Consider the following 247,940-nt stretch of genomic DNA (forward strand, 5'->3'; position numbering starts at 1 on the left):
CCTGGGGATCTGTGACTGTAATCCCCCTTTACCCTGGGGATCTGTGAATGTAATCCCATTACCCTGGGGATCTGTGACTGTAATCCCCCTTTACCGTGGAGATCTGTGACAGTAAATCCCCCATTACCCTGGGGATCTGTGACAGTAAATTCCCCTTTACCCTGGGGATCTGTGACCATAATCTTCCTTTACCCTGGGGATCTGTGACAGTAATCTCCCTTTACCCTGGGGATCTGTGACAGTAATCCCCCTTTACCCTGGGGATCTGTGACAGTAAATCCCTTTACCCTGGGGATCTGTGACCATAATCCCCCTTCACTCTGGGGATCTGTGACAGTAATCCCTTTACCCTGGGGATCTGTGACTGTAATCTCCTTTTACCCTGGGGATCTGTGACAGTAATCCCTTTACCCTGGGGATCTGTGAATGTAATCCCATTACCCTGGGGATCTGTGACTGTAATCCCCCTTTACCCTGGGGATCTGTGAATGTAATCCCATTACCCTGGGGATCTGTGACTGTAATCCCCCTTTAGCCTGGGGATCTGTGACTGTAATCCCTTTACCCTGGGGATCTGTGAATGTAATCCCATTACCCTGGGGATCTGTGACTGTAATCCCTTTACCCTGGGGATCTGTGAATGTAATCCCATTACCCTGGGGATCTGTGATTGTAATCTCCTTTTACCCTGGAGATCTGTGACAGTAATCCCTTTACCCTGGGGATCTGTGACAGTAATCTCCTTTTACCCTGGGGCTCTGTGACAGTAATCCTTTTACCCTGGGGCTCTGTGACTGTAATCCTTTTACCCTGGGGATCTGTGACCATACTCTCCCTTTACCCTGGGGATCTGTGACTGTAATCCCCCTTTACCCTGGGGATCTGTGACCATAATCTCCCTTTACCCTGGGGGTCTGTGACAGTAATCCTTTTACCCTGGGGATCTGTGACTGTAATCTTCTTTTACCCTGGGGGTCTGTGACAGTAATCCTTTTACCCTGGGGATCTGTGACTGTAATCTCCTTTTACCCTGGGGGTCTGTGACAGTAATCCTTTTACCCTGGGGCTCTGTGACAGTGATCTCCCTTTACCCTGGGGGTCTGTGACAGTAATCCTTTTACCCTGGGGGTCTGTGACTGTAATCCCCCTTTACCCTGGGGGTCTGTGACTGTAATCCCTTTACCCTGGGGATCTGTGACTGTAATCTCCCTTTACCCTGGGGGTCTGTGACAGTAATCCTTTTACCCTGGGGGTCTGCGCAGAAAGATTTGTACAGAGCAGTAGCATCTTTTTGAGGCACTTTACGGACTCCCCAGTTGCCAGCCACTTCTGCGGTTGGAATGCGTCAGTGGTGAGTGATGGAGGTCACCCTCTATCTGGGTGTACGAGATTCTGGCTGCACCAGCTCCCCACCCTGATCTTTGGTCACATAGTGCAGAGGGAGGAGGGTGTAGGTGGGTCGGGAGATCTTCTGGTCTGTTTTTGTTCCTGTGCCTGGCCAAAGTGGCCGTTCTTGGGTCTAGTGGTGGGCAGTCAAGGGTTCTGCCTGCCCCCCTGGGATTATGGCCGAGCCTGTGTGTGCCCAGAGAAGGAGTACGCGTGGGATTTTCCAGGACTGGTGGTCTCTACAGGAGCACGCGTACGTTCTGGATAGAGGTGACTGTGGTGTAATTGACACTGTAAATAGTGTGAATCATGAATTATTTAATAAGGCAGTGCTGTAATCACTGAATCAACATCCTTGATATAAGGGGGAAAGAATTTGTTGCATTTTAATGTTGTTTTTACTTTCTTATATGAGTGCACCTGCTGGGTTCAGGGACCGATTCCCCACCCATATTCATCACCCCAACCACAAACTGTTCCAGCTGCTACATCTGGGAAATGGTACCTCAGCATTAATGCCAGGACCAACAGGCTCCGGGACAGCTTCTTCCACCAAACCATCAGACTGAATAATTCACACAATTGTATTTCTATGTTATATTGACTGTTGTGTTTATCTTACTGTACAAATTATTACAAATTACTATAAATTGCACATTGCACAGACTGAGACGTAACATAAAGATTTTTACTCCTCATGTATGGGAAGGATATAAGTAGTAAAGTCAGTTTGATTCACTGATTCCCCAGTGTCCATTTTAGATGGAAATCCAAATCCATGCGAAGCAATTGGGGAGGTGGGAAGTGCATGGCCAGGTACGAAACTACTCTACTTAGAGAGGACCTGTTTCTAGAGTAGCCTCTGGGCATGCACTGGCACCAAAGAAAGGAACTTCTCTCTTCAACGAGCAAGCAGAACAGCATTCGTTTGAGGAATGTGTGGCCGGAGAATGCGTGGTCTATGATAGAGTCAGGATGGAATGCTGAGTCTGTAGGAAGTTTGTTGAAAGCTCAGCAGAAATGTAACCAATCAATGAGAGGACAACCATGTCATATTTCATATTTCCTTATGAAATAGAGGGAAGCCATTTGGCCAACACCAGCTCTCAGAGTATTCCCACCCCACATTAATTTTCCTGTTAACTATTTGGCCCGCATTTCCATTTATTCTGCGCTACTTGTAGCTGACAGTGCCCGGTTAACCTGCCAGCCCACACGTCATTTGGAAGTGGGAAGACACCAGGAGAAAGTGCCGTAGTTACAGGGAGAGCGTGCAAACTGCACACAGACAGCTGTCGAGATTCGGATCGAGCAGAGTCTTTGGATCAGTTTTCATGACTGAACAACTGTGTTCACCTGTACGAGATGCTTCATTGTGTAATAACATGGCCAGTCTTGCCTGCTGCTTTGGAGTGCAGAGTTACACTGTTTTCCAAGAAAGCCCTGGGTTTTTACAGTTATATTAGCAGGATACATTGCAGGAATTTGTATTCTATTCTCCAGAGCAAGTGAGGTGGGGGGTGGGATGGGGATGAAATTTGACAAGGTGCTCAAAGTAACAGACACATCTGATTCTGCAGTTGCTGGCAGTCTTGAGTAACACACACAAAGTCTGTCGGAACTCAGCAGGTCAGGCGGCAAACACAGAAACGACAGTGGTGTTTTGGGTCATCAAGACCACCTGAGATGTCAACTGTTCATTTCCCTCCACAGAGGCTGCTGGGCTGCTGAGTAACTCCAGCATCTTGTGTGTGTGTTCAAACTGTGAAGCAGTTTTCTCTGCTAGGGAACCATGAACAATGGAAGGGGTGAACTTGCTATCAGAGCTGGAGAAGAGCCACTGACCTTGACACATTATAATGACAGCATGATCCACATTACAAGAACCCTGTGGATGAGAAAATTTCTTCCTCAGACCCACCTCCAAGATTCCCAGACAGCGATCAGGACTTTTGTTAGAAAGGGCATCGGGAGCTGGAATCTGCACTGCAGGTAACCTAATCAGGTTGTGGAGGACAAATTAGTTCTTCTTCTTATCCTCCACAGCTCAGCCGCTTGGAGAGTTTTGGTGATCGTCCACCTCTGATCAAAGAGGCTGAAAACTAGACAGGGCTGACGGTGAAAAGGGTAGGGCAGCCTGCGAAGAAACTCTTGTTTGTTGGTTACTAAAACCCATTGAACTCTTGTCCTCAATCCTCCAGCACCTGCTTGCTGTGCTGTTTCTCTCCAGTCAAACAAACACTGTCCTTACCAGAGCCATCCCTGCTAGTCACCACAGAAACAAAACCATCAGTGTGCTTCCTCAAGCAATCACAATGATGGCCTTTGTTAGCATCTCAATAATGTACAAACTACAGCTCGAATGAGATAGAGGACAGAGGGAGGGACTGAGAAATCGGGGGGGTGCGGGTGGAGAACAGAGACAGAGAAAAGGCAAAGAGAGACAGAGAGAAAACTAAGGGGAGGTAGATAATGATGAGAAAAATGAAGCAGGGAGGAAGGAGAGACAGAGAGGTAGAGGTAGATTGGAAGTTCCAGACAGACAGAAATTGAGATTGATAGATTAGAAACACATTTCATATCACTCAGCATAAACCTTGGTATTGACAGCTGTTAACTCAGCTTCCCCCTCCTTAATAACTATGTACACAGTCCTTTTAAAGTCACTAATGCCTTAGGGCAGTTCACAGAAGCATTCAACAACAATAGATCCCAACTAGATAAGGAAAATTCAGAAGGCACAAGCAGGAGCAAGAGTTGCCCATCCAGGTTCCACCTTCAACAGCCCACAGCTGACTGACTCTCTCAGCATCCTTATCCCTCGATTCCCTTACTATCCAGAAATCTATTAACCTCTTTAAGCAGACACAACAGTTGAGCCCCTACAGTGCTCTGAGTGAAGAACTCCCTCCTCTTTTTCACAGTTACTCCTTGTTCAGAGATTTCTACCCTGCTGTTATTAGACTTTTAAATGGTCCCTGGTATGATAAGATGGACTCTTAACCTCACAATCTACCTCGTTATGATCTTGCACTTCACTGTTTACCTGAACTGCACTTTCTCTGTTGTTGTTACACTTTTATTCTGCATTGTTATTGTTCTACCTCAACCCATTGTGCAAGGGGAACAAGTGCCACACCTCTCCTCCCTCACTACCATTGAGGGCCCCAAACAGTCCTTCCAGGTGAGGCGACACTTCACCTGTGAGTCTGTCGGGGTCATCCACTGTGTCCATGCTCCCGGTGTGGCCTCCTGCATATTGGTGAATCCTGATGTAGATTGGGAGACCGCTTTGCCGAGCCCTACAATCCATCCATCATAAAAATAGGGATCTCCCTGTAGCCACCCGTTTCAATTCTACTTCCTATACCTATTACGATATGTCAATTCATGGCTTCCTCAACTACCACGATGGGCCCACACTCAGGCTGGAGGACCAATACCTTATATTCCGTCTGGGTAGTCTCCAACCTGATGGCATGAACATCGATTTCTCAAACTTCTGGTAACTGCCCCCCCTCACTTCTTCTTCAGCATTCCCCATTCCCATTTCCCTCTCTCACCTTATCTTCTTAACTGCCCATCACCTCCCTCTGGTGCTCTTCCCCCTTCCCTTTCTCCCATGTCTTCTATCCTCTCCAATCAGATTCCCCCTTCTCCAGTCCTTTACCTCTTTCACCAATCAACTTCCCAGCTCTTTACTTCACCCTCCCCCCTTCCGGTTACATCCATCACCTTCCTCCCTTCCCCCCATCTTCTTACTCTGACTACTCGCCTTCCTTTCCTTTCCTGAAGAAGGGTCTTGGCCCAAAAAGTCAACTGTTCACTCTTTTCCATAGATGCTGCCTGGCTTGCTGAGTTCCTCCAGCATTTTGTGTTTTGCTTTGGATTTCCAGCATCTGCAGATTTTTTCTTGTTTGTGACACTGTGTAATGACCTGACCTTATGAACAATATGTAAGGACAAGCTGTTCACTGTATCTCAGTACATATGAGAATCATAAACCAATTCCATTTCTAATTTCAATATCCACTGGTTCTAGACTCCTTGACCTGGTCAAACATCCTCCCTGAAACAAACCTTTCAAACCTGTTTCAATGAGATCTCCGTTCTTCTAAACTCCGCAGAACATGGCCCCAGTTTACCTGTCACACATCAAAGCCATTGCTGGGATCCATCCAGTGAACTCCCATTGTGCTCCATCTGTAGCAAGTATATCCCTTCATAGATAACAAGACCAAAACTGCACACCATACTCCAGGCATGGCCTCACCAGTACAACTGTGTTAGACTTCCTTACCCCTGTATTCAAATCATCTCTTAATAAAGGCTAACTCACCATTTGCTCTCTTAATCACCTAGTACGTGTGCATTGACCTTCCATGATGTGTGTAGGTGTGCTGATGTTACAATTTTCCATGTTCTGCCATGCCCTCACCCACTCTGCTTATCTCTGTTCCCTTGAAGCCTCTTTGCATCCTGTCCATCCATACTTAACGATCCCACAAAGTATAGTATCCTGAGCAAACTTGGAACTATGTCATTTGGTTCCCTCAGCCAAAATATTAATATAGCTTGTGAGTAGCTGTGGTCCGAGCACCAAACCCTGTGACACTTATTAGTTTCAACTTGCCGGCCTGAGTCACAAAGACAAGGAGTATGGAAACAGGCCCTCTGCTCCAACTTGCCTAACTGAGCTCTTTCCGTTTATCTGCATTTGGCCCATAAACCTCTTCTATCTTTTGTAACTCTCCAGATACATATACAGTGCCATAGTTTTACTTACTGCTACCACTTCCTCCGGCAGTTCATTCCATATACCTACCACCTTATGTGGGAAAAATAATTCCCCTCTGATCACTTTTAAATCTTCCCCTTCTCACTTTGAACGTGCCTTCTAGTTTTGGACTCCACCCTCACCCTGAAGTAAAGACTTTGGTAGTCACTTTTTCTATCCCTTCATGATTTTATAAACCTCTGTGGTCACCCCTCAGCCTTCTACATGCGAGGGGAAAAAAGCCTAACCAGCTTTTCTTTTCCCAAGCCCTCTAGTTCCAGTAACTTCCTCATAAATCTTCATTACTTTCCATCATAATGAAACACTTTTATAGCAGGCAACTAGAAATGTATATGGCAATCCAAATGTGAATTAACCAACATCTTGTATAGCTGTAACAGCAAGTTCTCCCTGTATATTCAATGCCCTGGCCAATGAAGGCCAACATGCCAGCACCAAACTTACCACCCTGTCTACATGCATCTCCACTTTCAGGGAACTATGTACCTGCACTACTAGATGTTGGCTAGGGCCCTGTGATTGTCTCTCTCTCTCTCTGTCTGTCTGTCTGTCTCTCTCTCTCTCTCTCTCTCTCTCTCTCCTGTCAGACTGAAGTTCTGTGATTTATGGACCATGGACTCTTTCAGCTTTATGGTTTTTATATTTTGTGCTCTCACTCAATCTTTCTTGTTGCTGTTTGGCGAGTCTGTTAGCTTTTCATATGGGGGGTGCGGTTGATGTTCTTGTTGCTGGTGTATTTTGTTAGTTTTTTTGGACAGGGAGGGTTTGGGGATCGATGATTGTGTTGCCTTTCTTCTTCATGCGGGGGTAATGGATTTGATGTTTTTCTTGAACGACTCTGTGGTTTTCTTTGTTTTGTAGCTATCTGGGGAAGATGAATTTCAGAGTTGTATACTGCATACAGACTTCAATAATAAATGACCCTTTGATAACCTTCTTCATTGTTCACTATACCACCAATTTTAAATCATCTGAAAATTTACTAAGTTCTTGTCTGAAACATTAATTTAAAAGACAGCATCAATCCCTGCAGCACAGGTTTCTAGTCTCTCTCCTACTGTGAGGCCAGTTTTGTATCTGGTTGGCTAGCTCATCACAGATCCCCTGTATCTAACTTTATGGCCTCACTTACGATGTCATACCTCGTCAAAGGCCTTATCGAAGTCCATGCAGACAATTTCTCATGAAATTCACATTCCAAAGATAGCAGTAATAGGGTGAGGAGAGATATCTATATTTAATACCTTAGAAATAATATTGAAAATATCTCTCCAAAAAGTTTCCAAAGTAGGGCAAGACCAAAACATATGAGTTAAAGAGGCTATCTGCCCCGAACATCTATCACAGAAAGGATTAATATGCGAGTAAAAACGCGCTAACTTATCTTTGGACATATGTGCTCTATGAACCACTTTAAATTGAATTAGGGAATGTTTAGCACAAATAGAGGAAGTATTAACTAATTGTAAAATCTGCCCCCAATCATCCACAGAAATGGTAAGCCCCAATTCCTGTTCCCAATCTACCCTAATCTTATCAAATGGAGCTTTCCTAAGTTTCATAATAATATTATAAATCATAGCCGATGCACCTTTCTGACATGGATTAAGGTTAATTATCGAATCTAAAATATATATAGGAGGAAGCATTGGAAAGGAAGTAAGTATAGTACTTAGGAAATTTCTAACTTGTAAATATCTAAAAAAATGTATTCTTGATAAGTTATATTTATTAGATAATTGTTCAAAAGACATAAGGGAACCATCTAAAAATAAATCCAAAAACCGTAAAATACCCTTAGTCTTCCAAGTTTGAAAAGCGCGATCCGTAAAAGAGGGAGGAAAAAATATGTTACCTAAAATAGGAATCGCTAACCCGAATTGATTAAGATCAAAAAATTTTCTGAATTGAAACCAAATGCGCAAAGCATATTTAACTATCGGGTTAGAGACCTGCTTAAGACGTTTCGAATCAAAAGGAAGAGAGGAACCTAAAATAGAACCAAGTGTATAACCCTGAACAGATTGTAATTCCAATGCTACCCATTTAGGAATAAATAGTATGTCCCGGTCAAGTAACCAAAATTTCATATGTCGAATATTAATAGCCCAATAATAAAATCTAAAGTTAGGTAATGCTAAACCTCCATCTCTCTTAGCTTTCTGTAAATGTATTTTACCCAGTCTCTGGTGCCTGGGGTATTGTGGGCTTCATCTACAGCACACCGGTCTTAGCCCTGGATATCAGAAATGTTAAGGTATTAAATATAGATATCTCTCCTCACCCTATTACTGCTATCTTTGGACTACCTAAAATTTCTAGTAATCTTTCCCCTTCAGCCCGTAGAATGATTGCATTTCTTACTTTAATGGCGAAAAGATGTATTTTACAACATTGGAAAGAGCTTAATGCTCCAACTACCTTTTTTTGGTTTTCTCAGACGATTTTATGTTTGAATCTGGAGAAAATTAGAAGTAACCTTTATGATTCTTCATTTAAATTTGAACAGATTTGGGGACCTTTTATTCGATATTTTCATTTAATGTAATATTTACCCTTCTTGTTTTTTCTTCACTGTTTTAATGGAGGTCGGGATTGAGGACGTGATTTTAAGTTTAACTCTGTTTGGTTTCAAGTTAGCCCATTGCTTTGCTTTGCTTTTAGTTAGTTGCACGGTGGGTTTTTTTTTGGGGTTTTTTTTTTCTTTTTTTTTCCATTGATATATATAAAATCTAGTATACTATTATGTTATCTTGGTTTCTTATGCTTAAATTACATTGTTTGTAGTATTTTCTTTTTGGTATTGTTATCTTTTGGAATTTTATTATACTTTAACATTGTATTAATGTTTATATGGCTTACCTTTTTTGTATACTTACTCAATAAAAAGATTTAAAAAGAAAGAAAGAAATTCACATTCCACCCTTTCCTCATCGATCTTTTTGGCCGCCTCTTCCAAATATGTAACTAAATTCACGAGATATGATTTCTCATGCACAAAGCCATGCTGTCTATCCCTATTTAGTCCTTGCTTTTCCAAATAAATGTGGATTGTGTCTCTCAGAATCTCATCCTCCAATGATGTTAGGCTCACCAGTCAGTAGTTCCCAGCCTTTCTTGACCAGAATCTTCACTAACCACCCTGAGAATGATTTGTTTGATTTCCAATAACTATTCACAATCCATGTTTGATGATTGCTCCCAGTTCCAAATCTTCACTATCCAATGTCCACGTGGGACCTATTCAGCCACCTTTCTGAGTCTTCTGGTTTCCCTCCAGATCCCAAAGATGTGTAGTTGGCCAGCTAACTGGCCACTGTAATTTGCCTGTAATGTATGACAGGAAAATCAGGGTGAAATGATGGGCGAATAGGATAGAATAGTAAGAGAAATAAGAAGAGGAATAAGGTTGAATGGACTTCTTTGAGAGCTAGCACGAAGATCAGCTAAATGGTCTTTTATACAGAAATGTCTGATAAACGATTGTAACATTTGGTCATAAAATCAAAGGCTCAAACAAAGAGGAAGGTGTTAAGCAGTGCCTTAAAGATGGAAAGAAGAGTAGGGGCTTTGTGGTAGGTCAGAGGTGGGGTGGGGGTGGATTTACAGCGGGAATACCCCCGAGCTCAGAACCTTGGCAGTTGAAGGATGGCAGCAATGAAAAACTGGAGTGTCCAGAAGTTTAGAATCGGAGAAGCACAGGGATTTCAGGGAATGTGAGCGGGTTGCAGAGGCGGAGACATCAATAGCGTGAAGGGAAATCAGAACAAGGATGTGAATTTTAAAGGTAGGGCTTACCACAAGCCAGATCAGAATCAGGTTTAATATCACTGGGGTACTGTATGTCATGAAATTTGTTGTTCTGCGGCAGCAGTACATAAACATAAAAAGCTATATATGCTGCATGTAGTAGTGCAGAGAAAGAGCCAAAAATAGTGAGTGAGGTAGTTTTTCATGGGTTGTCTGTTCAGAAATCTGATGGTGGAGGGGAAGGAGCTGTTCCTAAAATGTTGAGTGTGTGTCTTCAGGCTCCTTGGTGGTAGCAATAGGCAGAGGGCATGTCCTGGGTGATGGAGTCTTAATGATGGATACACCTTCCGAGGCATTGGCTTTTGAAGGTGTCCTTGATGCTGGGGAGGCTGGTGGCCATGATGGAGCTGGCTGAGTTTACAACTCTCTGCAGTGACCCCTCTGTACCAGATGGTGATGCAGCCCCTTAAAATTCTGTACATGGTATATCTGTAGAAATTTGCTAGAGTCTTTGGTGACATATCAAATCTCCTCCAAATAAAATTTAACCACTGCTATGCCTTCTTTGTAAATGCATCAATATGTTGGCCCAGGGTAGATTTTTAGAGATGTTGATACCCAGGAACTTGAAACTGCTTACTCTTTCCACTACTGATCCCTCGATGAGAACTGATGTGTGCTCCCTTGACTTCCCCTTCCTGAAGACCACAATCAATTCCTTGGTCTTACTGACACTGAGTTCAAAGTTGTTGTTGTGACACTCCTCAACCAGCAGATTTATCTCACTCCTGTACGCCTCCTTGTCACCACCCGAAGTTCTGCCAGCAATAGCCGTGTCATCGGCAAAGTTGTAGATGGCGTTTGAGCTGTGCCTACACAATAATGGGTGTAGAGAGAGTAGTGCATGCGTTGCGTGGGTGTTGACTGTCAGCAAGAAGATGTTATTTCTAATCTGCGTTGACTGCAATGGCAGTCAAGGATCCAGTTGCAGAGGGAGGTACAGAGGCCCAGGTTTTGAAGCTTTTTGATTAGAGCTGAGGGTATGATGGTGTTGAACGCTGGAGCTGTAATCGATAAGCAGCAGCCTGATGCAGGTATTGCTGATGCTCAGGTGGCCCAAGGCCAGTCAGAGAGCCAGTGAGATTGCACCTGTTGTACACCTATTGTGGCGATAGGCAAACTGCAATGGATCCAGGTCCTTGCTTAGGCAGGGAGTGCTTCTGGCCGTGACCAAGCTCGCAAACACTTCATCACAGTACACGTGAGTACAATTCGGAAATGGCTGTTGAGGAAGCTCACCCTGCTCTTCTTGGGCACTGGTATGATTGACGCAGGGGATCCTCCAACTGCAGCAGTAAGAGATTGAAGATGTTCTTGAACATTGCCAGCAGCTGGTTGGCACAGGTTTGTAGTGCCCTACCAGATGCCCGATTGGGTCCTGATGCCTTGCGAGGTTCACTCTCTTGGAAGATGTTCTCCTCATTGGTCTCTGAGACAGAGGTCACAGGGTCACCAGCTGCTGCAGGGATTCACACAAGTGTAGTTTTATTCTCCCTTTCAAAGCTGCACAAAAAGCATGGAACTCATCTGCCAGCAAAGCATTAGGTATTGCCTTGAAGACGAAAAACACATGTTATACATACAAAATGATACAAGAAACAACATACAATAACCTGTCCCGGGCCCAGCACATAGATGCAATCAGGAGGAGCGCAGGCCAGTGTCTTCACTTTCTTAGGAGGTTAAGGAGGCTCAGCTGGTCACCCAACACTCTTAACAAACCTCTACAGACGTACTGTTGAAAGTATCCTGCCTGGTTGCATCATGGTCTGCACCAGAATCTCAAACACACTGGAACATAGCTGTAGAGAATAGTGGTCTCAACCCAGTACATCACAGGCACGTCCCTCCCCTCCATCGCTAGTATCTATAGGAGGTGCTGGCCCAAAAGCACAATGTCCAACTTCAAAGGTCCTCACCATCCGGGCCATGCCATCTCCTCACAGTTACCATCAGGCAGGAGATACAGAAGCCTGCAGCCCCACTCCACCAGGTAAAAGAACAACTACTTTCTGCAACCATTCAATCCTTGGCCCAACTAGCAGCACCCTAATCACAATAGTTTAGTAACACTATGTCCACTTTTCACTAAAATGTTTTCTGTTCCAATCATGGTCATTCTTGTAAAAATTGTGCATAATTGACATTTAATTAGTTTTTACTTGTGCCATTGGTACTGCTACAAATGTTTTTCATTGCACCTGTGCATACATGTACTTGTGCATATGACAATAAACTTGACTTATATATTGACTGACTGAGGAAATACTTTTGAGAAATTGTAGTGCAAAGTGGTCACAGAGGTCACAGTGTTAAACTGCAGTGCTCAGGGTTGTGCAGGGTGATTCAAGATCTGAATGACTGAAGGAAGTCTTGAACCTGGTGATGTGGGACTTCAGTATCTCCAGCCTGACCTGATGGCAGCAGAGAAGATGTCACGCACTGGATTTGATGATAGATGTTGCCTCCTGTAGATATTTGTCTCATATTCACACTAATCTTCTTCAGTTTGACATTTCCTGGGCACTTGCTCCTCCCAGCATCTTCAATTAGATCTCTGCCATTGTTTCCATTTCCCTGCCTCCTTCTGCATCCACTCATTTGGCCAAATCTTTGCTGATACATCCACAACAGTCCTGTTGAGATTCTAACTGTTTGGGCATTCAGCTTGACATATCCATTGCCCCACACCTTCAATTGCCAGATGTTCTAATCCCCTTTACAACTATTGCTCCCTATCCCTCACCCTAGCCACAACCCCAATGATCTCTGCTTCCACATCAAAGACTTGCAATGGTTGACCTTTCACTGCCAGTTTCACCTGGGTCATGATCTCAGCCGCCAAAATCACAGCCATGGGGCAAGGCAGCAGCATGTGAAAGGTGAGTTTCGGAGGCTGTGGAATCTGATGGATACCTTCTGTGACCTTCATCAACTTGCCTGGAGTAGTGGAGGGTGAAAGTGAGAACGTCACTTGTCTTTGCCTCACTGGATTGTGGGTGAAATTGAGTAGCTGTCCTTTACATACACACACAAAATGCTGGAGAAACTCAGCAGGTCAGGAAGCATCTATCGAGGGAGATGGACAGTTGGTTTCAAACTGCGTCCGTTCATTCAGACTCGATGGTGGAAGTTGCAGAGAAATGTCCAGTTTGAAATGCCAACTGTTTATTTCCCCTCCGTAGATGCTGCCTGACCTGCTGAGTCCCTCAGTACTTTGTGTGTGTTTCTCATGAATCCCAACACCTGGAGAATCTTTTCTGTCGCTGATGTAACGCGGCTAAACTGATGTGTAGGAGAAATAAAATGCCATTGGTTTACGCCCCAGCTCTTCTAAACACACATGCAGGGGGAGAGAAATGGTGACGTAACGTTTTGGGGTTGCAGGCCCAGAGCAGCTGACGCTGTGTGGTATCCGAGACTCCGGTCGGAGTTGCTGAGCTGGAGTGCAAACCGCGGGTACATCAAAGAGGGGCAAGATCCTTGGTCCTTGGTTTGACATCATAGAGCCTTCAAAGTTGCCATGCAAGTTAATAGGGTGGGTAAGAAGGATTAGGGAGTGTCGGCCTTCATTAGGCAGGGAATTGAGTTCCAGAGCCAGAAGGTAACGCTGCACCCCTATATAACTCTGGAATATTGTGTTATGTTTTGGTCGCCTCATTATATGGAGGACGTGAAAGCTTTAGAGAGAGTGCAGAGGAGACTTGCAAGGATGCTGCTTGGATTATAAGTTATGTCCTATGAGGAGATAGTGCTTTTCCATTTAGTGCAAAGGAGGATGAGAGGTGACTTGAGAGAAGAGTATAAGATCAGAGGCCTGGCTTGATTGTTCAGCTGGGGGTGTTTTTACCAGGGTGAAAGTAGCTAATACAAGGGGGTATAAGTTTAAGGTGTTGGGAGGAAAGTATAGGGAGAGATGTCAAAGGTAGCATTTTTTTTTACACAGAGTGGTGGGCTGCCAGAGGCAGATACATTGAAGAAACTCTTAGATAGGCACATGAATGATAGGAAAATGGAGAGCTATGTGGGAAGCAATTAACCTAACATCTTTGGGATGTGGGGAGGAACACAGAGCACACGATCACAGGGAGGACGTGTAAACTCTTTGTGGACATAAGGGCAAGAAAAAAAACTGCAGAAGGTGGTAGTCCAACAACAGCACAGAAGGACATGCAGGCGGGGTTGGTGAAGAGGTGGCAGGGTACAGTGCAGGCAACGATGAATATTGGTCCCAGGTTATAACTCGACAAGCATTTGATGTCTCTGGGACTGTGTTCTATGGAGTTCAGAAAGTATGTGGGGGTGGGGGGTGATTCCATTAGTAGGACATTCTGAGATCTGAGGGCACAGCCTCAGAATAAAAGGATATGTCTTTAAAACATTGGTCTGGGAAAAAGGCGGAAGAAAGTGGTGTGAATAAAACACAGCCATGACTGAGTGGTGGAGCAGGCTGAATGGGCTGAGAAACTCAATTCTGCTCCCATACCTTCCGGTCTTATGATCTTATAAGCATTTCCTCGAAGCTATGTTAGAACTTAGGACGCAGAACAGTGGAGCAAAGGAACAGGCCCTTCATCCCATCATGTTTGTGCTGACCATGATGCTAATTCCCTCTGCCTGTACGTGGTCTAAACTGCTCCATTCCCTGCCGGTCAGTGTGCCCGTCTAAATCTCTACTGAACATTACTATTGTGTTGCTTCTTAATGACGCCTCCTCAAGAATCACTTGAGCTGAAAGCCATCCAGTTGTCATTGCCTCTGATAAAATAAACAGAAACAGGACTGAAGCTCTGGTGAGAGAGTTCAGGGGGAGTGTGTTGAAGTTAGAACAGTGAACAATTCTGGATTGTTACATGAGCCAACGCAAGTTGGCAGAGGCTCAAAGAGATCAGAGAAGTGAATGCCAGGCTCAGAGGGAAGTATGGGAGACAGGGACTTCAGGTTACAGAGCATTGCCCCCAGCTCTGGCCAAAGAAGTTGTTGCAATTAAACCAGGCTGAGACAACAACCTGATAAATTGGGTATCTAGAACCCCTGGACCGGGCTTTTACTACAGAAAGAGGTGGGAAAGGTATGGCCGAGAGAAAAGTTGTATGTTTAGAGGGTGATCTTTATATGTTTAATGATTCTGATTCTCCACTTATTTTTGCCTCTAGTAATTTTATAAATGCTGCATAAACTTTGATTATGGTGAGGAAAAAATAAAAAGAAACTACAGCTGCTAGAATTCAGAAATAAAATACTCAGCAGTTAAAATTGAAGATCATCATCTGAATAAATTAAGCATTTATTACATTTATAATTGCCGGGAGGAGGAGAAGATGGCGACGCGACAGCAGCGCGCGCTGCCACCTCAGTGATGATATCTGTAATCTGACCGTGCACAATCCTGATTTGATGGAGACAGACATGAGAGTACGGAGGAGCATCTGGAAAACTTCTGAAATGCCCGCTTCGCTGCCACTGCTACTGTGGTAACCAGAATCTCCGGAGCAGAAGGCCCCAAAATCCTCGGCTTTGCGTGTTTCAGCGGCTGGGGAGAGATCGAAGGCGCTCGGCAGAGGATGGCGCTCAGGAGGCTGTATCGGAGAGGCTGGTCGGAAGCTTTAAGTTCTTGGACGGATGGACTCAGGGTCGGCTGCTTCCAAGGTATCGGCAAGTTGACAGTGCCTGGAGGTTTATAGCAGGGAGTTTCTCCCTTTTGCCGTTGCTATCGGGGACTCAGGAGTCAATCGACACGGGACTTTGAGACTTTTTATTTACCATGCACATGGTTTGTTCTTTATCAAATTATGGTATTGCTTTGCACTGCTGTAACTATATGTTATAATTATGTGGTTCTGTCAATGTTAGTCTTTGGTTTGTCCCGTTTTCTGTGATATCACTCTGGAGAAACATTGTATCATTTCTTAATGCATGTATGCATTTCTAAATGACAATAAAAGAGGACTGAGTGTTCTCATAATCTAAAAAATGGAGATTAATGGGTGGTCTACTGGCCATTACTGAGCCACAGTTGTATGTGGAGTATTGTGTACAGTTTTGGTACAGTTTTAGTGAAGGGATATGGGGAGAAGGCAGGAACGGGGTACTGATTGTGGATGAACAGCCATGATCACAGTGAATGGCGGTGCTGGCTCGAAGGGCTGAATGGCCTACTCCTGCACCTATTGTCTATTGACTGTAGTTTGAAATTAAGTATTTCCAAGTACTTTATCTTGTGAAAGGATTCAGAAAATGTAAGATAGGAAATCAATATTGGGCTCGCTCTAATAAAGAGCCAGAGGGAAACAGTAGCAAGGAATAATTTTGGCTCAGAATATCAGGAACTAGAATCAGACTGGACAAGATTAACTCAGGGACACAAAAGACCGGGGATTGTTTTCCTCCACTATTGATGCTATGATGCTGTCCTTACTCACATTGCCTCCATTTCCCAACATCTGCAGTGATCTTCCTCTTGTCTTTACCTACCACCTCATCAGCCTGTGAGTCCAACCCATTATCCTCTGCAACTTCCACCATCTACAAAAGGATCCTACTACTAAATCTTTACCTCCGCAGCCCTCCACTTTCCGCAGGCATCTCTCCCTCTGCGATTCCCTTGTCCAGTCATCTCTCCCCACTAATCTTCCTCCAGGCACTTTTCCCTGCAGGTGGTTGAAGTACTACGCCCGCCCATACACCTCCTCCCTCACCTCCACTCGGGGCCCCAGGCAGTCCTTTGTCAAGCACCTCCACTCCATCCACCACAAGTGGGAGTTCTGGTGGCCAGACATTTGAATTCCAAGTCCCATTCCCGTTCCGACCTGTTGGTCCACAACTTTCTGTTGTGATAAGTTGAGGCTGCCCTAAGGGTGGAGGAGTAACACCTTGTGTTCTGTCTGGGTACCTTCCAACCTGATAGCATGAACATTGTTTTCTCCTTCTGCTAAACAAATGTCCCTCCCCCCAGTCCCTCTAATCCCCACCCTGAGTTTTACCTCTTTTCACCTGCCTATCACCTCCCCCCGGTGCCTCTCCTCCTTCTTTTTCTCCTATAATCCACTCTCCTCTCCTATCAGATACCTTCTCCTCCAGCCCTTTACCTTTCCCACCCACCGGTCAGCCTCCTTCCCCTTCCCCCACCTTTTTATTCTGGCATCTTCCCCATTCCTTCTCAGTCCTAATGAAAGGTCAGGGCCCAAAATGTCAACTGTTTATTCATTTCCACAGAGGCTGCCTGGCCTGCTGAGTTCCTCCAGTGTTTTGTGTGTGTTGCTTTGGATTACCAGCACTTGCAGACTTTCTTGCATTTGCAGGGTTAAGATTGCCCAGATATCTGGTTGTCCCTCACTCTGGGACCCAAGCCCTGTCTCACTGATACACTCTGGGCCTGGACCTGCTGCCGTGTATCTGACCCTTCCAAATCGAGCCGGCACCTGGATCAATCAAACCTGACTCTGGGTTTAGGTGGACGGGCTTTGAATCTGCCTCTCCTCTGCTCGGACTTCGCTCCGCTCCACCTGCCCTGACCACACCTTGACCTCACCTCACACCTGCGCACTTTGACCCACGAACCAGCCTCGCTTCCACTCACCTCTCCATTGTTTACAGTGATCGTTTACCATAAATCTTACAAGATAAATTATTGTCAATAAAGTATTTAGTTGTATTCCTTGTTTTGTTTGCCACCTATAAGTAGGTGCTGGGTTTCACCAGAACCATCTTAAACCAATAAAGCCAACTGAAGCAATAAAAACTGCAGATGCTGCAAATCTGAGATAAGAACAGAAGACATTGGATGTACACAACAGGTCAGTCAGCCTCTGTGCTGTAAGTAAGAAAGTCAATGTTTGATGAAGGATTGGATGAAACATTGACTCTGTTCCTCTCTGCACAGTGGGAATAGGGCCATCAGATCAATCATCTTCCTAAGTGTCATGTGAGGTCCCACACTTTGATGTGAAGGTTCTGGTCAAAAAGGAGAATAAGTCACCTACGATCAAGGCATAACTTTGATTGTCACTGACGGCAGAGCAACGTGGGAAATGAAAGCAGGAGGGGCCAAACACCCTTTGTACCTGCTCCACCATCCGGTAAGATTCTTTCACCTCAGCCATACTTCGCTACACTGCTCCATATCCATTCATCTCCTTATCAGGAAGGTGAAAACAGCCCCTCCCTCAATGTCAGCACAACAAAGAGTCAGGAAGTGGGGTGACGTTCACATCCCTGTATGCACCAGTCACCGTTGCAGATGTAAGATCAGCCTCCTGGAGGGCATAAGGCCCAGATGATGTCCTTAGATCCTGTTGTCGTGGCTATCCCTCGAGGTCGAGGATGATGGTCTTCATTCTGAAGAAGTGGCCCACAGAGTGAAGACTCCTGTGTGTGTATTTGTTTAATGTGTACTTGATGTTGCACTCCAAGAAGCACACGATACTTCACAAATCAACCAACTGATTCCAATGGCATGGAAACCACGACGATTGGAGCGGATGGATTTGTTGCAGCCTCCATCCGCCTTCACAGCCTTTGAGTTTGAAGTAACTTCATCCAGCTGTTCCACCGTTGAGGTCTTGGTCGGATTGTTCTTTGCCAGGGACCTCACCCTCGACCTTACTGCCATGGGTGACTCTACCAGGAGCATAGCTCCAGACGGCATTGCTCTCGGGATCACAGGACCACACAAGCCTCTCCACTACGACAAGGTGACAATCCAGGGAGAAGTTCGATCCTGTGCTGATAAGCTAGAGGGAGACATTTTTAACCTCACCCTGCTTCAATTGGGGGTTCCCATCTGCTTTAAGTAAGCCACCATCATCCTGGTACCTAAGTAAAACAAGATTATGTGCCTTATTGACTACCGCTTGGTGGCTCTGACATCCACCATCATGAAGTCCATCAAGAAGCTGGACATGGCATACATTAATTCCGAGTGCACTGATGCCACAGCCAGGAAAGCTCACCGGCACCTTCTGCTTCCTGAAGAATTTGTCATGTCCATTTGATCACCAACGTTTATCAGTTAGCCCCAGAAAGCTCCTTACATAAATGCAGTATGGCTTGGTTCAGCAACCGCTCTGGACGTGACCGCAAGATCTTGCAGTGAGTTGACAGCACAGCCCAGTCTATCATGGGAACCAGCCTCCCTTCCATTGACTCTGTCAATGTTTCCCGCTGCCTGAAGAAAGCAGCCAACATAGTCACAAGCCCTCTCACCCCAACTTCCTCTCCCCCATCAGGCAGAAGATATAAAGACTTGCAAACATGCGCCACCAAACTCAAGGACTGCTTCTATCCCACAGCTGTAAGACCCCCTAATGGACTTTGTATGATGACAATGAACTCTTAACCTCTCAATCAACCTGGCCATACCTCTTGCACTTTCTTTGTAACTCGAACAGTATATTTGACATTGTGATTTTTTTTCTTCTGTACTATGTTAATGTACTTGTATATGGAATGATCTTGCCTGGATGGCATGTGAACAGAAGCTTTTCACTGTATGTCGGTACATGTGGCTTTAGGAGACTTCAGTCAGGCTGCACTGACTAAAGGCTGTTCTGGTCACCCCAGGACAGGAAGGAGGTGGAGGCAGTGGCCTTGGAGAGATTGGTTTCACTTATCAGCATTGTTCATGCAATGTTGATTTGAATGATTGTCAGATAACTTTTCAATGTTGTGAGAGTCTCTGCTTCCACAGCCCTCTCGCAGAGTGCTTCAGATTTCAGCCCCTCTCTTGGGTGTAAAAGTTATTTCTGTTATCTCTAAACCTCTCACCCCTCACCAGAAAAGTATTGAATACCTTCTAATGTTAGATTCCTTACTTTACCTCATTGGTGTAGCAGGTCTCCCCTCTCAGCCTCTTCTGCTCCAAGGGAAACAAATGTAGCCGGTGCCACCTCTCCTGAAGCAGAATTTTCATCCCAGACAATGTCCTTGTGAATCTCCCCTGCAGGCTGATTCATTTCTTGGTGCTCCTGGAACCTACCCCATGTCCCACAGAAGCACGCTGCCACAATGTTCCAGTCCTGTCCTCTCAGAGAGGGGCCCCTGGTGTTAAATGGTGCAAATGGCACTCTGGGGTGTGTGGTGTATCTTTCCTGAGCAGTGATTATAGCACAAACATTCAGAAAACAATGGTGCCTGTCCTTTCTTTTCTTTCAATCTTTTTATTAGTTTCATAAAATATAAACATAACATAGCAATAATACAAAATTGTTGGAAATACATTGTTATACTTAAGATGAGTAATTATAAAACCAAATAGTATAAATTGACAAAACTCCCAATCATGTAGGATAACAATGAATAGTACAGGACAAAAAAAAACTGGAGAAAAATCATGAAAAAGAAAAAAATTGAAGAAAAACAAACTCCACCCCCCAAAAAAACTAAATAAACAGAATTAGTCAATTAAACTAAAAAGACTTGGGCAATTCTAACAACGTAAAAATGGAAGAGATGAAAACCTTAGTGTCGACGACTCCGTTCCTCTCAACCAACAGCACAGAGAAGTAAAATAAGTTTGGAAATGGTCAAATTACATCATATGAAAATGCTGAATAAATGGCCTCCAAGTTTTTTCAAACTTAATGGAAGGGTCATAAACCACACTTCTAATTTTTTCCTGATTCAAACACAACATAGTTTGTGAGAACAATGGTGCCTGTCCTAGTGGAAAGGTTCATCATAATCAGTTTTGAAAAAGGATCTAGTGCTTTCCTGACGTATATAACGAATAAAATTTTCTTGGGCTGCCAGCCGGGTACAGATATCGATTATAACTGACGTTTTGATGACGAACTCTGCCATCTTCATCAGGGATGATGCCTGGACATCCCTAGTCCGGTGGTATTTATACCCCTGTAGTCCGTCCCTCCTGATTGGTTAGTCCTTATCCAATCAGCTTTCTGCAGTCCCACCTTGTTTACAATCCAATTCTAGTTCTTACCTAGAGTGAGACCTTCGTCTTTGTTAAAATTCTTTTCCTCTGTTTTATTTCAATGGCTTCATTTACCAGGCAGTCCCAAAAGCCATTGGTTCGGCACAGTAGGTTGGTGCCATCCAATTCAGTCCTATGGCCATTGAAGAAGCGGTGTTCCATTACTGCTGGTTTCTCCGGGTAACCAAACGGGTACACCTCCTGTGCTCTTTAAATCAGTTTTATTATCACTGACATATGTCCTGAAATTTGATGTTTTGTGACAGCAGTGCAGTACAAGATCTAAAAATTACTAAAAGTTACAATAAGAAGTAAAATTAATAAATAGTGAAAAAGAGGAATAGCAAGCTCGTGTTCATAGGGCTCACGAACCATTCACAAATCTGATGTGGAGGGGAAGAAGCTGTTCCTGACACATTGAGTGTGTGTCTTCAGGCTTCTGTACCTCCTCCCTGACGGTAGTAATGAGAAGAGAGCATGTCCCAGACGGTGAGGATCCTTAATGATAGATACTACCTTCTTGAGAATGTATAAATTACAGTATATGATCTTGAGAGTTGTTTGCTTTGTGACTGCCTGTAAGCAAACAAATCTCAAGGTTGTATAATTTATACATTCTTTGATAATAAATGCACTTTGAATCTTTGACTTTGAGACACTGCCTTTTGAAGATATCCTCATTAGTGGGAAGGACTATGCCCATGAGGGAGGTGGCCAAGTCTACAACCTTCTCCAGCCTCTTTAGATCCTGTGCATCGGAGCCTCCATGCCAGGCTGTGATGTAACCAGTCAAAATGTTCTCCACTGTAGATCCGTCAAAATTCGCTAGAGTCTTTGGTAATATACCGGATCTCAAACTCCAAATGAAGTATAGCCGCTGGCTTGCTTTCTACGTGATTGTATTAGTACGTTGGAACCAGACTAGACCCTCGGAGGTGTTGATGCCCAGGAACCTAAATCTGCTCACCTTTTCCACCATGGACTCCTCATGGATTGGTGGGTGTTCTCCCAAATTCTCCCTTCCTAAAGTCCACAATTGATTCCTTGGTTTTACTGTTCTGCAGGGAACCAGAATCGTTGACGCCCTGCCAGAAATAGTCTGCGTTATCTTCGCATTGTCAGTTCAGCACAACCAACTGTGCACAGGAGGGATTTCAGCCTCTGTAAATTCCAGTAATCTGGCACACGTAGGACCATGGTGCTATTGGACGGGAGGGATATCCGGACTGTTGGATGTTAGTTCAATGTTTTAAAGATGTGACCTAGTGTGAGTGAGGGAGAGGGGGTTCTGATGTGAGCGAGGGAAGGAGGAGTTCCAGTGCGAGGGACAGAAGGGGGAGCACAATGTGAGGCAGGGAGAGGGGCCCTGGTGTGAAGGAGGATGGAGGCATTGTGTCCTGGTGTGAGGCAGGGAGGGGATGGTTCCCTGTGTCAGAGAGGAGGAAGAGGAGATGTGTCCTGGTGGGAGGCACAGAGAGGAGCCCGCAGAGTGAGAGAGGAGGGGGGACTGTAGCAAACATCATCAGGTCAACGGGTTCCTGAACAGTTGGACAGTGGAGAATCAGAACTTCACTGAACCTTCTGTTCCCAAAGTCAGGCAAGGCTGGGCTTGGGCTGGACCTCGACCTCACCTGCTTGCTCTCTGAAGCCACAGTCACCATGTCTGTCTCCAACCTCTGCCATATCCAGCTGCAGCAAGTCTGCTTGGCTTGCAGGACCCTGTCCAGCACGATTTAAAACCTGGTGTTATTGTGGTTTCCCGTACTTGATCCACCCCTGCCCTGGAAACATCCCAAACATACATCTTGTACTAATGTCAGGAATTCCTCCCCCTTCTTGCCCTTTTCATCTTTCTGCTTCCCTCGGACTACAGTTAGAATCAATGAAGTGTTCCGTGTCCACTACTTGATTGTTCAGAGATGTTTCTGAAATTTGGTTCCACATTTTTTCCTCCGAGTCCTTCCCACTGTGCGTTGGCTCACAGAAAGCTCTTGGCACCGATACAGTCTCCTTATTGTTAAACAGCTGGAGCCAAAACAAATTCTGCTTTGAACGCTCAAGTATGATCATCCATCTCTTATTGCAGAATCAAACAAAGTTTATGATCTGGGAGGAGATCTGAGTGTTGGTTCAATCCACAAAAAGAATTGCATAGCCCGATCCCACTTTCCAGTTCTGGTCCATCACCCTGAAGACCATGGATCTTCAAATTCACAGCCCAGGACTGTGTAAAAATAGTGTGTGTGTGGGGGAGATTTCTGTCTCTCCCATACCGTCAGAGTTCCAGACCCACCATCACCTTCCAGGTGGATTTTTGCTCCTCCCCCTTCTACAGCAGAACATCTCATGTTCCCCCCCCCCTTTACAATGGGCAACAGAAGGGTTGGGCTGGTACCACCACTGCCTCAGAACACCAGAGTCCCAGGTTTGATCCTGACCTTCAGGTGCTCCAGTTTTATCCACACCCCAGAGGCATGTGGGTCACTAGGTTGATTGGCTGGTGTAAGTTACCATTGTGAGTGAGTGAAATTCATGGGTAAATGAGAGAGAATAGGTTGCAGAAAATCAGAATCAGGTGTATTATAGAAACATATAAAACCGAAAGCACAATACAGGCCCTTCGGCCCACAAACATGTACTTGCTTTAGAAATTACCTAGGGTTACCCATAGCCCTCTATTCTTCTTAGCTCCATGTACCTATCCGGGATTCTCTTAAAAGACCCTATTGTATCTGCCTCCACCACCGTCACCAGCAGCCCATTCCACGCACTCACCACTCTCAGCATAAAAAACTCATCCCTGACACCTCCTCTGTACCTACTTCCAAGCACCTTAAAACTGTACCCTCTCATGGTAGCCACTTCAGCCCTGGGGAAAAGCCTCTGACTATCCACATGATCAATGCCTCTCATCATTTTGTACACCTCTATCAGGTCACTTCTCATCCTCCATTGCTCCAAGGAGAAAAGGTCGAGTTCACTCAACCTATTCTCATAAGGCATGCTCCCCGATCCAGGCAACATCCTTGTAAATCTCCTCTGCACCCTTTCTATGGTTTCCACATCCTTCCTGTAGTGAGGCGACCAGAACTGAGCACAGTACTCCAAGTGGGGTCTGACCAGGGTCCTATATAGCTGCAACATTACCTCTTGGCACTTAAACTCAATCCCATGATTGATGAAGGTCAATGCACTGTATGCCTTCTTAACCACAGAGTCAACCTGCGTAGCAGCTTTGAGTGTCCTATGGACTCGGACCCCAAGATCCCTCTGATCCTCCACACTGCCAAGCGTCTTACAATTAATGCTATATTCTGCCATCATATTTGACCTACCAAAATGAACCACCTCACACTTATCTGGGTTGAACTCCATCTGCCACTTCTCAGCCCAGTTTTGCATTCTATCGATGTCCCACTGTAACATCTGACAGCCTTCCACACTATCCACAACACACCCCACCTTTGTGTCATCAGCAAATTTACTAACCCATCCCTCCTCTTCCTCATCCAGGTCATTTATAAAAATCACGAAGAGTAGGGGTCCCAGAACAGATCCCTGAGGCACACCACTGGTGACCGACCTCCATGCAGAATATGACCCGTCTACAATCACACTTTGCCTTCTGTGGGTAAGCCAATTCTGGATCAACAAAGCAAGGTCCCCTTGGATCCCATGCCTCCTTACTTTCTTAATAAGCCTTGCACGGGCACCTTATCAAATGCCTTGCTGAAATCCATATACACTACATCTACTGCTCTACCTTCAACAATGTGTTTAGTCACATGATCAAAAAATTCAATCAGGCTCGTAAGGCACGACCTGTCTTTGACAAAGCCTAATCATATTATGCCTCTCCAAATGTTCATAAATCCTGCCTCTCAGGATCTTTTCCATCAACTTACCAACCATTGAAGTAAGACTCATTGGTCTATAATTTCCTGGGCTATCGCTACTCCCTTTCTTGAATAAGAGAACAACATCTGCAACCCTCCAATCCTCTGGAACCTCCTTCGACCCCATTGATGATGCAAAGATCATCGCCAGAGGCTCAGCAAACTCCTCCCTTGCCTCCCACAGTAGCCTGGGGTACATCTCGTCTGATCCCGGAGACTTATCCAACTTGATGCTTTCCAAAAGCTCCAGCACATCCTCTTTCTTAATGTCTGTATGCTCAAGCTTTTCAATCTGCTGTAAGTCATTCCTACAATCACCAAGATCCTTTTCTGTAGTGAATACTGAAGCAAGGTATTCATTAAGTACCTCTGCTATCTCCTCCAGTTCCATACACACCTTTCCACTGCCTTACTTGATTGGTCCCATTCTGTCACGTTTTATCCTCTTGCTCTTCACATACTTGTAGAATGCCTTGGGGTTTTCCTTAATCCTGTCTGCCAAGGCCTTCTCATGGCCCCTTCTGGCTCTCCTAATTTCATTCTTAAACTCCTTCCTGCTAGCCTTATAATCTTCTAGATCTCTATCATTACCTAGTTTTTTGAACTTTTCGTAAGCATTTCTTTTCTTCTTGTCTAGATTTACAACAGCCTTTGTACACACGGTTCCTGTACCTTACCATCCTTTCCCAGTCTCATTGGAACATACTTATGCAGAACGCCACACAAATATCCCATGACCATTTGCCACATTTCTTCCATACATTTCCCTGAGAACATCTGTTTCCAATTTATGTTTCCAAGTTCTTGCCTGATAGCCTCATATTTCCCCTTACTCCAATTAAACATTTCCCTGACTTGTCTGTTCCTGTACCTCTCCAATGCTATGGTAAAGGAGATAGAATTATGATCATTATCTCCAAAATGCTGTCCCACTGAGAGACTTGACACCTGACCAGCTTCATTTCCCAATACCAGATCAAGTACAGCCTCTCCTCTTGTAGGCTTATCTACATATTGTGTCAAGAAACCTTCCCGAACACTCCTAACAAACTCCACCCCATCTGAACCCCTTGCTCTAGAGAGACGCCAATCAATATTTGGGAAATTAAAATCTCCCACTACGGCAACCCTGTTATTATTACTCCTTTGCAGAATCTGTCTCCCTATCTGCTCCTTGACGTCCCTGTTAATATTGGGTGTTCTATAAAAAACACCCAGTAGAGTTATTGACTCCTTCCTGTTCCTAACTTCCACCCACAGAGACTCCATAGACAATCCCTCCATGTCTTCCTCCTTTTCTGCGGCCATATTATTACTGACATGTGTCATGAAATTTGTTGTTTTCTGGCAACTGTACATTGCAAGATATATAAAAAATCTAAAAAACCTTGGGAGACAGGAACACAGAACACAGAGCCTTGGTAATCTTGGGAGACAGGAACGCAAAACACAGAGCCTTGGCAATCTTGGGAGACAGGACATACCTGGAGAAGGCGTGGACACAGAGACGGTTTCCCAACTCAAGGTGGCGGCAAATGGCCGGACCTACCTAGCGAAGGCGAGGACACAAAGAGACAGTTCCAAACAACAAAAGATAGTTCCTTATCTAGACACAGCAAGGTTCCGGTCTTGCTCCGGCAGTAGAACTTGACAGCGATACAGGCGAAGGTTGCAGGCAAGGCTTCAGAAGGAAGGGGAAGGGGAGGGAAGGGAACAGTCCAGCAACTGAAGCTGAACCCAGGCGCTGTTTATGTAGCCAGCCCAAGATGCGAATTATGCGCCTCAATTAAGGCACCAACAGAACAAGGGAAAACCGGAAAACCTGGAATAAGGATCGATGGACCGGTCCGCCAACCGGAATGCGGACTTCACGGACCGGACCATGACAGTAACACCTGCCCCTCCGCCCCCTCCCCCCACCAATGGGAGCCTCCTGGTGACTAAACAAGCTCTCCAGGACTAAGGACGACACAGGCGGGTGGTGGGGGGCAGTCAACAGGAGGAAAACCAAGATGGCAAAACTAAAACGACAGTGTCTGTGTCGCTGGGTCCATATTTGGCTGGACTGTTCTGTCATATGGGGGGTGCTGGGAGCGGACCCAAATGCAAGACACGGACACTGAAGCACTAGGAACAGGACAAGGTGTGTCAAGCAAGCAAGGGAAGTAGGGAAGAAACGACGTTGGACATGACATAGGCCCTGGACGAGACTAGGATGCAGGACCTGGGCTAGGACTTGACTAGGAAAGCGGAACCAGGACAAGGAACTAGGAACTTGGAACCTGGACAAGGACTCCGAGCTAGAGATTGGACAGGGTCCTGGAACCTGGGTCTTGACTCGGGCTCGGACTCCGGATCTAGGCGAGGACAAGACGTGGCAAGGCAACAGGACTGGACTTGGCGGCAGGACATGGGACTCCTGGGCAGGATGCAGGACCAGAACTGGATGAGGACACGAAGCTCAGATTTGGTCTTGGGAGACAGGAACGCGGAACACAGAGCCAGGACCCCTCCTTGGGAACAGGACGTAGGGCCAAGATTATAAGGCTAGCAGGAAAGAGCTTAAGAATGAAATTAGGAGAGCCAGAAGGGGCCATGAGAAGGCCTTGGCGAGCAGGATCAAGGAAAATCCCAAGGCATATTACAAGTATGTGAAGAGCAAGAGGATAAGACGTGAGAGAATAGGACCAATCAAGTGTGACAGTGGAAAAGTGTGTATGGAACCGGAGGAGATGGCAGAGGTACTTTCAGTGTGGTGCGCAGGTATCACATGGTAGTGTGCTGACAAATGCAATTCATGTATTTTTATATAATTAATTGTTTAAATGAACAAGAATGCTTAATCAAACAATATATATATACAAGATCACTTAAATATTATTGAAATACTAAACATACAACAGTGAAGAGCAGTCCGATGGGTTGCATCATAGCCTGGTATGGAGGCTCCAATGTGCAGGATTGCAAGAGGCTGTGGAGGGTTGACAGCCAGCCAGATCCATCACAGGCACAACCCAGTGCCCTCTCCCCCTTTACCCTCTCTCACCTCATCTGCTTGCCTGCCCATCACCTCCCCATTTTCTTTCTTCCCCGGTCTTCTGTCTTCTCCCATCAGATTCCCCCTTCTCCAGCCATGTATCTCTTTCACCAATCAACCTCCCAGCTCTTTACTTCAACCCCCCCCCCGCCCACCTCCTGGTTTCACCTGCCACCTCATGCTTCTCCCTCCCTTTCCCCTACTTTCTTACTCTAAATCCTCATCTTCTTCTCCAGTCCTGATGAAGGGTCTCGGCCCGTAACGTTGACTATATGCTTTTCCATAGATGCTGTCTGGCCTGGTGAATTACAGTAAGTACATATACATTAAATAGTTAAATTAAATAAGTGTGCAAAAATAGAAATAAAAAAGTAGTGAGTTTTTTTTGGATTCAATGTCCATTCAGGAATCGGATGGCAGAGGGGAAGAAGCTGTTCCTGAATCACTGAGTGTGTGCCTTCAGGCTTCTGTACCTCCTTCCCTATGGTAGCAATGAGAACAGGAAATGACCTGAGTGATAGGGGTCCTTAATGATGGCCACGCCTTTCTGAGGCATTGCCCCTTGAAGATATCTTGGGTACTGCAGAAACAACCTGGCACTCAATGTCAGTAAGACGAAAGAGCTGATCGTGGACTTCAGGAAGGGTAAGATGAAGGAACACATACCAATCCTCATAGAGGGATCAGAAGTGGAGAGAGTGAGCAGCTTCAAGTTCCTGGGTGTCAAGATCTCTGAAGATCTAAACTGGTCCCAACATATCGATGTGGTTATAAAGAAGGCAAGACAGCGGCTATACTTTATTAGGAGTTCGAAGAGATTTGGCATCTCAACAAATACACTCAAAAACTTCTATAGTTGTATCGTGGAGAGTATTCTGACAGGCTGCATCACTGTCTGGTATGGTGGGGCTACTGCACAGGACTGAAAGAAGCTGCAGAAGGTTGTAAATCTAGTCAGCTCCATCTTGGGAACTAGCCTACAAAGTACCCAGGACATCTTTAGGGAGCGGTGTCTCAGAAATGCAGTGAGCATTACTAAAGACCTCCAGCACCCAGGACATGCCCTTTTCTCACTGTTACCATCAGGTAGGAGGTACAGAAGCCTGAAGACACACACTCAGTGATTCAGGAACAGCTTCTTCCCCTCTGCCATCCAATTCTTAAATGGACATTGAATCTTTGGACACTATCTCACTTTATTTTTAATATACCATATTTCTGTTTTTGCACATTTTAAAACATCTATTCAATATACATAATTGATTTACTTGTTTATTTATTTGTGTTACTATTATTTTTTCCTCTTCTTCTATGTCATGTATTGCATTGAACAGCCGCTGCTAAGTTAACACATTTCACATCACATGCCGGTGATAGTAAACCTGATTCTGATACAATGGAGACTAGTGCCCATGACAGAACTGACTTAGTTTAAACATGAGAAGGTGAGCAGATGCTGGAAATCAAGGCAACACACACACAATGCTGAAGGAACGCAGCAGGTCAAGCTGTATCTATAGAAAAGAATAAACAGTCGAAGTTTCAGGTCAAGACCCATTTTCAGGACTGAGAGGGAAGGTGGAAGACGCCAGAATAATAAAGTAGAGGCTAACTATGGGGTGACAGGTGAAGCTTGGTGGATGGGGAAGGGCTGGAGAAGAAAGAATCTGATAGGAGAGCGGGGTGGACCACAGGAGAAGAGGAAGTGATAGGCAGATGAGAAGAAGTAAAAAGTCAGAGTGGGGAGCTGAGGAATGGGTTGCGGGGGGGGGGAGTTTACTCACCAGAGGGAGAAATCAATATCTCTGCCATCAGGTTGGAGGCTATCCAGATGCAATATTAGGTGTTGCGCCTCCACTGTGAGGGTGGCCTCGTCTTGACACGTTGGCACGGGAATGGGAATGGGAACGGGAATGGGAATGGGACTGGGAATGGGAACGGGTATGGGAATGGGAACGGGAGTGGGAATGCAAATGGCAATGGCAATGGGAATGGGTACGGGAACGGGAATGGGAACGGGAACGGGAGTGGGAATGAGTATGCAAACGGGAACGGGAATGGGAATAAAAACGTTTGACCACTGGGAAGTCCTGCTTGTGGCGGATGGTGCAGAGATGCTCGACAAAGCAGTCCCCCAGTTTATGACGGGTCTCACCAAGGTCGCATCGGGAGCACAGGGTACAATAGACCCCAGCATATTCACAGGGCACAATAAACCCCAGCATATTCACAGGGCACAATAGACCCCAGCATATTCACAGGGCACAATAGACCCCAGCATATTCACAGGGCACAATAGACCCCAGCACATTCACAGGGTACAATAGACCCCAGCACATTCACAGGGCACAATAGACCCCAGCACATTCACAGGGTACAATAGACCCCAGCATATTCACAGGGCACAATAGACCCCAGGAAATTCACAGGGTACAATAGACCCCAGCATATTCACAGGGCACAATAGACCCCAGCATATTCACAGGGCACAATAGACCCCAGCATATTCACAGGGCACAATAGACCCCAGCATATTCACAGGGTACAATAGACCCCAGCATATTCACAGGGCACAATAGACCCCAGGAAATTCACAGGGTACAATAGACCCCAGCATATTCACAAGGCACAATAGACCCCAGGAAATTCACAGGGTACAATAGACCCCAGCATATTCACAGGGCACAATAGACCCCAGGAAATTCACAGGGTACAATAGACCCCAGCATATTCACAGGGCACAATAGACCCCAGGAAATTCACAGGGCACAATAGACCCCAGCATATTCACAGGGCACAATAGACCCCAGGAAATTCACAGGGTACAATAGACCCCAGCATATTCACAGGGCACAATAGACCCCAGGAAATTCACAGGGCACAATAGACCCCAGCATATTCACAGGGCACAATAGACCCCAGCATATTCACAGGTGAGGTGTTGCCTTACCTGATGGGCTGTTTGGGGCCCTAATGGAGGTGAGGAAGGAGGTGAATGGGCAGGTGTAGCACTTTGGTCGCTTGCAAGGGTAAATGCCAGGAAGCAGATTAGTGGGTCGGGACGAATGGACAAGGGAATCATGGAGGGAGCAATCCCTGTGGGAAGTGGAAAGGGAGGAGGCAAATATATGTTTAGTGGCAGGATCCCTTTGGAGATGGTGGAAGTTGCGGAGGATGATGTATTGGAGGGGTGTATAGGGTGTCTAGGGAGAGGTAGCACCTCTGGTGGGGGGCCTGCTGTGCCCTTTTTCAGGGCAGTTCGTCCACCTTTGGTCCCCACCTGGTGCTCAGCTCTCATCTGTGGCTCCAAGTAACGGGAACATGCGCAGCGGCCACACCCCGGTAAACCATCTCGGCAGGCGGGCCAAACCAGGTGAGGGTAGCTGACGGGTCTTCAACCCTCAGTGGGGTAGGGGATCTGCCTGTCCCGGCATGTGAAGTCTGGCCATGGCAGATTGAGCGGAGGAGACCGATTAATGGTCCAACAGTCAAGAAGGCAGGCCCAGCAGGCGTTTGTGGAGCACTAAGAGCACGACAAGGAACTTAGAATTCCTGGTCATCCACTGCAAGAGGTGGTGATCTCTTTAACCTCACCTGGCAGAACGCAAAGGCAGACCACAGCTGTAACCGGCCACAAACATGATTTCCCAATATGTCAGAGTGGTGTGCAGGGAAATTGTCCGCTAACTGGAAATTCCAGTTGCGACCTGACGACAACACAGATATATTGGATACAGACGCTCATGGCGTGGTAGGTAAGGACAAGAGGAACTCTATTCACTATTTAGGCAGTGGGAAGATGGGGAGATTGCGGATATCTGGGAAATGGAGGAGATGTGGGTGAGGGCAGCATCAATTGTAATGGAGGGACATCCCATTCTTTAAAGAAGGAAGACAAATCTGATGTCCTGGAATGGAAAGTCGCATCCTGAGAACAGATGTGGCGGAGGTGAAACTGAGAAGAAGGAAATAGCATTTTTACAGGAGACAGGACGGGAAGAGGTAGAGTCGAGATAATGGTGGGGATCGGTAGGTTTATAAAAGATGTCGGTTAACAGTTCGTCCCCAGAAATGGTGACAGAGAGATTGAGAAAGGGGAGAGAAGTTTCAGAGATGGACAAAGTGAATTTAAGGACAGGGTGAAAGTCAGAGGCAAAGTTTTTTAAATTGACAAGCTTAGCATGGGTACATGATTGGGGTCATCGATGTAGCAGAGGAAGAGTTGGGGAGTATAACCAGGGAGGGCTTGGAACATAGAATGTTCTACGTTGCAAATGAAGAGGCAGGCATAGCTGGGGCCCATGCGAGTGCCATGGCTACCCCTCGAGTTTGGAGAGAGTGTGAGGAGCAAAAGGAGAAATTATTCAGGTTGAGGGCCAGTTCTGCCAGATGGAGGAGGGTGGTGGTGGATTGGTTGGTTCTTATGACTTTCTGCAGCTTATTACAATCCTGTGTAGTAGCCTTCACCCCCCCCCCCACCAGACGGTGATGCAGCCAGTTAGAATGCGCTCTATGATACATATGCGACTTCAATCGGATTGAAGATACTAAAGCCCGAAAACAGGTACCACCAGGCTCAAGTATAGCTTCTGTCTGTCTGTATCTTGTTTTACGGTGGTTGGCATCCAGCTTAATGGTGCATTACCGCCACCCTCTGCTCCAGAATGTGCACTAGACATACATTCTAAATCCCTTCACCCAATCACACACACACACACACACACACACACATATATACAAACCTACACTTCACCCTCCCATCTTTGACCATCCTAGTATCCTATTCCTGTTTATTCGTCATATTCTATAAAAAACCCCTGTACCCCTTAAAAACGCTAAAAATACCCGGACTTGTGCTCTCTCACCCATGCCCAGCAACCCTTTTAATGTGAATTCCTGCATCCCCAACTCCCTTAATTTATTTCTCATCATCTCTCTCTGTATCCCATACTTCCTGCAACACAAAACTACATGTTCTACTGACTCCTCTTCCTGACATTCCTCACACAATCCTGTCTGGTGTTTCCCTATCATTTTCAATGTTTTGCTTAATGCACAATGCCCCAGCCTTAACCTAGTCCACACAATTTCCTCTCTTCTGTTTCCATTACCTACCCTAGTAACTGCAACACTCTTTTGTATTTGATATAGATGCCTCCCTTTCCCCTCCCTGTCCCATCTTTCTTGCCACATTCGGTTGACTTTTTCCCAGATTACACACTTAACCTCTGCTTTACTGATACTAATGTGCATTTCCACATTTTCTTTCTTTAACGCCCTCTTTGCCAACTCATCCACCCTCTCATTCCCCTTCACCCCTACATGTGCTGGAACCCATAGAAACTTTACCTGACCTCCCTGATTTGCAATTCTTGTAACTAACTGAAGGACTTCATAAAGTACATCTTGCCGACTGTTTGTGTGAAAAGACCTTAAACTTGCTAGAACTGAGGATGAATCTGAACATATCAATGCTTTGGATGGTCTGGCTTTCTGCACCCATTGCAACGCAACCAACACTGCCAGCATCTCCACTGTAAACACCCCTAACTTATTAGATGTTCTTCTGCTGATTCCAATCGCACCATCTGTATAAATGTGAGTATAATCACTATACTTTTCCATCACATGACAGTTAAATGCATTTACCAAATCTGTTTTATATCTTTCTTTCCTTTTTACCTCTAACAAATGCCAGTCTATGTCAGGCCATACAAGCTTCCACGGAGCTACAACCGGATAAACTACTGAAGGACTTATCCTCAGATCAAACACTCCACATTCTTTCGCGATATCATTCCCTACCCGACTAAAGGTATCCCTCTGAAACCTCCCATTTTCCCAGCACTCCTGCAACACTCCTTTAGTAGGGTGAGAATCATTGTGCCCCTGCAAGTTAGCCCAGTAGCTTGCCATCAGTTGCATCCTTCTTAGTTCCAAAGGCATTATTCCCATTTCTACCTGTAGGGCTGACACTGGTGACATTTTAAAAGCCCCACTGCACACTCTCAAGGCCTGAGCCTGAATCACATCCAGTTTCCTTATAAGAGACCTAGCTGCTGATCCATATACTATATTTCCATAATCCAATACAGATCTTACTAAAGCCACATACATTCTCTTCAAAGCTGAACAACTTGCTCCCCATTCCCTACCAGTCAAACATCTCATCACATTTATTACTTTTTTACATTTCTCCTCAACTTTCCTGATATGGTCTGCCCATGTTAATCATGAATCAAATACAACTCCCAGAAATTTAAATGATGCAACCCTTTCTAATTCAACCCCATACATCCTTAACTTCTTCCCTACCTCAACCCTTTTCCTGGTAAAAAATACAGTTTGAGTTTTGTCTACTGAAAATCTACATCCCCAATCATAACCCCACTCCACCACTTCATCAATTGCTTCTTGTAGTTTCCTGATTATATGGTCCATGTTCCTGCCTCTTTTCCACAAGGCCCCATCATCCGCAAACAGTGACCTACCTATATCCACTGGTACCTTTGTGAAGACATCATTGATCATAATCATGAAAAGTAACGGGCTAATCACACTACCTTGAGGTGTGCCATTTTCCACTATGTACTGTTTTGATAATTCTGATCCAATCCGAACTTGAATTTTTCTACCAAACAAAAAATCTTTAATCCAATTAAAAACTCTCCCACCAACCCCCATCTTGTGCAGTTCAATTAATAATCCTTCCTTCCACATCATATCATAGGCTTTTTCAATGTCAAAGAACACTGCCACTACTGACTCTCTATTTGCCTGGGCCTTCCTTATTTCAGTCTCTAACATAATCACTGAGTCCATGGAATTCCTTCCCTTTCTAAAACCACTCTGATAACTTGCCAGCATTCCCCTTTTCTCAAGCTCATATGATAACCTTTCTGTTATCATCCTTTCCATTATCTTACATATACTTGATGTTAATGCAATTGGTCTGTAGCTAGTGGGTTTTGACAGATCCTTGCCAGGCTTCCTTATTGGAATTACTACTGCTTCTTTCCATGCACTTGGTAATCTTCCCTCCTCCCACACTCTGTTATAAAAATGCAGCAATTTCAAGAGCGCTCCTTCTCCTAGATTTTTTAGCATCACAGAGCATATCAGATCTTTCCCTGGGGAGGTTGGTCTCGATCTCTTTATTGCTCTCACCATTTCTGCTAATGTAAATAGATCATCAATTATATCATCTGTTCCTTCCCTCCTGCTTAACACACCTGGGTGTTGGCTCATTATTCTTTCCCTTCTTCTTCTCCCTTCTTCAGACAAATTTTCTGAACTGTGTATCAGTACAAATGACTTGGCCATGATCTCAGCCTTATCCCTACTGGAGACTGCAGTTTCCTCCTCAGATATCATTACTGGATATTCCCATTCCCTTCTATCTCCTCCCATCCTCTTAATCATTCCCCATATCTCTCCTACAGGTGTTGTTCTTCCTACCTTGTCGCAAAAACTCCTCCAACTTGCCCTTTTAGCTTGACGTATAGTTCTTCTCACCACTGCCTGTGCTTTCTTATATTGAACCAAATGCTGCATACTATGGGTTCTTTTAACTAGCCTGAATGCTCTATTTCTGTTTTTTACAGCCTGACAACATTCCTCTGTCCACCATGGTACCAGTTTTCTATTCATCCTATTTTTACTCCTAGGTATAGATCCTTCTGCTGCCATGATAATTGCTGAAGTCACCTGACTGTTTAATTCATCTACATTTCCAGAAATATCAATCTTTGTCAACCCTTCTTCACTCAACTTCTGGAACTTACCCCAATCAGCTTTTTCAAACACCCACTTTGGGGTTCCGCCACCTGGTCTTACTTCAACTCTTTCACCCACTGAACACAAAACTGGGTAGTGATCACTGCCTACTGTTGAAGTAGTCCAAACTCCCCAGTTACTAATGCCAGCCAAGGTATTAGACACTAACGTAATATCTAACACTGACTCAGTTCCTGTTGTTATATCTATCCTTGTGCCGCTACCATCATTCATACACACCAAATCCCTTTCTTCCGTCAAATCTTCAATTACCTTTCCATTTGGATCTGTAATCTGATCCCCCCATATTGTGCTATGAGCATTGAAATCTGCACACCACACTACTTTATGTCTGTTTTGTCCTTGTATCTTTAATAGGCTGTCCAAATCCAACCTTTTACATGGATTGTAGTAGTTAATTATAACCACTCCCTCCCCTCTCTCCCACACTTCCACCACTATGTATTCCTGATCATCTCCTTTCTCCAGTACCCGATATGGTATACCTTGCTTGATTAACATAGCACAACCCCCTCCTCCCCCTAGATTTCTATCTTTCCTTATCATTGTATACCCATATACCACAAAGTCTAAAGTTGGTTTCAACCAAGTTTCCTGAATACACACTACATCCGGTTTTACAACCATTTCTTTAATAAAGTGCTTGAATTCCTGGCTATTGGCCAGTAAGCTCCTTGTATTCCATTGTAAAAGAATCACCATAATTAGTATTAACCAACACATGACACTTCCTGGCTTGACTGATTACTGAGGTTCTCCCTCACTTCCTCCCATGTCAGTCCTACTAACCCTAAATGGTTTACTGCTGCTTTTACCACCAACTGAATTTTGTCACTTTTTGACTTTACCTCAGCAGTACTATTAATCACTCCTGCAATGAATGTTACTAGAGCCTTTTTGTCTACATAAATCCTGTCATTTGTTCTTTGTTGCATCTCTCGTATCCCTATTGCTCCCTGTTCATTAGGAGCATTATTCTGTTCTCTTGACATTCTTACAGCTTCTGCATAAGTGATCTTTCTTTTCACTCTTATTTCTTGAATTTTAGTCTCCCGTCTCACAACCTCACACCCACTATATGCAACATTATGAACTCCTCCACAATTGCAGCATTTTGGTTGAACTCCTGTTCCGCACTTTCCATATTCATGATCACCCCCACATCTAGCACATCTCCTCTGCCTTTTACAGTTTTTAGCCACGTGTCCAAACCTTTGACAATTATAGCACCTCAATGGCTTTGGCACATACACCCTTACTGGGTAACTCATGAAACCCAGGAACACCTTCCTTGGCACTCTTTCTTCTTCAAATTCAATCAATACTGATTCACTTTCCTTTTTCACTCCCTCCTTTGTTGTTTTCAGTCTTTGAACATTCATTACTTTCCCTCCTTTCATATTCCTCTTTATCTCCTCCATATCTATACTCATTGGTACCCCCGTGATCACTCCTTTACAACCACTGTTTTGTGCTCCCACCCTCCCAGTGTATTCCACCTTGCATTTTCCTATCTTTTAGCTTGAGTGCTTTCTCAAGTTGTTCCTCATTCGCACATCTTACCAATAAGTTGCCATCATTAAGGACTTTTGCAAATACTATTTCCCCTATCTTATTTGTCAGAGTTGTTGTTAGCACAAACGGGTTAATTTTCTTCATATGTCCCTGAGCCTTCTCATTAAACCTAATTATGACAACACCTCCTCACTGAGCTTGTTCATCTTCCTCACTTTCAGAGCTTTCTCCACTATCATTTCTTATTCTTTTATTCCCTTTGTCTTGGTTTTTATTCATCCGACCCCTCACTACCTCCTCATTCCCTTTATTTCTCCCTTCACAATAATCCACCTCTCCCCAGCTGCCTACCTCTGGTCCCAAGTCTCTATCCCTCTCCTTCTCCACTTTCTTTCCCTCAACCCCGCCTCTTATCTTGTCCGCCATTACCGGAACCACACGACCCCCTCCCAGCAATTTCCGTTCCTTCCCCACTCTCTTTCCCTCAACAGGTTCCAAAACACACTCACGCATCAAGCAAAACACAGCCAGCTTCCAGCAGCAGCCCACACTCCGTCAGACTCTCAAGTCTAGCTTCTACGCCACTGTAAAAGACTATTGAACATCCTGGTACAATAAGATGACGTGTTGACCTTGTACCTTACTGTCTGCGTGGACTATGCAAGTTTAACACTTTATTCTGCATTTTGTTTTGTTTTCCTTTGCACTACCTCAGTGCACTGGTGATGAAAGCATCTGTACAGGTGGCACGCAAAATAAAATCTTTGCAATAATAAATTAATTTAGCAAACACAATGACCTCCACCTCTCTAGCTGCGCTGTGATTGCGGAAAGAAAAGTGTTCGCTGTTAGTTGGAGGAAGTGCAAGGAAGGTCGCCTGGGCGGGTGGTGGCGCTGTAGGAGGGAGGTCGCCTGGGCGGGTGGTGGCGCTGTAGGAGGGAGGTCGCCTGGGCGGGTGGTGGCGCTGTAGGCGGGCAGAAATGTCAGCAGGCGGAGGGCGCGGTTAGGTCACGAGGCAGGTAGCGGTGACGTCAGGGGGCGTCACGGGGGCGGGGCCAGTTGCCCGTTTGACTTGGCGAGCGGTCGGGTGGCCGCACATCGTTGTGGCGGCTGAGGAGCGGAGGTTGGTGAGTGGTGGTGACGGGCACGGCACTGCGGACAGCGGCCTGGGGTGGGCAGCAGGCAGCAGGCAGCAGGCACAACTCTGGTGACCCGGTGCGGGGTGAGCAGGGGTTACGGGTCCGGAGAGCTGTGCGCTAGTGACTGAGGGGTCTCGGCTGACCATCTCATGGCGATGTGGTGGGATCGGGGCGAAAGCTGGCATTTCCCGTGCCCCGTCCTCTTGTGGGGTGGCTGATTGATCTGGGCGGTGGAGTACAAGAGCGGCTGTGGGTTGGATGCTATCTTCTGTGCGGTTTCTTGGGAGTGCCTGAAGCAGAGGGTTCCCTCACACTCCTTGCCAGGCTTGGGGAGTTAGCGCTGGGGTACTCACTACAGGATTTCGAGTTTCTGATTGTTGGTCCTATTACAATTCTGGTCAATGATGACCCCCCCCCCCCCCGGCTCTTGATGGTGGGCAATGATCCTGCAGTTGATTAGGAAGGGGTAGATTTGGCTTTTGTTGGAGCTGGTTATTGCTTCCCACTTAAAAAGAATGGGCTGTTCATCATTGTACGGTTTACAGGGGGTCCTTGGGCTCAACTTGTCCATGCTGACTAAGGTGGCTTAGATCCATTTGGCCTGTGCCCCTCTAAACCTTGGAGCTGTCCAAATGTTGTCTTAACTGTTGTAATTGTACCCTCCTCTGTCATTTCCTCTGGCTACTTGTCGCCGTCCGGAAAAACTTGCCCTTTTTAATGTTTCCCCTCTCATCTTGAAAGTCGTGATGAGCCACTTCACTGCCATGTGAACAAACAGTTTCAGCCTGCAGCGGTGAGTGTTTATTCCACGGATGCTGCCTGACCTCTTGAGTTCCAGCATTTTCCATTTGTCCCTCTGGATTTTTAGCATCTGCTGGCAATCCGTATCTCTACCCCGTGGGCTGCATTCAGGGAACTGAATACTTGTACCCCCTTGCACTCCCCCCCCCCCGGCTCCCAATCTCAGGACGAAGGGTCTCGGCTTGAAACGTCGACTGCACCTCTTCCTACAGATGCTGCCTGGCCTGCTGCGTTCACCAGCAACTTTGATGTATGTTACTACATACTTGCCTGAGTTTAATTCCATCTACCTCTCCTTTGCTGTGGATGACCTTCACTGCTCACTACACTAAAATTTTGGTGCCATCTGTAAGCTCACCTATTTTCTTGTCCTGTTATCAGCCCAAGTTCTTCAGGTATGGCTGCGTGTGTCATGGGTTGTGCCCTCTGTTGAGGAGCTGTGAAAGGAAGTCAATGTCTTGCACTCACTTCTCACCTTGCAGAACATTATTGATGAAGCCGCGGCAGGTACAGAACCATCCATCGGAGTACGTAGCCTTTTCTGCCTGTTGAGCAGTTTACCCAGGATTTCAGCAATGGATACTGGATTTCAGCAGCCTCTTGCTGGGCTGTTGGGACACTGTCAGGTCTGCTGGGGAACACATTAGTAAATCAGTGCTACTTGCAGAACTGCTGAAACATTGGCAATCAGCTTGAAAACGATTGATTAGAGAGTGATAACAAGCTGCACTGTTTGCTGAGGGCAGATTTGGAACCACAGAGCCCCTCCCCCAGGCTTTCCCATATTTCTCCGTGCAGTTATTGAGGGGTTGTCTCCATTTCTTCTGTAAACTGGAGCCAATCCCTTGAAAATCCAGTCAGCGTGCCATGTACTACAGCTTGATTATCCCAGAATGTTGAATACTTGGAGATTTTGTAATTTCCACTGTACATACACATTCCTTAAAAATCTTATATATTAAGTAATACCATGCAATCCTTTTGGTTATATGATCAGTTATTTTAATGACCAGGAAACTTCCAAATTTAGTAGGCAATTTTCAGCTGCATTGATTGGTGAGATATCAGCACCGTATAAAATTCTAACTACAAAACTCCTTGTATGGGGGGTGGGGAGGGAAGCACATGTTATGTCCTTGAGTTAATCTTGTTCTTGGTATTGTTACGTACCCCGCAACTGGGTTGCCAAACCAGCAGAAATAGATCACTCAGTTGGAGTCTGGATTATTAGAACTAAGAAAGTTTTATTAAAGAAACAAGCAACACAGTAATCGAAAGGATAATAAATGCAACAGTTCAGCAATGATAAACAGACATGTGCACAGAAGTAAGATAACAGCATCAATCAAGCTCTATCGTTGTCTAGGGGTAAATGACCAAATTTCAAAGTGACGCAAAATTCAGTCCAATTTAGTTCAGTTCGCAGTAATCGTTGCCATGGCGATGGACAACGTGGGGGGAGGGAGAGAGAGAACGAGAATGACTGATCATTCAGAACGGCTTCCACTCACAGACCTGCGATATTGCTCACAAGCAGCTTCGGGGCGGGTCCTTTGTGATGTCACCTGGGGTCACCGACTGTGACCCCTCCTCCAGATGCGGTTGATCCTCTGCAGTGAACCCGGCACCCAAGCGAGGGTGGACACACACCGGGTTCCCGCTGATCGTACCTTTCCACCCTGTGCGTTTAAGGTCCAGTACTTCCCACCGACTCGTGAGAGGCGCACCGCTTCCAGGGTCTCGTTACCTCGGGTGTCGTGTGTGTGTCTTAGCGAACCTGTCCCTTTTTATCCCCCTGCTGGGGTATCGCCTGTCCATCACTTCAAACAGTTCAGGGTTCAAAGGGGGAGCCGCTCCAGACAGCTCTCTCTCCCGTCCCTTCATTACACATCTCCAGACGCTGCTCCATTGTTCCTTATCTCTCCTTCCCCTGAGAACAGGTGGCAGACCAACTGCTGATGCCACTGATGCTAACCCAGGCCAGCAAACATCTTAATTCATGTGTATTCTCGTCACACTTTCCCCCTTTAAGGATTCTTACCGGGAGGTAAAAATTACAAACGTGAATACATTATTTGATACACACACAAATATACATCTTTATCAGCTATTTGACTAATACAGAGAATTTGAAGTTGTCAGCACCTTGACAGACAGTCATCACATTTTCTGTTCCTTTTATATGTGTTATTAATAATCCCTTAGACCAGGCTCCAACTTAGCAAACTTCATAGTGGCCAAAAACACTGATGAATTGCGATCAATGTAACTTCTCATTTGGTTTCGTCCTGGACCACAATAACAAGGGTCGTCCCATTCCGACCTAGTTTTCTCTCGCAAGGGCTTAGTAGGAGGAGGAGGGGTAGTGACCGCAGAGTTATTGCAAAACTTCCTACAGTACCCCACCATCTCCCAGAGCCTTCTGAGGGCCCTCTTGTCTGTCGGGGTTGGGAGGTCAGCGATAGCCTGCACTGTAGCTTGCATCGCTGCCAGCTGCCCCTGTGTCACCACAATTCCCAGGTAAGTGACCCTCATGTGGCCAAATTCATTTTTTTCAAGGTTTACTATCAAGCTGGCTTCAGACAGCCGTATTAAATTGCCAATACACACCTCTGTGTTCGTCAGCCCTTCAGTCACTGAATTACTCATTCTATATGGATGTTGTTTGCTAGGCTAACCTATTGTTACAGACACCACCCAACGTCCCAGTTCTTTGCATCGCCTCGGGACAATCAAACACACGGGAGCGAGTCGTTTAATTACTTCTAACGAGTCGCTTTGTTCGGGGATTAAGGGAGAGACCTTATCAGTAGACCTGGCCAAAACAATAGCCTTCTCCCATCTGATCAATCCCATACTAATCTTTTCAAAATGGTTTTTCTCTCTTATCAGGGGGACCCTAGCTTCATTGATTTCCACGCTAACACCGACTAGGTTTGTTAGCATATCAAAAGCCTGTGACCGTCTCAGTTCGCGTCGGCCATAATCAATAACATCCTCCCCCCTGAGCAGCCGGTAAACCTCTTTCATGATTCCACCAACTGTTTCCTCCAGCACCGCAAAATGTCCACCGGGGGGTACCTCGTGGGCCAGGTTAAAAACCTCATCCCCATAACTCTTTTGCACCACCCCCCACTCCTCATCTGCGGGTACTGTACTTGATTTCCCTTTCTTCCTTAGCACTTCGTCCTCCACACAATAGCCTACTAGTTCCCTTGTTAAAGCTATGTCAGAGAGAGCTGTCTCTGCCGAAACCATCAGCCCCGCGTCCGCACAAATTCTTTCCTGGCTACTGCTACGTCTGTCCCAGCTCCCTCACTACCTCTTGTCTCACTACACTCCTTCTTTTCATTTTCTACCCCTGTCTGTACAAGGTTGGCAGAAACGTTTCAGCTAAATTTACCACCGCAGTTAAATTCACTACCGCAGTCCCATGATGAACCTGTGAGTCCATGGGCGGGGCCTCAATGCTGGCAGGCTGACCTGTCAATCTCACGATTGGGAACACGATTCCCCCGGCGACGTCATTACCGAGCAAGACTTCCATGCCTTTCATCGGTAATTCGGACCTCACCCCGATCGTGACTAGTCCAGAGACCAGGTTGCTTTGTAAGTGTATCTGGTGCAAAGGGACTGACTCTGTCCCTTCCCCAACACCTTTGACCTCTACCTCCCCAGTCTGGGTCTCTGAGCTAACCTCTAATACACTCTTCAGTATTAGTGACTGACACGCTCCCGTGTCTCTCCAGATCCGCACTGGAACTGGTTTTAAACCCTCCTTCACTGACACCAATCCGGCCGAGATAAACCTCTCGCGCCCTTCCTGAACTTTGGCAGACCTGTCCTTCCCCAGCGGTTCGCTTAACAGCTCGATACAGCCAGTCAAAATTGCCGTTTTTCCTTTTCCCGTCTCCTTCTTTGGGGCAAAGCACCTGGACGCAAAGTGTCCGGCTTTCCCGCAATTATAACAGACGACCCCAGGAGACTTCCTGCCAGACTGCTCCCGGTCTACCTTATCCTTCTCACTAGTCCCCGGTTTACTTTCTGACTTTTCCGGCGGACTCGCCCCGCCGTCCTGACTACCCTTCTGGTAGCCTTTACTCGGGGCAAACTTCATTTTATGCGTCAACGCATACTCATCCGCTAATTTAGCAGTTGCGGCTAACGTGGCTGCCCCTCTCATCGAGGTAGGGTCTCATACCCTCAGGGACACAACCTTTAAACTGCTCAATCAGGATCAGCTGTAGCAGTCTGTCATAATCCCCCTCTACCCCCTTTGAGGCGCACCAACGCTCACAATATGTCTGCATCTCACGGGCAAACTCCAAATACGTGCGGTCCCACTGCTTCCTCGCATTCCGGAACCTCTGCCGGTATGCCTCCGGAACCAACTCATAAATCCTGAGGATGGCCTCTTTCACCACCTCATATCTCTGGGCATCTTCTGCGGACAAAGCTGAGTAAGCTTCTTGGGCTTTCCCTTTCAGTACACTCTGAAGTAACACTGCCCACTTATCCCTTGGCCAGTCCTGAGTTATAGCCACTTTTTCGAAATGGAGGAAGTACCGATCCACGTCGGTATCGTCAAATGGGTGAACCAGCCTAACCTCCTGGGTAGCCCGGAACCCTCCACCTTGGTTCGGCACAAGCCCCTGCTCTGCCCTTATCCTTAACTTCTCCAACTCGAATTCCCTTGCCCTCTGTTTCTCCAACTGCTGCAACTGTCTCTCTCTCTCTTTCTCTTCTCTCTCCAATTGTCTTTCTCTCTCTTTCTCTTCTCTCTCCAACTATCTCTCTCTCTCTTTCTCTTTCCTTTCTAACTCTCTCTCTTTCTCTTCTCGCTCCAACTGTCGTACCCGGAACTCGTGCTCGAGTCACAGTTTTTCAAGCTGCACCTGTACCGCGTCTCCAGCAGGTTTTTCAATAGACACCACCCCCAGCTCGCCTTGGGGAAACACACCTTTAGATACATAGTGCTCTACGATAGCTCTGTGTATCTCCTCTCTCCTCATTGTCGACTTCCCCTTAGCAAGATTCAACCGTTTGGCCACAGCTACCAATTCCGATTTCCTGGCATCCTCTAATGCCTCCAAGGTCGGCGCCTTTATAAATTCCTCAGCCTCCATTTCTGCTGTTTGTCTTTTCTTTCTTTCGGGAATTTTAACCCAATCAATTTACTCCGTCCCAAAGTTAGCGTTCAAAATCGCGGACGAGAACCCCACTTATGTTACGTACCCCGTAACTGGGTTGCCAAACCAGCAGAAATGGATCACTCAGTTGGAGTCTGGATTACCAGATCTAAGAAAGTTTTATTAAAGAAACAAGCAACACAGTAATCGAAAGGATAATAAATGCAACAGTTCAGCAATGATAAACACACATGTGCACAGAATTAAGATAACAGCATCAATCAAGCTCTATCGTTGTCTAGGGGTAAATGACCAATTTCAAAGTGACACAAAGTTCAGTTCAATTTAGTTCAGTTCAGTTCGCAGTAATCACTGCCGTGGGAGATGGACAGTGTGGGGGGAGGGGGGAAGGAGAGAGAGAGCAAAAACGAATGAATATTCGAACGGCTTTCACACAGACCTTCGCAGTCAGCTTTCGGGCGAGTCCTTTGTGATATCATCTGAGGTCACCGACCGTGACCCCTCCGTTTCCAGATACGATCGTTTCTCTGCGGTGAACCTGGCACCCAGGCAAGGGTGGACACACACCAGGTTCCCGCCGATTGTGCCTTTCCACCCTGTGTGTCTATGGCTTGTCCCACGACCAGCCGTCCAAAACTTCCCACCAACTTGTGGGAGACGCACCGCTTCCAGGGTCTCGTTACCTCGGGGTGTCGTGTGTGTGTCTTGCCTTAGCGAACCGGTCCCTTTTTATCCCCCTGCTGGGGTATTGCCTGTCCATCACTTCAAACAGTTCAGGGTTCAAAGGGGGAGCCGCTCTAGACAGCCCTCTCTCCCGTCCCTTCATTACACATCTCCAGATGCTGCTCCATTGTTCCTCATCTCTCCTTCCCCTGAGGACAGGTGGCAGACCAACTGCTGATGCCACTGATGCTAGTCCAGGCCAGCAAACATCTTAATTTATGTGTATTCTCATCACAGTATGAATCCCTGTCATGCATTTGCAGACTGTTTTGAAAGTTCGTTCTCAAACACAGTTTCTCCTCACATTGGAAAAAGCATGAGTAGACTATTCTGGCTGTTTCAGCCTGGTCACCACAGCAACCTCTGACAAATCCTAACCTCTTCACGAGACAATTTACAATGACCAATCAACCCACCCGGTACGTTTTTGGACAGTGAGAGGAAACCAGAATATCTGGGGAAAACCCATGCATTCAACGGGGAGGACGTACAGAGACACTAATGGAATGGTGCCGGAATTGAGGTCGGATCTCTGGAATGGCCGGAGCTGTAATAGTATCATGCTAACTGACTGCTCTACTGCCATGGCACCCAGGAAAGTTCAGTGACCTTTAACTGTAGTGCCCGAACTTCATGTTGCTATCTTGTTCCTTTCTCGCACATTGGGCAGTATTTTTGCCATTTCTGTAGCATTTGTCTTTTTTATGAGGCTGAGTTGCTAGCACAATGGGAAGTGTGTTAGCCGACCGGATTTGAACACAGGGCCATCCGCTTTGAGGTGCGGAGCCAGTCCTCTACACCACCAGCTGGCAGTTCATGTTGGTATATCTGGAACAAAACATGTCCTTACCACAAGTTTGGCCTCAGTGTGCCAGCAACCCTGCCCTTGCCACTGCCCCTACTCACCTCTTGTGTTGTGGGTACCCCAGCATCAAACACCCTATTGCCATGTCCTCTCCATTCACTGAAGAGGGTGGAACTAGTAAGGCTACATTAAAAGACCAGGCTTGGACAGATTCTTCTGTAAGGTCAGTAAACAGGAACTCTCACTACAGGGTGGGGGGAGGGTGCAGTGCTCATCGTGATAACCAGAAGGCTGCTGCTTGTCAGCTGTGCCCACGTGATCTGAGGTGACGGGTGTGCACAGTATTACTAGGGAGTATGTACAGATTATAGGGAAGAGCTGACACATATGGCAGTCTTCAGAGTGGGACTGCGTCCAGTCACTGAGAAGGATTCTTTAGAAAAGGCAAATGAAAATAACGGGCAAGCAGTGCGGCCATTGTATGAGTGGGCTAGTGTTGGTCACTTTGCCTCATCGGGCTTGGGAGAAGTATCTTTCTAATTTTATTCTATATTCCTTGTCTGTTAGGGCATAGTTAGAGTAGCGGGAATGGCTCCAGGTGCTGTGATTTATTGTGTGTGAGGTGTGGGAATTCTGGCAGAGCTCCAGCCACACCTGCACCAGGTACACCGAGCTGCAGCTCCTCGGAGAACATGTTAAGGAACTGGAGCTGGAACTGCAGCTTGATGACCCTTGGCTCATATGGGAGACTCAGGATGTGATTGATAGGAGCTACAGGGAGGTAGTCACCCTGAGGTTGCAGGAGACAGGGAACAGAGGTAAAGAGGCCTACAGTAGTGATAGGAGATTCCATAGTGAGGGGAATAGGGATGAGAATCTGTGGACATGATAGACACACCCAGAGGGTATGTGGCCTCCCAGATGCCGGGGTCAGGGCTGTTTCGGATCGGGTCCATGACATTCTAAAGGGGAGGGTGAGCAGCCAGAAGTCTTGGTACAAATTGGCACCAGAGATATAAGTAGGAAAGGTGAGCAGGCCTAGAAGAGGGATTTTAGGGAGTTGGGAAGAAAGGTGAAAATCAGGACCTCCAGGGCAGTAATGGCTGGATTGTTGTCTGTGCCACGTGCCAGTGAGGATACGAACAGGATGATTTGGCAGATGAATGCATGGCTGAGGAACTGGTGCAGGGGGCAGGGTTTTGGGTTTTAGATTTCTGGATTATTGGGATCTGTTCTGGGGGAACGAATGACCTGTACAAAAGGGACAGGTTACATCTGAACCTGAGGGGAACCAATATCCATGCAGGCAGGTTTGCTAGAGCTGTTCAGGAGGTTTAATCTAATTTGGCAGGGGGATGGGAACTGGAGTGATAGGGCTGAGGATGGGGCCGTTGGTTTACAAACCGAAGCAGTGTGTAGTGAGACCTGCTAACAAGGAGAGGCTTTTGATAGGGCAAAATTGCAGTCAACAGGATGAATTGCAATGTGAAAGGGGGACAAAATCAAAAAGGGTAATGAATAGAGTACTGACAGTGTGATATTTGAATGCACACAGTATACAGAATAAGGTGGATAAACTTGTAATACAGTTACGGATTGGCATGTATGACTGGGCATCACTGAATCATGGCTGAAAGATGATTGTAGCTGGGAACTTAACGTTCAAGGACAAGCTTTGTATTGAAAGGCCAGGCTGGTAGTTAGGCCAAGGGGGTGGGGTGGCTTTGTTGATTAAAAATGAAATCAAATCATTAGAAAGAGGTGACAGAAGATTGGAAGGTGTAGAATCCTTGTGGGTTGAGCTATGAAACTGCAAGAGTAAAAAGATCACGATGGGGTTGTATACAGGGCTCTGAATGGTAGCCAAGATGTAGGCTGCAAATAACAACGGGAGATAGAAAACGCATGTCAAAGGGGCAATATTACGATAGACATGGGGGATTTCAATATGCAGGTAGATTGTGAAAATCCAGTTAGTAAACTGAAAAGTCTGAAGGTGGATAAGTCACTTGGACCAGATGAACGATATCCTGGGACTCTGATGAAGTGGCTGAAGGGATTGTGGAGGCATTAGTAATGATCTTTCTAGAATCAATGAATTCTGACATGGTTCCCGAGGACTGGAAAATTGCAAATGTCACTCCACTCTTCAAGAAAGGAGAGAGGCAGAAGAAAGGAAATTATAGGCCAGTTAGTCTGACCTTGGGGGTTGGGAAGATAGTGGAGTCGATTATTAAGGATGAGGTCTCAGGATACTTGGAGTCACACGGTAAAATAAGCCATAGTTAGCATGGTTTCCTCAAGGGAAAATCTTGCCTGACAGATCTGTTAGAATTGTTTGAAGAAACAACAAGCAGGATTGACAAGGGAGAATCACTTGATGTTTTGTGCTTGGATTTTCAGAAGGCCTTTGACAAGGTGCCACACATGAAACTGCATAACAAGTTAAGAGCTCATGATATTACAGGAAAGATATTAGCACAGGTAAAGCAGTGGCTGATTGGCAGGAGACAAGAGTGGGAATAAAGGATGCTTTTTCTGGTTGGTGTTGGGACTGATTCTTTTTACATTATATATCAATGACTTGGATGATGGAATTGATGTTTTTGTTGCAAAGTTTGTGGACAAAACAAAGATAGGTGGGGGGGCAGGTAGTTTTGAGGAAACAGAGAGGCTATACGAGGAGAATGGGCAAAGAAGTGCCCGATGGAATACAGTATCGGGAAGGGTATGGTCATGTACTTTGGTAAAATAAGTAAAAGGATAGATTATTTTCTAAATGGAGAGAAAAGTTTAAAAAATCTGAGGTACAAAGGGACTTGGGAGTCCTTGTGCAGTTTTTCCTAAAGGTTAATTTGCAGATTGAGTCTGTGGTGAGGAAGGCAAATGCAATGTTAGCTTTTAGTTCAAAAGGACTAGAATATAAAAACAAGGATGTAATGTTGAGGCTTTATAAGGCACTTGTGAGGCCTCCCTTGGAGTATTGTGAGCAGTTTTGGGCCCCTTGTCTAAGAAAGGATGCATTAACACTGGAGAGGGTTGAAAGGAGGTTCATGAAAAAGTTTCTGGGATTGACGGGCTTATCCTAGGAGGAGTGTTTGATGGCTCTAGGCCTGTGCTCACTGTAATTCTGAAGAATGAGGGGAGATCTTACTGAAACCTATTGAATGTTGAAAGGCCTTAATAAAGTAGATGTGGAGAGGATGTTTCCTATGGTGGGGAGTCTCAGACTAGAGGACACAGCCTCAGAATAAAGGGATGTACATTTAGATTGGAGATGAGGAGGAATTTCTTTAACCGAAGAGTGGTGAATCTGTGGAATTGGTTGCCATGGGTGGCTGTGGAAGCCAGGTCATTGGGTACATTTAAGGCAGAGGTTAAGTTCTTGATTAGTCAGGGCACGAAAGGATATGGAGATTGGAGCTGACGGAGAAATGGATCAACCATGTTGAAATGGCAGAACAGACTCAATGAGCCAAGTGGCCCAATTCTGCTTCTATATCGTACGGTCTTGTACCAATGGATGACATCTTTTGTTTAGGTGCACAAGAACCATGGAACACAGCTTTCTGAAGTTTCTGCTGGTCTTCTCACTCTGCTCAGCCTTTGGTAAGTTGCATTGGACTTGAGGCTGTTTACAGCATGAACACAACAGGTGTGTGCCCAGGGAACCTGTACCTGTGCTGGATGGGGCCATGTATCCACAGATTGTTTGTAGACCCATGTACTCATTGCATATCTAAAGAGTAGGGATTCTTGGTCATGCATTAGCAGAGCACGTAGTCGCTGGAATGAGTGCATACATAAACAACATGGACATTGGAGCTAGGTATTTGTCTCTAGTGAATATGAATCTAGTGTGACCAGGGTTGTGTACCAGAGCATGCGTATCCCATCTGTGACTGGGGGTTGGAAACCTTAAGAAGTATAGATTTTCTGGGAGGCCATTGTATCTATAGAGAACACTTCCTGTGTGTGTTTATCCAGAAACTGTGTATCTGCAAGAGCTGCCTGTATATTCTGACAGTATAAACCCCGTTAGTGGGACCATAGCCTTCTACCCAGGCAGTGTATACCTAGAGAGTGCAGACTTTTTGTGGGTTATGCTGGATATTTCTGTGTGTGTGTGTATACATACACACACATGTACACTGCTTCAGTAAATCAGATTCCTTCTTTTTTCGACAGGGTCTGCTCTGCAGTGCTACGTGTGTGAAACTGAGGAAGATTCTCTGTGCAAAACACAGTCATGTATCACTGGACAGAATGCCTGTCTCAATGTCACCTTTCACAGTAAGTATTTTGGGATCTGCCAACTCTGCCAAGTGTGAAAGAAATCTGCAGATTCTGCTTTGCAGTGCTATGGGATTCTTTCCAATGCTGCAATATTGATCTCTAATTCAGCGCTGCTTACTACAGCCTGTGGGACATCAGCTGGGGTGGAGGAGATTCAGCTGAGGAAAGAAGCCAGTGGATCATAATCACCGCAATGTGCTGGAAAACTAAGTTTTTATTGAGGTTTGCTCAAAGGACAATGAGATGTCAGAAAGATCACTGTCAGTCAGGTAATCATCATAAGGCATAAGATTTGATAATAAGGGACTCTCAAATCATTGGGTATCAAGTGTCATTTGCAAAATTACCTTGATTACCTTGCAAATATCAATGGCCTTTGGGGAAGTTGATTTCTTGTATGCCCCAGGAGAATTCGGCTCCCGGTAAGTTGCAAATTGCTTATAATAGAGAAAATGTTTTTAATAATGCCGCAGATCAATGAGCAAGGTAAGAAATGTCAGTGGAATTCCCTTTCTGTTTGCAATCATCAAGCCAAGTGTGTTCCTGCCGATTTCCATAGTGTTGCTAACTTGGTCACAATGCACATCTCTGTGGATCAGAATTAACCAGTGCCCTTATTCAGATGTAACTGGGTCAGAAAGTTTCTCCCACCTCATGTGAGACTTCCTGCCACCCCATCCTCACATTGTTCACTTTCAGCTGGAGAGTGGTCCCTGCCACGCTTTCATCAGCCTGCTACACTTCTTGATCAGTAGGTTCATCACTTTGGATTGTCTCTTTCTCCTGATAAGTATGTTTTTAAGTTTAAGTGGTCCATAGTGTTGAGTTGGGACATGTTTAGAAACTTATTGGGTCAGTTTCATTGTCCTGTTGGTAATCAAGCTTGTTTATCTGTTCTTATTTCTGTAAAGCCCAACAGTTTTTCCGTCGCTGCTGGTACACGAGTAAGTGCGACATCAAAGATGTCCAGTCGGAGTTTAATATCGAATCAGGTCTGAGTTTATCCTGCTGCAGCTGGGACCTCTGCAACTCCAAGAGTGGTGTCGCCCCTGCAGCCCCTGCACTCTCCTCGCTGGGGCTGCTGTCGACTTTTGCCAGTCTGCATCTGTTCTGCTTGAGAAGCTGAAAGTGTCCTATCCCCTCCTGTAATCACATTTTCCAATTCACTATGAAGGAAGGAAGAATTGTCCTGAATGCCTCGTGCTGAGTTTCAAATAAGCCAGTAAGCATATGTGGTCTCTGTATAGCAGCATTATGTTTGTTCTCATTTTTTCATCTGGCCTGCTGCTGAAAAGAGCCAGCACTGCCCCTAACCAGAAGATTGGGGTCTTGTGCTTGCTGCCAGTAAACCCACACAGCCTGCTTTTCTTGCACTGGACAGCATCTAACTTCATATATTCAGGAGTATGAATGGCTTTTGTCATGTGGCCCAGACCAGGCTTGTGCTAATGATATCTAACCATCCCATTGTGGTTTATTTTACTTCCCCCTCTCGCTTGTAATCCCAAGGCTGACTTAACTAGTAACTGGAGTGGACAGACTGAATCTGTCCTGATTCTGCCTAACCCAGAAGTATAAGCAGCAGCTAATCATAGCTTGGTTGCTTAATAATTTACAATGATGTGGGGTAAAAATGATTTGTACATTGTAAGGAACACTTTGCTGATGCCTTTGTACTTTGTATTTTGCAATATTGATTACAAATAAAAGCCTCTTGGGGAAAGCAGGGTTTTCTGTGTGGTTATGGTAACTGAAGGCGTATTCAGAATAATAGTGATGAGACTGCAGTTGTCACGTTGTTGGCTTGCAGAAGATGAAGGAGAATGAAGGATACAATCCTTTTTATCCCGTCCCATGCTGGGACTGTTGAAAAATCTCTTGGTGACACAGCACTGGATGGGACAGTTCAAAACTGGGCTTCTGTGAACCACTGTCAGTAAAATTGTACTCCCCCATAATCTAACGGTGTGAGCAGACGCATCACACCGGTCATAGTTATCATGTATATGAATGGTGTGGATGAGAGTGTAGGTGGTGTGAGGGGTAGATTGATTTTAGATGGATGCAACTTTGTGGGTCAAATTGTTCCATGGAAGTGCTGACAGCAGCAGGCAGTGGTGTAGAAGGCATATGGCATGCTTGATGGCAGCATCTCTGTATCCTCGGCACCTTTTGAATCAGAGTCAAGTTTATGATCACGGTCTTGTACAGTATAACACAATTAGTTTTGCAGCTGCAGTATCTTCCAAAGGAAAAAAAAAGAATAATAGGGTGGTGTTTATGGACCTGATGGTGGAGGGAAAGCAGCTGTCCCTCAATCCTTGAGCACGGATGTTCAGTATCCTGTACTTCCTGGTGAAGTAATGGATGCCACTACCTTGGAGCAACAGCTTCTTGAAGATGTGCTTGATAGTGGGGTGCATGGTTTGCTTGCTGGAAGTAGCGGAGCCTGCAACCCTATGCATCGCAATCTCCGTACCAGTTCAGAACCCTACATCATTACAAGAGTCTGGTGACACACCAAATCACTTCAAACTGGTAATGAAATGAAGAGCTGCTCTCATGCCTTCTTTGTGAATGCACCAGTGCCAGGCCCAGGCCAGGTCCTCCAAATAGTCCATTGATCCAGGAAGAATTTTTTATGCATTATTTCTTTCTTTTGTAATTTTGTGTCTTTGCATTGTATGCTGCCATGAAACAATACTCCCCAATAGCAGAACTTAAAAAAAAAATCAAGGAAACAAAAAAAAACTTTGATTCTGAATATTATATTAGATGGCAGCATCTGTGGAAAGGTGACGATCCATGACGCTGTAGCCAGACCTAATGACCCTCTCCACTAACCAAGTGATCAGCATCATATCTGGCTCAAGTTCAAGTTTAATTGACATTCAGCCATATGTGAATACAATCAAATTAAACGGTTGCTCCTAGGCCAAGATGCAAGACACAGTACCAACAGTTACACACAGCACAAGACACGTACAAGATCAGTAAAATACAGTCACACGAAAGGAATATAGTCCAAGAATGATGCAGCAGTCTGCAATCAAACACAATACAGCTTATCTTCTGACCAAACACTCGGGGGGGGGCGGGGTCAGCACTGGCTCCAGCTTGGATTCTGCGCTGCACCCCTTCCAATGTGGCTAAACCGGCGACAGCAACTTCATGCCCAGTCCTTACTCTCACCGAGGCCGTGCTCCCCTGCTGTCCGACAATAAATCAATGGCGCGGACTTGCAGCATTGTACATTGGCAATGTCCAACGGTGTTGTGATCACAAGAAAAATAAACTAGGGTGATCACTGGCTGTTAAAATGCACACCCACTTCTCCGACTACAATTTACACCAAGTCCAGTGCCTTCAGCTTCTGCTTTGTTTAGCCGTGTAGAAGCTGCTGCAATCACACACACCACCATATTATTGGAAGTGGTAAGTGGGGGAGTTACAGGCTCTCAGTGAAGGATTTCAATACATCACGCTTCAGAAACAGCACCAAGCTCTGAAGGGGACAGTCCACTGGCATACTGGGCCAGCATCGGAAAGCTGATGGTAAGCTCCAGACCTGATGGCCTGAGCCTGGCAGATCATGATACTCAATTCCCCAGAGAATTGGAGCAAAGTGAACCCAACATTGCCCTCATCCTGATGACCACTTCTGTGTATAGCTGTATAAGTGCTGTTTGGCCCAAAGTAGATGGGCACCAAGTGCAACTATGTGCTTCCGTTTTACCTTTTCCTGGTGTTGTAGAAGATAGGCCTAGCCCTTCTACTGATTGCAGCTCCCCAATCAGCAGGACATTGCCACACTACCTAAACTTTGTGAAAAAATTACTCCAATTAAACACTTTGGATGACAAGTTCATCAGGCAGTGATCAGTGCAGAATGTCCTGCAAACACTGTGTTACACAGGGGTACTATGGATTCTGTGGGTTTGTTCCCGGAACAAATGGTCCACAGCATCTGGCAGAATTTCTCATCACAAGATCCCACCAGCAAAAACCAAGACCTCGCTTGGCTGGCAGTGAAAAGGGTCCTCATAGTCAGATTCTTTCTCTCCAGAAGGCATATCCCCAATGCATGTTGCCTTCAGGATGGTTGTGGTAGGGAAGGGATAGTTACCCACCTCTTTGTAGACTGGATTTGCTAAGAGGGTGGGGGGAAGGATGCAAGGGTCCTAGTTCCAGTTCATCTCCAGCAGCTGAGTAAGAGGACTCGAGTGCAGTGGATAGAGAGGAACAGATGGACATTGTTTACTTGGAATTCCAGAAGACGTTTGATAAGGTGCCACATAAAACTTATCCATAAGTTAAGGATGCATAGAGTTGGGGTGATGTATTAGCATGGATGGAGGACTGGTTAACTAATAGAAATCAGAGAGTGGGATACATGTTACTCTGGGTGGCAATCAGTGGTGAGTGGTGTGCCACAGGGGTCGGTGCTGGGCCCGCAACTGTTCACAATATATATTTACAATCTGGAGGAGGGGACCGAGTGTAGTGGATATGTTTGCTGATGATACTAAGGTGAGTGGAAAAGCAAATTGTGCAGAAAATACAGAGAGCCTGCAGAGAGATATAGATAGGTTAAGTGAGTGGGCAAGGGTCTGGCAGATGGAGTACAATGTTGAAATGCAAGGTCATCCACTTTGGAAGGAAAAATGAAAGAGCAGATTATTAGTCAGATGGTAAAAAATTGGGCATGCTGCTGTGCAGAGGGACTTGGGAGTGATTGTGCATGAATCACAAAAGGTTCATTTGCAGGTGTAGCAGGTTATCAAGAAGGCAAATGGGATGTTGGCCTTCATTGCTAGAGGGAATGAATTTAAGAGCAGGGAGGTTATGCGGCAACTGTACAAGGTACTGGTGAGGCTGCATCTGGAGTACTGTGTGCAGTTTTGGTCTCCTTACTTGAGGAAGGATACACGGTCTTTGGAGACTGTGCAGAGGAGGTTCACCAGGTTGATTCCAGAGATGAGGGGGTTAGACTATGAGGACAGATTGAGTCACCTGAGACTGTACTCACTGGAATTCAGAAGAAAGAGAAGATCTTATAGAAACATAGAAGATTATAAAAGGGATAGATAAGATAGAGACAGGAAAGTTGTTTCCACTGGTAGGTGAGACTAGAACTGGGGACATCGTCTCAAGATCTGGGGGGAGTAGATTTAGGTGGAAGTGAGGAGGAACTGCTTTTCCCAGAGAGTGGTGGATCTGTGGAATTCTCTGCCTAATGAAGCAGTGTAGGCTACCTCAGTTAATATATTTAAGACAAGGTTGGATAGATTATTGCATAGTAGGGGAATTAAGAGTTATGGGGTAAAGGCTGGTATGTGGAGATGAGTCCATGGCCAGATCAGCCATGATCTTAATGAACGACAGAGAAGGCTGGACGGGCCAGATGGCCGACTCCTGCTCCTACTTCTTATGTTCTTATATCAATAGGATATTCCCAGGGACACATGTGAAGTCCTGCTGGAAGGTCAGCAACTCGGTGAAGGACACCCAGAACTTGTTGGTCTTTCAGCACATTAAGATACCTGTAAGGGAATACTGCTGACCGGCATAGTCTAGGGTACAGGAGTACATGCCAAGGGATGCACTGAAGCTCAGTCTACCAGTGCTAAGGCTCTGCTGGAAAAGACCAAATTATCGGCTTCTTCCTCTACCATATGTGGAGGGTGTTACGAGAATACACATAAAATTAAGATGTTTGCTGGCCTGGGCTAGCATCAGTGGCATCAGCAGTTGGTCTGCCACCTGCCCTCAGGGGAAGGAGAGATAAGGAACAATGGAGCAGCGTCTGGAGATGTGTAATGAAGGGATGTGGGAGGAAGAGCTGTCTGGAGCGGCTCCCCCCTTTGAGCCCTGAACTGTTTGAAGTGATGGACAGGCGATACCCCAGCAGGGGGATAAAAAGGGACAGGTTCGCTAAGACAGACACACACGCCACCCGAGGTAACGAGACCCTGGAAGCGGTGCGCTTCTCACGAGTGGGTGAGAAGTCCCAGACAACGACAAGGGTGGAAAGGTACGATCAGCGGGAACCCGGTGTGTGTCCGCCCTTGCCTGGGTGCCGGGTTCACTGCAGAGGATCGACCGCATCTGGAGGAGGGGTCACAGTCGGTGACCTCAGGTGACATCACCAAGGACCTGCCCAAAAGCTGTTTGTGAGCCATCCCGCTGGTCTGTGAGTGAAGCTGTGCTGAATGATCAGTTGTTCCTATTCTGTCTCTCTCCCCCCACCTTGTCCATCGCCATGGCAACGATTACTGCGAACTGAACTACAAACTGGACTGAACTTTGAGTCATTTTGAAATTGGTCATTTAACCCCTAGACAACGATAGAGCTTGATTGGTGCTGTTATCTTAATTCTGTGCACATGTGTGGTTATCATTGTTGAATTGTTGCATTTATTATCCTTTCGATTACTGTGTTGCTTGTCTCTTTAATAAAACTTTCTTAGTTCTAGTACTCCAGACTCCAACTGAGTGATCCATTTCTGCTGGTTTGGCAACCCAGTTACGGGGTACGTAACAAGGGGAAGCCCCTCAAACAATGTAAAAGGGGGGGGCACAAGTATCATGGTACTGTTCGCTTTGTCCTTTTAAAAAAAGTTTTACACTGTCAAATATAATGTATACTTTGCATATTGCTGTTATGAATAAAGTCTATTTTTGAAATTAAAAAGTGCATTTTGTAGGTGACCTGCATCTACAGGGAAATGTATGGCAGAAATGTGGCAAATGTTCAGGGGATATTTGCGTGGTGTTCTGCATAGGTACATTCCAATGGGACAGGATGGTAGGGTAGAGGAACTGTGGTATATAAAGGCTGTTGAAAATCTAGTCAAGAAGAAAAGAAAAGCTTATGAAAAGTTCAAAAAACTAGATAGAGACCTAGAAGATTATAAGCCTAGCAGGAAGGAGTTTAAGAATGAAATTAGGAGAGCCAGAAGGGGCCATAAGAAGGCCGTGGTGAGCAGGATTAAAGAAAACCCCAAGGCATTCTACAAGTATGTGAAGAGCGAGAGGAAAAGACATGAGAGAATAGGACCAATCAAGTGGAAAAGTGTATATGGAACCCGACGAGATGGCAGAGATACTTAGTGAATACTTTGCTTCAGTATTCACTACGGAAAAGGATCTTGGTGATTGTAGGGATGACTTACAGTGGATTGGAAAGCTTGAGCGTATAGACATTAAGAGAGGATGTGCTGGAGATTTTGGAAAGCATCAAGTTGGACAGGTCTCCGGGACTGGACAAGATGTACCCCAGGCTATTGTGGGAGGCAAAGGAGGAGATTGCTGAGCCTCTGGCGATGATCTTTGCATCATCAATGGGGATGGGGGAGGTTCCGGAGGACTGGAGGGTTGCAGATGTTGTTCCCTTATTCAAGAAAGGAGTTGGGCACGTGGCCAAGTGGTTAAGGCGTTCGTCTAGTAATCTGAAGGTTGCTAGTTCGAGCCTCAGCTGTGGTAGCGTGTTCATGTCCTTGAGCAGGGCACCTAACCACACATTGCTCTAGTGTCTGTGCAAGGAGTGGTGCCCCACACAGACTTCCAATCTGCACCTTGTAAGGCATGAAAATGCCTGACGCAGGCCTCTCATGGTCTGAGTCGATGTTCCCTCCCCTATTCAAGAAAGGGAGTAGGGGTAGCCCAGGAAATTATAGACCAGTGAGTCTTACTTCAGTGGTTGGTAAGTTGATGGAAAAGATCATGAGAGGCAGGATTTATGAACATTTGGAGAGGCATAATATGATTAGGAATAGTCAGCATGGCTTTGTCAAAGGTAGGTCGTGCCTTACACATTGATGAAGGAAGAGCAATGGATGTAGTGTATATGGATTTCAGCAAGGCATTTGATAAGGTACCTCATGCAAGGCTTATTAAGAAAGTAAGGAGGCATGGGATCCAAGGGGACCTTGCTTTGTGGATCCAGAATTGGCTTGCCCACAGAAAACAAAGAGTGGTTGTAGGCGGGTCATGGAGGCCGGTGGCCAGTGGTGTGCCTCAGGGATCTGTTCTCGGACCCCTTCTCTTTGTGATTTTTATAAATGACCTGGATGAGGAAGTGGAGGGATGGGTTAGTAAACTTGCTGATGACATAAAGGTTGGGGGTGTTGTGGATAGTGTGGAGGGCTGTCAGAGGTTACAGCGGAACATCGATAGGATGCAAAACTGGGCTGAGAAGTGGCAGATGGAGTTCAACCCAGATAAGTGTGAGGTGGTTCGTTTTGGTAGGTCAAATATGATGGCAGAATATAGTATTAATGGTAAGACTCTTGGCAGTGTGGAGGATCAGAGGGATCTTGGGGTCCAAGTCCACAGGATGCTCAAAGCTGCTGCACATGTTGACTCTGTGGTTACGAAGGCATACGGTGTATTGGCCTTCATCAACCGTGGGATTGAGTTTAAGAGCTAAGAGGTAATGTTGCAGCTATATAGGACCCTGGTCAGACCCCACTTGGAGTATTGTGCTCAATTCTGGTCGCCTCACTACAGGAAGGATGTGGAAACCATAGAAAGGGTGCAGAGGAGATTTACAAGGATGTTGCCTGGATTGGGGAGCATGCCTTATGAGAATGAACTAGACCTTTTCTCCTTGGAGCGATGGAGGATGAGGGGTGACCTGATAGAGGTGTACAAGATGATGAGAGGCATTAGCCGTGTGGATAGTCAGAGGCTTTTTCCCCAGGGCTGAAATGGCTAACATGAGAGGGCATAGTTTTAAGGTGCTTGGAAGTAGGTACAGAGATGTCAGGGGTAAGTTTTTTTACGGTGAGAGGGGTGAGTGCGTGGCATGGGCTGCCAGCGACGGTGGTGGAGGCAGATACGTTAGGGTCTTTAAAGAGACTCCCGGACATGTACCTGGAGCTTAGAAAAATAGAGGGCTATGGGTAAACCTAAGCAAAAGAAAGTTTGGCATAACTTTGTGGGCCGAAGGGCCTGTATTGTGCTGTAGGTTTTCTATGTTACGTAGGTTGCTATAGACCACAATAGAGATGTCTGTTACTAATCCCACTGGACAAGTTTTTGGAATTCTGATTTCAGACGACAGATACCGGCACGTTCAGCAAAGTAAGGCTGATCACTAGATGAGCAATCTCCTGTACATCTAATATTCTTCCAGCCCAAGGCTCAGCTCTTAAATTTTTACCTCCTCACACCGACAGGGTGTAGATGGTATACGGTATCTTGCCCTCATCAGTCAGGATATCAAGTATAGGCTTGAGTGTCATGTTGCAATGGTATAGGTCATTGGGAGACAGTACCTGGACTGTTGTGCATAGTTCTGGTCACCCAGCTATAGGAAGAATGCCATTAAGGCAGAAAAGATTCACAAGGTTGTTACTGGGACAGGAATTATGAGGAGAGGCTGGTACTTTGTTCCCTGGAGTGCAGAAGGTTGTCAGGTGACCTGATAGGTTTATAAAATCATGATGAGTTGAGGTAAGGTAAATGTTCACACACTTCCCTAGGGTGGGGAGATTACAACTAGAGATTTATAGTGAGAAGGGAAAGATTTAAAAAGGATCCAAGGGAATTATTTTCTGCCCAGAGAGGGTGGTAGAGGCAGATAATATTTAAAAGACATTGGGCAGGTACAAGGTTTGGAGGCATATGGGCCAACACAGGTAAATGGGATTAGCTTAAGTAGGCAACTTGGTGGACAAATTGGGTTTAAGTTTCTGTTCTTAACTAGCCTCTCAGTTTCCATCTGCCCAAGTTCCCTGTTGAAAGGGCCCCTGTGGAAAAGCTCAGCACAGGAACAATGACATATGACCCAAGAGCCAGGAGGTAACTTGGCTATATGATTCATCTTGTTAACTAGCATTTTCAGCAGCTGTCCCTGCAAATATCTGGTCCATCATAGCTCCTCACCACACAAGCCCCCTTAAACCATGGAGCAATGTTGGCAGAGTATCTTCTAGCACTTGAATCCTTCCTCCACAGATCCCAGTCTAGAGAAACAGCATGCCTAGAATTGCTGGGGATGGGAACCAGAATGCTATAAACAGTTCAGGAAGAGGTTGTGGAGAAATGTTAAGCGCTCAGACAAAGCCAGGAATCGAAAGGTTGAGCATGGTGCAACTAATGTCCTGAGCCGTGTATTTCAATGCAAGAAGTTTCATAGGAAAGGCAGATGAGCTCATGGTGGATCAAAGGTGGTTACAAGAAACATAAGGTTGTTATAGTAGGTGATTTTAACTTTCCACATATTGATTGGGACTCCAATACTTTAAAAGGACTAGATGGGATAGAGTTCGTCAAATGTGTTCAGTAAGTTTCTTTAATCAGTACATAGAAATCCCAAAGAGAGTGTATGATACTTGATCTGCTACTAGGGAATGAGACTGGGCAGGAGACAAAAGTTTGTGCAGAGGAACACTTCATATCTAGTGATAATAATGCCATTAGTTTGAAAGTAAATATAGAAAAAGATAGGTCTGGTCCACAGGTTGAGATTCTAACTTGGGGAAAGTTAGATGGTCTTAGAAAGGATCTGGCAAGTGTGGTTTTCTGGCAAAGATGCACTTAGTAAGTGGGAGGCCTCCAAAAGTGAAATTTAAGAGTAGAAAGCTTGTATGCAACTGTCAGAATAAAAGGTAAAGACAACAGTTTCAGGGAACCTTGGTTTTCTAGAGATATTGAGGCCCTGGTTAAGAAAAAAATAGTGGGTGCTTAGCAGGTAGGAACAAATGAGGTGCTTATGAAGTATATGAAATGCAAGAGAACACATAGAAAACAGGAAGGCTAAAAGAAGGCACAAGGTTGCCCTAGCAGACAAGGTGAAGGAGAATCCCAAGGGATTCTACAGATATGTTAAGAACAAAAGGATTGAAAGGGGCAATATTGGTTCTCTGGAAGATCAGAATGGTATTCACTTGTGGAGTCAGAAAAGATGGGGGAGATATTAAATAGATTTTTTTCCATCTCTCAGGAGACAGACAGTCAATATGTGAGGCAAAGCGGCATCAACTTCATGGACCCGATACAGATTAGAGGAGGAGGTGGTGTTCGCTGGCTTGAGACAAATTAGGGTTGATAAATTGTCAGACCCTGTGGGAGGCAAGTGCAGAAATTACAGGAGCCCTAGCAGATATTTAAATCATCCATAGCCACAGGCAAGTTACTGAAGAATAGCTTATGCTGTTTAAGACAGACTAAAAATAAACCAGGAAAATATAGACCCATGAGCCTGACCCAAGTAGTGGGAACGTTATTGGAAGGTATTCTAAGGGACTAGATATACGACTATTTGGATAGACATGGACTGATTGGGGATAGTCAGCATGACTTTGTGTGTGGTTGGTCATGACTAACCAATCTTACTGAGTTTCTTTGAAGAAATTACAAGAAAAGTTGATGAAAGCAAGGCAGTGCATGTTGTCTGGATGGACTTGAAGGCATTTGACAAGGTTGCTCAAGAAGGTTGAGTTGCTCGACATTCAAGATGAGATGGTAAATTGACTTAGACATTGGCTTTGGGGGAGAAGCCAGAGAGTGGTAGCAGATGGCTGCCTCTCTACCTGGAGGCCTCTGTCTTGTAGAGTGCCGCAGGGTCCATTGTTGTTGACAGCGAGGAAGATTATGTAAGTTTGCGGTGGGATCTGGACCAGCTGGAATTTAATGCAGACAAGTGCAAGGTGTGTAGCACTTCAGTAGGACCAACCAGGGTAAGTCTTACAAAGTGAGTGGCAGGGTACTGCAGAACAAAAGGATCTGGGAATAAAGGTCCACAATTCGTTGAAAGTGATGTCACAGGTTGATAGGATCATAAAACACTTTTGGCACATTGGCCTTCATAGAGCAAAGTATTGAGTACAGGAGATGGACGTTGAGTTGAAGTTGTAAGACATTGGTGAGGTCTATTTTGTAGTGTGTGCAGTTTTGGTCACCTACCTACAGGAAAGATGTAAATAAGGTTGAAAGAGTACAGAGAAAATTAAGGATGTTGCTTGGACGGGAAGACCTGAGTCATAAGGAAAGATTGAATAGATAGGTTAGGACTTTATTCCTTAAGATTGAGGGGAGATTTGATAGAGGTACACATAATTATGAGGGGTATAGATAGGGTAAATGTAATCAAGATTTTTCTATTGAGGTTGGGTGGGAATACAGCCAGAGGTCATGGGTTAAGGGTGAAAAGTGAAAATTTTAAGGGGAACTTGAGGGGAAACTTCTTCATTTAGAGGGTCGTGAGAGTGTGGAATAGTGCATATGAGTTTGCTTTCAATGTTTAAGAGAAGTATGGACTCGTACATGGAGGGTGAAGGTCCCGTTGCAGATTGATGGGAATAGTCAGTTTAAATGGTTCAGCATGGAGTAGATGGGCCCAAGGGCCTGTTTCTAGGCTGTACTTTTCTATGACCATGACACTGTGGTTTAGTCAGCTGCTTTTCCATGCGACAAATAATAAATGAGAAACAAATTAGAATGTTCTTATTTTATTAAATGTGATTGGAAAAAATCCAATAAATAAAAACCTCAAAAAGGCAAATCTTTTAGTAATCATGTACAGTAGAAAAAGTCACTCCCTATCGAGAGAGCACTGGAGACCAACACTGTGCTAACCTCCCATCCTCAGTACAAAAAAAACAGGAGAGCAGCTCTTAATACCTTGATTACAGAGTTACCCAGAGCACTTCCGGTTCAGAGATATTCAGAGGGCTCCAGCACACCATGCACGTGTGACCTAGAAACCCTCCCAATTCCCATCTAACCCCTTCACCCCTAGTGTACTCCTGAAAACGGCCTTCCCTGCGTCATAAAAAAGGGACGTCTGGACACGCTCCTCCTACTGGTCAGGCCATCCAGACAGCTCTAGGAAATCCAAAGCTCCAAGTTGAGTTAGAGTCCAAGCTGCAGTTACGCTGTCACAAGGAGCCCTTCTGTGTGAATATTCCCCTGCCGTCAGGTGGTCAGAGCACACAGGCTGGCCATTAGGACATTTTAAAAGCAGTGTTCTATGGCATAATGGCAGGACGAGTCACTTCTGTTGATTGAGATTCTGCACAGGCACACAAGGACATCTGAAGAGGGGAGCATCCCGATGGTGCCCATTGCCATTGTTCATCATGCAACCTTGGGGAGCAGGCTGGCTCTCGGGAATGCCTGTCCCTCACAACTACTGTTGCCTGCGGTAGGTGTTCATGTCGCGGGTTGCCTGCTCCACTTTCTGATGGTAATCCTCCAGCTTAATCCGTAGCTTTTCACACAACTGAGGAAACAAAGGGAAAGGTCTGTTACACTCCCCGATATCAGTATGGCTCAGCATATCATTAATGTGTCAGGGTAAATATCAGACACATTCACTCATGGACTTTAACAACATGGCATCTTCACTTAGGTGTAGCTGATGGGGAACAATGCAGCCAGAGTCTGAGGGGTTTTGTCAGCAAAACAAAACAGATGGTCATTGACTTCAGGAAGCAGAGAGGTTTGTTCCAGCCCAGCCACACGGCCAGCACCTCCACTGAGAAGGTGAAGGAAATTCAGCATTTCTCCTCTGGTCCTCACCATTTTTTTTTGGAAACAGGTGCATCCTATCTGGATGCATTAACACTTGGTATGGTACTTGCTCTGCCCATGGCCACAAAAAAATTGCAGAGCTGTGCACACAGTTCCCATCATAGAAACGAGCCCCCCCCCCCACCCTTCATGGACTCTGCCTACACTCCCTGCTGCCTCAGGAAAGCAACCAACTTAATTAAGGACCCCTCCAAACCCCAGAGATTCTCTCTTCTATCAGGCTGAAGATAGAAAAGTTTGATAATACATAGCACAAGGCTCAAGGGCAACTTCAATCCCACTGTTCTAAATGGACCACTTGTTCAATAAAGATGAAGTTTTGGTCTTTCACCTTATTGTTTACTTTTTTCTGTTAACACTATATTCTGTAATCTGTTACTGTTTCTCCCTTTTGCACTATCTCAATGTTGTGATGTATAGATGGCAGGCAAAACAAAGGCCTTCACTGGATTTTGATGCATATGACAATACCTCCCCTTGTCTACGGCTGAGAGCAAGGCTGGTAAACCCAGGAGAATGCCTGGGTTGCCATTTCCCCGAGCAGCTCTACTGCTCAATGCCAATAGGCGGTCTGACTCACACTCACCCTCATGTTGTTCAGGTTGCCTGGGTTCTCTCCGAGTGCTTGTAGCAGCTGGTCGATGGCAGAGTAAGGGAGCCAGATGAGCGGGGCTGTTGCCGACAGTGGTCTCTGCAAACAACAGTTCAGTTCATTAATCCTTACTCAAAGTGTGGGTCATTTCCAGCGCAAGGCAAGGACGACAGGTATTAGGGGAACAGAATGTTTGCTTCTGAACATCAGTGATAGGAAGTCTTACTCATCATTTGGGGAAGGGACTGTGGGGACTAAATGGTATCTATTCCTCGTGTTCCATGGATAAAGCTATCATTAATGAGGGGAAAAATAGCAAGCAGTCAGTAAAAGACAGCACGCAGATAAAGTTCATGGGATGAAGGGAGGGGACCTAGTGAAGGAAAATGGAGCCAGCTGAAAGAGGGTTACTTAGGACATAGAGCAGTACAGCACAGGAAAAGGCCCTCTGGCCCAAGGTGTCTGTGACAAACACAATGCCAAATTAAATTAAATCTCTTCTGCCTGCACGTGATCCATATCCTTCCATTTCCCGCATGACATTGTATCATTTCTTAATGTATTACTAAATGACAATAAAAGAGGACTGCGTGTCCTCATAATCTAATCTAATATCCTGTGCCCATCTAAAAGCTTTTTGAACACTACTGTCGTAACCGCTTCCACCACCCCGGTAGCCTGTTCCAGGCATCCTCCACACTGTGTATGTGTGTGTGTATTATATACAAAACAACTTGCCCCATATATCTCCCTTAAAACCCTCCCCTCTCACCTTAAATCCATGTCCTTGACAGTACTGGGAAAAAGATTCTGTGAACCCCATTTAAGATTCTCAATTTTATAAACTCCTCAGCCTCCGATGCTCCACAGAAAACCAGAACAATTGCACACAATACTGGTGTGTCTGGAGAACCCTAAATCTGACAACATGGTATTGAAATAAAGCAGATCCTGTAGAAACCTACAAATATTACATCCACAGCAACCATTCGCTTCATGTGCTTAAAATAATCTGCCTCCATTCAGAAACTGAATGGAGCAAACCATGTGCTCCATGCCATTACTGCTAATGTCCTATTATACAATCCTGCTGTCTTGCGACCCGATTTTATTCACGTGAAAGTGCAAGTTTCAATCAATGGAGGGTGGGCTGTAGTTCCTGAAACCGTAACGAGTGTGGAAAGTATTGCACAAGGCCGGCTCCGGAATCTCCCTTCTCGTTTTCTCCAGTGAGTCTTTGGCACCTGAGTGTCTCCTTTATATTCTCAGCACACCATCAGACTAATCGAGGTGAAAACAAAAGGGATTACAGATGCTGGAATCTGGAGAGGATAAACAGTCGGCTGTGTTTGAGACCCTTTGTTCAGAACGCTCATTAATAACAATGTAGATTTGAGACTCTTGAGACTTCCATTTCTGACAAGCCACTAAAGTAGCTTTCTCTTCTACCTCTGTCCAAAATCCACACAGTACTGTGAAACCAGGGGAAGAAAAGGGAGAGGATGTACGTCGCACATTAGAAGACCTGCTCCTGCATGTAGACCATATTGCCAAAGCTCTAAGTTAACCACTAGCTTCAGCTAAGACCACAGGCTGTGGAGAGTTTGTGGATGGCTCCTGTGCTCGGCACGTGATCTGTCCGCCTATTCTCTGCTGTGGATCACTACTGTTTGGAGCACATCAGATGCCTCACAACATTGAGTTATCAGTACATGCTCCATCTCCAGTGTCATGGCCCCCATCAGTGCGATGGAAGATGCCGTGGGGAGAGGAAATTAGAAAGGGCTTTTACAAATGTCTGAGTACTTCCACTCAACATGCTGAAAACATACAATCTAAGGGGGATTGGCATGGGATGAAAACAGGTGATATCTGACACACTGTAGAAACAGAGTTAGACTGACAACGAGACCAAATAGAATTTCAAACACACAAGAGATTTTGGAGATTGAGCAACACACACAAAATGCTGGAGCAATGCATCTATGGAGGGAAATAAACAGTCCATGTTTTGGACTGAGACCCTTTATGAGGAATGGACAGGAAGGGGACAGAAGCCAGAATAAGGTGGTGGGGGGAGTACATGCTGGCATGTGAAAGTGAAACCCGGTGATGGGGGGAGGGTGAGGGGTGGGGGATGAAGTAAGATGCTGGTGGGGGTGATGTGGAAGAGGTAAAGAGCTGAAGGAAAAAAATTAATAGGCGAGGAGAGAGGACCATGGAATAAAGGAAGGGAGGGGGTAACCCAAGGGAAGTGATGGGCAGGTTGTGAGGGTGGAGGAAGAGAAAAGAGGACAATGACATTTTATGGCCTAAATTATATCTATAACAGTCGAATAGCAGATGAAAAAGAACAGTCAGCTCAAACTGGCTGCTGCCTCAAGGCAATGGGAAAGAGAATCTAACATGGAAGAGGCTGATTAACTGGTGGCAGTTTAAACATTGGTCAACAGGGAAGAGCTACTCTCATCGGGAATGAATTGTCTGAAAGGTTGTCAGCAACAACTTTCTAAAGACCTGCACAGTGAGCCCGATATTATGAATGCAGTAATCCCTAGCAATGTTGGGAAGGGCAACTTAAACTCCCTTCTAGATAGACAACATCCCCAAGTTTGTTCACTTAAAAATAGTGTAACACTTAATAATCTAATGCAATTGTACATCATAGTGGATATTTGGAGGTTTCTTAATCCCATGAAGAAGGATTTTTCGTATTTCTCCGCAGTACATAAATCCTAGATTCGAAATTGGTCTCGTCAGTAGTTGGTTGCACTTACCATAATATACTTATATCGGATCATACTCCTGTCTCCCTTGTACTCAAATTGAACCACAAAAGAGGTGAATATAGTTGGCGTTTAAATAATGCTTTGCTAAAGGGTAAGGATTTTTGCTGTTACCTTTCAGATAAGATAGATCTATACTTGTGCACCAATGATGTGGGCAGTGATGGTGATTCCACTCTTTGGGAGGCCATGAAGGCGGTTATTAGAGGTTGCATAATAGCATATGAGACAGCGGAAAAAGGAAGATTCAAGATAAGGTTAATGGAAATAGATGATCAGTTGGTAAATCTGGAAGCTTCTCTCAAAATAAACCAGGAAGCAGAATTACCTAATAAGATTACTGCCTTACGGTATGAGTATAATTCTATAATGTCCAAGAGTGTTTCAAAACTACTGACACAAGTCAGACAGAGGTAGTTTGAGCTTGGTGAAAAGCCCCATAAGTTATTAGCCCGTCAGTGAAGACAGATGCAGGCCTCCAGGGCTATACATTGTATAAAGGCGAAAGATGGCTTTTTATTGACGGACCTGGAAAAAATTAATAAGTGTTTAGCGGAGTTCTATGCTAATGTTTACCAATCACAAGGCAGTCCGGACGTTGAAGCTATGGAAGCATCTTTTGATAATCTAAATCTACCCACGCTGTCAACAGATTCAGTAAATACACTTGATGCTGATATAAGCCTAGATGAGATCAAGAAGGTCTCTTCCCTCCCTAATAATAAGGCAGTGGGTCCGGATGGTTTTAGCATGGAATTCTTCAAAGTATTTGGTCCAAAATTGTCACCTCTGCTGTTACGAATGTTGAATCACTCTAGGACAGCTTCCAGATTGCCACCCACTTTATGTAAAGCCAATGTTTCTCTGATTCCAAAACCAGGCTGTGATGCCGAGGTGGTTTCATCATATTGCCCCATTTCGCTGCTGCCAATTGAAACCAAAATTCTTGGGAAAGTCCTGGCCAATAGGTTAAAATAATGCATTTGTTCTATTATTCATCCAGATCAAACTGGCTTTATGCCAGGTAGACATATGTATTTTAATTTGCGTCGTCTTTTCAGTATTTTATATACAAGACAGGCAGAAGAGGCTGTAGTCATTTCATTAGATGCGTAACGTGCGTTTGACCAAGTGGAATAGCCATATATGATGTTTGCATTTAAGAAATTTGGATTTGGACTATCTTTCATTAAATAGATTGAGATAATTTATTCACACCCATCTGCTTCTATTATCACTAATCAGAATATTTCCTCCCCTTTTGCAATTCATAGTGGGACTCATCAAGGCTGCCCCCTTTCTCCATTTTTGCTTGCAGTTATCATTGAGCCACTGGCTGTTAGCATCAGACAGGACCCTTTGATATCTCCCATTGATATGCGTGGACATAAACAGCACCTTTCGTTATACGCTGACGATGTCCTTTTATCTCCAGCCCACAAACATCAATACCCGCCCTTCTGACTCTAATTAATCATTTTGATAGCTTCTCAGGTTTCTCTATTAATCGGGATAAGAGTGAACTAATGCCAGTTACTGCAGTGGTTAATACAGCGTATTTGCAGTCCATTCCCTTTAAAATAACTTATGATAATTTTTCCTATCTTGGTGTGACTATTACAAAAAACCAAGGTGACCTTTTGCAAGTGAATTGGCAAAACAAAGCTGAGCAGGTTAAACGCAATATTGACTTTTGGAAAACCCTTCCAATTTCTTTAGTGGGGAGGGTTAATGCAATCAAGATAATTGTAGTGCCACAATTTCTTCATGTTTTCCAGTCAATTCCATGTTTTATCCCTCTGTCATACTTTAAGCAATTGGATTCAATTATTATACCCTTCATTTGGAATTATAAAGCCATTAGAATTACTAAAAAACATTTGTCAAAGCCCAAGGAAGCAGGTGGTTTTGCTCTACCGGACATTAAGATGTATTACTGGGCTGCCCAAGTGTGTTGGGCACGTGGCCAAGTGGTTAAGGCGTTCATCTAGTTACCTCAAGGTCGCTAGTTCGAGCCTCAGCTGTGGCAGCGTGTTTGTGCCCTTGAGCAAGGCACTTAATCACACATTACTCTCGTCTGTGCGAGGAGTGGCGCCCCACACAGACTTCCAATCTGCACCTTGTAAGGCATATGCCCGACGCAGGCCTCTTATGGTCTGAGTCAACGTTCCCTCCCCTCCCACCTATCCATTCTTGCACGGTGGAAAAAAGGCCCACCCTCTACCTCAGACTCGTGCCCAGCATGGTTACTCATAGAGCGAGTGCTTTGTAAGACTTCCTTACCAGCTCTCCTTAATAGCCCCACTGCAGTTAGTAAGTCACATTTTAGTAACAGCTTTGTGGATGGCAGCACTATAAGAATTTGGAAGCAGATTCAACTACACATTAAGGCCCCATAAACTTATATTTACACTCCGATTTGTGACAATCATTCCTTTCTGTCTGGCCTGAATGATACTGTCTTTTCTATCTGGAAGGAGAGGCATCTGTAGTGTAGGTGACCTATATATTAATGGAAACTTTGCCTTATTTGCGCAGTTACAAGCAGTTTACAATATCCCTTGCATCTAGTTTTTTTAGATATTTACAAATTCGAGATTATGTTAGGAAATATATACCTAACTTCGAGGTTTTAGACAAACATGAGTCCCTGGAGGCAATAAATAAATTTGATCCTGTTACTCGTAGTGCGGTATCCTATTTTTATCAGATCCTATATAATAGAGCTCAGGTGAATACTGCAGGTTTTAAACAGGCATGGGTGGATGAATTGGGTATAGAGCTGACAGAGGAGGTCTGGGATGAGTGTTTAAAGAGTATACATGATTGTTCGGTCAACGTCAGACACAGACTTATACAGTTTAAAACAATACATAGACTCCATTTTTCCAAAGAAAAGTTGCACAGTTTCTACCCTGATGTTTCACCAGTTTGTAATAGATGTAAATCTGTGAACAGTAACTTGTCACATTCATTCTGGTCATGTTGTCAGCTTTATGCATACTGGAAAAGTATTTTTCACTGTTTCTCTGAGGCTTTTGGGAAGCGGTGGGAACCAGACCTGCTCATAGCCATCCTTGGAGCCACAAGCTCCCCATCTTCAGCCAATATCTATGAAAAAATGGCTGTATTGTTTGGAATGGTGATCGCTAAGAAGTTAATCCTGCAAATGTGGAAAATGGACTCTGTGCCTACGTACAATCTGTGGCTGAGAGAACTGGCAAATATTTTACATTTGGAGAGACTGAGACTATGTAATGAGGACAGAGGGGACATCTTTGAAAGGATATACGGCCCTGTACTGGACTTTCTTACGGGCTGAGGACTGAGGTTTTTCGGTGTGGTGCACCTCTGCTGTGTATGTTTACTTTTGCCTTTATATTTTTCTCTCTTTTGCTGCTCAATATTTAATTAGATTTTGTTAAGGTTGTGGGTTTTGTGGATGTGCTGTATTTTTTTTTGTAATAAAAAAAATATATAAAAAAAAAGAATGGGAAGGGGACTGGTAGTGAGTGTAGAGGCGAGATTTCTGTTTACAGAGAGGGTGATCAACTTGAATTTATCTGCTACATGCAATCTTGGCACCCAAAGGGAATTGCCCAGAGCTGCTACATAGACAACCCATGAGCATGCGCCACTCTCACCTCAATGCCAAAGTACTGGTGCCCCTTCCCCATTAATGCATCGACGTACTCCAGCACCAGATCCACTGCTTCCTCCAACAGGTCGTAGTTCAGGTACAGACGCAGGAGTCCAGCCATATCCTCTTTCTGGTTTAACAAAAAACTCCTTTAAATTGGTACATTTGATTACACCTGATCACAAACACCTAAAGTACAGATAACTCTATCTGTAGTTAATCCACTACGTGCTGCACATACAGATATGGAGTTCAAAGCTACCTCTCAGGACCACCCAAAGTCTTCCCAGCCAAGGAAAATCTTTTGAATTGTGATTGTGAATTGCCAAGATAATTCCTATGGTGAGAGAGTTGTCCTATCACAAGAAATCAACTTGTGCTCCATGGAATACAGAAGAATGAGAGATGACCTTATTCAAACAATAAATGCATAGCTTCACAGGGTAATGTTGGAATGTTTTCAGTAATGAGTCTCGAACAAGAGGCATGATTAAAAGATTTAAAACAGGTATGTCTAAATTTCTTCTAGCTGAGTATGGCAAACCTCTGGAATTTTTTGCACTGGTATGCAGTAGAAACAGAACCATTAGAAGCATTTAAAGTGCAGACAGATTGATGAACAGTGGAGTATAGAGAAACAACAAAGAGGAGCTGAGGCTAGCATTGGGCAGACATGATCGCACTAGGTGGTGGGGAAGGTCTGAGGGCCGAGTGAACTACTCCCATTCCTATTTTCTTGTATCCATCTGTACATTATTTTAGAGATTAGAAATCCCATTCCATACAATTATATCATGCTGTCCTGGTGACATACCATGCTCTTTGGTGTCCTGCCCATAATCTTGAAATTTACAAATACAAGATAGATACAGATTAATCAGCTGTAAAGGGAAATCTTAAGAGCCATACAGCACGAGATAGAAACAGACCCTTTGGTCCAACCAGCCTTGCTGACCTGGTCTTCACCGAGTTCCATCTACTTGCACCTGGACCATAGTCCTACATACCTCTCTCATTCAGGTATCTATGCAAAGTTCTCTTAAACATCACATTTGAACCTCTTCCTTTTAATATGGTGTTTGTTGTTACTACTATACATTGATAACAGATACTAGAAATGACCAGATTCACACAATCCATCCTCTACCTTCCAGCAAAGAAGTAACTCTCATTAAGTGACCTGAGACGAAGTGAGAGGTGAGCGGCAATTGTACCTTGTAGCTGTTAATAAGCCAGTTGGGCAGCGGCACTCCATGTGAAAGTAGTTTATTAATTACACAGTGATGGTACTGTGAACTGCTGGACTGGAAGCGGTCAAGGTAAGAGGACAGCAACCTCCAGGCTTCATTTGTGGCACTGAATGGAGACAAAACAGGCCAAGTTTTATCAGGAAAATGCCCTGTGAAAGAGAGGAATCAACTTTGCCACAGGTTTCCCTCCCAGAGATTAACACATGATTCAACTCAATTACTGCAAACAATAAAGCCAGGGCTACATTATTCAAGCAACTTTAAAGATCCCAGAAGAGTAGAGTTCTCCCAGGGTCTTAGGCAATAACCCTCTCCAACTAATAATGCTTTTGCTGCAAGATGGTTATCATAATTAGCAGGTCAGGCAGCAACTGTGGTGAGAGATACTGGGTTAATGGATTCAGGTCAAAGCATACTCATCAGACAAAGGGTGTTGGACTTGTTAATTCTGGTTCTCTCTCCACAGATGTTGCCTGGCCTGTTCAGTGTTTCCAACTACATTCTTCTGTTTCATCGGTCACCAGTAGCCAACCAGAAACAAAACAAAGGAGCAGAATTACGCCATTTGGCCCATCGAGTCCACTACGCCATTCGATCATGATTTATTTACTCTCGCAACCCCATTCTCCCTCCTTCTCCCTGCAACCTTTGACACCCTTACTAACCAAGAACCTTTCATCAACCTCTGCTTTAAATATACCAAATGACTTAGCCTCCACAGCTGCCTGTTGCAATAAATTCCAGATTCACCCTGCTCTGGCGAAAGAAAATCCTTCAGATCTGATTTCTAAATCCCCGCTTTATTGGTACCCTTTGCTTTCTGTCAGTCAGCCAATCTTCCGTCCTGTCAAAGGCCTTTTGAAAATCCAGATGTTAGATGTGGCTGTAGTTTTATCCGGAAATTCACATAGACCTCAAACCTAGGGAGGTGGATGCACTGAAGTCCACTCAACCCTTTATTGGACCTTTATAAAGCATCAATATATTCCAAAGTACATCACTGGAACATGTCAAACAAAATCTGACACTATGTGCCACGTCGGAAACAGTAGCACAAATGACAATAAGATAGGCAAGGGAGGTAGGTTTGAGACTGGGCAGGTGGATTAAGAAATGGAATTCCAGAGCTTAGGTAGCTAACATTGTTGGTGCCAATGTAAACTTCTGCATTAAAGATGATGATTAATTAGGAGGTGGTGCTAGCCAAAACAGCACAGGGGCATTGAGAGATTGGGACATGTAAGGAGTTAAGATACAGATATGTATTAGATGACTTCAAGCTAATGGAACAGGCCAGGCATTACTGTGTCAGAATAATGAAGTCTACATGGAGCAGACATGGATGAAGATGTCCACATGTTCCAAGGTATCAGGGGGCCTTTACACTCCGTTTCATATTCAGACAGATGCAAGTGAGTGTGTGAACAAAAGCTTGGGAATAGATTTGGAAAACTAATGGTGGCTTGCCACCCCACTAATTCAAGCAGAGACATGGGTCACAGGGTTCTCCAAAACACCTGCCATTTATACGTTCACCAATGTTCTGCTGTTAACCCATGCACTGGACACTTCTGTACTCCGAGGATTTAACACGACAATGGACTGCTTTTGGTTCTAACTGTGCTCTTTGTTGTATAATTTATGTCTTTCTTGTGAACATTGTGCCTATGTTTCTACAAGTATGTTTTTCAATGGACCTGTGCATAAATGTACTTGCAAATATGACAATGACAGTATACCTGACTTTGACCATTTTCAACTACAATTATTAAAAAAAACACACCATTGAGCTAGTGACAGATGGCGGGGGATTTTTCTTTAGAACCTGATCTTAACTATTCAACCTCGACTGTACATTCAGGGATGAATCACCTAATGACATTCAGTGAAGACATCTTTGTGCATGGAATTATCTTCAATGGGAAAGTTAGAGTTGCTTCATTCGGCTGGTGAAAGCAAAAATGGTGGTAACACTCAAGCAGGCCAGGGAAGAGAGGCAGAGTCAATGTTTCAGTTCTGGAACTTTTAACTATTTTTCCCCATAGATGCAGACTGACCCACTCAGTATTTCCAACATTTTATGCACTTTGTTTTGTTGATTTCATTTTTATTTAATTTTCTTTTGCAGATAACCCAATCTAGCTGAATGACTTCAGATCCATAGGAATGTCCTTTAGAATCGCTTAGTAAACCACTCCTTTGCAATCAGAAACACACCACTGGTACACCTCACTGTACAGATATTACAGTCTACTGTCATGGCTATTAGAGACAACCAGTAATAACTCATCTTGCCAGCTATTCTAAATGCCATGAATGCACTCAATATTTTAATATATATCTTTTCTGTTTTTGCATCATTTTAATCTATTTAATATACGTATACTGCAGTTTATTTATTTTTTCTTTTTCTATATTATGTATTGCTTTGAACTGCTGCTAAGTTAACAAATTTCATGACACATGCCGGTGATAATAAACCTGATTCTGATATCAGGAGCACTGACTCAGTGAGAACTTCACTCAAACGGCATGCTACCAGTAGCAACTCCCTTCGCCAGAGATGCCCTTCATCCCTTCTACTATACCTGGATTCCTTTGTTGCAATCACAGAAGGCATTTGGTTTGTCTTCAGCCAGTCCCAGGCAGCAGACTGCGCTGCTTCACCACTGAACTGCAGTTTAATACACCTGAAAGAGAATGCACATGGTACAACAAACAAATTTACATGTGGTTATTCTACACACGTGGAAATGCCAAAAATAATTCCCACTGTCGCCACGAGACACACAACGGGAATCAGATAAGGCTTTCTCAAATGACTTCAATTCATTCAGCCACACTTTAAACAATTAACAGCTTACAGCTGACCCAGATCTACCTTGATTGTATACATAAACAACAACATGAGAAGCTCAATAACAGGTCAGAACAGAGCCTTATTCAGGCTGTCCCCTGCACTGTACTGATGGAATCACCTGTTCAGTTCCACTTTCCACCTTCCCGCAATAAATCAGATCCCACTGCATACACTTACACATCATGTTATATGCATCTCCACAACCACCATTTTCAGTCTGCACAGTCTCCTATATGTAATAGAGACTCGGCCATACACAGCCCCATACTCACAACCAGATTTACTTATTATGCCAGGCCATTTGGCCTGTCAGATCTATGGCAGCTCTCAGAGTGCCCTGTCAGCCCCATTCCTCCCTCTTCTCATTTCCCTGCAGCCCCACAGTTTTTCCCCTTATGTGTCCATCAACTTGTTTGTCACTTACTCATACAAAGCAGTAACCTACTGCCAACAGTTCCCTACCTGCACAGTTTTGAGGTGTGGATAAGAACCAAAGCTCCTGATGGAAACCCACCCTCACGAGGGCTACGTATAAACTTCACAAAGACAGCACCAGAAGTCAGGATTGTACTAGCTGCAAGGCAGTGCAGTACCTGGTCTGATGAAGGGTCTCTGCCCAAAACGCTGACTGTTTACTCTTTTCTGTAGATGCTGCCTGACCTGTTGAGTTCTTCCCGCAGGTCTTGCAGCAGTAATTGTTGCCTCACTGTACCATTGTTTCTCGGACTATACTTTGAATGTACTAAATGCATAAGCTCAGTGATTCAATTAAAGGCACCTTTTGTAAAAAGAAAGCCGCAAGTGTGATGGGGACCTTTCACTGAACATACTAACTAAAATCAGCCACCGGAAGAACCAGCCCTTTTGGGTCTGAGAGGGAGCAGTTCTCCTCAACTAACCTTTGACTGATGAGAATCCATTAACATGTACAAACCCCATTTCCAAAAAAGTTGGGATACTTTCCAAAATGCAATAAAAACAAAAATCTGTGATATGTTAATTCACGTGAACCTTTATTTAACTGATAAAAGTACAAAGAAAAGATTTTCAATAGTTTTACTGACCAACTTAATTGTATTTTGTAAGTATACACAAAATTAGAATTTGATGGCTGCAACACACTCAACAATGGGAAAGAGTTAAAATAAGATTGGAAAGTGCACAGAATATTCAAGTAACCACCGGTTTGGAAGACTCCACATTAAGCAGGCTAATTGGTAGCAGGTGAGGTATCATGACTGGGTATAAAAGTAGCGTCCATCAAAAGCTCAGTCTTTGCAAGCAAGGATGGGTCGTGGCTCACCCCTTTGTGCCCAAATTCGTGAGAGAATTGTTAGTCAGTTCAAAAGGAACATTTCTCAATGCAAGATTGCAGAGAATTTAGGTCTTTCAACATCTACAGTACATAATATAGTGAAAGGATTCAGAGAATTCAGAGACATCTCAGTGCGTAAAGGGCAAGGTCAGAAACCACTGTTGAACGTGCGTGATCTTCGAGTCCTCAGGCGGCACTGCCTAAGAAACCGTCATGCTACTGTGACAATTACAGCCACCTGGGCTCAGGAGTACTTCGGAAAACCATTGTCACTCAACACAGTCTGTCGCTGCATCCAGAAATGCAACTTGAAACTGTATTACGCAAGCAGGAAGCCATACATCAACTCTATGCAGAAACGGCAAGTTCTCTGGGCCCGAGCTCATCTCAGATGGACTGAAAGACTGTGGAACCGTGTGCTGTGGTCAGATGAGTCGACATTTCAGCTAGTTTTCGGAAAAAATGGGCGTCGAGTTCTCCGTGCCAAAGATGAAAACGACCATCCAGAATGTTATCAGCGAAAGATGCAAAAGCCAGCATTTGTGATGGTATGGGGGTGCATCAGTGCCCATGGCATGGGTGAGTTGCATGTATGTGAAGGTACCATTGACTCTGAGGTGTATATTAGGATTTTAGAGAGATATATGTTGCCATCAAGGCGACGTCTCTTCCTGGGACGTCCATGCTTATTTCAGCAGGACAATGCCAGACCACATTCTGCACGGGCTACAACAGCGTGGCTTTGTAGACACAGAGTGCATGTGCCTGACTGGCCTGCTGCCAGTCCAGATCTATCTCCTTTTGAAAATGTATGGCGCATCATGAAGAGGAGAATCAGACAAAGGAGACCACAGACTGTTGAGTAGCTGAAGTCTTATATCAAGCAAGAATGGACAAAACTTCCAATTGCAAATCTACTACAATTAGTATCCTCAGTTCCAAAATGATTAAAAAGTGTTATTAAAAGGAAAGGTGATGTAACACAATGGTAAACATGCCTCTGTCCCAACTTTTGTTGAGTGTGTTGCAGCCATCAAATTCTAAATTTGTGTATGTTGACAAAAAACAATTAAGCTGGTCAGTAAAACTATTGAAAATCTTTTCTTTGTACTTTTATCAGTTAAATAAAGGTTCACGTGAATTAACATATCACAGATATTTGTTTTTATTGCATTTTGGAAAATATCCCAACTTTTCTGGAAATGGGGTTTGTAGAAAAGACTGCACCCTCCAGGTTTCTATGTCCTGAGTAGCAATGCTCACATCATTGCTCAAGAATAGCTACTGCCAGCATTCTACAAGAGGCACAGACAGTCTGCACAAATTGGCTTACAATTAATCCCACACTTACTTGAAGGCAAGTGCTTCGAAGATGGGGGTGAGTGAGAGTTTGAATGTTTGACACAGGGATATTGCTGTATCAAAGAGCCCCACTTGGACAAGCAAAGCCACAATTTCCTCTGCTGAGGCATTCCCTGTGGTAAAACAAAGGGTTAAAGAGTGAGCATCCATCAAGCAAGAAACTACATAGATTGATTTACAATTTGGGGATTTGAGTAACATTACACAGGCTGCAGAGGAATCTTATTCTCGTGACACTTATTGATCTCGGTTTCAAATGCAGTCAATGGCTGAACCTCCACTGCTCCCTGGGTAAGATTCGCCACTCTCTCAGTGAAGAGCTTTCTTCTCAACTGTGTTAAATGGTAATACCTTGTTTCGAGACTTCAACCAGGGCATCATGCTGTCTTTATCTACCCTGCGCAGACCTCTAAAATATAGTAGGGCTCAATGAAGTTACCTTTTGTTTGACTGAATTCGAGAGAATAGCTTCCAAGTCTAGTAGGCGCTGGAGCTAGTGCTGGACAACAAGCATGTCTATCTTAACATGGAGTTACTCTCAGTAAGGCTCTATATAATTGTAGGAAGACCCTTGTATTTAGATCCTCATCAGTGAAAGCCAATGTACCAGTCGAGTTCATGACTGCCTTCCTAATAGCAGTGAGTTCATTTAAAGCTTATTTGATAAAGTCAAAGCCCAGCCCTTGCATCATCATGTTTCAGTGCAGTTTCCTCTTTCTTTTGTCAAAGCAACAGAGGTGTCTTAACCATCTGAATGTCGCCCTGGTTGAGGCTGCCAACTTAGCACAGGTGGAGTATAATTTAGCCATGTTCTATCACAATCGCCAAACTCCGTGTGCATCAATGGAAAAGTGGCACTGATTGGCCCACCGCTTGGCTGGTGTGTACTCGTCTTCCTTGTTTAGTCACCAGTGAGCAGTTAGAGTCGGACAGTGTAGGTGGAATTGGAATCACGTACAGGGTAAATTGGGTGAGGATGGCAGGTTTCTGTCCTGATAGGACACAGGTGAGCACCAATTCAATAACATAATGGTTACCTTCACTACTTAAAAATTTAAGGAAATTTTGATTCACATTCATGGATGCCTGGGTTGGATGCAAAGTTGAGTGGCTTTTTAGTCTTAAACACCATCTCCATTCTATCCAACACAGATGATGGAATCTGGAGCAAAACCCAACCCGGAGGACCTAGCAGGTTACCCTCTTCTGTGGGGAAAGGAATTGTTCACATTTCATTGAAATGCTACATCAGATCAATACGATTCTAGGTGTTAACAAAATAAATAGAAAATGGGGATTGGGCAAGGAAATGACAAGATCACACTCATGTTGAACGATCGGATTCATCACACTCAGATGAATGACCTGCCCCCATTTACATTCCGAGGTAAAAGAAGAAATAGGCTCTCAGAAATACTTTTTAAAAAAAGCAATTCACTGTTTTGTTACTGACAAACTTGAATATTAAAGAGCACTTCTGCATTAACAGAACAATTAAAATATCAAACTGTTTATCTGCTGCATGTGGCAGCTAACACAGTCAAAGACCCACTCAGCCCAGACATTGTTTCTCCATCCCCCTAATCAGGGCAAAGATACAATAGCCTCCAAGCACCTACCACTAGGCTAAAAGACCGCTTCTACCCCAGTTATGAGACTATAATACAATAACATAAGCTCTTGTACTCATTATGGTTATGTCTGTTTGTACTGCACTCTGTAATTAATTTTATTCTGAATTCTGTTAATGTTTTCCTTTGTACCATCTCAAGTTTTCACTTGACTTCAGTACATGCGACAATAATAAACCAATTTATTTGCAGAATTAGTTAAAATTATTGCCTTCCCAAAATACAAAGTATTTTGCTAATAAGGCACAGCAGATATCATATGAAGTTATTGGGCAGGGTGCCTGGTCTTACCAGCTACTGCTGCAGATGACGGGTCATGCTTCACGAGGTCCAGTCGAGTACGGGCCAACATGTACTCTTTTTCCAAGTCCTTCAATTCCACAATGTCAATCTGACGGCAGACTGCAAGTACAGGTCAGATCCGTCTGTTAAACAATGTCACAGGCAACTCCATGCATGCTGTCACTTCAGTATACACAGTACCCTTCCTTCACTGCGGCAGGCAAAATGCAGCTCCTCTGTCTCACCATGTGTACAAAATAGAGTCCACATTTGTGTAAATATCCTTCAGTACACAGAACAGAATATGCCTACTCAGTACTTATGATCCAATTTCCAGCACATTGCCCCAATTTGCTCGGCTGCAAACAGCACACAACAGTGTAGGCAAAGGGCTGCACTTGGAGGGTTGTGTCCAATTTTGCTATGGGAAAGATGTTACTAAACTGGAAAAACAGCACAAAAGATTTAACTCTGCCAGGACTCAAGGGAATGAATTATAGAGAGAAGTTGAACATGCTAGGACCTCATTCCCTGAAGCATAAGAGACTGGTAATTAATCTTATAGAGACGATAAAACCATGAGTGGTATAGATAGGGTGACTGCACAGTTTTCTCCCCAGAGTTGGGGAATCAATAACTGGAGGTTTAAGTTGAGAGGGGAAACATTTAAACTGAACTTGAGGACAAACAAGAGAAAATCTGCAGATGCTGGAGATGAAAACAACACGCACAAGATGCTGGAGGGACTCAGCAGGCCAGGCAACATCGATGGAAAAAGAGTACAGTCGACATTTTGTGCTGAGGCTCTTCATCAGGACTGCCGAAGCATATCGGCCCGAAACATTGACTGTACTCTCTTCCACTGATGCTGCCTGGACTGCTGCGTTCCTCCAGCATCTTGAGTGAACTTGATGGCAACTTTTTTTATATAACACAAAGGGTGGTATGTGGAATGAGCTGCCAGAGGAAGTGATTGAGGCAGATACAGTGCCATGAAAAGTATTCAGCCCCACAACTTACTTTCACATCTTACTGCCTCATTTTCTAAATTTAAAAGATATTGAAGTACGTTTTTTAATCTAATCTACAAAACATTGTGCATCGTCAAATCAAAAGAAAAATTCCAAAACCTGTCAATTTACTAAAAATTAAAAACCACAATTGAGAGACTGAAAAAGTACTCATCCTCTTTGCTAACTTCCCTCATGTTACCTTACCAACTACCCAATTTGCTGATGTGGAAAATCGGAGGATCACCTGTTTTCAATGAATGCTGTGAGGTCTAACCGTATGATGGATGTTCAACAGACCAAACCAAAACTAAGACAAAGCAGCATTCAAGACAAGTCAGGGAAATGACAATAGAGAAGCACAAACCTGGGAAAGGGTACAAGACCATCTCAAAGGCAGCGAGCATACCTGGGAGCTCAGTGCAATCCATTGTGAAAATATGAAACTACAGCCACACTGCCTAGGTCAGGCCGCCCCTCTAAACTTAATCGCTGCAGAAGAATGTCACTTGTAAGAGAGGCTGCTGTGACACCAACAGTTACTCTGAGTGAGCTGCAGAAGTCAGTGACTGCAACTGTGGATGAAGTTCATGGCTCCACAATCTAAGGCCTTGCCCAAAAATGGTATTTATGGAAGAGTGGAAAGAGCCCTGGTTAAAAATTAAAAAAAAACATTTCCTTGCCCATAAAGTCTTTGCAAAGCATCACTTAAAAGATACTGTAAAGATGTGGAAAGTGGTCTTAAGTCAGATGAGACTAAAGTGGATCATTTTGGCCTCAACACTAAGCTGTATGTGTGGCGCATATCTAATACTGCGCATCAGGTAGGTAACACCATTCCTGCTGTAAAGTATGGTGGAGGTGGCATCATGGTACGGGGGGGGGGGGGAGCAGGGGTGCTTTAAGAAACATAGAAACATAGAAAATAGGTGCAGGAGTAGGCCATTCGGCCCTTCGAGCCTGCACCGCCATTTATTATGATCATGGCTGATCATCCAACTCAGAACCCAGCCTTCCCTCCATACCCCCTGACCCCTGTAGCCACAAGGGCCATATCTAACTTCCTTTTAAACATAGCTAATGAACTGGCCTCAACAGTTTGCTGTGGCAGAGAATTCCACAGATTCACCACTCTCTGTGTGAAGAAGTTTTTCCTAACCTCGGTCCTAAAAGGCTTCCCCTCTATCCTCAAACTGTGACCCCTCGTTCTAGACCTCCCCAACATCGGGAACAATCTTCCTGCATCTAGCCTGTCCAATCCCTTTAGGATCTTATACGTTTCAATCAGATCCCCCCTCAATCTTCTAAATTCCAACGAGTACAAGCCCAGTTCATCCAGTCTTTCTTCATATGAAAGACCTGCCATCCCAGGAATCAATCTGGTGAACCTTCTTTGTACTCCCTCTATGGCAAAGATGTCTTTCCTCAGATTAGGGGACCAAAACTGCACACAATACTCCAGGTGTGGTCTCACCAAGGCCTTGTACAACTGCAGTAGTACCTCCCTGCTCCTGTACTCGAATCCTCTCGCTATAAATGCCAGCATACCGTTCGCCTTTTTCACCGCCTGCTGTACCTGCATGCCCACTTTCAATGACTGGTGTATAATGACACCCAGGTCTCGTTGCACCTCCCCTTTTCCTAATCGGCCACCATTCAGATAATAATCTGTTTTCCTATTTTTGCCACCAAAGTGGATAACTTCACATTTATCCACATTAAATTGCATCTGCCATGAGTTTGCCCACTCACCCAACCTATCCAAGTCACCCTGCATCCTCTTAGCATCCTCCTCACTGCTAACACTGCCACCCAGCTTCGTGTCATCCGCAAACTTGGAGATGCTGCATTTAATTCCCTCATCCAAGTCATTAATATATATTGTAAACAACTGGGGTCCCAGCACTGAGCCTTGCGGTACCCCACTAGTCACCGCCTGCCATTCTGAAAAGGTCCCGTTTATTCCCACTCTTTGCTTCCTGTCTGCTAACCAATTCTCCACCCACACCAATACCTTACCCCCAATACCGTGTGCTTTAAGTTTGCACACTAATCTCCTATGTGGGACCTTGTCAAAAGCCTTTTGAAAATCCAAATATACCACATCCACTGGTTCTCCCCTATCCACTCTACTAGTTACATCCTCAAAAAATTCTATGAGATTCGTCAGACATGATTTTCCTTTCACAAATCCATGCTGACTTTGTCCAATCATTTCACCGCTTTCCAAATGTGCTGTTATCACATCCTTGATAACTGACTCCAGCAGTTTCCCCACCACCGACGTTAGGCTAACCGGCCTATAATTCCCCGGTTTCTCTCTCCCTCCTTTTTTAAAAAGTGGGGTTACATTAGCCACCCTCCAATCCTCAGGAACTAGTCCAGAATCTAACGAGTTTTGAAAAATTATCACTAATGCATCCACTATTTCTTGGGCCACTTCCTTAAGCACTCTGGGATGCAGACCATCTGGCCCTGGGGATTTATCTGCCTTCAATCCCTTCAATTTACCTAACACCACTTCCCTACTAACATGTATTTCGCTCAGTTCCTCCATCTCACTGGACCCTCTGTCCCTTACTATTTCTGGAAGATTATTTATGTCCTCCTTAGTGAAGACAGAACCAAAGTAATTATTCAATTGGTCTGCCATGTCCTTGCTCCCCATAATCAATTCACCTGTTTCTGTTTGCAGGGGACCTACATTTGTCTTTATCAGTCTTTTCCTTTTTACATATCTATAAAAGCTTTTACAGTCCGTTTTTATGTTCTCTGCCAGTTTTCTCTCATAATCTTTTTTCCCCTTCCTAATTAAGCCCTTTGTCCTCCTCTGCTGAACTCTGAATTTCTCCCAGTCCTCAGGTGAGCCACTTTCTCTGGCTAATTTGTATGCTACTTCTTTGGAATTGATACTATCCCTAATTTCTCTTGTCAGCCACGGGTGCACTACCTTCCTTGATTTATTCTTTTGCCAAACTGGGATGAACAATTGTTGTAGTTCATCCATGCAACCTTTAAATGCCTGCCATTGCATATCCACCGTCAATCCTTGAAGTGTCATTTGCCAGTCTATCTTAGCTAATTCATGTCTCATACCTTCAAAGTTACCCCTCTTTAAGTTCAGAACCTTTGTTTCTGAATTAACTACGTCACTCTCCATGTTAATGAAGAATTCCATCATATTATGGTCACTCTTACCCAAGGGGCCTCTCACGACAAGATCGCTAATTAACCCTTCCTCATTGCTCAAAACCCAGTCCAGAATAGCCTGCTCTCTAGTCGGTTCCTCGACATGTTGGTTCAAAAAACCATCCCGCATACATTCCAAGAAATCCTCTTCCTCAGCACCTTTACCAATTTGGTTCACCCAGTCTACATGTAGATTGAAGTCACCCATTATAACTGCTGTTCCTTTATTGCACACATTTCTAATTTCCTGTTTAATACCATCTCCGACCTCACTACTACTGTTAGGTGGCCTGTACACAACTCCCACCAGCGTCTTCTGCCCCTTAGTGTTACGCAGCTCTACCCATGTCGATTCCACATCTTCCCGGCTTATGTCCTTCCTTTCTATTGCGTTAATCTCTTTTTTAACCAGCAACGCCACCCCACCTCCCCTTCCTTCGTGTCTATCCCTCCTGAATATTGAATATCCCTGAACGTTGAGCTCCCATCCCTGGTCACCCTGGAGCCATGTCTCTGTGATCCCAACTATATCATAATCATTAATAACAATCTGCACTTTCAATTCATCCACCTTATTACGAATGCTCCTTGCATTGACACATAAAGCCTTCAGGCACTCTTTTACAACTCTCTTAGCCCTTTTTAATGCTTGCCCTGGATTTGTCGGCCTGCCACTTTTACTTTTCCCCTTTGTACTTTTTGCTTCTACGCTCACTTTACACCCCTCTGTCTCTCTGCACTGGTTCCCATCCCTCTGTTGTGAACTAACCTCCTCACACCTAGCCGCTTTAATTTGATTCCCACCCCCCAACCATTCTAGTTTAAAGTCACCTCAGTAGCCCCCGCTAATCTCCCTGCCAGGATATTGGTCCCCCGAGGATTTAAGTGTAACCCGTCCTTTTTGTACAGGTCACACCTGCGCCAAAAGAGGTCCCAATGATCCAAAAACTTGAATCCCTGCCCCCTGCTCCAATCCCTCAGCCACGCATTTATCCTCCACCTCATCGCATTCCTACTCTCACTGTCGCGTGGCACAGGCAGTAATCCCGAGATTACTACCTTTGCGGTCCTTTTTCTCAACTCCCTTCCTAGCTCCCTATATTCTTCTTTCAGGACCTCATCCCTTTTCCTACCTATGTCATTGGTACCTATATGTACCAGGACCTCTGGCTCTTCACCCTCCCACTTCAGGATATCTTGGACACGATCAGAAATATCCCGGACCCTGGCACCAGGGAGGCAAACTACCATCCGAGTCTCTGGACTGCGTCCACAGAATCGCCTATCTGACCCCCTTACTATCGAGTCCCCTATCACAACTGCCCTCCTCTTCCTTGCCCTACCCTTCTGAGCTACAGGGCCAGACTCTGTGCCGGAGGCAGGGCCACTGTCGCTTCCCCCGGGTAAGCTGTCCCCCCCAACAGTACTCAAACAGGAGTACCTGTTGTTAAGGGGCACAGCCACCGGGGTACTCCCCATCACCTGCCTTTTCCCCTTCCCCCTCCTAACCGTGACCCACTTGTCTGCCTCCCGTGGCCCCGGCGTGACCACCTGCCTTCCACTCCTCTCTATCACCTCCTCACTCTCCCTGACCAGACGAAGGTCATCGAGCTGCAGCTCCAGTTCCGTAACGCGGTCCCTGATCAGGATTTACAGGAAGATAAATATCTGTTAGCCTCTGCCAGAAAGCTTAAAATGGTGAGGAAGTTCATCTTTCAGCAGGACAATGACCTAGAGCACACTGCCAGATGAAGAAAATCGATGTCTTTGAGTGGCCCAGTCACAGTCTTGATCTTAACCCAATCGAACATCTTTGGCAACTACTCGAGATTACAGTCCATCATAACTCCCCAACTAACTTCGTACAGCTTCAGCAATTTTGCAAGGAGGAATGAGAAAATCTTGCTCCATCATTGCACAAAGCTAATAACGACTTATTCAAAAGAACTACTGGTTGTAATAGCTGTGAGAGGAGAACTGAGCAAATAGGGGCTGGATACTTTTGAACTGCTGACATTGCAGGTTTTGAAGTTTTAGTTTTCCATGCTTTTCAATTTTCCCTGTTTTTTTGGGCTCTACTGTGGAAAAAAGAGCATGCCATTCACAAATTAAAATTCTCAGTAAAATTTATCACAATCCCTGCTTGTAATACTCATTTATGTGAACAATGGGTTAGAGGCTGAGTACTTTACAAGTCACTGGAATAACAACTTTTTAAGATGTACTTGCCTCAACAATTTCCTCTGGCAAATATACAGATAGGAAAGGTTTTCAAGGTTACAGGCCTGCTTCCATGCTGTATGGCTCAATTCTGCTTTTAGCTGAAGATCAACCCTTCAGTGTACATCACCTTGCACAAATATGGGTGTTGGGGTCATGGAATCTCTCTCATTCAGGACGTGGCTCCTGACAGCTCTGGCTGTGCCACTCATCTGGCACTGTTCATGTTAATGGAAATATCTGAATTTGCCATGGGAAAGAGCACCTCACTAGCAAGCCAATGGCTGAAGCATCCTTGGAATCCTGTGGGAATCGGAAGTGTGGAGGCAGAAAGATTCACGCGAATGACTACAAGTCACCAACTGCACACTGGAATTTGTTGCATAATCAGCCCTGATATCATGCAAGGCCCCGGTGGCAAGGGATGCATCAGGGCTCTCAGATTGCTGCAGGGGAAGACTTGGAAATCAGAGGGGACAAGGACAACACATTAGATCATCCCAGTAGAGAATGGCAGGCCTGGAGTGAATGGATATAATTAGCACTCATTACAAAAAAAAGTTTCTGAGAAATTTATGGGACCAATATGTAATAAAATTCCTCAGCACCTGGTAATCTGCAAACCAAGGTTTTAAAGTGGCAGTAACTGAAGCACTGATCTAATAAGAACTTGGGGGACAACTTTTTGTTTCACATGAAGGATGATATCTATGTGGAATGAGCTACCAGAGGAAGTTGTTGAGACAGTTACAATAGAGAGCTGGACAGGTAGATGGAGTGCAAAGGCCTAGAAGATATATGATGCAGTTCTCCAAGGCAGCCAGGAGGGAAGCCTGCAATAAACCAAAACTCTGCTCAACTTTGTCAAACACGAAGAAAAAGGACCAAATGAATGCAGTAGGTAATCCTCCCATTAATTCCAGGGAGAGCAATTTATTAGACCACCCACAGCGACAGAGAGGTGCAAGAACCTTAATACTTCTATACGGTAGCAATCAATATAGAGAAATATATTGCAGATATTATACAGAATGGCCAAATATCTTCATTGCACATGAAGCAGCTATCTACCACATCAATGTTCAAAAGCTGAAACATTTGCACTTGGAAATATTCAAAAATTAAACGTTATTATTGGGTTCTAGCAGTTTTTTATCATTAACAGCAGTGAAAAGAACACAGCATGACTCACCTTGTGTGGCAGTGTACTCTCCATCATGGCTCCTCTTTGGCGATGCTCCAGGACGCTCATACTGTTGGTAAGAAGAAAGTTTTAAGCTGAAGGCCTTAACTCCAAGGTGCTTCACAGTTACCCTGTTCCCAAGGAATGCAGTTTGTTGACCACATTGTCATCCAGCCCAATCCCAGATTACCAGTGCAATTAACAAACACCCTATCACAATCCACATATAAATGTATTTCACGAAAGAGAACGTGAGCCTCTCAGGAATGTTTGGATAGAGTATTGAGGGAAGGGAAAACCAACATTTAACACCAGCAAGATTCACTGGATTGAAGATAATAGCATTAGCATATTCTTTTAAAATTACAAGTCTAGGGTGAACCAAAATGGGATTGTTGATGTTCCTAAATTTTAAAGGAGTCTGATGCGCTTTCAGAACATGGGATGAGGATGAAGTGGCAATATATTTAACGCTACAAACAAGGGGGGGGTGTGGGGGCTCAATGCAACTTGCACCGCCTTCACAACCACACTTAAAACTTCGGAATCTCAGCCGTCCAGCCGCGACCACTAGGTAACAACAATTTTAACAGGTTCCTGGCATTTTGCATATCCTTTAAAATGTCTTGAGGATTTTAAAATTATTTAAACAGATGAAAATGTTGTTGATTACCAAATGCACTAAAACATACTGTACTTGAGTGATAGAGATTAATTGAAAACATAAAGATAAAATTTTTTTTCATACTGGTCAGCAACCACAAAAGCCAGTTTAAAGCTGAGAGATCAGATAAAATATGCATTTGGCCTCTCAACTTGCACATTTGCATTCCATTCTTAGCGGCAAGTGCAGCCGATTCTCATTCTGCGTTGTAAACTGTACATCAGGAGGCACAGACACACTACTTAGCTGCGAGTTCTTATGGAAATACCGTCAACAAATTGGTAAAACCATAAGACACAGGAGCAGAATTAGGCCATTCACCCGAGTCTGCTCCACCATTCGATCACTGCTGATTTACTGCACTCTGCACAAGATTTGCCTGCTTTCCCTTACGAATTAAAAACCCAGCAATCTCCACTTTAAACATACCCAATGACATGGCTTCCCACGCCACCTGTGGCAATCACTTGAAGATTCACCACCCTCTCATCCCAGGCTACCCCACTGTAGGAAACATCCTCTCCACATCCACTCTATCTAGGTCTTCCAATATTCAGTGAGATCCCCACCCCTTCAGTTTTCTAAACTCGAGAGTACAGGCCCAGAGTCATCAATGCTCTTCATTCATAAACCCTTCATACCTGGGATTATTCTTGTGAACCTCCTCCAGATCCTCTCCATTGCCTGCACATCCTTTCTTGAATTAAGGGGCCCAAAATAATCATAATATTTCAAATGTGCTCTGAAAATGAATGCTAACATGCATCTGCCTTCCTTACCACCAACTCAATCTGCAAATTAGCCTTTAGAGAATCCCTTACAAGGACTCCCTTTGCCCTTCGATTTCTGAATTTGTTCCTGTTTAGAAAGCAGAAAATAGTCTATGCATTTATTCCTTCTACCAAAATGTATGATTATACATTTCCCGACACTATATTCCATCTGCTACTTCTTTGCCAATCCTCAACAACGGGCTCCAACATTTTCCCAGCCTCTAAAGGCGCATGATTTTCCTCCTTCTGCTTCCTTCCCTTCTTAAAGACTGAAGTGGCATTTGCAATTTTCCAGCCCTCCAGAACCATTCCAGAGCCTAGTAATGATCTTTCAAAAATCACGAATGCCTCCACAATCTCTTCAGCTACCACTTTCAGAATGTTGTGGTGCAGATAATCTGGACTGGGTGACTTATCTACCTTCAGACCTTTCAGCTTCCCAAGCATCTTCTTAGTAATAGCAACTACACTCTCTTCTGTCCCGGACACTATTGAATTTCTGGCGTTTTGCTCGTGTATTCCACAGTGAAGCCTGACACAAAATAATTACAGATCCTCTTCCATTTCTTTGTGCCCAATTACTACCTTTCCAGCGGCACTTTCCAATGTCCAATGTTCATTCTTGCCTCTTTTACTCTTTATATACCTGAAAGAAACTTCTGGTATTCTCTTTTATATCATCTAGCCCACCTTCATATTTCATATTTTCTCTTCTTAATTGCCTATTGAGTTTTTTTTAATATTAAAGCTTCCCAGTCTTCCAGCTTCCCACTAATTTTTGCTATATTATATGCCCTCGCTTTTGCTTTTACGCTGTCTTGACTTCCCTTGTCAGCCACAGTTGCCTTATTCCTCTCCTCTTTAGATTTAGGATGAACTGTTCTTGTACCTTCCAAATTACTCTCCAAAATCTCCAGCCATTGTTGCTTTATTATCCCTGCTCTTGTCCCCTTCTAATCAATTTTGAACAGTTCATCCTTCATGCCTCTGTAGTTCCTTTTACTCCAAGGTAATACTGATACAACTGATTTTAGCTTCCTCTCAAACTGCAGGGTAAATTCTATCATATTATGATCCATTTCTCCTAAAGGTTCTTTACCTTAAGATCCCTAATCAAATCAGATTCATTACATAACACCAGTCTGGGAATACATTTTCCTTACTGCATTCAACACAATCTGCTGTAAAAAACCATCTTGTAGGCATTCTGTAAATTCCTTTTCTTGGGATTCAGCACCAACCTGATTTTCCCCAATCAACATCCATTTTGAAATCCCCCATGACCATCTTAACATTGCCCTTTTTACATGCCTTTTCTATCTCTCATAATTTGTTCCCCACATCCTGGCTACTGTTCAGAGACCTGTATGGAACTCTATTTATGGAACTGTATGGAAATTTATTTAGCTTGCAGTTTCTTAAGTCTAATCACAAGTCTACATCTTCTGATCCAACAGTACACCACTTCTTTTTAAGGATTTATTTTTTTGAGTGAACTAAGCTACCCCACCCCTCTGACTTTTTAATATGATGTGTACCCTCAGACGTTAAACTCTGAGCTGTGATTTTCTTTCAGCAATGACTTGGTAAATTTGTTTTATTCTGACACAGTGTAGCAGAACTGGTCACAGTGCAAGAACAAAAAGGGATAACATACCTGAAGGTTCAAATTTGATTGTAGCTAAGAAATAGACATTTTTAAATGATAATATCATACCAAGCACATAAATTTCATTCTGAAATTGATGTCCTTAGTATGAATTCGTCATTTAAAAATGTCCTTATTTCCCCTCCACCATCAGATTTCTGGACAATGAACCCATGAACACTGCCTGAATATTTTTCTTTTTTGCTCTTCTTGTATCTCTTATTTATTTTTAAACTATATTTCTAATTGCAATTTACAATTTTTTATAATGGATTACAAGGTACTATGGTCACAAAACAACAAATTTCACGACATATGCCAGAGATATTAAACTCGATTCTTATTCTGAACACTACTGAGTTGTGTGCAATGAGCTGAGATGTACCGATATGTTGCTGGTGGCTCTGTAGACGACTGCCAGCAAGGAGTGAGCACTTCACTAAGACGCAGTCCCAGGTTGGAGCCTGTACATTAGGAACACTTTGGAAGACCAATGTCAGCACATGCAACCTCCACTTAACCTTTGAGCATGCCACAGAGCCTTGTTAGAGCAAGGCTGTAACATCCATTCTTCAGAGGCATTTAAAAGCAGATCAGTGATGGCAGGGAGCTGCCAAAAGCCTGCCAGGATGAGGACCAGAGAACCTGCTACCCAAAACTTATTTATGGTTTGTAGGCAGCTGAGGGAGAGGTGCTTGAAGGACATATGGACTCATGGAACCACAAGAGATAAATGCAGTCTTAAATAGCACAAGGTGCAGCAGATCGAGCACACCAGCCCTGTAGCCTTTCAGCCAAGGAGTATCCAGCACTTTGTTTACAAAGTTCACTATGAACTTCCTCACTTTATAACTCATGCCTCTAACAAAGCCCAGAATCTTTAAGATCATCCACCAAAAATGGATCTATGTCTCAATGGGCCACTCATTTTATCTCAACTCCAGGGAGCAGGCATATCTGCTCAATTCACCTGGCACAAGTATTCCAGCTGTCAGCACTTCCAGATGATGAGTGAAGTCTGTAGACACACGTTCTCAATAGCTGATTGAGGGGCACTGGACAGAGCCCCAATTATAAGTAGCATGTTGAAGAACATTCTTATACCATGGCTCCAGAGGCTGGCCGCACAATCCAGGCGTACTCTGGTCGTATTTGCCGCAAACAGTTTATCCCCACTAAGTAACAGTGCACTTGCTTCTGAAGACCTTGGAGAGAGCGGACTTCTCGGCCAAGTCGCATTCCATATTCGAACATCACTGTCCCAGCTGGGAGACAAGAAGAAAAATAATTATCACCAATTGCCTAATAAGGTCAAGCTGCAGTGGCAGTGCCATTTACCAATTCAACCCAGCCCAACTGTGCCAACCCCTTCATCCGCTCAACACTAGTCCTCACAGCATGCAAAAGGGAAAAGAATCTAAAGAAAAAAAATCCACACAAAATGCTGGAGGAACTCAGCAAGTCAGGCAGTATCTATAGAAATGATTAAAGAGTTGACATTTTGGGCCAAGACCCTTTCATCAGGACTGGAAAGGAAGGGGAAAGAAGACAAGCACATGAGGAAGAAGGGAAGAATTGTGAAGCTGGGAGGTGATAGGTGGAAAAGTTAAAGACCAGAGAAGAACAAATCTAAGAGGAAAGTGGACCATAGGAGAAAGGGATGGAGGAGGGCTCCAGGGAGAGGTGACAGGCAGGTGAAGAGAATAGGTAAGAGGGGAGCCAGAGTTGGCAAAGGAAGGAGAGGGAAGGGGGTGGGGGGAAATTACCGTAAGTTAGACATCAGGAGCACAGGATATAGTAGATCACCCCAACAGATTTGCAAGTGAAGTGTTACCTCACCTGGAAGGACTTTGGGGCCTTGAATGGAGATGAGAGAGGAGGGAAACTCAGTTCTTTGAAGGAGAGGGCATCTCTGATGTTCTGGAAGTCTGTTGTTCAAACCCAGACTGTGCACTAGTCATTCTGCCTGGGTAATATGAGGCAGTATTCCACAGAGGACAATCTTGTTACTTTAAAACGATTTATTTGTTTAGAAATACAGAATGGTATAGGCCATTTCGTGCTGCCCCAGCATCCCCGATCATCCCTAGCCTAATCATGGGACAATTTACAATGGCCAATTAACCTACCCAATAACTCTGAACGACAGAAGGAAAACTTGAACATCTGGGAAAACTCACGCATTTTATGGGGAGGATATACTATATAAAGACTCCTCATAGAAGATGCCAGAATTGAACACCAAACTCCAGCACACAAAGCTGCTAGAGAGTTGCACTATCTGCCACACCACCACGGATTTGAAAATGACTCTAGCAAGCCAGGTCTAATCAGAAAGTTCCAAAAACATCCAACTTGCATTGACTCAGACTAGACAAAGGCATACCAAGTACAATCAATTCTTCAAAATTCACCACTTCTATAGTTGGAAGATCCCTCTGTCATAATGGGGAGCTGCCCTGCAGACTGGTCAATTTGCAGCCTGTATGTGTACCCTTTCACTTGACATACCTGAATCACCCACCACGTAGCATCAGTCACAGATAAGACAGGGAAACGTGCCAGCACCAAAGCTGATGAGCAAGCTCTACTTCATGCCAAACACATTGGAAGAAATATCAAGAGTAAACAAAACAGTCTGGTTGGAAAACTTCAATGTTCATTGCCAAGACTGACTAAGGTAATGTGACCAATTCGGTAGTTGGTCACTTAAGGAAAGGTGGAAGAAAAAATCCTAAATGTGATACAGAAAGCTTCAACTGTACTGATAGGCACAAAACATGCAATACTTGTGGAAGTGAAGCTCTTTTTCACAATGTGGACTATTGCACTAACACCATCAGCATGTTAGAAGGAATAAAATGCAGAACCACGAGGCGCTGTGTTCTGTCACAATGTGTAAGTTCATGGCTGCTATTACTTCAAACCAGAGGACCAATGAATGGTGCAAAATCAGTGGGAGCCTGTGTGTCAATATTAATATTACACAAAGTAATATTATTACAAACAAAAGGTGCACTTATGCCACAAGTTAATACATTAACAGTATAATGCTACAGGAGCTTTATTATGTGGTGATAGTTGGATGGTGGCAGGGAGTTTAGTAGTCTCACAGCCTGGGGTCAGAAGCCATTTCCCATCCTAACAGTCCTTGTCCTAATACTATGGTACCTCCTGCCTTATGGTACAGGGTCAAAGAGACTGTTGGTCAGATGGTAGGGACTACTCGTTCATATGACAATAAGCTCAGCTTTGAATAACTTGGGATATTGGACCCTATTGCTGAGTCTGAAGCAAACAGTATTTTGAGGGACCAAGATGGTGAGTGGGAATGGGGAGAAAGGATGTAGGGTGCATGACCAGCCAACCTTAAATAGGATGCCAAAGCCCAGAGACAGTAGACAGTGAGAGACAGAATCGATGTTAGGGAAAGCAGCTTCTGACAGAGCCACGGGTGAATCCGAACTGAGTGAGGATGTGACCACTCAGCTACACAACACAACAAAGGCATGGAAAGATCTCGGGTTGCTCTTCAGCTGACAGGGATGGAGAGGCACGAACTGGTCTGATGTCGGAGCTCAAGGTCACATGGTGGGAAGAGAATGACACAAAGACCAGCTGTAGCAGGATTATACAAAAGAACAGGCATGGCGGGATAGGTATCAACATCTGCAAACCTTTGGAACAAGAGTCAAAAGCCTATAGCAATACCAACGTGTACAGTCAAGAGCGCATGTGTACCCTATTACACCATGACGTCAAGTAGAGGAATGGGAAAACATTTGTTCTACAATTGACAAACTACACCTATGTGTATTAGAGGGTAATGACTGACTGGGCACTACAAGCGCACTGCAGTGTAATGATCAACTGGGTGTTACAGGTGCATTAGAGCATAATGAGCGACCAAAGCTAATCCCTCAGATTGATAGCATTGCCAGTACATCTGGTACTCCGGTGCTGTGGAATCAGGAACGGAGAAAGCAGGACCAGACTTTACCTTTCCTGAAATTGTGCCGCTGGACATGGAATGCGTACAACAACTCGTAATAGTTGTGGGTCATAAGGTCCACAGCTCGGGCACGAGATTCGATGATTCCAACCACCTGAAACACATGAGCACAGGCAGCATAAAATCTGGAACCAAGGCCTCAGCTGGAGCACAAAAGTGGCTACTTTCAATCCTCAAGCCACCCTCCCATTCATACTTTCAGGCAAGAAGAGTTCATCTATTGAACCCTCCGAATACTGGATGCATGTAGCATTGGTCCCATCAAATCAAATATTTTTAACCAAGTAACCTCTGCGCACAAAACTAACATGTACCAACACCAAGATGACTACCTTCACCTGGATTTTTCAGTGCAGTGACTGAACAATTGGGATGAGTGAGGAATAATTTGCCACATGCAGAATTCCTCCCCACCCTCCATGGGCATTACATACCTCATCGTGAAGGTTGATGTAAGGAAATTCCACCAGATCCTGAAGTTCAGAGCGTTCACACAGAACCACCACCAACTGGCGCAGGCAGTCAAGCTGTCTGGGGGGGCGGTCAGAGAGGGAGTAAGAACAAAAGAGGGAGAACGAGAGAGAGAGGCATTACACACGCAATCACAATGTAATAAGTTCGGTCCCCTTCCTAAACTTTTCCATGCTGCAGTTACATCCTCCATACATTTAACATTTTCCAGTTACCAATGTGCTCATAATACCATCAGTATTTTCTAAATTAAGTCATTGCAACATAAACTTACAAGACACTTGGATATATTGGAAGTTTCCTCTGCTAATTTTCTAACTAGGAAGATGGGGTTATATCATTAATGATCAACAAACAATTTGCTGGAGGAACTCAAAAGATCGAGCAGCATCTGTTGGGGAAGTGTAGGGGTGGGGGGGGTGCAGACAAGATAAAGAATATCAATGTTTAGGACAGCAATACTGCACAAGGACTGTTGTTCCTGATGCAGGGTTTGAACTCAGAATGTCACTAATTCCTTGAATCTCCACAGATATTGTTTGGCCCGCTGAGTTCTTCCGGCAGATTGCTGTTCCTCCGGATTCCTGCCTCTGCAGTCCCTTTTATCAACATTAATCATCAGTCTGAAGCCTGTGGCTGTGAGTAACTGGGCCATTCCTCATTAAAAGGCCTGGGTTTTAACAGGGGCCAGGGCACTGAAAGACAGAGTGGGAGAGGGGCTGGCAAAGAAACAAATCTCTTAAGTACCGTGCAGAAAAGTCCAGGAACCTCTGCTTCAAACATCAGTTTGGTAGTAACACACATCAAAGTTGCTGGTGAACATAGCAGGCCAGGCAGCATCTCTAGGAAGAGGTACAGTCGACGTTTCGGGCCGAGACCCTTCGTCAGGACTGAAGAGGGAAGGGGCAGAGGCCCTATAAAGAAGGTGGGGTGGGGGGAGGGTGGGAAGGAGAAGGCTGGTAGATTCCAGGTGAAAAACCAGTAAGGGGAAAGATAAAGGGGTGGGGGAGGGGAAGCCAGGAGGTGATAGGCAGGAAAGGTGAAGAAGGAATTGGGGAAAACACAATGGGTAGTAGAAGGACGTGGAACCATGAGGGAGGTGATAGGCAGCTGGGGGAGGGGGCAGAGTGACATAGGGATAGGGGAAGGGAGGGGGATGGAATTACTGGAAGTTGGAGAATTCTATGTTCATACCAAGGGGCTGGAGACTACCTGGACGGTATATGAGGTGTTGCTCCTCCAACCTGAGTTTAGCCTCATCATGGCAGTAGAGGAGGCCATATATGGACATATCTGAATGGGAGTGGGAAGCAGAGTTGAAGTGGGTGGCTACTGGCAGATCCTGCCTGTTGTGGCAGACGGAGCGGAGGTGCTCGATGAAGCGGTCCCCCAATCTACGTTGAGTTTCACCGATGTAGAGGAGGTCGCACCGGATGCAATAGATGACCCTAACAGACTCACAAGTGAAGTGTTGCCTCATTTGGAAGGACTGTCTGGGGCTCTGAATGGTGGCAAGAGAGGTGGTGTAGGGACAGGTGTAGAACTTGCGCTTACAGGGATAAGTGCAGGGTGGGAGATCCATGGGGAGGGACGTGTGGACCAGGGAGTCGCAGAGGGACCGATCCCTGCGGAAAGTGGAGAGGGATGGAGAGGGAAAGATGTGCTTAGTGGTGGGGTCCTTCCCACCCTCCCCCCACCTTCTTTATAGGGCCTCTGCCCCTTCCCTCTTCAGTCCTGACGAAGGGCTCCGGCCTGAAATGTCAACCGATCTTTTCCACGGATGCTGCCCGACCTGCTGAGTTCCTCCAGCGCGTTGTGAGATAATTTAAATGTGTGTTCAGACACTAAATAAATTGACTCCATTCTAACCAGATCAAGTGGCACACAACACCATCACTATAAGTGGAAGAGATTAGCAGCATTTTTCCAAATGAACTCCTATACCCTGTACAGCTGCTGGAGGCAAAGATATACCTAGGGAGAATGCAAGAACTTTCAAAGGAAATGTGAACATTGTCAGCTGCCTGTTCAGCTACAAAGCAGCAGTGGTCTGGGTTATTAAAAAAAAATCATTACACAGGGTGCTATAGTTCTGAACTCTGGCCTTAGATAATGGAAAACACTGCACAGATCTCTATTAAAACTGCCTTGCTCAGCTAACACAGAATGACAGTGGCAAACCTAGTGATGTACCATGCACAGGACAAGCTCACATCAGTTAGGGGACTGACCAGTGGGAACACAAAAAGAGCCCCACTGTAACAAAAGATGAGGTCACCAGCACTTTAAACCACTCCCCCTCACCCCATCTGAACAGCAAAGGAACAAGAGGCTATTCCTCCCGGCGAAGACGACTCTGCAGTTACATCTGTCATTCCTGTTCTAATTTCTGGCCGTGCATGCCAACACAGGGCACCACCCCGTACAACACAGCTGTGTTGGAACTGATCCAGGGTGAGCTCATGGGCCAGCCTGCTAATCACCCCCTCTAACAATGTGCACAACACTGAACTCAACATCACACCACAGCGTGCCAGTTTGCCACTCTGAAGGGGATGGGGGCCAGAGGGGCAGAACAATGGTGACATCTCACGGCGCAATCTCTCACCTGCTGTTATCCGGATTCTGAGTTAGTGACTCATAAGCCTGATGATTGTGACCTAGGTCCAAATGATGCTTGAAGATCTTTGTCCACAGCATGGCCTGTGTGGAAAAATAGAACATACAGAATACAGAAATAGAATGCAGCACAAGGTCCTTCTGCCCACAATGTCTGTGCTGAACACGATGCTGAATTAAACCGCATCTCTTCTGCCTGTACATGGTCCATAGCCCTCCATTTTATGCATATTCATATGCCCTTCTTAAACACCATTTACCTGCTCCCAGCACTACCCCTGGCACCTACCATTCTGTATAAATTAACCTACCCCACACCATCTCCTCTGATCTTTCCCCCTCACCTTACATGTTCACTAGTTCTTGACATTTCTACCCTGGCAGGGGTGAACGTGAAACACTAGAGACTCAGAAATAAATCCTTGCTGGAGCTGTATCCCACCACATGTTGAAATAGTAGTACAATACTTTCAAGCATATTAGAAATGAAACAAAAAAGTCACACACCAGGATCTTCCAGTCATCCCTTGCCTCAGTCACTGCAATTGTTGCTAGCTGCAGAACAAGCTCTGGTAACCCCATGTCTTCTAGTAAACGCAGGACCTAAGAATAAGCAGCATACAACATTGGGCTCAAAGCTGAACGTGGTTAGTTGAACACATATCCAATTGAATGCAGCAATATGGTTCACTACTGCAGCACTCATGGCAACAGAAGGAAGCAGTTTGTGAAGGTGCAATCTGAAATGGGTGGTTAATATTTAGGAACATGTGCTTGCAGTTTGTGAAACATAACCACTGGAGGAGAGGGTACCAACTCTAAGCAGAGTGGTCAGGCACATCAGGAGATCATGCACAAGCCCAGTTTAGAGGCAAAGATTTTGTATTTCCATTAAAAACTAACATTTGCACTTAAAAATGGGGCCTTGATGGAGTTGGAGGAATATATTTGCTATTACAATGTTTTTATTTTGAAAAGCAAACCAAAAGATCAGCAAGATTAAAGCTGTGCTACATGGAATTTGAATTTTGTTTTCATTGACCTATTCAATTGTTTTTTCAAAATAATCTGGTGATGATTTAGTACATCCCTATGACTGCAATTACAAATGTGCTGCAAGGGAAGATACAGAATTTCACTACTACAACTTGAACTGACTGTTCCAAATACTCCCAGTAGCTATTACAATAAAAGTCACAAGTCAAACATTTAAGTACAAATTGAACAAATAGTCTAAATGCTGGGCCATATAGACTGCAAACGCAAGGTGTTGAGGTGGATGAGGTTGGACTGTTCTGGTGCTGAGTCGATTTGGAGAGATCGAGAACGGCTCCTTTGGCAGTGAAATCTCAGAGCAATTTGCTAGCAGGGGCTGGGTTCTAGTGCGAGGTTCAGACAATTTAAACGCCAACCCAGATAGGCTCTGGGCTTCTCTCTCTGCAATGCCAAGGCTGTGAGACTGCCCCCTGACTGCTGTGCTTCGTGTCTGAACTATGTGGTGATTTGCCCCACTAATACGATAAATGGAATACTAGGCTTTGGGCCTATAAGGACTCAATTTGGTTCGGAATGCTGTTGCTGTTGTTTGCTTCTATGGTCTATATGATTTGTTTTGTGTATGTTTTTGTCTCTTTCTCCGTGGGCACTGGGGGGAGGGGGGTGGAGTGGTCTTATTTTTTAAAAATCTGGTTCTTTTGGGTTCCTTGCTTTACGACTGCCTGTAAGCAATTAAATCCCAAGGTTAGATAATTTATACATTCTTTGATAATAAATGCATTTAAACCTTTGAAAATAGTCAATTTACTTTTCTCCTAAAAATCCACTCAAGGAGTTAAATATTGAAGAATGGGATAGCAGACAAACCTGATTTTACATGGTCACAGCTCATTAGATTTGTGCTTTACCCAATCATTCATGAAAGGTGCTTTCTACATTTCAGCCTTCCCATGATATTCAGCAACATTTTTATTTCTTCACTCATCAGAAACCACTCTTACCAGTTCCCTGAAAAACTCAAAGCGAAATAAAAATCAGCTGACGCTCTGCTGAAGCAGGCTGCTGGTGAAGAGGGACATGATAGCAGAGGACCGGGGATTCCCAGTTACAGAGTGCTAGAGTCCCAAAGGAACAAGGAAGAGAAAGTAACCTTCCATTTTGCTTTCAGCATCTCTCGGTACCCCAGAGCCATCGGATGCACCATAAAACTACATGGCAAAGAATGGTATTGAAATTATAGCAGGAGGGAGCAAGAAATGTAAAATCAAAAATGGAGATAGAAAATAATGACTGTGGATCAAAAGCAAATGAAAATCTCAAGTCATCCTGTTGAAAAACAAAGGTTCACATCCATCCTGTGCTCAAAGTCAGATCGCAGCCCATTTATCCTCAGTACCCAAGCAGCGCTGGCACTAGTGGAAGACTCAAGAGAAGCCAAAATACTGTTCAATACAGACCTTGTTGTAATACTGCACCCTGGGATTGGAGGCAGCTTCCTCATCCTCCACGCGGATCAGTCTGTCCAGGAACTCTTCCCTCCCCACAGCTGCAGCACCATCACAGAAACACTCCAGAGCCTGGGAAAGAAGTAGTGGCACTGACAGGTTGCAAATCCAAGGAATATATGACACCTGACTGGGAGGTCAGAGATCTGAACCAGTTTTCATCACCTTGTACCTACTGGAATGGACTGAAGAGGAAAAACAGGACAGATCGCTATCTCATGCATCTGTTCACTGACCTCTCAAGTGAATAGCGGCAAATTCTAGATGTACCATTACTTCACTAGAAGTACCATGGTGCTGCCCAGAAGATGCATCAAACAAAGAATGCTATACCAGGGCAAAATGACCAACGGCATGGCCAAGAGACTGAGGGGAGGGGGGGGGAAGGCATTGAGAGGCTTCAGGAAAGGATTCTGGAGCTTAATTTTGGCAGTCAAAGGAGAGACTGATGATGCTGACAAGGGTAAACTCAGTAAAGACAAAATTGGAGTAGAGACAACCTGGAGGGTTATAGAAATGGGGAAGATGACAAATGACCACCACAACCATAAAGGAGTTTGAAGGGCAGGATAAAAACTTTGTAATAGAGATATTGTTTAAGGTGAAGTCAGTGCAGGCCAGTGAGGAGATGGGGTGAGGATGATGTGTGAATGGGATGGAGTACAGCAGTTTTACAGAGAACAACAAGAGGAAACCCGGCCAGAAGTTCATCTGAGTAATTTTATCCAGCGGAAACAAAAGAGTGAATTAGGGTTTCAGGCACAGGTTAATGATGTGGAAATCTCCAGTGAGGAAACTCAGGTCAAGTGCAGCCTGGATTTAGAAAGCTGTAAAGGAATAGGAATGAAGGCACGAGCTAGGAACATAGATTGTGACAGGAAATGGTCTTGGACTTGGAGGGATTTATTTGTTTATGCAGTGCACATATTCAATGTAGAATGAATGGGGGAGGCATTGACTGGGAAAGGAGACAGCAAGCTCCATCTAGATACTACAGCATTCATGTAGAAATTGATGTGGTCTTCGTATTAGTGCCAAGGAGTACTGTGTTACTGTCAGACAGCAGGAATAACTAAACTTGCATGGGAAGAGGAACCCTTTTATTGGTAATCCCTTGTCACAAATAGAAATACACGAGTACACTCTGATCTAACTGGATCACATAGGAAGTAGTTAGTCACTTAGCTCATAAATACTTCTATACTGAGGCAGTAAATGAAATTCAACTGAATAAGCACTGCTGCATTGTACTGGAATGAGTTTTGAATTAATGCCCATTCCATAACCTACTCCCAGATTCAGAACAGGCTCTCACCCACTATCTACCTACTCATTCATCAAGCTAATAGGCTGAAATTACAACATTATTGAGAGCTGTTCATTTGTTTTTGGACTCCGTTAAACAAGGAATTTGCGTTGAAAATCAAACATGAGTAAGGGAAGTAATACCCACACAAAATGCTGGAGGAACTCAGCAGGCCAGGCAACATCTGTGGAAAAGAGTATAGTTGACGTTTCAGGCTGAGACCCTTTGACAGTACTTGGCATGAAATGTCGACAGAGGTGCTACCTAGTCTGCTGAGTTTCTCCAGCATTTTGTGTGCGTTGCTTGGATTTCCAGCATCTGCAGATTTTCTCATTTGTGCAAGGAAGTAATGTACAATTTTCACCCGTGTCCATTGCTAGTGCTGAAAGCAGCAACACAATTCTGTCATCAACATTCTTTATCCTTCACTCTCACCAGAGTCTTACCTTGTACCCTTCACCTGTGGCCAGGTAACACTGTCCCAGGACAAACCGCCGTGAGCCAACATTAACTTCACACCAAGGTTGTAATAGACGCACATATTCCTTTAAAAACATGTAAATAGTTAGAGGCATTTACTAAACACAACAAAGTATCTCAACAGTGAGAATTCACAGCTTAGAGCACACAATCACAATACAGACAGATTTTTACATGCAGCCTTCCCTCAGCTTTTCCCATTAGCTGGCAGAAACAGGGCTACAGCTACACAAGCCCAGCACGAAACATTAATTCAATTCAGTCAGTTTTTCAAAATTGTGTTAACAAGTTCAGATTATTTCACAGTAAACAAGACTTGGTTTGCCCATGAAACACAGAATACAAACCAAGTGATGCAAGGAGGGAGAAGAAAAAGTTACACGTGGGCAGCATATTATACACATATAAACAAGTTACTTTGTAATAGCAGGCTGCTGCTGGTGGGGAGATGCTATGAAGACATGACAAGGAAAGTAAATGCAATCATCTGCAGCTCAACAAACTGAAGCAGAGGGAGAAAATTGTTTGCTATGACCCATCTAAACTAATCTGCACTCTGGTGCTCCTCCACCCCACAACTGTACCCACATTCCCATGATCCACATCCTGCAGTTGGGACTCCATTAGGTGAGCTGTACACAATACAGTGCAAAGATCCTCTCATGGGTTCTTCTCAGAAAGATCAAACACATAATTGAAGACAACTGACATCCAGACGTATTTACCTTGCTATGCTCTAGGTATGGCACCAGCACCAACAATGCCAATTTTATTGGGCTGATGGATGCTGCACTTGTTCAGATATTGCCGTTTCAAGGAAAATCACTCTTAGCCCTGGATTTTAGCCCCTTTATTGTTTTTTTTTAGCCAAATAACAGGGAAACCTGGTTCATATCCCACCTAACTCTGGCCTTTTTATTCTTTAAGTTGGGTGGGAGACAGTTATGAGCATGCCAACTGTAGCAGCTGTATACAAGTCATCAAAATGCATGGGAATCTAGTGAGGAATGCCAGAAATATTCATCAGTCTCCCTCATAGCAGCAAAATCAAGCTGCCAGCTAAAGCTCCTCACAATACTAAGACATCACACTTTCAGACTGAGATTTCAAGTTTCATTTCTTTAAGAGGTAATGAATAGAAAAATTAAACCACGTACCTGAAGCTGTACATATTGACAGTGTCCCATGAGAAACTCCGGAAACAGAAAACTGGTGTTATTTGGCCATCTGAATCAGAGCTAAGGAAGAATGAGGATGCCCAAGACCACTGAAGAGGGTCAAAACACAACTGACATGAGCAACACACTAGGGAACAAAATGTGCAGTCACAGAAAGATGTTTCGATGGAGCAGGTGAAATGTTTGACCTTGTGAGCTCTTATTCCCAATGGTTTCACTATCAGGTGAACAGACCAGCACACATGCCTCCTTGAAGCTTTTGGGGGAGGAAACAACACCAGAGGGGGTAGAACTTAGAAGGGTAAAGGGCAAATCAGTATGAAGACAAAAAGTTGATTTATTACCATATCCACAGAATGCAATAATTATAGCCAATAATGGTTTTCTTCCTTGCTGACAATCAACAGATGTAGCTCAAGGATACATGCTTAGGCTACTGCTCTGCTCTCTTTATACTTATATGACTATGTGGCTAGGCACAGCTGAAATGTCATATACAAATTAACCAACAGCTCTTGTTGGCAGAATTTCAGATGGCAACAAGGGGCATAGATGAGTGAGACAATAGAAATGAGGGTGAGTGGTGTCACAACAAAAATATCACACAGTGTTAGCGAGACCAAGGAATTGACTGTGGACTTCAGAAAGGGGAAGTTGGAAGGACACACATCAGTCCTCATTGGTGGAAAGGGTGAGCATCTTCAATCTCCTGGTCAACCTGGGCCCAACACATGAATACGATCACAAAAAAAAACACCAGTGGTGTACTTCATCAGGGGTTTGAGGTGAATCTTGCAAATTTGCAAATTTCTACAGATATGCAGTGGAAAGCATTCTGACTGTTACATCATGGCTTGGTATGGTGCCTCTAATGCACAGAAATGCAAAAGGCCGCAAAGCATTGAGATTCAGCTGACTCCATCACGGGCACAACTCTCCTGGCCATCATGGACATCTGCAAGAGGTGCACCCTGAAGAAGGCAATATCCATTATTAAAGACCTTTACCATCTGGGATATGCTTTCGTTGCCTATCATTAGGGAGGAGCTACAGCAGACTGAAGACACACACTCAATGATCCAGGAACAACTTCTTTCCCTCCATAGAGTCATAAAAAAGTACAGCACAGTAACAGGCTCTTCAGCCAGTCTACTCCATGCCAAACCATTTAAACTGCTTACTCCCATCAACCTGCAACTGGACCATAGCCTTCCGTACCCCTCTCTCCCATCTATGTACTTACTCAAACTTCTCTTAAATGTTGAAATCGAGCTTGCATGCAACACTTGCACTGGCAGCTCATTCCACACTCTTCACAACCCTCTGAGTGAAGAAGTTTCACCTCATGTTCCCCTTAAACGTTTCACCTTTCAACCTTAACCCATGACCTCTGGTTGTAGCCTTACCCAGCCATGGAAAAAGCTTGATTACATTTACCTTACCTATACCCCTCAATTTTGTATACCTCTATCAAATCTCCCTGCAATCTTCTAGTTTCCAAGGAATAAAGTCCTAACTTATTCAATCTTTCCTTCTAACTCAGGTCCAGCAATCCCAACAACATCCTTGTAAATTTTCTCAGTACTCTTTCAACCTTATATTTACATCTGTAAGTACATGACTGCATCAATACTCTAAATTAGGCCTCACTAACATTTTATACAACTTCAACACAACATTGCAACTCCTGTGCTTAATACTCCATCTATGAAGACCAATGTGCCAAAAGCTTTCCGTATGATCTTCTCTACCCATGACACCGCTTTCAATAAATTATGGACCAGTATTCTCAGATCCTTTTATTCTGCAGCACTCCTTACCCAAGTCCAACACCTCACACCTTTCTATATTAAATTTCACCTGCCATTTTTCCCTAGGTGGTCCAGATCTCGCTGCAAGCCCTGACAGTCTTCTTCCCTGTCCGCTACACCCCCAAACTGGAAGTCATTTGCAAATTTGCTTATTCAGATCATCCAGATAGTTGAAATAGATGACAAACAATAATGGACATCAGATTTATGAACGGTTCATGAACACTGCCTCATTATTTATTTTTTGTATGATTTATTTTTGTAGCTTACGGTAATTTTACGCCTTGCACCGTACTGCTGCTGTAACAAAAATATTCACAACATTTATCAGCCCTACCAAAGTTTGGACTATACATATAAAAAAGCAGACTTGGTTAAATCTGATCCTCTTTGGCGGCTCAGGCACGGGAAGTGTGAGTGTCAGTGTTGGAGCATAAAAGGAGCAGATTTGGGCAAGGCTGGTCTTTTTTGGCTGTGCGAGAGCTGGTAAGACACAGTAAGTGTTGGTGTCAGAGGGCTAAACTCAGCTGCGAATGAAAGGTAGGTCAGGTCAAACAGAGCAGCCATTGTTTGAGTGATGTGAAGGCTTTGGCTCAACAAGCTGAGGTACAGTTTAGGAGTGGCAGGCCTTTTTTCCCCTCCCTTAGTCAGGATGAAATGTTCCTCCTGTCAGATATGGAAACTCAGGATACCTGATGGTTTCCCTGATGACTACATCTGTGGGAAGTACACCTAACTTCAGCACCTGACAGACCGGGTCAAGGAGTTGTACTTAGGACTATTTGAGAGGCTGAAAATATTATAGATCAGACTTCTTAAACAGGTGGTCACACCCAGAATACAGGCTTCAGACAGTAGGCGGATGACCACATGGAGAGGTAAGGGGATTAAGAAGTCAGTGCAGTGTTCCTCTGTGGCCATTCCCCTCAGCAACAAGTATTCTTCTTCGGATACTGCTGGGAGGAGATGACACACCAGATCACGACAGCAGCAGCTAGGCTAGTGGTACTGTGGCTGGCTCTGAGGCTCGACAGGGAAGGGTAAAGCCAGGCAGGGCAGTAGTTATAGGGGATTCTATAGTTAGCAGTTCAGCAAGATTATATGGCCACAAGAGACACCAGGAAGGTCTGTTGCCTCCCTGGTGCTAGATATTCACAAGGGGGAGGGTGAACAGCCAGGGGCCATGATGCATATTGGCACCAATGAAAGGGGATGAGGTCCTATGCACTGAGTACACAGAGTTAGAAAGAAGTTGAAGAGAATGACCTCTTCTTCGGATCTACAGATTACTCCCTATGCCACGGGCTAGTGCAGGTAGGAATGAGGTGATAGTACGGACGAATGAGTGGCTGAGGAGGTGGGGCAGTGGACAGGATTTCAAGTTCTTGGATCATTGGAACATTTTCTGAGGGAGAGGTGATCAGTACAAGAGGGACAGGTAGCACCTGAACAGGAGGAAAACCAATATCCTGGCCAGGAGGTTTGTTGATACTACTTTGGAGTTTAAACTAGTTTTGCAGTGGGCTGGGAAATGGAGCCCGAAGTCAGTAAGGGAAGGATCGGACCAGCAGGTAGATGTTAGGGAAGTAGTGAAAGGCAAAAATCAAAATAATAGGTATGATGGGTCAGATAGTTTGAAGTGTGTATACTTTAATGCTAGAAGTATTATGGGTAAAGGTGATGAATTTAAGAGCATGGATCAGTACATGGAACTACGATGTTGTGGCCATTACTGAAACCTGGTTGAGAGTGTGGCAGAAATGAATGATTAATACAGCAGGTTTTCCAAGTTTTAGAAAAGACAGAGGTGGTGGTAAAGGGGGTGGTGGGGGGAGGGGGGGTTGCACTACTAACGAGGGATAATATCACAGCTGCATTCAGGAAACTCATTATCAAGGGGGTCAGACACCGAATCCATTTGGGTAAAACTCAGGAATAGGAAGGATACGATCACACTGATGAGACTGTACAACAGAACCCCCCACCCCAATAGCCACCAGGGCACTGAGGAACGGATATGTAACCAGATTAGGGAAATGTGTAAAAATAATAGGGCTGTTGTCATAGGGGATTTCAACTTCCCCAATTCAAACAGGGACCTTCTTAGTGCAAGGGGTTTAGATGGGGCAGAATTTGTCAAGTGTATTCAGGAAGGTTTCTTAAACAACTATCTGGATGGTCCAATGAGGGGAGGGGACATACTAGACCTGGTGTTGGATAATGAGCCTGGCCAGGTGACTGTCCTTCCAGTGGGGGAACAGTGATCACAACTCCTTAATGTTCAGAATAGCTCTAGATAAGGATAGATAAGGTCCTTGCAGTAGAGTCTGAATTTGGAATAGGGCAAATTATGAGGTCATTAGGCAGGAATTAAGTGTTAATTGGGAACACCTCTTCTCTAGCAAGTCCATATCAGAAAGTGGAGGATATTTAAAGATCAATTGTGCAAAGTATAGGAAAGGTACATTCCTGTTAGAAGGACGGATGGAGATGGAAAGATAAGAGAACCTTGGATGCCCAGAGAGGTGATGAATTTAGTCAAGAAGGAAAAGTACGTAAAACTTCAGAAGTTAAAACCATACAAAGCACATGAGGAGTTTAAATAGCCAGAAAAAACCTCAAGAAGGGAATTAGGAAAGCCAGGAAGGGCCATGGTAGGATTAAGGTAAATCCCAAGGCATTTTATGCATACACTAAGAGTAAGAAGATAACTAGGGAGAGGGTGGGATCATTCAAGGATAAGTGGGGGGGGGGGGAAGTAACATTTGCTTGGATGCGGGAAATGTGAGTGAAGTACTTACAGTACTTTGCTTCAGTATTTACCAAGGAAGAGTATGTGGAGGACCAGGAGATCAATGCTGAGTATATAAGTGTGTTTAGGGCATTTAGAGTTCAACGAGGAGAAAGTGTTGGGCCTCTTAATGAGTATTAAGGTGGATAAGACTCCAGGGCCTGATGGGATTTAGCTCAGGTTATAGAAGGAGGCAAGAGATGAGATTGCTGGGCCCTTGACCTCTAGGCACAGGCAAGGTCCCAGAAGACCGCCGAGTGGCTAATGTTGTTCTTCTATTTGAGGAGGAAAAAAAAAACTGGGGAAGGTTCTTAGAGAAGGTATACAAGCATTTGGAAACCCATGGCCTAATTCCGGAGAACCCTGCTGGTTCTCAATTCTACTTCCCATTCCGACACGTCAGTCCACGGCCTCCTCTACTGTCGCGATGAGGCCACACTCACACTGGAGGAGCAATACCTTATATTCCGCCTGGGCAGCCTCCAACCTGATGGCATGAACATCGGTTTAACTTCCACTAATTGCAACCCCTTTTACCATTCCCATTTCCCTCACTCACTTTACCTGCTTACCACCCCCACCCCCATTACCTCCCTCTGGTGCTCCTCCCCCTTCCCTTTCTTCCATGATCTTCTACACTATCAGATTCCCGGTTCTCCAGCCCTTTATCTCTCTCATCAATCAACTTCCCAGCTCTTCACCCCCTCCTCCCTCTCCCAGTTGCACCTATCACCCACCAGCTTGTACTACTTCCTCCTCCTCTCTCCCACTTTCTTACTCTGACTTGCCTTTTATTTCCAGTCCTGATGAAAGGTCTCGGGCCAAAAAGTCGCCCGTTTACTCTTTTCTACAGATGCTGCCTGGTCTGCTGAGTTCCTCCCATTGCATGGCCTTGTGCGTTGCACATTGTGCTGTACCAATTGAGTTTTTTTCAGGGCGACGAGAGAGACTGATGAAGGCAGGGCAGTGGATGTGTCTACATGGATTTTAGCAAGGCGTCTGACAAGGTTCCTCATGGGAGGCTAATCCAGAAGATTAAGATGCAAGGAGTCCACAGTGAATTGGCAGTTTGGATTCAAAACTGGCTTGACAGAGGGTCATGGTCAAAGGGACTTATTTCAGCTGGAGTTCTGTAATTAGTATTGTTCCATAGGGATCTGTGTTGGGACCTCTGCTGTTTGTGATGTATATAAATGACCTGGAAGAAAATGTAGATGGGTGGGTTAGTAAGTTTGCAGATGATACCAAGATTGGTGGAGTCATGGATAGTGTATAAGACTAGAAAAAAAAATAGCATGATATAGATCAGTTGCAGATATGGGTCCACAGAAATGACAAGTTAAATGAGAGGTGTTGCAAATGCAAAAAGACAGTACATTGTTAAGGGCAAGATCCTTAACAGTGTTGCTGAGCAGAGAAATCTTGGGATCCAAGTTTATAGCTCCTTAAAAGTGGGGACTTCCGCCTGTAATCAATGGAGTAACACATAAATTTTGTGGCTGCCTTTAATTCCTCCTTTTCCCCAGTCTAAACCTTGAATTATTCAACTTTTATTTTTTGGATCTTAGAGGGAAATAGTGGTCATTATGTCGTATCCTTTAAGAAGTTGAAAACAGCCTTTTGAACCCAGCAATGGGAAGGGAAAAACTTCGAGAGAAAAATCAGAAGATATGCCTGTTTGGGCTGAGCATTTGGAACGTATGTTGATGGGTCTCGATAACAAAATGGATAACACTTCTGAGTTGAAGTCGTTCCGACAGGGTTTACAGACTATTGAGGAAAATATTCTTTCCTTGAATACTGAGTTTAAAGAATCAAAACGTCAGATTGCGGATATTTCAACCCGATTGGAACAGGCTCAACGCAAAATTGTCCATTTAGAGGCAAAGTCTCGTCGAAATAACATTTGTATTCTGGGTCTTCAGGAAGGCTCTGAAACTGGGAATTTATTGGATTATTTTGCCAATCTGTTTCAATCTCTGTTCCCCGATATTCTATCTCAGCCTCCCGATATTGAAAGAGCTCACAGAATTTTCACTTCGTCAGGTAAAGCTCGACCAATTTTAGTCAACTTTCTTTGCTTTAAAGTTAAAGACCAAATGATAAAATGTGCAAGAAAACAGAAAGTTTTTAAATTTAATGGTTCCGAGATCCGTTTTTATGAAGATTATCCACCGGAAGTTATGGAACAACGGATCAAATTCATACCTGTCATGAAAATCGCTTACGAAAAAACTCTTTTTCCATCCTTGAGATATCCAGCGAGACTAAAGTTATTTCCTAAAGATTCTACCCCTCGTGTCTTCTTGGATCCCCAAGCAGCATTGGATTTTGTCAATTCTATTGTGGAGTCGGCTGATGTATGAAGGATATTAGAGTCTCCGAATAATTTTCTGAAAGAAAACAGGTTGTGAAGATTTCGGTATGCTGAAGATATCTTTTGATCGATGGATTACTTAAAGAAGAGGTGGCCTTCTTGGTTTGACTAAAGAATGACTTTTTTTTTGAAGACTGTTTAGTATACGGAGTGAATTAATACAGCGGATAGATTGTGAACTGGTTTGATTATCTGTTTCTATTTTTCTTTATTAATTAAGTGATAGTTTGCTTGCAGTTTATATAGATTTTTTTCTTATATTATGGAGTGTTTAGTAATAGATAACTAGCTTTAATTCTTTTGTTAAATAAGGTAGTAAGTTAAAGAATAATGGCGCTGCTTTTCTCTCTTTAGAGATTAAACTGTTTGGGTTAATAGTATTGTTTTGGCGTCTTTGGAGACTGTCTTTGCATTCCTTTAGCTTATTTTCAATGATTAAGTATAAATTTTTTTTCTTTGCTGGGCTTTCTTATCTTAAGGTTACGTATTTTCTTTGTAAGGGGGAGGGGGGAATTGGGAGAAAAAACTTTTAATCATTATTTAAACTGAGCGGCACACGGAATTCCGTTATGTCTTTTCTTGGGGATGCTTTCTGGCCTCTCTCTCTTTTGCCAGATTTCCATCTTTGGGGATGGTGGGAGGTTTGGGGGTATTTTTGTATTTTGGGGTTTATTGTGGGAGTTTTTTTCTCACACACTTTTTGTATTTTTTCCCATTATGGAGTTCCGGAGCATGCGTGTTTTCTATTTGGTTATATTCATCACCGCCATCTTTGATTAGCCCGCGATGGTATGCGTGTATTGTTGTGTTTAAGAATAATATCCAATAGTACTTAAACAGATAAACATTATTAGTTGGAATGTACGTGGCTGGAATCACCCTATTAAGCGAAGGAAGACATTTAAAGTTTTTAATCGATTCCCACCCGATATAATTTTTGCTCAAGAAACGCAAATCAGAATGGGCGATCAAAATAGGTTTTTTAAAACATGGAAGGGCCTTTAAAACCATGCTACTTGTCAAAATAAGACAAAGGGAGTATCTATTTTTATTAAATCTAATATTTTATTTATTCAAGAAGACATTGTTTCAGATAATAATGGTAGATTTTTAATTATTAAAGGAACAATTTGTAATAGAAAAATTGTCCTGGTTAATCTATACGGAACTAATGTAGATGATCCTTTTTAAAAAAAATGTATTTGGTTTATTACCAGACTTAAATGAATATGCTGCTGATGGGAGGTGACTTCAACTGTTGTTTAAACCCTTTGATTGACAAAAGTTCAACCAATCAGCAGCTTCCGAGTTGTTCGGCAACACTTATTAATTCCTTTTTAACTGATTTTGGTTTGATAGAAATCTGGAGAAATTTACATCCTAATGACAGATTATTCTTTTTATTTACATGTTCATAATAAATATTCCAAAATTGATTTTATAGCTGATTTTCAATTTTTGTCCAAAGTCCAGAAATGTGAATATGATACTACTGCAGTCTCGGAGCATGCGCCTTTAAGCTTAACTTTTGAGTTAAATGATGTTAGTAATGTAAACTTGCCTTGGCGCTTTCCAGAAAATTTATTACAAAGTTCAGACTTTGTTAAATTTATAGAGATTCAGATAAAAAAATTTCTTTCTTTTTAATAATACGGGAGATGTTTCGAAATTGATTATATGGGATACATTCAAAACATATTTGCGAGGTCAGATAATATCTTATTTGGCTAAACTTAAGAAACAGACAAAAATAGTTAGATAGAATTTCCAAACTAATTAAAGATCTGGATAATACTTATGCAGTTTCTCCTAATGTTGATTTATTTAAACAAAGGGTTGAACTTCAATCACAATATGATTTACTATTAACTTATCCTATTGAAAGAAATTTGCTTAAATTAAAAAGTCAATTTTATATGTTTGGAGATAAAAGTAACAAGCTATTAGCATCTCAACTTAAAGCAGTTAGAGCTAAAAGACAAATTTTAAAAATTCGTAAGGGAGATGGTAGTTTAGCTTGTAATTATAAAGATATTAATAAAATTTTTCAAGACTATTACAGTGAACTCTATAAATCTCAGTTTCCAGCTGACCCTTCTAATATGTATGCCTTTTTACAAAAGATTGATTTTCCTAGAATATCTGTCGAAGATCAGCAAATTCTTGATGCTCCTTTTACTGAAAGAGAAATTCAGAAAGCTATTCTTTCAATGCAATCTGGTAAAGCCTGGATTGGGTGGTTTTACTGTAGGATTTTATAAAAAAATTGAACATTTGCTTACTCCTTATATGTTGGAAATGCTTAAAGATTCTTTTCTGTTAGGAGAGTTACCTTCCACATTTTATGAAGCTTCTATTTCTTTAATTCTTAAGAAAGATAAAGACCCTACTGATTATGCTTCATATAGACCTATTTCATTATTAAATGTGGATGCCAAAATTCTTTCAAAAATAATGGCTAATCGGATGGAGAATATACTAGCTAAAATTATTTCTCAGGATCAAACGGGTTTTATAAAAGGCTATTATTCTCTAATACTCAGAGATTGTTAAATATTATATACTCATCCCTCTCTAAGACTCCCCAATGTGTTGTTTCTCCAGATGCTGAAAAGGCATTTGATAGAGTTGAATGGAAATATCTATTTAAAGTTTTAGAGAAATTTAGCTTTGGTACTAATTTTAATAAATGCATTAGATTGATATATAAAAGCCCTATTGCCACTGTTATCACTAATAACTGTAGATCCCCCTTTTTCCAACTTTTCCGGGGTATGAGACAAGGATGTCCATTAAGTCCTCTGTTATTTAACTTGATGTTAGAACCCTTGGCTATTGCACTTCGTGAAGCTAAAAATATCCAAGGAATTTCTATAAATGGGACAATTCATAAGATCTCCCTTTATGTGGATGATCTTTTGGTTTATGTTTCAAATCCCGAAGAATCTATCCTAGCTTATTGGAAGTATTAAATGAACTTGGATTGTTTTCAGGATATAAATTAAACCTGCATAAAAGTGAATTATTTCCTTCAAATGATTCCGCTTCTACATATAACATTCCTCTAAAAGTTACGGATTCTTTTAAATATTTAGGTATTATCATCACTAAAAATTACGGAGACATTATAGAGCTAATTTAGATCCTTAGTGGATTTTATGAAACAATTTTTTTCTAGATGGAATCCACTTACACTTTCGTTAGTAGGTCGAATTCATGCAGTTAAAATGATGATTTTACCAAAATTTTTATATGTATTTCAAAACATTCCTATTTTTCTAACTAAGTTTTTTGATCAGGTTGACTATTATTTCATCTTTTGTTTGGAATAATAAAAGACCAAGAATTGGAAAATATCATTTACAAAAATTAAAAAAGGATGGAGGTCTTACTTTGCCTAATTTAAGAATGTACTATTGGGCGGTTAATATACGTTATGCGTGTTCTTGGTTATATTGGACCGATAAAAAGGAACGACCATCTTGGATTGATTTGGAATTGAAAACTGTGAAACAATTTCATTTAGCTTCATTACTAGGAGCTCCTTTACCTATACAATTAGCCAAAATTTCTATTCTAAATATAAATCCTATGATTAATCAATCATTACGAATTTGGTATCAGTTTCGTAAGTTTTTTAATCTTAAAAAATTTAACCTTTTTAGTTTAATTTATCAAAACTATTTATTTAAACCTTCACTTAGTGATCCTACCTTTTCTCTTTGGAGGAATAAAGGAATTTTTTCCTTTATGGACTTGTTTCAAGAAGGTCGATTGATGTCCTTTGAGAAATTAATAACTAAATACTCTCTCTCATTCTCACATTTTTTGCAATAGCTTCAGGTCAGACATTTTTTACAAGAATATTTAAGTAATTTTCCATATACACAAGACTCTGACCTGTTAGACATTATTTTAAAAATGAACCCTTTAGTGAAAGGTTTTATTGGGAAAATTTTTAATTTACTATTACAACAGGATAATTATCCTTAAGATTAAGCAAGATTGGGAAAGAGAGCTTAATATGACCTTGATAACAGAAGATTGGTTGCGAATTTTGAAACTGGTTAACTCTTCTTCGATTTGTGCCAGACATTCTCTAATTCAATTTAAAATTGTACATCGTTATTATTTGACGAAGGAGAGATTGTCTAAAATATTTCCTAACGTAAATAGTCAGTGTGATAGATGCAAAACTGAGATAGCTACATTGACACATATGTTTTGGTCGTGTTCTGTATTGAAACAATTTTGGAAATCTATTTTTTCTACAATCTCTAAAGCTTTAGAAATCAATTTACAACCTAATAAATTGACAGTTTTGTTTGGTATAATTCCTCAACATATTCACGGTATTTCTATATCTGACCAATACGTAATTGCATTTGTCACATTGCTGGCTAGAAGGGCTATTTTATTAAAATGGAAAGATGCCTCTGCTCCCACTTTGATACAGTGGTTCTCTCAGGTGATGTTATGTCTTAGTTTGGAAAAAATTAGAAGTCGAACTTTTGATCCTAAATTCGACTTCAAGAAAAGGTGGGGTTTTTTGCCTGTTATTATCATTTGACTTGAGTTAATACAGATGGTCCTTTTCTGATGCTTGGTTATATGGATTTGGTTGGCCGTTTGACATTTTTTTTAAAATAGAAGCTTGTATGGTGCATAGCTCCAGGTTTGTGCTCCAAATGGGTTCCCCCCTTTTTTTTTTAAAGTTATTAGGGGTTTTCTCTGTTTTAGTTAGTAAGGGTTCTTTTTTTTCTTTCTTTCCTTTTTTCCATAAAAAAGCTTTAATACTTTGTTTTTTGATTATTATTGATATACTGTTCAGCCTGGTTGATAGTTTAACTCTTACTCTACATATGGATATGTTATCTTGATTATTTTGATATGCGCAACCGCCGGTCGTTCATGCAGCCTATTACAGCCCTTTCAATCAGTATTCTTACTTTTTAACTTAGGTTATTTTTTGTATTTTTTTTTCCACGGTAACACGTTGAAGCTGCACCCTCTCTAACATGCTGGTGGAGAGAGTTTTATTCGGGTTTTTAGCGCTGGAAATAGTTACATCCTGACACGTCTCATTAGCGGGACAGAAGCATGGTCGCATTGTTCATTCCAGGGACCAGCTGCTTGCGCTTATGCCGGCCGGTTTAGCGAGCCGAGCGGCAGACACCCCTGCTAAAATCTCGAGGAAAACACACAGAGGATGCAGAGGGGGATCACAAAGTCGAGAAAAGAGGACTGGGTCGAGACAACAGAGACTTATGGAGAAGAGGAGTTCGGTGGGTAATAAAATGGACGAGTTCACGGTGATAGCCAGGTGTCAGAGAACATTTCGGGAGTGCAGTGTTATGTGCTTTACTGGAACGGGGCTGCACGAGGGCATATCCGATCAAATCTTTTCCATGGATGGCTTCCAGCGCTTACTGTTCTGGTTAACAACAGATGGTGCAATCCGGGTCATATTACGATCGAGGAACATGTTTGTAGACCGGATATTGAACTTCTTACTGTTGGACTTCAGCCATATTCCACCGAGATACAACACTGGGCGGCACGGGAGGTCGTTCCTGCCTATGGCCATCGAACTTGCAGCTCCTCCCATGGAGGGTCAGACACCCTGAGCCAATAGACTGGTCCTGGACTTATTTTCCATCTGGCATAGTTTGCATTTTGTTGTTTGATTGTTTGTGGTTTTTGTATTGCTATATTTATGCTCTATTCTTGGTTGGTGCGCTGTAACGAAACCCAATTTCCCTCGGGATCAATAAAGTATATCCATCTTTCTCTGTTGTTGATTTTCAATAATAATTAATAAAAAGATTTAAAAAGAAAGAAAGTGACTACACAGGTTGATCAGGTGGTTAAGGCGGCTTATGGAATACTTGCTTTTTTAGGTGAGGCACTGAGTTCAACATTAAGAGGTAGTGTTGCAACTTTATAGAACTCTGACTGGGCTACATTTGAAGTATTGCAAATGGTCGTCCCTCTATAGGAAGGATGTTGAGGCTTTGGAGAGGATGCTGTCTGGTTTAGAGGGCATGTGCTATCATGAGAGGCTGGACAAACTTGGGCTGTTTTCCCTGGAACAGCAGAAGCTGGGAGGAGAGTTGGGTTTTAAGACTATGAGAGGCATAGACAGAGTGGACAGAGTGTGTCTTTACCCCAGGGTAGACATGTCTAATACCAGAGGGCATGCATTGAAGGTGAGGGGGGTAGGATCAAAGGGGATGTGAGAGGCAAGTTTTCATTAATTCAGAGTGGTGGATGCCTGGAATGAGCTGTCTTGTATGGTGGTAGATACAAATACATTAGAGGCTTTTAACAGATGTTTAGATAGGCACATGAATGTGAGAAAGATGGAGGAATATGGACATTCTGTAGGTAGGAGGGATTAATTTGGGGAGGGGGGGGTTGATTTACTTTTTAGTTGGTTCCGCACAAATGGAGCAATCTAGAACACTGTCAACAGGACAAGAATGCAAGGCTGTTGCTTGAATGGGTTGTGGGACAGCTCCCAAGTACTCGTGAGGAGCTGGATTATGGTTGGAACAACTCTGCAGTCCAATCTCAGAGCCTACCCTGACGCCAGGTGGTCAGTTTCTTTATTCCTTGGTTTAACAATGTTTAAGAACTGACAAGCTCACATCAGTTAGTGATCAACCTGTTACCATGGATATGGAGTCATAACTTGGCAAGAATGGGAAAGAACAGATTTCAACTCCAAGGTGCATCAGTGAACCAGATGGATGACAATCCAGTGGCCTGTGATCATTTCCAACCAATCTGTTACTTTTAAATTATTAACTCAATTTAAATTCCACAGTGAACATATTGGGATTTAAATTCATATCTCTTAATTGTTCTCCCAAGCCTCTGGGTTATCAGTCTAGTTACTGACCACTATATCATGGTATATATTTGTTAGTCAGTAAAAATAGTGCAGTAAAGAAAACTAACAGAAAAGCTAATCCTTTCTCAGTGGCATATGTCAAGGAAAGAATACAGACAGCCCACTCCCATTTTATCAGCTGAACTCATAGTATAATGGTAACAGGTTACATGGACCAAAATTCCAACGACAGGTTACTGTCCTGAAACATCTCAATTTCTTCAAGTGACCTGTAAGTATTCATAAAAAACATTATCAATTTACCTGCTCACAATCTCAGCATCCTGTCTCTCAGCTATTCCCTTAGCTTCTGTCTGTCTCTAATGATCTCTGTAGACCATGCAAGTTACAAAGAGATAATTACACTGCTGTATTAAACACCATTGTAAAGGATACAAATATTGGAGGAGGTAGTTTGTAATGGCAATGCCAGTTTGTCCCCAGTTGATTGTCGACTGATTTAAAGGACTATTTTCTTGGGATAACAATCGGGAAAGAATTTGTCTTCTGGCCACCTGCTGGTAGAACAGCTCTACAACCGTACGTTGACTGCTGGCTAGAAAATAATTCGTCAGTGTTACCTTAACCAGGAAAGATAAAGAATCGTATTTATTCACATCTGCCAAGTTAGCTAGCAACTGAAAGAAATTACCAGAAATGATACCAGCCTTTGTAAAAAGCTCATCTGATAATGTATTAACAGCCCAAACAAGGGAACATACAATGAGATACCAAGCAGTGTTTAAGAATGGAAAAACATTTTGATAAAATTATAGATTTCTTCTTCTCCAGCCCTTTATCTTTCCACTTGGCTTCACCCATCACCTTCTAACTATTCTCCTTCTCCCCCACCTCTTTATTTTATCTTCTCTCCTTCCTTTTCAGTCCTGCAAAAGGGTCTCAGCCCGAAACATCGACTGTTTATTCATTTCCATAGATGTTGCCTGAGTTAGAGTTCCTCCAGCATTTTGTGTGCATTGCTTTGGATTTCCAGCACCTGTAGACTTTTTCATGTTTATAACACAGGGGACACTTGACTATGCATGTTGGTAGGAAGAATAAATGCACAGACAATTTTCTGCATGGGAGGAGAATTCAGAATTGCAGGGACTTAGGAGTCCTAATTCAAGATTCCCTTAAGATTAACTTGCAGGTTAAATTGGTAGTACGAAAAGCAAATACAATGTTAGCATTCATTGTGAGAGGACTAGAATGTAAAAGCAAGGACGCACTACTGAGGCTTTATAAAGGCGTTAGTGGCTATGAGTGGTAGTAGTGCCATTGATGTATAGGCATGTAATAGAAAAGTACTGAGAGCATTGACTATGAATGTAAAGAATGAAAAGGAATGGCAGGAGTCTCTAGCACATACCCTCTTCGTATTACAGCCATCTGGGAGGAGGTAGAAGAGCCTGAAGACACTCTTTCGACAACTCAGAAACAGCTACTTGAACAGTAAATGAACCCAATCCTGTCATTCCCTTTTCTTTGCACCATTTATTTTGTAATTTTTAGTAATTTTAAGTCTTTGCATTGTACTACTACAGTAAAATAACAAATTTCATGTCATAAGACAGATTTGATCCCCATTATCAATTCACCTGTTTCTGTCTGCAAGGGACCTACATTTGTCTTTACCAGTCTTTTCCTTTTTACATATCTATAAAAGCTTAAAAGAGGATGTAACTAGTAGAGTGGATAGGGGAGAACCAGTGGATGTGGTATATTTGGATTTTCAAAAGGCTTTTGACAAGGTCCCACACAGGAGATTAGTGTGCAAACTTAAAGCACACGGTATTGGGGGTAAGGTATTGGTGTGGGTGGAGAATTGGTTAGCAGACAGGAAGCAAAGAGTGGGAATAAACGGGACTTTTTCAGAATGGCAGGCGGTGACTAGTGGGGTACCGCAAGGCTCAGTGCTGGGACCCCAGTTGTTTACAATATATATTAATGACTTGGATGAGGGAATTAAATGCAGCATCTCCAAGTTTGCGGATGACACGAAGCTGGGTGGCAGTGTTAGCAGTGAGGAGGATGCTAAGAGGATGCAGGGTGACTTGGATAGGTTGGGTGAGTGGGCAAATTCATGGCAGATGCAATTTAATGTGGATAAATGTGAAGTTATCCACTTTGGTGGCAAAAATAGGAAAACAGATTATTATCTGAATGGTGGCCGATTAGGAAAAGGGGAGGTGCAACGAGACCTGGGTGTCATTATACACCAGTCATTGAAAGTGGGCATGCAGGTACAGCAGGCGGTGAAAAAGGCGAATGGTATGCTGGCATTTATAGCGAGAGGATTCGAGTACAGGAGCAGGGAGGTACTACTGCAGTTGTACAAGGCCTTGGTGAGACCACACCTGGAGTATTGTGTGCAGTTTTGGTCCCCTAATCTGAGGAAAGACATCCTTGCCATAGAGGGAGTACAAAGAAGGTTCACCAGATTGATTCCTGGGATGGCAGGACTTTCATATGAAGAAAGACTGGATGAACTGGGCTTGTACTCGTTGGAATTTAGAAGATTGAGGGGGGATCTGATTGAAACGTACAAGATCCTAAAGGGATTGGACAGGCTAGATGCAGGAAGATTGTTCCCGATGTTGGGGAAGTCCAGAACGAGGGGCCACAGTTTGAGGATGGAGGGGAAGCCTTTTAGGACCGAGATTAGAAAAAACTTCTTCACACAGAGAGTGGTGAATCTGTGGAATTCTCTGCCACAGAAAACAGTTGAGGCCAGTTCATTGGCTATATTTAAGAGGGAGTTAGATATGGCCCTTGTGGCTACGGGGGTCAGGGGGTATGGAGGGAAGGCTGGGGCGGGGTTCTGAGTTGGATGATCAGCCATGATCATAATAAATGGCGGTGCAGGCTCGAAGGGCCGAATGGCCTACTCCTGCACCTATTTTCTATGTTTCTATAATAAATCTGATTTTGACTCGACTGTTAACTACCTTCATCCTATGAGCACTGATCTGTAATTTCAAAGACCTTCAATCCTGGGTTTCAAATACCTGCCAACATGGGCTGTCAAGAGCTCTTTTCTTTTTGCTGTACACCAATCCTTAGCCCAACCTACCCCATGGTCAGAGACCTGACAGATGTACCTACCTGCACGCTGTGACGTTAGGGCATTGGAATCTGACAGCTCTAACACTGACAACTGTCGCAGGTTCGATTCCCTGAAACCAGAAAAAAATCGTAAGCTGCTTTTCTAACTACTCACCTTGTTATTGCTCGTCTCTTTCAAAACTCCATGTCCAGACACTCCTTAACCACTACCATCATCAATCTCTCACTGCTGCAGTCAGGAGTATCTGACTGCTTCAAATTCGTGGCAATCATACCAGTGCCCAAGGGCAGGGTGAGCTGCCCCAACAATCATCACTCAGTGGCATCCACATCGACTGCAATGAAGTGCTTTGAGGAGTTAGTCATGGCTGGAATCAACTCCTGCTTAAGCAAAGACCTAGATTTGCAGTGGATGTCAACTTGGCCTTGGATTGCCTAGACAAAAGTAATATTATGTCAGGCTACTGTTTATTCACTACAGTTCAGCGTTCAGACCAAGGAATTGATGGTGGACTTCAGGAAGGGTAAGTTGAGGGAACACATCAGGGATCAGAAGTGGAAAAGATGAGCAATTTCAAGCTCATGGGTGTCAACATCTCTGAAAATCTATCCTTGTCCCAATACTTTGATGCAATTACAAAACAGCACAACAGCAGCTATATTTCATTAGGAGTTTGAGAAGAATTGGTATGTCACCAAAGACACTTGCAAATTTCTATGGAGAGCATTCTAACTGGTTGCATCACCATCTGGTATGGAGGGGCCACTGCACAGGATCGGAAAGAAACTGCAGAAAGTTGTAAACTCACGTCATCTACATCATGGGCACTAGCCAGCATCCAGAGCACCTTCAAACATGATGCCTCAAAAAGGCAGAATCCATTATAAAGGACCCCATCACCCAGGACATGCCCTTTTCTCACTGCTACCAGTAAGGAGCCTGAGGACATACACACGTTTCAAACAGCTTCTTCCACTCCACCATCAAATTTCTGAATGGACAGTGAATCCATGAACACTTCCTTACAAGTTTTCCCCTCTGTTTTTGCACTACCTTATTTGAACTAACCCCTTTTTAATGCTTGGCTATTGGTAAACAATTAGCATTTATATTAAGACAGAGATACAAGAGTCTGCAGACGCTGAAATATGGAGCAACAGGCAAAAAGCTGGAAAAATCCAGCGGGCCAGTCAGCAGCTACGGATGTAAATAGAAAGTTGATATTTTGGGTCAAGACCATTCATCAGGACTGCAAGGTGAAGGGTCTCAATCCGAAATATCAGCTGTCTATTTTCCTCCATACATACTGCCCACCCACCGAGTTTCTCCAGCTTTTTTTCTGTCTTAATATCAAGTTAAACTTAGGTATCTTTTATGGTTGTGTTTCACCAGAGGAACTAGATGTTATATAAAAATACTTCTTTCCTCAGATCTTAGATTACTTACAAAGTGTCACCAGGCACTGCTGATGCCAAGGACTGACAAGCCCATCTCATTACAAAGTAGGAGCACACGAGGAGTGATGTCCGAGGAATAAGTTCCTGTTGGAGCTGCAAGAGGTATCCACCAGCTCCCAAACTCACCTGTAGAGCAGCACACAAGAAGAGCTGTTATGAAATGCTCTCTGCAGGTTCAATATAGACACAAATTCTAAAGATACGAACTCCCAGAGTTACCAAACTATAGTAATATTGCTCTAATTCAGTCACTGAGGTTGGAGCATCCTTGGAAAGGAATTTCCTCCAACTTTAATACCATTTTTAAAAATCCTGGATAAACGTAAATAACAGATAAAAATCCAAAGAGCCTAGTATGCAAACCCAGAAGTAAATACTTTGAAAAGTCAGTCACTTTGGAGATACCATGCGGACGTGTTCTCTTCTTATTACTACCATTGGAGAGGAGGTATAGGAGCCTGAAGACTCACTCAAAATGTTTTGGAACAGCTTCTCTTCTGCATGAGATTTCTGAATTGTCCATGAACACTACCTTGCAATTCCTCATTGGCACTATTTTTTGTTGTAACTTATGTCTTGCACTGTATAGCTTCCAAAAGGCAACTAATTTAAAGCAGAGGGTTCTCCTCCGTGATCCTAACTGCAGTTTACATACTGCCAAAGGCCAATGTTAAGCAGACACTCAAGGTACTGGGTGTCGTCATCAGCAAACATTTAACAGTCTACCCCAATGCCTTTTAAATCATTGTTGGGGACCTCAATCAGGCTTGTTTGAAGTCTCTGCTCCATTATCAACATCACCTACAGAACCAGGGGTCACAATGCACTCGACAACTGCTAGACTACCATAAAAAATGTCCACCATTCGATCTCTAGACTACACTTTAGGAAATCTGTTCATTTGGCTGTCCTCCTCCTATCTGCATACAGGCAGAGGACCAGCTATGGGATTGCTTTCAGTTGGGTGGCCTGGACCGTGGTCAAAGGCTCAGTGGATCTAAACAAATACACCACAGTTGACTTTATAAAAACTGTTGGAGATGAATGTGTATCCACAAAATCATTCAGAGCCTTCCCCAACCAGAAGCCCTGGATAAACCATGAGATCTGGAATCTGCTGAGAGCCAGATCAGTTGTGTTCGGGTCTGATGACTAAGTAAAATGTAAGAGGTCCAGGTACAATCTCTGGAAAGCCACCTCACATGTGAAGTGGCAATTCCAGACCAAACTTGAAGCACTGAAGGATGCTCGACATCTGTGGCAGGGTTTGTATACCATCACCTCCGACAAAGTGAACCCAAATGGCATAGGTGGTTCACTCTGACCATCAAAACGTGGAGACACTTTCATGACAAGGGCTGTGGGAGTTTCATGAACTCCCACAGCCCTCGGTGACCCTGTAATTTCAGTCTCTGAAGCTGAGCTACAATGGTATTACAGAGTGGCTTCTTTGAGCTCATCTGGGGAAACAGCTTAATTTCTAAACACAAAATAATCTGCAGATGCTAGGGTCAAAGCAACACTCACAGCACGCTGGAGGAACTCAGCAGGTCGGGCAGCATCAGTGGAAACGATGAGTCAACGTTCCGAGCCGGAACCCTTTGTCAGGACTGAACAAAGGAGGAGAAAGGATTTGAAGAATGCTTGTAGGTTCAATTGAAAGACCAGTAATTTGAAAGACAAAGGGGTGGGGGAGGGGAAGCAGGGACGTCATAGGCAGGAAAACAATGGGTAGTAGAAGGAGGCGGAACCATGAGGGAGGTGATAGACAGCTGGGGGAGGGGGCAGAGTGAAATAGGGATAGAGGAAGGGAGGGGGAGGGAATTACCAGAAGTTGGAGAATTCTATGTTCATACCAAGGGGCTGGAGACTACCTAGACGGTATATGAGGTGTTGCTCCTCCAGCCTGAGTTTAGCCTCATCATGGCAGTAAAGGAGGCCATGATTGGACATATCTGAATGGGAGTGGGAAGCAGAGTTGAAGTGGGTGGCTACCGGGAGATCCTGTCTATTATGGCAGACGGAGTGGAGGTGTTCGACGAAGCGGTCCCCCAATCTGCGTCCGGTTTCACCGACGTAGAGGCTGCCACACCGGGAGCACCGGATGCAATAGATGACCCCAAAAGACTCACAAGTGTTGCCTCACCTGGAAGGGTTGTTTGGGGCCCTGAATGGTGGCAAGAGAGGAGGTGTAGGGACAGGTGTAGCACTTACGCTTACAGGGATAAGTGCCGGGTGGGAGATCCGTGGGGATGGCCGTGCGGATAAGGAAGTCGTGGAGGGACCGATCCCTGCGGAAAGCGGACAGGGGAGGAGAGGGAAAGATGTGCTTAGTGGTGGGGTCCTGTTAAAGTGGCAGAAGTTGCGGAGGATAATGTGCTGGATCCGGAGGCTGGTGGGGTGGTAGGTGAGGACAAGGGGAACTCTGTCCCTCTTGTGGTGATGGGAGGATGGGGTGAGAGCATCATTGATGACGGTAGAAGGGAAACCACGATCCTTAAAGAAAGAGGACATTTGAGATGTCCTGGAACGGAAAGCCTCATCCTCCGAGCAGATGCAGTGGAGACGGAGGAACTGGGAACAGGGAATGGCATTTTTGCATGTGGCAGGGTGGGAAGAGGTATAATCGAGGTAGTTATGAGAGTCAGTGGGCTTGTAGAAGATGTCAGTGGACAGTCTGTCTCCAGAGATGGAGACCGAGACATCGAGAAAGGGGAGAGAAGTGTCTGAGATAGACCAAGTGAATTTGAGGGCTGGGTGGAAGTTTGAAGTAAAGTCGATGAAATTGACGAGCTCAGCATGGGTGCAGGAAGCAGCACCAATGTAGTCGTCAATGTACCAAAGGAAAAGTTGGGGAGCAGTACCAGAATAGGTTTGGAGCAGACTGTTCCACATAACCAATGAAGAAGCAGGCGTAGCTGGGTCCCATGAGAGTTCCCATAGCTACACCCTTAGTCTGAAGAAAGTGGGAAGAGCCAAAAGAAAAGTTATTTAAGTGTGAGAACCAGTCCCTGCTTCCCCTCCCCCATCCCTTTGTCTTTCAAATTACTGGTCTTTCAACTGAACCTACAAGCATTCTTCAAATCCTTCCCCCTCCTTCTTCAGTCCTGCCGAAGGGTTCCGGCCCAAAACGTTGACTCATCGTTTCCACTGATGCTGCCCGACCTGTTGAGTTCCTCCAGCGTGCTCTGAGTGCAGCTTAATTTCTACCTTTAAGGTCCTTTTCATTTTTAAGGTGGATGGGGTTCTGCTGAAGTTCCTGACCTACAGCTACACTCAAACTTCAATTCTTTACAGCGATGGTTCCTGCTCCCAAGGCTCACCAACCACCCATTTTTTGATATCCCAAGGACGCGGTCTAGAAGACAAGAACGCCCTCAGAGTGCTGAGGCTCTGTGGCCCCAGGGATGAACCGGTTCTTGGATGGTGTCCCAGACTGAAGCATTGTAGGAGAAAATGGAATATCGGGAACAGTGGATCAGCTGTTGGAGGCCTCTGTACTCGGACTGCTCTCTCTCAACAGTGGGGGAGAGTGTGTTGCTGATTTACGAGTCAGAGAACCCGGGAAAAAAATGCGATGGGGCAGATTTTAACATCATAATCAGCTAGATGTTTTTTGTTTGTCTTGTTAGTTTCCCCTCTCACTGTGTGACACCTCTCTTCTCCTTCATTAGTGAGAACAGCCTTTGGTATGTCAAACGGTTGGGTGAATAATTAGTGCTGCATGGCTTGGCTCTTGCTTGCTTGGTGGGTGGAGTGCTGATGCTTTCTGCAGAAGTGGGGGATTGATGATTTGCTGCTGCTTGTGCGCAGGAGTGGCTAGTGGGAGCTTTGGAAATTGAACATTTTTACTGTTATTCATTCTTTGGGGTAACATGTTTTTGTGGATGTCTACGAAGGACAAGAGTTTCAGGTTGTACATTATACTTTCTTTGATATTAAATAGAACTACTGAAACATTGTGAGAACTTCCTTCGGGAGGGTGAACCCACAGAATGCAACCGGCCCAGTCGGGGTACCTGGCTGAGTACTGAAGACCTGTCCTGATCAACTGGCCGGAACGCTCACTGAGGTACTTAACCTCTCACTTCCGCAGTCTGAGGTACCCACCTGCTACAAGCAGGCTTTAATTATACCAGTGCCCAAGAAGAACGTGGTAATCTGCCTCAATGACTATTGTCCAGTATCGCTGACTTCTACTGTGACCAGTAGTTTGAGAGTTTGGTGATGAAACATATCAACAGCTGCTTGGATCCACTCCACTTTGCCTTCCAGTACAACAGGTCCACAGTAGATGTCACTTCATTGGCTCTTCACTCAACCCTGAAACATCTGGACAGCAAAGCAGCCATCAGGATGCTCTTCTATTAACTACAGCTCAGCATTCAATACTATCATTCCCTCAACACCAATCAATAAGGTTTAAGACCTTGGCCTCAATATCTCCTTGTTCAACTGGATCCTCAATTTCCTCACTTACAGACCCCAGCCAGATTGGTAATAGTATCTCCTCCACAAACTCCATCAGCACAGGTGCACCACAAGGCTGTATGCTTAGTGTAAAGTGAAAGAGTCGGAGGATGAGGCTAACCATGGCTCGAATGCCACATTTAAGTTTGCTGACAACATTATTGTCATTAGGAGAATCAAAGGTGGCAATGCATCAGCGTATAGGAGGGAGGCTGTAAATCTGTCTGAGTGGTGCCACAACAACCTCCTACTCAATGCCAACAAGGCCAAGGAGGTGATTATTGATTTCAAGAGGAAACCGAGTGTCCACGAGCCAGTTCTCTTCTGGTGACCAGAAGTAGAGAGAGTGATCAACATTAAATTCCGTGGTGTGACCAACTAAGAGGATTTGTACTAAGTCCAGCACGCAAGTGCCATTATAAAGAAAGCACAGCAGCCCCTATACCAACTATTGGGAGGCTTGTGAAGATTCTGCATGTCATTTTAAACTTTGACAAACTTCTATAGACGTGTAATGGAGAGTATATTGACTGGCTGAATCGTGGCTTGATATTGAAACACCAACACCGTTGCACAGAAAAGACGACAAAAGTAAACAGCCCAATCCATCACAAGGAGAGCCCTCAACACTGAGCACATTTAGACGGAGTGCTTTCCAGGAAAGCAACATCCATCAGGGGACCCCGACCTCCAGGCCAAGCTCTCTTCTCACTGCTGTAATCAGAAAGGTGGTATAGGAACCCCAGGATCCACTACCAGGTTCAAGAACAACTCAACCATCAGGCTCTTGAACCAGAGGGAATAACTTCATTCAATTCTCCTCCCCCCAGCACTGTTCCCACAACCTATGGACTCAATTTCAAGGTTTCTCATCTCATTCTTGATATCGATTGCTTATTTATTTTGTTCTTTTTGTCTCTTGCACATTGGTTGCTAGTCCATCCTATTGGGTGTGGTCTTTCATTCATTCTGTTGTGTTTCTTGTACTTACTATGAATGCCTGCAAGAACATGACTCTCAAGATTGTATATGGTGACATATATACACTCTAATAAATTTACTTTGAACTAATTTCACAACATATGTCAGTGATAATAAAGCTGATGTTGATTTCTGATTCTGAAACACAATTGCAGCAGAACTTCTGTATCCAAACATTAAAAACCGAAGGAAAAATCATTTCATGGTTATAACAAAGCTGTTTGAAAGGCTTGAGATATATTCTGCAGCTGAAAGAACACTTACACTGTCTCCAAGATGCAGCATTAGCTGCTGCAGAATCAGCAGGTCACGACACATAAGGAAACGGGTCAAGGACATGTGGTATGCAGACTGGCACATGACATTAATGGCAACATTGCTGCCATAAAACTGGGCCACGTTCATTCGGATCCGCAAAGACTGGTCTGGAAGATCACAACAAAGGAAATCAGAAACGTTTCAGTTCTAAGACACAGCACAATGGGCAAGTAGCACAAGTTAATGTAATTCAACAGTGTCAAGGGACTACAGAAGTCTGCATTAAAGGACCCCAGTTAAAAATCAGCACGGTGTAAATAGAAGACGTGCCAAACTGACTAGCTAGTACACAAACATTTCTTAACTGACTCACAGCAGTCAAATGGTAATCTATTCATGTTCCTTTGAGGGAAAGGAATAACAGTATCTTGGCCCAGGACATAAAACAAAATAAACAGCGCCTTCACATGGGAAAGGCAGGTTTCCAGTTACTTTATTTCAACAACAGCAACAAATTAACATGAGAACCACCAGGCCAGATCAAAGCAACAAGTATCCAGTTACCTGGAGAAAGTCACTCAGGCTTCACACTTCCTGCTCTGACTTCAGAGGTAGAGAACTGTAGACAAATTGTCTTTTAGTGAAATATGAAATATGAACATGCAGCATCGGTGACACTTGATAGCACAATGGGAAACCTCTACCATAACATTTTCATAGGCAGTCCTGTGATTATGAAAAGATTGCATTTCTGAGAACTGTTGTAACCCAGAAATGAGCAACACAATGTGTGGGAGAGGTCACAGAAACAGCGGTTTATGGGAAGGTGAGCAGGCATGGGCAGTAGCCCAAGCTGGTGTCACTGACTCTGAGTGAATTTGCTAAGTGCTCCCCACTCTGGTCAGCTCATCCCACTTTGTTGCCGCCCAGTGAGATGGTTGGACTGAGATGGGGAGATGGGGGAATTGGAGGGGGAACAGCATGCAGAAATTCCCTACTTCCACTCAGAAAAAGAGATCTGCAATCTCGCAGTTACTGGCAAATCCATCCTGCCAGTCTCCAATAGTTAATCATTTGTAACCCAGAAAGGACGTGTACTGGTTTATATATAGCTTATGTACTAGCTGAAATATAAAGGGATTGTCCAGTCCCAAAGCTGAACCTCAGTCTGCAGGTGGACAGCTTCACTGTGACCTTGCATCATTTAGCACACAATGCAAAAAGTATCCCCAAAAATACCGGTTCTAAAGGCACTGCTAGATTGCCAGGCACAGATCAGAATTCACTGATCCTCTGAATTTCCAGCTCCCCCACCAGTATCCAGCCTTCACCCTACCATTGCTTGGCTCCAGATCGCCCTCTAGGTCCATTTCCCGCAGCAGCAGCTGGATTATGTTCCCTGGGTTATGGATATCCTGCAGCTTACTTTGCAGCTCCATATGTGTTTCTCTACAAATAATGAGAGAAATATGACTAGAACATAGAATACAGCATAATACAGGCCCTTCAACCCACGACATGGTACCAACCTTTTAACCTGCTCCAATATCAATCTAACCCTCCTCCCACATTACCCTCTATTTTCTTTCATCCAGACATAAGAACTTATGCTTACATAAGAACCTCTTAAATGATGCTAACGACTATACTGCTATCACCACCTCTAGCAGGAAGCTCCATGCACCCAGCACTCTGTGTAAAGAACTTACCTCTGACTTGCCTCCTACAGTTTCCTCCAATCATCTTAGAATTAGGCCTTCTCAATTAGCCACTGCTGTTCTGGGGGAAAAGGTACTGATTGTCCACTCTATCCATGCCTCTCATCACCTTGTGTACTTCCATCAAGTCACCTCTCATCCTTCCTAGCCCTTTCAACCTTTCCTCATAAGACATGCTCTATGACACAGACAGCATCCAGGCAAATTCCTCTGCACCCTCTCTAAAGCTTCCACATTCTTTTCATGAGGTGTCCGGAACTGAACACAATACTCCAAGCATGGTCTAACCAGAGCAGCACCATTACCACGTGGCTCTTGATTTCAATCCTCTGACTAATGAAGGTCAACACTTCATGCCTTCTTAATGACCCTATCAACTTGGATGGCAACTTTGAGGAATCTATGAATCCTGATACGGTCCTCCATACTGTTAAGAATGCAGCCATTATTCTTGTATACTGCCTTCAATTTGACCTTCCAAAGAGAACTGGTACAAACTTCTCCATTTTGAACACTATTCGCCACTTTTCAGCTTAACTCTTTATCCTGTTGTAACCTATGACCACCTTATACACTATCCACAATATCACCAATCTTCGTGGTCATATGCAAATTTACTAACCCAGCCTTCTACTTCCTCATCCAAATAATCTATAAAAATTACAAAAAGCAAGCTTCCAGAACATTTACCTGCAGAACACCACTAGTCCTCCAGGCAGAATACGTTCCATCTGCAATCACCTTCTGCCATCTGCGGAAAAACCAGCTCTGGATCCGTGTAGCCAAATTTCCATGGATTCCACAGCTTCTGACTTTGAGTGAGCCAACATGGGAAACCTTGTCAAACACCTTACTAAAATCCATATGCATCACATCTACTGCTCTACCTTCATCTATTTGCTTCGTTACTTCCGTAAAGAATTCAATCAGGCTCATGATTTACAATCTGTCCCTCACAAATCCCTAATCAGATTATTCTTTCTCAAAGCTCACCACTGACATATATATGACTCATTGGTGTTTATTTCCCAGGATTATCCCTTTTAATTTTCTTCAAAGGAATAACATTTGCTATCCTTCAATCTTTTGGTACTACTCCTATGGTCAGTGAGGATACAAAGATCCTCGCCAAAGGTGCAGCAACTTCTTCCCTCACCTCCCACAGTAACCTGGTGGATCTAGCCTAATGTTTTGAGGTCTTTGTTTCACTTCCATGCATGTCTAGTCCTTTTGTACACCTCTTGGTCTCAGAGATCAGCCTCACAATTCAATAAATTGTTGTGCAGCAGGGAAGCCATCAGTTCCACCACTGAAGGGTGAAAAGAGACCAGTGATGTGCTCAACACCAAACCCTGTTTTAGCACTGCAGATACTGCCTATACCAAGCTTTTTTCCATAGTACTCCTGACATGACAGAAAAACAAATACTTGTAGATCAAGCAAGTGGACCCAATGATGGACAAAAAATACTGGTCGTCAGCATAAGGGATATTAATGGACAAGCCTCTCCCCACAGTACTTATTGTTAATCTCAACAATGAAACTCTGTTAAAAAGCTCAAAAAGGTTCTAATTACAATACTTCCAACTTAAAAGAATAAGAAACTACGTTATTCATAGCCGCCTTTGCCCTGTTTTGGAGAATCATTTTTCATCGACTGAAAGTCAGATTTATACTCACAGAAGACAGGCACCTAGCATTCAGGACAGCAATGTTACCTGCACACAAGTCATATTATATTTGGCAGAACATGTATCTATGTTGCCATTTGCTCTGACCTTGGAGATTGGTGGTTGTGTAGTGAGAGAAGATGACAAATTGCAAAATGGATATCAAAGTAGGCAAGTGACTGTCACCTAGTAAATAATGAGAACCTTTACAACTAGCACAATTGACAATGGCTAAGAACCAGGTACCTACAATCAGCACCTTCTTACCATCAAAGAGCAAGTTTCAACCTTTCATCAGAAATTCAATATTAAATTATAGAGATGGCCATTTTGAAGAGCAATCTTACCAGCACCACCCACCTGCTCCTTACATCCCACAAAGCTTTTCTCCAAGAATTTACCCCTTTTTCGTCTGAAGGGTATTACTGAATTCCGTACAATGCTGACAACCAGTCTTACTCACGTGTCTCTGGCCAGAAGGTGCTCCAGGATCTGCTCTGCTGCTTTCTCAGGGGGCTGCAGGTGGCTCACTGCTGTGTCCATTAAAGAAGCCATTTCCATTGTGATAGAGTCTCCCACCAGTCGAAGACACTGCACTAACTGAAGTAGGTCCCGTGCTACATCTGGATCTAAGAGAACAGGAAAAAAATCTTCTTAAGTATTGCAGATAGCAGCTCTTACTTTAACCTCGCTGAGGTGTACAAAAGGACTAGACATACATGGAAGTGAAACAGACCTTAAAACCAACAGAGGCGAAACACCAGTTACTGTTTAGAATTCTCAGATATGAACTCCACAAAACATTGGGATAAACTGTGCTTTCATTTCCAGGCCCAAGGCCTTAACCATATAACATTCTTGTTAACCTCCAAGCCAGTTTACTTGAGCTGGGTACCAACTCACTCCAAGGATAATGTTGTTACGAAAGCCACTGGCACCTTTACTTAAAGGCCTAGTGAGTCAATTATTCAGGAGGTCACAATTCCATCCAATCATCCAAGTTGATTCATGACAGCTACAGAACCACATCATTAGGCAAACACTGACTGACTATCATAAACCTCCCTGGAGATAGTGGTGAGCTGCCTGACCTGGAAACTCTCTCCAACACCATCAACTCTGAGAACTCCCATCCACTGTTACTAAATACACGTCTCCCTTACTTCACACTGCTCCCTTCTATCTACCTCCCACCCAAGATCCACAAACCTGATTGTCCTGCTCCTAGCCCAATGAACTCGTGCCCTCATTCCTCTTCTCCATTATATCCCCCTTTGTTCAGTCCCTTCCCACCTACATCTGCGACACTTCTCATGCTCTCGATCTCCTCACTAATTACCGATTCCCTCGCCCTAACCTCATTTTCACTATGGATGTCCAGTGTCTATACATTTCTATTTCCCCATCAAGGCAGGCTTAAAGCTCTCTGCTTCTTTCTCAGTGAAAGAACTATTTCCCCACGACCCTGCTCCATTTAGCAGAGCTGGTCCCCACCCTAAACAATTTCTCCTTTGCCTCCTCCCACTTTCTCCAGACTCGAGAACTAGCCATAGGCACCCCCAGTACGGGGCCCAGCTATGCCTGCTTTTTCGTTGGCCATGAAGAATAGTCCATGTCCAAGCCTTCCCCATTAACACTCCCCAACTCTCATCTGCTACACTGATATCTGCATTGGTGCTGCTTCATAGAACATAGAATAGTACAGCATATTACAGGCCCTTCGGCCCACAATGTTGTGCCGACCCTCAAACCCTGCCTCCCATATGACCCCCCACCTTAAATTCCTCCATATACCTGTCTAGTAGTCTCTTAAACTTCACTAGTGTATCTGCGTCCACCATTGACTCAGGCAGTGCATTCCACGCACCAACCACTCTCTGAGTAAAAAGCCTTCCTCTAATATCCCTCTTGAACTTCCCACCCCTTACCTTAAAGCCATGTCCTCTTGTATTGAGCAGTGGTGCCCTGGGGAAGAGGCACTGGCTATCCACTCTATCTATTCCTCTTATTATCTTGTACACCTCTATCATGTCCCCTCTCATCCTCCTCCTCTCCAAAGAGTAAAGCCCTAGCTCCCTTAATCTCTGATCATAATGCATACTCTCGAAACCAGGCAGCATCCTGGTAAATCTCCTCTGTACCCTTTTCAATGCTTCCACATCCTTCCTATAGTGAGGCGACCAGAACTGGACACAGTACTCCAAGTGTGGCCTAACCAGAGTTTTATAGAGCTACATCATTACATCACGACTCTTAAACTCTATCCCTCGACTTATGAAAGCTAACACCCCATAAGCTTTCTTAACTACCCTATCCACCTGAGGCAACTTTCAGCGATCTGTGGACATGTACCCCGAGATCCCTCTGCTCCTCCACACTACCAAGTATCCTGCCATTTACTTTGTACTCTGCCTTGGAGTTTGTCCTTCCAAAGTGTACCACCTCACACTTCTCCGGGTTGAACTCCATCTGCCACTTCTCAGCCCACTTCTGCATCCCATCAATGTCTCTCTGCAATCTTCGACAATCCTCTACACTATCTACAACACCACCAAACTCTGTGTCGCCTGGAAACTTGCCAACTCACCCTTCTACCCCCACATCCAGGTCGTTAATAAAAATCACGAAAAGTAGAGGTCCCAGAACCGATCCTTGTGGGACACTACTAGTCACAATCCTCCAATCTGAATGTACTCCCCTCCACCATGACCCTCTGCCTTCGGCAGGCAAGCCAATTCTGTATCCACCTGACCAAACTTCCCTGGATCCCATGCCTTCTGACTTTCTGAATAAGCCTACCGTGTAAAACCTTGTCAAATGCCTTACTAAAATCCATATAGATCACATCCACTGCACTACCCTCATCTATATGCCTGGTCACCTCCTCAAAGAACTCTATCAGGCTTGTTAGACACGATCTGCTCTTCACAAAGCCATGCTGACTGTCCCTGATCAGACCATGATTCTCTAAATGCCCAGAGATCCTATGTTTTCCAACAGCTTTCCCACCACAGACGTGAGGCTCACTGGTCTATAATTACCCGGACTATCCCTACTACCTTTTTTGAATAAGGGGACAACATTCACCTCCCTCCAATCCTCTGGTACCATTCCCGTGGACAACGAGGACAACGATCCTAGCCAGAGGCTCAGCAATCTCTTCCCTCACCTCACGGAGTAGCCTGGGGAATATTCCATCAGGCCCCGGGGACTTATCCGTCCTAATGTATTTTAACAACTCCAAAACCTCCTCTCCCTTAATATCAACATGCTCCAGAACATCAACCTCACTCATATTGTCCTCACCATCATCAAGTTCCCTCTCATTGGTGAATACCAAAGAGAAGTATTCATTGAGGACCTCGCTCACTTCCACAGCCTCCAGGCACATCTTCCCACCTTTATCTCTAAATCGGTCCTACCTTCACTCCGGTCATCCTTTTTTTCTTCACATAATTGAAGAATGCCTTGGGGTTTTCCTTTACCCTACTCACCAAGGCCTTCTCATACCCCCTTCTTGCTTTTCTCAGTCCCTTCTTAAGCTCCTTTCTTGCTTCCCTATATTCCTCAATAGACCCATCTGATCCTTGCTTCCTAAACCTCATGTATGCTGCCTTCTTCCACCTGACTAGATTTTCCACCTCACTTGTCACCCATGGTTCCTTCACCCTACCATTCTTTATCTTCCTCACCAGGACAAATTTATCCCTAACATCCTGCAGAAGATCTCTAAACATTGACCACATGTCCATAGTACACTTCCCTGCAAAAACATCATCCGAATTCACACCCGCAAGTTTTAGGCTTATAGCCTCATAATTTGCCCTTCCCCAATTAAAAATTTTTGTGTCCTCTCTGATTCTATCCTTTTCCATGATAATGCTAAAGGCCAGGGAGCAGTGGTCACTGTTCCCCAGATGCTCACCCACTGAGAGATCTGTGACCTGACCCGGTTCATTACCCAGTACTAGATCTAGTATGGCATTCCTCCTAGTCGGCCTGTCCACATACTGTGACAGGAATCCATCCTGGACACACTTAACAAACTCTGCCCCATCTAAACCCTTGGAACTAATCAGGTGCCAATCAATATTAGGGAAGTTAAAGTCACCCATGATAACAACCCTGTTATTTTTGCACCTTTCCAAAATCTGCCTCCCAATCTGCTCCTCTGTATCTCTGCTGCTACCAGGGGGCCTATAGAATACCCCCAGAGTAACTGCTCACTTCCTGTTCCTGACTTCCACCCATACTGACTCAAAAGAGGATCCTGCTACATTACCCATCCTTTCTGTAGCTGTAATAGTATCCCTGACCAGTAATGCCACCCCTCCTCCCCTTTTCCCCCCCTCTCTATCCCTTTTAAAGCACTGAAATCCAGGAATATTGAGAATCCATTCCTGCCCTGGTGCCAGCCAAGTCTCTGTAAAGGCCACTACATCATAATTCCATGTATATATCCAAGCTCTCAGTTCATCTTTGTTCCTGATGCTTCTTGCATTGAGGTACACACACTTCAGCCCTTCTACCTTACTGTCTTTACACCGTTTATTCTGCTTCTCTTTCCTCAAAGCCTCTCTATAGGTTAGATCTGGCTTTACTCCATGCACCCATGCTGAGCTCATCAATTTCATCAACTTTGTCTCGAACTTCCGCCCTGCCTTTAAATTCACTTGGTCCATTTCTAACACCTCCCTCCACTTTCTCGATTTCTGTCTCCATCTCTGGAGATAAAACTCTCAACCAACAACTTTTATAAACCTACCAATTCCTATGGCCATCTTTAATGTACCTCTTCCCATCATTTCCAGAAAAAAAAAACACTATTCTCTTTTCTCAGTTCCTTCATCTCTGCCCCATCTGTTACCAGGATGAGGCTTTCCTTTCCAGGACATCAGGAATGCCCTCCTTCTTCAAAGAATGGGGTTTCCCTTCCTCCACCATAGATGATGCCCTCACCCGGATCTTCTCCATTTCCTGGACATCCATGCTCACCCATCTTCCCACCACCTTCACGGTGAGAGTTCCCCTTGCCCTTCCCTACCAGCCCATGAGCCTCCGCACCTAACATGCCATTATCCGCAACTTCCCCCATCTCCAAAGGGATCCTACCACCAAACTCATCTTTACCCCCACCCCTGCTTTCTGCAGAGATCACTCCCTCTGTGATTTCCCTCGTCCATTCGTCTCTCCCCACTAACCTCCCTCCCAGCTCATCCCTGCAAGCGGCCAAAAAGCTACATCTGTCCATTCACCTCCTCCATTCAGGGCCAACTGTCCTTCCAGGTGAGGCAAAAATTCACTGCAAATCTGCTAGGGTCACCTATTGCATCCACTACTCCCAATGCAGCCTCCTCAACATTGCTTCAAGCACCTCCGCTCTATCCGCCAAAAGTGGAAGATCCCTGTGGCCAAACATTTTAATTCCAATTCCCATTTCCATTCCAACATGTTGGTCCATGACCTCGTCTTGTAACACAATAAGGCCACCCTCAAGGTGGCAGAGCAACAGCTTTCTTCCATCTGGGTAGCCTCCAACCTGATGGTATGAACATCAATTTCTCCTTCTGGTAAAAAAATATTCCCACCCCCCTCCCCTCCTCTTCTATTCCTAACTTTGGCCTCTTAGCTCTTCTCAACTGCCTATCACCTCGCACTGGTGTCACTACACCTCCCCTTTAGCCTATGGTCCACCCTCCTCTCCTACCAGATCCCTTTACCCTTCCTGGCTTCACCTATCAACCTTCCAGCTATTCTCTTTCCCTTCCCTCACCTTTTTACTCTGGTGTCTTCTGCCTTCCTCTCCAGTCCCGAAGAAGGGTCTCAGTCCGAAACGTTGACAGTCTGTTCTTTTCCATGGACCTACCTAACCAGCTGAGTTCCTCCAGCATTTTGTGTGTGTTGCTATAAATCACCAAACTCCGTTTGACTGAAGGTACTCCCACAATGATATTGGAGAGGGATTTCCATGACTTAGACCAGGTGACAATGCAAACTGGTAAAGTTTCCAAGATCAGGATGGTGTACCACTCAAGAGGGGGAATTCGTAGCAGTGGTGGTCACATGTGCCTGCTGCCCATGAGGTAGGGGTCGCAGGTCTGGCAAGTGCCGACAGAGTCATGCAGGCAAGTAAGCAACTTTTTTTTGTATATAAAAAAAAGGAGTACCCACTGCAGGTACTACGCACTGATAGCAAGGGAATCAACATTTAGATTGGGGGCTGGGCTGCCAATCAGACTGCTACATCTTCGATCACGACAAGCCTGAGAGCAGATACAGCAACTCTCACATGAACAAGATGATATTCTATCACACACTGGCTTGTAGCTTCAGAATCAACACTGGCTTCTGGCGTCAGCAGGTAAAAAAATCACTCTTCCTCAGCCTCTGACCTGCTCGTAATGGATCAGTTAAATTCCTGGTCAATGGTAATACTTAATGTTGATGATAGGGAACTGACAACTGAAAGGCACGGATAAGTGGTCAGACTTTCTTGCTGGAGATGGTTATTAACTGATATGTGTGGCACATATATTATTTGTCACTTATCAGCCTGGATCCAAATGATGTCTCACTCTACAGTTCACTACAGGCGAACGGAAAGAAACAACGCAATCATCAGCAGCAATCCTTTCTTCCGACTAAATGGAAGATCATTGAGAAGTTGCCGAAGATAGCTGGGTCTCAGACACTGAGGAACTCTCTCTGCTTGGACAATTGACCTAACAAACACCTGCTTTTAATGGTGTGCATCTCCAATCACTGGAATACTTTCCTCTTGATGCTCAATGACCGGATTACCAGGGCCCCTTTAAGCCATACTTGGTCAATTGCTGTCTTACTATCAGGGCCAGTCTCGCTCACCTCCCCTCTGGAATCCTGACAAGTGTTTCTAGCATTTTGTTTATACTTCAGATTCCTGAAATCCATAGTTTTTTAAAAATTATTTACTCCGGAAATCAGTTTTTAACATTCCAACCAAAGGTTGCAATGAGTTCTGGAACTGAGTGGTCCTCAGGTGCCTGTGAACAGGTATAGCCTGATATCTCTACTGATGACACTTGCTTGAAGATTGAGGATAAACTAATTAACAGGATTGGATGTGACCTACTCATTCTGTTCTGGGCAAAAAGCCCATGCGGTCAGTGGTAACCATACTGGAACAGTTTGGTGAGAAACACGGCCGAATCTGAAAGCCATCACTATGAATGACTGTTTTTGTTATTTAATTCTGGTTTTTCTTAATGAACTACACTTAAATTTTACTCTAGCCATGGTGCAATTTGAACCAGCATCTCTGGATTACCAAAAAGGCATCTGATTAGCTCCTCAATGTGGTAGGGTATCCAGTACAGAGTTAAATAACACTGGGTTATCAATGGTAACTACAATCTTTATTTCATACTAAGTATTCACTTTGCTGCCTATATTGCATTACTCACATCTTCACCCACTTGTAGTAACTATTGCCAATTATTCAGCATTGTACAAAGCCCCTCTTTGAAGCAGCTTATAGCTGTTTTGATCTTTTAAATCAGAAAGATTAAGTTCTAAATCAAATAAATCAACTTAAATTGTCCCTCATAGAAGAACAGCTTTGCAGATTTAAAAAAAAAGGTACAGGAAGGAGTGACCACACATACACAATTTAGCACAGAAAAAGGCTGTCGGTCTAGGAAGGAACAAAGGAAGTAAGCAGTGGGAGTGCTATGTATAGGGAGCTTTAGGAATTGTGTCCAATGCTGAAGGATTAGCAACTTATTTTCAAGTTAGGATGGTGTGAGACAGGGAAACTGGAAGGTGGAGGCATTGGCATAAACCTACTACTCCGGATTCTCATGATAGACGAAAATGCAGGCATGGGAAGAGTTGACAAAGAAAACCTTCAGGAATGAGTAGACTGCAGCCAGAGTCACAGAGCAAGTAAACATACAGGGGAATGGATGGATGCCATCTAAAGACCTATTTGAATTGTCAATAAAACTGGCTACCATCAATGTTACTCACCATCAGTGAGGGAGCACTCATCTTCTAGAAAAAGCCCCTCATCAGAAGACATGTAGAGGTGATCTATAGTGAGGCAGGGAAACATGAAAGACATAAACCCCTGCAAAAGAAGAAACAGTCAGATCTACAATACCACGCTCCAGTACTCTCATCTACTGGTCTAGAGCACTGATGGCATCCTCACCAATGCCTACAAGTATAGGCCGAGACTATTCAGCTCATGCTCATCCAAAGTGATGATTACAGGTCAAGGAATCAACCTCAGTAACATCTACAATTACTGGTCTACAGTTTATCAGTAACAGTCACAATTACTGTCTGTAAGATTCAGACCATTCTCATCAACATTTACAATTCTCAGCTGGAGTACAGGTATGGCTCCATATTTAAGCCCCATTATTATTTTTTGAAGGCTTTTTCCAGGTTGAAGCTTTAGAAACCAAAACCTGGCAACCAAAGCTTTTAATGGAAGAGACTGTTTTTGGGACTGTTACATTCATCCACTAAAAGCATATGCAATGACATCTCAGATGCATCAAATGTGATCAACTGATGCCTGAATTCCCACTAATTGCAATGTCCATAATTAATGATAAACGATTTAGATTGTCAAGATGTGTGGTACAAGTAGAAAAAATACTGTAAAGTTTTAAACTGTGAGGAATACCCCAACACCCAGTCTCAACAACGAGGCCTTGTGATTGGCTTCAGTCACCACTACTCTGGGAACACTTCAGAACTAGTGCCACTGCCATCCATAGTTTTCCAAAGCAGAAATGAAATCTGCAGCATTTAAATTAGCCATTGCCTCAAGAGCACTCACTGATCAAGCTAGCTGTACTTTGGTTAATTGGAGAAAGTAGAATTGTGTTTTTCTTTGCCAAAATTCACACACTTCATTAATACAATTAAAGGGTATAAAGAACCTTATTTTATGTATGCTCGACGATTAAATATTTTTGAAGAGTCACAATACAACATGTAATTTGCATATTGCAAGTCCCATAAACAGCAAATAACCAGATTAGCTGATTTGATGCTTTATGCTAAAGGATAAAAAAAAATAAGCTCAATGAAAATGTCCTGCATTTCTTCAGAATATTGCTATGAAATCTTTAATTATTTAGCTGAGGAGTCAAATGAGGTCTTAGTGCAAAAGCCAACTCTTCAATACTACATTAGTGGGTCAGCCTAGATTTCAGATCAAGTTATCAGAATAGGACTCGACTCCATCTTCTCAAAACTACCATTTGGCAGGAAATTCAGAAACCTGAAGTTCCACATCACCAGATTTAAGAACAGCTGTTTTATAGAACATAGAATAGTACAGCTCAATACAGGCCCTTCGGCCCACAATGTCATGCCGACCCTTAAACCCTGCCTCCCATATAACCCCCCACCTTAAATTCCTCCATATACCTGTCTCGTAGTCTCTTAAATTTCACTAGTGTATCTGCCTCCACCACTGACTCCGGCAGTGCATTCCATGCACCAACAACACTCTGAGTAGAAAACCTTCCCCTAATATCCCCCTTGAACTTCCCACCCCTTACCTTAAAGCCATGTCCTCTTGTATTGAGCAGTGGTGTCCTGGGAAGAGACGCTGGCTGTACACTCCATCTATTCCTCTTAATATCTTGTATATCTCTATCATGTCTCCTCTCATCCTCCTTCTCTCCAGAGAGTAAAGCCCTAGCTCCCTTAATCCTTGGTTTCCCTCTAACCATTTGGTTCCTGAACGAACCAGCACAACCCATAAACACTGCAGTTTAGCAATACTATGACCATTTTGATCGTTGCACAAAGATAGACTTTGTGCTCTTTATTCTACAAATTGTGTGCAACTTATATTTTATATTTTTCTTGTGAACACTGATATTATGTGCTTGCGCTTCTACTGCAAGCTTTCCCATTGTACCTGTGCATGTGCATACTTGTACATACAATAAACTTGACGTTGAAACATCACAACTTTTTGACTGGATATGTTACTACTTAATAACACAAAATATGAATTAAAATTAATTACCCTTTAAGTGCCTCTACTAAACCATCTCTTAGACTCTTGTTAATGCTGGAGGTTGGGATAGAAGTTTATGAACCCAATGGAAACTCAGCTCCTAGCCATCACCAAACCCTCACCTTTTTAAGCAGACACACCATGTTTGTGTGATCATTGACAAGCAATGCTAAGGGACGTGCTAAGGCCTCTTGGTACTGCAAGCAGCAGGCGTAGAACTTGGACCAGAACTCCACTTGCAGTTGACGGTACACCTCCTGTGAGAACTCGTACTCCGTCACACTGTTCTGAATCTGAACACAACAAGAACAATTTAGGTTAAAACAACCCACTTGGACCTTGAAGTCAAAAGAGAACCAATCTCAAGTTGATGTACCTAGATGCTTCAAAGGAAATAATCTATTCCCCATGCATGGAAAACCCTCTGCATTTCTGTGAATGCACAATGACATGAACATGCAAGATTAACTTGCTCCTAGTTCAAGGAAACTCTATTGATTAGCTAGGAGTCACTAAACTATTTAGGTTAGAGAAAGACAGCTTCGTTTTACAGAAAGGTGAAGGAATGCAGCAAGGAGAAGGGGATCTGACTGTGTGACATAGCCACACCCCAGTTATTATAAATTAAGCTCCTGCAGACTGATCTGAAACCATGAAAGGAGCAATTCATTCTGATATTACCCTGACATGCCTTCCCCACCACCATTTCTAACATTACCGCATTTTCCACAGCTAGTGTCACTTCTTTCTTCAGTCCCTCCATTGATGGGTCCAGGATTCTGTCTGCCCCTCGGCAGTATATCTGAATCAAAGATGAACAAGTGAAAACCTCAGTCCCAAACTGATGCACACTTATCAGATTTGTTTCAGCTCATGGCACACAAACAGGGTTTAATACCAGCTTCTATTGACAACAGCATCAAGGTACAAAGACACTGCGCAGAAGGAAACTGAGGGGCTACAGAGGTGTACAAGTTCTTTCCGGGTTTCCAGCTGGGTACAGCTATCGATTGCAACTGGCACATCGATGACAGACTCTGCCATCCTCATCGGGGATACCTGCACCTGGCTGGAAGCCTGAAGGAAGTTTATTTGCCATATACACAAGGAAAGATCCTTTTTCTACACAGATGTGTTGGTATTAGGAATCAGACAGTAGAATTTAACATAATAATGACAAAGAATAGTGTTTTAGTAAATCTGAACAATTCCATAATTCTGACCATTTTATTCAGTTAGCAATATTCCTTACATATCACACCCCGATTAATCTGAGAGGAAACCAAACCAATGGCCAGAGTAGTAGGCGATAGGAATGTAGCCTGTGTGATTTTCCAGTCTCCTATGACTGATAGTCAGGCCACCTCTACCAGTTCAGTGCACAAGTCACAATTTTACCACGTGGCCAATAACTCTGAACAATTTTTCATCTGAGAGAATGACAGCAGGACACACTCCTCCCAGTGTTTTAAAAATGAATGCTGCTCATTTATTCACTGGATGGAAATTAATGTATGGTTTATAGTCCGACTGTGTGCATCTCCAATGGCATCATTGTAAACAGATTTCCATAATGTGAAGCCTCCTTACACTGTTCACTTAGATATGGAGCAAGTAAAACGGCAGCACATGGGTGACACAAGATCTACTTATCTCACTAGTAACACAAACATCTCAAATATGTAAATGATATAGACAGCTCAAATCACTTTTGGCATGGAGCGTTACTGACATACCCAAAACAAAATGGGCATGAAAGTTATGTTTTTAGTTTGAAGGTTTGGGTAATCATTCTCAGAAATGAACAATCACAACTAGCAGTTCCTAGGTAACAGCACCAGCTTAGTTGGTTCAGACCTGGACCCAGTTAAAAAAGCTGCAGGCCGTTCACATTCTCGTGAGTTTTACACTAGCAAGCTTCTAGCCGGGCCTGCTATAACTCACTGAAATGACTTCAATATCCTTATTGTGTACAACTCTGCAACTTCCACAAGCAATGGAACTAGCCTCTTCCACCTGCACACCAGCTACTGTGACAGCAGTGAAATAAAGAGCAAATCAGTGGACAGTGAAGAGTTTTCCGAGCCTCACAAAGAGAAGGATGGTTCAGAGGTTTAAGCAGGGAGGGAGCTAGGATAAGTAATTGGGAAATTCATTGTTCCTGAGACGCAGTAACAGAATCAAGGCAAATGCTCCTGGCAGTTAGAAAAAGACATTTGTCCTCTCAGATTAGCATATTTCTAAAAAGCAGAGTGAGCTCCCTCTGGTGCCCAAGTTATTAAATCACTCATCCAACAGCTTTAAGACATTACAACAGAGAAAATCTGCAGATGCTGGAAATCCAAAACACTAGAGGGACCCAGCAGACCATAGCGCATTTACAGAAAAGTAAACATCTGACATTTCGTGCCATGTCCCTTCATTGGGATTGGAAAAGACAGGGAAAATGCCAGAATAAGGTGGTGGGAGGGGAGGAAGAAGTAGTATAAGGTGTCAGGTGATTGATGAAACTGGGTGAGGGGGGACAGGGTGAAGTAAAGAGCTAGGAAGCTAGTAGATGAAAGAGATAAAGGGCTGGAGATGGGGAATCTGTTAGGAGAGGACAGAACACCATGGTTAAAAGGGAAGGAGGAGGTGGTGATGGGCAGGTAAGGAGATAAGGTGAGAGAGGGAAACAGATATGGGGTATGGTGAAGGAAAGTGGGGGGGGTGGGGGCAGGCAATTACCATAAGTTTGAGAAATTGATGTTGATACAATCAGGTTGGAGGCTGTTGCTCTCCCAACCTGGGAGTGGCCTCATTGTGGAGGTGCATGAGGCCATGGACTGACATGTGGAAATGGGAAGGGGAAATAGAATTGAAATGGGTGGCCAGTGGGAGATCCGCCTTTTGTGGCGTATGGAGCAAAGGTGCTTGACGAAGTAGTCTCCCAATCTACATCTGGTTTCACTGATATAGAGGCAGCACTGGATACAGTAGATGACCCCAACAGACTCTCAGGTGAAGTTTTGCCTCACCTGGAAGGACTATTTGGGGCCCTTGAATGTTAGTGAGGAAGGTGATGTAGGGACAAGTGTGGCACTTGTTCCTCTTACAAGGATAAGTACCAGGTTGGAGATCAGTGGTGAGGGATGAGTGGATAAGGGAGTTTCATAGGGAGCAATCCCAGCAGAAAGTGGAAAGTTGGGGTGGGGGTGGAAGGAAAAGATGTGCTTGGTGGTGGGATCCCATTTGAGATGGTGGGTGGAAGTTATGGAGAATTATGTGCTGGATGCAGAGGCTGGTGGGGTGGTAGATGAGGACAAGAGGAACCCTATCCTTGGTGTGGCTGTGGAAGGAGGGGATGAGGGCAGATGTACACAAAATAGAGGAGATGCAAGTGAGGGTTGCGTTACTACCATTCCCATGTCTTCCTGTACATCGGTGAGACCCGACATAGATTGGGAGACTGCTTCATTGAGCATCTTCGCTCCATCTGCCACAAAAAGGCAAGATTTCCCTGAGCCACCCATTTCAATTCTACTTCCCATTCCTGTACGTCAGTCCATTGCCTCCTCTACTACCACACTGAGGGCACACTCACGTTGGATGAGCAACACCTTATATTCCAAAACGTAAACACAAGGAATTCTGCAGATGCTGGAAATTCAAGCAACACACATCAAAGTTGCTGGCGAACGCAGCAGGCCAGGCAGCATCTCTAGGAGGAGGTACAGTCGACATTTCGGGCCGAGACCCTTCGTCAGGACTAGACGAAGGGTCTTGGCCCGAAACGTCGACTGTACCTCTTCCTAGAGATGCTGCCTGGCCTGCTGCGTTCGCCAGCAACTTTGATGTGTGTTACCTTATATTCCATCTGAGTAGCCTCCTACCTGAAGGCATGAACATCGATTTCTTGAATTTTCTGTAACTGCCATAGCCCCCCCAAACTCCTTCACCATTCCTCATCCCAGTTTCCCCCTCATAGTCATAATCATACTTTACTGATCCCAGGGGAAATTGGTTTTTGTTACAATTGTACCATAAATTAAATAGTAATAAAACCATAAATAATTAAATAGTAATATGTAAATTATGCCAGGAAATAAGTCCAGGACCAGCCTATTGGCTCAGGGTGTCTGGCTCTCTCACTTCATTTCCTTACCAGCCCATCACCTCCCTCAGGTGCTCCTCCACCTTCCTTTTCTTCCTGATCTTCTGTCCTCTCCTATCAGATTCTCTCTTTTCCAGTCCTCTATCTCTATCACCAATCAACCTCCCAGCTCTTTACTTCAGCTTCTCCCCCTCTCCTGGTTTCACGTATCACCTGCCAGCTTGTACTTCTTCCTCCCCTCACACCACCTTCTTATTCAGATTTCTCCCCTTGCTTTCTAGTACAGATGAAGGGTCTCAACCAAAAAACAACGACTGTTTACTCTATTCTATAGATGCTGTCTGGCCTGCTGAATTCCTATAGTATTGTGTGTGTGTGTTGCTTAAGACATTACAATGCCATTACCGAGGGATCAAAGTGCTGACCTCTATTGACGACTGCTGTTGAAACACAAGGACTGTGATTAAAACACGTTTGTGTTTTAATAGCAGAAGGAACAGTCCCCTTAGGAAACTGCAGCTTCTCCCTCCACATTTGGGCATATTACAGTATAATCCTGCACCCGTATCATAATTTTCCCATAACAAACTATTTCTTTCCCTCAGCTCCCCCCCCACCCCCCCGACCCCGGCCATGAATCCCATATTATAAATGTAGATGCATTCCTAAACCTTGCTATCACTGCAATCACTTTGATCCAAGAAAACTCAGTACAAAATATCGTGCAGTACTTCTAACACTAGAGCATGGGTTTCAACACCTAACCAATCGAGATATTGCTGATAGCTGTTCATGTACCACCACTCCTTTTTGAGTTTAACATAAAGATTTACATTTATGTGGCACCTTATCACTTCTACCAATGATTTTAGTTTCATAAGTCACTTTGAAGAACAATGTCCATTACATTGCCAAACTTATCAAGTAGGTGATACAGATGCTAGAAACCTGCACAGTGGCAGAAACCTTCCTGATGATGTGAACAACTGGGACTCAGAAGGTTTTCGATGAGTACGTATGGAGAACTGCTCCGAGCCTGGGATTAGTTGTAAAGGATGCCTGTGCTCTTCGTTCCATTGCTAGGGTCCGTGCAGAGCCACTGGCTGGGATTACAGTGCAGCACTACACTGGGAACTCATTTCTCCAACCCTAGGCTGGTCACACTGGCAAGTTTAAATATTTGTATTTTGGTATTTAAAATATTTCTTCTTCTATTAACAGGTTTTCAATTTTTTAAAAAAATTACTGAAGGAATTTTGATATAGTGTAACCTCCCCCACATTATTTTGTTACATAGATTTCGTAAAAGTTCACTTTTACTCTGTAATTCAAATGGTTGACAATGATTTGTGATTTCCACAAAGCTAACTTTCCATAATCAGAACTGCCATAACACAGGACATATCAACTCAGTCACCTTCTGAACACCGAGTGGGAAGTCCTGCCAGAATGGCAGTGAATAAATAAACTTATTTTACACGAATGGCACAAATTCAACAATTACCTGCAGAGCTTTTAGCAGAGCCTGAGGTGTAAAACGACCTGCAGTAAAGAGGTATTCCAGATAGGTTTCCTGTGGAGCAACCAGGACACATATTATTTAACAACCATGCAGTCATTTTTGAAGTCTCTTCACAAATCATATGGACATGGATACATGACTGAAGCTCTGGGTCTCTGCTTTGAGTTCAGAAGGATGAGGTGGGCTTTACTGAAACCCACCAGATACTGAAAGGCATGGACATAGTGGTCATGGAGAAGATGCTTCGATTGAGTGTCTAGGATACAAGGGCACAGCCTCAGAATGAAAGGATGTCCCTTTAAAACTGAGGGGAATGTCTTCACACAGAGATGGTAAATCTTTGGAATATATTGCAGTGGAGGACGAGTCATTGGATATACTTAAGGCAGAAATTTATAAGTTCTTGATTGGTAAAGGGGTTGAAGGTTAAAGGGAAAATGGGGTTAAAAATTAGTAATGATTGAATAGCAGAGCAGATTTGATGGGCTTAATAGCCTAATTCAGCTCCTGTATCATATGGTCCAAGTCCATAGGTTCCAACACATCCCTGATTTGCTCCAAAGATTCATCCTTCAGGATGAGACCTGCCTGTAGTCACAGTGTTCCAGTAGTACTCAACACTGGCAATGAGAGAAAAATCACAATCAGATACGGTAGCTGATGATTGCATGGTAATCAGTTCTATTCTCAACTTGTCAGATAATGATACAGCCCACACCTGAGGCAGCAAGAACTGAACAATGCTTTGAGTTGAATTGGTCGGTAGCAAGGAACGTACAGATTGAACGCCGACTGGATCATAACTCTCTTAAAGCAACAGGAATCTAATTACTTCCCGTTAACATACATGGCCAAATACCATACCTTCCACATCTCAGAAAAGTAATTGCTGACCAGAATTATAAGTGGACCAACTAAGTAAACACCTACTTTAATCAAGTAAGGGACTGAATATTTTGTGCTAAGTACCATTCTACCACTTGACGCAGCTTTCCCACTGTCTACAGGCACATCAGGAGTGACGGAATAAGCTCCACACACCCAGGTAAGTACAGCTTCAACATTCAACCAGGAAGTTGCAGTAGCAGATAGAATTTGATCCAGACAAGTAACAAGACACTTTGGGAAGTCAAATTCTGATGTAACGTACACAGTAAATGACAGGGACCCTCTCTGTACAGAGATACCTTGGTCTTCAAGTCTAAAGCTTCCTGAAGACGGTGACACAGGTGAATGGAATAATGAAAAGGGCATTTGATATACTTGCCTTCGTAAGCCATTGAGTACCATCTGGAATGTCATATTACAACTGTGCAAAACATTGGTTACACCACACTGTTTGAGTATTGTGAGCATTTCTAGTTCCCACACTGCAGGAATGGTGTGACAAAAATACGGAGATTCACTAAGATGCTGCTTGCAATGGAGGGCTTTACTTGTAAGGAAAGATTGGATAGGCTGGATTTATGCTCAATGGAATGTCAGAGGTTGAAGGGTGACTGGTGTTCAAAAGGAGGGAGGGAAGTTGTTCTTTTTACACACACATAGAGGGTAGTGGGTGCATGAAACAAACTGCTAGAGGTGCTGTACTTTTTCTCTGACTCGAACACCTTACACCTCAAGCGTCCCCAATCGACTGCCTGCTACCACGTCTCAAACATTATCTCAATATCACTGCACATTAGCTGCAGTGTACACCATGTGTAAAACGCCAACTTAAGCCAAACAGGGCATATGACACCAAGTACACTTTAACATGTCTGAAAGAGATGATAGTGCAGCAAGCTAAAAGAAACTACTGACAAGTAATAGCTGCTCACCTTGGGGTCCTGATCCTCTGGCACATGCAATTCTTCATCAGCAACAGGCTGTATGAAGACCTGGTTCCACTGGCCAGCGTGGTTACTGCAACAAAAGACCATTATTGATGGCAAGTCATAAGAATAGAAGTTTTGCCAGTTCCCTCACCAATTCCTCTGAAAACACCAACATATTCAGTCACATGTCCAGGCATACAAGCCTGGGCAATCAATAGCCACTGTCTGCATCCCAAGCACACTCTTACATTGGAGGATTATAGAAACATAGAAAATAGGTGGAGTAGGCCATTCAGCCCTTCGAGCCTGCATCACCATTCAGTATAATCGTGGCTGATCATCCAACTCAGAACCCTGTACCTGCCTTCTCTCCATACCCCCGATCCCTTTAGCCACAAGGGCCACATCTAACTCCCTTTTAAATACAGCCAATGAACTGGCCTCAACTGTTTCCTGTGGCAGAGAATTCCACAGATTCACCACTCTCTGTGTGAAGAAGGCTTCCCTCATCTCGGTCCTAAAAGGCTTCCCCTTTATCCTTAAACTGTGACTCCTCATTCTGGACTTCCCCAACATCGGAACAATCTTCCTGCATCTAGCCTGTCCAATCCCTTTAGGATTTTATACATTTCAATAAGATCCCCCCTCAATCTTCTAAATTCCAGCAAGTATAAACCTAGTCGATCCAGTCTTTCGTCATATGAAAGTCCTGCCATCCCAGGAATCAATCTGGAGAACCTTCTTTGTACTCCCTTTATGGCAAGAATGTCTTTCCTCAGATTAGGGGACCAAAACTGCACACAATACTCCAGGTGTGGTCTCACCAAGGCCTTGTACAACTGCAGTAGAACCTCCCTGCTCCTGTACTCAAATCCTCTTGCTATGAATGCCAGCATACCATTCGCCTTTTTCACCGCCTGCTGTACCTGCATGCCCACTTTCAATGACTGGTGTATAATGACACCCAGGTCTCGTTGCACCTCCCCTTTTCCTAATCGGCCACCATTCAGATAATAATCTGTTTTCCTTTTCTTGCTACCAAAGTGAATAACCTCACATTTATCCACATTAAATTGTATCTGCCATGAATTTGCCCACTCACCTAACCTATCCAAGTCACCCTGCATCCTCCTTACAGCTAACACTGCCGCCCAGCTGCGTGTCATCTGCAAACTTGGAGATGCTGCATTTAATTGCCTCGTCTAAGTCATTTATATTGTAAACAACTGGGGTCCCAGCACTGAGCCTTGCGGTACCCCACTAGTCACTGCCTGCCATTCTGAAAAGGTCCCGTTTATTCCCACTCTTTGCTTCCTGTCTGCCAACCAATTCTCTATCCACATCAATACCATACCCCCAATTCCGTGTGCTTTAAGTTTGCACACTAATCTCCTGTGTGGGACCTTGTCAAAAGCCTTTTGAAAATCCAAATGTACAACATCCATTGGTTCTCCCCTATCCACTCTACTAGCTACATCCTCAAAAAATTCTATGAGATTCGTCAAACATGATTTTCCTTTCACAAATCCATCCTGACTTTGTCCGATGATTTCACCGCTTTCCAAATGTGCTATTGTCACATCTTTTTGACTAGCATTTTCCCCACCACCGATGTCAGGCTAACCGGTCTATAATTCCCCACTTTCTCTCTCGCTCCTTTTTTAAAAAGCAGGGTTACATTAGCCACCTTCCAATCCTCAGGAACTAATCCAGAATCTAAAGAGTTTTGAAAAATTATCACTAATGTATCCACTATTTCTTGGGCTACCTCCTTAATCACCCTGGGATGCAGACCATCTGGCCCTGGGGATTTATCTGCCTTTAATTCCTTCAATTTACCTAACACCACTTCACTACTAACATGTATTCCCCTCAGTTCCTCCATTTCACTGGACCCTCGGTCCCCTACTATTTCCGGAAGATTATTTATGTCCTCCTTAGTGAAGACAGAACCAAAGTAGTTATTCAATTGGTCTGCCATGTCCTTGTTCCCCATGATCAATTCACTTGTTTCTGATTATGGTATGCAGTATTTAATTAATAAGAACTACAGAGCAAGTCATACTCTCCTTTCATCTGCAGTCCGCTCTGTCCAGGAGGAAGATTGAGGGACAGAGGACACAGACCATTTCTTCAGTTCTCAGACAAAGCATGAGGAAAGCATGAGCACGAAGAAGGAGTCTGAGAGTCTGAGTGGGAGTGCCGAAAAAGAGATTTTTGAAATTTTCGTTATTTTTTTTTCTCCAACGGCTTTCTGAGAGGCGGGACTGCGCAGGCGTGTGACGTCGGGCAGTGCAGCGCGGCAGATTTAAAAGGGCAGACATCCTGCTTCGGATTTGATTCGAAGAAGGAGTCTGAGAGTCTGAGTGGGAGTGCCGAAAAAGAGATTTTTGAAATTTTCGTTATTTTTTTTTCTCCAACGGCTTTCTGAGAGGCGGGACTGCGCAGGCGTGTGACGTCGGGCAGTGCAGCGCGGCAGATTTAAAAGGGCAGACATCCTGCTTCGGATTTGATTCGAAGAAGGAGTCTGAGAGTCTGAGTGGGAGTGCCGAAAAAGAGATTTTTGAAATTTTCGTTATTTTTTTTTTCTCCAACGGCTTTCTGAGAGGCGGGACTGCGCAGGCGTGTGACGTCGGGCAGTGCAGCGCGGCAGATTTAAAAGGGCAGACATCCTGCTTCGGATTTGATTCGAAGAAGGAGTCTGAGAGTCTGAGTGGGAGTGCCGAAAAAGAGATTTTTGAAATTTTCGTTATTTTTTTTTTCTCCAACGGCTTTCTGAGAGGCGGGACTGCGCAGGCGTGTGACGTCGGGCAGTGCAGCGCGGCAGATTTAAAAGGGCAGACATCCTGCTTCGGATTTGATTCGAAGAAGGAGTCTGAGAGTCTGAGTGGGAGTGCCGAAAAAGAGATTTTTGAAATTTTCGTTATTTTTTTTTTCTCCAACGGCTTTCTGAGAGGCGGGACTGCGCAGGCGTGTGACGTCGGGCAGTGCAGCGCGGCAGATTTAAAAGGGCAGACATCCTGCTTCGGATTTGATTCGAAGAAGGAGTCTGAGAGTCTGAGTGGGAGTGCCGAAAAAGAGATTTTTGAAATTTTCGTTATTTTTTTTTCTCCAACAGCTTTCTGAGAGGCGGGACTGCGCAGGCGTGTGACGTCGGGCAGTGCAGCGCGGCAGATTTAAAAGGGCAGACATCCTGCTTCGGATTTGATTCGAAGAAGGAGTCTGAGAGTCTGAGTGGGAGTGCCGAAAAAGAGATTTTTGAAATTTTCGTTATTTTTTTTTCTCCAACGGCTTTCTGAGAGGCGGGACTGCGCAGGCGTGTGACGTCGGGCAGTGCAGCGCGGCAGATTTAAAAGGAACAGAGCCTCATAGAGCGGGCAGCGTAGTTTGCGGGCGGCGGAGTGAGCCGGGAGCAGAGTGAAGACTTAAGGGCTTCGGCTCACCGGGCTTAGGCGGAAGCGGGCGAGGCGAGGAAGGTTTGACATTCATTTTCTGTTGCTATTTGAGGAGAGGGGCATTATGACTGTGAGGGCAGTTTGCTGTTCTCGGTGTCGGATGTGGGAGGCCCTGGAGTCTCCAAGCCTCCCGGACGTCTACATCTGCGCCAAGTGCATCGAGATGCAGCTCCTAAGGGACCGCGTTACGGAACTGGAGCTGCAGCTCGATGACCTTCGTCTGGTCAGGGAGAGTGAGGAGGTGATAGAGAGGAGTGGAAGGCAGGTGGTCACGCCGGGGCCACGGGAGGCAGACAAGTGGGTCACGGTTAGGAGGGGGAAGGGGAAAAGGAAGGTGATGGGGAGTACCCCGGCGGCTGTGCCCCTTAACAACAGGTACTCCTGTTTGAGTACTGTTGGGGGGGACAGCTTACCCGGGGGAAGCGACAGTGGCCCTGCCTCCGGCACAGAGTCTGGCCCTGTAGCTCAGAAGGGTAGGGCAAGGAAGAGGAGGGCAGTTGTGATAGGGGACTCGATAGTAAGGGGGTCAGATAGGCGATTCTGTGGACGCAGTCCAGAGACTCGGATGGTAGTTTGCCTCCCTGGTGCCAGGGTCCGGGATATTTCTGATCGTGTCCAAGATATCCTGAAGTGGGAGGGTGAAGAGCCAGAGGTCCTGGTACATATAGGTACCAATGACATAGGTAGGAAAAGGGATGAGGTCCTGAAAGAAGAATATAGGGAGCTAGGAAGGGAGTTGAGAAAAAGGACCGCAAAGGTAGTAATCTCGGGATTACTGCCTGTGCCACGCGACAGTGAGAGTAGGAATGCGATGAGGTGGAGGATAAATGCGTGGCTGAGGGATTGGAGCAGGGGGCAGGGATTCAAGTTTTTGGATCATTGGGACCTCTTTTGGCGCAGGTGTGACCTGTACAAAAAGGACGGGTTACACTTAAATCCTCGGGGGACCAATATCCTGGCAGGGAGATTAGCGGGGGCTACTGAGGTGACTTTAAACTAGAATGGTTGGGGGGTGGGAATCAAATTAAAGCGGCTAGGTGTGAGGAGGTTAGTTCACAACAGAGGGATGGGAACCAGTGCAGAGAGACAGAGGGGTGTAAAGTGAGCGTAGAAGCAAAAAGTACAAAGGGGAAAAGTAAAAGTGGCAGGCCGACAAATCCAGGGCAAGCATTAAAAAGGGCTAAGAGAGTTGTAAAAGAGTGCCTGAAGGCTTTATGTGTCAATGCAAGGAGCATTCGTAATAAGGTGGATGAATTGAAAGTGCAGATTGTTATTAATGATTATGATATAGTTGGGATCACAGAGACATGGCTCCAGGGTGACCAGGGATGGGAGCTCAACGTTCAGGGATATTCAATATTCAGGAGGGATAGACACGAAGGAAGGGGAGGTGGGGTGGCGTTGCTGGTTAAAAAAGAGATTAACGCAATAGAAAGGAAGGACATAAGCCGGGAAGATGTGGAATCGACATGGGTAGAGCTGCGTAACACTAAGGGGCAGAAGACGCTGGTGGGAGTTGTGTACAGGCCACCTAACAGTAGTAGTGAGGTCGGAGATGGTATTAAACAGGAAATTAGAAATGTGTGCAATAAAGGAACAGCAGTTATAATGGGTGACTTCAATCTACATGTAGACTGGGTGAACCAAATTGGTAAAGGTGCTGAGGAAGAGGATTTCTTGGAATGTATGCGGGATGGTTTTTTGAACCAACATGTCGAGGAACCGACTAGAGAGCAGGCTATTCTGGACTGGGTTTTGAGCAATGAGGAAGGGTTAATTAGCGATCTTGTCGTGAGAGGCCCCTTGGGTAAGAGTGACCATAATATGGTGGAATTCTTCATTAACATGGAGAGTGACGTAGTTAATTCAGAAACAAAGGTTCTGAACTTAAAGAGGGGTAACTTTGAAGGTATGAGACATGAATTAGCTAAGATAGACTGGCAAATGACACTTCAAGGATTGACGGTGGATATGCAATGGCAGGCATTTAAAGGTTGCATGGATGAACTACAATAATTGTTCATCCCAGTTTGGCAAAAGAATAAATCAAGGAAGGTAGTGCACCCGTGGCTGACAAGAGAAATTAGGGATAGTATCAATTCCAAAGAAGTAGCATACAAATTAGCCAGAGAAAGTGGCTCACCTGAGGACTGGGAGAAATTCAGAGTTCAGCAGAGGAGGACAAAGGGCTTAATTAGGAAGGGGAAAAAAGATTATGAGAGAAAACTGGCAGAGAACATAAAAACGGACTGTAAAAGCTTTTATAGATATGTAAAAAGGAAAAGACTGATAAAGACAAATGTAGGTCCCCTGCAAACAGAAACAGGTGAATTGATTATGGGGAGCAAGGACATGGCAGACCAATTGAATAATTACTTTGGTTCTGTCTTCACTAAGGAGGACATAAATAATCTTCCAGAAATAGTAAGGGACAGAGGGTCCAGTGAGATGGAGGAACTGAGCGAAATACATGTTAGTAGGGAAGTGGTGTTAGGTAAATTGAAGGGATTGAAGGCAGATAAATCCCCAGGGCCAGATGGTCTGCATCCCAGAGTGCTTAAGGAAGTGGCCCAAGAAATAGTGGATGCATTAGTGATAATTTTTCAAAACTCGTTAGATTCTGGACTAGTTCCTGAGGATTGGAGGGTGGCTAATGTAACCCCACTTTTTAAAAAAGGAGGGAGAGAGAAACCGGGGAATTATAGGCCGGTTAGCCTAACGTCGGTGGTGGGGAAACTGCTGGAGTCAGTTATCAAGGATGTGATAACAGCACATTTGGAAAGCGGTGAAATGATCGGACAAAGTCAGCATGGATTTGTGAAAGGAAAATCATGTCTGACGAATCTCATAGAATTTTTTGAGGATGTAACTAGTAGAGTGGATAGGGGAGAACCAGTGGATGTGGTATATTTGGATTTTCAAAAGGCTTTTGACAAGGTCCCACATAGGAGATTAGTGTGCAAACTTAAAGCACACGGTATTGGGGGTAAGGTATTGGTGTGGGTGGAGAATTGGTTAGCAGACAGGAAGCAAAGAGTGGGAATAAACGGGACCTTTTCAGAATGGCAGGCGGTGACTAGTGGGGTACCGCAAGGCTCAGTGCTGGGACCCCAGTTGTTTACAATATATATTAATGACTTGGATGAGGGAATTAAATGCAGCATCTCCAAGTTTGCGGATGACACGAAGCTGGGTGGCAGTGTTAGCAGTGAGGAGGATGCTAAGAGGATGCAGGGTGACTTGGATAGGTTGGGTGAGTGGGCAAACTCATGGCAGATGCAATTTAATGTGGATAAATGTGAAGTTATCCACTTTGGTGGCAAAAATAGGAAAACAGATTATTATCTGAATGGTGGCCGATTAGGAAAAGGGGAGGTGCAACGAGACCTGGGTGTCATTATACACCAGTCATTGAAAGTGGGCATGCAGGTACAGCAGGCGGTGAAAAAGGCGAACGGTATGCTGGCATTTATAGCGAGAGGATTCGAGTACAGGAGCAGGGAGGTACTACTGCAGTTGTACAAGGCCTTGGTGAGACCACACCTGGAGTATTGTGTGCAGTTTTGGTCCCCTAATCTGAGGAAAGACATCTTTGCCATAGAGGGAGTACAAAGAAGGTTCACCAGATTGATTCCTGGGATGGCAGGTCTTTCATATGAAGAAAGACTGGATGAACTGGGCTTGTACTCGTTGGAATTTAGAAGATTGAGGGGGGATCTGATTGAAACGTATAAGATCCTAAAGGGATTGGACAGGCTAGATGCAGGAAGATTGTTCCCGATGTTGGGGAGGTCTAGAACGAGGGGTCACAGTTTGAGGATAGAGGGGAAGCCTTTTAGGACCGAGGTTAGGAAAAACTTCTTCACACAGAGTGGTGAATCTGTGGAATTCTCTGCCACAGCAAACTGTTGAGGCCAGTTCATTAGCTATGTTTAAAAGGAAGTTAGATATGGCCCTTGTGGCTACAGGGGTCAGGGGGTATGGAGGGAAGGCTGGGTTCTGAGTTGGATGATCAGCCATGATCATAATAAATGGCGGTGCAGGCTCGAAGGGCCGAATGGCCTACTCCTGCACCTATTTTCTATGTTTCTATGAAACAAACTGAACATGTCACCTGACAATCATCAGCTAATTTGGTACATACTAGGATCTGGGTCTTTCCTAATATTCCTACACAATCTGATCCACTGAATTAAATCAAGGGTGGAAGGAGGAAGTGGAGATTTCATCAGTCCAATGTTGAAATTCAAAATTATACTGCCAAAAACTAAATTGATATCTTGAATTGAAGACAAACTGTTATTGAAACCACATACCCATCCAACACTTTCTTCAGTTAGACAGCACAGTGGAGCTGTGAACCAAGTTCAGTCCTGACCTCAGGCGCTATGTACAGTGTTTCCATATTCCTGCAGTGACTGCATAAATTTCCCCTGATGTCCCAGTTTCTCCCACATCACAAAGACATGCAAAGCAGTGGATTAACAGGCCACTGTAAAATGCCCCTGGAACATAGGTCAATGGTAGAACCGGGGACATTGACTGAAGTGTGAGATGGGTGGGATTAGTTGTAAAATGCCCCTGGAATACAGGTCAATGGTAGAACCGGGGACATTGATGTAAGTGTGAGATGGGTGGGATTAGTTGTAAAATGCCCCTGGAATACAGGTCAATGGTAGAACCGGGGACATTGATGTAAGTGTGAGATGGGTGGGATTAGTTGTAAAATGCCCCTGGAATACAGGTCAATGGTACAACCGGGGACATTGACTGAAGTGTGAGATGGGTGGGATTAGTTGTAAAATGCCCCTGGAATACAGGTCAATGGTAGAACCGGGGACATTGATGCAAGTGTGAGATGGGTGGGATTAGTTGTAAAATGCCCCTGGAATACAGGTCAATGGTAGAACCGGGGACATTGACTGAAGTGTGAGATGGGTGGGATTAGTTGTAAAATGGGTGGGATTAGTTGTAAAATGATTCCTTGACGACTGCAGATTAGAAAAGACTACTTTTCATGTTTAAAGCGCTACAAATGGTTAATTATTTAATATAATTTAGAATAAAGCTATTAGAATTATTAAATCACACAAGGCCAGTGAAGTGGTGAAGCTAAATAGTATAGGTAACGTAACCTTACATTTGAATGTTACTTTAAGTTGTGATACGAGAATAACAGGCCAATGGTATAAACTGGAAGAACAAAAATCACAGAAAGGACAGGAGATGAAAACACAAACGAACAGGAAACAACTGGCTGCTGAGAGGAATCAATTATAGTGTAACACACCAAGGAATCACAGACCCCATCTTCCCATTCATCTCTTGCCCAAGTCAAAGAGCCATTGCAAAATTCCAGGCAGAAGGATACAACCATTGGCCAATGATGCACAAAACTACAAAGTCCTTAATTAAAATCCCACATCATTATGTGCCTTGTCATATGACGTAGGTGATCACCATATTTTGACAATGACTGTTCTTGGCAAATTTTTCTACAGAAGTGGTTTGCCATTGCTGCTTTCTGGGCAGTGTCTTTACAAGATGGATGACCTCAGCCATTACCAATACCCTTCTGAGATTGTCTGCCTGCCGTGAGTGGTCGCATAACCAGGACTTGTGATCTGCACCAGCTGCTCATACAACTATCCACCACCTATTCCCATGGTTTCATGTGACCCTGTTGGGTGGGCTACACAAGACACAGGAGCAGAATGAGACCCCTCAGCCCATTGAGTCTGCTCCACCATTCCATCATGGCTGATCCCGAATCCCATCCAACCTCATACATCTGCCTTCTCACCAAATCCTTGATGCCCTGACCGATCAGGAAACGATTAACTGCCGCCTGAAATATACCACCTACTTGGCCTCCACCGCAGTCTGCGGCAGAGCACTCCACAGATTCACTACTCTCTAGCTAAAAAGACGTCCTCCTTACCTCTGTTCTAAAAGGTCGCCCTCAATTTGGAGGCTGTGCCTTCTAGACCTGGATACCCCATCATAGGAAATCCCCTTGAAATACATCTTGCTCAAGGATTAACTGTAGCCTAGTGGAGGGAAGGGCCTCCTTTGGTAGAGACACATCTCCACCCCACCACTGAAAAAATCCTACAGGACTATTATTAATGGGCATAATTTACAGATTAATGTCAACAGTAACAATGGAAAGTTTCCCAAATGCTACTTTTGATGTTAATTTTATTCTAGAAATTGGTTAAAAATTCTTGTTGCTGACTTGCCAGCTTCACTGAGAACTTACTGCTCAAAGTTAATATATCTAACATTGGTCTGGTTCTCCTCATCCTGCCACAAGGCCCAGATATCAGTGGGAGTGAAGGCAAAGTCCACCAGCGTTTCCTATGGAGAGAACAGAGTATAGGTGTAAACCAGCCAGAATCACATTCCACCAACCTTAGCCAGTGCTATTCTTTTACCTAGTTTTGGTCCGCTGCAAAGAAAATTGTAGGTGGAAGTTCTTAAATTACTATCCCCATGAAAGGCAGTTGTCATGTTTCATGATGGAAAGAGTAGTCAAGGAGGAAATAACGAAGTCCAACAACGTAATATTCAATTCAAATACAGCCAACATACTACACTAAACAGATACACAACAGCTCAAATCACAGCTGCACTTACAAGCTCATGTCAGATTTAAAGTGGGCAGAGCAAACTACCCAGGCGGAGAACTGGAGTGTGAGGATGGTCTCAGTATCCTTCTCATAATGCACAAATACCAGAAGCTTTTCAGATGAGGCCATATGGTTGGAGCTTAGTAATAAAAAGGAGTGAACGAGAAGAACACACATCAAAGTTGCTGGTGAACGCAGCAGGCCAGGCAGCATCTTCAGGAAGAGGTACAGTCGACGTTTCAGGCCGAGACCCTTCATCAGGACTAACTGAAGGAACAGCTAGTAAGAGATTTGAAAGTGGGAGAGGGAGGGGGAGATCCAAAATGATAGAAGACAGGAGGGGGAGGAATGGAGCCAAGAGCTGGACAGGTGATTGGCAAAAGGGATATGAGAGGATCATGGGACAGGAGGCAACATGCTCCCATAAGTGTGAAGGGCAAGGATGGCAAGTCCAGGGAAACTTGGATATTGTGGTTAGATTAAGAGAAAAAAAGGAAGCATTTGGAAGATATAATACAAAGAATACAGGGAAGGCCCTCCAGAAGCATAGAGAGTGTGGGAATAGTATATATAAAACAAGAGCAAAGAAGGGTCACAAAATTAAGGAAAATCCAAACGCATTTTACAAATACAATAAGGTAAGCAGGGAAAGTGGGGGGAGGGGTGGGCAGGTTGCCCATTGGGATCCAGAGGCAGTCTGTGCTTGGAGCCACAAAACATGGTCAAGGTCTCAAATGAACACACCTCATCTACATTCACCAAGAGAGATAGCAAGAATACCTTTTTCGTAAGGCAGAGATGTCCGAGACTGATGAGCAGAGATTACAAGTGAGGGGCTATTGGTTTAGGGAATCTGAGGAAGAACTTCTTTCATCCTGTGGGTGGTTGGAATCTGGTAAACACTGCCTGATGGGGTACCTTTGAAACTACAAGGGTAAAAAGACCCTGATGGGAGTTGTATAAACCCCCAAATAGTAGTGAGGATGTGGCTTACAAATTACAACTGGAGATAGAAATGCATGCCAAAAGGACAATGTTACAATAGTCATGGGGAACTTTTATATGCGGGTAGGTTGGAAAAATCAGGTCAGTGCTGGATTCCAGGAGGGCTAATTTCTAGAGTGCCTACGAGACTACTTTTTAGAGCAGCTCATGGTTGAGCCAACTAGAGGATCAGCTATTCTGGATTGATTGTTGTGCAATGATCCAGAAGTGCTCAGAGAGTTCAAGGTAAAAGAACCCTTACGGCAAGTATCATAACATGATCGAATTCACCCAGAAATCTAACAAGCTAAAGTCAGGTGTATCAGTATTACAGTGGAGTAAAGGGAATTACAGAGTCACAAGAGAGGAGTTGGCCAGAAATGATTGGAAAAGTACACTGGCAAGGATGACAGCAGACAGCAATGGCTGGAATTTCTGAAGCAATTCAGAAGGCACAGGATATATACATCCTAAAGAGGAAGTAGTATCCTAAAGGCAAGATGACACAACTGTGGCTAACAAGAGAAGTCAAAGCCAAAGAGACAGCATATAATAGAGCAAAAAATAGTGGGAAGGTAGAAGATTGAGAAGCTTTCAAATACTGACAGAAGGCAACTAAAAGAGTCATTAAGGTAAAGATGAAATACAAAAGTATGCTAGCCAAAAATATTAAAGAGGATACCAAAAGTTTCTTCAGATACATAAAGTGTAAAAGAGATCAGAGTGGATATCAGACTACTGGAAAATGATGCTGGAGTGGTTGTGATGGGGGACAACAAAATGGTAGATGAATTCAATAAGTATTTTGCATCAGTTTTCACTGTAGAAGTCACGAGTAGTAGGGTGGAAGTTCCAGGTGTCAGGGAGTATGAAGTGTATGAAGTTACCATAGAGGGAAGGTTCTTGGGAAGTTGAAAGGTCTGAAGGTAGATAAGTCACCTGGACCAGATGGTGTACACCCCAGTGTTCTGAAAGAGGTGGCTGAAGAGACCACTAGATTCTTGAATGGTTCCAGAAGACTGGAAAATTGCAAATGTCACTCCACCCTTCAAGAAGGGAGAGACACAGAAGACAGGAAACTATAGGCCAGTTGGAAGGATGTTGGAGGCTGAGGTCTCAGGGTACTCGGAGTCACAGGATAAAACAGACCGTAGTCAGCATGGTTTCCTCAAGGGAAAATCTTGCCTGACAAATCTGTTGGAATTCTTTGAAGAAATAACAAGCAGGACAGACAAAGGAGAATCAGTTGATGCTGGCTACTTGGATTATTAGGCCTTTGACAATGTGCCACACATGAGGTTGCTTTACAACCTACGAACCCATGGTAGTACAGGAAAGATTCTAGCATGAATAAAGTAGTGGGTGATTGGCAGGAGCCAAAGAGTGGGAATGAGGGAGCCTTTCTGGCTGGCTGCCGGTGACTAGGGGTGTTTCACAGGGGCCTGTGTTGGGACAGATACTTTTTACATTCTATATCAATGACTTGGATGATGTAATCGATGGCTTTGTTGCAAAGTTTGCAGACAACATAATCAAAGGTGGAGGGGCAAGTAGTTTTGAGGAAGTAGAGATGCTACAGAAGGACTTAGATAGATTAGGAGAATGGCAGATGGAATACAGTGCCAGAGACGTGCATGGTCATGCACTTTGGTACACAAAATGAAAGGACGGGCTATTTTCCAAATGGAGAGAAAACACAAAAAAAAGAGGTTCAAAGGGACTTGAGTCCTTATGCAGGATTCCCTAAAGGTTAATTTGTAGTTTGAATCTGTAGTGAGGAAGGCCAAATACGTTAGCATTAATTTCAAGAGGACTAGAATATAAAAGCATGACTGTAATGCTGAAACTTTATAAAGCACTGGTGAGGCCTCACTTGGAGTACTGTGAGCAGGTTTGGGCCACTTATCTTAGAAAGGATGTGTTGAAACTGGAGAGGATTCAAAGGACGCTCACGAAAATGATTCCATGATTCAATGTCTTGTCATATGAAGAGTGTTTGATGGTTCTGAGCTGGTATTTACTAGAATTTAGAAGAATGAGGGGTGACTTCATTGAAAACTATCCAGTGGTGAAAGCCCTTGTTAGAATGGATGTGAAGAGGATGTTTCCTATGGTGGAAGAGTCTCATACCAGAGGACACAGCTTCAGAATAGAGGAGTGTTCTTTTAGAACTGAGATGAGGAGGAATTTCTTTAGCCAGAGAGTGGTGAATCTGTGGAATTGCTTGCCACAGGCAACTGTGGAGGCCAGGTCTTCATTGTATTTAAGGCAAAGGTTGACAGATTCTTAATTGGTCAGGGCATGAAAGGATATGGGGCGAGAACAGGGGAGGTAGGAGACTGAGGCTCAGAGGAAAAATGGATCAGCCATGATGAAATGGCAGAGCAGACTCGGTCTAATTCTACTCCAATATCTTATGGTCTTATTATGAACCAAGTGCCAGTACATAGGATTAATATAGATGGGTGCTGGATGGTTGATGGTGGGCTGAAGGTTTTATTTGTTGTGTTCTATGACAACAACGGAATGATCCATAGGTACCCCAAGTGTGATAACAGTTAGCTGCAGTTTCACAACAAAATTGTTCATGGGCTTAGGAAGGTTGACGTACCTGTGTGGAGAAGAGAGTTGAGATGTGATCCAGACTGTAGCGGTTACTCTCCATGCAGCACACCAGCTGGAAGACACAAAACTGGAGAACAATACTGAAGATGAGTGGTGAAGTCTTCCTCTGAGCTTTATGAGCAATAGAATAGCGATCCTCATATGTGACTAAAATCTCAACAGACTAAATCAGTGCTCTAGTTGTAGTTCAAAACGCACTGGGGAAATCAGGAGAATTTAAATCCAGTTAATAACCAGGAACAATGGCTGATTCCTTAAGGCAGGGAAATTATTGGATTTGGGTCTAGACTGTTGTTTTTATTTTCCCTCGCAGTTGTTGGTTTCCTTTTACTTGGTTACACATTTGTCTAATCACCTGTTTGTCTACAAACCCTTAGCAATAAGTATAGTATTTAGTTCTAAGCATCTGTGGTTTATTGTCTGCAAAGCAGAAGACAGTACCTGCTCAGGGTTTCTTATCTAATCAAGTTTGGATCGGTTTACAGTATAGAGAGAGTCTGTGGTCAAGTTCCTTTGTTTGGCGTAGTATCTCAGAAAAGCAGTGCCCATTATTCACGACCTCCAGCACCCAGGGCATGCCCTTTTCTCATTGTTACCATCAGGTAGGAGGTACAGAAGCCAGAAGGCACACACTCAGTGATTCAGGAACAGCTTCTTCCCCTCTGCCATCAGATTCCTAAATGGACTTTGAACCCGTGAACACCACCTCACTTTTAAAATATAGATTATTTCTGTTTTTTGCACTATTTTTAATCTATTCGATATACGTATACTGTAATTGATTTACTTATTATTTTATTATTTTTTTTCTTCTATATTATGTATTGCATTGAACTGCTGCTGCTAAGTTAACAAATTTCACGAAGATAATAAACCTGATTCTAATTCTAATTCTTTACTTGCCTTGTTTGCTGGTCAGACTAACCTTTTTTTTTTAAACCTGTATTATGACAAGCATTTAATAAAAACAACTACAACCATAAATTTACATGTCATTCTTGACAACACCTCTAGATCTAACAATATCAACCAGCCTGCATTAACTTCAGATCAACCAGCTTACTTTTAATTGCCCTCCGAAATAATCAGTACATTAATCCATGGAAGACAGCTGCTTGAATAACCCCCCCACCAGCATCCAACAAAGAATCAGTATCAGGCACAACTAAAACTTGTTCAGTCTGGCTAACCTGAAAAGCCTTGCCACAAACATCTGGGGTACGTGTCTAAATTGGGACAGTTGTCCGACAGCCCAGTCAACAAAAGCTTGACATAGCCATGCGTCTTGGTCAATGTCTCACATTACGACTTCATGCCTGGATACTGCCTGCCTCAGACTAGACTAGATCAGATTCAACACCGGTTACAGACAATGGTATACAGGTCAAAGTGCTCTGCAAATACTGAATTCAACTCCAGGGTCCTGACATCTTCTGACATGTAGGTAAATAAGCAAGGAGACCACCAAGAGTTTTCCCTCTGCTCTTGAATCAGTACTGCTCTGCAATGAATACAGCCCAGATACAGCACACCGAGCAGCAAGAGCACCTTCATCACTGATCATGCCACAAAGGACATAGCCACCAGCCTGAGTATGCTGGTGTGCAAATAACTTAAAGTTCAAAGTAAATTTATCATCCAAGTACATATATGTCACCATATACAACCATGAGATTCATGGGCATACTCAGTAAATTCAGTAACCATAATAGAATCAAAGACAGACCACACCCAACAGGGAACACGGTGCCATATGCTAGTAAGGATAAGAAAAGGAGGATATGGAAAATGAAAGTGTGACTGAAAAAAAATTGATATGTGAGGAGGGATTCAGATTTCTGGAGCACTGCAATTTCTTCTGGTGCAGAGGGCACCCTTACAAGGTCAGACTGCAGCTGAACTGGAAGGAACCAATACCCTGATAGGCAGATTTACTGGTGCTACCAGTGGGGGTTTAAACTAGATTGACAGGGAGGTTGGATATTAAGTATCAAGGAGACAAACGAGGCTGGAAAGTGATGCAAGTTGAATAAGCACAACAGGCAAGAGAATGGCAGGGAGTGAGGAAGGCTCGTTGGAGAGGTTTGATAGGTAAGGTGATGAACTTAGGACTTGGATAACTTTGTGGGATTGGGACATTATAGCCATTACGAAAACATGGCTGAGGGACAGGGTAGTTCAATGTTCCAAGGTATACGTGCTTCAGGTGGCAGAGGAGTGAAAGAAATGGAGGAGAGGAAGTTGCATTTTGATTAAGAGGAATGTGACTGCAGTAGTTAGGGATGAAATTACTGAAGGATCACCCAGAGAGATTTTATAGGTGGAGTGAGAAGTAAGAAAGGGATAATTACATTGTTGGGATTGTACTATAGGCCCCAAAATAGTCAACAGGAATTAGGACAACAAATATGCAGGGATACTGTGAAGATCTGCAAGGGTCAGTGTTATCACAGTCGCGGATTTTAACTTCCCTAACATATACTTAGACTGCTATACTGTTAAGGGCTTAGATGGGTGGAATTTCTCAAGTACAGGAATGGTTCCTTGGGCAATATAGAGGGCCCTACAAGGGAGAAGGCAAAACTCAACCTACTCTGGGGTAATAGGACAGGGTAGTGGCTGAGGTGAAAGTGAGGAGCCCTCTGGAACCAAGAACCATAACTCTACTAGATTTAAAATAATATGGAGAGAGCCAGAACCAGTCCACAGGGTTATGATCTAAATTGGGGCAAGGGAAATTTCGACAGTATGGAGCAAAGGCTGGTTGGAGCAGGTCGCTTGGGAAAAGAGACCACAGGAAAGGGGGAGGCTTTTAAAGGTGAGATAGTGACAGCTCAGGGTTTGCATGTTCCAGTTAGAGTGAAGGGCAAGGCGTAATGAACCCTGGATGGCAAGGGTTTCTGAGGGTTTGGCCAGGAAAAAGGATTCATGGGTTAAGGACAGAGTTCAAATAAATTCCTAGAGTACAAAGGATAACAAAAAAAAGTGCACTCAAGAAGGAAATCAGGAGGGCAAAGAAAGAGGCATGAGATAGCTTTGGCTCAGAAGTTTAAGGCAAACCCAATGAGATTTTAATGAAGAGAGAGAGAAAATAGGGCCCCTCAAAAGACGAAAGGAGACATCTTTGTGTGGTGCCACAGGTAGTTAAGACCCTTAACGAATACTTCACCTATTTTTACTGTGGAGACAGACATGACAACTTGGAACTAGGAAAAGCAAATGTGGAGGTCTTGGGGATAGTCTGCAACAGTAGAGGAGCTGGATGTCTTAAAAGGTACAAAGGTAGACATATCTCCAGGGCCTGACGGGGTATATTCAAGAACATGTGACAGACTAGAGAAGATCATCATTAGCCATGGGTGAGGTGCCGGTAAACTGGAGGCAGTGAACGCTGCGCCTTTAAGAAGGGTGGCAAAGAAAAACTTAGGCCAATAGGTCTAACATCTGAGGTAGGCAATTTAGTAGGAAGGATTCTGAGGGATAAGATACAAATACATCTGGAAAGAGTGGTTGATTACAGGTAGTCACCACAGCTTTGTGTGTGGGAGATCGTGTCTTACAAACTTAGGTATTTTGATGATGTGACCAAGAAAGGTCACAAGGGCAGAGTGGTATACGCAGTTTATATGGACTTGGGTGAGGCCTTTGATAATGTCCACATGGGAAGGTTATATCACACAGAATCCTAGAAGGATTGGCTTATTGGATACCCAATTGGTTTGACAGCAGAAAGCAGAGGGTGAAGGTAGAAGGCTGTTTCTCGGACTAGAGGCTCATGACTAGTAGTGTGCCTCGGGGCTTGGTGCTGGGCCCATTGCTGTTTGTCAACTATACTCAGTGGCCACTTTATTAGGTATATGTGTACCTCTGTTAATGCAAATATCAAATCAGCCAATCATGTGGCAGCAACCCAATACATAAAAGCATGCAGATATGGTCACGAGGTTCAGTTCCTGGTCGCTCAAACATCAGAAAGGGGAAGAAACGTGATCCACGTGACTTTGACTGTGGAGTGATTATCGGTGCCAGACTGGGTAGTTTGAATATCTCAGAAACAGCTGATCTCCTGGGATTTTCACACACAAACTGTCTTTACAGTTTAGAGAATGATGTGAAAAACAAAAATCATCCAGAGTAGAAATTCTGTGGGCGATAATGCCTTATTAATCAGAGAAATCATAGGAGAATGGCCAGATTGTCTCAAGCTGACAGAAAGGCAACTGTAACTCAAATAACCTTGCGTTATACAGTGGTGTGTAGAAGGGCATATCTGAATGCACAACACACTGAACCTTGGAATGGTTCAACTTCAGCAGAAGACCACACCCGGTCCCACTCCTGTACCTAATAAAGTGGCCACTGAGTGATTTCGATAAGGATGCACAGGCATGGTTAGTAAGTATGCAGGTAACAGTACAATGGATATAATGCAACACACACAAAATGCTGCAGCAACTCAGGTCAGGCAGCATCTACAGAAATAAACAGTCGATGTTTCAGGCCAATAGATATAATAACAGGCGATGAAAATTATCAAAAGTTACAGAGGGATCTTGATCAGTTGAGTAAGTGGGCCAAGGAATGGCAAGTTAAGTTTTATTTGGATAAATGTGAGGCGTGGTATTTTGGAAAGTCAAATCGAGGTAGGACTGCAGTGAATGACAGAGGCCTAAGGTGTGTTGAACAGAGGCACCTTTGGGGTTCAAGAACATCATTCACTGAAAGTGAGCTCACAGCAAATAGAGTGGTGAGAAACCTTTGACACAGTAGCTTTCATAACTCGGGGCACGAGTATAAAAGTTGGAGGGCACGGTGCAGTTGCAGAGTGTGCTGGTCAGGCTGCACTTGGAGTACTGTGTTCGGATTTTGTCACTGTGAAAGATGGAAAGAGTGCAGGAATGGGAGGAGCTAAAGATGGTGCCAGAGTTTTTTACAGACCTGGGCAACTTCTTCCAGTTCCTCAGTGAAACTGTTTAATTCTTCTCTTTTTGCGTCTCTTTTCTATTTTAAGGTGGCTAGGGTTCTGTCGGAGTCCATGATCTACAACTGTAGCTCAAACTACAGATCTTCATGGGCAGTGGGTTCTCGCTCTCAGAACTCGTGGTATTTCAACATCTTGGTGCGGCCTGGAAGACGCGCGCCTTCAGGGTGTGGCCCTGTGGCTTTGTCGCCAATGCTGCCAACTGAAGCATCACAGGGGAGTAAAACATCGAGGCAGCGGGTGACATGCACAGCTTTTGGAAAGCCTCTGCACTCGAGTGACCTCTCTCTCTCTCGATGGTGACAGAGTCTGGTGGTCTTTCAACTGGGGGCTCGGACAAACAACGTGGTAATTGTTCTCGATGTGGCAGAACAGTATCTCCCTCTCCCTCATTAGTGAGAGAGAGAACCTATCGAGATGTTGAAGTGTTGGGGTGGACAGCAGCTTTTGATGGACTAGACCATGTTTGCTATTGTTTGCATGGTCAGTGGATGCTTTTGCTGGAGCAAGTGAGGGGAGGGGGACTTTGGGGTTCTAATGTTTTCTGTCATTCTTTCTTTGGGGTATTTTATTCTGTTTCTTGGATGTCTGCCAAGAGTAAGGATTTCTCAGGTTTTATACTGTATAGATTCTCTGAACAATTGAAAATATTTCTAAAGATACAGCCAGAACGTGAAGGATTGAGTTTTAGCAAGCGGTCTAACAGACTACAACTTATTCCTTAAAGCACAAGAGACTGGAAAGTTATTTTGTAGAGGTGTATAAAATCATGATAGGCATAGATATGGTGAGCATGCTCAGTCTCTCTCTCCAGTTGTTGTGGAATCAGAAACTATATGCCATAGGTGCAATATGAGAATGATTTAATAGGAACTTAAGGGAGAAATTTATTTTAAAGCAAATGGTGATAGCTATGTGAAATAAGAAAACAGCTGAAGCAGTTACAATATTTAAAAGACAGTTGGAACGTGTACTGGAAAGGTTTAAAAGGTTATGGGCCAAACTAGCTTGGACAGCATGGATCAGTTTCCATGTTGTCTGACTATAACCCCATGATCCTACTTGACCCCATTCTAACTAATCTGTCTGCTACAGGTCTACCACAATATTGGTACGAGTCTCAATTACTATTCTTGAAGAACCTCATTTCGAATTCTCTCTACATGTAGCACTATAACCATGTTAATGCAATATATTCACAATAAATCTATCAGCTCGAATCTAGGCATCCTGGCGATGCATCAATCCATCAGCAAAGCTGTAGTGCACTATAGCCTGTAAACTGAAATCTGAAGTCATTTGATATCCTTCACTTTACTATTACCAGCGAGCCTGGAGAACAACACTGGCTCAAAGAGGAGGATAGATTCAACAGAGAAGTAGAAAGTAAAAGTAGGAAAGTAGAAATCTACAGCACATTCCAGACCCTTCAGCCCACAATGTTGTGCCGACCATGTAACCTACTCTAGAAATTGCCTGGAATTTCCCTACTGCATAGCCCTCTATTTTTCTAAGCTGCATGTACCCAATGGTACATACTATGTATGCTGCAAGGTCCATTGTTGTTTGTCATCTACCACATATTAATGATGTGGTAAACTGGATCAGCAAATATGCGCATGACACAAGGATTTGGGATACAGTGGACAGTGAGGAAGGCTATGAAAGCTTGAGCAGGATCTGAACCAGCTGGAAAAATGGGCTGAAAAACAGCAGTTCCAATTTAATGCAGACAAGTGTGAGGTGTTGCGGTTCGGTCCGTTTCTGTGCTGTAGTGCTGTGTGGCTCCATAAGATTAAAAAGTGTCAGAAATTTAAATAAGAGCAAATTGGGTTATACTATCTATCAACTTCTGAAAGTTTAAATCTATGCCCTTGAAAAAACACAATACTTAGAACATGAGGAATAAAAAGTAGTAGTAGGCCAAGTGGCCCCTTGTTGTTTCTCTATCATTTAATTAGATCATGGATGATTCAGCTCATGTACCATTTTCTTCCTATCCCCGTCTAACTTGTTTCCTATATTATCGGTCATTCATGTAAGATGCCAATTATTTAAAAACAATAAAATATTTTTTTCCTCTGAAATGGCATTGTTGTGCAGATAATAACAATAATAGTAAACAGTAAAAATGAGGTGACAACCAGGCTATATATTACTACACGCAAACACGAGGAATTCTGCAGATGCTGGAAATTCGAGCAACACACATCAAAGTTGCTGGTGAACACAGCAGGCCAGGCAGCATCTCTAGGAAGAGGTAGAGTCGACGTTTCGGGCCGAGACCCTTCGTCAGGACTAACTGAAGGAAGAGTGAGTAAGAGATTTGAAAGTGGGAGGGGGAGGGGGAGATCTAAAATGATAGAGGACAGGAGGGGGAGGGATGGAGCCAAGAGCTGGACAGGTGATTGGCAAAAGGGATATGAGAGGATCATGGGACAGGAGGTCCGGGGAGAAGGAAAAGGGGGAGGGGGGGAAAAACCCAGAGGATGGGCAAGGGGTATAGTCAGAGGGAGAGAGGGAGAGAGGGAGAGAGGGAGAGAGGGAGAGAGGGAGAGAGGGAGAGAGGGAGAGAGGGAGAGAGGGAGAGAGGGAGAGAGGGAGAGAGGGAGAGAGGGAGAGAGGGAGAGAGGGAGAGAGGGAGAGAGGGAGAGAGGGAGAGAGGGAGAGAGGGAGAGAGGGAGAGAGGGAGAGAGGGAGAGAGGGAGAGAGGGAGAGAGGGAGAGAGGGAGAGAGGGAGAGAGGGAGAGAGGGAGAGAGGGAGAGAGGGAGAGAGGGAGAGAGGGAGAGAGGGAGAGAGGGAGAGAGGGAGAGAGGGAGAGAGGGAGAGAGGGAGAGAGGGAGAGAGGGAGAGAGAGAGAGAGAGAGAGAAAGAATGTGTGTATATAAATAAATAATGGATGGGTTACAAGGGGGAGGTGGGGCATTAGCGGAAGTTAGAGAAGTCAATGTTCATGCCATCAGGTTGGAGGCTACCCAGACGGAATATAAGGTGTTGTTCCTCCAACCTGAGTGTGGCTTCATCTTTACAGTGGAGGAGGCCGTGGATGGACATGTCAGAATGGGAATGGGATGTGGAATTAAAATGTGTGGCCACTGGGAGATCCTGCTTTCTCTGGGGGACAGAGCGTAGGTGTTCAGCAAAGCGGTCTCCCAGTCTGCGTCGAGTCTCACCAATATACAGAAGGCCACATCGGGAGCACCGGACACAGTATATCACCCCAGCCAACTCACAGGTGAAGTGTTGCCTCACCTGGAAGGACTGTCTGGGGCCCTGAATGGTGGTAAGGGAGGAAGTGTAAGGGCATGTGTAGCACTTGTTCCGCTTACAAGGATAAGTGCCAGGAGGGAGATCAGTGGGGAGGGATGGGGGCGACGAATGGACAAGGGAGTTGCGTAGGGAGCGATCCCTGTGGAAAGTGGGGGGGGGGGGAGGGGAAGAGAAAGACGTGCTTAGTGGTGAGATCCCGTTGGAGGTGGCAGAAGTAATGGAGAATAATATGTTGGACCCGGAGGCTGGTGGGGTGGTAGGTGAGGACCAGGGGAACCCTATTCCTAGTGGGGTGGCGGGAGGATGGAGTGAGAGCAGACTCGTGTGGGGCGTCTGGTTGACCACCGTGGTTGGTCCCAGGCGGCAGGTCGAGGAGGTCAGAGCGGATCGAATGGTGGAAAGAGGACTCCGTTAATTAAGCTCCAACGGTTGTGCACGAAGTGGTTGAACTTTGATAAGTTTGGCGCCTTTTACTTTCCTTTTTATATTGTATCTCTATTAATTACATAGTTCCAGTAAGATCTATAAATTGTAATCATTTAATCACATATGGTATCGATGATTTTAAGTTCCCCGGCCCCCACCGCTTTATTTTCACCATGGATGTCCAGTCCTTATATACTTCCATCCCCCATCAGGAAGGTCTCAAAGCTCTACGCTTCTTTTTGGATTCCAGACCTAATCAGTTCCCCTCTACCACCACTCTGCTCCGTCTAGCGGAATTAGTCCTTACTCTTAATAATTTCTCCTTTTGCTCCTCCCATTTCCTCCAAACTAAAGGTGTAGCTATGGGCACCCATATGGGTCCTAGCTATGCCTGCCTTTTTGTTGGGTTTGTGGAACAATCTATGTTCCGTGCCTATTCTGGTATCTGTCCCCCACTTTTCCTTCGCTATATCGACGACTGCATTGGCGCTGCTTCCTGCACGCATGCAGAACTCGTTGACTTTATTAACTTTGCCTTCAACTTTACCTGGTCTATTTCCGACACCTCCCTCCCCTTTCTAGATCTTTCTGTCTCTGTCTCTGGAGACAGCTTATCCACTGATATCTACTATAAGCCTACTGACTCTCACAGCTATCTGGACTATTCCTCTTCTCACCCTGTCTCTTGCAAAAACGCCATCCCCTTCTCGCAATTCCTCCGTCTCCGCCGCATCTGCTCTCAGGATGAGGCTTTTCATTCTAGGACGAGGGAGATGTCTTCATTTTTTAAAGAAAGGGGCTTCCCTTCCTCCACTATCAACTCTGCTCTTAAACGCATCTCCTCCATTTCACGTACATCTGCTCTCACTCCATCCTCCCACCACCCCACTAGGAATAGGGTTCCCCTGGTCCTCACCTACCACCCCACCAGCCTCCGGGTCCAACATATTATTCTCCGTAACTTCCGCCACCTCCAACGGGATCCCACCACTAAGCACATCTTTCCCTCCCCCCCTCTCTCTGCATTCCGCAGGGATCGCTCCCTACACAACTCCCTTGTCCATTCGTCCCCCCCATCCCTCCCCACTGATCTCCCTCCTGGCACTTATCCGTGTAAGCGGAACAAGTGCTACACATGCCCTTACACTTCCTCCCTGACCACCATTCAGGGCCCCAAACAGTCCTTCCAGGTGAGGCATTACTTCACCTGTGAGTCGACTGGGGTGATATACTGCGTCCGGTGCTCCCGATGTGGCCTTTTATATATTGGTGAGACCCGACGCAGACTGGGAGACCGCTTTGCTGAACATCTACGCTCTGTCCGCCAGAGAAAGCAGGATCTCCCAGTGGCCACACATTTTAATTCCACATCCCATTCCCATTCTGACATGTCTATCCACGGCCTCCTCTACTGTAGAGATGAAGCCACACTCAGGTTGGAGGAACAACACCTTATATTCCGTCTGGGTAGCCTCCAACCTGATGGCATGAACATTGACTTCTCTAACTTCCGCTAGGCCCCACCTCCCCCTCGTACCCCAGCTGTTACTCCTTTTTATGCACACATTCTTTCTCTCACTCTCCTTTTTCTCCCTCTGTCCCTCTGAATATACCTCTTGCCCATCCTCTGGGTCACCCCCCCCCCGTCTTTCTCCCTAGGCCTCCTGTCCCATGATCCTCTCGTATCCCCTTTTGCCTATCACCTGTCCAGCTCTCGGCTCTATCCCTCCCCCTCCTGTCTTTTCCTATCATTTTGCATCTCCCCCTCCCCCTCCAGCTTTCAAATCCCTTACTCACTCTTCCTTCAGTTAGTCCTGACGAAGGGTCTCGGCCTGAAACGTCAACTGCGCCTCTTCCTATAGATGCTGCTTGGCCTGCTGCGTTCACCAGCAACTTTGATGGTGTATTGTCTGTTATTTGGCGGGGTGGGGTACATCACACGGCATCCACACAAACTTGATTACCCAGTTTGGCGGGGCCAAAGGCTGCTTCCCCGAGACGAAAGCGAGCTGAGTGAGCCTGAGGTTTACTAGGGGGCTACACACACAATGCCTCCACTTGGAAATATGTTACTTTTGTTCATCACCAAGCTGGAACTCTGTGGCTAACAGAATGTGGAAGTTACGACAAGGATTGCTACTAATTGATCATCTTCAATTGAATTCTACAAACGTAGATGGATATTGAAGTCTGGAAACACCCATGTCATACCGGAACAGAAAATACTAGATTTTAGCGATAATGAGGTGGTGCAAGTCAATAATGAAACATTTTACGGAACTGAATACAGCTAGAAATGTTGAATGTTTATCTTGCAGAAGGCTCCGGAAGGTCTTGCAGTACCTGTCCACGTTTAGGGTAGTGCAGGTAGACCCCTAGGAAGAAGCCGGAAGAGGAGTATGCCAGACGCAGCTTGTGACCCAGACTGCCGGTGTGTCTCAGCTCCTTACTGGCAGGCATGAATGCCAGCATATCCGCAACCATCAGGCATATCTGATCCTAAACAAAACAATACATAGTGGTTAGTGCTGGCAAGCCAGCTAAAAGACTACAGCAGCCGGGTGCCGTGAATTTCAATGTGGTTGATAAAAATTATTAATGAAAAAAATCATCTGACAACTTCCAGCTTTGAAAAAGAAAAAAATCATAAATCATAAGTCACCACTTTGCTCGCCAGCTGGCACTGTTCTTTCAAAGTGTCACCTCCCAGGGGTTTGATGAAGTTACGACATTAGATGCTAATTATAAGTACCACAGAAATTAGATCTGGCACTTCACAGCTTCGAGTTGTATCAGGAAATACGTGCTGTTGCATTGTTGATCAAGAGAATCCACAATGATCTTACTGATGACACAATAAGCTTGTATGTCTCATTTCTTTCTCTTCTCAACCTCTGATATTCACAAACTGTTTGATCCAATGTTATTTATTTTAGTAAATATTAATAAATCAGGTTGTTGGTAATAATAATCATATACCGAATACATCAAAGGATTCGGGACTGTGGCCCTGGGACCAGGTGATATTTACAGGTGGTCTCATATCAACTATTACAACAGTTATAGGGATATATTAGATCCCCAGATAGATGAAAACTTGGGTATCTGACTGGAACAATTGCTGCAATCTCAGCTGAAGCACAACACTTCACACAGTGTTTATCTTTGTGAAGGGGACACCCAGAGAAATGTTTTACATGATACTAAATGTACTATCTGCCATGATAAATCAGACACTCAATACTACCTTGTGTATTCATATTCTGTGAATTATTCTCCACACACAATATTCTCCATGTAATTTAAATGTTTAAAAAAAAGCACAACTCTTACCTAATGACCTAGCCACTGTCAACTGCAGATATAAAGTTGTTGCAGAAATGTTCAATACTTTCCCTATAAAGGTTTAAGCTATACCTGATCACCAAAACCCACGATACGTACCTTATACGACCAGAGTCGCAGTTTATGGTCCTGACACAGAGCAAAGATAAATGCATCCTGTTCCAAGAGCTGAACCGCAAGGCTGACGGGCAGATCTGAGGCACCTTGCTCGCCTCTGCAGAGCACAGAAAACTTCTGGTTATCTTTTATCAGTACCTATTTAGCTTCTTTAGCCAAAATTGCTCAAACCCTTCTGCCATTCATTTCTATTATGCAGGACGGAGGGGCAACAAACTCCCCTTACCTTTTTAATTTACAGCAGAATAGACGACACAACTCCCCCATCCCCCAACCTCACTAGTCCAAGTACGAATGGATAACCAAAGGAAGACGGGCTTGCTCACACTGACCTGATAGCGGTTGACATCCATCCTGTGAGCAGCCTTTGCATGACAGAGCTTTGCTTCAATTCCAGTACAGATACAGCGCCTGGAACAACACAACACCCACCGCATTCAACACTCAATTCTCCAGCAAAACACTATTTTATTGAATCTTGGTTGGGAAAGCACAATGAACAGATACACAAGGGTGATTTCAAGGATGAAACTCACATTAGAGAGGGTTTGAGTTGTCTATGTACAGAATAGATTCGAAGACATTAGTCACAGGCTGAAATCAAGTTAGAGGACCTTAAATGCCATAAATCCCAACCCACTACCACTTTAATAAACAGATGCACTAGGATGCTTTGAACTGTAATTGTGCTCAGTTCAGTTTCCTCCTGCCCTCATCCATAAGAACAGATCCTGCTGCTTCACTAAACTCAGTCTCAACTAGCTTGGCCCATGAGACGTACTCTGATAAAAGAAGGTATTATATAATAGTCAACGCTGTAAATAGATCACAGAGCTTACACAAACCAGCCTTAGACAATCAGTTGTGATTCTATTTGATGATAAAACCTACATTACCTCCGGTATGATGCTCAGGAAGTTGGATTATCAGAATCCCACCAGATGCAGAAGCCAGTGCAAACAGTGCTGCTCCATCACTATCCAGCCAGGTCGCCGATGCTGTTGAGTTAATAGTGTGGCCGTGGACACCAGGAATCAAGAAACTATGCACTGGATCGCGCAGATTCAGCTTCCCAATGTCAGTAAAAATGGACTGGATATGACCGTCACTGACCAGCTCCTGCAGAGAGAGTGACAGCACTGAGGCAGATCAACACAGCCAGGGGAACCAACAAAGCAGGCAACCATCACTTATAAACTCGGTTTCAGTACAATACTGACTGAAGATGGCCTTTCCTGAGTGAGTGAGTGAGTGAATGAGGAAGAAATGCGGCTTGTTTTGCTGTTGTTGTGTTGTGTTGTTTTGCTGAGCATTGCGGGTATGCTATGTTGGCACTGGAATGTGTAACGACACTTAAAGGCTGTTCCTAGCATATGCCTGGGTGTGTTGGTTGTTAACACAAACTACTCATTTCACTGTATGTTTCAATGTACTCGTGATAAATAAATCTGAATATTGAATGAGTTTAGTCAGATTCCCACTTGAAGAACGTCGGGAAACTTAATTCAGCTTATACTTTTTTGAGCAATAGGAAGATCTCATCAGTCAACAACAGACGGAGGAAAAGCAGAGTGTTCGGGATCAGAGCCAAGAATATTGTCAAAAGATTTACCATAGCGCAGCCACAAAGCACCTGACTAGGGTGCATTATATAAGACTGTTCTCCTCACTCATCATTTCTGACCAGAAGCTTGACACCCTCTTATTCTGCCATCAATTTGGGCAATGTAACCTCAACCTGGTCCTTTACAAATCTTTAAAGCTTTGACAAATTAATCTTATTCCTTTCCAAATTGCTCGGTGCATTTTCACAAGCTTCCTTCAGATGCTCCATTCTCTTTCATATGATGAAGATGGAGATTGGAAACCATTCTGTCCTCAAGTTCAATGCTTTTCCCTTGGATGATTGTCCTCACTAATAAACAAAAACATGACCAGTGCCTAGAACTCCTGAATCATGTCCTACAAGAAACACCTGTAATGCAGCTGAAGGTAAGTCAGTTACCTACAGTCATTCAATCTGTCTGCGAGTTCAAACCCTACTGCAGAACTCGACTGCAATTTTAATGCCAGCACTACCTTTCCAATGAAGTGGTTAGGAGGGGAGTTTCCTCACTTGCTTCGGCCATCCCTCCTGCCTTAATCTATGACAACTGCAGTTCCTCCAAATCAACAGTAATTTGCACTTAGTTGACTGCAAGCACCCGACAAGTACAATCAGCCATTTGACATTCTGATTTTTTTTTCTCCAAGACAATCGCTGGAGGTGACCAAACAAACCATGTTTCATCATTCTAGTCATGCTACTCAGTACTGTAGCACTGAATACACTCACCCACAAAGAAACACACCCTGCAAGGAGAATAAACTTCAAAACACTAACCTTCTCCAGAAAGAACACAAAACCTGATTTTGGAGACCAGCTCAGTGTACAGAATACACTGCATGGAAATGCACAAAATAAAATTTTAAGATGGCCAGTAATGCTAAGTAGAAATGCCAGCTCTAAGTATTTAAAGTCTCATGCTTATGCTTAGTCACTTCGGTCATGAGGACACCATATTATAACGTCTCTACAGAGCAAGAACTTACAGACTACACAGGGTTCAGCTAACAATCGTCAGCCTGCGAATGATATGCTGACATGAGCCCAAAAATTGTACAGAAGGACCACTTACGCTTCGGTACATGCGGGAGGGGTGGGGAAGTACGATCCGGTGCACAGTCTGGTTGGTGGCAATCAGGAGGGTCACACGATCGTGAGTCTCGTGCACATGAACACCACCCGGCAGCACGTGACAGTTCACAAACCTAAGGCAGACTGTATTGTTGAGGAGGTTTGTATCCAAAGACTGTTCTATCATCTGCAGGGTGTCACCAGAACTGGTCCTGAGGATATCAGACATGGGGAATTAGTAGTTGAAACCAGAATCAGATTTGATATCATCGGCATATATCGCGAAAATTGCACATTACGAAACATAATAGAAAAAACTTGAATTACGGTAAATATATATAAAAGTTAAATAAATTGTGCAAAAATAAAACTAAAAAAGTGAGGAAGTATTTAAGGATTCAATGTCCATTCAGAAATGAGATGGCAGAGTGGAAGAAACTATTCTGAATCAATCAGCATCTCCCTTTCATTAAAATAGTACAAATCTAGAGGGCCCACAGCCTCTTACAAAGAGTGATCGCTGCCTATTAGAAGCAAAGAATCATAGAAAGCCTACAGCACAATACAGGCCCTTCGACCCACAAAGCCGTGCCGAACATGTCCTTACCGTAGAAATTACCTAGTGTTACCCATAGTCTCTAATTTTCTGATCTCCATGTACCTGCCCAGAAGTCTCTTAAAAGACCCTATCGTATCTGCCACCACCACCGTCACTGGCAGCCCATTTCACGCACTCACCACTCTTTGCGTAAAAAACTTACCCCTGACATCTCCTCTAGGTATGTGAGGTTATCCACTTTGGTGGTAAGAACAGGAAGGCAGGTTATTATCTAAATGGAATCAAGTTAGGAAAAGGGGAAGTACAACGAGATCTAGGTGTTCTTGTACATCAGTCACTGAAAGCGAGCATGCAAGTACAGCAGTCAGTGAAGAAAGCTAATGACATGCTGGTCTTCATAACAAGGGAAATTGAGTATAAGAGCAAAGAGGTCCTTCTGTAGCTGTACAGGGCCCTGGTGAGACCACACCCGGAGTACTGTGCTCAGTTTTGGTCTCCAAATTTGAGGAAGCACATTCTTGCTATTGAGGGAGTACAGCGTAGGTTCACAAGGTTAATTCCTGGGATGGCGGGACTGTCATATGTCGAAAGATTGGAGCGAATGGGCTTGTATAGGCTGGAATTTAGAAGGATGAGAGAGGATCTTATTGAAACATATAAGATTATTAAGGGGTTGGACGTGCTGGAGGCAGGAAGCATGTTCCCGCTGATGGGTGAGTGCAGAACCAGAGGCCACAGTTTGAGAATAAGGGGTAGGCCATTTAGTACGGAGCTGAGGAAAAACTTTTTCACCCAGAGAGTGGTGGATATATGGAATGCTCTGCCCCAGAAGGCAGTGGAGGCCAAGTCTCTGGATGCTTTCAAGAAAGAGATGGATAGAGCTCTCAAAGATACCGGAATCAAAGGTTATGGGGATAAGCCAGGAACTGGATACTGATTGTGGATGATCAGCCATGATCACAGTGAATGGTGGTGCTGGCTCAAAGGGCCGAATGGCCTACTCCTGCACCTATTGTCTATTGTCCTCTGTACCTATTTCCAAGCACCTTAAAACTGTGCCCTCTCGTGCTAGCCATTTCAGCCCTGGGAAAAAGTCTCTCTGACTATCTGCACGATATTGTAATCTTCCCAAAGCACCCTGATTAACATTAAATTGCACTGATTTTAAACTGGTTGAGCCATTTTGTCAGCAGTTTTCTCCAGAAGACTCAGTATGGGGTTTTAATTTAGTTTTCTCAACTTACCTTTCTCATCCAAGGAAGATCTGCACACGTGTGCTACGGGTAGCAGCTAACTGAAAGTGAATAATCAGATGCAGAAAGGATGATGCGTCATCAGGCCAAGGTCAACAGTTGGCTATGCCAGGTAGAATCTATAAGGAAGTGCTGCTTCAAGAAGGCAACATCTGTCAAAGATCCCCACCATTCAGGCCATGTCATCATCTCACAGCAACCATTAGACAGGATGTACTGAAGCATGAAGTCCCACATGATTAGGTTCAAGAACAGCTACAACTATTCAGTTCCTGAATCACAAACACAGCCCTAATCATTACTTCGGTAAAGCAACAGTGTGACCACTTTAAATCGAAAACGCGAGGAAATCTGCAGATGCTGAAAATTCAAGCAACACACAAAAAATGCTGGTGAACGCAGCAGGCTAGGCAGCATCTATAGGAAGAGGTACACAAAAAATCCCTTCCCACCGATCTCCCTCCCGGCACTTATCCTTGTAAGCGGAACAAGTGCCACACATCCTCCCTCACCACCATTCAGGGCCCCAGACAGTCCTTCCAGGTGAGGTGACACTTCACCTGTGAGTCGGTTGGGATGATATACTGCGTCCGGTGCTCCCGATGCGGCCTTCTATATATTGGCCAGACCCGACGCAGGCTGGGAGACCGTTTTGCTGAACACCTACGCTCTGTCCACCAGAGAAAGCAGGATCTCCCAGTGGCCACACATTTTAATTCCATGTCCCATTCCCATTCTGTTATGTCTATCCACGGCCTCCTCTAATGTTAAGATGAAGCCACACTCAGGTTGAAGGAACAACACCTTATATTCGGTCTGGGTAGCCTCCAACCTGGTGGCATGAACATTGACTTCTCAAACTTCCGCTAATGTCCTACCTCCCCTTCGTACCCCATTCATTATTTATTTTTATACACACATTCTTTCTCTCACTCTCCTTTTTCTCCCTCTGTCCTTCTCACTATAACTCCTTGCCCATCCTCTGGGCTCCCCTCCCCCTTTCTTTCTCCCTGGGCCTCCCATCCCACGATCCTCTCATATCCCTTTTGCCAATCAACTTTCCGGCTCTTGGCTCCATCCCTCCCCCTCCTGTCTTCTCCTATCATTTCAGATCTCCCCCTCCCCTTCTCACTTTCAAATCTCTTACTTGCTCTTCTTTCAGTTAGTCCTGACAAAGGGTCTCGGCCCAAAACGTCGACTGTGCCTCTTCCTATAGATGCTGCCCGGCCTGCTGCGTTCACCAGCATTTTTTGTGCGTGTAGTGTGACCACTTTGTTCACTTTGCAATAAATGGACTTTGTTTTATTTTAATTGTGTTCTTTTTTGTAACAATTGTCTATACTTTTTCTTGCAAATGCTGCGTTTTTGATGCTACAGTGAGTGCCCGTGATGCTGCTGCATGTTTTTTATATCTACCTGAGTACACATGTACTTATGCACATAACAATAAACTTGGCTGACTTTGTCGCATTAAGGCAAAATCTAGAGTGGCTACATGTAGAGAGTCACTTAGCATTCATTCCTGCAATCACGGCCTTCGCCTTGCCTGACGCCGGCCCCCTAGGCCTGAGTCGACATAGCAGTAGTATTGCAATCATGGCACCATAGATGTCCTGCATACAGGAGCTCTGGAATATACCAAGCTGGAGAGAAGTGCAAAGCACTACACAGTGTATTCCAATCTGGTGGATGACCAGCTGGTAAAGCATTTTGGAGATTTTCTTTAAATTCAGTTCAATGTTTCAGCAACGTGCCAACAAAATTTGTCCTGATCCATTAAGGCAATACCTCCCTTGTACGTAAAACACCAAGTTCAGCACCAAACAGCACTGACCTACAGCAAATTGTACTTCAATTGTGTATCACTAAGCAGCCAAAACATCAGCATCCAAAACTTTGATATATACTGCTGTTCCTACTATGAGTCTAAAAATGATGATAAATGTAGCTAAATGCCTCTGTTGTCAAAATATGCACCACCAGTCCCCAACAGCTACAGACAATCTACAAGGATTCCCTCTGCAAGAAATGCCTACCAGTGTATGAACCGATTTCTGGTGACAGACTGCAGTTTCCCACTTTCTTCATAGAAAAATCCGCCGGCACTATCGGAATACTTCACTCCCGGGACTGCATTCACACCTGGAGAACAGACACAAGTCATCAGCCGCTCCTTCTCCGCTCACAGACTTTATGAAGTCTCGAGTACGACATTCATACAGATCCTAAACAAGGACTATGAAGTAGATCAACTGTATGCAGAGAAATAATGCCATGGTTCATAAAGGCCACTTGGTGAAGATAATGAGCAGTTAGTTACGAGAAAAAGCATTTGAGAGAGTTATTGAGGAACTGTTATAAACTTTTCCAAAAAAGAATGGATTCCATTCCACCAGGCATAAGTTTGCAACAAGTTGGAAATGTGGTAGAAGGGGATAGGGATTGCTGTGATCCAGCATAGGCTCCATGAGCTGAAATGTTATGTTGTAAGGAAATACATAATATGCCGAGTGTTTTCCGAACGATCTTTTGACCTTCATCCTGAGATTATGGCAGCACAGACATTCAACACTAACACCTGTTCCCATCGCCAAAGCTTACACACTATCATTAATTCAGAATTATAGAATTTGCTACTAAACAGTGCACAATGAATGCCTTCACAAGAACTGCACTAGCTCAACTGACCGCACTACATAATTTTCAAAAGCAATAACGGATGCATGTTAAAATTCTCCTCGTCAGTCACATCTTCAGTTAAATAACTGAAAAGGGGGAATGAATATCTGCAGCTGGGGAGAGCAGGGGACAGGGGTAGTTGAACGGAGGAACAAAGTGGTGGGGGTGGAGACAGAAGGCGGGAGGATGAACGGGAGGAACACAGCGGAGGGGAGGGGTGGAGAAGGACAGAGGGCAGACTGGATGAACGGGAGGAACACAGCGGGGTTGGGGGGACAGAGGGCGGGATGGATGAACCGGAGAAACACAGCGGGGTTGGGGGGACAGAGGGCGGGATGGATGAACAGGAGAAACACAGCGGGGTGGGGGGGACAGAGGGCGGGATGGATGAACGGGAGGAACACAGCGGGGTGGGGGGGACAGAGGGCGGACTAGATGGGGGGGAGACAGAGGGTGGGATGGATGAACGGGAGAAACACAGCGGGGTGGGGGGGACAGAGGGCGGGATGGATGAACGGGAGAAACACAGCGGGGTGGGGGGGACAGAGGGCGGGATGGCTGAACGGGAGAAACACAGCGGGGTGGGGGGGATGAACGGGAGGAACACAGCGGGGGGTTGGGGGGGACAGAGGGCGGACTAGATGGGGAGGAACCGGGATGGATGAACGGGGTTGGGGGGGACAGAGGGCGGGATGAGGAAACACAGCGGGGTGGGGGGGACAGAGGGCGGGATGGATGAACGGGAGAAACACAGCGGGGTGGGGGGGACAGAGGGCGGGATGGATGAACGGGAGAAACACAGCGGGGTGGGGGGGGACAGAGGGCGGGATGGATGAACGGGAGGAACACAGCGGGGTGGGGGGGACAGAGGGCGGGATGGATGGGAGAAAGGGCGGGAGAAACAAGCGGGGGTGGGGGGGACAGAGGGCGGGATGGATGAACGGGAGAAACACAGCGGGGTGGGGGGGGACAGAGGGCGGGATGGATGAACGGGAGAAACACAGCGGGGTGGGGGGGGACAGAGGGCGGGATGGATTAACGGGAGGAACACAGCGGGGTGGGGGGGGACAGAGGGCGGGATGGATGAACGGGAGAAACACAGCGGGGTGGGGGGGACAGAGGGCGGGATGGATGAACGGGAGGAACACAGCGGGGTGGGGGGGGACAGAGGGCGGGATGGATAACGGGAGAAACACAGCGGGGTGGGGGGGACAGAGGGCGGGATGGATGAACGGGAGAAACACAGCGGGGTGGGGGGGACAGAGGGCGGGATGGATTAACGGGAGAAACACAGCGGGGTGGGGGGGACAGAGGGCGGGATGGATGAACGGGAGAAACACAGCGGGGTGGGGGGGACAGAGGGCGGGATGGATTAACGGGAGAAACACAGCGGGGTGGGGGGGACAGAGGGCGGGATGGATGAACGGGAGAAACACAGCGGGGTGGGGGGGACAGAGGGCGGGATGGATGAACGGGAGAAACACAGCGGGGTGGGGGGGACAGAGGGCGGGATGGATGAACGGGAGAAACACAGCGGGGTGGGGGGGACAGAGGGCGGGATGGATGAACGGGAGAAACACAGCGGGGTGGGGGGGACAGAGGGCGGGATGGATGAACGGGAGGAACACAGCGGGGTGGGGGGACAGAGGGCGGGATGGATGAACGGGAGAAAACACAGCGGGGTGGGGGGGACAGAGGGCGGGATGGATTAACGGGAGAAACACAGCGGGGTGGGGGGGACAGAGGGCGGGATGGATGAACGGGAGAAACACAGCGGGGTGGGGGGGACAGAGGGCGGGATGGATAACGGGGAGAAACACAGCGGGGTGGGGGGGACAGAGGGCGGGATGGATGAACGGGAGAAACACAGCGGGGTGGGGGGGGGACAGAGGGCGGGATGGATGAACGGGAGAAACACAGCGGGGTGGGGGGGACAGAGGGCGGGATGGATTAACGGGAGAAACACAGCGGGGTGGGGGGGACAGAGGGCGGGATGGATGGATTACACGGGAGAAACACAGCGGGGTGGGGGGGACAGAGGGCGGGATGGATGAACGGGAGAAACACAGCGGGGTGGGGGGGACAGAGGGCGGGATGGATGAACGGGAGGAACACAGCGGGGTGGGGGGGACAGACATGATAACGGGCGGGGGTGGGGGATGGATTAACGGGAGAAACACAGCGGGGTGGGGGGGACAGAGGGCGGGATGGATGAACGGGAGGAAACACAGCGGGGTGGGGGGGGACAGAGGGCGGGATGGATGAACGGGAGAAACACAGCGGGGTGGGGGGGACAGAGGGCGGGATGGATAACGGGAGAAACACAGCGGGGTGGGGGGGACAGAGGACAGAGGGCAGGGATGGATGAACGGGAGAAACACAGCGGGGTGGGGGGGACAGAGGGCGGGATGGATTAACGGGAGAAACACAGCGGGGTGGGGGGGACAGAGGGCGGGATGGATAACGGGAGAAACACAGCGGGGTGGGGGGGACAGAGGGCGGGATGGATAACGGGAGAACACAGCGGGGTGGGGGGAGGGGATGGATAACGGGAGAACACAGCGGGGTGGGGGACAGAGGGCGGGATGGATTAACGGGAGAACACAGCGGGGTGGGGGGGGACAGAGGGCGGGATGGATTAACGGGAGAAACACAGCGGGGTGGGGGGGGACAGAGGGCGGGATGGATTAACGGGAGGAACACAGCGGGGTGGGGGGGGACAGAGGGCGGGATGGATTAACGGGAGAAACACAGCGGGGATGGGGGGGGACAGAGGGCGGGATGGATGAACGGGAGGAACACAGCGGGGTGGGGGGGACAGAGGGCGGGATGGATGAACGGGAGGAACACAGCGGGGTGGGGGGGACAGAGGGCGGGATGGATGAACGGGAGAAACACAGCGGGGTGGGGGGGGACAGAGGGCGGGATGGATTAACGGGAGAAACACAGCGGGGTGGGGGGGACAGAGGGCGGGATGGATGAACGGGAGAAACACAGCGGGGTGGGGGGGACAGAGGGCGGGATGGATGAACGGGAGAAACACAGCGGGGTGGGGGGGACAGAGGGCGGGATGGATGAACGGGAGAAACACAGCGGGGTGGGGGGGACAGAGGGCGGATGGATTAACGGGAGAAACACAGCGGGGTGGGGGGGACAGAGGGCGGGATGGATGAACGGGAGAAACACAGCGGGGTGGGGGGGGGACAGAGGGCGGGATGGATTAACGGGAGGAACACAGCGGGGTGGGGGGGACAGAGGGCGGGATGGATTAACGGAGAGGAAACACAGCGGGGTGGGGGGGACAGAGGGCGGGATGGATGAACGGGAGAAACACAGCGGGGTGGGGGGGACAGAGGGCGGGATGGATGAACGGGAGAAACACAGCGGGGTGGGGGGGGACAGAGGGCGGGATGGATTAACGGGAGAAACACAGCGGGGTGGGGGGGACAGAGGGCGGGATGGATGAACGGGAGAAACACAGCGGGGTGGGGGGGACAGAGGGCGGGATGGATTAACGGGAGAAACACAGGGGGTGGGGGACAGAGGGCGGGATGGATAACGGGAGAACACAGCGGGGTGGGGGGGACAGAGGGCGGGATGGATAACGGGAGAAACACAGCGGGGTGGGGGGACAGAGGGCGGGATGGATTAACGGGAGAAACACAGCGGGGTGGGGGGGACAGAGGGCGGGATGGATGAACGGGAGAAACACAGCGGGGTGGGGGGGGGGCAGAGGGCGGGATGGATGAACGGGAGAAACACAGCGGGGTGGGGGGGACAGAGGGCGGGATGGATGAACGGGAGAAACACAGCGGGGTGGGGGGGACAGAGGGCGGGATGGATGAACGGGAGAAACACAGCGGGGTGGGGGGGACAGAGGGCGGGATGGATTAACGGGAGAAACACAGCGGGGTGGGGGGGGGACAGAGGGCGGGATGGATTAACGGGAGAAACACAGCGGGGTGGGGGGGACAGAGGGCGGGATGGATTAACGGGAGAAACACAGCGGGGTGGGGGGGACAGAGGGCGGGATGGATTAACGGGAGAAACACAGCGGGGTGGGGGGGACAGAGGGCGGGATGGATGAACGGGAGGAACACAGCGGGGTGGGGGGGGACAGAGGGCGGGATGGATTAACGGGAGAAACACAGCGGGGTGGGGGGGACAGAGGGCGGGATGGATTAACGGGAGAAACACAGCGGGGTGGGGGGGGCAGAGGGCGGGATGGATGAACGGGAGGAACACAGCGGGGTGGGGGGGACAGAGGGCGGGATGGATGAACGGGAGGAACACAGCGGGGTGGGGGGGACAGAGGGCGGGATGGATGAACGGGAGGAACACAGCGGGGTGGGGGGGACAGAGGGCGGGATGGATTAACGGGAGAAACACAGCGGGGTGGGGGGGGACAGAGGGCGGGATGGATGAACGGGAGGAACACAGCGGGGTGGGGGGGACAGAGGGCGGGATGGATGAACGGGAGGAACACAGCGGGGTGGGGGGGACAGAGGGCGGGATGGATTAACGGGAGAAACACAGCGGGGTGGGGGGGACAGAGGGCGGGATGGATTAACGGGAGAAACACAGCGGGGTGGGGGGGACAGAGGGCGGGATGGATGAACGGGAGAAACACAGCGGGGTGGGGGGGGACAGAGGGCGGGATGGATTAACGGGAGAAACACAGCGGGGTGGGGGGGACAGAGGGCGGGATGGATGAACGGGAGAAACACAGCGGGGTGGGGGGGGGACAGAGGGCGGGATGGATTAACGGGAGAAACACAGCGGGGGGGGGGGGGGGGACAGAGGGCGGGATGGATTAACGGGAGGAACACAGCGGGGTGGGGGGGACAGAGGGCGGGATGGATTAACGGGAGAAACACAGCGGGGTGGGGGGGGACAGAGGGCGGGATGGATGAACGGGAGGAACACAGCGGGGGATGGGGAGGAACACAGCGGGGTGGGGGACAGAGGGCGGGATGGATGAACGGGAGAAACACAGCGGGGTGGGGGGGGGACAGAGGGCGGGATGGATTAACGGGAGAAACACAGCGGGGTGGGGGGGACAGAGGGCGGGATGGATGAACGGGAGAAACACAGCGGGGTGGGGGGGACAGAGGGCGGGATGGATGAACGGGAGGAACACAGCGGGGTGGGGGGGACAGAGGGCGGGATGGATGAACGGGAGAAACACAGCGGGGTGGGGGGGACAGAGGGCGGGATGGATTAACGGGAGAAACACAGCGGGGTGGGGGGGACAGAGGGCGGGATGGATGAACGGGAGAAACACAGCGGGGTGGGGGGGTGACAGAGGGCGGGATGGATTAACGGGAGGAACACAGCGGGGTGGGGGGGACAGAGGGCGGGATGGATTAACGGGAGGAACACAGCGGGGTGGGGGGGACAGAGGGCGGGATGGATGAACGGGAGAAACACAGCGGGGTGGGGGGGGACAGAGGGCGGGATGGATGAACGGGAGAAACACAGCGGGGTGGGGGGGACAGAGGGCGGGATGGATTAACGGGAGGAACACAGCGGGGTGGGGGGGACAGAGGGCGGGATGGATGAACGGGAGAAACACAGCGGGGTGGGGGGGACAGAGGGCGGGATGGATTAACGGGAGAAACACAGCGGGGTGGGGGGGACAGAGGGCGGGATGGATTAACGGGAGGAACACAGCGGGGTGGGGGGGACAGAGGGCGGGATCGTTTAACGGGAGAAACACAGCGGGGTGGGGGGGACAGAGGGCGGGATGGATGAACGGGAGGAACACAGCGGGGTGGGGGGGGACAGAGGGCGGGATGGATGAACGGGAGAAACACAGCGGGGTGGGGGGGCAGAGGGCGGGATGGATGAACGGGAGGAACACAGCGGGGTGGGGGGGACAGAGGGCGGGATGGATGAACGGGAGAAACACAGCGGGGTGGGGGGGACAGAGGGCGGGATAGATGAACGGGAGGAACACAGCGGGGTGGGGGGGACAGAGGGCGGGATGGATTAACGGGAGAAACACAGCGGGGTGGGGGGGACAGAGGGCGGGATGGATTAACGGGAGAAACACAGCGGGGTGGGGGGGACAGAGGGCGGGATGGATGAACGGGAGAAACACAGCGGGGTGGGGGGGGACAGAGGGCGGGATGGATTAACGGGAGAAACACAGCGGGGTGGGGGGGGGGACAGAGGGCGGGATGGATTAACGGGAGGAACACAGCGGGGTGGGGGGGACAGAGGGCGGGATGGATTAACGGGAGAAACACAGCGGGGTGGGGGGGACAGAGGGCGGGATGGATGAACGGGAGAAACACAGCGGGGTGGGGGGGACAGAGGGCGGGATGGATGAACGGGAGAAACACAGCGGGGTGGGGGGGACAGAGGGCGGGATGGATGAACGGGAGAAACACAGCGGGGTGGGGGGGACAGAGGGGGGGGGGACGATGGATGAACGGGAGAAACACAGCGGGGTGGGGGGGACAGAGGGCGGGATGGATTAACGGGAGAAACACAGCGGGGTGGGGGGGACAGAGGGCGGGATGGATTAACGGGAGAAACACAGCGGGGTGGGGGGGACAGAGGGCGGGATGGATGAACGGGAGAAACACAGCGGGGTTGGGGGGACAGAGGGCGGGATGGATTAACGGGAGAAACACAGCGGGGTGGGGGGGACAGAGGGCGGGATGGATTAACGGGAGAAACACAGCGGGGTGGGGGGGACAGAGGGCGGGATGGATTAACGGGAGAAACACAGCGGGGTTGGGGGGACAGAGGGCGGGATGGATTAACGGGAGAAACACAGCGGGGTGGGGGGGACAGAGGGCGGGATGGATTAACGGGAGAAACACAGCGGGGTGGGGGGGACAGAGGGCGGGATGGATTAACGGGAGAAACACAGCGGGGTGGGGGGGGACAGAGGGCGGGATGGATGAACGGGAGGAACACAGCGGGGTGGGGGGGACAGAGGGCGGGATGGATTAACGGGAGAAACACAGCGGGGTGGGGGGGACAGAGGGCGGGATGGATTAACGGGAGAAACACAGCGGGGTGGGGGGGGCAGAGGGCGGGATGGATGAACGGGAGGAACACAGCGGGGTGGGGGGGACAGAGGGCGGGATGGATGAACGGGAGGAACACAGCGGGGTGGGGGGGACAGAGGGCGGGAGGATGAACGGGAGAACACAGCGGGGTGGGGGGGACAGAGGGCGGGATGGATGAACGGGAGAAACACAGCGGGGTGGGGGGGGGACAGAGGGCGGGATGGATGAACGGGAGGAACACAGCGGGGTGGGGGGGACAGAGGGCGGGATGGATGAACGGGAGGAACACAGCGGGGTGGGGGGGACAGAGGGCGGGATGGATAACGGGAGAACACAGCGGGGTGGGGGGGACAGAGGGCGGGATGGATTAACGGGAGAACACAGCAGCGGGGTGGGGGGGACAGAGGGCGGGATGGATGAACGGGAGAAACACAGCGGGGTGGGGGGGACAGAGGGCGGGATGGATGAACGGGAGAAACACAGCGGGGTGGGGGGGACAGAGGGCGGGATGGATTAACGGGAGAAACACAGCGGGGTGGGGGGGACAGAGGGCGGGATGGATGAACGGGAGAAACACAGCGGGGTGGGGGGGACAGAGGGCGGGATGGATGAACGGGAGGAACACAGCGGGGTGGGGGGGACAGAGGGCGGGATGGATTAACGGGAGGAACACAGCGGGGTGGGGGGGACAGAGGGCGGGATGGATGAACGGGAGAAACACAGCGGGGTGGGGGGGGACAGAGGGCGGGATGGATGAACGGGAGAAACACAGCGGGGTGGGGGGGACAGAGGGCGGGATGGATGAACGGGAGAAACACAGCGGGGTGGGGGGGGACAGAGGGCGGGATGGATGAACGGGAGAAACACAGCGGGGTGGGGGGGGACAGAGGGCGGGATGGATGAACGGGAGAAACACAGCGGGGTGGGGGGGACAGAGGGCGGGATGGATGAACGGGAGAAACACAGCGGGGTGGGGGGGGGACAGAGGGCGGGATGGATGAACGGGAGGAACACAGCGGGGTGGGGGGGACAGGAGGGCGGGATGGATGAACGGGAGGAACACAGCGGGGTGGGGGGGACAGAGGGCGGGATGGATGAACGGGAGGAACACAGCGGGGTGGGGGGGACAGAGGGCGGGATGGATGAACGGGAGGAACACAGCGGGGTGGGGGGACAGAGGGCGGGATGGATGAACGGGAGAAACACAGCGGGGTGGGGGGGACAGAGGGCGGGATGGATGAACGGGAGGAACACAGCGGGGTGGGGGGGGGACAGAGGGCGGGATGGATGAACGGGAGGAACACAGCGGGGTGGGGGGGACAGAGGGCGGGATGGATGAACAGGAGAAACACAGCGTGGTGGGGGGGGACAGAGGGCGGGATGGATGAACGGGAGGAACACAGCGGGGTGGGGGGGGACAGAGGGCGGGATGGATTAACGGGAGGAACACAGCGGGGTGGAGGGGACAGAGGGCGGGATGGATTAACGGGAGGAACACAGCGGGGTGGGGGGGACAGAGGGCGGGATGGATAAACGGGAGAAACACAGCGGGGTGGGGGGGACAGAGGGCGGGATGGATGAACGGGAGAAACACAGCGGGGTGGGGGGGGACAGAGGGCGGGATGGATTAACGGGAGGAACACAGCGGGGTGGAGGGGACAGAGGGCGGGATGGATTAACGGGAGGAACACAGCGGGGTGGGGGGGACAGAGGGCGGGATGGATTAACGGGAGAAACACAGCGGGGTGGGGGGGGACAGAGGGCGGGATGGATGAACGGGAGAAACACAGCGGGGTGGGGGGGGGACAGAGGGCGGGATGGATGAACGGGAGGAACACAGCGGGGTGGGGGGGGGACAGAGGGCGGGATGGATTAACGGGAGAAACACAGCGGGGTGGGGGGGGACAGAGGGCGGGATGGATGAACGGGAGGAACACAGCGGGGTGGGGGGGACAGAGGGCGGGATGGATTAACGGGAGAAACACAGCGGGGTGGGGGGGGACAGAGGGCGGAATGGATTAACGGGAGAAACACAGCGGGGTTGTGGGGGGACAGAGGGCGGGATGGATGAACGGGAGAAACACAGCGGGGTGGGGGTGGGGAGAATGCCGAGGCCTTGCGGGGGGTTGACCGGAGGAACACAGCGGGGTGGGGGGGGACAGAGGGCGGGATGGATGAACGGGAGAAACACAGCGGGGTGGGGGGGGACAGAGGGCGGAATGGATTAACGGGAGAAACACAGCGGGGTTGTGGGGGGACAGAGGGCGGGATGGATGAACGGGAGAAACACAGCGGGGTGGGGGTGGGGAGAATGCCGAGGCCTTGCGGGGGGTTGACCGGAGGAACACAGCGGGGTGGGGGGGGACAGAGGGCGGGATGGATGAACGGGAGGAACACAGCGGGGTGGGGGGGGACAGAGGGCGGGATGGATGAACGGGAGAAACACAGCGGGGTGGGGGTGGGGAGAATGCCGAGGCCTTGCGGGGGGTTGACCGGAGGAACACAGCGGGGTGGGAGTGGGGAGAACGCCGAGGCCTTGAGGGCGGGAGGTTTGATTTGATGGGCGCGGGACCAAGCGGAGGTAATAGGGCGCGAACCACATGGACCGCGGGCCCGGGCTCCGGACGACCCCACCGCCCCACCCAGCACGGTACCGGTGCCTGTTTCGTGCTCACCCAGGTCGGCCCGCACTTCACGCCAGGCCGGGAAGTCCCGCTCGGCGCCGCCGATCTCTAGAAGGCTCCGCTCCCACGCCGCCGCCATGTCGTCGCAATGCATTCTAGGAAAGAGCGCCGCCATCTCCCGCCTGTTTCCGATCCTTAAAGGGGCACCCGCCCGCCGATATACCACTGCGCAACTATAATTCTCTTAAAGCGATGTCGGTGGGGATCATATCGTCCCCTCGATTTGAAAAACAAAGTCTATAGTCGTTTGAGAGTGTTTGGTTGTAAGTCCTAACGACCCTGCTTCATTTGCTCTTGAGATCCAATAATTTGCTCCACCTGTTGATCTTCACTGTCTGGAGATTCAGCATCCAAACGTGTGAGAAAATTACGTGCGAAGCAGAAGCAGAACATTTGTCTCTATTATAAATTTGCTTAATTTATGTTTGTCTTGTGAATGCTGCTTATAGGATGCTATGTGTCTGTGATGCTGCTACAAGTAGGTCTTTCATTGCATCTATGCAATCATGTCCTTTTGCATTGACAATAAACTCGACTTCAACTTTGTGCTAACTGGACCATGCAACAAGATAGTGGCTGATCTTTGACCCCAGCATTCCCATATCCATAAAAAGTCAACAAACAAATGCACAGACTCTGTGAATCTGCAAGAGATTTCCTGTAAAATATATACTGAACTCGCCAGCAAGAAAGTATAAATAATTCTGGTTCATCTGCAAAGTGAGACAATGAGCAATAATTCTTGATGAATACCAGACTTATTTGTGAAATATTTTCTTCTTATCTTAATCAGATTTCCAGCACCTGTAGAATCTCTTGTGTCTCTGAGATCACTGTGTCTCTCCACGTTTTCCATGAGCTGTCATAGAACAACATCACACGAACCCAGCTGTTATCTTAGACACTGAGTTTAGAACCACACAGCAGATACAACAGCAAAGAAATGTACGGTACCATCCCTCTGGTTCTTGGCTATGTCTGTATTTAATGTGGACTTCCTCCCATCTTCATCCCTCCCATCTCACGCCTTTTCCTGTAAGTGGTATGCTCAACAGTAATCAATAATTGCTTTATTATTGTCACTTGTACCCAGGCACCGTGAAAAACTTGTCTTGCAAATCAAATCATTACTGTACCCGGTGCACTGAGGTAGAACAAGGTAAAACAATAACAATGCAGAGTAAAGTGTAACGGCTGCAGAGAAAGTGCAGTTCGGGTGGACAAGAGCAGAATGAAATAAGTGATGTGGTCAAGACTCTGTCTTCGGGAACAACAGCTTTATAACAGGGTGTTAGAAGCTGCCCTTCAGCCCGGTGGTATATGCTTTCAGACTTTTGCATCTTCTGCCCTTTGGGAGGGAGAAGAGAGAATGTCCAGGGCGGGTGGATTCTTTTCTGGGGCAGTGGAAAGAAGAGACAAAGTCCATGGATGAGAGGCTGGTTTCTGTATGTGCTGAGCTGCACCCCCAGCTCTCTGCAGTTCTTAAAGACAGACAGTTGTTCATGAATCTGACAGATTATTCCATAATAATAACCTTGCTAGTTCAAAGGGAAAGAAAATCACAAGAATATACTGTTACGGTTACAGAGAAAGTGCAGATGCTGGAAGACAAGAGGGCAAGGTTTAAGATCAGAGGTGAGGGATTTAAAAAGGACATCAAGGGCAGCTTCTTCACGTGAAGGGTGGCACTCATTTGGATGAGCTGGGGGGGGGTGCACATCAACATTTAATATGCACAGCTGGAGAGGTTTGGAGAACAATAGGCCAAGTGCGGGCAGATGGGACTAGCTCACTGGTAACACAGCTGGCATGAATCAGTTGGGCTGAAAGGACTGATCATGCTGGATGCTGTATCTGTGTGACTCTCAAAGTGCAAGGCGATGGCAGGCTGAAGGCTGATTTATACTTGTGCATAACACACATCAAAGTTGCTGGTGAACGCAGCAGGCCAGGCAGCATCTGTAGGAAGAGGTGCAGTCGACGTTTCAGGCCGAGACCCTTCGTCAGGACTAACTGAAGGAAGAGTGAGTAAGGGATTTGAAAGTTGGAGGGGGAGGGGGAGATGCAAAATGATAGGAGAAGACAGGAGGGGGAGGGATAGAGCCGAGAGCTGGACAGGTGATTGGCAAAAGGGGATACGAGAGGATCATGGGACAGGAGGTCCGGGAAGAAAGACAAAGGGGGGGGGACCCAGAGGATGGGCAAGAGGTATATTCAGAGGGACAGAGGGAGAAAAAGGAGAGTGAGAGAAAGAATGTGTGCATAAAAATGAGTAACAGATGGGGTACGAGGGGGAGGTGGGGCCTTAGCGGAAGTTAGAGAAGTCGATGTTCATGCCATCAGGTTGGAGGCTACCCAGACGGAATATAAGGTGTTGTTCCTCCAACCTGAGTGTGGCTTCATCTTTACAGTAGAGGAGGCCGTGGATGGACATGTCAGAATGGGAATGGGATGTGGAATTAAAATGTGTGGCCACTGGGAGATCCTGCTTTCTCTGGCGGACAGAGCGTAGATGTTCAGCAAAGCGATCTTCCAGTCTGCGTCGGGTCTCGCCAATATATAAAAGGCCACATTGGGAGCACCGGACGCAGTATATCACCCCAGTCGACTCACAGGTGAAGTGTTGCCTCACCTGGAAGGACTGTTTGGGGCCCTGAATGGTGGTGAGGGAGGAAGTGTAAGGGCATGTGTAGCACTTGTTCCGCTTACACGGATAAGTGCCAGGAGGGAGATCAGTGGGGAGGGATGGGAGGGACGAATGGACAAGGGAGTTGCGTAGGGAGCGATCCCTGCGGAATGTGGAGAGAGGGGGGGAGGGAAAGATGTGCTTAGTGGTGGGATCCCGTTGGAGGTGGCAGAAGTTATGGAGAATAATATGTTGGACCCGGAGGCTGGTGGGGTCACTAGGAATAGGGTTCCCCTGGTCCTCACCTACCCCTCCCGCCACCCCACCAGGAATAGGGTTCCCCTGGTCCTCACCTACCACCCCACCAGCCTCCGGGTCCAACCTATTATTCTCCGTAACTTCCGCCACCTCCAACGGGATCCCACCACTAAGCACATCTTTCCCTTCCCCCCCCCTGCATTCCGCAGGGATCGCTCCCTACGCAACTCCCTTGTCCATTCGTCCCTCCCATCCCTCCCCACTGATCTCCCTCCTGGCACTTATCCGTGTAAGCGGAACAAGTGCTACACATGCCCTTACACTTCCTCCCTTACCACCATTCAGGGCCCCAAACAGTCCTTCCAGGTGAGGCAACACTTCACCTGTGAGTCGACTGGGGTGATATACTGCGTCCGGTGCTCCCGATGTGGCCTTTTATATATTGGCGAGACCCGATGCAGACTGGGAGACTGCTTTGCTGAACATCTACGATCTGTCCGCCAGAGAAAGCAGGATCTCCCAGTGGCCACACATTTTAATTCCACATCCCATTCCCATTCTGACATGTCTATCCACGGGTTCCTCTACTGTAAAGATGAAGCCACACTCAGGTTGGAGGAACAACACCTTATATTCCGTCTGGGTAGCCTCCAACCTGATGGCATGAACATCGACTTCTCTAACTTCTGCTAAGGCCACACCTCCCCCTCGTACCCCATCTGTTACTTATTTTTATGCACACATTCTTTCTCTCACTCTCCTTTTTCTCCGTCTGTCCCTCTGAATATCTCTTGCCCATCCTCTGGGTCCCCCCCATCTTGTCTTTCTTCCCGGACCTCCTGTCCCATGATCCTCTCGTATCCCCTTTTGCCTATCACCTGTCCAGCTCTCGGCTCTATCCCTCCCCCTCCTGTCTTCTCCTATCATTTTGCATCTCCCCCTCCCCCTCCAGCTTTCAAATCCCTTACTCACTCTTCCTTCAGTTAGTCCTGACGAAGGGTCTCGGCCTGAAACGTCGACTGTACCTCTTCCTATAGATGCTGCCTGGCCTGCTGCGTTCACCAGCAACTTTGATGTGTGTTACGCACAAGTATAAATCAGCCTTCAGCCTGCCATCGCCTTGCACTTTGAGAGTCACACAGATACAGCATCCAGCATGATCAGTCCTTTCAGCCCAACTGATTCATGCCAGCTGTGTTACCAGTGAGCTAGTCCCATCTGCCCGCACTTGGCCTATTGTTCTCCAAACCTCTCCAGCTGTGCATATTAAATGTTGATGTGCACCCCCCCAGCTCATCCAAATGAGTGCCACCCTTCACGTGAAGAAGCTGCCCTTGATGTCCTTTTTAAATCCCTCACCTCTGATCTTAAACCTTGCCCTCTTGTCTTCCAGCATCTGCAGAATTCCTGTTGTTTGCGTTTATACTTGTGTGTACTAGCTTATGCCGCAGCCTACGTTATTGTCAGCATTTATACTTGTGCGTTGGTGTGTCTGCATCGCTCTGCAATTCATGCCAAAATGCTAGTTGGGGGTGGGGTTTCTATGCCACTGTACTGAAACTTCAAACAATGGCGACTGAAACTGAAGGAGGGTGAATTTTCTGTGCTTGTCTCGCCACTGAGAGACATGGACGAGGAAATGCATTTCAAATATTTTCGGATGTCAGCAGGTAGATTTGACGATTTGGTTCATTGTCTCCAACCATTTATTTTGCATCAGTGTACGCACAGTATACCCAGAGACTGGCAATCACCATTCGAGTTTTAGCTTCAGGGTGGAAGTCAACAGGCTGTAGCAGCTAGCTACAAACTGGCGTCAAGTACAGGGTCCTCCATAATTTCAGAGGTCTGTAAAGCTTTATAGAAAGGATTGCAGCCAGAGATCCTTCCCTGCCCTTCAGTCGCCCAATGGGAAGCTACTGCAGCGTAGGGGGAAATGCCATGCTACCAAGCGGTCTGCACAGGGAAGAGAAAATACTAAAATTTCAAGTTGTAGTTTCTAAAAGAGCTTTAATCCGTATGCTGTTGATGCAAAATCTGATAATGATAAGAGTGACACAGGATTGAGATTTACAATGTGAAAATTAGCAACAGACAGCAATATGGCTTGTGCCAGAAGTGAATGACAGATTACTCAAAATGGAATTGGACATTGGTTCAGCTGTTTCAGTCCTTTCACAAAATGAGCTGGAACAGTGTTTCTGATACTGGAGAACAGGTAACTCCTGAGGGAATGACATTTGTAACAATGAAATATAACAGCCAACAAGCCACATTGGGGTAAAAACAGAAGGACCAGCATTGTGGAGGCGGGATTGACTGAGACAACTGCAATTTGATTGGAGATCAATCCACCATTTGCATGCCACATACCCTGCAATGAAGCCAGATGGAAGTGACAGATCTGGGGTGTTCAACAGTGGCACTGGAAAACTCAAACATATCAAGGGGGAAATAGTGCTAAATGAAAATGGCTTATCAGAACATATTGTGAGTGACAACTGACGCAATACATGTCAGAAGAGTTCAGACTATTCATGAAGAAAAATAGCATCAAACATTTCACGTCAGCTTCTCCCACCCAGCAATGAATGGGTTAGCTGAAAGGTTTGTCCAAACCTTCAAGAAATCCGCTAAAGCAATGGTCAAGGAGGACATTTCTCCGCAGCACAAGGTGGACAACTTCCTGTTTGTGTATCGGAACTCTGTCTGCGTGACAACAAATCAAATGCCTGCAATGCTGTTTATGAACAGGAATCTGAGATCTCACATAGAACTCCTGAAACAAATCTACTGAAGGAAGTGCAGAATAAACAGTTCAGCCAGTTGCCAAGTGAATCAACAAGGAGTTTCAAGATTGGACAGGAAGTCCTCGCGCGTGATTACTGAAAAGACAAATGGAATGCTACAAGAACTGATAAATACAGTGGATGTTGGAGATCATACATGGAGTCAATCTTAGAAGCAAACCTTTAACCTAAATGCGCGTAGACATGGAGACACTGGATACTCAGCTGAAGAACACACCTGAGTCGACTGTATCCAACAAGATGGACACATTACAGCCAGCGGACTTACCTCTCAGTGATGGTCATGTCTGACAGCAACGTGGCACTGTAAGCCAAGAACGTTGACTTTGAAAAGATGCCTGCCAAGCCTGATGCCACTCCGCAGGTTCAGAGGCACTAGTCTGGAAGAAACGGAGCACCACCCAAAAGAATGAATTTTTGGTATAGTGAAGTTAGTTATGGACAATTATTGTGAAAGTATGTTTATTTGAACTATTTTATGTTACATCAATCTAAAGGGGGAGGATGTGCAATGTATGGATCTATTTCTTTTCGAGCAATGACTCCCCTTGGCCTATGTATGGACTGGTAACTTACTTATGCACATTGATCAGTTGTCTACGCATGCACACTGATCTCTCTCTCTCTCTCTCTCTCTCTCCCTCCCTCCCTCCCTCCTCCCCTCCCCTCCCCTCCCCTCCCCCACAATGTGAATACAGCAGTTAAAATCATTTCCCATGTGTGTGCTTTTATTTAATTGATATGCAGTTGCACAGACACAACAAAATTAGCTGTTGAGAGTGGGATAGAAGGTGTCCTTGAGTCTTGTGATACATAATTTATACTTTATACTTTATTGTCACCAAACAATTGATACTAGAACATACAATCATCACAGCGATATTTGATTCTGCGCTTCACACTCCCTGGATTACAAATCGATAGTAAATATTAAAAACTTAAATTATAAATCATAAATAGAAAATAGAAAAATGGAAAGTAAGGTAGTGCAAAAAAACCAAGAGGCAGGTCCGGATATTTGGAGGGTACGGCCCAGATCCAGGTCAAAATCCGTTCAGCAGTCTTATCACAGTTGGAAAGAAGCTGTTCCCAAATCTGGCCGTACGAGTCTTCAAGCTCCTGAGCCTTCTCCCGGAGGGAAGAGGGACAAAAAGTGTGTTGGCTGGGTGGGTCGTGTCCTTGATTATCCTGGCAGCACTGCTCCAACATCGCGCGGTGTAAAGTGAGTCCACGGATGGAAGATTGGTTTGTGTGATGTGCTGCGCTGTGTTCATGATCTTCTGCAGCTTCTTCCGGTCTTGGACAGGACAACTTCCATACCGGGTTGTGATGCACCCTAGAAGAATGCTTTCTATGGTACATCTATAAAAATTAGCGAGGGTTTTAGGGGACAGGCCAAATTTTTTTTAGTTTTCTCAGGAAGTAAAGGCGCTGTTGGGCCTTCTTGGCAGTGAACTCTGCTTGGTTGGACCAAGTCAGGTCATTTGTGATATTGACCCCGAGGAACTTAAAGCTTTTGACCTGTTCCACTTGCACACCACCGATGTAAATTGGGTCGTGCGGTCCGCTACACCTTCTGAAGTCAACAACCGATTCCTTCGTCTTGCTGATGTTGAGGGATAGGTTATTGTCTTCACACCATGCCACCAGGCTCTTAATTTCCTCTCTGTACTCAAACTCATCATTACCCGAGATACGGGCTACAATTGGTGTGTCATCAGCAAACTTATATATTGAGTTCGATGGAAACTTGGCTACACAATCATGGGTGTACAGTGAGTACCCAGCCTTGTGGGGCACCGGTGCTCAGGGTGATTGTAGAGGAGAGCTTGTCCCCTATTTTTACAGCCTGGGTCCTGTCTGTGAAGAAGTTGAAGACCAACTTCAAGATCAATTTCAAGCTTTTATATCTTCTGCTTGACAGGAGAGGGGAGAAGAGGGAAGGACAGGGGTGAAAAATATCTTAGATTATGTTGACTCTTCCCTGAGGCAGCGGGAAGTCGATTGAGTCAATGGAGGGAAGGTTGGTTTATGTGTTCACAACTCTTTGCAATTTCTTGTAGCAAAGCAATTGCTACACCCGGATGATTATATTGTGTAGCTCTATAAATTGGTGAGGGCCGTCAGGGACACACTAACATCCTCAGCATTCCCAGGCAGCTTTCTTGGCTGTTGGCAAGTTGTTGATGATATTTACACCAAGGAATTTGAAGCTCTTGACCATCTCCAGCTCAGCACCACTGATACAGACAAGATTGATACGGATTCAACTCCACTTGCTTCCTCAAGTCAATAACCAGCTGCTTTGTTTTGTTGACATCTGGTCCTTTGCCTCTCTACTCTGCTGAGAAATGAGCTTTGGAGGATGACTTTATTTAGAAATGCCCTTTCTGCTAAACAAATCTGCTGGCTCTTTCAAGATCAAAGTGAAGTTTATTGCTATATGGCATCCGTTAGTCCTGCGAGACCATGGATCTGCGCCTGGAAAGTCTTCACTCTCCAGGGTGCAGGCCTGGGCAAGGTTGTATGGAAGACCAGCAGTTGCCCATGCTGGGGGTCTCCCCTCTCCACGACACCAGTGTTGTCCAAGGGAAGGGCATTAGGACCCATACAGCTTGGCACCAGTGTCGTCACAGAGCAATGTGTGATTAAGTGCCTTGCTCAAGGACACAACACATGTTGCCTTGCCTTCAGGTCGCTAGTCCAATGCCATAACCACTTGGCCACAGGCCATATGGACAAGTAACATAAACTTACACAGCTACACGAAAAACTTATTTGCTGGAGTGTCACAGGCACATTAGAGACATACCATTCATGAGAAAAAAAACATAAATTATGCAAAATTGTGAAAGAAAGAACACAAAACAAAGTCTATTGCAGTGCAAAGTGGTCACAGTGTTGCTGTACTGAGGTAATGATTAGGGTTGTGCAATTGGTTCAAGGACAGAATGGTTAAAGGGAAGTAGCTGTTCTTTCAGAATAATACTCCTGAAACAATGATGGGTGGTATAATAAATTAATTAACGGTGAAAATATGTAACTATGAGCATGGGATTGCAGAAGCATATGTTATGTTTGTACGGGTATTATTATTACACATCTTAGTTCAGTATTTGAAGCCACTGAATGCATGTTCTCATTATGTGATGCTGTTAGATTATCTGTCACCATTCTATGCTTCTCTTAACCCTGAGGAAAAGCCAGTGTGAGGGAGGCTGGGGGAGGGATTTGGAGGGAACAGAAGTGGGGATGAGAGGGTAGGAGAGAGGAGAAATGCATGGGAAGTGGAGGACAGTGGGATGGAATGAGGAAGGGATTAGGAGAAGAGAGGGGAGTGCGAATAGGTGGGGAAGGAGAAGGGAGGAGAGGTGAAGGAAGGGTAGGATAGGGATATAAAAGGAGTGGAAATATAGGGAGAGGAATTGGGCAAAGAGAATGGGAGAGGGGGCAGAGCAAATTAACTTGACCCTTTGCTGTATTCCGTTAATTGATCCTACAATGATTTTGAGGAAGAGCTTGCATATTAGAGGCCCTGTATCATTAGCCAGCATGCTTTGAAGTGGAAACTCTTCTGTTAAACATAAATGCAAGCTGTTGTTGTTCTGTTACCATGGAAGCTTGAGATCAGGCTGAACCACTGACTGTAGTCGTTTCTACATGAAAAGCAAAGCATGATTCCAGCTGGAATTTTGCTCCATGTGAGTGGTATCCCAGTGCTGCTCCCAGTTATAACTCTCCCTCCTCATCTGTGAGAGCGGATACATCTGGGAGGTTCGGTATCAGCCTGAAGAGGCTTCCAATACAAACAGAGATTCTGTAAATATTGAGCAAGACACGCACAAAATGCTGGAGGAACTCAGCAGGTCAGCAGCATCTATGAAGGGAAATGATCGGTCGATGATTTGGGCCAAAACAATGATGAAGGGTTTTGGCCCAATATGTCAACTGTTTATCTCCCTCCATAGAAGCTGCCTGAGCTGCTGAGTTCCTCCAGCAATTTATGTGTGCTTCCAAAACAAACATTTATACAGGCAGACAAGTTGGTTGATGTTCTGCACCATTATACCCCGAGCAGCAAGTAGAATCCCATCAGATGACCTTGGGCTAAGGTCAGGACGGAGTGTCATCTAACCCAGTGACTAGGTTTCAAGTTTAATTATCAATCAACCATACATGAATATAACCAAGCAAAACAACATTCCCCCAGGAGCAAGGTGCAAAACGCATTACTAACAGCACACTATGCATAGCACATATGGGTATGATTTTAGAAAATACACAGACACAAAGAGCAAAAAAGTAATACAGGTCCACAATCCCTTATCCGAAATCCTTGGGGCCAGTTGAATTTCGGAATTCAGAACTTTTCGGATTTCAGACCCCCCCGCCATACCAAAATACACGCATGCTCAAGTTCCTTAGTTAACCTGAGCGGTGGACTTTAAGACCTAGCGGCGCACCAAACCTGCGCACATCCTCCCGTATACTTTAAATCATCTCTAGATTACTTATATCTAATACAACGTAAATGCTATGTAAATAATTGTTATACTGTATTGTTTAAGGAATAATGACAAGGAATAATGACAAATTTTATTTCCAACAAAAACATTCAATAAAACATAAAAAAATACAGCTTCAAACGAACCGAATCAAGCACATGGTAAATGACTTATTGGAATAAATGTAGAATGTCACTGTCACTATACAACTTCAGCAACTTGTCTTTCTGTTTATTTAAATCATATACAGAGGTAGTTCCGGCACTATTTTCTTCAGTAAGACGTCGCTCAGACACACCATGATCACGCTTCTGCAATAACTCCACTTTCTGCGTTATTGATAATGATAGATGCTTCCTTCTCTTTTTCTCATTGTTACCCATAGGGGTATCTGCAGCTCTTTTTGACATTTTCACAGTGAAATTAAACACGGAGTCAACCGTGAACACAAAACATCAGCAAACAACAAATGCACGTGCAGCCAGTACGAGCACTGAGTCACAACTCTCGTCTGGCGGCCTCTGCTAGTGCTGCCACGTCACACCTGAGTGACGTCAGCTGTTGCCGAAATAACTTCGGTTTTTGGAGCTTTTTGGATTTCAGAATTTTGGATAAAGGAATGTGCACTGTATAACCCAATACCCTGAGTTGTCCTGGTCCAGCTTGTTCTTTCACTGAGCGAGCACTGGGGGGGGGGGCAGCAATGAACGAGCATTGAAGAGCAGTACGGAGCAAACTCTGGAGGGCAGCACTGATGGGAGGGGCGAGCTCCCAACCCGGTATGAATCCAACACACAGCCAGCTTCAGCAACTCCTTGACTGGCAACCGCAACAGGCGACTCTGAGATGTGAGGGGTTTGTCTGTGCAACAACCAAGGCAACACAACTCCCTCGACTTTGGTCTTTCCAGTGAACCGGGTGAATGTTACCAATGTCCAACAAGGTCTTGCAATCACAATAAAAACGTCCAAGGCAATTACTTGCACCTTTATTTGGACTGTGCACCATCTCAGCACAGTGGTACGCAACAAGTCTAGGCGACAACACAACATCAATATACAATAAGTCCAGCTTCATTGCCATTGAACAATGTGCTGATGGGATATTCCTGCAGTACTTGATGTCTTAGTATCCAGCAATAACTTGCAATTGTATAAGAGATGTCTCGAGTGAACCAATAAACTTTAGATCGGACCCAAAGTGGCCGCTGAGTCTGAGCAAGCCACCATCTTACTGATAAGGTTTTGCATAATTTATCTGAAAGTATTTCATCCTTTATGGAATTGAATGATTTGCCCATACTTCTGTATCATTCCTCTATCAATAAGAATGTAAAAGCACAATTATGTATTGAACTGGTAATTCATGACAGCCTCAGGGGGCAATGTCTTTGATCTCATTACTGCATCTCAGAGGATTTTATCACAATCCGTCTTCATGTTTGGAGGTCATTGTTAGATGCCTACTCATGAAAGAAAAGGAATCAAAAAGTATTTTTGCTAGATCTACAAAACTTAGTAATATAACAAATTAGCCAGAAAAAGGGGCACACCTGAGGTCTGGGAGAAATTCAGAGTCCAGCAGAGGAGGACAAAGGGCTTAATTAGGAAAGGGAAAAAAGATTATGAAAGAACGCTGGCAGGGAACATAAAAACTGACCGTAAAATCTTTTATAGATATGTGAAAAGAAAGAGATTGGTTAAGACAAATGTAAGTCCCTTACGGTCAGAAACAGGTGAATTGATCATGGGGAACAAGGACATGGCAGACCAATTGAATAATTACTTTGGTTCTGTCTTCACTAAGGAGGACATAAATAATCTTCGGGAAATAGTAGGGGATTGAGAGTCTAGTGAGATGGAGGAACTGAGGGAAATACATGTTAGTAGGGAAGTGGTGTTAGGTAAATTGGAGGGATTGAAGGCAGATAAATCCCCAGGGCCAGATGGTCTGCATCCCAGAGTGCTTAAGGAAGTAGCCCAAGAAATAGTGGATGCATTAGTGATAATTTTTCAAAACTCTTTAGATTCTGGATTAGTTCCTGAGGATTGGAGGGTGGCTAATGTAACCCCGCTTTTTTAAAAAGGAGGGAGAGAGAAACCGGGGAATTATAGGCCGGTTAGCCTGACATCGGTGGTGGGGAAAATGCTAGAGTCAGTTATCAAAGATGAGATAACAGCACATTTGGAAAGCAGTGAAATCATCGGACAAAGTCAGCATGGATTTCTGAAAGGAAAATCATGTCTGACGAATCTCATAGAATTTTTTGATGATGTAACTAGTAGAGTGGATCAGGGAGAACCAGTGGATGTGGTATATTTGGATTTTCAAAAGGCTTTTGACAAGGTCCCACACAGGAGATTAGTGTGTAAACTTAAAGCACACGGTATTGGGGGTAAGGTATTGGTGTGGGTGGAGAATTGGTTGGCAGACAGGAAGCAAAGAGTGGGAATAAACGGGATCTTTTCAGAATGGCAGGCAGTAACTAGTGGGGTACTGCAAGGCTCAGTGCTGGGACCCCAGTTGTTTACAATATATATTAATGACTTAGATGAGGAAATTAAATGCAGCATCTCCAAGTTTGCAGATGACACGAAGCTGGGCGGCAGTGTTAGCTGTGAGGAGGATGCTAAGAGGATGCAGGGTGACTTAGGTGAGTGGGCAAATTCATGGCAGATGCAATTTAATGTGGATAAATGTGAGGTTATCCACTTTGGTGTCAAGAACAGGAAAACAGATTATTATCTGAATGGTGGCAGATTAGGAAAAGGGGAGGTGCAACGAGACCTGGGTGTCATTGTACACCAGTCATTCAAAGTGGGCATGCAGGTACAGCAGGCGGTGAAAAAAGTGAATGGTATGCTGGCATTTATAGCGAGAGGATTCGAGTACAGGAGCAGGGAGGTACTGCTGCAGTTGTACAAGGCCTTGGTGAGACCACACCTAGAGAATTGTGTGCAGTTTTGGTCCCCTAATCTGAGGAAAGACATTCTTGCCATAGAGGGGTACAAAGAAGGTTCACCAGATTGATTCCTGGGATGGCCGGACTTTCATATGATGAAAGACTGGATCGACTAGGCTTATACTCTCTGGAATTTAGAAGATTGAGGGGAGATCTGATTGAAATGTATAAAATTCTAAAGGGATTGGACAGGCTAGATGCAGGAAGATTGTTCCCGATGTTGGAGAAGTCCAGAACGAGGGGTCACAGTTTGAGGATAAAGGGGAAGCCTTTTAGGACCGAGATTAGGAAAAACTTCTTCACACAGAGAGTGGTGAATCTGTGGAATTCTCTGCCACAGGAAACAGTTGAGGCCAGTTCATTGGCTATATTTAAAAGGGAGTTAGATATGGCCCTTGTGGCTAAAGGGATCAGGGGGTATGGAGAGAAGGCTGGTACAGGGTTCTGAGTTTGATGATCAGCCATGATCGTACTGAATGGCGGTGCAGGCTCGAAGGGCCGAATGGCCTACTCCTGCACCTATTTTCCATGTTTCTATGTAACAATGAGATTATGTACTTACCTTACATACCTGTTATAGGAAAAATGTGACGAAGCTGGAAAGGCCATAAAGAGGAATGTGGACAGGCTGTGAGGGCCTGAGTTATGGAGACTGGGACTTTACAGTCGTGCAGATTAGGACTTTATTCCTTTGAGTATAGGAGACCGACATTACAGAAGCACACAAAATCTTTAGGGATATACGTAGGGTAAATGCACACAATCTCTCCCAGACACTCAAAAATTATAGGGCATTGTTTTAAGGTGAAAGGGTACTTTACTAAAAAGGACCAGAGTTGGTGGGCTGTAGAGCCCGGTTCTGTGCTGTATTACTTAAAGACTCTACAACTCTATAAAATGACAGTTTCTGGGCTGGAGAGGTTATTACCCGGAGTTGTGTGGGTGGCACTGTGAAGAATGGAATGCCTCACACAGGGTTTTTCCTAAAGCATGTCACAGGCCACGTGTGTTTAAGTGTTCAGCTTCAGGCCCCACAGTGATGTCATCCATTCTTAGAGTTATAAACCAGAGAGACAGGTCCTTGGGTCCAATTCTTCATGCAGACCAAGATGCTAATCCCACTTGTCTCCATTTGGCCCAGATTATTCTAATGTTTGTAAATCACATAACTGTCCAAATGTCCTTTAACTGTCGTAATAGTAATAGTACCCATGTTTATAGCCACCACCCACTCTGTCAAAACTTTCCCCCCTCAGCTTAAACCTACTTCTCTGATTATAAACTGCATGGCTCTCAAAGTCAAGTCAAAGTCAAGTTTATTGTCATATGTACTTGTACATGTGTGCATAGTGCCATTAAAAACTACTTGCTGCCTGTCACAGGCACATGGTGTCATATAGGCAACTTTCACACAATAAACATAAATAGAAATACATAGCATGTAAAGGAAAGAACACCACTACAGGTACACCATTACACGTATAGGAAAGGACACCACTGCAGGTATACAATTACACGTATAGGAAAGGACACCACTGTAGGTACACCATTACACGTATAGGAAAGAACACCACTACAGGTACACCATTACACGTATAGGAAATGACACCACTGCAGGTACACCATTACACGTATAGGAAAGGACACCACTGCAGGTATACAATTACACGTATAGGAAAGGACACCACTGCAGGTACACCATTACACGTATAGGAAAGGACACCACTACAGGTACACCATTACACATATAGGAAAGGACACCACTGCAGGTATACAATTACACGTATAGGAAAGGACACCACTGCAGGTACACCATTACACGTATAGGAAAGGACACCACTGCAGGTACACCACTACACATATAGGAAAGGACACCACTGCAGGTATACAATTACATGTATAGGAAAGGACACCACTGCAGGTATACAATTACACGTATAGGAAAGGACACCACTGCAGGTATACAATTACACGTATAGGAAAGGACACCACTGCAGGTATACAATTACACGTATAGGAAAGGACACCGCTACCGGTACACCATTACACGTATAGGAAAGAACACCACTACAGGTACAACATTACACGTACAGGAAAGGACACCACTGCAGGTATACAATTACACGTATAGGAAAGGACACCACTGCAGGTACACCATTACACGTATAGGAAAGGACACCACTGCAGGTATACCATTACACGTATAGGAAAGGACACCACTACAGGTACACCATTACACGTATAGGAAAGGACACCACTGCAGGTATACCATTACACATATAGGAAAGGACACCACTGCAGGTATACCATTACACGTATAGGAAAGGACACCACTGCAGGTATACAATTACACGTATAGGAAAGGACACCACTGCAGGTATACAATTACACGTATAGGAAAGGACACCACTGTAGGTACACCATTACACGTATAGGAAAGGACACCACTACAGGTACACCATTACATGTATAGGAAAGGACACCACTGCAGGTACACCATTACACGTATAGGAAAGGACACCGCTGTAGGTACACCATTACATGTATAGGAAAGGACACCACTGCAGGTACACCATTACATGTATAGGAAAGGACACCACTGCAGGTACACCATTACACGTATAGGAAAGGACACCACTGCAGGTATACAATTACACATATAGGAAAGGACACCACTACAGGTACACCATTACACGTATAGGAAAGGACACCACTGCAGGTACACCATTACACGTATAGGAAAGGACACCACTGCAGGTATACAATTACACATATAGGAAAGGACACCACTGCAGGTACACCATTACACGTATAGGAAAGGACACCACTGCAGGTATACAATTACACGTATAGGAAAGGACACCACTGCAGGTACACCATTACACGTATAGGAAAGGACACCACTGCAGGTACACCATTACACGTATAGGAAAGGACACCACTGCAGGTATACAATTACACATATAGGAAAGGACACCACTACAGGTACACCATTACACGTATAGGAAAGGACACCACTGCAGGTACACCATTACACGTATAGGAAAGGACACCACTGCAGGTATACAATTACACATATAGGAAAGGACACCACTGCAGGTACACCATTACACGTATAGGAAAGAACACCACTGCAGGTATACAATTGCACGTATAGGAAAGGACACCACTGCAGGTACACGATTACACGTATAGGAAAGGACACCACTGCAGGTACACCATTACACGTATAGGAAAGGACACCACTGCAGGTATACAATTACACGTATAGGAAAGGACACCACTGCAGGTACACCATTACACATATAGGAAAGGACACCACTGCAGGTATACAATTACACATATAGGAAAGGACACCACTGCAGGTACACCATTACACATATAGGAAAGGACACCGCTACCGGTACACCATTACACGTATAGGAAAGAACACCACTACAGGTACACCATTACACGTACAGGAAAGGACACCACTGCAGGTATATAATTACATGTATAGGAAAGGACACCACTGCAGGTACACCATTACATGTATAGGAAAGGACACCACTGCAGGTACACCATTACACGTATAGGAAAGGACACCACTGCAGGTATACAATTACACATATAGGAAAGGACACCACTGCAGGTACATCATTACACGTATAGGAAAGGACACCACTGCAGGTATACCATTACACGTATAGGAAAGAACACCACTACAGGTACACCATTATACGTACAGGAAAGGACACCTCTACAGATACACCATTACACGTATAGGAAAGAACACCTCTACAAGTACACCATTACACAGAGAGGAAAGAACACCACTACATGTATAGGAAAGAACACCGCTACAAGAGAACTATTAGAATAAAAAAGTAAATTTTAGTGTAAAGTGATCAAAGTTGTCATACTGTAGTGATTAGTGTCTACCATTGGCTCATCAACCTTTCAGGGTTCTTTTGAAGACCCTGACCTGGAGTTACATGCTGACTTTGGTTCTTTGTGGGAATGGGGCCCATTTTCGGGGTTTAAGGACCGGCCGTTGTTGTTTGGCACGCCAAGGGTTCGGTCTGAGAGTCTGGCTCATATTTGGAAGCCTAAGATCTCGGGGCTCTGGAGATGGGCGGATCGAGGATCGGTATCATGGCAGGAGACTCGTGTGTCGTCGGGGATGCCGGAAAATCTTTCGCTGTGGGCCCGAAGATCCAAGATCTTTGCGATTTTCAGGCACAGAGCTCGTAAAAAACAACGAAACGGGCTTTTAACATCATAAACCAGTGAGTTGTTGTTATGTCTCCCGTTCGCTGTGAAGATGGGGGACACCACCCTCTCCTTTATTTAGGGAGAGAGAGAGAACCTGTGGGTTGTTGAATGCCGGATGAAGTGAAAGGTCTGTGTCTTTGCTATCGCCTAGCTCACATTTGTGCTCAGTAGTGGGTGCACTTTTTTTGCTGGGAGTGGAGGGGGGAATCGTTGCTTGCTGCCTCTTACGCGTGGGAGGGGGTGAGCTGGGGGGGGACTTTGGGGTTCTCATGTTTAACTGTCGTTCATTCTTTGGGGCACTTCTCTGTTTTCATGGATGTTCGTGAAGATAAAGCATTTCAGGATGTAAATTGTATACATTTCTCTGACATTAAATTGAACTTTTGAACTGAATAGTTGAAGGGAAGTAACTCTTCTTGAACTTGATGGTGTTGGACCTCCTGCGCAATGGTAGCTGCAAGAAGCTGGCATGGCCTGGAGGGTGGTAATCTATGATGATGGACGTTGCCTTCTTGAAGCAGCATCTGCTGTGGATACTTCCGTATGTGGGGCCAGAGGTGACCATGATGGACTGAGCACAGTTCACTCTTCTCGGCAGCTTCTTACATTCCTGCAATTCAAACTGCTGTACCAGACCATGGTGCATACAGTTAGACTACTTGCCTCCCTGCATGAGGTCCAGGTACAACCTACAGAAGGCCATTGTGGAATAAAAAGCAATTCTGTGCAAAGCTAGAGATGGACATCATCTGTAGCAGGGTTTGCATTCTATTACTTTCAATATCGTGAAACCTAACAGCATAGCTAGCTGTAAAGGTTCACTCCCTGATGAGCTGAATGTCTCTTATGCATGTGTGGAAAGGGAGAATAAAACTACATCTGTGGTAATCCCCACAGCATCTGGTGACCCTGTGATCTCCATCTCATCAAAACATCCATCAAGAGGTTGAACTCTCACAAGGCACCAGGCCCCAATTGTGTGCCTGACAGGGTCCTAAAATCCATGCTAACCAACTGGCTGGAGTGTCCGAGGACGTTTTCAGTCTCTCACTGCTGCAAGAAAGGGCACCAATCATACCAGTGCCCAAGGGGAGCAGAATGAGCTGTTTCAATGGTAACACTCACATCTACTGTGATGAAGTGCTTTAAGATGTTTGTTATGGCTAGTATTAACACCTCTCTGAGCAAGGATCTGAACCCACAGTAATTTGCCTACCGTCACTATAGGTCTACAGTGGACACAATCTCACTGTCACTGTACTCAATCTTGGACCATGTGGAGAACAGCAATACCTTTGTCAGACTACTGTTTATCAATTACACTCAGCTCTCAATATCATCATCCCTTCAGTACGAATCAACAAACTTCCAAACCTGAGCCTCTGTACCTCCTTCTGCAACTGCATCTTTGACTTCCTCATTGAGAGACCATAGTCAGTGTGAATTGATCCTCCTCTCTGACAATCAACACAGGTGAATCTTTAGGATGTGTGCTTAGCCTATTGTTCATGACTGCAGCAAAAGCTCAGCTCAAGGAACATCTACTGTTGTAGCTGACCGCTTATCAACGGAACTAGGTTGGGAAACTCACTAAGCAACTTTCAAATTAATTGAAACTCGCAGTTTATTGTCTCCGCACAAACAACAATGTAACTATGTTGACTCTGGGCCAACAGCTTAGAACATGAATTCTACTATTCCGTCTGTACTGTGTGACGAGAATACACATAAATTAAGATGTTTGCTGGCCTGGACTAGCATCAGTGGCATCAGCAGTTGGTCTGCCACCTGTCCTCAGGGGAAGGAGAGATGAGGAACAATGGAGCAGCGTCTGGAGATGTGTAATGAAGGGATGGGAGAGAGGGCTGTCTAGAGCGGCTCCCGCTTTGAACCCTGAACTGTTTGAAGTGATGGACAGGCGATACCCCAGCAGGGGGATAAAAAGGGACAGGTTCGCTAAGGCAGGACACACACGACACTCGAGGTAACGAGACCCTGGAAGCGGTGCGCCTCTCACGAGTCAGTGGAAAGCTCTTGGACGGCTGATTGGGAGATCAGCCTTAAACGCACAGGGTGGAAAGGTACGATCAGCGGGAACCCGGTGTGTATCCACCCTCGCTTGGGTGCCGGGTTCACTGCAGAGGATCGACCACATCTGGAGGAGGGGTCACAGTTGGTGACCTCAGGTGACATCACAAAGGACGCGCCCGAAAGCTGCTTGTGAGCAATATCGCAGGTCTGTGAGTGGAAGCCGTGCTGAATGATCAGTCGTTCTTGTTCTCTCTCTCCCTCCCCCAACGTTGTCCATCGCCATGGCAACGATTACTGCGAACTGAACTAAATTGGACTGAACTTTGTGTCACTTTGAAATTGGTCATTTACCCCTAGACAATGATAGAGCTTGATTGATGCTGCTATCTTAACTCTGTGCACATGTGTGTTTATCATTGCTGAACTGTTGCATTTATTATCCTTTCGATTACTGTGTTGCTTGTTTCTTTAATAAATCTTTCTTAGTTCTAGTAATCCAGACTCCAACTGAGTGATCCATTTCTGCTGGTTTGGCAACCCAGTTACGGGGTACGTAACAACTGATACTCACTCAGACCACCTTTCCAATTTATATCACTGAAATAGGGGATCTCCGTTGGTCAGATGATTGATCCTTTCTTCACCCAGCCCCAGGCATGGGGGTTCTTCCTCACGATGGTGATTCTCCAAAGTTATCGTTGATAGTGCACTCGAAGGTCCACTTTTATATTCATTCCTTATCAATTCAGAAGTAGCATTCCAGTGTCATTGGATATACAGTATGTCACCTGATTGGCCTGACCACCTTTCCATTAGCTCTGGTCCAGGGCTACAACCGACATTGTTCAATGGTTTCTGTCCCCCGGTCTTGTGCCTTTGCTCCTTTCAACTCTGACTGGTTCAAACCAGTGAAACTAGGTGACCCAGACACCCAGTGTAATGAGATGACAGACTGTGTTGCAGGTCATCACCTGAAGTTCCTGTGTCCACATTCAATTGCTCTGATCAGATTATCCCAGAGCAAGAATCAGCTCAGAGTCCGCAGAACGGTGGGGGGGGGGGGGGGGAGGGGGGAAGAACAGCAAGGATAGCCTCACAAAATGGGCATCTCCATCTCCTTCAATCACATGGCAAGAACAAAGAAGATTGCTTGGTCTACTTCTACTGTCCTTGACCCATTCAAGTTCGACATTTTTTTCTGTGTTTTAATTCCACCATGGCTAGAGTGAGGTAGATAGATTGGCTGGTTGAGTAGTGTCGCAACAACAGCCTTTGCACTCATCAACAGCCAGACCAAGGAAATTATTGCGGTCCTGAGGAAGAACACGTACCAGTCCTCATTGAAGAGTGACTGGTGGAAAGGTGAGCAGCTCTATTTTAGTTTTATTTAGAGATACAGCACAGTGGCAGGCTCTTCCGACCCAGTGAGCCCACACTGTCCCAGTACACTCATGTGACCAAATAAACAACTAATCCACACGTCTTTGGAATGTGGGAGGAAAGTGGAGCACCCAGAGAAAACCCACACGGTCACAGGGACAACGTACAAACTCCTGACTGACAGTACTGGGAATCTGGCTGTGAATACCTTGGAGGATCCGTCCTAGACCCAACACATTGATACAACCATGAAGAAGCCACACCAGCAGCTTTACTTTGTTAGGAGTATGAGGAGATTTGGTATGTCACTGAAGACTTGCACGTTTCTACAGATGTATGTCGGAGAGCATTCAGAAAGGCTGCATTGCAGCCTGGTTTGTACACAGTATCGGAAGATGCTGTAAGCTCAGCCTGATCCGTCACAGGCACAACCCTCCTCCTCCACCATGCAGATCATGGTGCAGCATCCATAATTAAGGATTAACATCCAGTACACGCCCCCTTCTGGTTGTTACCATTAGGGAGGTGGTACAAGAACTTGAAGACCCACCATCAGCAATTCAAATACAGCTTCTTCCGCTCACCATCAGATTTCTGAACAGTTTATTATTCCTTTTTTTTTGCATTGTATAATTTGACATCTTTGCATTGTAGTGCTGCCAGTAAACAAGATGTTTCATGTCATATAAGACAGTGACAATACACTGGATTCTGACGCTGTTTCTGACGTTAAACTTTAGGAAAGTTGTGGGAACTGTATTCAAGCTGGCAGGTGGAGAGTGTTAACTCATGCTTGTCATTTGGGTCTTATAGACCACAGAAGAACAGAGGGTCATACCAGCCTGTAGGAATCCCTTTGACCTACTGAGTCCCCGTTCTCCCCATCTTGCTATCAGTTTTCTTCAGACATGACCACTCACCTGCCCACTTGGGGCAATCTGCAGCAGCCAATTACCCTGAAAAGAGGCCAGAGTACCTATAGAAATTGCACATGGTCCTCAGAGAACATGCAGACTCCACAGAGACGGCAAGGTGGTTGGGGGGAGATCATGACTGAACCTGAACCTCGGTCCCCTGTCCTCCTGCACCAGTGTGCCATCACACACACAAAATTAATCCAAACGTTGCCACAGTTCTTCACTGATATGCAGATTCTTGCTTCTGTGCCATCCACTCATTAATCACACTCAGCCCGGCTTTTCCACAGACTGTGTGGGAGTGAGCAGAGATTAAACACTTCAATGGCATCTAAAAGGAGTAAAAACAGGAAGTTATGTAAAGTTGCAATGTTGCCTGTCAACAGCTTCAGTACAGAGTCTTCAAGCTCTCTAGCTCAGAAACAGGGTCCTTCGGCCCAACATGGTGCCGAGTTCCATTTGCCTACGTTTGATCAATCTGTCTCCATCTGTTTCCTGTTCATGAATCTTCACAAGTATCTCTTAGATGTAATTGTCTCCACCTCCGCTGGTAGCCTGTTTCGTACACCCACCACCCTCCATGTGGAAAACTTGTCACTGAGAACCCCTTTAATACTTTCCCTTCTCACCTTAAGTCTAGACTCCCTTCCTCTGGAAAAAAAAAGACACTATCCATCTCTCTCATGATCTTATAAACCTTTATAAGGTCACCAATTAGTTCTTTGTTGCAGAGAAAACAGCCCCAGCTTGTTCAGACTCTGCCAAGGCACCATTTGGAATAAACACTTCTATCTTGCAACTTGTCACTAGGTGGGTGCCATGATGACAAAAACCATCAGATATAGGAGCAGAATTAGGCCATTTGGCCCATCGCATCTGCTCTGACATTTCATCATGACTGATCCAATTCCTTCTCAGCCCCAATCTCCTGCCATCTCCCCTTATCCCTGATGAATCAAGAATCTATCAATCTCTGCTTTGAATATACCCACAGCTGCCTGTGACAATGAATTTCAGAGATTCACCACCCTCTGGCTAAAGAAATTCCTCCTCATCTCTGTTCTAGATGGATGTTGCTCTATTCTCAGGCTGTGTCCTCTGGTCTAAGACTCCCCCACCATTGGAGACATCCATTCTATCGAGGCCTATCAACATTTGATAGGTTTCAGTGATATTCCCCCTTCACTCTTCTGAATTCCAGTGAGCACAGGCCTAGAGCCATCTCTCCTCACTCCTCTCTCCTCACTCCTCACTCCTCACTCCTCTCTCCTCTCTCCTCTCTCCTCACTCCTCACTCCTCGCTCCTCTCTCCTCACTCCTCTCTCCTCACTCCTCTCTCCTCTTTCCTCTCTCCTCTCTCCTCACTCCTCACTCCTCTCTCCTCACTCCTCTCTCCTCACTCCTCTCTCCTCTTTCCTCTCTCTTCACTCCTCTCTCCTCTCTCCTCACTCCTCTCTCCTCACTCCTTTCTTCTCTCTCCTCACTCCTCTCTCCTCACTCCTCTCTCCTCTCTCCTCTCTCCTCACTCCTCACTCCTCTCTCCTCTCTCCTCACTCCTTTCTCCCCTCTCCTCACTTCTCACTCCTCTCTCCTCGCTCCTCTCTCCTCACTCCTCTCTCCTCACTCCTCTCTCCTCTTTCCTCTCTCCTCTCTCCTCACTCCTCACTCCTCTCTCCTCACTCCTCTCTCCTCTTTCCTCTCTCATCTCTCCTCTCTCCTCATTGCTCTCTCCTCTCTCCTCACTCCTCACTCTTCACTTTTCCCTCCTCTCTCCTCACTTCTCACTCCTCTCTCTCCTCACTCCTCTCTCCTTACTCCTTACTCCTCACTCCTCACTCTTCAATCCCGGAATCATTTTTGTGAGCCTCCTTTGAACTCTCCAATGTCAGCACATCCTTTCTTAGGTAAGGGGCCAAAAACTGCTCACAATACTCCAAGTGAGGCCTCACAGTGCCTTTTCAAATACACAACACTACATCCTTGCTTTTATATTCTAGTCCTCTTGAAATGAATGCTAACATCACATTTGCCTTCCTCACCACAGACTTCCCAGGTTTAGACGCTGTAACTCTCTGGAGTATGGACAGCTAGTGCTGTCCCTTTAAGGGTTCAGGACCGTCCCGCTAGCTGGCAATCGTGTTTTGGACACCAATAATTAAGAATTTAAAGAGCACCTGAACGGAGTCTCAGTACTCAGTTGTAAGCCCAACCAGAGATATCGTCCAGTGTTTTGTTTCGTACTCAGTTCTCAATCCAGTTTTATTCCGTGTTTCAATTCCAGCCTCGGATACTCCAGCATTTGGGTCCAAACCATCCTCGTCAAGGACTCTCCTTATACCTGAGGTGTAAACCATCTGGTCCAGGAGACTTATCTACCTTCAGTCCTTTGAATTTTTCAAGAACCTTCTCCCTATTAATGGCAACTACACTCACCTCTGTCCTCTGACACTCACAAACTTCCTGAATACTGTTAGTGTCTTCCACAGTGAATACTGATGCAAAATACTTATTCAGTTCATCCACCATTTTCTTGTCCCCCATCTCAACCTCTCCTGCACCATTTTCCAGTGGTCTGATATCCACTCTTGCCTCTCTTTTATATTTGTATATCTGAAGAAACATTTGGTATCCTCTTTAATGTTATTGGCTGGCTTACCATCGTATTCCATCTTTTCCTTCTTTATGACTTTTTTAGTAGCCTCCTGTTGGTTTTTAAAAGTTTCCCAATCCTCTAACTTCCTACTAATTTTTGCTCTGTTATATGTCCTCTCTTTGGCTTTTATGTTGTCTTTGACTTCCATTGTCAGCCATGGTTGAATCATTTTACCATTAAAATACTTCTTCTTCTTTGGGATGTATCTATCCTGCACCTTCCAAATTGCTCCCAGAAACTCCAACCATTGCTTCTCTGCCGTCATCCCTGTTAGTGTTCCCTTCCAATCAATTTTGGCCGGCTGCTCTGTCATGCTTCTGTAATTCACTTTATTTCACTGTAATACTGATACATCTGACTTTAGCTTCTCCTTCTCAAATTGCAGAGTGAACTCTATCATGTTATGATCACTTGTCCTTAAGGGTTCTTTTATCTTAAGCTCGCTAATCAACTCCGATTCATTGTACAACACTCAACCCAGAATAGCTGATCCCCTAGTAAGTTTAATGACGAGCTGCTCCAAAAAGCCATCTTGTAGGCATTCTACAAATTCTCCCTTTTGGAATCCAGCACCAACCTAATTTTCCAAATCTACCTGCATATTGAAATCCCCCATAACAGTCGTAACACTGCCCTTTTGATATGCATTTTCTATCTCCCATTGCAATTTGTAGACCACATCTTTGCTCCTATTCAGAGGTCTGTAAATAAACTCCCATCAGGGTCTTTTTACCCATTGCAGTTTCTTAGCTCTATCCACAAGGATTCTACACTTTCTGTCCCATCTCACCTCTTTCTAATGATTTCATTTCAATTTTTACCAGCAGAGCCAACCCTCTGCTTACCTGCCTGTTCTTTGATACAATGTATCCTTGGACGTTAAGCTCCCCTCTATAATCTTCTTTCAGCCATGATTCAGTGATGCCCACAATGTCATACACTCCAAACTCTAACTGCTACAAGTTCATCTTCCTTATTCTGTGTATCAAAGATGAGCAACTGCAGAGATGGAGGTTCTGGAGAGGATGCAGAAGAGGTTTACCAGGATGCGGCCTAGATTTGAGGGTATGTGGATAATATTCAGCAAGGATAGATTGCAAACATGCAGAAAGTCTGGGCAAGAAAGGCCTTCAAAGAGCATAGATTCCCTTTATGGAGTAGATTCCTGGAGCCATTTTGACTTAGGGAGATGAGAGACAAGAATATAAAGAAAGGATTTGAAACACACACACCAACTAAGGGACAATTGCTTTACATATTATCAGCAGTTGTCAGCTAGTAGTTTCTATTGACTTTTAACGTGTTTATTGTGAATGGCGATTGATCAAGGAATTCAAACATACAGTTCACTAAATGTCATTCGTAACTGCTAGTCAATTCTGTACAGTACTGTGCAAAAGTCTTAGGCACATAGTTATAGATAGTGTGGTTAAGATTTTTGCACAGAACTGTATATTATGCCTTTCCAGTAACGAAATAACGCTTAATATTACTCAGCTAAGTACTCTTATTTCTGTTTTCCTACCACCTTCCTATTTTAACTAATATGCAGTGCTGTGCAAAAGATTAACCCCCTAGACTTTATAAATTTTGTTTCATTTAATGCATTATTGATGAGAAATGATAAATTTTTTGCAATATTTAATTGCAAATGACCATGCGCTGTCAGTAGAAAATAATTATTTATTTATCATTCACACATCGTCCCCTTCCTTTACAGTTCTGAAGAAGGGTCTCAGCTGTTTATTCATTTCCCATAGATGCTGCCTAACCTTCTGTGTTGCTGTGTGTGGTGTTTTGGATTTCCAGCATCTGAAGAATTTCTAATTTTTTCTGTACAGCAGGTATAAGGATGGATTGCACAGCTTCTGCTGGGCTGTACTGTGCTGAGTTCCACATAAGAGGGGCTGAATGTCTCCACGGTCTGTGGCTGTACCTGCTGCTGCGAAGATGAACGAGTGGCGGGGTCGAAAATCTGCCCACAGGAGTGGTGGGTGAAGCAGCTGGCGATGGCTGGGGAAAGGGCTCTGTCATGACTAACATCCTGGGACTGGGAAACTGCTTCCTCACAATCATAAGCACTGTTCTGGGTTCTGTTTCCACCAAGAGTTCAGCTTCCATCTAAACTCAGGGTGGACAGGTTCAACAAGCCTTCTTGATGACATGGTGCTACCCTTATCACCTTATCACTGACAGACTGGCAGTAACTCCTGACCATCCTTAGACCAGGCTGTGATGAAGTTTGGAGCCAGAAACAATCTGACCATTGGCAACTGGTTATTGCGAAATGTTGCTTGATGGCCCTGCTACCCAATGCCAGCTTTCATCGCCTAATGAGTGAAGTCCACAAGTATTCAGATTATCTTGCTTCTGCTTTTCGTGGAGCAAAGGTACCCGAGTGATGTTCCACATCATCGAATCAGTGTTGTGGGTGTATTGGAACAGTCTGGGTTGGAGAACAAGTCAGGATTCTGCTGATGACCATAGCTTTTGCTATAGTAAACACGAACCGGTCCATCACAAGCTCATCGTTTCCTTCCCTCCACTCTGATGCACAGTTTGTTGCACTGAGAAGGCTAAAAAGTAATGTCAAGGATTCCTAAATCCCTGGCTGTTCCTTTTCTATTTGTTACAAGAAGGTACATAGAATATGCTGACAGACTGGTACAGATGTATGGTGTGAGCATTCTGACTGGCATCACAGACTGGGACAGATGTATGGTGTGAGCATTCTGACTGGCATCGTAGACTGGTACAGATGTATGGAGTGAGGATTCTGACTGGCATCACAGACTGGTACAGATGTATGGTGGGGAGCATTCTGACTGGCATCACAGACTGGGACAGATGTATGGTGTGAGTATTCTGACTGGCAGCACAGACTGGTACAGATGTATGGAGTGAGGATTCTGACTGGCATCACAGACTGGTACAGATGTATGGTGGGGAGCATTCTGACTGGCATCACAGACTAGTACAGTTGTATGGTGTGAGGATTCTGACTGGCATCACAGACTGTTACAGATGTATGGTGGGGAGCATTCTGACTGGCATCACAGACTGGTACAAATGTATGGGGAGAGCATTCTGACTGGCATCACAGACTAGTACAGATGTATGGTGGGAAGGATTCTGACTGGCATCACAGACTAGTACAGATGTATGGTGTGAGGATTCTGACTGGCATCACAGACTGGTACAGATTTATGGTGGGGAGCATTCTGACTGGCATCACAGACTGGTACAGATGTATGGTGGGGAATATTCTGACTGGCATCACAGACTAGTACAGATGTATGGTGGGGAGCATTCTGACTGGCATCACAGACTGGTACAGATGTATGGTGGGGAGGATTCTGACTGGCATCACAGACTAGTACAGATGTATGGTGTGAGGATTCTGACTGGCATCACAGACTGGTACAGATGTATGGTGGGGAGCATTCTGACCGGCATCACAGTTGGTACAGATGTATGGGGAGAGCATTCTGACTGGCATCACACTCTGGTACAGATGCATGGTGGGGAGAGCATTCTGACTGGCATCATAGACTGGTACAGATGTATGGTTTGAGGATTCTGGCTGGCATCACAGACTGGTACAGATGTATGGTGGGGAACATTCTGACTGGCATCACAGAATGGTACAGATGTATGGTGGGGAGCATTCTGACTGGCATCACAGACTGGTACAGATGTATGGTGTGAGGATTCTGACTGGCTCACAGACTGGTACAGATGTATGGTGTGAGGATTCTGACTGGCATCACAGACCAGTACAGATGTATGGTGGGGAGGATTCTGACTGGCATCACAGACTAGTACAGATGTATGGTGTGAGGATTCTGACTGGCATCACAGACTGGTACAGATGTATGGTGGGGAAGATTCTGACTGGCACCACAGACTAGTACAGATGTAATGTGGGGAGCTTTCTGACTGGCATCACAGACTGGTACAGATGTATGGTGGGGAGGATTCTGACTGACATCACAGACTAGTACAGATGTATGGTGTGAGGATTCTGACTGGCATCACAGACTGGTACAGATGTATGGTGGGGAGCATTCTGACTGGCATCACAGACTGGGACAGATGTATGGGGAGAGCATTCTGACTGGCATCACAGACTGGTACAGATGTATGGGGAGAGCATTCTGACTGGCATCACAGACTGGTACAGATATATGGTGTGAGAATTCTGACTGGCATCACAGCTAGTACAGATGTATGGTGTGAGGATTCTGACTGACATCACAGACTGGTACTGATGTATGGTGGGGAGCATTCTGACTGGCATCACAGACTGGTACAGATGTATGGGGAGAGCATTCTGACTGGCATCACAGACTGGTACAGATGTATGGGGAGAGCATTCTGACTGGCATCACAGACTGGTACAGATATATGGTGTGAGAATTCTGACTGGCATCACAGCTAGTACAGATGTATGGTGTGAGGATTCTGACTGGCATCACAGACTAGTACAGATGTATGGTGGGGAGCATTCTGACTGGCATCACAGACTGGTACAGATGTATGGTGGGGAGGATTCTGACTGGCATCACATTCTAGTACAGATGTGTGGTGTGAGGATTCTGACTGGCATCACAGACTGGTACAGGTGTATAGTGGGGAGCATTTTGACTGGCATCACAGACTGATACAGATGTATGGGGAGAGCATTCTGACTGGCATCACAGACTGGTACAGATGTATGGTGGGGAGGATTCTGACTGACATCACAGACTGGTACAGATGTATGCTGTGAGTATTCTGACTGGCATCACAGATTGGTACAGATGTATGGTGGGGAGCATTCTGACTGGCATCACAGACTGGTACAGATGTATGCTGTGAGGATTCTGACTGGCATCACAGAGTGGTACAGATGTATGGTGGGGAGCATTCTGACTGGAATCACAGACTGGTACAGATGTATGGGGTGAGCATTCTGACTGGCATCGCAGACTGTTACAGATATATGGTGTGAGGATTCTGACTGGCATCACAGACTGGTACAGATGTATGGTGTGAGGATTCTGACTGGCATCACAGACTGGTACAGATGTATGGTGTGAGGATTCTGACTGGCATCACTGAGTGGTACAGATGTATGGTGTGAGGATCCTGACTGGCATCACAGAGTGGTACAGATGTATGGTGGGGAGAGCATTCTGACTGGAATCACAGACTGGTACAGATTTATGGTGGGGAGAGCGCTCTGACTGACATCACAGACTGGTACAGATGTATGCTGTGAGGATCCTGACTGGCATCACAGACTGGTACTGATGTATGGTGTGAGGATTTTGACTGGCATCACAGACTGGTACAGATGTATGGTGGGGAGGATTCTGACTGGCATCACAGACTGGTACAGATGTATGGTGTGAGGATTTTGACTGGCAGCACAGACTGGTACAGATGTATGGTGTGAGGATCCTGACTGGTATCACAGACTGGTACTGATGTATGGTGTGAGGATCCTGACTGGCATCACAGACTGGTACTGATGTATGGTGGGGAGCATTCTGACTGGCATCACAGACTGGTACAGGTGTATGGGGAGAGCATTCTGACTGGCATCACAGACTGGTACAGATGTATGGTGTGAGGATCCTGACTGGCATCACAGACTGGTACTGATGTATGGTGGGGAGCATTCTGACTGGCATCACAGACTGGTACAGGTGTATGGGGAGAGCATTCTGACTGGCATCACAGACTAGTACAGATGTATGGTGGGGAGCATTCTGACTGGCATCACAGACTGGTACAGATGTATGGTGGGGAGGATTCTGACTGGCATCACATTCTAGTACAGATGTGTGGTGTGAGGATTCTGACTGGCATCACAGACTGGTACAGGTGTATAGTGGGGAGCATTTTGACTGGCATCACAGACTGGTACAGGTGTATGGGGAGAGCATTCTGACTGGCATCACAGACTGGTACAGGTGTATGGGGAGAGCATTCTGACTGGCATCACAGACTGGTACAGATGTATGGGGAGAGCATTCTGACTGGGATCACAGATTAGGACAGAAGCTCCAATTTACAGGAAGATAGGAGGCTACAGAGCGTTGTACTCAGTCAGCTTCACCTTGGATACAGCTCTCCCCCCACACCCCATCAAGGACATCTACAAGCGTTGACATCTCAGGAGTGTGACAGCAGTCCTCAGGTACCGTGACCCTCCAGGCTATCTGAATACTGTCGTGCAGGTGCCTGAACATTCAACAACAGCTTGCTCCCCATTTCCATCGGGTTCTCGAACCCATCTGAAAACCCTGATACTACTTCAGACCATATTTGTTTCTCTCTCTGAATCGTCTACTCGGTTATTATGTTTACTTGATCGTTTATTTTTGCATAGATGTCGGTTATGTATAATTTATGTTCTTATGTGTGTGATGTTTGTAATGTACTGTGCTGCTGTTGCTGCAGAAAGCTGATTTTCCTTGCATTTATCCCCTGCTTATGTATGCATATGAGAACAACAAGTTTAACCCAGAGCTTGAAAGCCCAGACATCTAGACTCAAGAACAGCTTCTTCCCACTGCAGTCGGATTTCTGACCCATCCCCTTACGGTGGTGCTAACATGTTGCCAGATCCAACCCTCCCTTTTCGTTATTGTGACTTCAGCATACTTCAGACTGCACACAATCTTCGTACCACACTGTTGTTTTTCACTTGTCACTGTATTGTTAGATTCATGATTGCCGTGTATATTGATTACTCTGTGAGCCTCCTCCTCCTCCTCACGTTCCACCCCCCCCGCTTCTTATTCTTTCTTCTGCCCCTTTCCTTTCCAGTCCTGATGAAGGGTCTTGGCTTGAAACACCGAATGCTTATTCCCCTCCATTGCTGCTCTCTGATATACTGATATCCTCTAGCATTTTGTATGTGTTGCTCACGATTTCCAGCATCTGCAGAATCTCTTGTGTCAAGGAATTTTATTGTGCTCTGGTGTATACGGCAATCTGTTGTATCCTGTGATCCATAAAATGAGAATGGGGGGAGGAGGATTCAAAATGCCAGGCCAGCTTTTGTCATTAATAAAAATATTCCATAAAGCTAAAATACAAACTACTTGATAATACAAAAGTATTTCAGTAAATTCAGATATAATTAACAGGATGCAGAGCTGTGCTCAGAAGTGGCAGATGGAATTCATCCTGGAAAAGTGTGCTGATTCAGTTTGGAAGGTCAAATTTGAAGAGAGAGTACAGAGTTAATGACAGGATTCTTGGCATTGTGGAGGAACAGAGAGATCTTGGGGTCCAGGTCTGAAGATTCCTTAAAGTTGATGTGCAAGATGATAGCAACACACATCAAAGTTGCTGGTGAACGCAGCAGGCCAGGCAACATCTATAGGAAGAGGCGCAGTCGACGTTGGCAGGCCTGAAACGTCGACTGCGCCTCTTCCTATAGATGTTGCCTGGCCTGCTGCGTTCACCAGCAACTTTGATGTGTGTTGCTTGAATTTCCAGCATCTGCAGAATTCCTGTTGTGTGCAAGATGATAGGGTTGTTAAGAAGGTGTGTTGGCTTTTGTTAGGCAGGGAATTGAATTCAAGAGCTGCGAGGTAACATTGCAGCTCTATAAAACCCTGGTTAGACCACACTTAGAATATTGTGTTCAGTTCTGGTCTCCTCATCATAAAAAGATGTAGAAGCTTCAGAGAAGTTGCAGAGGATATTTATCAAGTTGTTATCTCGACTAGAGGGCGTGCTTTATGAAGATAGGTTGAACAAGCTTGGGCTTGGGCAAGAATTAGGCCATTTGGCCAGTCGAGTATGGTCTACCCTTTCATCATGGCTGATCCATTTTTCTTCTCAGTCCCAATCTTCTGCCCAATTTTTTATATTCTCTCCATTTAAAAAAATAGTCAGCCCTTTCATTTCTTCTACCAAAGTGCATGACCATACACTTATCAACACTGTATTCCATCTGTCTCTTCTTTGTCCATTCTCCTAATCTGTCTAAATCCTTCAGTAGCCTCCCTATTTCCTCAAAACTACCTGCCCCTCCACCTATCTTCATATCGTCTACAAATTTTGCAACAAAGCCATCAATTCCATCATCCAAATCATTGATGTATAATGTAAAAAGAATCAATTCCAACACAGATAATTGTAGAACACCACTAGTCACTGGCAGCCAGCCAGAAAAGGCTCCCTTTATTCCCTCTCTTTGCCTCCTGCCAATCAGTCAGTGCTCTATCCATGCGAGAATCTTTCCTGTGATAGCTTGCTAAGCAGCCCCATTTGTGGCACCTTGTCAAAGACCTTTTGAAATTCCAAGTACACAACATCAAACGATTCTCCTTTGTCTATCTTGCTTGTATTTCTTCAAAGAATGCCAACAGAGTTGTCAGGCAAAATTTTCCCTTGAGTAAACAACGCTGATATGGCATATTTTGTCATGTGCCTCCAAGTACCCTGAGACCTCATCCTTAATACTCGACTCCAACATCTTCCCAACCACTGAGGTCAGACTCACCTTGCGATTCATCTCCTAACAGGCAGCCACAAAACAAAGGGAACCAATAGAACCCATTAAAAAAAGACCATCGAACACCCAATGTGCAAAAAATAGAAGTAAGCAAATAACATCCAGTCCACAGCCACAAAGCCAGTCACAGCAGATCCAGGAGCCTGTTAGTTGCAGGCCACAGCCTCAGTTCAGCACACAGAGGGGTAAACCTCATGGAGCAGCGAGCTGAACACTGGTCCGCCTCTGGCCTCCAGCCTCAACAATCAGGCCCAGTGCTTAAATCGTACAAACTTCGGGTCATTCCCTGTTTCCAGTCCTGGCCCTGTTACTTCGATGCACTCTCGGGCCTGGGCCCCACTGGCTTGATTTGACACATACGTGACCTTTCCGATCTGGCCCGCTGTTTAAATCAGCTAAACAGCAAGTCGTTCCTCACTTGCAGGCCTGGGCCAACCACCTCGTCTCTGCTCTGCTTCCATTCTGCTGCCTCGAATCATCTCAAAATCAGCTTCAGCAGTGGCTTGTCCCTGCCCTCGAGCCCGGGGACCCCTGCTCTGGGGCCCAGGACCATACCCTGCTCTCGGCACAGGACCCCTGCTCTTGGGGAATAGAACCCCTGCCCTCGGGCCCGGGGACCCCTGCTCTGGGGCCCAGGACCATACCCTGCTCTCGGCACAGGACCCCTGCTCTTGGGGAATAGAACCCCTACTCTCGGGCCCGGGACCCCTGCTCTCGGGGATAGGACCTCTGCCCTCGGGCCCGGGGACACCTACTCTGGGGCCCAGGACCATACCCTGCTCTCGGCACAGGACCCCTGCTCTCGGGGATAGAACCCCTGCCCTCGGGCCCGGGGACCCCTGCTCTGGGGCCCAGGACCATACCCTGCTCTCGGGGATAGAACCCCTGCTCTCGGGCCGGGGAACCCCTACTCTCGGGGATAGGACCTCTGCTCTCGGCAGAGGACCCCTGCTCTCGGGAATAGGACCTCTGCTCTCGGGCTCAGGACCCCTGCTCTCGGGAATAGGACCTCTGCTCTTGGCACAGGACCCCTGCTCTCTGGAATAGGACCTCTGCTCTCGGGCTCGGCACCCCTGCTCTCGGGCCGGGACCCCCACTCTCGGGCCGGAACCCCTGCTCTTGGACCTGGGACCCCTGCTCTCGGGCCCGGGACCATACCCCACCACCTCGACTCAGCCCATCACACCATGTCCCAGCCGTCCTACACCTTCAAGACTTCAACGTGAAAATGCCTAGTCCTACAGGCGTTTCAAAAGCTGAACTCCAAAAGGGAGGTTACAGGCTATTGATTGTAGTGATCGCTTTTGAGAAAAAGTGCAATTGAGAAAGTAGTTAATACTTAGGTTTGCTGCCAGCACGTCATCCGAACTATTGAAGGTGGGCAACAGCTTACTGGTGGTTTTCAAAGCAAGAAATATGACGAAATACTCTATTAATAACACTTCTATGTGGAAAATTGTGGTAAACAATCTCTGCAAACAATGAAGAGGTGAGCAAAGACGAGACTGATCGGAGGGTGGGAGATGGAGGCGGGGCATGGTTGAGGTATGTTCAATGGCTGGGGTGAGCTTGAGTCACGCCCAGGACAAAGTTGGAATGGAGTTGGAGAGAGGAGCGGAATTGTTTCGGAGGCTGTCCTCCTGGACTGGGGAGGAGGTTCGATCCAAATGAGCGCTGTGCCCATTTGGAAACTTTAAGGACAGGCCAACCCCGAGCGTATCACGGAGTACGGGCCAGCCGTGAGTGTATCGCTGAGTACGGGCCAGCCCGAGCGTATCGCTGAGTACGGGTCAGCCCGAGCGTATCGTTCAGTACGGGTCAGCCCCGAGCGTATCGCTGAGTACGGGTCAGCCCGAGCGTATCGCTGAGTACGGGCCAACCCTGAGCGTATCGTTGAATACGGGCCAACCCGAGCGTATCGCTGAGTACGGGTCAGTCCGAGCGTATCTCTGAGTACGGGCCAACCCGAGCGTATCTCTGAGTACGGGTCAGCCCGAGCGTATCGCTGAGTACGGGTCAGCCCGAGCGTATCTCTGAGTACGGGTCAGCCCGAGCGTATCGCTGAGTACGGGTCAGCCCGAGCGTATCGCTGAGTACGGGCCAACCCGAGCGTTTCGCTGAGTATGGGTCAGCCCGAGCGTATCGCTGAGTACGGGTCAGCCCGAGCGTATCGCTGAGTACGGGTCAGTCCGAGCGTATCTCTGAGTACGGGCCAACCCGAGCGTATCTCTGAGTACGGGTCAGCCCGAGCGTATCGCTGAGTACGGGTCAGCCCGAGCGTATCTCTGAGTACGGGTCAGCCCGAGCGTATCGCTGAGTACGGGTCAGCCCGAGCGTATCTCTGAGTACGGGTCAGCCCGAGCGTATCGCTGAGTACGGGCCAACCCGAGCGTATCGCTGAGTACGGGTCAGCCCAAGCGTATCGTTCAGTACGGGTCAGCCCCGAGCGTATCGCTGAGTACGGGTCAGCCCGAGCGTATCGCTGAGTACGGGCCAACCCTGAGCGTATCGTTGAATACGGGCCAACCCGAGCGTATCGCTGAGTACGGGTCAGTCCGAGCGTATCTCTGAGTACGGGCCAACCCGAGCGTATCTCTGAGTACGGGTCAGCCCGAGCGTATCGCTGAGTACGGGTCAGCCCGAGCGTATCTCTGAGTACGGGTCAGCCCGAGCGTATCGCTGAGTACGGGTCAGCCCGAGCGTATCGCTGAGTACGGGTCAACCCCGAGCGTATCACTGAGTACGGGTCAGCCCCGAGCATATCGCTGAGTACGGGTCAGCCCCGAGCGTATCACTGAGTACGGGTCAGCCCGAGCGTATCTCTGAGTACGGGTCAGCCGTGAGCGTATCTCTGAGTACGGGTCAGCCCGAGCGTATCGCTGAGTACGGGTCAACCCCGAGCGTATCGCTGAGTACGGGTCAGCCCCGAGCGTATCGCTGAGTACGGGTCAGCCCGAGCGTATCGCTGAGTACGGGTCAACCCCGAGCGTATCGCTGAGTACGGGTCAGCCGTGACCGTATCGCTGAGTACGGGTCAGCCCCGAGCGTATCTCTGAGTACGGGACAACCCCGAGCGTATCGCTGAGTACGGGACAACCCCGAGCGTATCTCTGAGTACGGGACAACCTCGAGCGTATCGCTGAGTACGGGTCAGCCCGAGCGTATCGCTGAGTACGGGTCAGCCCCGAGCGTATCGCTGAGTACGGGTCAGCCCCGAGCGTATCTCTGAGTACGGGTCAGCCCGAGCGTATCGCTGAGTACGGGTCACCCCGAGCGTATCTCTGAGTGCGGGTCAGCCCCGAGCGTATCGCTGAGTACGGGTCAACCCCGAGCGTATCGCTGAGTACGGGTCAGCCCCAAGCGTATCTCTGAGTACGGGTCAGCCCGAGCGTATCGCTGAGTACGGGTCAACCCCGAGCGTATCGCTGAGTACGGGACAACCCCGAGCGTATCGCTGAGTACGGGTCAGCCCGAGCGTATCGCTGAGTACGGGTCAGCCCCGAGCGTATCTCTGAGTACGGGTCACCCCGAGCGTATCTCTGAGTGCGGGTCAGCCCCGAGCGTATCGCTGAGTACGGGTCAACCCCGAGCGTATCGCTGAGTACGGGTCAGCCCCAAGCGTATCTCTGAGTACGGGTCAGCCCGAGCGTATCGCTGAGTACGGGTCAACCCCGAGCGTATCGCTGAGTACGGGACAACCCCGAGCGTATCGCTGAGTACGGGTCAGCCCCGAGCGTATCTCTGAGTACGGGTCAGCCCGAGCGTATCGCTGAGTACGGGTCAACCCCGAGCGTATCGCTGAGTACGGGTCAGCCCCGAGCGTATCGCTGAGTACGGGTCAACCCGGAGCGTATCGCTGAGTACGGGTCAGCCCCGAGCGTATCTCTGAGTACGGGTCAGCCCGAGCGTATCGCTGAGTACGGGTCAACCCCGAGCGTATCGCTGAGTACGGGTCAGCCCCGAGCGTATCGCTGAGTACGGGTCAACCCCGAGCGTATCGCTGAGTATGGGTCAGCCCCGAGCGTATCTCTGAGTACGGGTCAGCCCGAGCGTATCGCTGAGTACGGGTCAACCCCGAGCGTATCGCTGAGTACGGGTCAGCCCGAGCGTATCTCTGAGTACGGGTCAGCCCGAGCGTATCGCTGAGTACGGGTCAGTCCGAGCGTATCTCTGAGTACGGGTCAGCCCCGAGCGTATCTCTGATTACGGGCCAACCCCGAGTGTATCTCTGAGTACGGGACAACCCCGAGCATATCGCTGAGTACGGGTCAGCCCGAGCGTATCGCTGAGTACGGGACAACCCCGAGCGTATCGCTGAGTACGGGTCAGCCGTGACCGTATCGCTGAGTACGGGTCAGCCGTGAGCATATCACTGAGTACGGGTCAGCCCCGAGCGTATCACTGAGTACGGGACAACCCCGAGCGTATCTCTGAGTACGGGCCAGCCCGAGCGTATCTCTGAGTACGGGCCAGCCCCGAGCGTATCGCTGAGTACGGGCCAGCACCGAGCGTATCGATGAGTGCGGGTCAGCCCGAGCGTATCGCTGAGTACGGGTCAGCCCCGAGCGTATCACTGAGTACGGGACAACCCCGAGCGTATCTCTGAGTACGGGTCAACCCCGAGCGTATCGCTGAGTACGGGTCAGCCCGAGCGTATCGCTGAGTACGGGTCAGCCCCGAGCGTATCACTGAGTACCGGTCAGCCCCGAGCGTATCGCTGAGTGCGGGTCAGCCCGAGCGTATCGCTGAGTACGGGTCAGCCCCGAGCGTATCTCTGAGTACGGGTCAGCCCCGAGCGTATCTCTGATTACGGGCCAACCCAGAGCGTATCTCTGAGTACGGGTCAGCCCCGAGCGTATCACTGAGTACGGGTCAGCCCCGAGCGTATCGCTGAGTAGGGGACAACCCCGAGCGTATCTCTGAGTGCGGGTCAGTCCGAGCGTATCGCTGAGTACGGGTCAGTCCGAGCGTATCTCTGAGTACGGGTCAACCCGAGCGTATCGCTGAGTACGGGTCAGCCGTGAGCGTATCTCTGAGTGCGGGTCAGCCCGAGCGTATCGCTGTGTACGGGTCAGCCCGAGCGTATCGCTGAGTACGGGTCAGCCCCGAGCGTATCGCTGAGTACGGGTCAGCCCCGAGCGTATCGCTGAGTACGGGTCAGCCCGAGCGTATCGCTGAGTACGGGTCAACCCCGAGCGTATGGCTGAGTATGGGTCAGCCCGAGCGTATCGCTGAGTACGGGTCAACCCCGAGTGTATCGCTGAGTACGGGTCAGCCCGAGCGTATCGCTGAGTACGGGTCAGCCCCGAGCGTATCACTGAGTACCGGTCAGCCCCGAGCGTATCGCTGAGTGCGGGTCAGCCCGAGCGTATCGCTGAGTACGGGTCAGCCCCGAGCGTATCTCTGAGTACGGGTCAGCCCCGAGCGTATCTCTGATTACGGGCCAACCCAGAGCGTATCTCTGATTACGGGCCAACCCAGAGCGTATCTCTGAGTACGGGTCAGCCCCGAGCGTATCACTGAGTACGGGTCAGCCCCGAGCGTATCGCTGAGTACGGGACAACCCCGAGCGTATCGCTGATTACGGGACAACCCCGAGCGTATCTCTGAGTGCGTGTCAGTCCGAGCGTATCTCTGAGTACGGGTCAGCCCCGAGTGTATCGCTGAGTACGGGTCAGCCCGAGCGTATTGCTGAGTACGGGTCAGCCGTGAGCGTATCGCTGAGTACGGGTCAGCCCCGAGCGTATCACTGAGTACGGGACAACCCCGAGCGTATCGCTGAGTACGGGTCAGTCCGAGCGTATCTCTGAGTTCGGGACAACCCCGAGCGTATCGCTGAGTACGGGTCAACCCCGAGCGTATCGCTGAGTGCGGGTCAGCCCGAGCGTATCGCTGAGTACGGGTCAGCCCGAGCGTATCGCTGAGTACGGGTCAGCCCGAGCGTATCGCTGATTACGGGCCAACCCCGAGCGTATCGCTGAGTACGGGTCAGCCCCGAGCGTATCGCTGAGTATGGGTCAACCCCGAGCGTATCGCTGAGTACGGGTCAGCCCGAGCGTATCGCTGAGTACGGGTCAGACCGAGCGTATCGCTGAGTACGGGTCAACCCGAGCGTATCTCTAAATACGGGTCAGCCGGAGCGTATCTCTGATTACGGGACAACCCCGAGCGTATCGCTGAGTATGGGACAACCCCGAGCGTATCTCTGAGTACGGGACAGCCCCGAGCGTATCGCTGAGTACGGGTCAGCCCGAGCGTATCACTGAGTACGGGTCAGCCGTGAGCGTATCTCTGAGTACGGGACAACCCCGAGCGTATCGCTGAGTACGGGTCAGCCCGAGCGTATCTCTGAGTGCGGGTCAGCCCCGAGCGTATCTCTGAGTACGGGTCAACCCGAGCGTATCGCTGAGTACGGGACAACCCGAGCGTATCGCTGAGTACGGGTCAACCCCGAGCGTATCGCTGAGTGCGGGTCAGCCCGAGCGTATCGCTGAGTACGGGTCAGCCCGAGCGTGTCTCTGAGTACGGGTCAACCCCGAGCGTATCGCTGAGTACGGGTCAGCCCGAGCGTATCGCTGATTACGGGCCAACCCCGAGCGTATCGCTGAGTACGGGTCAGTCTGAGCGTATCGCTGATTACGGGCCAACACCGAGCGTATCGCTGAGTACGGGTCAGCCCCGAGCGTATCGCTGAGTACGGGTCAGCCCGAGCGTATCACTGAGTACGGGTCAGCCGTGAGCGTATCGCTGAGTACGGGACAACCCCGAGCGTATTGCTGAGTACGGGTCAGCCCGAGCGTATCTCTGAGTGCGGGTCAGCCCCGAGCGTATCTCTGAGTACGGGTCAACCCGAGCGTATCGCTGAGTACGGGACAACCCGAGCGTATCGCTGAGTACGGGTCAACCCCGAGCTTATCGCTGAGTGCGGGTCAGCCCGAGCGTATCGCTGAGTACGGGTCAGCCCGAGCGTATCACTGAGTACGGGTCAGCCCCGAGCGTATCGCTGAGTACGGGTCAGCCCGAGCATATCGCTGAGTACGGGTCAACCCCGAGCGTATCTCTGAGTACGGGTCAGCCGTGACCGTATCGCTGATTACGGGTCAGCCCGAGCGTATCGTTGATTACGGGCAAACCCCGAGCGTATCTCTGAGTGTGGGTCAGCCCGAGCGTATCGCTGAGTACGGGTCAACCCCGAGCATATCTCTGATTACGGGACAACCCGAGCGTATCGCTGAGTACGGGACAACCCCGAGCGTATCTCTGAGTACGGGCCAGCCCCGAGCGTATCGCTGAGTACGGGTCAGCCCGAGCGTATCGCTGATTACGGGACAACCCGAGCGTATCGCTGAGTACGGGACAACCCCGAGCGTATCGCTGATTACGGGACAACCCGAGCGTATCGCTGAGTGCGGGTCAGCCCGAGCGTATCGCTGAGTACGGGTCAGCCCGAGCGTATCACTGAGTACGGGTCAGCCGTGAGCGTATCGCTGAGTACGGGACAACCTCGAGCGTGTCTCTGAGTACGGGTCAACCCAGAGCGTATCGCTGAGTACGGGTCAACCCCGAGCGTATCGCAGAGTACGGGTCAGCCCGAGCGTATCGCCGAGTATGGGTCAGTCCGAGCGTATCTCTGAGTACGGGTCAACCCCGAGCGTATCGCTGAGTACGGGTCAGCCCCGAGCGTATCTCTGAGTACGGGCCAGCCCCGAGCGTATCGCTGTGTACGGGTCAGCCCGAGCGTATCTCTGAGTACGGGTCAGCCCGAGCGTATCGCTGAGTACGGGTCAGCCCCGAGCGTATCTCTGAGTACGGGCCAGCCCCGAGCGTATCGCTGAGTACGGATCAGCCCGAGTTTATCGCTGAGTACGGGTCAACCCCGAGCGTATCGCTGAGTGCGGGTCACCCCGAGAGTATCACTGAGTACGGGTCAACCCCGAGCGTATCGCTGAGTACGGGTCAGCCCGAGCGTATCGCCGAGTACGGGTCAGTCCGAGCATATCTCTGAGTACGGGTCAACCCCGAGCGTATCGCTGAGTACGGGTCAGCCCCGAGCGTATCTCTGAGTACGGGCCAGCCCCGAGCGTATCGCTGTGTACGGGTCAGCCCGAGCGTATCTCTGAGTACGGGTCAGCCCGAGCGTATGGCTGAGTACGGGTCAGCCCCGAGCGTATCTCTGAGTACGGGCCAGCCCCGAGCGTATCGCTGAGTACGGATCAGCCCGAGTGTATCGCTGAGTACGGGTCAACCCCGAGCGTATCGCTGAGTACGGGTCAGTCCGAGCGTATCGCTGAGTACCGGTCAGCCCCTAGCGTATCGCTGAGTACGGGTCAGCCCGAGCGTATCTCTGATTACGGGCCAACCCCGAGCGTATCGCTGAGTACGGGTCAGCCTGAGCGTATCTCTGAGTACGGGTCAACCCCGAGCATATCGCTGAGTACGGGTCAACCCCGAGCGTATCTCTGAGTACGGGTCAACCCGAGCGTATCTCTGAGTGCGGGTCAGCCTGAGCGTATCGCTGAGTACGGGCCAACCCGAGCGTATCGCTGAGTACGGGTCAGCCCGAGCGTATCGCTGAGTACGGGCCAACCCCGAGCGTATCGCTGAGTACGGGTCAGTCCGAGCGTATCGCTGAGTACGTGTCAGCCCCGAGCGTATCGCTGATTACGGGTCAGCCCGAGCGTATCGCTGAGTACGTGTCAGCCCCGAGCGTATCGCTGATTACGGGCCAACCCCGAGCGTATCGCTGAGTACGGGTCAACCCCGAGCGTATCGCTGAGTACGGGTGAGTCCGAGCGTATCGCTGATTACGGGTCAGCCCGAGCGTATCGCTGAGTACGTGTCAGCCCCGAGCGTATCGCTGATTACGGGCCAACACAGAGCGTATCGCTGAGTACGGGTCAGCCCCGAGCGTATCGCTGATTACGGGCCAACCCCGAGCGTATCGCTGAGTATGGGTCAACCCCGAGCGTATCGCTGAGTATGGGTCAACCCCGAGCGTATCGCTGAGTACGGGTCAGCCCCGAGCGTATCGCTGAGTACGGGACAACCCCGAGCGTATCGCTGAGTACGGGTCAGCCCCGAGCGTATCGCTGATTACGGGCCAGCCCCGAGCGTATCGCTGAGTGCGGGTCAACCCCGAGCGTATCGCTGAGTGCGGGTCAGCCCGAGCGTATCTCTGAGTACGGGTCAGTCCGAGCGTATCGCTGAGTACGGGTCAGCCCCGAGCGTATCGCTGAGTACGGGTCAGCCCCGAGCGTATCTCTGAGTACGGGTCAGCCCGAGCGTATCGCTGAGTGCGGGTCAGCCCGAGCGTATCGCTGAGTACGGGTCAACCCCGAGTGTATCACGGAGTACGGGTCAGCCCGAGCGTATCGCTGATTACGGGCCAACCCCGAGCGTATCGCTGAGTACGGTTCAGCCCGAGCGTATCGCTGAGTACGGGTCAGCCTGAGCGTATTGCTGAGTACGGGTCATTTATATATATATATATCAGCGATACGCTCGGGGTTGACCCATACTCAGAGATGCGCTTGGGGTTGACCCGTACTCAGTGATACGCTCGGGTTGGCCCGTACTCAGTGATACACTTGGGGTTGACCCGTACTCAGTGATACGCTCGGGTTGGCCCGTACTCAGTGATACGCTCTGGCAGACCCGTACTCAGTGATACGCTCGGGCTAACCCGTACTCAGCAATACGCTCGGGCTGACCCGTACTCAGCGATATGCTCGGTCTGACCCGTACTCAGTGATACGCTCGGGCTGACCCGTACTCAGTGATACGCACGGGCTAACCCGTAGTCAGCCCGAGCGTATCACTGAGTACGGGTCAGTTATGGACTGAGATTGAGACCATGGACCTGCTACGGGTTTAGCGAATGCGAGATGTGTGATGGACTGAGATTGAGACCAGGGACCTGCTCCGGGTTTAGTGAATGTGAGATGTGTGATGGACTGAGATTGAGACCGTGGACCTGCTCCGGGTTTGGCGAATGCGAGATGTGTGATGGACTGAGATTGAGACCATGGACCTGCTCCGGGTTTGGCGAATTCGAGATGTGTGATGGACTGAGATTGAGATCATGGACCTGCTCCGGGTTTAGCGAATGCGAGATGTGTGATGGACTGAGATTGAGATCATGGACCTGCTCCGGGTTTAGCGAATGCGAGATGTGTGATGGACTGAGATTGAGATCATGGACCTGCTCCGGGTTTAGCGAATGCGAGATGTGTGATGGACTGAGATTGAGACCATGGACCTGCTCCGGGTTTAGCGAATGTGAGATGTGTGATGGACTGAGATTGAGACCATGGACCTGCTCCGGGTTTAGCGAATGCGAGATGTGTGATGGACTGAGATTGAGACCATGGACCTGCTCCGGGTTTAGTGAATGCGAGATGTGTGATGGACTGAGATTGAGACCATGGACCTGCTCCGGGTTTAGTGAATGCGAGTTGTGTGATGGACTGAGATTGAGACCATGGACCTGCTCCGGGTTTAGTGAATGCGAGATGTGTGATGGACTGAGATTGAGACCATGGACCTGCTCCGGGTTTGGCGAATGCGAGATGTGTGATGGACTGAGATTGAGACCATGGACCTGCTCCGGGTTTGGCGAATGTGAGATGTGTGATGGACTGAGATTGAGATCATGGACCTGCTCCGGGTTTAGCGAATGCGAGATGTGTGATGGACTGAGATTGAGATCATGGACCTGCTCCGGGTTTAGCGAATGCGAGATGTGTGATGGACTGAGATTGAGATCATGGACCTGCTCCGGGTTTAGCGAATGCGAGATGTGTGATGGACTGAGATTGAGATCATGGACCTGCTCCGGGTTTTGCGAATGTGAGATGTGTGATGGACTGAGATTGAGACTATGGACCTGCTCCTGGTTTAGCGAATGCGAGATGTGTGATGGACTGAGATTGAGACCATGGACCTGCTCCGGGTTTAGCGAATGCGAGATGTGTGATGGACTGAGATTGAGACCATGGACCTGCTCCGGGTTTAGCGAATGCGAGATGTGTGATGGACTGAGATTGAGAACATGGACCTGCTCCGGGTTTAGTGAATGCGAGATGTGTGATGGACTGACATTGAGAACATGGACCTGCTCCGGGTTTAGTGAATGCGAGTTGTGTGATGGACTGAGACTGAGACCAGGGACCTGCTCCGGGTTAGGCGAATGCGAGATGTGTGATGGACTGAGATTGAGACCATGGACCTGCTCCGGGTTTAGCGAATGCGAGATGTGTGATGGACTGAGATTGAGACCATGGACCTGCTCCGGGTTTAGCGAATGCGAGATGTGTGATGGACTGAGATTGAGACCATGGACCTGCTCCGGGTTTAGCGAATGCGAGATGTGTGATGGACTGAGATTGAGAACATGGACCTGCTCCGGGTTTAGTGAATGCGAGATGTGTGATGGACTGAGACTGAGACCAGGGACCTGCTCCGGGTTAGGCGAATGCGAGATGTGTGATGGACTGAGATTGAGACCATGGACCTGCTCCGGGTTTAGCGAATGCGAGATGTGTGATGGACTGAGATTGAGACCATGGACCTGCTCCGGGTTTAGCGAATGCGAGATGTGTGATGGACTGAGATTGAGACCATGGACCTGCTCCGGGTTTAGTGAATGCGAGATGTGTGATGGACTGAGATTGAAACCATGGACCTGCTCAATTTAGTGAATGCGAAATGTGTGATGGACTGAGATTGAGATCATGGACCTGCTCCGGGTTTAGTGAATGTGAGATGTTTGATGGACTGCGATTGAGACCATTGACCTGCTCCGGGTTTACTGAATGAGAGATGTGTGATGGACTGAGATTGAGACCATGGACCTGCTCCGGGTTTACTGAATGCGAGATGTGTGATGGACTGAGATTGAGACCATGGACCTGCTCCGGGTTTAGTGAATGTGAGTTGTGTGATCGACTGAGATTGGGACCATGGACCTGCTCAGGGTTTAGTGAATGCGAGATGTGTGCTGGACTGAGATTGAGACCATCGACCTGCTCAGGGTTTAGTGAATGCGAGATGTGTGCTGGACTGAGATTGAGACCATCGACCTGCTACGGGTTTAGCGAATGCGAGATGTGTGATGGACTGAGATTGAGATCATGGACCTGCTCCGGGTTTAGTGAATGTGAGTTTTGTGATCGACTGAGATTGGGACCATGGACCTGCTCAGGGTTTAGTGAATGCGAGATGTGTGCTGGACTGAGATTGAGACCATCGACCTGCTCCGGGTTTAGCGAATGCGAGATGTGTGATGGACTGAGATTGAGATCATGGACCTGCTCCGGGTTTAGTGAATGAGAGATGTGTGATGGACTGAGATTGAGACCATGGACCTGCTCCGGGTTTAGTGAATGCGAGATGTGTGATGGACTGAGATTGAGATCATGGACCTGCTCCGGGTTTAGTGAATGTGAGATGTGTGATGGACTGAGATTGAGACCATGGACCTGCTCCGGGTTTAGCGAATGCGAGATGTGTGATGGACTGAGATTGAGACCATGGACCTGCTCCGGGTTTAGCGAATGCGAGATGTGTGATGGACTGAGATTGAGACCATGGACCTGCTCCGGGTTTAGTGAATGTGAGTTGTGTGATCGACTGAGATTGGGACCATGGACCTGCTCAGGGTTTAGTGAATGCGAGATGTGTGCTGGACTGAGATTGAGACCATCGACCTGCTCAGGGTTTAGTGAATGCGAGATGTGTGATGGACTGAGATTGAGACCATCGACCTGCTACGGGTTTAGCGAATGCGAGATGTGTGATGGACTGAGATTGAGATCATGGACCTGCTCCGGGTTTAGTGAATGTGAGTTGTGTGATCGACTGAGATTGGGACCATGGACCTGCTCAGGGTTTAGTGAATGCGAGATGTGTGCTGGACTGAGATTGAGACCATCGACCTGCTCCGGGTTTAGCGAATGCGAGATGTGTGATGGACTGAGATTGAGACCATGGACCTGCTCCGGGTTTAGCGAATGCGAGATGTGTGATGGACTGAGATTGAGATCATGGACCTGCTCCGGGTTTAGCGAATGCGAGATGTGTGATGGACTGAGATTGAGATCATGGACCTGCTCCGGGTTTAGCGAATGCGAGATGTGTGATGGACTGAGATTGAGACCATGGACCTGCTCTGGGTTTAGCGAATGTTAGATGTGTGATGGACTTAGATTGAGACCATGGACCTGCTCCGGGTTTAGCGAATGCGAGATGTGTGATGGACTGAGATTGAGATCATGGACCTGCTCCTGGTTTCGCGAATGCGAGATGTGTGATAGACTGAGATTGAGACCATGGACCTGCTCCGGGTTTTGCGAATGTGGGATGTGTGATGGACTGAGATTGAGACGATGGACCTGCTCGGGGTTTACTGAATGCGAGATTTGTGATGGACTGTGATTTGGACCATGGACCTGCTCCGGGTTTACTGAATGCGAGATGTGTGAAGGACTGAGATTGAAACCATGGACCTGCTCCGGGTTTAGCGAATGTGAGATGTGTGATGGACTGAGATTGAGACCATGGACCTGCTCCGGGTTTAGCGAATGCGAGATGTGTGATGGACTGAGATTGAGACCATGGACCTGCTCCGGGTTTAGTGAATGCGAGATGTGTGATGGACTGAGATTGAGACCATGGACCTGCTCCGGGTTTAGTGAATGCGAGTTGTGTGATGGACTGAGACTGAGACACCAGGGACCTGCTCCGGGTTAGGCGAATGCGAGATGTGTGATGGACTGAGATTGAGACCATGGACCTGCTCTGGGTTTAGCGAATTCGAGATGTGTGATGGACTGAGATTGAGACCATGGACCTGCTACGGGTTTAGCGAATGCGAGATGTGTGATGGACTGAGATTGAGATCATGGACCTGCTCCGGGTTTAGTGAATGTGAGTTGTGTGATCGACTGAGATTGGGACCATGGACCTGCTCAGGGTTTAGTGAATGCGAGATGTGTGATGGACTGAGATTGAGACCATGGACCTGCTCCGGGTTTTGCGAATGTGAGATGTGTGATGGACTGAGATTGAGACTATGGACCTGCTCCTGGTTTAGCGAATGCGAGATGTGTGATGGACTGAGATTGAGACCATGGACCTGCTCCGGGTTTAGCGAATGCGAGATGTGTGATGGACTGAGATTGAGACCATGGACCTGCTCCGGGTTTAGCGAATGCGAGATGTGTGATGGACTGAGATTGAGAACATGGACCTGCACCAGGTTTAGTGAATGCGAGATGTTTGATGGACTGACATTGAGAACATGGACCTGCTCCGGGTTTAGTGAATGCGAGTTGTGTGATGGACTGAGACTGAGACCAGGGACCTGCTCCGGGTTAGGCGAATGCGAGATGTGTGATGGACTGAGATTGAGACCATGGACCTGCTCCAGGTTTAGCCAATGCGAGATGTGTGATGGACTGAAACTGAGACCATGGGCCTGCTCCGGGTTTAGCGAATGCGAGATGTGTGATGGACTGAGATTGTGGACATGGATCTGCTCCGGGTTTAGTGAATGAGAGATGTGTGATGGACTGAGATCGAGACCATGGACCTGCTCCGGGTTTAGTGAATGCGAAATGTGTGATGGACTGAGATTGAGATCATGGACCTGCTCCGGGTTTAGTGAATGTGAGATGTTTGATGGACTGCGATTGAGACCATTGACCTGCTCCGGGTTTACTGAATGAGAGATGTGTGATGGACTGAGATTGAGACCATGGACCTGCTCCGGGTTTACTGAATGCGAGATGTGTGATGGACTGAGATTGAGACCATGGACCTGCTCCGGGTTTAGTGAATGTGAGTTGTGTGATCGACTGAGATTGGGACCATGGACCTGCTCAGGGTTTAGTGAATGCGAGATGTGTGCTGGACTGAGATTGAGACCATGGACCTGCTCAGGGTTTAGTGAATGCGAGATGTGTGATGGACTGAGATTGAGACCATGGACCTGCTCCGGGTTTAGCGAATGCGAGATGTGTGATGGACTGAGATTGAGATCATGGACCTGCTCCGGGTTTAGTGAATGTGAGTTGTGTGATCGACTGAGATTGGGACCATGGACCTGCTCCGGGTTTAGCTAATGCGAGATGTGTGATGGACTGAGATTGAGATCATGGACCTGCTCCTGGTTTCGCGAATGCGAGATGTGTGATAGACTGAGATTGAGACCATGGACCTGCTCCGGGTTTTGCGAATGCGGGATGTGTGATGGACTGAGATTGAGACGATGGACCTGCTCGGGGTTTACTGAATGCGAGATTTGTGATGGACTGTGATTTGGACCATGGACCTGCTCCGGGTTTACTGAATGCGAGATGTGTGAAGGACTGAGATTGAAACCATGGACCTGCTCCGGGTTTAGCGAATGTGAGATGTGTGATGGACTGAGATTGAGACCATGGACCTGCTCCGGGTTTAGCGAATGCGAGATGTGTGATGGACTGAGATTGAGACCATGGACCTGCTCCGGGTTTAGTGAATGCGAGATGTGTGATGGACTGAGATTGAGACCATGGACCTGCTCCGGGTTTAGTGAATGCGAGTTGTGTGATGGACTGAGACTGAGACCAGGGACCTGCTCCGGGTTAGGCGAATGCGAGATGTGTGATGGACTGAGATTGAGACCATGGACCTGCTCTGGGTTTAGCGAATTCGAGATGTGTGATGGACTGAGATTGAGACCATGGACCTGCTACGGGTTTAGCGAATGCGAGATGTGTGATGGACTGAGATTGAGATCATGGACCTGCTCCGGGTTTAGTGAATGTGAGTTGTGTGATCGACTGAGATTGGGACCATGGACCTGCTCAGGGTTTAGTGAATGCGAGATGTGTGCTGGACTGAGATTGAGACCATCGACCTGCTCAGGGTTTAGTGAATGCGAGATGTGTGCTGGACTGAGATTGAGACCATCGACCTGCTACGGGTTTAGCGAATGCGAGATGTGTGATGGACTGAGATTGAGATCATGGACCTGCTCCGGGTTTAGTGAATGTGAGTTGTGTGATCGACTGAGATTGGGACCATGGACCTGCTCAGGGTTTAGTGAATGCGAGATGTGTGCTGGACTGAGATTGAGACCATGGACCTGCTCCGGGGTTGGCGAATTCGAGATGTGTTATGGACTGAGATTGAGACCGTGGACCTGTTCCGGGTTTGGCGAATGCGAGATGTGTGATGGACTGAGATTGAGATCATGGACCTGCTCCGGGTTTAGCGAATGCGAGATGTGTGATGGACTGAGATTGAGATCATGGACCTGCTCCGGGTTTAGCGAATGCGAGATGTGTGATGGACTGAGATTGAGATCATGGACCTGCTCCGGGTTTAGCGAATGCGAGATGTGTGATGGACTGAGATTGAGATCATGGACCTGCTCCGGGTTTAGCGAATGCGAGATGTGTGATGGACTGAGATTGAGACCATGGACCTGCTCTGGGTTTAGCGAATGTTAGATGTGTGATGGACTTAGATTGAGACCATGGACCTGCTCCGGGTTTAGCGAATGCGAGATGTGTGATGGACTGAGATTGAGATCATGGACCTGCTCCTGGTTTCGCGAATTCGAGATGTGTGATGGACTGAGATTGAGACCATGGACCTGCTACGGGTTTAGCGAATGCGAGATGTGTGATGGACTGAGATTGAGATCATGGACCTGCTCCGGGTTTAGTGAATGTGAGTTGTGTGATCGACTGAGATTGGGACCATGGACCTGCTCAGGGTTTAGTGAATGCGAGATGTGTGCTGGACTGAGATTGAAACCATCGACCTGCTCAGGGTTTAGTGAATGCGAGATGTGTGCTGGACTGAGATTGAGACCATCGACCTGCTACGGGTTTAGCGAATGCGAGATGTGTGATGGACTGAGATTGAGATCATGGACCTGCTCCGGGTTTAGCGAATGCGAGATGTGTGATGGACTGAGATTGAGACCATGGACCTGCTGTGGGTTTAGCGAATGTTAGATGTGTGATGGACTTAGATTGAGACCATGGACCTGCTCCGGGTTTAGCGAATGCGAGATGTGTGATGGACTGAGATTGAGATCATGGACCTGCTCCTGGTTTCGCGAATGCGAGATGTGTGATAGACTGAGATTGAGACCATGGACCTGCTCCGGGTTTTGCGAATGTGGGATGTGTGATGGACTGAGATTGAGACGATGGACCTGCTCGGGGTTTACTGAATGCGAGATTTGTGATGGACTGTGATTTGTACCATGGACCTGCTCCGGGTTTACTGAATGCGAGATGTGTGAAGGACTGAGATTGAAACCATGGACCTGCTCCGGGTTTAGTGAATGCAAGATGTTTGATGGACTGAGATTGAGATCATGGACCTGCTCCGGGATTAGCGAATGCGAGATGTGTGATGGACTGAGATTGAGATCATGGACCTGCTCCGGGTTTTGCGAATGTGAGATGTGTGATGGACTGAGATTGAGACTATGGACCTGCTCCTGGTTTAGCGAATGCGAGATGTGTGATGGACTGAGATTGAGACCATGGACCTGCTCCGGGTTTAGCGAATGCGAGATGTGTGATGGACTGAGATTGAGACCATGGACCTTCTCCGGGTTTAGCGAATGCGAGATGTGTGATGGACTGAGATTGAGAACATGGACCTGCACAAGGTTTAGTGAATGCGAGATGTATGATGGACTGACATTGAGAACATGGACCTGCTCCGGGTTTAGTGAATGTGAGTTGTGTGATGGACTGAGACTGAGACCAGGGACCTGCTCCGGGTTAGGCGAATGCGAGATGTGTGATGGACTGAGATTGAGACCATGGACCTGCTCCAGGTTTAGCCAATGCGAGATGTGTGATGGACTGAAACTGAGACCATGGGCCTGCTCCGGGTTTAGCGAATGCGAGATGTGTGATGGACTGAGATTGTGGCCATGGATCTGCTCCGGGTTTAGTGAATGAGAGATGTGTGATGGACTGAGATCGAAACCATGGACCTGCTCAATTTAGTGAATGCGAAATGTGTGATGGACTGAGATTGAGATCATGGACCTGCTCCGGGTTTAGTGAATGTGAGATGTGTGATGGACTGAGATTGAGACCATGGACCTGCTCCGGGTTTACTGAATGCGAGATGTGTGATGGACTGAGATTGAGACCATGGACCTGCTGCAGGTTTAGTGAATGTGAGATGTGTGATGGACTGAGATTGAGACCATGGACCTGCTCCGGGTTTACTGAATGCGAGATGTGTGCTGGACTGAGATTGAGACCATGGACCTGCTCCGGGTTTAGCGAATTCGAGATGTGTTATGGACTGAGATTGAGACTATGGACCTGCTCCGGGTTTAGTGAATGCAAGATGTTTGATGGACTGAGATTGAGATCAAGGACCTGCTTTGGGTTTTGCGAATGTGAGATGTGTGATGGACTGCGATTGAGACCATGGACCTGCTCCGGGTTTACTGAATGCGAGATGTGTGATGGACTGAGATTGAGACCATGGACCTGCTCCGGGTTTAGTGAATGTGAGATGTGTGATGGACTGAGATTGAGACCATGGACCTGCTCTGGGTTTAGCGAATTCGAGATGTGTGATGGACTGAGATTGAGACCATGGACCTGCTACGGGTTTAGCGAATGCGAGATGTGTGATGGACTGAGATTGAGATCATGGACCTGCTCCGGGTTTAGCGAATGCGAGATGTGTGATGGACTGAGATTGAGATCATGGACCTGCTCCGGGTTTAGCGAATGCGAGATGTGTGATGGACTGAGATTGAGATCATGGACCTGCTCCGGGTTTAGCGAATGCGAGATGTGTGATGGACTGAGATTGAGACCATGGACCTGCTCTGGGTTTAGCGAATGTTAGATGTGTGATGGACTGAGATTGAGACCATGGACCTGCTCCGGGTTTAGCGAATGCGAGATGTGTGATGGACTGAGATTGAGATCATGGACCTGCTCCTGGTTTCGCGAATGCGAGATGTGTGATGGACTGAGATTGAGACCATGGACCTGCTCCGGGTTTAGCGAATGCGAGATGTGTGATGGACTGAGATTGAGACCATGGACCTGCTCCGGGTTTAGCGAATGCGAGATGTGTGATGGACTGAGATTGAGACCATGGACCTGCTCCGGGTTTTGCGAATGTGGGATGTGTGATGGACTGAGATTGAGACGATGGACCTGCTCGGGGTTTACTGAATGCGAGATTTGTGATGGACTGTGATTTGGACCATGGACCTGCTCCGGGTTTACTGAATGCGAGATGTGTGAAGGACTGAGATTGAAACCATGGACCTGCTCCGGGTTTAGCGAATGTGAGATGTGTGATGGACTGAGATTGAGACCATGGACCTGCTCCGGGTTTAGCGAATGCGAGATGTGTGATGGACTGAGATTGAGACCATGGACCTGCTCCGGGTTTAGTGAATGCGAGATGTGTGATGGACTGAGATTGAGACCATGGACCTGCTCCGGGTTTAGTGAATGCGAGTTGTGTGATGGACTGAGACTGAGAGACCAGGGACCTGCTCCGGGTTAGGCGAATGCGAGATGTGTGATGGACTGAGATTGAGACCATGGACCTGCTCTGGGTTTAGCGAATTCGAGATGTGTGATGGACTGAGATTGAGACCATGGACCTGCTACGGGTTTAGCGAATGCGAGATGTGTGATGGACTGAGATTGAGATCATGGACCTGCTCCGGGTTTAGTGAATGTGAGTTGTGTGATCGACTGAGATTGGGACCATGGACCTGCTCAGGGTTTAGTGAATGCGAGATGTGTGCTGGACTGAGATTGAGACCATCGACCTGCTCAGGGTTTAGTGAATGCGAGATGTGTGCTGGACTGAGATTGAGACCATCGACCTGCTACGGGTTTAGCGAATGCGAGATGTGTGATGGACTGAGATTGAGATCATGGACCTGCTCCGGGTTTAGCGAATGTGAGATGTGTGATGGACTGAGATTGAGACCATGGACCTGCTCCGGGTTTAGTGAATGCGAGATGTGTGATGGACTGAGATTGAGACCATGGACCTGCTCCGGGTTTAGTGAATGCGAGATGTGTGATGGACTGAGATTGAGACCATGGACCTGCTCCGGGTTTAGCGAATGCGAGATGTGTGATGGACTGAGATTGAGACCATGGACCTGCTCCGGGTTTAGCGAATGCGAGATGTGTGATGGACTGAGATTGAGACCATGGACCTGCTCCGGGTTTAGCGAATGCGAGATGTGTGATGGACTGAGATTGAGATCATGGACCTGCTCCGGGTTTAGCGAATGCGAGATGTGTGATGGACTGAGATTGAGATCATGGACCTGCTCCGGGTTTAGCGAATGCGAGATGTGTGATGGACTGAGATTGAGACCATGGACCTGCTCAGGGTTTAGCGAATGCGAGATGTGTGATGGACTGAGATTGAGACCATGGACCTGCTCCGGGTTTAGCGAATGCGAGATGTGTGATGGACTGAGATTGAGACATGGACCTGCTCCGGGTTTGGAGATTGAGATGTGTGATGGACTGAGATTGGACCATGGACCTGCTCCGGGTTTAGCGAATGCGAGATGTGTGATGGACTGAGATTGAGACCATGGACCTGCTCCGGGTTTAGGAATGCGAGATTGTGATGGACTGAGATTGAGACCATGGACCTGCTCCGGGTTTACTGAATGCGAGATGTGTGATGGACTGAGATTGAGACCATGGACCTGCTCCGGGTTTAGCGAATGTGAGATGTGTGATGGACTGAGATTGAGACCATGGACCTGCTCCGGGTTTAGCGAATGCGAGATGTGTGATGGACTGAGATTGAGATCATGGACCTGCTCCGGGTTTAGCGAATGCGAGATGTGTGATGGACTGAGATTGAGACCATGGACCTGCTCCGGGTTTAGCGAATGCGAGATGTGTGATGGACTGAGATTGAGACCATGGACCTGCTCCGGGTTTAGCGAATGCGAGATGTGTGATGGACTGAGATTGAGACCATGGACCTGCTCCGGGTTTAGCGAATGCGAGATGTGTGATGGACTGAGATTGAGATCATGGACCTGCTCCGGGTTTAGTGAATGTGAGTTGTGTGATCGACTGAGATTGGGACCATGGACCTGCTCAGGGTTTAGTGAATGCGAGATGTGTGCTGGACTGAGATTGAGACCATGGACCTGCTCCGGGTTTAGCGAATGCGAGATGTGTGATGGACTGAGATTGAGACCATGGACCTGCTCCGGGGTTGGCGAATGCGAGATGTGTGATGGACTGAGATTGAGATCATGGACCTGCTCCGGGTTTAGCGAATGCGAGATGTGTGATGGACTGAGATTGAGACCATGGACCTGCTCCGGGTTTAGCGAATGCGAGATGTGTGATGGACTGAGATTGAGATCATGGACCTGCTCCGGGTTTAGCGAATGCGAGATGTGTGATGGACTGAGATTGAGACCATGGACCTGCTCCGGGTTTAGCGAATGCGAGATGTGTGATGGACTGAGATTGAGACCATGGACCTGCTCCGGGTTTAGCGAATGCGAGATGTGTGATGGACTGAGATTGAGACCATGGACCTGCTCCGGGTTTAGCGAATGCGAGATGTGTGATGGACTGAGATTGAGACCATGGACCTGCTCCGGGGTTGGCGAATTCGAGATGTGTTATGGACTGAGATTGAGACCATGGACCTGCTCCGGGTTTAGCGAATGCGAGATGTGTGATGGACTGAGATTGAGATCATGGACCTGCTCCGGGTTTAGCGAATGCGAGATGTGTGATGGACTGAGATTGAGACCATGGACCTGCTCCGGGTTTAGCGAATGCGAGATGTGTGATGGACTGAGATTGAGACCATGGACCTGCTCCGGGTTTACTGAATGCGAGATGTGTGATGGACTGAGATTGAGACCATGGACCTGCTCCGGGTTTAGAGAATGCGAGATGTGTGATGGACTGAGATTGAGACCATGGACCTGCTCCGGGTTTGGCGACTGCGAGATGTGTGATGGACTGAGATTGAGACCATGGACCTGCTCCGGGTTTAGCGAATGCGAGATGTGTGATGGACTGAGATTGAGACCATGGACCTGCTCCGGGTTTAGCGAATGCGAGATGTGTGATGGACTGAGATTGGGACCATGGACCTGCTCAGGGTTTAGTGAATGCGAGATGTGTGCTGGACTGAGATTGAGACCATGGACCTGCTCAGGGTTTAGCGAATGCGAGATGTGTGATGGACTGAGATTGAGACCATGGACCTGCTCCGGGTTTAGCGAATGCGAGATGTGTGATGGACTGAGATTGAGATCATGGACCTGCTCCGGGTTTAGCGAATGCGAGATGTGTGATGGACTGAGATTGAGACCATGGACCTGCTCCGGGTTTAGCGAATGCGAGATGTGTGATGGACTGAGATTGAGACCATGGACCTGCTCGGGGTTTACTGAATGCGAGATTTGTGATGGACTGTGATTGAGACCATGGACCTGCTCCGGGTTTAGTGAATGCGAGATGTGTGATGGACTGAGATTGAGACCATGGACCTGCTCCGGGTTTAGTGAATGCGAGATGTGTGATGGACTGAGATTGAGACCATGGACCTGCTCCGGGTTTAGCGAATGCGAGATGTGTGATGGACTGAGATTGAGACCATGGACCTGCTCCGGGTTTAGCGAATGCGAGATGTGTGATGGACTGAGATTGAGATCATGGACCTGCTCCGGGTTTAGTGAATGTGAGTTGTGTGATCGACTGAGATTGGGACCATGGACCTGCTCAGGGTTTAGTGAATGCGAGATGTGTGATGGACTGAGATTGAGACCATGGACCTGCTCAGGGTTTAGTGAATGCGAGATGTGTGATGGACTGAGATTGAGACCATGGACCTGCTACGGGTTTAGCGAATGCGAGATGTGTGATGGACTGAGATTGAGATCATGGACCTGCTCCGGGTTTAGTGAATGTGAGTTGTGTGATCGACTGAGATTGGGACCATGGACCTGCTCAGGGTTTAGTGAATGCGAGATGTGTGATGGACTGAGATTGAGACCATGGACCTGCTCCGGGTTTAGCGAATGCGAGATGTGTGATGGACTGAGATTGAGACCATGGACCTGCTCCGGGTTTAGCGAATGCGAGATGTGTGATGGACTGAGATTGAGACCATGGACCTGCTCCGGGTTTAGTGAATGCGAGATGTGTGATGGACTGAGATTGAGACCATGGACCTGCTCCGGGTTTAGCGAATGCGAGATGTGTGATGGACTGAGATTGAGACCATGGACCTGCTCCGGGTTTAGCGAATGCGAGATGTGTGATGGACTGAGATTGAGATCATGGACCTGCTCCGGGTTTAGCGAATGCGAGATGTGTGATGGACTGAGATTGAGATCATGGACCTGCTCCGGGTTTAGCGAATGCGAGATGTGTGATGGACTGAGATGGACCTGAGACCATGGACCTGCTCCGGGTTTAGCGAATGCGAGATGTGTGATGGACTGAGATTGAGACCATGGACCTGCTCCGGGTTTAGCGAATGCGAGATGTGTGATGGACTGAGATTGAGATCATGGACCTGCTCCTGGTTTCGCGAATGCGAGATGTGTGATGGACTGAGATTGAGACCATGGACCTGCTCCGGGTTTAGCGAATGCGAGATGTGTGATGGACTGAGATTGAGACCATGGACCTGCTCCGGGTTTACTGAATGCGAGATGTGTGATCGACTGAGATTGGGACCATGGACCTGCTCAGGGTTTAGTGAATGCGAGATGTGTGCTGGACTGAGATTGAGACCATCGACCTGCTCCGGGTTTAGCGAATGCGAGATGTGTGATGGACTGAGATTGAGACCATGGACCTGCTCGGGGTTTACTGAATGCGAGATTTGTGATGGACTGTGATTTGGACCATGGACCTGCTCCGGGTTTACTGAATGCGAGATGTGTGAAGGACTGAGATTGAAACCATGGACCTGCTCCGGGTTTAGTGAATGTGAGATGTGTGATGGACTGAGATTGAGATCATGGACCTGCTCCGGGTTTAGCGAATGCGAGATGTGTGATGGACTGAGATTGAGATCATGGACCTGCTCCGGGTTTAGCGAATGCGAGATGTGTGATGGACTGAGATTGAGACCATGGACCTGCTCCGGGTTTAGCGAATGCGAGATGTGTGATGGACTGAGATTGAGACCATGGACCTGCTCCGGGTTTAGCGAATGCGAGATGTGTGATGGACTGAGATTGAGACCATGGACCTGCTCCGGGTTTAGCGAATGCGAGATGTGTGATGGACTGAGATTGAGACCATGGACCTGCTCCGGGTTTAGCGAATGCGAGATGTGTGATGGACTGAGATTGAGACCATGGACCTGCTCCGGGTTTAGCGAATGCGAGATGTGTGATGGACTGAGATTGAGACCATGGACCTGCTCCGGGTTTAGCAATGCGAGATGTGTGATGGACTGAGATTGAGACCATGGATGCTCCGGGTTTAGCGAATGCGAGATGTGTGATGGACTGAGATTGAGACCATGGACCTGCTCCGGGTTTAGCGAATGCGAGATGTGTGATGGACTGAGATTGAGACATGGACCTGCTCTGGGTTTAGCGAATGTAGATGTGTGATGGACTGGAGACCATGGACCTGCTCCGGGTTTAGCGAATGCGAGATGTGTGATGGACTGAGATTGAGACCATGGACCTGCTCCGGGTTTGCGAATGTGGATGTGTGA

At 46.2% G+C, this 247,940-nt stretch overlaps 2 protein-coding genes across 5 annotated transcripts; one reads left to right on the forward strand and one right to left on the reverse strand.

Annotated features, from left to right (window-relative positions):
* Window positions 1-38,209: 38,209 nt before the first annotated feature.
* Window positions 38,210-51,828, forward strand: LOC134353834 (CD59 glycoprotein-like). Of its 3 annotated transcripts, none has more exons than XM_063062295.1 (4): window positions 38,210-38,296; window positions 49,329-49,396; window positions 49,976-50,080; window positions 50,995-51,828. In XM_063062295.1, exons 2-4 carry the CDS (start codon window positions 49,342-49,344, stop codon window positions 51,207-51,209), a joined length of 375 nt encoding a protein of 124 aa, XP_062918365.1. In that variant the 5' UTR covers window positions 38,210-38,296; window positions 49,329-49,341; the 3' UTR covers window positions 51,210-51,828. The 3 variants fall into 3 exon arrangements, with proteins under 3 accessions (XP_062918365.1, XP_062918366.1, XP_062918367.1); XM_063062296.1 differs by having other exon boundaries at window positions 38,211-38,292; XM_063062297.1 differs by having other exon boundaries at window positions 38,259-38,391.
* Window positions 51,829-62,536: 10,708 nt separating this feature from the next.
* nup160 (nucleoporin 160) lies at window positions 62,537-190,372 on the reverse strand. 2 transcript variants are annotated; one of them, XM_063062298.1, is made up of 36 exons: window positions 190,259-190,372; window positions 179,916-180,021; window positions 176,069-176,279; window positions 174,287-174,509; window positions 173,723-173,801; window positions 173,373-173,487; window positions 172,272-172,427; window positions 161,237-161,317; window positions 157,272-157,369; window positions 147,558-147,642; window positions 145,720-145,788; window positions 140,841-140,924; window positions 140,245-140,415; window positions 138,103-138,202; window positions 130,559-130,724; window positions 128,044-128,156; window positions 126,714-126,874; window positions 120,988-121,124; window positions 119,580-119,650; window positions 116,868-117,027; window positions 102,577-102,646; window positions 101,386-101,484; window positions 99,586-99,705; window positions 97,640-97,735; window positions 97,122-97,216; window positions 94,477-94,573; window positions 94,031-94,136; window positions 91,135-91,295; window positions 86,955-87,015; window positions 79,353-79,463; window positions 77,420-77,543; window positions 74,482-74,583; window positions 71,858-71,999; window positions 70,648-70,773; window positions 64,212-64,316; window positions 62,537-63,314 (listed from the first exon to the last, which is right to left on the reverse strand). In XM_063062298.1, the coding sequence occupies exons 1-36, from the start codon at window positions 190,359-190,361 to the stop codon at window positions 63,222-63,224; spliced, it is 4,197 nt and encodes a 1,398-aa protein (XP_062918368.1). In that variant the 5' UTR covers window positions 190,362-190,372; the 3' UTR covers window positions 62,537-63,221. The 2 variants fall into 2 exon arrangements, with proteins under 2 accessions (XP_062918368.1, XP_062918369.1); XM_063062299.1 differs by lacking the exon at window positions 179,916-180,021 and having other exon boundaries at window positions 190,259-190,352.
* Window positions 190,373-247,940: the final 57,568 nt, after the last annotated feature.

Source organism: Mobula hypostoma, chromosome 11 (genome assembly GCF_963921235.1).
Source record: "Mobula hypostoma chromosome 11, sMobHyp1.1, whole genome shotgun sequence".
Taxonomy (NCBI): domain Eukaryota; kingdom Metazoa; phylum Chordata; class Chondrichthyes; order Myliobatiformes; family Myliobatidae; genus Mobula; species Mobula hypostoma.

What these genes read in the sequence shown, in the direction of transcription:
- nup160 (XM_063062298.1), bottom strand. Translation starts at nt 190,361, where the DNA reads ATGCATTGCGACGACATGGCGGCGGCGTGGGAGCGGAGCCTTCTAGAG. An exon ending in ACTACCCTAAACGTGGACAG is followed by an intron (nt 161,318 to 172,271) that starts GTACTGCAAGAC and finishes ATTGTTCTCCAG; the next exon opens with TTTTGTGTCTTCCAGCTGGT. An exon ending in TGAGTGCTCCCTCACTGATG is followed by an intron (nt 130,725 to 138,102) that starts GTGAGTAACATT and finishes CTGTTCTCTTAG; the next exon opens with ATCCAGATGTAGCACGGGAC.
- LOC134353834 (XM_063062295.1), top strand. Translation starts at nt 49,342, where the DNA reads ATGGAACACAGCTTTCTGAAGTTTCTGCTGGTCTTCTCACTCTGCTCA. An exon ending in CTCACTCTGCTCAGCCTTTG is followed by an intron (nt 49,397 to 49,975) that starts GTAAGTTGCATT and finishes TTTTTTCGACAG; the next exon opens with GGTCTGCTCTGCAGTGCTAC. An exon ending in TCTCAATGTCACCTTTCACA is followed by an intron (nt 50,081 to 50,994) that starts GTAAGTATTTTG and finishes ATTTCTGTAAAG; the next exon opens with CCCAACAGTTTTTCCGTCGC.